Source organism: Chenopodium quinoa, unplaced genomic scaffold (genome assembly GCF_001683475.1).
Source record: "Chenopodium quinoa cultivar QQ74 unplaced genomic scaffold, ASM168347v1, whole genome shotgun sequence".
Taxonomy (NCBI): domain Eukaryota; kingdom Viridiplantae; phylum Streptophyta; class Magnoliopsida; order Caryophyllales; family Amaranthaceae; genus Chenopodium; species Chenopodium quinoa.
In genome coordinates, this window is record NW_018742684.1 from 1458394 (window position 1) to 1733054 (window position 274661).

Genomic DNA, 274661 nt, shown 5'->3' on the forward strand with positions numbered 1-274661 from the left:
GCTTTATTGTTTTGGATAAAATTAACATTAAACGGTCCATATTTACTCATATTAAATTTTATTATTATTATCCGAGTTAAAACAAATACTTATGTACGTAGAATTTAAAAGTCAAATAAGCCAAAACATAACCATCTACTTTTTAATAGTTTTGAAGTAACCCTAACAACAATTATTTGTTTAAACATAAATAACATATATTTTATAAAATCTTTGTTTTTAGTATATCTATTAGCTACTTTGTAATTACAAACATAGGTAGTACTTTGTATATTACAAATGTATGTAGTTGGAATCTCGTTAGAGGTAAAGTTAAGGATCAATATATATCAGGGTCGACCAAGGTTGCCTTCTCCCTTAATCCGTTGGCAAGCTGAATACCAACCTTTACCTTTTCCCTTAATGGGCAAAATTGGAACACAGGGGCAGAAGCCCTTGTCAAAACCCCCGACTAGATTTTGTCCATAGATCTCGTATATATTTTTACAAATAATCTCTTATACATTGTATTTAATTATACACATTACAATATAAAATAAAACATATCGTATCATATTAAATTAATCAAATAATAAGTTAAATCTCAATAGGTGCCTAGTCAAGTTATCGTGACTTTGTTTTGAAGTATATCACATCCATTTCTCCTTCTTTCTCATCAAATTCATCATTGCCATCACCAAATTTTCAACCTAAACAAAAATAGTACTCTTCACTCTCATCATCCTAATCTTGTTGTTGAAAGAAGACAATAAATAGTAGATACTCGTAGAAATTTTCAAAAAGGTATGTTTTGGCGTATTCGGAGTTTGGTCATACTAAATTGGGCCCACTAATAACCGACTATATGGTAGTAGCAGTGTAGTAGTGGTCCATATGCCAGGGTGTCCAACGGCCCAAACGCTTATCACTTTATGTAAAAAAATAAAATAAAAACCAAAAATCAAAAAAATAAAATAAAAATGTGGGACCCAAAAAATACTTACTATTTACGCCACGCGTCATACTATGAGGCCACTTAAAAATAAGCTTGATTTTTGAAGATCTTTGTGGACAGAGAAGCTATTATTTCGTGTCGTTTTGCTAGTTTTGTTGCCTAAAACGCAGCGTTTTATGCTGGATTATTTTAAGGTGTGAACGTGTGATATCATGGTGAATCCATTTGAGACACAAAGGCATGGGAAAAAATCTAGTCTTGCAGTAACATGATTTATGATTGTGGGATTGGTTACGTGTTTTACTATCTAACATTAAGAATTTAAGATCATGCCATGAATATGATCCATCATAGTCTACAAAAGCAAATGAATGATTCATTCATTCTTATATGGAGATACACTATTCCTTCTAGAATAACATTATGCTAGCGTGTAAAGATTAACATCTCAATCTATTATGCACTTGGATATATACTTCGTATATTTTTAATTAAGAGGTACGTTTACTCTTAAAGTTACTAATTTATTGTGTATATTACTGTTTATATCGACTTAGACCCCGTTCTTTAGAGCTGCTTTGCTCTGCTGAAATCTGCTCTGCTCTGCTCTGCTTCAATTTGTTCTGCTCTGCCCTGCTTTGCTCTAATTAAAATTAATACTTAATACTGAATTATTATAATAATAATAATTAATATTGAATAATAATAATAAATAATTAATATTTAATATTTAATAATAATAATTAATATTTAATAAGAATAATAATAAATAATTAATATTTAATAATAAATTATTAATATTTAATAATAATAATAAATTATTAATAATTAATAATTATAATAATTAATATTTAATAATAATAATAATAATAGTAATAATAATAGTACTTATACTAATAGTAATAATATTACTTATAACTAATAATATTAATTATAATAACAATAATTGATTTTTATAATAAAAATTAATATTAAGATAATAACTAATTTTTAAAGATAATAATAATTATTAATTTTTAATAATAATAATAATTAAATAATATTTAATAATAATAATTATAATTAATATAATAATAATTAATATTTAACTTTAAAAATTTAATGATTACAATAATAATGCGATAATATTAGTAGTAGTAGTAATAATAATAATAATAATAAGTAATAATACTAATAAGCTCAAAAGAACATGGCCTTATTTGGTGATTTTCAAATACAAAGTTAAATAAAAATTAATATTGTAATACTATTAATTAGCTTCTTAGGTACACTTTAAATATGCCGTAATGCATTTTTTGCTAAAAAAAATCCAAAGATTAGGGAATAGATGATGTAAGAAGCGAAGAAAAAAAAAAGTAGGAATGCACATTGTTTGATTGTTAGGACTTAGGACTTGTTTGGTTGAAAAAAAAAATTAAAAAATTACTCCCTCTGTCCCTAAATTACATTCATATTTCTAGCATTTATTCCTCACATAATAGAGAGAAGTAGAAATGTAATTAAGAGACGGAGGGAGTACTACGTATAAAATAAAAGTGAGACTTTCTAGAATTATAAATTATGTATGTTGTTTGGCTGACAAAAAATTGTGTAAAATGGGGAAATTGAAACTTCCTAGAAATTAACACTTTCCACAAAATATAGGATGAATTTACTTACCTAATTTCCCTAGGTAAGTAGAAATTCCTACTCCCTCCATGTTTTAATAAGTGTTACAGTTTGACTTTTTTTTACTATTCACATAATGGGTTTGACTTGATTAATTTGCTAATATATAAAAAACAAATGTTATTGTATAATACATTGTTGGATGTGTTATAACGTATACTTTCATAATTATCATTTTCCTATAATTTTATTAACATATGATTAGATAAATTAATGGTCAAAGTCGTGTCTCGACATGCGTGCAGTGTTTGGTTAAACTGTAACACTTATTAATACACGGAGGGAGTATCAGAATTACTCCACTCATTGTAGCCAAACAATTGTAGGAAATATCCATGAATTTGATGATGAAAATTTAATTTTGATGTAAATCAAAAGACATGTTATTATCTTCACTAATAAGCATGGATGGACCGAATTGATGCCAATTAGATTTGTTGATTATAACCCTGACGAGTTCATGAATCATGAGTGTAAATTGATACTTGGAATAAGATATTACCAGATTTTACTTAGCTTCAATTGGGAACATGAAATCATGCATGAAAAGCATGCCTTGAAACTTTAAAGTGGGAAAAGGAGAGATGCCTTTTTTTTCATCCCTAGCTTTTGTGTGTAGGAGCGTGTTACTTCTACACAAAATAATATGATGTACATTAGTACATATATTCTTTGCTTTAAAGTAAATGCATGATTCCTTAAATTAGTAAGGAGGTCGATCTTCAAATTGTGCAACTAAGAGAGAGGTAGTTGCATTGTTTCGAGCAAGCATTATGTAAAGGATTTGATCAAATCATATTTATTGATATTGTTTATAGTTAGCAATCCCTTGATTTACTCTTAGATTGATAGTCAAAGATATCCCTTATTCTTAGCTAATGTTCCTAAACAAGTACTCCAATGTATCTAGTCGTATTATATTGCTTAATCATGTACTATATATACTCATGAAATCACATCAATATAATTAAGCTTTCCAACATTCTCTTTCCCATAACTCTATCATGGTATCATGAGCTTTTGATCAACTCTTTTGGCACCCCGTATTTCATAAACCAAGAGATGCCATTGATATATATTTTTTCTCTAAACCCCTTACATGGAGAAACAAACCTTTTTCGATATCCCATAGTTTACCTACCATGTGTTACCATATACGAAATTCTCTCCAAAACCATTATGGAGAAACATAACATTCTGTTCTAAACCACCATCACCACCATTAATATTTTCTATCTCGCCTTCAATGGTGGTGAAGGATCAGAACCACTATATTTTTTTCCCTCCCATTTGTTGCAAGCATACGCTAGCAAATTTTTATTTATTTTTAAATATTTACAATCAATGGTTCATGTGTTTAAAAACCGTGAAAAACACCCATTAAACAACTTCTTATTCTCTCTCTATATACTATCTTTTTACTTCTTCATGCAACTCCTCCATCTAAAAAAAAAAAAAAATCTTAACTCTCAATTTGGTACATACACCTCTCAATTGAAGAAACACCAACATCTTGAAGTGGCAATCAACAATCAAGAAGAACATTCATTTTACAAGATTGTACTTTCCCTTTGGTCGTCCATCTTGCGGGGGCGTGTAAAGGATTTGATCAAATCATATTTATTGATATTGTTTATAGTTAGCAATCCCTTGATTTACTCTTAGATTGATAGTCAAAGATATCCCTTATTCTTAGCTAATGTTCCTAGACAAGTACTCCAATGTATCTAGTCGTATTATATTGCTTAATCATGTACTATATATACTCATGGAATCACATCAATATAATTAAGCTTTCAAACATTCTCTTTCCCATAACTCTATCACATTAAACTGATAACTTTTAAAAGTCCTGCGTAACTGAAAAATGGAATATGCAAGAGTATATTATATGTAAAATAATGGTACAATATTTCGTATATATGGGTGAAAACTAGTCGTGCTCTCAAGGTCATTCTCAGCTAAGGCATTTTAAATTAGCACGCTGAGTTTAATTAAGCAATGTTTGAAACTTGTTTAATAAATGAGCTGGACTTGACCTTAAATGTACTCGTATATGATCAAAATTTTATGGACACGACTTGTTTATTTATATTCAAGAACAAGATTGTTTATAAGAAAAGCTCCAAACTTGTTTAATGAGCGTTATTAGATTTGACTTAAATACTTTAATTTCAAATGTCAAAAGTACAATCCTCGTTATTTAATTTATAAGATTGATGAAGTTGTTATGAATGTGCTAGTGGCATGATTAATAGATGATAGAATCATTCACGAACATTATAATAACCTCCTAAATGAACGGAAGAATATAATATTTTGAGATTGATTGTAATCTAGCGCAAACTTGAGTTTGTTGTCACGCGTTGATAGTCTCTTGATGCTTTGGCACATCAAGTCCCACACGAGGCAATTATTCTCTGTGCATGTATGTCTATATTGATGCTTACATTCAGGTGCAGATAAGTAGTGTCATTGTAAGTTAGTTTCCTCGTCTCATATATCGTTTATAATAAAGTTATTGTGTATATGGGGAAGGCCGGCCTGAATCAAGTGCTATACAAGTGATATGCATGCACTCAGGGTCTGCTTTGATTGGCTGAAATGAGCTGAAGGAACTGAACTTATTAGAACTGAATTGAATATTTTATGGAAGAAGGAAATTAGAAGCTGAACTGAACTTATTAGAGCTGAACTGAATTACGACCTTAGGCTAACAGGATATGAACTTGATAGTTGATAGTTCTTAGCTCGATGACTTGATAATAATGTTAGGACAAAAGTCACCGAGTAGCACTACTCCATCCATCCCAACTAGTAGTATTATTGATATTGTCCACTATTTTAAATTAGCTTGTCTCATTTAATTTACTAGTCTATATATATGACTAAAAAAAGACATATACTGATATACTCTATGGATGACTAGTACGTAAATAACGTAACACCTACTACTCCTAATCGAGGCGAAAGAAACTTAAAGTTAAAATTAAACTTATTATTTGCAAACTTTTTCTAATTGAAAATCTACTCCAAATCCGGTATATAATCAAATCATATGGCCATGAATTAAAATCGAGCATTAAATTTGAAAAAGTGGAAAAAAAAAAAAAAGAGAAAGTCACGAACCATAAATTTCCAAGGCACATGAGTGATAGGTATGGCTTGAGTATGGTAATGGACTAGTAGATCATGCAATGGTCCCTTCATTCTTATTTCTTTAGATATGATCTCTATTACTTTCAACTTCAATTTCTATAACTAAAGCGCGTGTGAGCTGCATTAGAAGATCGAGAAGAACGAGAGTTTGAGTGTTTGACTTCTCACAATTATGTTCAAGTAAGGTTTCATCTTAAAACTGATTGATAATATGTTTAGTTATAAAAATTAACTAATCGTATCATAAATCATGCAATAATCTTATAGAAATTAAAATTTTAATTTATATGTCTCTTATACTTTGTAATATTTCAAAATTCCCAAAGTATTTCAAATTTAATCATATTATGTAATATTACAAAACCAATCATATAAATATACAATCATACTGTAGAAAGATAACAATCATAAAAACGGTGAAGTCAAAGATCGAGCAACATAAAATCATTGAAGACATTTTCTTCAAGGCAAGCGCAGAGATAATAGGTATGATTATGGTCCCTCCTTTATAATGGATATGATCTTGATGTTGTCTAGTCTAACTTTTAATAACATGGACCCACCATCATATGCTAAGCTAATTCTTTCGCTATTTTTGGTCCATTTTTTTTATTTATTATGTTTTAATTTAATGGAAATTTGAAGGATTTGGATGTAATTTTAGCACAACAATGATTAATCATGCACTATATTTTTGAGTGACTAATGTAATTTGCAATAATGATACCCGTTTAATTTATTGGTGATAATGTAGTCGATTATAAGTTGAATAGGTCAAATTTTGTAATTTGTCGTGGACTTTTTGGCAAAGCCGAAATATGCAAGAATTGGGTGGTAATCGACTTTTTTTGTTATTAATTGTGATAAATGATTGATAGTAACATTCATTTTTACTCGTTTACTGCATTTCACAAACGAAATCAATGCACACCCTTCAATGAATAACCTCCCTCATCTAGAGTGAAAGGAAATTTTCTGAAAAAATAGCATCATAGTAAAACAAACTCTCCTTATGTGCACATTATTTTAGGGGTTTTGATATATCCTCAAATCATAACATAACATCCACATACTACAAACAATATATGAGCTCCCATTGTAGAACGTTTCTAGCAATTAATAAGTTAACACCATTCCCTTCAAGATAACATCGCGTAAAATCTGATATTCGAACACATATATCTCCAACTACTGTCGATTTACCTAATCTTTATCATCATTATCGAGAGAAAATGTTAAAGATTTTGGTTATTAAAATCTTGAGACGTGGTATCTTAGCTTGGAGAGTTGGAGGGATCAATTCCCGCCTACAAAATCATTGTCCTTCATTACTAGGTTTACCTAGACATGCATGCATGTTGTGATGTTACATGCTGATTGATAATTTTAAATATTTCAAGATTTAAAATCATATTTTCGGTAATCACTTACCATTATATTTAATTTAAATATTTAAATAATTGTTTGTGATACCAAACCACATTTAAACTTACCTACACTCTCTTCCATGTTACTACATACTTTGTATTTATCTACTTCATTGTTATTTTTTGGCGTGTCACTTTTAATTAATATCTATAGAATATTATACATGATTTTATGAATACAATATCCTCAAAAATCATAACCAACAAATTAAAATTTTATTGAAAGTAATTAAATTATTATATTAGCAATAATCGATCCCTTAACATATATATGTACTTCATATATGTCACTTCTAATCGATATAATTTTTGTATGCTATAGATGCTAATATGATAAGCCATGATAAATAGGCTTGCTTGATGAGCTAGATTTAATTTAGGACATGCTACCGTCTTATACTAGTATACGCCTCATCTTGCTTAATCAAATTAAATTAGAAAGAAATGGATAACCAGATTGATTATATCTTCATAACCACAATTGGCACCGGCAATTCAAACTCTTTTAAAATTCATCAATAAATCAAATAATAACATACAATGTATTATATATTCTTAGAACGAGTCAAATGTTAGCTAGCAATGGTCCGACTTGTAAGAGACTCATGGTGACCTTAAGGTCGTATCAGTCACATAAGGTCCCCCTAAAATGCTAAAATATATTTGTCAATATAAGTGAGCTGTCCTTAAATTATTCTTTTGGAACATTTTCTTGTTTATATATGCAAAAAACAGAATGGGCGGTTTGACAAAAATCCAATTATTTTTAAAAAAATTTTCTAGACCTAGCTAGAAATTATTATACAATATAATAATATAACAAACTTTATAAAAATAGACATTTTGACCTTTTTTTTTTCATAGTATATACATATATAAAGAAATATTATATGCGAAGCTTCATTAATTATTGTAGGGAGGAGATTTAATTTAATCATATCCTACCAATGAACAACCAACGAAGCTTTTAGGTGGAAAAATCAGTTTTTTGTTAAAAGTTGGAAAGTGGCACTAAAAAGTTAATCAATGCATACTGTATAAAGTGTTATATTTTTATAAGATTTTACGTGCATATAATTATATTATTTGCATGGCTCTTGCATGTCACGATCTTCTTTATGTATTTTTAGCCCTAATATTTGGGTAGGTTGACTTCTTGCTGGCTTGACGCGTGGCAGAATTAGTCAACTCCAAAGCTAGCCAAGTAGTTTAGGGATTTATTATGGATGGCATCCCGTTTTCATTTATTGTGCTCAATTTATACCAATAAACTAAAGTTTAGATCTTCTTTCATGCATGTCGACTACCTATTTGCAATATATTCTTCTTGCATTTTGTATTAATATAATTATTATATATGGTGTGTTTATCTAGTACACGTCGCGATGAATGGAAGAGGAAGAAAAGATATGAGACGGGAATGGGGTGAGGAATTGGAACAAATTTACTTTCAATTTTCTTCTAAAATTTCCCAATAAAGTAAAAGGGGCGAATACATTCCAAGCTTATAACCAACCAAAGCCGAAGAATATTTGGTTTACTTAGGTAAATACATTAAATAGATCAAATTCTCATATTTTTCTCCACTCCCTTTCCGTAACAACGATTCCTCAAATTATATTCCTTTCCCTTTCCATGAATCATTTTAATAAATATTCATAACCCTCACTTTCCCTATCCTTGATCTTATCCAAACCGTCTATGTGTGAATTAAGATTACTCACATAATTATTTAGAACATAGTGTTAGTTACTAATAAATTTATTAAAAATTAACAACTAATATTGTACTTTTATGGTTTATCATCTTAATTAAATGACCGAACAATTATAGATTGCAACTCTCAATAATAAATATCAACACGACTTATTAGAAAAATAACAATGCCCGTAGATAACTTTTTACCGAATAATCAATGACCTAATGGGAAAAGAGTCTTCCTCTCTCTAATAATCCACCATATAAATTAGTTAAATCATTGATCTTGTGGTCTATGTTAAGAGTGTGTTATAATAGCCATAACCTTCCTAATTAGTCCTGTCTCTTTGACAAGGAAAACAAGTAGTATATAGTACTTCTAGTATGTCATTTGTCCTAATCATTTTCTCAAGAGAATTAAGTCATTTTTTTTTATTTTTTTTGAAGGATAGAATTAAGTCAAGTTTATATCAATTGAACTTAGAAATTCTGAAGAAAAAGGAGGATGAAATGTAAGCCAAGTGTTTGGTAGTTAAGTATATATAAGGTGGTGAGCCATTAATTAATTAATACAAGTACTGATATTCACATAATAAAAATGGTTAATTAATCTAATAAAATTCTATTGTGCTACGTGAACAAATCTCAGGTGAAATGGTATACGTGTCTCTCGTGAGCCTCGTGGTATATGTTTGGTGAGTAGTTTTTAGTTTTGTACGTGAAATTATTTTGTACATACTATATCTACGATGTGAAAAGACGAAAAGGTTGGTATACATAATTTTCTATAGTTTGTTACTACCTACATAATTTGCCCTAAGATGGAATGTTACATGTTCTATATTACTAATATTATTATAACTTTCATAAAGAGGCAACTCAAACAAACATGCATTTATCTTAATTGGTCCATTCTTACCAAATGGGTGTGGTTTTTTGTGCTCTAATTTATAAGACTACTTCGATCGAGTGACTCACTGTTTTCTCTAGAAATACTACTTTTCAGCCCACGTAAGAGCAATATTAGCGAAAAGTCTTAAGTTAAGATAAATGACAAAATCCACAGTTCCGCAATAAAATGTGTCCAAGCTTGGTTTATTCGTTAACTCTCGAGAAGTTACTTCTATTAACGACTCCATAATAAAATGTGTCCAAACTTAGTAATTTATATTCATATTTTTAAACTCGAGAAGTTACTCCTATTAAAGTATTAATGGTTAACCTTGGAATAAATACGAAAAACCAGGCCTGTTGGACAACCATACAAATTAATGGACAACCTTGGAATAAATACGAAGGCATCCTCCAGGCAAGACAGTTTGGTACATCATTGGAGATTTGTACGGATAGCTCATTTCTTAGCCCAAAAGGCTAGGAAGGAAAAATGGGTAAGAGCCCAAAAAAAAGCCCAAAAACCGAATCTATTTCGTCTACACCAGGCCCATTAGACAATTTTATTTGAAGGCTTGAAGCCATTAAAAAAAGAAAAAAAATCAAGATCAATAACCTTCTTCTTGATGTTGACAATCTTAAATTTTTCAGAAAATGCTTCCCATACACTCTCTTCCACTTACTTGTATTTTTACTTGTTGAAAATCATGAGAATTAAAATGAATCCTTCTGCTTTTCAAACTTTTCGATCATAATTCTATCTGTATATAGCATTTATATTTCTGGGTCCATTTTTTTAAATAAAAATTTGAAATTGGTCTTGATTGAATGTTACACAGTAATCCAGGAATTTTCAGGTAAATTAAGCAAATGGGTACTGCTCAATTTTGGAAAAGATTTATTCTTTTAAGTAATTTTTTGTTGCTGCTGCTCTTTCTAGTGGATTCATCTGATGCCGAGTTCAAGGTAAAATTTTCCCTTTTTATATCAATTAGTTGATTTTGTATACTTGTATATATTGTTGGTTGCTCAATTGTTAGATTTTATAGTAATATTGTGTGTGTTTTTTGTAATTTAGGTCAAAATTCCTTTAATAGCTAACAATAATGGTACTAGAAATTCAAATAAGCAAGTGAACAAGGAAGAACAATTAGAAAATTCAAATGGGGTTTTTCAGAAAGATCTTGGAAGTAGCAATATTAGTGAATCATTACAGTCTAAAGATGTTCAGGATCAGGAAATTCATGATGGTAGTAGAAAGGATGAATCCAAGAATAAGGGTGATGAGAGTGGCAACAACTTAGAAGGGTTAGGAGAAGTTGATTTTAAAAGTGAGGTTAAAAGAGATGGCAATGAAGATTCAAATGGCTCCTTGATATGGAGAAGGAGAAGTCACGAGACGACGAATGTGATCCATCTAACATGTGTGTTGACCCAAAGAAGAATTTAACTGCCTGTTTAAGAGTTCCTGGAAATGGTGAGTTTTGTTTGATTGAATGTTGGCATTTGAAATTCAATTGGTGTGAAATGTTTCTTGTTTGTTGATTGATGACTTGGCATTGTTCCATATGCAGCAAGTTTGCTTTTCATTGCTTTAATTCATCACAATAATTGTCTCATAAAGCTTAATTGGGAATTTGGGACTACATCTTAAATAAATTTGCGAATTTGTACATCGTATTTTTAATATTTTGATTTCTGTATGTTCTCAAGCATAATTATGTTGGTGGAGCTGCTGTAGAGAAAAGCTGGTGCTAAGGAAAATGATTTTTCCTGCACCTAAGTTTGGTGTTTGGTCGGTCTTGTTAAGGATACATTACAATTTATAATGAAGAATCACCATTAATTGGGTGATTTAGCAAATCAGAGTTGGGCACTAAAGCCTTGTGAGAAATTTAAATGTGGCTTTTAGATTATCTAAGTGATCACTCGTTGCTTTTCCTTTGGTGATTTAAGTTGCCCTTTTTAGAGGTGGGGGGACAAGGGGAGTGAGAAAGAAATCATATTTGCTGATGCAAAGTAACAGGATTCTTAACTTGTTTGAATGTAATAGTTGTTGTCACTTGTGAGCACACATGCTTCATTTATGTAATCTGAGCTTCTTTGTGAAGCTTAGTTTGAAAGCAAAATGTCTGAATTCATTAAGGGAATGTTGCCTGATTGTAGGTAATTCGAAGTTTATAATAAGTTATCAGCCCATAGATGAAGGATTCGATGAGTATAGTTGAAAACCATATTGTAATTTGGTATTTCCAATATTAATATCTACATAAGAGAATCCAGCAGTCTTGCCAAAGGTTAGGATATTGAATGAAGACATTTTTATGTCTCACAAAGAAGCTCTTTTCATTATACATGTGATTTTAAAGTAGAATAAATAAGAAGCGCAGGGAGTTTAGGGGGGGGGGCTTAATTTGATTATCTGTTAGTAAGGCTTCATTCTTCACTTGAAATCTCTTGACGTGTACTTATGTGTATTTTAAAACCTTAGATTAAACTAAATGAACTAGCCGAATCATATTTGATGTTGTAAACGAACTTTGTTAGCCCTCATCCTTTGTTTAAAGGTAAAAAATATAGTCAATGCGTTCATTATTGCTCTATAGTCCTAAGTCAAAGAACAGTTTGTTCACTTCCATTGAATGAACCAAGTTATTTGGTGTTCAAAGCTTAGTAAACTAGTGTGCTGCACTAACTTTAGTATCGTATCATAATCGGTACCAATGTACCATTGTATTGTTTTCTCGTTCAGGCTATTTGATGAGTCTCATAAATAGCCTACAAGGTCTGCAACCATTTGTTTCAGTACAATAATTGATGTTTCCATCCTATGAGCCTTTAGATATCATAATATAAGCTTAGAATTTTGGTTTGGATCCTAATGGAAAGTCATATTTTGTTTTACATGTTTTGTGGGAGGGAACAAATTAGACTTTGTTAATTGCTTTAGATTAGTTAATACTTTGTTTGATGGGCCTTGTGGCTCCAATTTGAGCTAGCTAGCTAGTTAGGCTAATTTGAGCATTAAGTCGTTTACTAACTAAGTTAGGCTATAAGTTGAGTTAAAATCTTATATTTTACTGTTTCCTATCCCTAGTTGGGGTAAGGACCAAGTATTATGATATTTGGATATACAAAGATTCACTCTTCTTTGAAGATGGATAATTGTGAATAGAACTTGTGTGTTTAGCCTTTTGCTATAACATTGAATATCAAAATCAGGAGTGAATTCAGAGTAGAGTTTTTCTCTCTTTATCAGAGATTCAGTGGGTTACAAAAATTTTATCCTGGAAATCTTTAAAGGAACATCAGGCTCCATAGCACTGTTAAATATGCGTCCCAAGCCCTGTGAAACTCTTTTGGCCCTTAAGAAATTTGATTCCCAGCCTAAGATTGTCTGCCAATGGAAGCCATAACTCGAATTGACAAGGTGTTGATAAATTATCCTTGACTGTTGAACAGCCTCCCATGATATCCGGGGATGTGTTAGAACCAACAATGATTTGTAAACTGATCCAAACAATAGGTCCTGGTCACAAGACAGTAAGGCAGGCTACGCACATAAGCCTTCCCTGAAGTTGTAAGAAAAGTCTCATTGGAGTTTCCTAGTAGCTTAAAATACCATATGTGACACAACATTCAAGATTAATCTCCTCGATAGACCATAAACCATTCTCTTCCAACTTTTTACAAAGGCCCATAGAAAAACTCGAATTGAATTAAAGCTTCTGAAATTCCCAAATTGCCTTTTTAGATTGGCTTCATATATCATCAATAAACATCATGTGCCCTATTTACCATGGAATTCATCAGCAATAAGTCAAACTTATACGATCCCTCCAAGGGACAGCTAAACATATCATCAAGAATTATAGGATGTTCTCTGTAGGTTGTGCATTTGACAATTACAATAACTCGTGCACATAAGACTCTTTTTGGAGGCTGCTGGTGAAGATTAATGAAAATTAGAAGAATTCTCCTTAGATCCCATCGAACCTTATAAGTTGCTGAGGATCATATGTGGTAGGAGTGTAGGACCGTAGGAGTTAGGAACAAGATGGCAATTAATGTTAATCCTAGAATATCCCACTTTGATGCCCATAGGGGGCCTTCTTGGCTTCAGTTGAAAATCTCAAAATAAATTCGCTCTCGGGTTGTCTAGTATACAATATAGTGAAATCACTGAAATGTGATTCTAGAATAAAGATTGATTGTGCATTTGTGCTATGCAAATGCTACCAAGCCTATTACACGTGTGCTGGATCATATTGGTAATTACATACATGAAGTTCTTCATTAAATTAAAAATTAATACATGGAGTTGGTTGCCTCTACTCTTTCATAGTCTGTGCAAGAGGTGCTAGCTATGCCATTTTGGTAGTTGCTTGCAATGCATATTTGTTGCATGCATATTGACTTGATCTCAAGCATTTATGCCCCTTGGGGTCAATGCGTCATCATGTTTTAGCTTCCGTTGTGGTTATCGCTATTTGAAATATATGTTATTTCTTGAAAATTTTCAGATTCTCCAGATCTCTCACTCCTGATTCGGAATAAAGGATCAGAGCCTGTAACTGTCACAATCACAGCTCCTGAATTTGTTCAGCTGGAGGAAACAAAAGTTCAGCTTCAACAAAAAGAAGACAAAAAGGTAAATTAAATTTATGAAAATTTCTTCGGTTGCTTGTCAATATTATCAATGGCGGGTCTAGGAAATTAATGGGCTCAGAAATAACATAAGAAGAAATGTTACATCTGTTGCACATTAGTTTGAATGCTCATCTGTGCACAAAGTCTTGATAGGTTAGTTGTGGTTGCCCGTTGGTTTATGCTTCTTATCTGTAGTAAAATTAATTGAAAAGTAGATGTGATGGAAACAGTGGGGTACAAAATATATGTAAATTGTATATAGATGTAAAAGGAGATACTAGATCCATAAAGAGTTTTACTCGGTAAGAAATGATTTATATAATACCTCTGTTTCAAATTATTTGCAACAATTAGACATTTTCTACTCACACTTTATGTCAAATCGTTACATGAGACCATGCCAGAACTTAAAGGAGTGTTCAACCTATATACAAACGAAAAAAAAGGAAGTGCTCAAATTATTTTAGGCCATAGGGATTACAACAACCAAAAAAAAAAAAAAAAAAAGAAATTTATCTTAGTCCAAATTCCTAAATAACATACTTCGTATAGTTTTGGGAAGCAATGTGCAGTCACAATTTGAAAAGCTTCAAATACAAGGCAAAATGATTCTTTCAAAGTGAGGTTTTAGGTGGGAGGGGGGTTATAAAATCGTGAAACGAAGGATTTTTTTTTTTCCAAATAGGTATAGCTGATCTAATTCACAACCTTAGAAAAGTGTAACACGCAAACTGAAGGCTCAACTTTCCACTGAGCTGCCTTGTATAAGAGTGTTGTTGCTCAAAGTTGTTATTATCAAATGTCGCAATTTTTCATCCCAATAATTCATAGGTTCATATGGTGTTCCTGTAATTTACCTAGTTGAAAGATGTCCTGGTCAAGAGATGAAATTGTATATGAAATTGATTACTCATATTTTAGCTACTCGTTTAAAGTTACTCCAGGTTGTCATGTATGCTAGTTTCTAAGCTTGCTTGGCCAGTAAGCTGTTGACTACAGTTTTCAGTCCATCTTGGTGACTTACTGCCTTTTTCTTGGAGTGAAATGAAGCAGGCTCAGTATTTGATTAGAAAATCAAAGACAGCAAATCTCAAATTCTTGCCAATTATGATTTTTAAACAGTACTATATTTTATGAAAATTTGTAAATTTTCTGGTCTAGAGACTCTGGACTATTTTAATCCTAAAGAAGTAATTGTCTTCTTGTTTGACAGATTTTCTATTTTTAAGTGTTGTTATAAAATAATCCCATGTTATGTCTATCAGCATTCCCCCTTCTTTCTCTGACTATAAAAATCTATTTGTTTGCTCTTATTTCCTTACCTGATAACATGTATTTATTCATTATCATCAGAAGTTTATATACAATGACCAAATCCAATTTTTGTTCTGTAACCTTTGTCACATTGCCTTTGTTACAAATGATTCATGAACAAAGACCCACCAGGATAATTCTAGGTTGTTAGACTCTGGACACATTGTCAAGTCTATTATTTCATGATATTTTGCTGATTTGTAACGTTGATTTTTATTCTTCATACATTGAAGTGGTCTTAAAAAAAGTCGTATTTGACAGAAAAGAGAAACAATGCATTTAAATGCCTTGTGGCTTTAATGTACAATTCATCATGTTTTTGATCTCTTGTAACCTTTTTTTTTTTTTTGCAGGTTAAGGTAACTGTGACATATGAGGCATTGGATAGCTTAATATTGTTGACAACAGAGAATACCCGCTGCACCCTTGACTTCAAGGAGTTGATTCCACGCGATTCTAGAATAGAAGCCCGTTATGTTTTCAAGTTCAGATATTTCAGCAACTTGACCAAGATTCAGTGCATGGTACTCTTAACCCTGTCTGCATTTTTGGTATTTGGATCTGCTTGGATGTGTTCTGGCATGTGTAAGAAGCTCTATCAAGGAAACGGGTATCAAACCATCAACATGGAACTACCACTGTCAGTAGTGTCAAAACTAGGTCCAGAGAAAGATGATAGTTGGGACGACAGTTGGGATGACCACTGGGATGACGAAGAGGCACCCAAAACTCCATCATTGCCTGTTACACCAAATCTTTCATCTAGGGGACTTGCTTCTCGACGCCTTAACAAGGAAGCTTGGAAAGATTGATTTCGCTCTACACCTCATTTTTGTTATAGTTACATATGCCAAAGATGGATGAAGTAGAAGTTTTTTTTTTTTTTTTTTTTTTGAGGTTACATAGTAATTTATTAAATTTTTGCGTTTCTTTTTCCTTATGTCAATTACTTCATATGTATTACATTCTAGACGATGAATTTGAGTTGAAACACCGTGACAAGTCGAGAATTCATTGTAGCAAGTTGTAAAAAGAAAAGTTTATGTATGTGTAACATTGTAACTTTGTTTCTATACTTATTATTCACCCCAAAAATAAGGGGAATAGGAAGAAATTTTCCATTTTTTACTGAAAATGTCATGGGGTCCTGGTTGATGAACGCACGTGTATGTTGTGGACCTAAGTGGGCTGTAATTGACCCACACCAATTTGACATAATGAGGTGGGCCACGACCCAAATTATTTAGCCTTAACAACTTCTATGATTGAAGTGGGCCAATTTTGAACGTTGTACATTGTTTTGGGCCGTTCCTCACGTGCAAATGTAGTGGGCCTTAAGGATTTCAAGATCAAACTGTTTGGCCTTATGCGGTGCTAGTCAAGACGTCCATTATGATTGTGAAGGTTACAAGAAACATGTTAAATCATGAGATACTGTATATAGTTTAGGTGTAGAGTCACAAAATTAAAATGATTTAGATGATATTTGATATTAGGTTTTGGATGCTAATATATTGTGTTCTTTGTACTTAGTTATGTACAAATAAAGACTATATAACAACTGTAACCTAAATATCGGACTATATTCGATAATGTTAGAGAAACAAATTTCAAGGATAACAATAGTCAAATTTTAGTAACTATGTTGTAAAATGTAAGTTACCTAAAATATTGATTGTAAACTTTGATCTCTAGATGGATGGATCATATATTCCATCGTCTTGAGAGTGAGTGATAACTTAGGTGGTTAGAGTTTTCCTTCCAATTTCAAGGAATTTTGGAATCGGTTTTCATCACTCGTCCTTGTAGCTCTAAAAATACAAAAAATAAAAAAAATTAAAAAGCACCTTGATTGTTGGTGGAAATTAAGCTATTTTGATTTTCATATGTATATTATACTCAGTTGAGATTTGGTAATTATAAATTTTCAAATTCAAAATAATTTACATTTTTACATGAAGAGACTAAGGTATAATACCTCCGGGTTTTTTTTTTTTATTATTATTGACACGTTTTGAGCTTAGCACTATTCTCTCACTCCCCTTTGATTGTGTTTTGTACTTTATACGTTCCCTTTGACTGTGCTTTGTGTTTTATACTTAATAAAAATATAATCACGTGAGATCTTGTTAGATTCGTCGTCATGATATAAATTTTCAAAATATCAACTTTTCATAATTTTTACTTATTGTTAATTTAAGATAGTAATGATTAAATTTATGCATTGATAACGTGACTAAAAAAACATGTCAATTAAAAAGAAACGGATGCAGTATATATTACACGTATTATTTTATAAATTTGTGTAACTCAAACGAACCTACCCCCCTCCCCCCTCCTCTCTCTCTCTCACTCTCACACAGACACAGACACAGACACACACATTTTAGTAATAAAAAAATTATGATGGTCGTGCTGGTGAAAAGATTAAAACTATAACTGATCATTTTAATTAACTTATTTTGGTTAGTTGATTGTATAATTGTATTGATTGATTTAATTAACTGATTGTAAAGTTATTTGAGCATACAAAATGACTTGGATTAAATAAAATAAATAAATAAATATATAAATAAATAAATCTCACTAACTACGTGCTATAAACACCAAAAATGTTGTGTTATATACTTGTTTGGTGGAATTTTAGTTTTACTTTAAGACTTTAACGTGGCACCTCTATAAATAGATATACTTATTGTATTTTGGTTATGTACTTATGTCTAATTGTCTACATACAACGTGTATCGTGATTTCACATGCTCAACTTACACGATTGCACAGGATATATGCACGAACACCTGCTAAATGCACAATAAATGAAATGTTTTACAATGACACAAATATTATGCTCTCATTTAAATTTTTGGAGCCCTTGATCAATCTTCTCCTCTCTTTCGTATTTATGATCTTATTATTCGGTTCGGTTGACATTTATTTATAACTGTCAACCCCTTAACTATTTTTAATTTATTTTGTGTTTGATTGCATAACTTGTAAATAAAATAGACGCGTTTTGCGGTGTATATACATGAATACATGATACTGTATACAAAATATTACGTATAAGATTTGTTACCATATGATACATTGTAAAAATTTACTCTAAGAAAAGCAAAATAATTTTTTTTTTTTTTTTACTCGTGATAAAGTCTCTTCGTGAACTACGTAATATGTAAGAATTTGTCTAATGATCGAATTTAGAAAGTCTCTTACAAAGAAATAAAAACAAAAAAAAAAAAAAAAAAAATGCTTGCATAAGTGCCATATGATACCTCCCTTGCCATATAAAGTTCAATAATAATGAAATTGAATATTCTCTTCATAAATACAACACATAAGAAAAAGTTTATTTTGTGAACTTGTTTATCATCTAATTGTGCAATTTCATAATAATGTATCAATCATCAACTTCTTTTAAAAGTTAGATTTTAAAATTACACTAGTAGAAGTGTAACAATCAAGTCAACTTCATAAGGAGTATATTTAAGGTGTTTATATGGTCGAAGTTAATAATTAAAGTAACGCTACAAGTAAGATTGAATTCAAGTCTATATATATATCATGAAGACATCCAAGTAATAATGAACTGGAGTTGTCGATCAATCAATCAATTGCTTGAAATACATTCAATCAATCGATCTATCACACATGTTTAATGTTTGTGACAACGATTATATTCTGGTACTTGAATTGCCAGTCTTTTTCACCTAGACACACCCATGACCCATGCCTTCACTCCGATCCACTCGACTCTCATCTCCAATGTTGTTACTCGTACTACCATTTTATTCTACCTTAAGCTTTTTGTAGAGTATATGAATTTAGCACGCCACTCTAGATAATAATGTTAACTTATCAATCAATATTCACTATATGATTGAAGCCGTAAAGTTGGATATGTATCCATGTAGGTACGTCCTAATAAGAATTTCACACCTCGTTTGATTATCTTTATATCTATTTAATTCATGAAAAATAAGTTTATAGCAAGGGTTCATAACTTATACAGAGTAATAAAATAAATTCCCAAAAATATTCATGAAAATCCACTCAAATTTAATTTACGGATTAATTAATTTAGACAAGATGTATAATACATAATCTATATATGTTTTGCATGTATGTGTAGCTACTAGCTAATCCATGTTACCATATAATGCAAGAAATAACCCACAAAATTTAATCTAGTGGAAAAATCATGGTTGTGGGATCAAATTCACTGTAAAAATAAACGCTATATACAACATGAATCCTATTTTTTTTCAAGTATGGAGTATATATTTCAAGTTTTCAACTTTTAACGATGTCATTTTTTATTTTTTTACAACGGCTAAAAGAACATATTTCGAGCTGATTTAGATAACACAGAGTAAATTTTTATGAAATATGCAGTTAACGTTAAGCTTGATATACCTAGTTTCATTTGTCAATTGACGATTAAAATGAATTGCAAGCAAAACTTTAATCCGTACTTTGTATAGTTGATTATATGGCAATCTAAATTAAATTAGTAATATAACACGATGAAACTTGAAAGTAACATGTAAAGCTCGTGATCAAACAATTAATCATTTAATCCGTACTTTGTACTAGTTTACCCAATGGAATAAATTTCACACAACCTTTAATTAAACTAGCTTTATTATATTACTTTTGGTAACACAATACTTGCAGCATTTTACCAAATAATTAACTACTTTACTATACTTTCATCCTCTCCTATTTGTCTCCTTTAAATGAGCAAGAAAATCATTAAAAGTTAAGTTTCATTAATAAGCTAAAAGTTATGTTTTTGGTGTTTTATTTAATTCACTCATTGGGCTAATCCGGATTTTGGGATCAATTCTGAATGGTTAGGTTCTCGTCCCCTCTCAATTGTTGTTGCGGGGGATCGAATACGGATCCTTTCTATCAAATATAGTCTCAAACACCACTACATCAACAACCAATTGATAAGCTAAAAGTTATGTAATTATGTAGATTGTAAAACTTCCTAAAATAGTAAAAACATTGAAACACTTATAAATAGTATTGCCAAAACGCTGCGGTTGAGATTAATTAGCAGTACGTGAAGTAGTGAACGTGGCACTTTGTGTGTTTGTATCACGTGCAACGGTGTCGCTTTACAATTTTGTGTACAGTAGTAGGAAACACGTGGGACTGGGGCCCACTTTTATGAGCACGGTAACGTGGCACCTCCATTTATTCGCCGGCTTATCAGGCCGTAATTTACCATGAATTACGATTACATGACAACTAGTGTTATACAATGAGTATTACAATGGTTTGATGATATAGCACATTGGAACATTAATATTTATATTGCGTAGGGTCCGTTCTCTTTAGCTTAATTTCATTTTAATTATTTTTTATTTTTGATTTTCTTTTCTTATAAACAATTCGATTCATTTCAAATTCAATCAGTTCAATTTAGCTCATCATTAAATCAGAACAGACCTTTATTCTTCTAATGTTCATAAATTCAATATTTTATGAACCATTTAGTTTGTTAAATTAAGCTGAAAGTATAGAATGGAAGAGAGTAAAATCTCATGTCGGTTTAAAGTTATTTTGCTCATTTGCTATAATAGTTTTACATTTCGTCAATGACACATGTTGTAAATCTTAGGAAGTGAGGTGAGAATAGAATTTTGTAGATGGGTGTCCAGGTATAGAATCAGTATCTTTCTGATATGAAGCTCTATAGCTAAAAAGTCTAATCAAACAATAAAATTGATTAGGAATCTTTCTCATTTGCTATGTATGCTCGTGTACTATCATATAGACGAGCACACATGTACAAAAGAGATTGTCAACAAATTTTGAAAGGAAAAGTATACAAGTATGTTTTGGATTGTTAACATTTTGGATACGTTTAATAGCGTAATATTACTAGTTAACCTAAATTTACGTGAATGTAGATACAATAATTTTTTATTTTGACATAATTTAACCTTATAATAGTAAGGGCTTGTTCTCATTGACTGAACTCAGCTGAGCTGAAGTGAACTGAACTGAATTGAGCTAGCTGAGCTGAGCTGAGCTGAACTAAACTAAATTTCAACGTATGAGAATAGACCCTAAATATTTCACTCCGGTAAATCCTAATAGGGAGACATAGAAACTTGAAAATAGTTTAAACAAGGAGCATGAAGTGTCACAACTCACAAGTAGGATTCGGTTATCTTGGTAACATGCCCCTATAATCCAAAAAGTGCCGTTGCATAATCTGTTTTATTTTTATTTTATGTCATGCAAAATCTAACAAAATAAAACTGGACTAAAAACAAACCAATTTCGGGCCCAGAAATCCATTACAGTTTAAACATACGTTTCTTTAAGATTTGTGTGTCGGCCTTTATTTTAATCTCTCTCTTTTTAACGTTTTTTTTTCCTTTTTCTCGATTATTTGAAGGAAAAAAAAAAGAGTATATTATATATATAATTCTAGCTAAAACGAATTACCATGATATATATATGAAAAAAAATAATAATAAGAAATAAAAGTATATCAACAATCAACAAATATTGAAATATACTTCGTATGAATTGAAAAATACGGAGTACTAGTCAAACTCTTGTAAAATCTAGTTCTCGTTACTCTATTACTTCGTATTTTTCTAAACTGAAATTATTTTTATTGAAATGAAATTATTTTTTTTGAACTTATTATTTTTACTGAACTAAAATTACGTTTACTGATTTTATTTTATATTTTTTCTTTAAAATTACTTATTTATACGGTGTACTAAACGAAAATTATTATTATTAAACTGAAATAAATTTTTATGAACTAAACTTATTTTACGAAACTAAAATTATTTTTAGTTTTTTACTAAATATTTGAAGGTAAAATAAATACTCTATTGAACAGGACCTAATTGTTTATAAACAAGTACTCCGTACAAAATAAAAGAGTAGTGAGAAGCATGGGTGTAGTGGTGCCCAAAAATTGTGGGGCTCAAAGAGGATTGAACAAGTCTTGATGATTCTGAAATGTCAGTCAATCTTTCTTCATTTGATACTACTCTTATCCCCATTTACGTACTCCATCGTCGTTGCATGCTTCTTAACAAACTTTGCCTTTAATTTGTTTTTTGTTTAATTAACTTTATTTGGCAAACATTTACTTTCATGATATTGGAGTAATTTTAGTTTTTAGCCATCTATAGTAAAAGCTTTAATCAACGCCAACCTAGGCCCTAGGGTTTTAGTCCAAGTAGTGAGGGGCTACTGACCGACCGAGGATTCATAATTAAATGCGAAGTACATATGAAATATATTTACGCCGCTCTCTTGATTAGTTGTCTTCATGAAAAATAATAGCTTACAAAAACGTTGAGATACTCTGTAGTGAATTCATCACTTTGGTCAAATCTCTTGGTTTTTGTTGTTGAACAAAAGTTGTTAGGTAGAAAACTTATTTGATGTTCTCCAAAGTAATTTCGCATTTCAATTTGAGATAAGGTATCTGTCGAACAATATAATGATATAGATCACAACTCTCCTGATAGAGGTTTCTTTAGGCTGATTAAAAAGGTAAGTTGTCACCCTACTCGATCAATTTTCTAGGAATGTGACTAACAAATCACCATTTGATATAACGACACATCCTTATCAATAATTGTCAAGTCCTTATGAGTTATGACAATACGTATTAAAGGTAGCCCTAAAATAATCACTAATCATATTTTAAAAAATACAAAAAGTTAGTCTAAGACCAACTAGTCTATGCAGCCAAACAACATTCCCGTAAATGCCATTATTGTTAATATCTTTTGTTATTTGGGACGTTGTATGTGTCACTAATTGAGTGAAGTAATTAGTATATAAACAAGCATAAACAAATAAAATAATGTTCACTTTTTAAAAAACGATCCTGTGAAACTTCAGAATCACATTTTAAAGTTGAATTAATCAAGTAAATGATAAATCTACCAAATAGTAGTATATTATTTTGCTCCTCATCAATTCAATCAAATAATTCTAGTTGTTATATACAAGTACTATACTATGTTTGTGATAACGACTGTGTTAGGATTTCTATAACTAATTAGTGGCGCGACCTCTGGAATAATTTTGTGGTATTAGTTGGAAAATGACTTCACTTTCATGCATAGTTTCAAAATTTACACGAAATTCTTCGAAAGAGTTTAGAGCATATATACCTAATTTCAATAGCTTTTTCAAGTTATGACTATTTTTTTTTCCCTTTTGAAAATGGTTCACTAAAGTTTCCTCTTTCATATGTAAAACAATCAATTTTAATTTTGTTAGGTATTTTGCTATAAGATCATTCTACACATTTTTTTTTAACAAAAGACGGATCACAAGTTAATTGCAAATCACATTAATTTGGTATCTAAGCTCGTAAGTTAATACACAAGTGATACAAGGTACTATCTGATGACTATTCTGGTAATCTGAAAATGTTAATAGTTTTATCAGCATACTTACATCGAAATTGTATTTAAAAAACATCTTGAACTTTAGTTTTAATAAACTTTAATTCTTTACCCTAAAAAAAACCCCTATAATGATGATGATGATGATGTTTATGCATGATCAAATTAAATTTTTTTAAGTAGAAAATATGTAATTAGCGGTTCAAATCATAATTTATTTGCGGGGTTAGTTAAGATATCGAAATCTTTCTCCACATAAATTTTCTTTGTACATATGTACTTTTATTTGTGTTTATTATGACAATTTGAGTTCAAAAAAGAAAAATAAATATATGTAGTACCTTTTTATCAATTACAATAATTATTAAGAGAGTGACCTCTAATTATTATGATTTGTGAGTGCTTGTGTACGTCAATGCATAATTCAAATAATTATGTGGGTAATGTTTGTGCATGAAATTTAATTAATTAAAAGTTCATGCAACAGTGATTTAACGAAATAAAGAGACACACCCACTAATATAAGATTGACAATAATCAAATTACGACAAACAAAAGAATCAGACAAGAAAACACTAGTTGAAAGTAGAAAATAAATAGTGCACTATACTGAAATTTAGGCGTAACATGATGATTATTGTTGTATTATAAAGTTTGATTTGAATAATACTTGAAAAAGTTTGGTCAAAAGTTGCGTTATATTTCCGTGATTGGCTCATGGATGAACTTCCACTTCGAGTTAATAATGCTAGTGAATATATATGTAACCTAGACCCTTGACTTCGGCCAAAGAGGTTAAATATAAGAACTACTCGATCACAAAAAGGAGATATTTGATTGGTTGAAAACTAAGTGAATCTCACCAATAAATGATCAAGTAAAATAAAGTTGAATTGCTTTAAAAAATAATATACAATGGATGAAATTGAATTGATTCAATTCTCCCTTTAAATTTAGGGCGTATTTTATAACATACATGAATATAGTGTGAGTATGCTATGCTTTATTATCCTGTAGTTGTCAAAAAATCTAAACTTAAAAAGTAAAAATGTAAAATTATTGTGATGGATAGCTTAGATATGAAAGACTACATGTATTTCATTATAATACTTTTCTTGTCACATTATTACTTATACGTTGTCACTTTAAAGTCATTTTAATCCTATTTACGTCGTGACTAATAATGCAAATTTTTACCATATGAAAACTATAGCAGGATATAGTGTTGGCGGTGGTACTTGGTGCCTTTAAACTTTACTTTGATTTTGATTGCAATACTAATTATGTCTTATAAATTCGATTGGATGGGTGAAGTAACTAAGGGATGATTTGGGACATGAGGGCCTTCCATAATTAAGATAATACACTCCATTTTTTTTATAGGGTCATCAAAAATATCACTGAATATCTTCTTTATGGGGTCAAGTGTGTTTCAATTCATTAATTGAATGATGTGATTCTCACGTGCACATAGCAAATCGTCTATTTAGAGGCCTAGAGGGTATCTATGAGTATCATATACTTGTGATTTTTTTTTTATCAAATTATCAACGTGTGTATAACATGCGCCAGTATGAATGACACATATAAGCTATATTATAAGTATTTTCATGAACTTGTATTTAGTGCCCAAAAAAAAAAAAAAAAAAAGTCTTTTGATATTATCCGTATAGCTTAATATTGTTCGATTATTGATCGATTCCATATTTTTTTAGGACAGATCGATTCCATCTATTCATTAGGTAATATATTTTAAGTTTTTAACCCTCAAATAGCAAAAATTATGCATTTTTTGCTTTATATCTATGATTTTTTTTTTCCATCTATAATATATGGGGAGGTTTTTTTTAATATATAAAATTTGCATCTATGTAAATCTAATGCATTTAATTGCTTTAAAAACCCAATATATATGAAATTTTAGTACAAACATCCATGAAATCTTTTAGTTTTGTATGTTAGAGCTTTTCATGTGGCGATGCATGCAGTTTAATTATTATGTATGAGCCATAAAGAAACTAGGGTACGTATATATAATTGAGCATATAAGTTATCAAAATGGCATAGCTTATTAAGTTGATTAATTTTTTGACAATTAAAACTAAAGCCCCATTCACTTCACCTTATACTTGCTAAACTGAAATTATTTTTACTGATTATCTATTGTATTTATTCTTTATAGTTATTGAATTTTACTTTACTGAACTGAACTTATTTTTACTGATTTGAAATTATTTTTACTTAATATTACTTCATCCGTTCTGTTAATATTGCTACAAGGAGGAAATTACGCATCCCGAAACACATTTTATAAGCTAAATATCTATATTGTGTAAGAGTAAAAATTATAAAAAGTTGATTTTGTGAAAGTATTATATGAGACGAATCCAACAAGATCTCACTTGACTATATTTTTCTTAACGTATAACTCATATATTATATGGTCAAACAAGAGTGATGAATAGTGCAAAAAGTCCATTGTTGCAATATTAATAGAACGGAGGAAGTATGTTTTTTAAGGTGAAGTGAACAGGGCTTGATTCCATGGACATGTACCATATAATTCCTAACAACCAACCTACATTTTATATTATGACTGATGTTTTGCTTGATAATGCCTTATAGATAAGGTATTTAATTTAGGATAAGTGATTTAAATGATTCTAGAATATATAAAAATTATAAAACGCAAAAAAGTTGAAGGCATAAAACCGTAGAATGATTGGTATTGCGTATAATGTAGTGCATGCGGTTACACTTTAGGAGTTTTGGTGTCATAGCAAATAATATAAGGGATACAAAAGTGGTAAAAAATGAAGTATATAACTAATACCAGTATACCACACATCATGGCAATATGGCATGCCTCAATGACATGCTTGTTACTTTGTTAGTTGCTAAGACCATCTTGATAGTAGTAATACAAGTAGATGACCATTTATTATTTGTGTCATACATTCTACTTTTATATTTTATAATTTATATTTATAATATAATTACTACTCAATTGCAAGGGAACCAATCAAAAGTGTGCACATAGGTTAAGGGTTGTTTGGATGTTGTAACTCACGGATTTCATTTGTTGTGTGGCCTATTTTGTTGGAGACTTCGTCAGCTTTTTCATCAATGATTAATTCAATGGTGATGGTTGCATGTCATGGGTACGGTGATCCTTTTCGTTTATTAATACTCCACATGTTGTGAAATTAAATTAAACTTTTAGTACCAAGACTACCAAATTAAAAGAACATAGAACATACAACCTCTGTTTCTTTATAGTTGCAACACTTTTTTACAATGAAAACGTCATAGTAGTTGCAAGTCTTGCAACTATAAAAGGAAGGTTTTATAGTGAAAATTCTACGGTCATCTTTATTTAAAGCACATGGCTCACTTGATTATGCTTCTAACAACCTTTTAACCCCATTTTAAGTGTACTATATCATGTGAGGTCCACTTTTCTTAAATAGCGTGATAAAGTGTGTTGTAACTATTAAGATACGGAGGAAGTACATATTTATCACGTACCAATCAAATATTTAAAGCAGTATTATGCATTGATATGTATATATGGAGATATAATATTAAAGTGTATATGTGTGAAAATAAAATTAAAATAGAGTTGTAATTGCAAATTTCATAATGCTTTTTTAAGTAAATATTTTTTGTTTCATTATTTTAATAAGGAAAATTGAAACATATTAGGAGAATCTCTTCACGAGAAAAATTGTTAATGCGTCCGTACTTTACCTCCGTTGCATTATTTTCTATCAATGCTTTATGGCTAAAATCCTCCGCAACAATATAAGTCGTATTTTATACCCGTAAGCCCGGATTTGATACCATATGATACAAGTACGCAACACCACATATACGCCTACGCTTGGGAAATTATTTAGTGGATGAGATTGTCCTAGTGCTTATTTGTAAATTTATGGGGTGTTTGTTTCAAGGGGATAAGGTATTGAGATAGGGATTTGTAATGCATAATGGTCAATTTTTGGAATTTTCATGTTTGTTTAATGGAGGAGTGAGACTTTTAGTAATGTAGTGTGAATAGAGATGAAGCTAGCTTTTTGGTTGGAAGAGGTATAGACTATGTGAGACTAGAATAGATAGCATGTGCAAGGTGTCTTAATAAATTTGTTATTAAGTACGAGTACCAAGTATATTCTCAATCATACTTCCATAACAAATTGTATACATAATAGCATGTACACATAGTGATTTGAGACAAATTGACCCGTGTAAAGAAATAGAAAATGAAGAATAATTGTCATTAAATAAGTCTGGTGGAGATTCTTATGTTAAATGACCAGCCGAGATTCTTATAGAAATGTTTAAACTTTTAGACAGTAAGAAAAAAGATAACTTACGGAGTATAATGTTAGTTATAACTCGTACTAATTATCCTACATCATCAAAGAAATAAAAGATGAATAAAGCGATAGTAAAAGTAAAAGTAACCTTGTCAAGTTTGTTTGTGGTAAAATTCTCTTCTATTGCAAACCAATAGAATGTTATCGCAAACCAAACAAAAAATGGCAACTACTATACGTAGCAAATTTTGAATCATCAATTCTCACTATTGAGTGTACTTTCTAGTCACCAAACTTCCATTATAACTTTTGAAATGTCAACAATCGTAGTACGTACTAAGTAGGGGAACATCGAAGTTACGGCCTCGGAACAGCATCTTAAAGAAGAGGTGGTCCAATATGATAAAACCGAATCAAATTTTGTGTAGATAAATGTTTGCAACCACCATTGCCCAATCTTAGTTGTACATTTTAAGACTTAAAGTTTACGATTACACTAAAGTAGCTTCTTATCCTACTCGCTTTTGTACTTCTAAAATAGACTCTTACTTATTTTAGCTCTTTAAATCACTCTATCACCTCAGCTAGTACGTACGTACTTCTCTTGTGAAGTCGACAAATCTTGATTTTAACTTAATCAAATCTTTCTTACGGACTTTGTTGTCATCAAATTTTTTCACATTTTAAAAAGAGTAACAAATTAAGAAAGAACGATTGTGAGTTATGTTCACACATATTTGTATGTAGTATAAAATATTCGTAAAAGTCTACACTTGGGTAGAGTTTATGTGAAATGGTGTATTTGATAAAAAGTACTTTTATTAAATGGAATAGAAAGTAATAAATATGTGAAGTTGACAAATCTTGATTCTAACTTGATCAATTATTTCTTACAGAGTTTGTTGATCATCAATTTTTTTTACATGATAAAAGAGTAACAAATAACAATTGCATGGTACTATGTTTACACATCTGTAGTACACTAGTACTCCATACATAACTACAAACATGTGCACACCTACATAGATTCGGTAATAACGCCTACACTTGTCAAGGTTTTACATGAGACGATGTCTTTAATTTAAAGTACTTCCTATATACATACATACACTTGATAGTAAATATATATGTTACCAATTAGGGTAATTTTTTGTTAGTTTAGATGAACTACTACAAGAGGGGGGGTGAATTGTAGTAGGTTCCAATCGCAGAACTTATGCGGAAATTAAAAACAAAACGTAAAGGAACTTTAAAGCACACATCAAGTTTTACGAGAAAACCATCCAGTGCCTAGCTGGAAGTAAAACCTCGGCCCTATTGGGACTTATAAACAAATTCCACTATAATAGGCAACTCTCCTAGTACAACCTATTACACAGACCTTTGTTTCGCAAGTTCCTCATCGGACACTTGCTAATTGATAAGAACCTATCCTATCAGACCCAAGACACACTCAGGCACCTTTTTCGACCCAAGACACACTCAGGTTCCTTTCTTGACCTAAGACACACTCATGTTCCTTTTTCTCACTGTGCAACCCAAGACACACTCGGGGTGACTAACTACCACTCGAATTTTAGAGAATTCAAACTCATACACTCAAACGTGAATTTAAGAGAATTCACAATCTCACCCCAAAACCAATTACAACACAAAGACACACTCTAACACATAAATGGAAAGCTACACATGAAACCCGAAATCAAAATGATAAAGTTTTAACCTTTGGCAAACTTACTCTTAAGCACTAAGTGGTTTTCACGCTTAAAACTCTCATTTTGCTTTGCTGAATTACATCTCTATTTATAGAGGTTCCTCAGCTCACAAAATAAGTTTTTCGTAAATAAGATAAGTTAAACAGAAATCTAATCTTATCTTTTAAAACCGAAACCAAAACAGATTTAATTTCGTTTTATTTGAAAACCAAATTCTATCAAATTCGTTTTTAACTAAAAGATAGAATTTTATGAAAAAGATAAAATCGAGTTAAATCAGATTTTAAGGATAAAATCAAATAAATACTTTTTCATAAAACTTATAATTATCTTTTACGAATTGATTAGTTTGCCAAGCCTTATCTGATTTCTAATAAGTTTCATGCATAACAATCATTAACATGTTTACATTAACCTACAAAACAAACTTATCTTTTATACAACTATAAGTTATGAAGTCCATCTTTTTCGGTTGATATCTCGATCTTTGCCCTGATCCTTGGTTGTTGAGGCTTGCCCCAGCATTACACCGGAACCAGGTCGTTACAACCCGTTTTGAAGTTCCTGTTAAGAAACTTCGGGAAGTTCCATTGCTAGAACTCTTCTTCTGTCTTTACTTGCCCTCATGGATCTTCTAAAGTTCCTTTGTCTCAGTTCCTACTTCAGCTCCCAACGCTTACTGAACCTGCAAACATCACAACACTAGAAAATCCTTATTAAAGAGAAGTTTGTTCAATTCTTAACATCATCATCAAAACCTCATAAGGGTCAACACTTTTCTAGAAAAAAGTATGAAATCATGCTACAATGTCAAAATTGTTGTATCAAACACTTAGTTCATATACGAGTATTACTTAGTTAAAAGTTGGTGATTAAAAGGATAATTTCTTGGGTAATTTTGCTTACAACTTACAAGTAAATTCATTTGTCACTAATATCTTATTTAATTTGACCATCTTACTATCGATTGATCTAATACAAGACCTTCGTTCTAATGTGTCTTTCATAAATTTTAAACAACAATGTATTTATGGACTAGGATATGTTCTCTTCAGCTTAATTACAATTCAGTTTCTAATTTTCTCATCTAATAAACAATTCAGTTCACTTCAGCACATTTTATTAAATTAGAACAGGCCCTTAGTATATAACAAGAATAGTATGTTAATTTCATTATTGTTGCGTTGAATGTCAATTATATTAGTCAGTTGAACTCTTAAGTGGTACTAATACCCGAGATCAAATCTCATTTACATCATTCATTCTGTACGTAGTTATTGAATAACGTTGAGTATTTGGATAAACACAGGGGATTACATTTATTAGATTTATATATTCGTCACCTGATCGAAACTACAGTGCGTACGTGATCGAGCACCTGAATCCTGTAATTTGAAACGGTTGTATTAACTATTATACGTTAACCTCTGAACAATATAACATGAAACTTATTCAAGTGTGACAAGTAGCTAACTTACGGCACACCCCACAAATTAAGCGTCAATTATATAGGCGTATTGGAATGCTAAATACGGCCTAACTTAACTATTGTCATTTTGTTTTTCCACTTCATTTTGAGCCACACTTGGACAAATTAGAGGCACTTAAAAAAAGTTGAGACTTTTGTTTTTTAATTTAGTATTATTATTCTTAAGCATTGCTTTATTGATTATTTGTTACAATAATATTTAATTTAGGCTAAAGAGATAAGTTATTTAATTAAGTGAAGTATGTCGGTCCAGTGTAAATTTGGAGTTAATTAAACGGTAGTTATTCATGTGGTATTTTATCTTTGTATTTGTCATGTTGCACATGCTTTTAGTCCACACTTTTCCTATCCAAAGTATAAAATTTGACAGCTTAATTTTATCCTCAAAACATTGTATTCAGTCATTTTTTTTTTTTTCAAATTTATGTGATACTTGTTCAAACATAAGATGATAAATTGATAATGCTTAATTACTTACGAAATTACATTACCTATCCCATCAAAAAAAAAAATTACATTACCGGTACATAAAATTCTTAGATATGTATATAATTTTATAAATTAAATCATTTTACCCTGCAAGTTTTTTTTTTTGTTTTTTTTTTTTTTTGTTTTGTTTTGTTTTTTGTTTAGAGAGTCACAAGGGCGGGTGATGATAATCGATCCAGGATCACCTGGAATCGGGAGGGGAGCTCTAATCACTTGAGCTATCCCTCACTCTCATTTTACCTACAAGTGGTAGTTTATATATTTAGCTGTTTAATCTAAGTGAAACAGCTGTTTCACCCATCTACAACGGAGTATGTGATTTTAACTAAGGTATATACTACGTATAAGATATACAAGTCGTCATACAAAAGTAATTTTTTTTAGCTGTTTAGTCTAAGTCAGACGGATTGTACCAAACGTAATACATATGAGTATATATACTGAATTCTCCATATACACGACTAAGGGTATATTCTCTTCAGTTTATTTTCAGTTCAGTTCAGCTCTAATCAGTTCAGTTCCTAATTTCTTTCTTTCACACTCGTAAAATATTCAGTTCAATTCAGCTCCCATCAGTTTAGTTCAGCTCAGTTCAGTAAATCAGAACAAGCCCTAACAAGAGATACTAGCAACTAGCAAGTAATGCATCTCAATCAAGCTCGAATAGGCTAATAAAAACCTCGTAAAAATTCATCAAGTTAGGACATGTTTCACACTTTCACTTACTCTATTTTCATTTATTTGAAAAAAATAAACATGAATAAATTTAGATAAGAGTTAATAAAAGCCACCCTAATTAATTTAATACTCCGTAATAAGTTCAGATACACAATATATATTTAGTCATTTAGATGAGCGGAAATTAGATTATAAAATGCATCATATATACCGGTTGTTCATCCTGTAGCTAGTCTTGCACTCTTGCCTTAAAAGCCTCCGTTAAAAATTGAGTTATAATCTTATTATCTTAACTATAAGAACAATACAAAGTATACTATAAAAAAAATTTATTGTTTAATAATATTCAATTCAAGTTAATAATCCCTTGGTCTCGTTAATAATTTTGGCTCGTGAGCTAATGATTAATTTCGTTAAATAATAATGATCAATTGATCATCCACATGCATGAGAAGAAAAGAATTGATCTACGTGTTCTAACTCCAAAAAATTTGTACGTTATATTCAACCATAACGTGGAAACATGAAAAGTGATGGTTTTAATAAAATGATGGTTCAACGTTACTTCAAAACCGATGCTGCCACGCACGTACTACTATTATTTTCGTTGCACATAAAAAACTATATGATAAAATTAATCATATAACCAAACTTTATAAATAAAAAGAAGTAAATAAATTAATCTACCAAGCATAAAATTAAACTATAAATACATCACTCCAAAGAGTACTTATTTCAGGAGAACGACAATTGCGTAAAAAATTACAATAACAAAAGATTAATAATTGTCCATCAGTTTGCTCGTGGAAGCTTGATATTGGTGCTTGTATATACTAATAATGGAACAACAATCCTAGACTTGCTGATAATGCCCCACTAATTTGAACTTACTGTATAATTAAAAATTAATTAAGTTGAACTATTATTAAGCCTAACCTTTAACGTACTCTTGGCTTTGACCTTTTATTACTCCTTGTTTTAAGGGTGGAGACTTATGGTAAGAGTCTATTTAGTTTATAGTTTTATTTTAAATGAATTTAATAATGTACAAGTACGTACAAATCTAGACTATATTTGACTACATTAGCGTATCCAGGATTTTCAAATAGGATTGACAAAATTATATCACTAAGGGTCTGTTCACATTTACTGAACTAAGCTGAACTGAAGTGAACTGATTATAGCTGAATTGCACTAAACTGAACCGATCGGAGCTGAATTGCACTAAACTGAACTGATCTGGTTATAGCTGAACTAAACTGAGCTGAAATGAATATTTTATGAGGTAAGGAAATAAGAACCTGAACTAAACTGATTAGAGTTGAACTGAACTGATTGGAGCTTAAATGAACTACACTGAAATTAAGCTGAAGTGAACAAGTCCTAAACGAGCAATTTAAATTTAGTTATAAGAAGGGTAGAACTGAATACAATACAACAAAATATTCTCAGTTTATTCCCTTGGAACTGAACAAAGTAAAAATATACGGAGTAATAAAAGTGATCAATTCAACAAAAGAGCAAAGAAATTAAGATTGGTAAGGTGTTAATGTTTAATAATTTGATTAATAAAATGATAATCAAAATAATGAGTACAACTTTATTCCATAACTTGAAGGCTCGTACAGAATTATGTGTAGTAGATAAAATACAATGCTCGAAATGAAAGGAAAAAAAAATGGAAACACGGTGTCCATAAAAAGGATCAGAGGCTCGAAGCTGAAACAATGTAATGTTATCAAGGTAGACTTGCTCTAGTAGTGTAGGGCGTGTTCAACATTTGCCAAACACGCCCTAGTCTACCCACATTATATTACGATGTATATCTGCTTATAGTGGCAACACTAGAAGTAAAACCAAACTTTATTGAGTTGAAATTGATTAAAAGTAATTATTGTTTGGTAGAATTATCTATGAATCTATGATACTTTGCCAAATATAACCTTAATTTCATTATCAAGATAACTGTTAAGAAAGTACGTACGGAAAATCATATGGATTATAATTATTGAGTAGGTTATCATGCTTAATGGATGTAAATAATTAATCATATGAATTATAAAGATCTCCCTAGCAAGATGAGTAGTGTGAATGGTAAAAAGCATCCAAATAAAATCCACAAAAGTCCACAATCCACAATGTAGACACAAAGACACATCTTTGACATAAAGAAAAGCAAAAAAAGAGAGAATGTTTCTTTAAGGTACATAAAGTAGTACATGGTAGAAGATTTAAATCAACTATTTATCCACTCAACTTCTTTTTTTTTTAAATTATATTTGGGAAATAATGTATCTCAAGTTCTCAACTTTACTTTTTATTATTTTCTCCCAATAATATGATGATGGATGAGATCTTAACACTGTATTGTAATTATAAGTGAAAAAGTCAAAATGAAAGTAAAATTATCAAATGTTGGAGTTGTGCGTGGGGGCAGATGGACAACTTGAAACATTCTAGGAATTCAATTGTAATTTTTTTTTTCATCCACTCCTTGTTTTCTGGTTGTACTGGCATTTACCATGTACTTCGTAAAGGGTACAATGTCAACAATTTATGTTATTACTGTCTTTTCAAATTATTGGTAACGATTAGATATTTTTTACAAAATATTAAATTATTGTAAATAATAGTAAAAGGTAATTACTCATGTAATACAAATCTTAATTTTTAGTTTCATAATTTGGGTGGAATATACCATTTAAAGATCATAGCCACCTTTAACAAAACACCCAACACTAATTAACTATAATTATAATAAAATAAAAAAGTTTCACCAAATAGTAAGTTAATTTAAAATGAATACATAAAATTAGTATGTCAAGAATTTGTTAAACCAAATCTAGTTTGGTGAGCTAAATTTATCTTTACTCATTTACAAATAGACTAATTTCAATAAAAATAAGTTATTTTATCAGCTTATTTTTGCTGAATAAAACTTTTACTTTATATTATATATATTACTATGTAGTTTAATTTTGATAACTTAATTGTAACTCTAGGAATTTTTTTAACTTAATTTTTTTGAACTTAACTTAAGATTTTCAATGTTAATTTTGGCTCATAATGGTATTTAACATACTACATACTTCATATTAAAATAGCGTTGAATGTTCTTGTCATTTACACTTGACGAGTTACCTCCAATTAGAGAAGTGTAAGGAAATCAGCCTCTTTAAAGGAAGTAACATTTACAAATTAATTTTAGTTGTCCATTCCCATTTCACAATATCTAAATATTAAATACAAAATACTTTTTTCACGAGAACAATCCCTAACGAAGTAACAAGTCTAGCAATAGATAGATACAGTATTAAAATACTTGTAATCAAATACTCCAATAAGAAGTGTACATGAGCTTATACGTTCATGAACTACTCGCGAACAAACTCGATCAAAACTCGTTTATTAAGTAACAAATAAACAAGATTGGTCAATAATCTTAAGCTCATCAAGTATATGAACAAAGCTGGAACAACATCATATTCAACTCAATAATGCTTATGAACAATTTGTATATGCACATTCATAAGTTTGTTCACGCCTGATTAAAACTCGGTCAAAGCTGGATCAAGCTCGAAAAATCTCTTTTGTATTAAAACTACTCTAGACCTTTAGTATATTAACACACATCTTTTACTCATATATATTTATTTGTAAGAATTTAAAACTATATATTACATCCCATATAGGCATGACAACTTTGGGATTACCTATAGAAAGAATGGAAACTTCTCATATAAAATTATGTAGATGCACTAGAGTATAAAAGTTTAACGACATATTAGCGCCCGTTTATTTAATATAGCTCATTGAAGCTCAACCTTAAACTCAAAACATAAACAATCATGTTCGTGAACAAAGCTCGAACAAGCCAAGGTCGAACAAAATCATTTTTAAAAGCTCGTTGTTCAAGGTCAAGATAGCTCAAACACTAAAATTTCTTGTAATACTTTTTTCGAACAGACTAAAACTCGGCTCCACTCGGATCATTTACTGCCTACTCCGACACTACGTTAAAGAGGCTACCTACAAACTTGTACTCCTCAATAATTTTTGAATACAAACTGATAACCAGATCACTATATTTGAATTTTGAACTGTCAAAGCGTACATTAACTCAAATCAGATCTAGGGTTGAGTAATTACATTTAAAATTAAAATCATGAGCTGTGAAAATTAATGTACACTCCAAAATTAATGTAACTACGATTTGCCAGAACCAAAGACACGAACAACAATGAAATATGTTGGAACTTGGAAGCGCGCAGTCAGGAATCATATAATTAATTTTCTCAAATTAAATTATTTCCTCGAACTTTCTATTATGATCATTTTGATTTTCGATAAATAAAAATAAATATCTGTAAATTCAGGTTTCGAATTAATGTCCGAAATCTGAGTTATACGAAGAAAAAAGAAAGAAAGCAGCATCGTGGAAATAGCCTAGTTAATTTTGCATAAGCTGGCTCTGATATTGTCAGAAATCATACCAAAAAAAATTAAAAATTTGCCAGCAAATATTAGGCAATCAAAATTTGAGCTTAATAATGAAATGAGTACTCGTAAAATGAAGTCGTGTAATTTGAAAAAAGAAGGGATGACCTGGACAAGCGGTGACGGCGCAAGTGAAAATGCGGTGGCGTGGACGTTACATTACTTGCGGTTGCCGGTCATTGCGGAGTTTTGCTTCTTTTGACTTTGTTTGACATCCGCTTTCCTCGTGTCTTTCCTATTTTTTATTTTTTAGTTAAAATAAATTGGTGATGGGAGCGTGGGGTGGAAAAGTATTATATTGATGAACCCATTTTGTAAATGAATAATTGTAAATTGAATAAAATTGATTTTGGATTATATAATTATACTATACACCTAGATTCTAGAGTGGGCAAATTTTGTAGGAGGTGTAAAATGGAATGAACTTCTAATGTGTTTATGTGTGTGAGGTTTGAGAGGGTTGGAAATTTGCAATGCTTGTAAATAATGTAATGTTGGATCCATAATAGAAATATGACAAATTGTATATATATCTCGTCATCATTTTAAATTTATCCTAGTTCTTTTTGTTTAGATGCAAAATATTGGTTTTTCAGTTTGTTTCATAGGTATAATTGATCTAAATTTCAATGTTTTAAAAAAACTCGAGTTTCACTTTTATTAAAAATAAGGGTTAGTTCACATGAATTGAACTGAATTGAACTGAGTTGAGTTGAGCAGAGCTGAACTAAACTAAACTGAACTGAGTTGAGCTGAACCGAACTGAATTGATTGGAGCTGTATTGAACTAAATTGAACTGGACTGAACTAAACTGAATATTTTATGAGAGAAGGAAATTAGAAGCTGAATTGAACTAAACTGAAATTAAGTAAATGTGAACATGCCTTAAACTCTAACAAATTATGAACTTCATAACTGTTTTAACTCTGTTTAGCTTATTAACAAATGTGCACCCATCAAAAAAAAAAAAACATTTAGGCAAAATATATTCATATTATTTCACTTATTTTACAGAAAAATAAGCTGATATCGAATATGGACTACTAATTTACCGCCAAAACAAAGTGAAAATCTCCCACCAAGACTGAAGTTCAAACTTTAGATCACTATCATATTTGGTTCTCAACCTTTTCCCCTTTCTTTAATCAGGTAATGGAAACCTTTTGGCTAGAAAAAGTATTAACAAAAAATTTAAATAAAAAAAAAAAATCAAGTAAAAAAATGAGGCTTAAGGAGGAAGGCCGTTGATTGCGGTTAGGAATAAAGCGGCCTTCTGACATTGAGGCTCTCTGTCCTTTTTGACCACATCTACGGTCTACCCTCTTTCCTCTCTACATACACTTTTACCCCTTTTTGTTTTTTTTTTCTTTCATTCGTAATCCCTCATCACTTTCAAACTTATTTACCAAAATGCCACGATTTACACTAACATGATACGAATAATTTTTTTTTTAAAAAAAACCAAATAAGGAAAATGATGGACACTGTCGGTGGTACGTATAATTAAGGACTAATAATGGAAATTTATATGATATTGTTCAAGTATTGTTTGTCGGACTGTCGGATATTCGAATCCGAAATTCAGGCCAATTTTTTTGTTGATATTTGGTCGATCACTATTCACTACACTACGGCTGGGCTAGATCAATTCTCACCTCATTCAGCCGTTATTGTTTCTGTGTTTACTCTTACAGTATTACACGAGGGTACTCGTTCTCCCTTTGTCTCTATACTCCGACTAGAACGGAGTAATAAAGTTCTCCTCACTTTTTGTTTTCACTACTCGCCCACTTGTTTGTAAACTTTTATTCACAACCTTTTATTCACTATGAGTATTCCCCTAGATTGTGCCCTTTTGAGTTTGTGGAATGAGGCTAATAACATTCTCATTACTGGGCGTTTGGCAAATGGGATTGGGAATTTGGGGAATATAGGGTGGGAATGGGAATTAATAGGTGGGAATTCATGAAATAATCTCAATCCCTTGTTTGGCATATTTTGGAAATAAGATTGAGAAATTTTAAATCTTATGTTTGGTATGTGGGAATATAATAGAGGGATTAAAAGCAAAATTTACAAGATCGCCCTTTTATTATCATATGCCACAAAACAAGGATAGTATTGTCTTTTTAACAATTTAGTAAACTCCCCCCAGGGCCGTAGCAAGGAGAGGGCAGCTGGGGCGGCTGCCCTGGGCCCCTTGTTAAAAAGTCCAGCTTCAATACAATACAAGGCCCTAGAAAAATTACTTCGCACTAAGTAATACTATGTATATATATTTTTAAGAAAAAAGAAAGAAAGAAAACAAGAAGTGTATAATGTACTACACCACAATAGTACCGTAGAACTCCAAAATATCAAATGACATTTTTTGTAAACGTATTTCTTCCCTAATTTTTTTCCCAAATTATTCACTTTCCTAAGTGAATTTGATTAACAAAAAAAATGTCATTAATTTTAATTATATCCCCGTTTTTGATAATTTTATTTTTCAAAATGTATCTCATTACAATTTTCAATTAATTAAATTCCTTCTCTTTCTTGATTCAATTGAAGATGAAAACTAAAATAAACGGTCTTTTTACTCTTCAATTTTCAACGGGAATTTATCTAATTATATATAATTCTCTTTGCATACCCTACTTTTTTTTTAATGGTGCATACATGACTTTATTCATCAACTTCTCTTATTTGTATTAAATTATATTTTTCTTAAATTGTATGACTACTTTCATTCAAATATTATAAAATTTTGGGGTATAAAATCTAATTGATTGGTTGGGTACTTGGTTTGAATGGTTCGGCTGGTGTAATTACTTCAACGAGAGTTACGGGAATGTAATTTCAATGTTTTATGAAATTTGATGTTTTTAAAAATTATTAATCATAATAAAATATGTATTTTCATTTTACATACCCAATTTTTTTTAAATTTTATATAGTATATGTGAATTAGGGCCCCAATTTATGTTTTTGCCCAAGGCCACCGAAATCTCAGAAACGGGCCTGACTCCCCCCAAAATATTACGGAGTACTTGCCACCCCCAAGTAATAAAATGTAGGGAATACAAGCTAATTATTCCAAGGCCCATTCCCATTTTATATTATAATTCCCACCAACCAAACATGGGTTTACAAAGATTAGGGATTTTTATTTCCATTCCCAACCCATAATCCCCCTTACCAAACAGCCCGTTAGAATTTTATTTATATAAGTAATCACAAAACGGTTTAGGACCTGTTCACTTCATCTTAATTTTACATCAGTTCAGTTCAACTCATAATTTCCTTATCTCATAAAATATTCATTTCAGGCTAGATTAATTCAGTTCAGCTCAGTTCAGTAAATGTGAACAAACCCTTATTTTTGTTTATCAATATCGAGTCCTAGCAAACACATGTACCCGCTTCAACAATGCAACTACCTCCTTCTATATTTCCCCCAATTAAAAAAAATGAGAAAATGAAGAAAAGCCAATAGCCTTGCGACGCGCCCCATACTTGTGTCCACTTCCGCTGAGTCGCAAGTGACACAACACGATCAGGTTCGAAGACAAACAATTCAAATTGTGTTAATAAAGGAGAAGACCCCGTCAAGTCAACACACACATCTGCATGTTGAAGTTATTATTATTATTATTATTATTATTATTATTATTATTATTATTATTATTATTATTATTATTATTATTATTATCATCATCTAGGGGAGTAGGGTAAGTCCATGGATCCTCCGCCCTCAAAGTGCCTCTAGTAAGGATTAAACTCCTAACCTTGAAGTTGAAAAGTATATTTCCTATCATTAGACCAAATTTAGCTTAATACTAATATTTCCATAAGGTGAACAATTATTACGACATGAATCTTTAATGACATCAGACAATTATAAATACTACAATAGCATGGAGTTTGATTTAAAAATACGAAGTAGTAACGTATGGTACATAGTATATATAAATTTGGTATGACATAATCATACATTGGTCGATGAGTATTATAGCTGATGTTGAAACTCATTATAGCCTATTTTGAGTGTCCCACATTGGAGAAAGAGGATAGATGGTTTCACTCTATAAGTTAGTAGAGTTACTTCTACTATTGTCAATTGATTTTAGCTTAAAATCTCCTTCGCCTTGTTTGTGGAGTGAAAGAGTTGAGTCTTGTGTACTGTTTTTGGGGTGCTCAGTTAATCAAAAGAGTTATAAATTGTATGATCTTTCTTCTCCTAAAATCAAAACCTCAATAAATGTTCAATTTCATGAGAAACATTTTCCTTATCATGTGTTTTACATAATCATCTTGATTCTATCCTCTTTACTTGTATCTATCTTCTTGATTCCACTTCTCTCGATATTTTGATGATTCACCTCTTTTCTCTCCTGCTGGTTCGATCTTTCCTTCTCATTATTCTCATTTACATATTTCTTCTTCTCTTTTATAACTCATGACTTTTCTCATGTTAGATTTATCTTATGATGATTCCGCTAGTTCAAGTTCTGTTCATTATGTTCATTTTTAGGATTTACCAGAACGTGTAACCTAGGAGATTTACTAGGCCACATATATTTCCTTCTAAGGGTCTGTTCTCTTACGTTAAAATTCAGTTCAATTCAGTTCAGTTCTGTTCAGCTCCTAATTTCCTTCTCTTATAAAATATTCATTTCAGTTCAGTTCAGTTCAGCTCCTAATTTTCTTCTCTTATAAAATATTCATTTCATTTCAGTTCAGTTCAGTTCAGTTCAACTCCTAATTTCCTTCTCTTATAAAATATTCATTTCATTTCAGTTCAGTTCAACTCCTAATTTCCTTCGCTTATAAAATTTTCATTTTAGTTCAGTTCAGTTCAGCTCCTAATTTCCTTCTCTTATAAAATATTCATTTCATTTCAGTTCAGTGTAGTTCAGTTCAATTCAGCTCCTAATTTCCTTTTCTTATAAAATATTCACTTCAATTCAGCTCAGTTCGGTTTAAGTTCAGTCAATGAGAACATGCCCTAAGTTAACATCTATCATTGCGATATAGCTTATGTATCCAATGTTGACTCTCAACATTGGTGCAACTTGATTACTTTGAAGAATTTTCCGAACATATAAATGTTTTTTGACAAATTCTTTTGATATTGAGGAACCTCGCTCTCAACTTTTCTCAGGCTTCAATTCTCTTGATCCTTTATGGGTGGAAGCCACGAACAAGGAAATTAATGCTTTATTATGCAATAACACTTGGGAATTAGTTGATTTACTTTAGGGTAAGAAACCTATTCGATGTAAATGGATTTCAATACTCCGTAGATGATATATTGATTTTTTTTTAAAAAAAAACTTAAATTAAAAGGTCACCGCGCCCATGCCTTAAATTTGAATCTAAAAAGCTAGCCTAATTAGTCCAAAAATTCAATATTTTTGGCTAAAGTTCCTTCAACGTGAAGTTTGACTCGAGTACTTGGCTTGATAACCAAACTTTTGACTCGGTATTGATTCTATCCAACCTTCGACATGTAATTTCAAGCAAAGGGAAAGCAGAGCACTTAATAAAAAAATAAATAAAATCGGAAGGAATATCATTTTATGATGAATTACGGAGTACAAACTATAAATGTCATTTCCTCTTTCAATGTGTCTGAAATGTAAAGACGGACTAGATAGAGATGTAAGATACTCCGTATATCGGTTCAATAAGGTTATTCTTCATACTTTAAAATAAAGGAAAATGTTATACATAACTCTTAGGGCTACATATAAGCATTAAATTTACACTTGAAAATAGTATAAAGTTAAGAAATCATCAAAATATAAACACTATTAACACTGATTTACGCGTGTTTTTGTCATGAATTCCTAATTTTATACAATTTTTAAGAATTTATTTAATACTTATATATATTCCTTAGGGCTACATACTCCGTATAACATTACCCTAAAATAAAAGCAATTAGGACTATTTTTGAACAGTTTTGACCAGCCACAATCATAATACAGTATGAAACAATCCCTCAAAGTCCAAACAACAATTACAACATGAGTTCCCATCCCACATATCCATGGACAAAAGTAACCAACAGAGGTAAAATTTAATGCTCCAATTTAACTGAAATGAGTAAAACAAACATAAATTTATGACTCATTTGGAAATTTTTTGTCCATATCATACTTGTTAAACCTAAAAAAACTGTCCAAAAATTAACCACAGTAAAAAAATAAAAAAATTACCCCTTTTCCTTCTTCAGTTAAGTCCACACCGACCCTTCCCAGTAAAGACGAGGGAACCATTCCCACATGACTCTGCTCCTTTTCTCAACCGTTTTCTCTTTTCATTTTTTTTTTCATTTCCAAAAATAACAATTTAAATAAAAATAAAAAAGAAAATACTAATTTCATGAAATTTTATTAAAAAATAAAAATGTAATTGACATTAAATAATCTTTGCCTGTTTTTCTGCACAATTGGCATCTTCCTTAGCCCTCTTTTCTTATATAGACCCCCTTCACCTCCTCCTTGCTTCCCTCACTCCTCCTCTTCTCTTTCTCTCTCTTCACTTCTTTCTCTCTCTAAATTTACTCCTTTTCAATTATCTCTCCTCATTTTCTAGGTGGGTTTATCAATTTTTAGTGATAAATCACACCAACATTGTGTTAATTTCACAAGTATAGCAACAATCTTACACTTTTGATTTTTTTTTGGTAAAAAAAATTTCTGGGTTTTTTTGCCAGAATTTGAAAAAGTGGTATAGTATTGGATTAATCAATGGAGAAAATGAAAATGGGGAGTTTGTTTGTTTTGGTATTATTGTGTGCTCCAATGGTTTTTGCTGCTCATAACTATGGTGATGCCTTAAGTAAGGGCATTCTGTTTTATGAAGCCCAAAGATCTGGGGTACTTCCCCATAATCAAAGGGTCACTTGGAGATCCCATTCCGGTTTAAATGACGGCAAGACCAGCGGGGTAAGTCTTAACAGTCACGTTGATAATGTAATTTGAACTATAACGTTACAACTTGCAACACGTGACAATAATGTAATTTGAACTAGTAATGCAACGTCAGACTAGGTGGTAATTAGGTGAATGGGTAGTTTATCAGAATATTGACTAATAATAATTAAATAAGAAAATTGTAGTAGAATGAATTGTGTGCTAATATAAAGATGAAATGGTGATGGTATAGGTGGATCTTGTGGGAGGATACTATGATGCAGGTGACAATGTGAAGTTTGGACTACCAATGGCATTTACAGTAACAATGATGTCATGGAGTGTTATTGAATATGGAGGACAAATGGCTTCTAATGGTGAACTTGGCCATGCTCTTGAAGCTATTAAGTGGGGTACTGATTATTTTATTAAGGCCCACCCTGAGCCCAATGTTCTTTATGGAGAGGTAATTTCTTTTTTTTTGTACTTTACCTACTATTAATTTATTATTAATACTAATATTAATATTATTGTTATTATGGTTGTTGTTGTTACAAAAGATTGTTTTTAACAAATAAATCTGGCTAATAACTGATTTAACGTTTTGACTTTAACACTCGTATTTATAAACTATCATTGTTGTTGTTACAATTCTTACTTTTTATGAGAATAAACCTAAGATGAACCTTAGGAGTATAAAATTTATGTGACAATGTTTTTTGTTAATTACAAACATTAGAATTAAATAAGTAGAGTATTTGATTAGGGTAAAAGTCAAAGTGTTGCGAAAATGGAGAAAGTGTGTGATTTTTGGTTGACGTGTTGTGTACAAAGCATATTGATTTTCTATGAAAATAGGGATAGTAGTACAAGTTTATTGAACAACACTTTTTCTTGTTTGGTAATGTTTGTGCAAATTGTACTCTAAAATATAATAATTCTCATGTGAAACAGAGAGCTCTGTTTTTACTTCAATTGAGAGGAACCAAACAAAATGCTCAACAAAGTATTTTATTTGTTGTGCTTAAATACATTTCTTTAGATTTGGAGTACAATTTAACCTCATTATAATAAGAGTACATATCATTAATCATTAATTAATAAAAAAATGTAATTTAAATATTATTATTGATTTTTTGAGCTACCAAAATCCAGAGGAGTTTGTGTATTGCAAGCATTCTCTTTGTTAGTTTATTATTGTTTCTGTTTTCTTAACTGAAATTAGGTATTCAAATTAATAAGTTAGCTAAATTTTGAAAAGTAAAAACAAAGTTTGATTTGAGTTGGAATGCATTGGAAATGGTTTTATGCTTAAATGCTCCACTATTTAGGGCTTTTTGAATTTTAAGTGGAATGTTAACAAAAATTTATGTAATTTTATATTTGACCAAATATAGGTTGGAGATGGTAACACTGACCATTACTGTTGGCAAAGGCCAGAGGATATGACCACTGACCGATCCGCCTACAAGATTGACCCAAGCCGACCCGGTTCGGATCTTGCCGGTGAAACAGCCGCCGCTATGGCCGCTGCCTCCATCGTCTTCCACCGCTCTAACCCTGCCTATGCCAGAGAACTTCTCACTCATGCTCGTCAGGTATACTTTTTTTTTTAACTCTGTTTGTAACACGAGCGGATTAATGTATGTCATTGTCATCTAATTTAGTTGGTAAAGTATAAACTACTGTTTGGTTAACAAAGTTGGTAAAATAAAGAGTCATGTTTTGGTACTAGGCCACTAACCTACCAATTTATGCTTGCATTAATGGCGCAAATGTGACAACACAATCTCATCAAAACGGTCTAATTATGGTTAGCCAATTCTTTATAAACATCACTTAAAAAGAAACTTCATACCTCAAACGAACAATTAACCAAATCAACAACATTAAAAATTAGTTAAGTGGTCAGATAATACGAAAGCGATTCAATTTCGGGTTTTAACAGGTGATGGATGGTAAGATAAAACGGGAGTGGGCGACATAAATAAGTGAAAGTGGTGTGTGACTGTGTAAGAGTGTGTATGTGTGTTTCACTTTGAAAAAATTAGGTATGTATGAAAATTGATGGCAAAGAGGAAGTTATGAGACGGTTAATGTGACAGAACACTTTTTCTCTTTCTATGTCAGGCTTAGCGTAGTGTGTTGTGTTGCGTTGCGTTGCTTAGCGTGGGCTACTTCTGCAAAAACACCCCTATACATTTATTTCCTAACCGCCTGCCCTATTGCTTTTTTAAAGTGGTCAACCTAATAACAGAAATTAATATTAAAAAAAAAAAATTAAATTAAAAGCAATATTTACAATTCATAGTCATAAATAATTCATTTTACCACGCATGATTTTTATGGAGATTTTAATGAAAGTATTATGTTGAATACATCGATATTAGAGTTTAAAGCACGCATTTCTAATTCCAAGGTGTCATCTTACATTTGGACTTTGACTAATCTTACACACCCATACTACTACTCATTGTCCCTTAGAAACTTTTTAAGTTAATTTTCATAGGTGGCAAAACTACCAAGTATAATAATGTTACCCTCCAAGTGTTACTAAAGTTCGGGATTGGTATACGATGTTCTTTTAGACTTATTCTCAAATCAATTTAGGTAAACTCAATTCAATTCATTATTCTATTTTTGATTCAATTCAGTTTACTTCAATTTAACCGAATAGAAAATTACCATTAGTGTATTTGAACTAGCAATATAATCTAATCTTGTGGTAGTATAGACATATAAATCAAACAAATAATTTCAATCAAATTTATTAAAATTGAAAATAAAAATTACTGGTAGAATACGAGTAGAATAAATTTCGGCGGGTATATGGGAGCATTGAATACAAAACTCCTTTAATCACGGTCGTACAGATTTATAGGTTGGGTTTGGGACCAGATCAGATCTGTACCGTAGATTCTACGATGGCCCAAAAAGGCCCAAATTAAATCACAGCCGTATGTTCTAAGATCCGATAAAAGTGCTAAATCTTCAAACGGGTCACGTGACATCAACTGTCGGTAGCATAATATCCTAACAAATTTGAGACAAAACATATTTTCCCATAATTACCCTTCACTTTTCTGTATAATTACATGGCATGCCATTGGTTAGTGTTTACCTTTGTTTGATTATGAAATGAATTTTGTTTTGCAGCTGTTTGAGTTTGCTGACAAGTACAGGGGCAAATATGACAGCAGTATTACTGTGGCTCAGAAGTACTATCGTTCAGTCAGTGGTTATGCGGTATAGATTTTCTCTCTCCTACTTAAATTAAATTCGGTAATTAGTATATTTATTTAATGTACATTACCATCAACATTAAATAAGTGAGATGCAAACCTACTAATGATGCTTAAGGTTAACCAACTTCTCGAATTCATATTAATGGCTAACGATTTGTTAGTTATTATTCCGATTTAGGATGTGAAACTGTGTACCCATTGAGGACGTTATCTGGCTAAATGTATGCCATCTAGCCTTACTCTTTATCGGACTACCTATGTCCAACAAAGTAACAAACACTTTGTATGATATATAAGTGTCACCTTAGAATCAAAATTGGTTTCACAACATATTATGGGACAAAATTTGACAACTTTGCCTTCATTTGCTTTTGGATATGACATTGTAACTCGGTTGAATTAGTACTTTGTAAGTAACAAATTAAAATTGATATGGAGTTCGGAGTATTTTGAACTTTCAATTGGGATTGGGGGGGGGGGGGGTGCAATATGGTACATGTTAAAGATTTTAATCAATTCTGCCAAAAAAAAAAAAGATTTTATTTATGAACTAAATAATGATGGTGGCATTTATAATTTGTGTAGGATGAGCTTCTATGGGCTGCTGCATGGATGTACAAGGCAACCAATGACCAATACTACTTGGGTTACCTTGCCAAAAACGCTGAAGCTTTGGGCGGAACTGGCTGGGCAATGACTGAATTTGGGTGGGATGTCAAGTACGCCGGTGTTCAAGTCCTTGTTTCCAAGGTAAATTCCTCCCATCTGACTGAAGTATATTGATGGCTTCAAAGATAAAGTTGACTGTTGTAATTCTGTTTTTGTTGATTTACATGTCTAATTGATGATATGGCAAATTCTGTATTGCAGTTCTTGATGCAAGGCAAGGCAGGACCCTACAGATCAGTATTTGAGAGGTACCAGCAGAAGGCAGAATACTTTTTGTGTGCATGCCTTGGAAAGGGAAGCAAGAATGTTCAGAAAACACCCGGTGGACTGATCTTCCGTCAAAGGTGGAACAACTTGCAGTTTGTCACCGGTGCATCCTTCCTTCTCACCGTTTACTCAGACTACCTTTCCTCTGCTCGCTCAAGCATGCAGTGTTCTGCTGGCCGTGTAGCCCCAACTGAGCTCTTCTCATTTGCCAAGTCTCAGGTATAATTGTGTGCTTGACTACTTTGCTTCTCAATATGCAAGCGGCTTTATGTGTTTGTTGTCCTTATTTTGAGAATTACCCCTGATTAAGACTGCTTTTGCTAATTTCTTAAACTTCAGATTGATTACATCCTTGGAGACAACCCAAGAGCAACAAGTTACATGGTAGGATACGGAAGCAACTACCCACAACATGTTCATCACCGAGCTTCATCCATTGTTTCCTACAAAAAGAACCCCACATTTGTTACATGTAGGGGAGGATATGCAACTTGGTATGGCATGAAATCAAGTGATCCCAATGTTCTTACTGGTGCTACCGTTGGTGGGCCTGATGCCTATGATAACTTTGCTGATGAAAGAGACAATTACGAGCAAACTGAGCCAGCCACCTACAACAATGCTCCTCTTATCGGTGTTCTAGCTCGTCTGACTGGTCACAGTGGTTACAACCAGCTACTTCCAGGTAAATTCAATGGCCACAATGTATTAGAACTCTCAGAGATATATTAAGTGGATCGAATGTGAGTATTTAACGATGACTTTGGACAATTTGCAGTTCAAATACCAAATGTTAAGCCAACACCGGCACCAAAGGCCAAACGAACTCCTGCACCAAAGGCAAAGCCTACTCCTGTGCGAAAGTTCTATCCTACTCCAGCACGACATGTGAAACCAGTTCATGCTCCAGGTACTGATTTGCTTTCCTTAAATGATTCTTATGAAGCAAATTAGACTTGATCTTGGATCTGGCTGCAGCAAAGTAAAGGGATTATTTCACCTTTAACAAACTGTTTTTTTTTTTTTTTTTTCCTTCCATTGCAGCTTCATCATCTGCTCACCTTTCCATCAACCAGAAGGTCACAACTTCCTGGGTTCACCAAGGAAGAACATACTACAGATACTCCACAACAGTGACTAACAAGTCTAACAAAACAATCAAGGACATGAAGCTGTCTATTAACAAGCTTTATGGTCCTGTTTGGGGTCTTTCAAAGTATGGAAATACATACGGCTTCCCAGCATGGATGAGCGGCTTATCAGCTGGAAAGAGCCTTGAATTTGTTTACATCCACGCTTCAACTCCTGCTAGTGTTTCAGTCTCAAGTTACAACCTTTCCTAAGGAAAAACGGCTGTAAGTTCAGCAAGAACAGGAACACAAGTTTATTTTTCATGAACTTGGGGTTGATGTAACAATTGTGCAGCGTATACTAGAGTCCAGTCAAGTTATTATCCTTTTTCTTTTTCTTTTTGAGTTGATAGTTCTACATATATCACTGGATGATGATAGGGCTGTAGGAGAAGAAAGCTTTAGGGTAAATAAGAGTGTAAGGTTGGAGGACGAAAGGTGTGAAGAGACGAATTAAATATGAGTGCTCATCCTCTTTCTCCTCGCCTTGGCTGCTTATATATATAGAATTTGCAAGAGTAAGATGTGTAAAAGAGAGAAGAGTGAGAAACTTGTTGGGAGTCTTTTTTTAGTTCCTTTCATGTAGTTCTATAGAGAGTGCTTCTAATTAAGGTGTGACTTTTTCGTCATGTTTTGTGTTTGACGTTGTAAACTCTACAACATTTTTTCCTTTTCTGGTTTGAATGAGTATAGATTTCAGCATTTGTGTAATGATGTACTATCGTTTTCTAGCTCTAATTCTCTTAAGAGTTTTGTTTCACCCCTTCTTAATTTCTTATGCTCAGCTACTTGTTGGTATCATTATCAATGAGTTGACAATCTATGTCATACTTTATGTTAATGCAGTAAAGATTGTTTTCTGTTAGTCCGCAAATTCTAATGTATTTGTTCAAAGTTGACAGTCTAGTAGTGTACACACTGAGTTGGGATGTTGGACTTAGAGTACACTATTGGCTCGGTTGACACGTTTGAGCTGAGGTTAATATGCCCTGAGGCTTGGGGCACTACTGTCATCGCAATGCAGGTTTTGGGCCAGTTTGAGATGTTGTAGCTGTTTTCTTTTTGGAGTTTGCCTGTTCTATTGTTGAGCCAAGTGGTTAGGATCACACTGAGCGTTACCCATGTTACTGTCATCACGACACATGTATTGGGCCTGATGCTTGCAATTTTAGCTGTTCCTTACTTGAGCCAAGTTGTTCGCGTTATAGTTTGCAACTCGGGCATAAAGTATAAGTGCTGGACTTTTATTTGATGATGATTTGCTAGCTGCACTAGTTACAACGCCAACAAATGATATCTAAATCTTTTATTCAGCAAAATTTATATGATCATGGCGAATAACTAAGGGCCTGTTCAGTAGTACTGAATATGAGAATATCCACGTGTCCTTAGATGCGCGCCTGCTTGTTGGGGAAGAACAATTTAAACTTATTCTGATCGGATTGGGCTTTATGAATAATGAACAAGTTTATGTGATGCCCTTTAGAAACCTAATTACTTGCAAAACTACTTTATTTATCAGCAATTCATAGTCAAGTTCTGTCACAAGCTGCAGCTGAAGCAGTTCTTCCAGTAATGTTCTTAAAATTCAAAAGGGTTATAAGTTTATGACATCAATTGGAAGGCTTCTCTATTTTTTCAAACATCCTAAAATAGTATAGATAGTAGCATGTACTTGTATGAATTGGCTCTAGAAATAGGGAAATGTTTTTCGATACTGTGCTGCCACAGGCAGCAGTTGAAGTGGTTCAGCCAGTAAGGTTTTCGGAAGGATTACAATTGCACAAACGTACAAGTACCCCGTTGTCTTCTCTCTTGCATTAGATAACCAATCCGAACATAATAATATACTGCAACCAATCCAATACACCGTGAAAGAACAAAAGTTATGGAGATGCAAGATATTACAAGGCTAAAAAATAAAGCTATTGATCAATGAGCCTAGCTGATAAAAGCCGAAAACTGTTGATTAACTGATAATTATGCTGAGACAAAAATCACATACAATTGGTTAAAAGTCTCAGTGTATTACTCTCAGAAAATATAAACCAGTTACTGATTTATGTCTTCAAGAAAAACATCAACTTCTACTCTCTTCTACATGGTAGAACTATCGTACATAGTAACCGATAGTTAAAAAAAACACGATATAAAAAGGAAGGTACTGAAAGTCTAATATGATACACGTATATTAAAGACGGGAAATGATTTTAAGACTCCCAACAAAACGTTTCTTGCTCTTAGTAAGTCAAGAAAGAACATTACAATTACACAATTACGCGTTGTAAGAGTATAGTGCATAATGTAATTCAGGGAGGGGTTAAAATAATTAGCCATACAACTAATTATGTTTGAGACTATGAATCAAGTAGCTGATGAGCTTCCGGCATTGCCTTGACCCTTTCCCAATTCAACCACTATGACACTAATATTATCTTGGCTGCCGCGAGCAAGAGCCAACTCTACCAGCATGGCAGCAGAAGCAGCTGCACAGTTGCCTATTGACCCTTCCACCATTCTCCTACTGACTACTTCACCCGAACAGCATTTCCTTACTAAGTCGCAGACTGTTTCGTTGGACACCACGTCCCATAGACCGTCACTAGCAATCACCATGAAGTATTCTGATGTCCCGCGCTTGTGGACTGTCACCTCAGGAACGGATATCATAGTGACTCCATCGCGTTCACAAGGCTGCATTCACAAGGAGGAAGAAATTATTCAGTTGGATCAACAAGGTGATATCATATGATTCGAGTCATTTATAAAAGGAAATTTTGACAATTACCACCTTCTATTATGTCTATTTTAGCAATTACCACCTTCTATTTTATTTTTTATTTTTTTTGAAGATTACCACCTTCTATTTTCAAAAACATCAAAAGTTACCACCTTCATGCCCCTCAACTACCACGTAACGTCATTTTGGGCCCATTCTTTCCCTTCCCTCCCTATTTCCCTCACATTTCTCATTCCTATGTGGATTCTCATCTCCCCTTTCGCTTTTTTTCCCCCAAACCACCAATAATTGTTCGTCAATTTTGATTTGGAGGAGTGAATTGAAGTGTTTTTGATTGTTTGGGGAAAAAAAGTGAAAGGGGAGATGACAATTGAGTTAGGAATGAGAAATGTGAGGGAAATAGGGAGGAAAGAGAAAGAATGGTTGAGAGGCAAGAAGGTGGTAACTTTTGATGTTTTTGAAAATAGAATGTGGTAATTTAAAAATAAAAAAAAGAAAAGAAGGTGGTAATTGCTAAAATGGACATAACATAAGGTCGTAATTGTCAAAATTTCCTTTATAAAAAAAGGCAATCTATAATTAGGGAATTTGATATAAGGCCAAATTTTTGCAAGGACATAATAATGTTGTAAAATGACAATCGTTACAATCTGGCACAAATAGTTTTACTAGCCATCGTAATCTTTTAATCAGGACCATAATAAATATTATAGTCTTCTACGGGGTAGTATTTTTTATTACTCGCAAATTTACACATATCTACTCATGTAATAATGAATTGAACTTGGTCTATTACTATTATTCCTTAGCTATGTGAAAGCAAGAGGTTACCATTTTGGTTATCCTTGCACATTTGTCTATAAATGATGTACAACATAACAGAGAAACTACATTTAAGGCGAATGTAACAATGTAAGAGTGGCTAGCTCCCAACTATAGAAGTTATAGAACAGTGTATGTTGAACCCTCAACTCCTCAAGGGTCAAGTACATTTCCGTTTTTGTATAGAAAATCTCTAATATCTTACACGTTGCTCCAAAAAATATATAAAACAAAGTAAAGCCGATTTTTTTTTTTAAAAAAACTTATCTTTAGGTATCTAACATGTTAACCATTTAGCCTTATCAGCCCCTTTAAAAACCAGCTAAACTGTAATTAAAAAAGAAGCGGAATTATAAATTAGGATACCACGAGTCCAGCCACGACACAATGATCCTAGCCACAAATATATAAAATAGTGATTAATAATCATTTAAACGTGGATTTTAATATTTATAGATTAGATAAGATCTTTATGACGTGGTGATCTTGAATTCTAAACTTATTCATATTATACACATAAGATACAATCATAGTAAGGTAAGGAATATTAAATTTGTAACCAAATAAAATCATGACCAGATAAGTTGAATCAAATATGCAAAATGCATCAAAGATGATTAGAATAGAATAGAATAACTTGCATAAACAGAAACCTTAGGTAATGGACATGGTTGTTTATTATTAGAAGGGAAATGTATGATCGAGATCTAACCTTAAGGTCACGTTACAAGGGCAACACGGCACCGTCACAGAACAAAACAGCTCTAGAATCACCACAGTTAGTCACCACAATCTCCTCCTTGCCTAACATGACCACCAATGCGGTAGTCTCTACCGCCTCCTCGGTGTTAACAACCGAGGTTTCAACATCCTCCGCTGCTAACTCACTGGCCATCCTAGCAAAGCTGGTGGTCATCACACTCTCCCACTGATCCACCCGGCCCGTGACAAGGAGCTGCTCCGCCACGACGTGGTGGAGCCTCTCCTTACACCTCTGTGCTACCCTATAGCTACCATGTCCATCATACACGGCGAAGAAATCATAACTCATCAACTCATCGGACAAGTCGTTTCTCCTGCTGGTAGAGTGGAACTTAGTGACTTGGACTAAGGCAGGGGCAATAGTGACAGCATCCTCCATGGATCTTCGGCGTCCGATAACGGAGATTACGCCGTGGGAGATGGTGGTGTTAGTTGGTGCATCCATGGTTTGCTCCTCAGTTTTAACCAAACCCAATACTTGCTCCCCTTCATTTAAACTGTTTTGATGATCATCTGCATATAAATATAGCATTAGTATTTTTCTATTGGTTGGTTAAATCAATTATTATACTACCACTTGTATTAGTAGTACAGGTCAAAGACTTTGGTACAAGGAAACTCGCCCTTACCCCCCGACCTGATGAGGAGTATGTGAATTAAATGTTCAATCAACTTGTATTTTTATACAATTGTATTATTATTGGCTTATAAGTTATAACATTCCAAATTTCCAACTATTTTGTGTCGGGTAGGGTGCAATCAAACTACATCCGGATCCGGCCATAGGTAAATAAGAACATATGCACGGGATGTTAATTAGTTTAATTTGTTGAATTTTTTGCAAGTTTTATAGTTTTATCTAGCTATTATATATATATTTGACATATTATCCGCGTGTCTTGGCTCTTTGCCAGCTTGTAAGTTGTAACCCAACAAAATAAGATGAAAGAACAAACGTGTACTATTATCTACATTAAAAAAAACTACTATTATTAATCAATTAACATGCATTACAATAAAATATACTCCATGATACGTATAAAAAGTATTGAATATGTTATCATTAAGCAGAGAATATATAGAAGCTCAGAAGAAGAGAGGTTGAAAACAAATTCAATCTTGAACTTCTATATAATTTCATTCTTGAAGGGATTTATTTTAATTAATGCTATATCTAACGCTAAGGGCTATATATAAGCATTAAATACCACAAACATGTTTTTCTTCTATATTTCATTATTTAGTTCGTTATCATTATCAACTTTGATCTAGGTAAGTATATTGGAAGGAACAAGCATACAACGTATTCTATGATCTCTTAGGAAGTACTCCCTCCGTTTTTAAATACTTGCTCTATTTCTATTTTTTGCACCATTCATTTGTCCTATTTTGACTAATGTTAGAATCATCTCAATGTTTAGATTATTAACTTTCAATTGTTAGAATTTATACTTAGTGGTAATTAAACATTAGCATCGACATGTGTGTCCAAGAGAAATGAAGCAAGTAGTTAAAAACGGAAGGAGTATATGAGAAAATTGAATTGGATTTCGTAGACAAATTCATCACTATTACTACCATTAAAAATTGTTGATAAATAGGTCGTGAATATATACATGATGGTTGTATTAATTCACTATTAATGAGGACGAACGTATGTAAAATATACATGTGCGAATAACTAAATATAAAATGAAAGGGGGTTTATCGTCAATTCCGTACAAAAATGGTTGACTTCAAACCCGCCTATTTAAGTATAGATCTACATATAATATACATGATGCTTGCTTCTAATTTAAAAGAATAGGTACTAGTAATTATTTTGAAGAAGGGTGCTCCTTTTATTTTTAAATACATCAATTAAACTGATACGTGATTTTAAAAAAATGAGTTGAATGAAGTAAAAGGAAAATTTGTCTGGAAGGGACTAATATATTCACCATTTTGTTGAGAAGGACCTTTTATGTCGAAAGTTATCTAAAAGGACCTTATAAGTATGTTTTGTTGTTTATAAAGACCTTGACATCGGAATTAAAATATAGTGTAGATTTTTTGAAAAGTTAGAAAATAATAAAAAAGAAAGACATAAATAATACTCCGTAAGTTTTTATATGGACTTATTAAATATTAGTGATAAGAAACGAGAGAAATAATAAAATAAAAGGGGGGATTATGGTTGGAGAAAGATAAAATAAGAAAAATAAATTAAGATGTTAAAAAAGGAAGTTATGCACTAAAAAAAAGGTAATCAATTAGAATTATTAGACTCTTTAAACACCTAATTTGATTAATTTATTCATAGATTATGAAAATTATTCATTCTATAATAATGTTAGGGGTATATATATTTCATATGAGTAAGTCATTTTAAAACGTTCAAAATACTAGTATATAAAACTAACAAAGTAAAACAGGGGGAGCAGATAGTTTGCATTTTTTTTTTAAATATATGTTGAATAGACAACAACAAAGGGAAACGGAGGAGTAGAGAATATTTAATAAGTAAAGCATTTTTTTATACGTTGAAAAAACAACAAACTCCTCATAACCTTATTTTTGTTTTGCATACATCATGCACATCAAATACCATAAGCACATAGAAAGACAAAAAGGATTGATGATTAATAGATTAAAGTAATTATAGAATTTGTAATAATTCTGAAATAAACGTGGGATCAGCATGTAAACAACTACGTACTAATCAAGCTAAGTTTACAATAACAATACAATTCATTTACCTAGAGGGGACGTCGTTGTAGTAGACGATAGTGACGCCGAAGAAGACGAAGAGGACGCCTCGTAGCTGTTTAGTTGCGGACTGCTTGAAGCGGCCGAGTTGCTCAGACTCGCCGCTTTATCATGGACCAAACACGAAAACGGCACGGTGGTTTTGTTGTGTTTTTCATGGTTAACTTTCCTTGACCCCCGAAGAGTACTCCTCTTCGGCTGGCGGCGGCGGTTATGTATTACACCTATCATAAGTTTAGATGCCCTTAATTTGATGGACTTACTAGGGTGATACATTTCTTCACTAGTAAAAGAAGGATGAAGAAGAGAAAGAAGAGTGGTATAGAAGAAAAGTGGATTCATCGGTTGTTTTGAAGATGTTTTATTGCTTCTACAACTTTCTAATGTAAATATATATAGGATATATAACTAGGCAAGGGGTGATTCATTGAGTGTATGTAAAAAGAAAGGATTGTATATTATACAAGGTGGACACATATGCATGATTCATAGTAAAGGGTCTATCCTTGTAAACATTGTATTGGATTCAACAATGAGATTGTTCGGTTTATTCAGTCTGTCTATTGTTTTAGTATAAATCTTGTTAAACTGACACGTATAAATATCTTCTCAAATAAAGTTTAATTTGACCGTCTAGGACTTTAAAATTATTGTCACATTATTTAACACGTATGTATAGAGTAGTGATATGATGATCCACAAAACATTGTATACATATTATCATTCAACTTCATTCGGTTTATTTTGATGTTGTACGGAATGAAGCATCTTCTTGTTACATGGTTCATACATCTAATATAATGATTATGATCGAGGGCCTGTATACGATAAGTCACAACTTCTAGTAATAAACGGTGACCGGTACTTTAATCTGAGGGTAGAAAGTGTATACGTAGTATGTAGTATAAATGTACAATGCTTGTGAGAAATGTGAATGTGGTATATCGCAAACTCTAATGACCGAATTCAGGGGAGTTTGAAAGAAGGGAGGGTGTAGGTGGACGGCTGAGATTGAAAGTAAAGGGTACAGATGTAAGGTGAAAAAAGAAGTTTAATCCGTGGATGATTCATCATCAAAGGTTACAAGTATATAGCTCCCCAATATTTGGACAACGTGTCGTTTAAGGATGTCGCGGTTACTTGGACCTGAGAATTTTTGGTAGCTGCCAATATTTAACAAGTTCATTTTTTGGCAGCTTCAAAAATCAATTATACTTTGACACATTTTAATTTTAAATAATCTCACTTTAACTAGCTACTCTATCCATATGTTTCCTCAATTTATAAAGAATTAAAGATCGCAAATAAATTCATTTTTATATATCCGGACAATGCTTAAATTTCAACAATGAAGAATATCTTTACTTATTATCTAATAGTATTAATACATTTTTTGATGTAATCATATAAATATCGAAAAAAGGTTGATATTTTTTTTTGGTTGCTATATTATCATATATCTTTCTTTTTATGATCTTCATTTCGGTCATTCTTTATTATTACTTAGTATTTATCATCTCTAATATCCGATCCCTTTGTTTACATTAGAAAAATATTTATTAGAGAAAAAAAAATCAAGTGTCAATTATTCATGGACAGATAAGTATAAGTGTATTATGTAGTGATTAGCTAATTGCATTACATTAATGTTTGCATATATGGAAGATTGGTTGATACAATTTCAACAAGCATTCAACTTTTAATGAATAAAAATTTTCATGAAAGAACATAATTGCATAAGTAAGCAGTTTTTAATTTTCATGAAAAACCATATATAAGTGCATAAGTAAGCAATTTTTTTTAAAAAAAATAGAGAAAGAAAAATTAACATTTGCTATCAGCGAAAGACCTTGTTTCACATTTGCTACCTATTTAAAATTTTATTTTACTTCATTGATAGCAAATGTCAAATTTTTCAAATAGAAATATGCAAAAATTAGGGCAAAGTTAGAGTAAAGTAGTTTTTCAAATTTAGTAGATTATTCTTCTCTATATTAAACATGCATAAAATCTATTGTGTAAACCTTTAACTTGCTTTTAAATCACTAAAAGTTAAGCTAAAATAGACATATCAAACACATTAGTTGAGTTAAAGATAAAGAAATTTTGACTTTTGTCATCTTGCTACCTTGTTAACAATTTTAGGCTATTATCGAAAGTTACACATAATATACAACTTTAAAATAGTATAGTGCACCCGGGTGCACCATGCGCATGGTGCACCCGGAAAGAACATTAGACTTATTTTAAAGAACATACGAGTGTTTTAAAAAGAACATGCTAGTATTTGAAAAAGAACATGCATAATAGTGTTCAACACAAGAACATGTTTGTGTTTGACAAAGAACATGACCTCCGAAAAGAACATTAGGCATATTTTAAAGAACATGGAATAAAAAGAACATGTTAGTGTTTGAAAAAGAACAAGCTAGTGTTTGAAAAATTAACTTTTCTTGGTTATCTTCCAGTTGGCTTCAATTCATTACTATTCTTCTTTCTCCTCTAATTGTTCTTTTTTGAATAACTTGTATTTTATAGCTTTAATTTTTTATTTTATTTTTTTAAAAAAACCCCAAATTCACAAAATTAAACACTTTGACTTTAAAATTATTGACGAAAAACAATTTGCATGTACAAAATTTATACTTACATTTTACTTGAATCCACCATTTGTTTAAGTTTGAAGGTTGAATTGTTGAAATAAGTTCAATTTTTTTCTTGGGTTTCACTTTGAAGATGAACAATTTTACTATTTTGAAATTTTTTTGAAAAATAGAAAAAAAATAGAGAGAAAAGTTATGGAGAGAGAAAATGAGTACTTTGGAAATGATTTTTACCCAAATTCATTGAAATTCTTAAATGAAAACGATGGTGTAAAGGAGAGTAAAAATTGGCAGCAAGAAAGAGAGTGATAGGAAGGGAAAGAGGAGTGAGAAATTGCAGGAGAAGAGAGTGATGGATTTGAAGTTGCAAGAAAATAAAAACATGTTCATTTTTTACCCATGTTCTTTTAAATATACTAAATGTTCTTTTGGGTGCACCATACGCATGGTGCACCCGGGTGCACCAACCACAAATTATATACAACTTATGTAGTAAATTGTTAAATTATGAACTTAGGTCAAACAATGCTCGTTTATGATCCAAAGTTTATCTACTCGTATAAATGAATCAATCAGGACGAAAATGGCTGGATTAAACTTGACACATTATTTTCAAGTTTGAGAGGGGGTCAATACTCAATAGTATCATTATTGACCAATTTTAGAATTAGAACACAATATACACAAAGCCAAAGTGCATAAAACTTGATGTGGAAAACAAAAGTGGTCAACAGAAGACAGCCATGAAAGAAAGTAAGCTCGAGGAGAGAGAAAGAGTGACAAAAATGGCGAATATCGACAGTAGACTTGCGAGGATGTGCATTGATGCTGCGACTGATAGCAGATACGCCGTCGATAAATGGCGGTTGCAGCGCCGATCTCTGGAACGCCTCCCTTCGCCGCTCGCTTCCGCTCTTCTCCACCGTCTTTTGCATCGCCGTCTTCTCTTTCCTTCCTTGCTCGAGTTAGTTTGTTTCTCTTTCTTTCTCTTTCAATTGTATTAATTCATCATTATTATTGTATCTTCAATTCATACTCGATGGAATTCGATTTTGTTTGATCAACTTTGAATTATGTTCAATTGTTGTGTCAATTCACGAATTGATGATGATTTTATATTTTCAAATTTTTAATTCTATGTTTTTGTTGCCTGATAACATTGTTTGAGGGTTAGAAATCTAATTAGTTGAATAGTGAAAGAGTACATGGATCTTTGGTAATTTTCACATCCTTTGATTATGGAAATTGAATTGTATTGACAACTTTCAATTCAAACTGTGTTAGCGATTTCTATTATACACGCGATTGTACCTAGCTCGCGCTCCAAATGAGCAGAACATAGGCTAGGGTGTGCCTAGAGCTATAATGTACTCTGAAATTTAGAGCAAGAGTGTTATGATTTCTATTTCTTATGCTCTCAAATTTGTGATTTGGCCAATGTTTGATTTTGTTCTTTGTATGTGGATTTTTGTGTAGAGTGTTCAAATTTAGTGTAGAGGAGGTTGATTTAAGCGGGGAGAACTCGGTGGATGCGGAGTGGATGGCTTACTTGGGAGCATTTTCGTATTTGTGCTCCCTCAATGTGGCAGACTGCTACCGGATTAATAACCCTGCGCTTTGGCCTCTTGCAGGTGTACATTTTCTTCCGAGATTTTTGTTTTATTTCCTGGTTCAGTTGTGTGATTATGATTTTAGTATTGAATTAGAACATGAAGTCTTTAGCCATGATATTCTCTAAGTTCTTGGGTGGCTTGTGACATATCCTGTTTTCATAAAAGAGTGTCTTTGATGGGCATATTTCCTGGTAATAATGGATCACCTGTTGTATTATTTATGCATGTATGTTGGACAAATGGACCACAAAGGTCTAGTTCTTCACAGTATTGGTTCGATTGGATGGCTGAGTGGCTTGTTATGATGTGTTTATTGTTAACTTTGCCCCTCTGGAAGGGGAAAAAAAAAAAGAAAAGAGAAGTTGGTACTGTATTACCTTGCCAAAGATTTGTGCACAGGACAAGTTTGTGTATTGGAAGGAATGGAATTTTTTTTTTAAAAAAGCAAAAAAGTGAGTTTGGGGTGGGGTGGGGTGAGGTGGGGGTGGAATAGTAGTCTTTATTTTCTGTAAAACTTGCTGTTTGGAACTTCATGTATATGGAGAATGCTGCTTAACTAGCTCATGCTCATCTATCATATTCAGGGATGACCAGCTTAATGCAGCTTGACCTTTCAAGATGTATGAAAGTCACTGATTCTGGTATAAAACATCTTCTATCCTTGTCACAACTACAGAAACTTCACCTCTCACAGACAGGAGTAACTGCTGATGGTGTAAAGCTTCTCTCTGCACTTCGGAATCTATCTACACTGGACTTAGGAGGGCTGCCTGTTTCTGATTTGGCATTGAGTTCCCTCCGGGTAGGGTTTTATTACTCTGTTGATGCTTATGTTACTGGCCTCTTAATCCTGCAATACTTTACTTTTTTCACAGTAGAAATGCTGTAACATGTGATGCTTTGCACTATTTTCTCCGCATAATAGGAATTGACAAACCTTGAGTATCTTGATGTTTGGGGGAGTGAAATATCTGATGAAGGGGCTGCAGCTTTAAAGAACTTTCCCAAGTTGAGTTTCTTGAATGTAGCTTGGACCAATATCACAAAGTTTCCAAATCTGCAGTCTATTCAAAGCTTGAACATGAGCGATTGCACCATCCTTTCTGCATTGGAAGATAAAAGTGATCGAGTAACCCTGAGAAAGCTGATTGCCCATGGGTCCTCATTCCCGGAGGCCGAGATGGTCTTTTCAACTATTGAGGCAAGCTGTCTGTCTTTCTTGAATCTATCAAACACCTCTCTTAGTAATTTTGGTTTTTTGCGTTGCATGGTTGCTCTAGAACAATTGGATCTTAGTTCTTGCACTATACAAGATGATGCTGTTGAAGCAATTTCTTGTATAGGTGCAAATTTAAGACACTTAAATTTGAACAACACAAAAGTCAGCAATGCCGGATTGGAAACTTTGGCAGGACATGTTCCTAACCTTGAAGCTCTGTCATTGTCTCACACACTAATTGATGATTCTGCCATAGCATACATGAGTACGATGCCTTCCCTGACGACACTTGACTTGAGCAATACAAATATTAAAGGTAATTTGGAACTTGGATTATTGATACAAAGTATTAAATAGTGTTGAGCAAAAGTTGAAATGACATTTTTTGTCAGGCTTTATTCATCCGAGTAGGAATGAAGATGAAGTCTTCTCGCTAGCTGCATTACAGGACCTGAAGCACTTGGAAAGGTTAGATTTGGAAAAGACCAAAGTGAATGATGCAGCTGTCTATGCTCTATTAGGTTCTGGGGAGCTAAGCCATTTATCACTTAATAGCACCGCCCTTACCGACAAGTGCCTGGAATATCTCTCACAAGTAAAAAAGCTGGTGAGACTTAGCATTCAGGGTACTCTTCTGACCAATGGGGCAGTCGAGTCGTTCAACCCACCTGTAACACTCGAAGTGCTTGATTTAAGAGGGTGTTGGCTTTTAACCATTGATTCTCTGAGATCATTCTGTAAGAAGTATCCTGGTATCAGAGTGAGGCATGATCATCTATCTCTAGCTTCAGCAGACCTTAACTGCTCCGTCCCTAATGCAGCTCTGTCACAGAAGAGCTTGAAGGCCTCGAAGTTGAAACAAAGAGAAGGAAAATCATCCGTATCACCCACCTTGTTCAACAAGGAGGCATTAGGCAAGTATAGTATTCTTACTCCTGTATCTAGCTAGTCATTTGTATTGTGGTCTTTATCTAACCCCTGATCAATATTTTGATATAGATCAAAGGATTAAGTATAGTAGAGAGGAGCTGATTACCATGCAGCACTTATCACCACCACTTGCTCCACCTTTAGACGTAGATATAGCGGCACCAAATATGGATTAGCTCTCACAGTTTTGTTCTCATCTGTCACCCGCTGCAAGAATTGAACAATGACCAATATTCTCTGTAACCTAAGATCAACGAAGTATTGTAAGAACTTTTATCATGCATCTTCAGTGTAGTGTTGACTGGCGTGATTGCTGCATGAGGAATGGTCACATGTTTTAGATTCTTTAGAATCCGCCGAAGTTTGTTCGCTGTAACTAAAATGGAAGGGATTGCCAAATTCTAACCCAAAATACCATTTTGTATTGTTCAGATGTGTATGTTGTATCTTCATGATTCTTTGTATTAGGGGTTAATTTGACCAATGTACCATTTTCCTTTGTCGTTTTAACATGCAATGAATCCTTGTAATAGGTAAAATAATAATATGGAAATTGTTCATTGGTAACCTTGCATTTTGTCTGGTTATGGCCATGTTTGGTAATTAGAGTTTTGACAAAAAATGAGCTTATTTGACCAAGTTAGAGGTTTGACTACATAAATCATCTAATTTGGTTGTTTGGTAAAAGTGCTTTTTAAACGAGCTTATTGAGGCAAATAAGCTAATTTGTAAAAAGTTTAAATATAGAGCTTTTTAGATTAGCTTATTGAGTAATGGATGTAAATAAGCTAATTTGTAAATAAGCTAATAAAAAGACAATTTTATCCTAAAAGTTCCTCTAATTCACATTCTTGCCCTCCCAATTTCTTACCCTAGTCAAGTAAAAAAAATTTATCAATGTCCTAAATTGTCATTTTATATATTCAACTAACAAACAACTACAAATAATAAGCTAATTTTACCAAACAACTCTACAAAAAACCTCTTATAAATCAACTAGTTTAAAACAGCTAATGCAACCAATTAGTCAAAACAGCTAATGCAACCAGCTCTTACCAATCAGCCAATCGCTAATTACCAAACATGGCCTATATTTGCTTATCAATTTACAAATGGGAGTGTTCCAATACTCAAATTCTAAGCCCTTGAAAAAGTCAGGTAACTTCCCAATAGTTATATGCCCTATTAACTTCTTCAATTGCATTGTGGCAAATAATGTCTAGTGCATTATCAGGGGTAAGAAGTGGCAACAAGAGCAATGGAAAATTACCAGATCAAATATGCTAGGAAAATGGGTGATTTGGTATACTTCAACTATTGTTACTTTGAGTCAGCTTTTAACCTCTAATAATGTTATGTTGTCCTACTTTTTTTTTGAGGGAAATGTTATGTAGTCCTACTTGTCCAAATTGCATATTGTGATAATCACTTAATGAGACATTAAGATTACCAATGAAGATTTTCCTAATTATGTTGCAAATCTCACATCAACTTGTACTTTGATATTTATTCTCCAAACATATCCTCATTTGTGCGTAAGTTTTGATAATGTGGTCAGGTTCCTTAAACACGAACATCAATTCCTTGAACACATCATTTGTGGAGGTCACTATGAGCGCGTTTCATGGTCTAGTAACACGACCATAAAATCTAGAAAATCAGCAGATCAACTCCTGATTATTCAAGGGAGGATATACATTAATTTTTAAGTGTATTGTGAGTCTGCTGGTCAGACATTACAAGTAGTACCACAAATGGTCAGATGTTTATCTGACCCTTAAAATAATAAGGATGTAAATTTCACATATATAATGTGTAGATAAATGACTTCATATTTTCTTATATAAAAACATCAGGAAAAAGACTCCAAACATTCAATTCGATTTCCACTATTGCAACTGTAACCTGTAATTTTATCAACTGTAGGTGAGCATAAATGTACAAGGGATCAAGAGACAAAAACAAGAAGCACAAAGTGAGCTACATAAATAGTGATGAGCAGGTCTTCAAACACTTTGTTAACTTGAAGTCTTGTACATGTCATCGATAATACTCTGCATCACAGGGCATTAAGATCAGAACACATCTTTAAACTCTGCATAGTTGTATTACGAAGTATTTATGTCTATGATGGATTATTGGAACTCATCTAAATTCTACGGACAGGCAATAGGTTATTCAAGACTTCTTATTTTACATATTATTAATGGTTTGTTAAGGGGAAAGAAACCGAAGTGAGGGGAGGGAATCAGGCAGGCCAAGTTAGTATTTAGAAGCTCGTTCTTAACACAACAATAATATCTATTATTCTCGGGCACACAAGAATGACTCACTTGATAGTATTTAAGCATCTGCGGCCTCTTCTTTTTAAATGTTGGGGTGAGAAGGTCGCGCTCAAGGTCAAAGGGCACCGGGTCCAGATGAATAGCTTTGATAAACTCAAAGCCTTTTAGCTGTTCACAGCAAAATGAAAGTCAGAAGAGCTCAAAATTTTTGATATTTACTACCACCTAGAAAGGGTGGAGAGGATTAAGTTACCTTCTTCTCTTTTCCAATCTTCTTGAGCTCTTCCAGTATGAATTCCTTTGCCTTGGGATTTTCGCACAGAGCGTTGAAATCCCCATTTATCTCATTGGCTTCAGCCCAACGTGTAAGTGCACCCTGGTTGGGATTAGCAACTGCAACAAGGAATGATTGAAAACTATTCCCATAGATCCATATCTGAAATTGAGAGGGAACTATTAGTGTGTACAGATGAACAACAAATTGCATGTATATATATGAACAACATCTTCACCCAGGTAAGAGGTAATCTATGTCAGCTGACAATGCCAAATTGCCAATAACATTAAGTATTCCGTAACTATTGAGACATGAAATTCAAAGAAAAATCCGTTCCCCATTTTTTGAGATGCCTTTTTTTGGATATGACATGAAAAAAAAAAAAAAAAAGAAAACTCTAAGGGTCAATGTATTTTGCTCAAGACAACGTAACATTTAATTATTTGCTAGAACTTTTTGAAAAATCTAGGGTAAATTTTTTATTATTCTTTTATTGTTTTCTAAAACATTAGCAAATTACATAATGTATGGATTTTTTTAGCTTCAGATGATAATTTCCTTTGCTAACTCCTGGTTTCACCAAATTGGTCATATGATTAAACAGGGGAATTCAAAAAACTATTCAGCAAAGAGTGAACATTTGAGGATAATACCGAGTCAACGGCAGAACAAAGGCCATATATGTTCTCCAAGTTCTCAACTGCAACATACTCCCCTTGTGAAAGCTTAAAAATGTTCTTTTTACGGTCAATGATTTTCAGACTTCCATCTGGTTGCCATTCTCCAACATCACCTGATATATGCAACCTCATAAGCAAGTTATCATAAAAAAATGTAGAGTTTAGCAACACACTGGACACTACCACAAGAAAGTTCATTTAACTTTTACATACCTGTGTGGAACCATCCGTCAATCAAGACTTCCTTCGTGAGGTCTTCTCGTTTGTGGTAGCCTGAGAAGAGAGTTTTTCCCCTAACACATATTTCTCCACGTGGCGTGTTAGCAAGAGCATCATATCCCATCTCAGGGACAGACTCAAGGCATACATCCACATTTGCCAGTGGAGGGCCAACTGTCCCAATCATCTGAAGCTCATTTGGCAGTGAAACAAATGTACCCGCACAAGTTTCAGTCAAACCTGCATTATTATTACGAAGAGAATAAAAATTCAAGAAATAGTTACTGTCTTTAAAAAGTACAGTGTATAACTGAACAGTTGAACACTAAAGGTCTAAAGTATTTTAGTATCAACAATCCCCTGACATGTATATTCTCTACAAGGGAACATTAGTCTTGTATACAACTCTGGAATCTCCAATATAGCTGTTTAAAAAATAAACAGACTAGGAATGATTTCCTAACTTACCCCCACTGATGTGGAATGGTGGAGACTTGAGAAAGAATGGAAGGAGACAGCTATTTTACGTGAAATTATGATCAATCCTTAAGAGTAGGACAATGAGACCATTAATTTCAGGAGGCAATGCGTAAGTTTTGCAACCCTTGTGCTCCATATAAAGTTAATTTCCTTTCATTATGTATTGTTAACAGGATGCAAAAGGGTAAGCTTCATACATCCAGCATGATTAAGCCTTTGTATACTGGTAAGTGGCTATCACTTTCAGCCAAAAAATCTTTTTGGAAAAGGAAATACAGTAGAGAAATGAACCAAATAGAATAGAAGTAGCTGCAGAGACTGCAATTTGAGTGTTGTCAACCCATGACAATTTGACAATTCAAAATGCAAATCTCTCTGCGAACAATAACTACTGATTAAAGGTGTAATTTTGAGCTGAACTAAAGGTGTGTTCTCTTCACTTGATTTTAATTTATGATCGGCTTATTACAGCTTATCATAGTAGTAAATCGAACTTGGGAAGCCCTTTTAAGCACTAAACTTATCTGAGCAAAAAATCAGTGAACAACTGGACAAGTAAAATGGGGTCAGTATCTCCAATCAACTATCTGATGCGTAGAAGCCCAGAAATATTCAATCTATCTGATACAAGTGATACCCTTCTCATATATGAGTAAGTTTATAGAACATACCATATCCTTGTAAAACATAACAGCATGCAACAACCCGCAAAAATGTTTCCACGTGACTAGCTAGTGGAGCGGCTCCAGATAGTATTAGTCTCACTTTCCCCCCCAAGCCTTCCTTAACCTGATTTTAGTCATATACAATGAAAATATAAATAAATAATAAATTCGAGCCAGATAAAAACAACAGCGCAATAGTTCAAAATAAAGGGGAAATGTTTTTTTTTTTTAAAAAGAGAGAGAGAGAGAGAGAGATTAGAAAGAGTTCTACCTTACTGAAAACAAGTTTATCGAACATTGGAGAAGCCTCTGAATGCTTGGCACCCTTCTTCATGTTATTCAATTTTCTGCACATTATATAGAAGTATTTTGTAAGAAAAAAGTTCATTGATAAATGGATAGTAATTCAATGATGGCATTAATTAACAAGAAGCCAATTGAAGGGATAATACAAAAACTAGATAAAATCCCAGCACTGGCTCATGAATGAAAAAAACTAAAGCAAATCCAGGAATTCCTGGTTACACTTGAAGAGTAATGTTTACCGTGAGTATGCAAAACCAAAAAGTGTACGTTTCAACAAACCACCAGCACGAAGTTTCTCTTGCAAGCCTGCAAATGCAGCAGTCAGTAACTTTTCGGAAATTACCAAATTCATTCTAGTATTCTACAACCAATCTTTACGTACCTGAATAGATTCTCTCTAATACACGAGGAACAGCACAGAAAACTGTTGGCTTTAAGGCTCCAATATCCTCAAGCAATAACTTGACATCCTGATAAATAATACCAAGCGCAATTTGTAATAATCATCTCCTTACATGCTAGAGTAAAGCATTATATCACAGTAATTACTCTAGAAACATCACAGTAGGCAGTTACTCACCCCTCTCCAGAATCCTATTCGTGCACCATGAGAGATAAAGGCTTCCTCAATCACTCGATCAAAAATATGAGCCAAAGGCAAGTATGACAGATACACATCATCTGGTCCCAACTGCAGAAAATACATAGAAAAGCCCAAAATAAGTATGACGGAAATTCAAGATTTTGCTGATGAGTGAAGACACTAACACCACAAGAATCTATATTAATCACCTGTTCATTCACATTTTCTAAAAGGCAGTTGATGCCAGCGATTAAAGTAATAATACTTTCATTTGATATAAGTACACCCTTTGGTTCACCAGTTGTTCCACTAGTATACATTATTGTGCAGATATCACTCTTGCTCTTCTTTGCCAGTTCATAATTTTTATCACCACCCTGCAGTTCACAGGCAAAAATCAAAAGGCTAACCCTCGTGAGTCATATGAATTAGATGAAGCGGAACTGCACAATAGAACTTCATTCAGATTCTAAGAAAACAGATCCAACTACTCTGAAATTAAAGGAAACCAAAAATAAGGTACTTGTACTTGTGTTAATTGTAATTGCATAGACCCTCGTAATTTTTTGGTCCATGGAGAGCTAAAAGGGGAAATGGTTGTAGAAAAATTTGACTGCAAATGTTAGGTACTACCACCTAAGACTTAAACAACTAAGCTAGTAAGCATCCACACATCGGTTATCACAACAAAGCGAGACAAGTTAGCAAATTATACAAAAGATGTACACAGTCCCAGTTACTAATGCAAGTCACATAAAATGTTACAGATACAAAGGTGCACCCAGTCCCTCTTGTTCTTGAAGTTCTTAACTTTTCCATTTTTGTCCATTTCAAAAAAAAAAAAAATATATCAATATATATATATATATCAATTACATCATTACCCTTCTTACCCCAAAATTTATATCAATCAGTCAGCTAGGCAACAATAATAGCAAATGAAAGCAATAAAGTTCAACAAATGCAAAGAAAGCAGTAAAGTTCAAAATCAAAAGGTCAAAGTACACTCCACTACTCCAGCATCAAACTATACCACTTACCAATTGCAAAAAGTCATCCCAACTATAAATCTGCAAACCAAGTTTTTCAACTTCTTCTTTCTGCGTAGGTGTGATCTTCCCAAAGCTAACCAAAGCTGCAAAAATACTCACTTATAAAATCTCCATAACAATAATATGTAAAAGTTAAATAGAATATAATGGCAGAGAACTTACTTTTCAAGTAATTCGTTGTGTTTGGCAAAGCTTTAATCAGCTGAAGCAAAGTACAGAAACAGGTAGTGTCAATACAAGCACAGCATTGCTCATAAATTCTTAAACTTTAATTAAAGAGAAGATACCCAATAGAACTTTGTTAAGTTAACAACGTATACAAACATATATATATACAGGGAAAAAACAAGAAATTAAATATACAACTTTGTTAAGTCAATAAGGTACATAACTATAAAACTATCATTGGACAAGAGGCCATAATAAGTTACTCATTCTGCTAGAAATAAACATATCCAGATAGTTAAGATTTTATGGATCACACCAAGAACCAAGGCCGGTCACATACCTCAGAAATCTTTTTTTCTTCAACAAACACAATTGAAACTTCTGCATGGCAAATGATATATTCCACAGCACCCGACCCTACAAAAAATTCAGGGGAGATGAAAACCCAGTTGACAACAAAATTAAAAATAAATAAAATTATGTGGTAAAAGTGCAATGTCATTGTATAAAACAGTTTGAAAGGATAATGGTTATATGCTACAGGTAATCATACATTTTATATCCCTTACGAAACAAAATTATAGATGGCGTAGTTGTAGATCTTCATACAAGGAAAAACTATTACCTAAAGTGTCATACAAAGGAACACAGCGGATTCCATGGGCGTTGCAGGCCTGTAAAATTGAAATAGAAAAAATCTGTAGTCAGCAATGTATACAAATTGTAGTTCCAGCCAACCTCCGGTTTTTAATGATGTATAACCAAAGTTCAGATAAGGACTAATTTCCCTAGGGATCTTATAACTTATCAGGAGAAACATCACACGTATAGAAAAAAGTAAGATAGGTGCCCCTCAAACCGCATAACAAGGTAAGACAATATCTTGAAGGGGCAGAAACAAAGGGATGTAAAAATAATTAAAATTGTACCTGCATGCTCATGATCCACTCTGCACAGTTTGCTCCATAGATACCACAGCGGTTTCCCTGACAGGAATATATATTATACTATTATAAGAACAGCAAAAGAACCATTTTATGGGCAGGAATTGAGCACAAATACACAATACAATGAACACGTAGCTTTGTGGTGTACAGAATCATGGTATCAACTAACAAGTTTGGGGGTGCTATTATTTATGAAAGCGCCATTGAAAGAGATATTGGTCGTGCAAGGGGCAACCTAAAGCCTTAGGAGAGAGGAGAAAAGGGATTTTTTTTTTCTCCCAAATATAAGTATTAGTTGCAGCCACCAACTAGCCCTATTATCAAACACTAGCTCGTCAACTGTTACTAAAGAGATGAGACCCACACATGAAAGCTCCCAGAGCTCGCACAATATTGACAAATAATTGTGCCAGGGACAGCTTACCTCTCCGACGCCACAATGACGAATTGAGTTTCCCACTTTCATGACAATGTCATAAACCTCCTTGTAAGTAAGCCATACATAATCTCCGGCCTGCAAAGAAAGATCAAAGAGTGGAGCTTGTAGATTCATACCATGCAATACAAATATCCTACTCTTCATATCACATAGAGTAATAGGAAAGCAAGGATTGCATACCTTTCCATCCACAATCTTACGATGACCAAGCATTGGATTATTAGGGTATTTCTCCACAGACATACTGCAATAGAAGCATATTAATTACTTTTATGAGCCGGATCACATGCTTGAACTCGTACTGCGAAATATTTTGATGAAAACTTTTGCAATAACATTAATTTAGTCTGTATGCCAAATCAAGTCAAGTATGTGCCTATTAATGATAGATAGAAAATAGGCAGCAAACTGTTCATAATATAAAATTGTAAAAGGCAAAACAATACTTGACAATAGGAGGAGAAAAGCAGCAGGGAAGGGCATATAAGAAAGTTGTATACAAGTCCCAACTATGAAGAACAAGTCAAAACTAATGTCTTCCAAAAGATAATAAGAGGTTGTATGCTACAAGAGCTTTGTGACAATCTGACATCTATGTTACTCGGACTCAGGTACCCATGTCTAACCCTAGTACATGTCCCAATGTCCAATTTCGGCTATTTTGTAAAAAAAAACTTTAACAATTTTGATCCAGATGAAGTGTCCAAGTGACCTAACCACGTCCAAAGTGTCAAGGGTCCGACACACAGGTACTTCCTTGAGGTGTAAATGGTGTAATGAAGAGTCCAAATAACATGACATATATTAGATTGGGTGAAAAACCCAACTACTGTTGGTCACTCAAAGCACCCAAGTCCATGCCATATTTCAGGTATTAAAACATCAAACCTCAACCCAGGAAGGCAATTTTAACTATAAATCAGGAAAATATAGCCTAGGTTGTTTCAATTGCATATCTCAAAGTCAAAGGAGAAATCTTTGACAAGAAGCTTCAGAGAATTTGCATTCAGAAATCCAAGCACCTGTACCTCCATCCCATGTATGCTCACGGGTGTTCTTTTGCAACCCAGCACACATAATTAGTTACAATTACAAGTGCCCAACTGAAGTACATGGCAAGTTGTCGAATTAAGCCACAATTCAAAGATATTAGCTTGTTTTTACTCTAATTTAAGTTTCTGAGTATCACTTCTCTAAGTATCGGAAACAGAAATTTGTGAAAAAACCACTTAGCCCAATAACATCTGTTAAGACAAACAACAGGAAAGGGCATAGAAGAAAACTGTAGTGAAGTCCCAACTATAATATTCAAGACAAAACTTATGTCTTCTACCAGATAATCGAAGGTTTTAATAATGTACTCTGTATGTGACTAGAGTCTATGACAAGGATCAGATGGAGTCAAAGGATCCAGGGGTTGAACAAGGCAGTAACAGGAGTTCCATCTATTGTTGATCATCTTAGCATCTAAATCCTATACCCATATTGGTTGCATACTCCGGTATCTAGAACCTGAATCATGGAACCTCAATGACTAAACCTTGGCAGTAACTTTTAATCCAGAGTCTGGAAAACATACCCAACATTGATTCAATTCCATCCTCATGGATAGAGAGCCTAAGCTTGAGAGGACTTGCTTCTAGGAATCCAAATTCCTCCATTTCAGACACAAGGTCAGGGGCTCAGGATGTCTACATAAGCTGGATTTTCAAGAAAAAAGTATGTTTTTAACGAAATATTAAAGTAGACTACCCTTAATTCTTCCTCCATTCTCAATTAATTACGACAATTGGAGTTTCACGCATCTAGACGCAATAATTTAACCTTTAATATCTTCAATCATCTATAATTAAAAATTATTTTTAAAAATGATATTATGAAAATATACATTGACACGAATCTAACAAAGCCTTAATTATTATTCCTTACGTAAAAGGCACAATAGATTGTAACACATACTAGTGTGTAAATTTCATAAAAACCCAATTGCAGCAATTATGACAGAATTGAGGAAGTATAAAACAAAGAGGAGACAGCATAAAAGCTGCAAAACGTGTAATTACTGTTAGGTACTCCGTACATTAACTACCCATCCCTCCTGATTCCTGACTACCCCAGCTCCTATGAACTACTCATAACTACTTCCTCCACCTCTAAAAGTTTTCATGGTTTTGACTTTTTTTTTTTTTTTTTTTTTTTTTTTTTGTGAGACAATCGCCGTAAAACCGAAAACGTAACAGGACAGTACAGGAAAAGAATTGAATTGAAAATCTGACATTAGTATAGGATGAAATCAAATTAAATCTGACATGCATAATTTCTTAATATAATCAAGCTAATATTAAACATTAGTACCAAATTTTACACAAAGAATCAAAATTAAAGGAATGCAACTTGAATTAGCATTCCAAAAATATACAAATTAAACATTATTATGTAGAACACATTATTCTAATTCTTCAATTCCACAAATATTTAGCTAATTTCAATAATAAAAAACGCAAATATCTATCAATCGAAAACAAAAATCAATCAAATTTAAAAAATAAAAAGTCAAAATCGATCAACTCCATCAAAATTGAAAAATAATAAAATAAAAAAATAACAGAAAGTCAAAGGAAAAAGAGAGAAAGTAACCTAAAGATATCCCAGCAAGTCTCCATACCAGGAGGAGGTTGAGGAAATCCATTTTTAGCGAAAATACTGCGATAAACAGGTCCAACGGAAGGTTTACCTTCTTGTTGAGGCTTCGAGGATTCGATCTCGTAGATGTATTTCTTAGTTTCCGCCATTGTTGAGAGCTTGGAAGTTCTGGTTTTCTCTCTCCTCTAAAAGAAGGAAACTGATTTAAAGAGTAATAGAAGAAGTTGAGAAATGCGGTGTATAAGTTTTGGTGTCAACAGTTGCGATAACCAGAGAAATTATGAGAGAGAGGACCACAAAACTCTGTGTTTTGAGTTCTGCTTTTAAAAAATTATAATAATGACTTGGTTGTATATATGACTAGTATGAGAGTTTTGACGGGTTCAGGGACATTTATGAGGAACCCATTTGATCTAGATTCAAACTACTTCCGGGATGTAGGGATTCGGTGTGGGCGGGCGGGCGGGCGGGCGTGCGTGCACACGCGCATTTGGGTTAATTAGATGTCGTATGATAAGTTTAGGTAAAGATTTATGAGTAATAATTTAGCTTCTTATAAGATAAGATAGATTTATTGGGAAATTATGTCACAATTCTTAATTTATCAAAAAAAAATTATCTCTAATTATGTTTTAAAATATCTGTAGACAATTAGGCATAAATCTGATAAAATTTTATATATTTAATTTTTAGTAAAAACTTGTTTTCTTTGAACATATATGAAATTATCTAACTAAAGTTAGATTTTTATCTAAAATTGAAGTGAGCATAACAGACAAGATTGGTTAATATACACCTTTGTCTGCCCCGTTGCTTAATATACTCAATCGCTATCAAATTAGATTTCAATTAATATAATTTTGTACTTCATTCATTTCAGTTTTGTGCACATGAACTTAATATGTTTTTTAAGAAAAGATATTATATGAACCATACAAAAAAATACATATTTAGAAGGGTTGGTTAGGTAGGGGTATGGGGTGTGTGGGAATTGGCACCACCCCACCAAACCCTTGCCCAAACCCGTCTTATTGGAGTGGGATGTGAAAGGTGTACATTGACCAATCTTGCCTTGTAAACATCTATAGAGTTAATTGCTATGATTAAATGTCAGGCCTAGCTTATTGGGGTAGTGATAGTCAAATTTGTTCCTAAACAAGAAATTCTCATCACGCGTATGTGCATTACAGATTCTGAACATTGTCTCAAGATTTATAATAAAGAACCATACATCTTAAAATCCATACAATGTTTCGATTAATTGCCTTTGTCAAAAAAAAAAAAATGTTTCGATTAATTAGAGGTAAGGAATTGCTTCTTCCTATTGATACATCATATATCTAACACTCATTATAAATGTTTTTCATAAAACACTCATTTAACAAATTAAACACAACAGATACTTTCCATGTATGGTAGCCCTACTAGAACATGATCTTGTTTTGTGAGATGTGACCAAGATTAAATCAAAGGACCTCTTCTTTTCTTCATGTTATGCACTAAAATTCATTTGCTGATGTGTAAATAATTATAAAAATTCATGAAGATTACAGTCAAACGAAGGAATTGACCAGGTTGCCAAAAGATTTTTATATTTGTAGCTTTTTGTTATTCAATCTATACAATGGATTTGGTTGCATTGCTAAAAATCGCCCACTATGAATTAACAATACATGTATAATTTATGTAAAGTCGTACTATTATTATATTTTAGATGGATCAATGTTATCTCCTTACCAACCTGAACCTCATAGTACATTAGGAAATGATCATGTATTCATGTTACTACTAGATCCGATCTAATATTAAACAATCTGATAAGCTATCTCCCTTCTCCATTATCATTACATGTATTATTATAAGGGGGTATTTATAAGATCAAATATTTTTTTTTTTTTGGGGGGGGTGGGGGGGGCGGTGTTTAAGGCGATTTTAGTTAATGAATGATTAGATTCTACACTTCTTCGTAAAGTTATTCACCGGTCAGTTACAATTATTGTTGAGCCCACGAACAACCCACGTGTGAGCATTCTCTTGTCCCACACTAATTCATTAAAAAAGGGAGTGTAGTGGTAATGGAATCCCACATTGAAAAAATTCAAGAGTTACCACCACAATATAAGGCTAAGGGGCTACTCCCCTCATTGCCATATGATTTTAAGGTGGAACCTCCTTGGTCTTGTAAAATGATGGACTTGTACTCTCTCGTGATGGGTGCGGCCCAGACTCGGATTTAACATGGTATCATGTCCCTTGTGTTTATCCCCTTTTATCGTATTATAATGCCCTCAAGTAGAGGACTAGTGCAGTAGATAGCAAACTTAATATGAGCTCCAAAATTATGGTGAAACCTTGTCTCTACATATATGCAGACATGAGTTAATGAGCATTTAGAGAAGTATTTCCTTTATATTGAGTGGGGCTATTATCTGGTTGGAAGAAAGGTCAGGTTTATAGTTGCCAAAACAATAGAAGGCTGAGTTGTTAGTAGTTGTACCATGACATCCAAGCATATACATAATGCTCACTTAGCTTGTTCAGTCTGTAAGGCACCGCAAGGGTTGATCATATATATTTATTACGGAGTACTAGTATATACTCTGTATCAAGTATATACTTCGTATATATATACACGCTTTGTATAAATAATCCAAGTTATTTTTTATTTATTTATTGTACTAGTATACTTCGTATTAAGCTTGGTCCTAATAACCCTATTATCATTGAATTGGACTATTCTACCCAATAACCAGCTCTACTCACAGGTCTTTTCAAGGATTGTAAAAAGTTCTAGCTCAGTAAGGCCCTTACCAACCAAAAAAAATTAAAGTTTTTGAAAGTAATACTATTGACACCGTAACACAAAAACAAATGTCGCCATTTTATACTCTAAACTAATAAAATTTTCAAATTATTGGTTACACAATAATTTTTCCCCCTTTCCACAACTATATTAATTTTTTCTTATAATAGTAAATCTATAACTAATACTTCGTATTAAAGTAACAACCACTGATGTCATCTTTTTCCAAAGCTATACACGTGTCTCCTCATGAAAAAATTTCACGCATATATATTAGAGTTATTTTTAGAGGGAATTTTCCCTCCTAAACTCTATTTTTTCGTTTAGATTTTAGCAAAATTATTATTTTGTCTAAATACTTTATAATTTAATTATTATTATTATGATGGACTTTTAAATCACATTTTTCATGAAACTTCTATATTTTCTACAAGTATACTTTAATTATTAATTATTATGATAGTCTTTTAGTCACATATTTCATGAGACTTCTACATTTAATTTCAATTACCCTCATAAAAACCGAGCATATAGCTCGCCAGCTTGGAGATTATCTAGTGATATAATTTTAAAAAACTATCCTAAAAACCTCCAAAAATGGATTTATTGAGCAAAATGCAAATTAAATCAAACATTTTTTTAGTACTCCCGCCGTATATGGATAGGCCTCAATGAGGTTTGGTCCTACGGATCAGTAAATATGTACTGTACTTGTCATTTATCAATTTAATGAGAATGTACATAAAAACAGTACACCTTTAATGTTTGTTGAAGATCATTTCCTAGACTCACTTCTTCAACCATGCCAAATTCACCCCCTATACAATTCCATATTTTCCATTCATGTTTTTTCTTTCTCTTTAAACATGTAGCCCTAAACATATAAAAAAAAAAAAATTGAATAAATACACATAGATTAGGGCTACATGTTTAAAGTACATTTTATATAATCGTAGGAATATAAGTTTTAGAATTCATGACACAAATACACATAGATCGGTCTAATTAATACTCCGTACTTAGTTATTTTCTATTTTAGCTTCTTAGGTAGCCCTTATGAATATGTTTATCGTTTTCTTTCTTTTAAGGCCTTGTCTAAAAATGATTGACAAGATTTTAGATTTTTATGAGTTAGCAGCATTAAAATAATTGATCACATAAACAATTATTGATAGTGTTTGGAAATTACTCCCCGTATTATTATTTAAGTACAACAAGTTGATTGACAAATCAGTCAATACACAAGTTTGACCATTAATATATTAATCTATCATAATATAAACTAGATGTAAGCCCGTACGATGCACAGTTTTAAATATTTTATTTTGTATATATTTTTTTTAATTTCTTAATATTTTTTGTTTTTATTTTCTATTCTATTATTTTAACATTAATTTAAGTAAATTATTCTTATTCAAATTTTACGTATATAGAACTTGAATATATAAATTGAAATAAATAGTATCTCATTCATCGGATAGTTAGATAAAATCATTAAATCAAAATGTATTTTTTAATTTCTAATTATTTGTTAAAATAATATAAATCCTAATGTAAAAGATAATATAAAAGATAATTTTTGTTTTTTTTTCATAATTTAAATATTAAATTACTATTTTTTGTTTTCAATTCTCAAATTTCATTTGTTAATTTTTACTTAAATGGCGACTGAAAATTAAAATTATAAACTAATTATAAATCTAATTTTTCGTTGGTCGAAATATTACTTTTGCTTATGTGGCGTGCGATGCACAAATTTTAATATACATTTTGTATATAAATATTTTTTTGGTGATCTCTTAATTTTTTTTCTTGTATTATAAGTTTTAAAATTTTGTATGAAAGTATCTTATGATCAGATCAAATGATAGTTTATATTTTTTAAATATCAAAATATAATTTTTAGTTTATTAAATAATATAAATCCTAATATCTAAAGATAATTTTTAGTTTTGTAACAAATAAAAATGATAAAATTTAGTGTTCTTAAATAATTAAAATCCTAATAAATTACTATTCGTCATTTTTACCTACGTGGAAAAAGATTAAAATTTCATTCGTCACTTTTGTTTAGGTGGCGAGTGATTTTTTTAATTCTAAAATAAAATAAAAATCTAATTTTTGATTGGTCGAAAATATACCTTTTCTTATGTGGCGCTCTCAATGCTCTCCAAAAATGCCTACTTTATTTATATACTAGTTTTGTGCCCCGTGCGATGCCCGGGTTGTTTATAGAATTTTAAGATAAAATTATATTATAATTCAATTTAATTGATTGAAAATAGAATTCTAAATTAACTTTTTTTTTTCTACAAAGTCTATCTATATTTATCCAGCGTGGTACGACATTTGGTGAAAAGTTAAAATGCTATACGATGTTGTCTTGCGGCCTATGATAAGTTTATTATTTAGTATTTTATCGAAAATAAAACTCTAAATTAACCATCTTATTCTAAAATTCTATCCTAATTTGATTGAAAAATGAATTTTTAACTAACTTTTTTTTAATCTTATGAATATATTTAAATCTATCCAAGGTGGCGCGACACTTGGCGAAAAGTTAGAATGTCAAGTGTCACTATTTTGTGACTTGGCTAAAAGTTTAGCTTTATATATTAGTTATATGATATTAGATTAGATTGTATAATGTTGATATTATGAAAATTTGCATTAGTAAAAAAAAAAAAATTAAGTCATTGGAGTTATCATTTAATGAATAATGCACCAAATACATATATCAAGCTAAAAACGGAAGGAATCAATGTTTTATACAAAGTAGAATTTATTAGAGTAGAGCTGTAAAGGTATATAATTTGTTATAATGTTATTAATTCAATCATCTACTAGATAATTAGCTACAAGGCCAACAACCAAGGTCGTCTAATCCCACACATCATATAATTATACTCCATAGCTTGTATGTCACCATCAATATAAATCTAATTTAATTCGATATACATATATATATAAGAAGCAAAATTCTAACTATCCTTTTATATTTTCACAGACTTTTATATTTAGTTGTCTGCATAATCGAACACCATATGTTACTTTGTTAGTGTAGTTATAGGGATTATTTTGGTAGAAATATGGTGCTCTTAAGAATATACATGACGCATGCATGATTGCATGGTATTATTAGATGCTCCCGCACCCTCTAGCTGAATAGTTCCTTTAACGTGTTTAAGATATTCTTTTTTTGAGGTAACAAATTAAACACAAAATTATGAGCCACTAACCTAATTATATAAGTTTAATTATACAGCCATCCACATCTTATGATTAAGCAAACTTAATAACAGGATAACAATGGATTATGAAAGAAATTATACACATGAAAATGATAATGTACAGCTAGCTAATTATCAACATTGCTTTCATAATCAGGAATTTAAACATATATATAATGCATGTAATGTTGAAGATTCAAATCAACCATTTCATTCGTACACGTATGTTATAAACCAGAATTTTATGTGCTTTTAATTAATACTCCGAGAGCTGATACACATACAACCATTGTATGTTGTCTCTACATACAACACCATTAGAAATTTGACACATCAACAAAAATTGGGAGAAGATTAAGAGGTAAATATAAATTGAATTTAATGGAACTTGTGCCTACTATTTTAGCCAATAAAAAATGACAAATTAGAGTTGTATGTAGGGACCACATACAACAATTGTATGGGTAGCCTTTACCAGTCCGTATTAATAGGAATCCTACTATAAAATTACCATTCACTCTCAATCTCTCATCTAAATGACTTTATTTTTGCTGAATAACAACTTTATAAAGTCCAATAAATTAATTGCTTCCATTAAAGCTTCTTTCTTTAGTTACCCTTCTTATTAAGGCATTAGGTCAACTCCCCAAGTACTCCTTACCTATAAACTTAGAATTGACTTCTTGATTTTGACTTGTCATCAATATCATTATGACAATTATATTCTTGAATCATTTTTTTAGAAATGTCTCTAAAGATAAATATTTTCGAGTGAGTAACTAAACATTTTAAAATAATAGGTTAAAATTTATATATAAAAAAAAATACTAGAGAAAATCAGTAAATGCTTCGATCAGTTAACAAACAAGTACAAGTTGTTTATGAACAAGTAATCCCTTTTATGTGATGAAAGCTCACATTTAATCGTTTAATCTTTTTCGGGCAATTTGCTCCTTATAATATGTGTGTTCTCTCCTTAAAAACTTCCTCCTTTTATGGACGGTCTAATAAGAACTTACTCATTTGTAGTTAGCTTCAACTCTTCAAGTATCCCAATTTGATGAAATACAAATAACATGCTAAATTAATAATTATGCTTTAAACCAAAATCAAAAGTTGATCCGTATGAAATTGGTCTAGTTAATATCTTGAACAAACAAATTGACCTTTTTCAGCTACCATCATTGACATATCCACAAGCCTATAAATCAACATTAATACACAATTGACCCAAACTTATCTAGGCCCAATAGATTCATTGCTCGACAACGAAAACTTGATGAATCTGTCTTCTTTATTAAGCAACCACTTATGAATGATAGAGACTGATTGTTTTTGTAATGTCTACTACTATAATTTACATATCTAATCCAAAGTGTAATCCACGTATAGTTTTTTTTTTGTTCTACAATATCGATTATAAAGTGTTGTAAAAGACAAATAATATAAACGGAATTTGATTTCAGATCTTGAAACAAAATTCAAATTTTAGCAATTTACTATCTCCGTTACAAATTATGTGCAACGATTAGACATTTTCCCTCTCTGCTTTAAGATTGTTGACACTTGACATTGCAAATACTCCTTTATATTGAGGATTTATAATTATAAAATGCGAACTTGCGAATTAGGCCCTGTTTGGTTTGATGTAAAAGGTTTTGCTTTAAGATTGTTGACACTTGACATTGCAAATACTCCTTTATATTGAGGATTTATAATTATAAAATGCGAACTTGCGAATTAGGCCCTGTTTGGTTTGATGTAAAAGGTTTTCATGGAAAATGAATTTTTCATTTTTTTCCCATTTTCCTTTGTTTGGTTTGTTAAGGGGCGGAAATAATTTTTCCAAAGATGGAAAATTTCATCCTTAATGATGGAAAACATTTTCCTTCCCAAAACAAGGGAAGCCACATTTTTTCTCTCTTCCTTACCTCCTTTTTTTACTTCCTTCTCATTCATCCTTACATTTCCACTCTTATTTTTTATTTTTCTTGAACTTTTCTTGTAAACCAAACAAAGGAAAACTAATTTGCAATTGTGTTTTTCCTTGAAAATATGTTTTCCATGAAAATTAATTTTCCATTGAAAATGTTTTACATTAAATCAAACGGGGCCTTAATATCTTAAGCCAGTTCCATCTCATATTTACAATTGTAAAAATTTATGACAATATAACAGCCTCAAAGCATGCTCAGAGATTGCTGCGGCCGTCGTAAAATTCACCACAAAACAAATACATCATGAAACCAATATGGAGACTAGATGAACAGCCGGATCCTCAGACATACAGAGTATACAATTTCTTTAAAATCAACAGAAGGATAGCTTGTAGAATTCTAACTTCTACTCGGTATCAGACAAAATCTCACTATACACTTCCAAGTAAACTTCTCCAGTCGTTTATAATGAATAAAGATTTACTTTTGTCAGAAACTCAACAAGATCCAAGTACTCTGGAAATAAAAAAGGTTTGATGAAAACACCCAAAACAAAATCGATTATCTAATACTTGTATATCTCAAAGCTTGATGTATAACACCATCATTTATAAACGGCCTTAACATCCACATCAGACAGTAGCTCTCTAATTCACCATTTGAAGTTGTAAAATTCAACGAAGAAACAATATTATTCTGCATTGTATAGTCTTGCTTTAACATGCTGTAGATTACTGCTATATATGATGCGCAATCAGCAGCATCAAGCTTCTGGGAAGCAACTACTTGTTCTGAACTCTGGTTCATAATTAAGGCATTGCCTGCCTTATCCACGAGACTTTCAAGTTTGTCTATTATGATTTTGGCTTGGGTTAGAAAATCCCGAAGGTCACCCAAACTTGTATTCAGATGACTTACATTATTTGTGTTATTGAAAGCATTGATGCACCCAGCTTCCACATATGCATTAATCCTCTTGGTTTTGTTTGCTTTGATGATGCTCCTGACCAGCTCCGATGATTCATATATTGAAGGGTGTTGGAGAACTTCAAGCGCCTGCTGAAATCTGATTAGATACTTCCGTCCAACTTCCACTAACTCTTCAAACTGTACAACTACCACCATAAATTCTGCCAGTATTTCCTTCATTTCATCATCAAGATTGGATACAAAGTTTCCCTCTCCTTCCATCCTGAAAAGCCATGGCAAATTAAGTTACATACCAAAAATGAAAAGCAATTTTACAGCTATACATTCACACACACACAGCTTAAGGCGTCGAGCAACTATTGCAAACAAGAGGCAAAACCAGCACCTATAGCAACAGATCCACCTGTGATTTTGAATGCTGCATACCCACTTGTTCCATGATTCAACTCTTCAAGAACACACCAAGAATGCTTTCTATCATCCATTATCACAAATACAGTAAAAACATTCTAAATTACTGCATTTGCAAAAGAAATCACATAATTTCATATATAACATACCATATTGGACATTATCATTGGAAAAAAAAAAAGCACTCCCTCCTCTGTCAACAAATTACCTTTTTGTGAGGTTTAGACACACTTGAGGATTATATATCAATTGGATACGGTAGGTTTATGGTATTTAGTGGGGAAATAAGAATGAAATTAAAATGATTGAAAGAGATTAGTGAGTGAGAGGACCCACATCACAAGAGATCTAATCGGAGTGTGAGAAAAAGTTAGTGGGTGCTCCACAAGTCCACATTATATGGAGTTAAGTTAAGTTTCCATTTTAAGTAATAGGAAGATATTTTTGTAGAAATCCTAAACAGAACACAGGAAGATTATTTGTAGATTCTCCGAATATTACAATTTTCATATTGGAAAGCGTAAATATGTATATACTCATGAAACAATTGCACTGTGAAACAGAGGAGTATCATACTTTCATTGGTGTTTATATCTAGATAATCAAGAAGTAAGATTGGTGTAAAGGCATCCAACTTTAACATCCAGAATCCAAGATCTCTCAATACCTTAAAATACAACTGATGCTTTCCTTTCCCTTTCTTTTTCATAACACTTCCTCTCACCTAAAATCAAATAAATTTGGCAGTACATGGAAGGTTATAAGAAAATCAGCAACTGCAGCCTACAGCGGCTAGTAGCAAGCACATTGGTTCAGACTGCCTAATAAGCTCTGATTCGATAACATCATCATTCAGTGCATATCATTTGCAAATAATCCTTTGATGGAAAGAGGCACAAGACTAATAGACTAGTGTACCTTGACCCTTAAGCAAGAATGATTACACCGCAACTAAGATTAGAGCCCAATTGTCACTACTTTGAAAAACGTTAGGGCAAGAACAACTGCAACATGTGGCAGCACAAGTATCAGACCAAATTAAAGCTTCAAAGCATTAAGCTTCAAAATTCAAATTATTTTCATATATTGAACGGATGTACACATAAACCCGAACCTTAGATTCCTAGAAGCTTTAAGCCTTCACACATCCAACAAGTGACCCACATTATCAAGGATTTAAGTGAAGACTACATATACGTACTGCCAGCTCATCAGCTGAAACTTTATATAATGTAACAGCAGGTAACATCTTCACTTATTCTTCAATCAGATTCCCAGCCCCCTTACCATTACGTGCATACCATGTTTTAGTTTGCACAAACAAACAACCACAACAATCAAGCTAGTGACATCAAAGGTTGTGAGCTTCACAATCCACTATATAATTACTAGAGAAATTTTTTTAGTCTGTTGTCATTTCTTCCAGTCCCCTAAATGCCTCATGAAGACATGCACACTTGCACAGTATGCATACCATGGTTTAATTAGCAATAATAAAAATCATATTACGTTTACATACTGAAATTCACCACTTTATATATGATCATCCAATTCTACTTATAACCCATCCAAACAATTTCTCAGTTTTTTTATTCAATAAAAATGTTTAACATGGTATTAAAACATCTATACACAATACTCCATACTACTTGCAGGTTCAACTAAGAATCAAGAAAAACGATACCGTGGCATGTCAAAGACATCAAAATTTTAATCCAATTCCTTATAAATGACCCAGGAAAAGAATGTGGCAATCAAACTCCTCCAATATTTCATAATCAACTCATTGATTAGTCACAGAAATTTCAAACAATCCCAATAGCTAACTAACTAACAATCTCAAATTCTACATAAGTTGAATAATAAAAATTAAGACAAAACCCCTCCAAGAGATACAACTTCTAACAAAAAGAAAAATCCATATTAAATTCATACTTACTTGAAATAATTCATACATACATATTTGCTTGTGAGTTCAAATCAAAGTTTTCAAAACCAGAATTTGTAATCATAACACCATAATCCAAATTCTAAATTATAAGTATAGATTAGTGGGTGCAATTACAATGATTTTCCTTCATAATTTCATCGTTTATAACTAATAGTTCAGTAATCTACCTAAGCAGAGCCCTAAATTGATTATACAAACAATAGTGTGAAATTAAACCCTAGATTATGAAACTGACATTGATTATTGAAAGAAAATAGAAAGATTATGATACCTCAGAAGCTCCTTCAATGGAGGAGAGAAGCTCAGAAGCCACTTCAATGGAGAAACAAAGAGCTCGCCCTTCAATGGAGTAGGGAGAGGTTAATGACACAAGTATTATATCAACCGTCGATTAGATAATATCAATGGTCAGAATCCACTCTCATAGATTTAAGTTTTCTTATGTTTTATCAGTTCAGTAAATAAGAACAAACACTAAAAAAATCTGAAAAATAAAATGTGTTCTTTTGTTTTGAAATTTATTCTTTTACTGAGAGTATGATATACCGAAATGCATCAATTTCAAACGCCCATCATTTCAAAATAATTAACACACTTTACTCTTTTAGATGTTTTAGAAAAATTGATAAACTAATACTTAATGTATAAATGATGAAAGACCACAATTATTAAATTTTAGTTACCGTATTCACTAGCATTTTTTAGGATATTAATTATGATAGAGCTTTTTTTTAGAATTGTAAGTTTTCACGTGTAAAACGTTCATGTAATACCGTAGCTCACTTAATTGCTAGATGGGATGCGGGTGATCATCTGGAATATGTTTGTTTAGACTCATTTCCCCAAAGTATTACAACTTTGGCGGAATTGGACCTCCTTTAATTTAATAAAATGCTCTATCGGTTGAGAGTGAGGGATAGCTCAAGTGGTTAGAGCTTCCCTCCCAATTTCAGGAGATTCTGGGATCGATTCTCACCCCCGCCCTAGTGGCTCTTTAAACATCAAAAAAATAAAAAATGCTCTATCGGTTCTCAAAAACTCATTTTATAACACTATCTAAAATTCATGCCAAAGGGAGTGTGTCAATTTTCCAAAACAAAGAGAGTACAATTTTTAGTTAAGAAAAGCCCAATTCCATTCCAATTAATAAACTACTCTATTTCTTTTGCTAGTCCCAAATCAACAATGGGTCTAAGATGCATCCTTGTGCACCTATTTTAGATGCAACATCAATCCACAAGCCCAATTTCAAACGTGCCCCATTAAAAAAGCCCTAAATCAAAATGAGCCCACCCAAAAACTAAACATATGTTTAAATTACAGCCCACTCAACCATCACTTTCAACGGCTATTATTTTTTTTTAAAAAAAACGTCACTCTTAAATTTAAATTTCTGAAATTTATTATTCATTTCTTTGATTTTCTCCCTCTAACAATCAAACACAATTCACTCTCTCTTCAAAACAACCATGAATATTTGAGATGAGATGAAAAATCAAACAAATTCTCCCTAAAAAAGGCAATTTAATGTAAATTTTACTTAATTTTTGTTTGAATTTATATGTTTATCACTTAATTTTAAATTTTACTTAATTTTGTTTGAATTTGTATGTTTATCACTTAATTTTGTTTGGATATTATTTTTATTTTTTTTTTGAAACATGTTTGGATATTGTTCGATACTCTATTGTTCGAAATATTCTTATGTTCATATTTTGAATACTTATGTTCACTTTCTGAAATACATATGTTCATATTTTTTATGCGTATGTTCACTTTCTTAGATGTTTATGTTCATATTTTGAATCCTTGTAATATTTCTGAATGCATATATTCACTTTCTAAATCCATATGTTCATATTTTTTATGTTTATGTTCACTTTCTAAAATGCTTAATTATGTTCATACGCATTCAAAAATGAACCAATGCATATGTCATATTTAATACTTATGATGCATATGTTTCATAATCATATTATTTTTTATTTCTTCGATTTTTTTATGTTCATAATTAAATGCCTTATATTCATAATAATATTTTATATGTTCATGATGTAAATATTCATAGTAAATATTTGTTGTTCATGAAATATTCTCATTAAATCTGTTTATGCATATGTTCTCTTTCTTAAATACATATGTTTATATTATTTACGCATATATTCACCTTTTAAATGCTTATATTCACTTTTAGGAAACAAATGCTTACGTTCATATTTTGAATTGTTATGTTTACTTTTCTGAAATACAAATGTTCATATTTTTTATGCCTATATTCACTTTCTGAAAAGGTAATATTCACATTTAAGGAAACCTATGCATATGTTCATATTTTGCATGATTATGTTCATTGATAAAAAAAAATGTAGAAAATCAGATGAAATTAATCAAAATTAATCAGCTCATAAGAAATCGAAATTTATACATAATACATCAAATTGATCGAACATAACCAAAAATCAGATGAAATTGAATAACTGATCAATCGAAACTAATCGAAGCTAACCTAAAATCATACAAAACACAATTACAATTGAAACTAACAAAAAAAAAATCTAATTACAAATCGCAAAATCAAGTAACTAACCTGCATTGACGATGTCTTCGTCAAGAACAACCAATTCCATATTTATCCAATCAAAACAGATGCAATCGCAAAACAAAGGATAATTTTTCCAGAAAAAAACAGAGGAAAAAGAAATTAAAGAAGGAGAAAAAACATAGAATAATTTTTCCAGAAAAAAAACAGAGAACAAACTATACTAATGAAAATTTTTATGGAAAACTTTGATGAGAATTAGGAAATATAAGAGAAGAGAGAGAATTGGAAAAGAAGAAACCAAAATTTTTTAAAAGGAAACTAAGAAACTTGAGCGGGAAGAAACATAAGAGAACACTAAATAGGTAGGTTGCGTTTCACGTAGTTTCTCCTGCGTTTTGAGCAGTGACACCCACTTCTAGGTGTAGGAGGTTACACCTAAGAATATGTTCCAAACCAACTTTTGCACAATTTCAATACATAAATGTAAACATAGCTCCCTTCAAACAGGTATTGTAAAAAAAATGAAATGAAATTACACATGAATATGCTTTTCATACTCCGTATTTATTATTCGAGTGTTATATTTCATTTGCATTGAAAACTACATAAATTTCAAACTCAACTAACAAAAAGAAAAGAAAACTGCAATAATAATCATATAATCAGGTTTATAGCCAAAAAAGATGCTCTGATATTTCCGCCTGCTGTCTGTCAAAACCACCTCAACAGACAGATACATCCATGATATACGCTCCGACTGCTTGTTCTTCAAAACCATCAATGAGAAAGCCTGTAGTATTCTAAATTCTATAAGGCAAAATCTTGCTACTCTCCCTAATAATGATACACTTATTCTGTAGTATAAGGTGGATGAAAATTCAAATAATACCAAAAATCAAGATGATAGAAATAAGAGCAGAGAACACCATCATCGCTTCTTGTTTTTCTTTTTCTGCTTCACTTTTCTCTCTAAACTTTTAAGGCGTTGACTGAGAACTGCCGATGATGATGATGATGATGTTTTTTCATCGATAGATTTTGCTTGATCAGCAGCCGCAGGTAATGCAGCAGGAGCTTTTGGGGGTGCAGTGGCTTGTTTTAGCGCTTCTAAGAGAGAAAAGCCAGATGTTTTTTGTTGTGAGTTCGGAGGTGGCACTGGTATATCTGGGACTCCCAAGGACTTCTTTACACCAGGAATTTTGAGCACTGTAGACATTAGATTTACAAAAACGTCACAAATATTACGTCATGATATGAGAATTTACATTTTTTACACAATGTTAAACAGAAGAAATGACTAGTCTTATATCCTTCTAACAAGATATTAATAAGTGTAGTACGAAATTACACTGTGGTATAACTAATAGTCTAATACTCACGTAAGCTATATTTGACTTTTTTAGTGGTCTAGAAAAGTAATCTTTCTTATTGTAATGGTTTGTAAGTAGATAACAAATTAGTGACATGACTACTAAAATAATAAATTAAAGTGGAGAAGAGGAAAAATATAGCACAACAGCAATGAAGGGTCTTTTTGTATAAATTACATCATGACCTTGATAAAGAGATTAAGGCAATGTGACAATCGATTCTAGACTGGAGGGAGTATTTCAAATGAAAGAGCATAAACATTAAAAGTACATTACCAGTACAGTAGACAGAAAAGAAGAATGGAAAACATACCAGCTCCATATGCGAAGGAGAAGCAATTAGAAGTAATCCAATAACAAAATATAGCCTGCACAGACATGCATGAAATTTATTACTCACATGTCCCGTCAATAATGGATATGTACTAATACATAACACTATAACAGTAGATATCTTTAACCAGATAGATAATACACTAGAGTTACAGCTTTAACAAAGACAGTGATAAACTTCGAGATTACAATTATGTTTCATCTAAAACTACTCACTGTACAAGTGTACATGCCTTCAACCAAGCTCAGACTATAGAATGCTCACAAAGGTAGCAGACATAGTTATTATAAATCATAAAATGAGTATAGTTGCCTACTTGATAGCCAAAGATCAAACGAGTACATACACCGTACAATATAGACATCTCATTGATGTATAGAAATTGACAAACATGTACATCCCATGTGACTACAAATGGTTTTTGCAATTAATCCAAACCCATTTTCTTTGGAAATTATTTTGGAGATTGGAAACTAGTGAAGCATGAACCAAGTACTCGAACATATCAACATAAATAACATGGCAAGTTCAGATAATTAACAAGAACCTCGCACACTACATGCCAAAGAAATATCTGGGAAATGTACTGTTTAAGAGAACAGCTATGAACTATTCATAGCTTCAACTAAACAAAGCACAATATAAATTAAAACATGCCAGAACTAGAAGATAAGAAACACTGAGGTAAAGGTAATTAGAACCCAACCCCCAGCCTTAAACCTATTCCAGAAACTTTATCCTTAACAGTTGTTTAATAGGTTGAGTCTAATTATGCGAAGTGGATATATCCTCATGTGAATGTTCATGGTAGTGCATAAAAAGAATGAACAAAAATACACACTAGGGGGTGGAGAAAAAATTACGATGGAACATTATTCAAGACACTATAGAATATTTAGATTTTAAAACTGATTTAAAAACAAATTCACTATAAATCCCTTGTTTTATTTCCATCTTACTAAGAACCCATGCAATAAATAGTGTAAATGATGCGTGCAGCCAATGCAAATTGCAAAATGATCAATAGTGTTCTAAACCATGAAACGATCTCTAAAACGATTACACGGTCAATCGGTCACAGATCTTTAAACTTCCGCCGTTCACTTTTAGTTGCAACAGTTTGACCAAAAATTTTGGCCAACCTTATGCAATTAAAAGTGAATTGAGAAAGTATATCATTTAAAAAAAGAGGGGGGGGGGGGGTGGGGGGGTTGTTGTAAAATGTAACTTTATATTTAATAGCACTTATGTTACTATTTCAGGAGCATCCAGAATAGAATTTAAGCTACTATTTTATACCAAAAAATCACCATAATGGTAACGGCTTCACAATAACATAACAACTTTGGATTCCTCCTACTTTCTTCTCTCTCTTCAATTATCTTTACCTTTAATAGAGGCCAACCTTCCCCCTTTTCTTTTTCCTTTTCTTCAAATAATCTCTCCTATCAACCAAGGAACCAATTTCTCTCACTTCCAGAGCTAATATTAGTACCAAAAGCAAAATGTAAGAGCTTACACCAGGGTTACCAAATACTCCCCTCCACCCCCGAACTCCAATTTAAGACTATTGTTCCAATACTTAAACACTTTTTGCGTATCAATACTCCCAATTTAGCGTATTGTGATATCTCAATGCTTAGAGATAGAATTGAACAAGGAGGGGTATTGAAGAGAGGATAGGTCAACAAGGAAGGGGTTTATTGGTTGCTTCGTTTGCTTTCCTATTTCACTTTGTTTCTTTTACAGGGTTACCTAATACTTCCTTCCCCCACAAACTCCTGATTTAAGCCTTCTATAATAGTTACTCCCAAGACTTATACTAGTTACTCCCAAGACTTCAAAAAAAAATAACTTAATACATATTAGGGTATATTATCTTATCGCAATATGATTTCAAATACCGTATTAAACAAAACCCTCAACCATATTATTTTTATCATAACTAGTGTATTGCAACCTCGTTCTCATTCCGCGTAAGCATACTACGTATTATTGTATTAACCCTGGCTTACACTAATGGCATAAAACTCCATCCTCGAGAAACAATATGAATAAAAGGCTTCAAGATTTTACTAGAAAACAAGAGGATTGCCAAAGTATCCTCTTAGTTGTGATAAACCAAATGCTAACCACTGTTTACTATGGCAGGCAAAGGTTAGATTTCTTGGCCACTAATTATCATGTTACTACACAAGCCTACAATAATGTTAGTGGAGGAAGAGGGAGTTGAGACTCTTGCAAGGGAAGAAGAATGGAAGGGGTTGAAAAGCTAGTAGGAAGAGGGGGTGATGTTAAGAGAATTCAATCTGAGGGAGGAGGAGCACCAAGAGCCCTACTAACAAGAAGGAAGGGCAGATAGAAAATGATTTAGTGGGAAAATTTGGGTAGGGTCAAGAATAGGTTGCCAATTGTAAATGGATTGAGAGTAGATATGATGAAGTCATGAAAGTGAATGAAAATCAGAAAGAAAAAACAAAGGGAAAGATACATTACCGTTATATAGTTATCACCAGCACTTCATTGTGGTAATTTGGAGGTTATTGTGGATAATTCGATAAACAATGTAATACAAAATTTGGTCAGTGAAGGTTTAATTTGTTATAGCAAACCCTCTCCAATTTTCAAGTGTTATTTTGTAGCAAAAAAGCCGATGGTTTATCCAGAAAATATGCAAAGTATTCCCTTCCAACTCATTAGTCATATCAATTCTTCTCCACCTGTACCGTCTCCATTCTGCACCCCCATCTAAGATTTTCAGTTGCATGGTAAGGACAAAAATTCCTCCCTGATTATACACACTACCCATAGCCCTCTCTATCTACAAGCACTCCCCACTATAACCCTTGTAGCCAGATTGCTTTTACTACCTCAAGACTCTTGCCCCCAACAATTCCCAAATCCACTGTCCTCGTCATTCTATCTCTTTTCAACTGGAAACGACCATCAGTTCTAGATCTTTATAATCCACTATTCTATTTTCGTACTACTTCAAAGTTCAAACACCTTTCTCCAACCAAGTGGCTTTGCTATAACCTCCCCTGACCTAACTAAGCAGCCCGGCCTTCTTTCTCTCAAGATCAATGCCTCCAATCCTCCACCTTCATTAGCATCATGAGGCTTGCTGGATCCTATTGGCATCAGCAAGGTCCGTGCTGCATCCATCATACAAAGGAAGGTACTTAATGCAACAGCTAGTAGTAAATGGGAAGAAAAGAGAGCATGAAACAGGGTGAGCAAAGAAAGGAGATAAAGTGGTGAAGGTATTGAAGAGGCATAGAAAAAGATTAGGAGAGGAAATGGCTGAGGAAGTCCAAAATGGATGAGAAAAATGAGAAGAGAAAGATAAGGCAATTTGATAAAACAACATTATAAAAGAAAATAGATAGGGGGTTTCATTCTTTACCAACCAAATAACATCTAGATGCAGGGTTCAAGATCCCTCCTTATTACCATTTATTCAGTCTGAACGTCTGATACTCTGATACATAATTCAAGTCATCATTCATATATTTAAACCATAAGCTTGGACTTAAGAGAGGTATCAGATGAAGGGCTTGGTGACAGGGAGATATTCGGTGGGCACGAGAGACGCAGAGCTGAGAGAGAAAGATCGCAGAATTTACAAATCTACAGGGATCATTGAATAGATCATCGGTCATATTGGTCACTAGTGACAAGCACATAGCATCAAAACTGTGGAACTACCACCTCTCTAAGCTGTTTACCCACAGTAACATAATTAGGGTGGCAGGGAGGACAAGACAACTAGAATCTATGGTACCCAAACTTGTTATTACACCTCAAATACTGACTCAAATTCTTGACAGTTGACACTCTAACAGTCTAACATGGGCTTGACACTTGCCATTTGGACTAAAAACATGCAAATCGTTTTATTAATTGACCAGAGATGACACATGGAGAACAAGCCTATATATACAACACTAATTATGAAATTGTAAGTTAAAATAGGCTAGAACTGAAGACGCTGAATATGGAGTGAAAGAAAAAGTTGTAAGGTCAAGCATGAATGAAGGCTAGAGATCTACTTTTTTTCCCTATAAAGCCCTATTCTCTTCAACTCAATTTTGCTAAACTAAAATTAATTTTACTAAAAATTAATTATTTTTGTTGAACTTAGATATATTTTACTGAAATGAAATTAAATTTCCTGAACTGAAATTAATTTTACAATTCTCTAATATATTTCTTCTTTAAATTACTGATTTTTACCAATTTAAAATTAATTTTAATACACTGAATATTTTTACCGAATATTATTTTTTTAAGGTGAAGAGAGCAGGGTCTAACACTTCTCTTTAATTAACGAGAGCACTTACAAGCCTAGTGATATTTTTTTAGTAATTTTCGAATAACATATAGTTTTACAAGTAGAGCCGGAAAAAAATCGTGTCGTGTCGTGTTCGTGTTTAGTCTAGTGTTAATTTCGCGTTATTCATATAATTTATCAAAAACTATGTAAAATGTAAGATAATTGCATAATTTGACCATTTTATCTAAACGGATCGTGTTCGGGTTGATTTCGTGTCATGTCGCGTCGACTTTGTGTTTTCTCTCATTAACTTTGTGTTCGTGTCGTGCTGGTTTCGGTCGTATTGTCGTGTCGTGTCGTGTCAGAGATTTCTAGCTCTATTTACAAGGCACCCAAAATATATATAGCTTATCATATTTCCTTAAGAATTAAAATACAGGAGTCCGAAATAACTTTCCAACTCCATCCCTCATACTACATGACATAGAATAATACTTGTCACAGGCCATGTTTAATTCAACTTAATTTATCTTGTTTTGACTTGTTTTAAACAAGCTAAGTTCAAATAAATATAGATAATTTCAGACAAAATAAGTCAAACAACAAGCTTTTATCCTATGTTTTTTTCCAGAAAATTTCTACAATAACTATACAATTGGAGCCAAAATAAGTTTAGATAAAAAAAAATGAACTGATAATTTTAGAAAAAATCATGAGTTTAAGTTCACAAGATAAGTTGAATCAAACACAGGCTTAGTTCTGATCCCTCTACCTTGGTCTATACACTACTTCCAAGAATACATTAAGATGAATTCAAGTTATAGAAAAGGGAGCATTAAAAAAAAAACAGTAAAGCAACAACAAATGCAACTATGCAACCAACTGTGCATCACCCTGCAAACCCAACAGCAGAGTACCACCCAAGGCGAGGTTTTTCATCAAATAGCTATTTAAACTACCACTCTACTTGAGCTCTTCAAGTGTCAATCCTGCATCAAATTAGTTTTTCTTTTTTTTTTTCACCAGATAGCTGGAGATGTATCAGCCCAATTGTTGGATGGCGTTCTTTTGGGATAACGATTTAAATTTAAAACTAAAACAGCTAGTGACTATCCTCATTCCTCACTTAATCATCAACCCATCAGATCAAATTATATGATCCCAGATCAAATCTAAATGCACAAATATTTTGAGATAACTTAAGTGGGGGACTGGGGGTAATACCTTTGGAAAGCTCATGGTGAATGGGACAGTAAGAACAGCTAAGCCTCTTGAAAACTTTTTCATAGTGCTAGCAACGGGATTGCCTTCCATACCTTCCTGCATATTCAACTGAGACAAGATAGATGGGGTAATAATTAGACAATAAATACGCAAACCAGAGCCATACAGATTTTAAGAACAAAGGGAAGTAAAAAGTCCTGTACAGCTCTGTAGCGTAAAAAGTACAAGATCCAGAATAAGATTAACAACTTTATAAATACATACCTCCACAGTAATTAGAAAAGTCACTGCCGTCAAAACAGGAAGGATATACCTTGCATCCGGAGTTGTAAGATCAGTAAACCAAAATGCTCCACCCTCTTTAAATGATGGAACCTTCTCCGCCATATTTGATATCTGCATATATAGTTTGTGATAAGCAAATTTATTTTTCTATAGCAACTAGCAAGCACCACAAAAAAAAGATTATCACTATCAACTTACAGCTAAGAAAAAACTGATGAAGACAGGACCTTGAATAAGAAGCCCCTTAAGAGGAGTAAATGGCGTAACACCATATCTGCATTTATCAAATTATTATTAGCATACCCACATGGAAAACCTGAAAACTACAGATACAGAAATGGATCACTCCAACAGGAAAAAAAATGTAAATACATTACAGAAATTGACAACCTTCCAGAGCTCACAGATTGGGATATAAGGTGGCTCAAGCCATTCTACAGAACAGGACTACTGAATAAACTTTAGCTCACGAAAACATTGCAGAGGAATGAAACAGCTCACATTAGTGATATGGTGTGCAAGTCATTCCTGATTAGCAAGTCAAAGATTCAAATTCCACAAACCTTGATTAGCCTACTTACACCTCATTTTTCTCATCTTTCATCTGCTTCCCTCCTCACTTTCATTCTTGTTTGACTTTTTTCGTTTCCCTCAGCCTTAAGTGTTTCCTCTACCTCTCTCAATTCAACGCACAAATCCTAATTGCAAAAATCCTGACTTCCTTACCCGTAATCTTTAGTTTAACATCGATTGTAAAGTATCAAAATTACGAATACATCATTTCTTTTCTTTCTATTCTTTCTCTTTATATTTTTAAAGCAATCACGCCCACAACTAGTCAGTGAATTTCTTTCACTCTAACTTAGAAAAAAAGATATACTACTACGTAGTATTTAAAATTCTAATAGCATACTAAACAATGCCGATCATCAACTACAGCAAATAGACTTTCCTCAATTCAGAAATGCTGAGTTTCTTAAACAATAGACATGATGGTACTTATTCCAGTTCCATGTCATGATGTGTACATTTAGACAACTTCAAACCCAGCCCATGGCAAGATTTATACTGGGTGGTTTTACAAGATACTCATTTCAAAATTGTTTTGAAACCCCTAATTTAAAATATTCATTGAACATTTCACACTTAAATTTCACAAACCCCTCTAACCAATGCATTTTCATACCTCTAGCTTTCACATCTCAACTCTGTATATTACCGGAAGTTTGTGTCCACATAGAAAATAACCAGATTTTGATGGTTTTACAGCATACCTAACTAACCTAAGTACCAGAATATATTTCATGAACAATTCCAAATCACATGTCAAAGGAAACTTTCACGACTTTTTGGTGACAAATTATAATGTGTATCCAAGAGGCCTTAAGGGTAAAGCTATGAATTTCAAACTTCAAGAGCAAGCGAAAGCCTAGAACTCAAACCATGTCTAGTCAACTCGTAGAGTTTGAAAAGCTGCTCTACTAAAGCTTATCAGTCATGGCTTAACCCAATCTAGTAGACCCCAAGGTCACAAAAGAAAAGAACATGAATAAGGGCTCCAAATGCAAGAAGATTATGTGAAAGTGCATCATGTACAGTTGGATAGCTAATAGCACTCGCACCCACTATAAAGCCATTAGCATTCGAAATCAGGACTCTAGTCTAGGCATAAAAGTCTGTTACTTACAGCATACCAAGGCCTTTTCTATGCTAATCAAGCATAGATTGATGGACATTAGTCGCATCTAAATTTGCTGAAACTTGAAGGAGATTTCCCATTTCCCTTCCCCATGTTGCCCCCAATACAAGCTCCTCACCTAGTCACCGCTTTCCTAGCACATTGCTCGTAACGTCATAAGTGATTTGTGAGAACAGTAAATACTTTCCCTGGATCTTTTTATCATTACTCCATGAAGTATATCATCTTTCAGCTCCAGGGGTTTAGCTTAAAGTCCAACTTAAATAAGTGTATGCAAAACTACATAGTATAAATCAATAAGAATATGTCCATAAATTGCACAGTTCCAGCTTATCTAGAGATCAGAATATGTAACATTAAGTCCAGTGTAACTAATTAACACAGAGACTACAGCCAAGTACCCAATAATAATCTGATTAGCCTGTTCCAATTCTCGCAGAGCCCTGAATACATCTATTCACCAAGAGAAGTAAGCATACCAATCCCAAACAAACAAATAACAACACAATAGTTCATATGAGGTTCTTCATGCCTGACTTACTCTTTGAATATCTCGTTCATTTTCAGTCTCCCTTCATCCGTATTACCCTGTAAGGAAACCCCAAAGATTCTTAAGGTTTATTGAACAGAAACAGACCAGGAAAGTCAAAGAAGGTATGCATGCATCAAATAAGTTGATAATAGCACATGTATGTCTGTAACAAATGAAACCAAAACAAAGAACTTCCTAGCTTGTGTACAGATGCAAGAAATTGACCATAAGTTGATAACAATGAAATGGCTCACATCAGCCTATTGCAAGGTGAAAGAACCATCAGCTACGCTAAATTTACAATTGCCAAAAACAGTAATACGAGCACAAGAATTCCAAAAAACAGGATAAAAAAGTACTGGCTCTCCTCGATATAATTCAAATAAATACTGCTACAAGTTCTGAATTGCTAAAATCTTTGCAAAGTTTGAAGATAATTAAAGCACCAGATAAGGCTCCCCTACATAGAAGACAGCAATATATAACCCTTCCCCACCCCCTATTCCCCTCCCAACACACGTGCACACACATTAGAAACTTATAAGCAGAATGAACAATCAACTCATTAACATTACAAGGCAAAGTACAGAGTTTGATGAATAGTACAGTACAAAAAAGTTTAATTATAAATTAGGGAAAAGGAATTGGTAACCATACCGTGGCTTCCATCTCCGCCTTGATTTCCTCGAGACGTGGCCTCATAATCTATATATGATAAATAATTTTATGTTACATTCAAGATTATACACTCTTTGATGGTAGGCACAAAGTGTTAATTGAAGTTGCGACTTGGAAACTAAAGACAGTGAAAAAAAGTTTGGGTATCAACAAATCAATACCGTCAACTTAGCAGTGGCTTTGAGCTGACTAATCAGGAAAGGGACAGTCACCCCACGAATCATCAGAGTCGTAAGAGCTATTGAAGCCCACCTAAAATTAAGGGAAAATTCCACAACATTTAGAGAGCATCCATCAACTTCAAACCTATATAAAAGGAACAAAGAAGAATCATTTCAGATTCTCACCAATTCAAACCAGTAAAACTGTGAACCCCATCAATGAAGTACTGCAAAGCAGCAACTGGTATAGCAGAATCCGCAGCAGCAGTTGCCACTTCACTCAAAACAGGGGCCTGAGACGCAACCGCATCCACCGTGGTATCACTCATAACATCGGCAACATCAGTAATGAAACCAACCTTATCTGACTCTTCCCCAACAGAAGTTGACATATATCTATGAAAACTAATAGCCCCAGTTCCATGTCCAGGGAAAAATGATCTTTGATGATGAAATAAACTACTGGATGCCAAAGAACAGTAACTATAAGTTCCGAACGACCTTCTTTCGGCTAGTAAATCATCGATTTTCCGCCGAGACGACGATTCCGGCTTATCATTGTTATTGTTCTTGTCATTGTCATGAGAAATGTAACTAAAACAAGGGTTGATTCGTCGAGCTAAAAGGGTAGCTCGAGCACAAACACTACGCCTATAAGCCATCTTCAAATAACCAAATTAACTAAATTTCTCAATCAATTAAACAAAAAGATTGATACTTTCAGATATCATCACCAAAATCAGAACCCTGAAATCATCAAATCACCAACAAACAGAAAAATTGACAGCAAAAGTTAGCATCAATCAGAGCAGTTCAGATCTTATGAATATCAAACATAATTTTAATTTTTTTGAACAAATAAAATTAAAAAAAAAAAATAATAAAAAAAAAAAAAAAAAAATAAAAAAAAAAAAACAGAAAATGTGAAGATATGAACTAGGGTTTAGGGTTTAAGCAAAACCCAAAAAACATATGCTTTATAATTAAGATATAAATCATTAATCATATAATGGGGAGAAATTAAAAAGGGGTCTAACCTTTGCGAGAAATTAGGAGCAGAGGATAGAGAAAATGAGGGTTGAACATCGGCAAAGTTGAAGAAAGGGAGGTTGGGCTGTCTGCTTGATCTGCTGAGCGAGACAGAGCCTTCCTCCGGAGTATTGGCGGCGTAGTGTTTATTTTTGGTAATTTTGTACAATCACAAAAAGTCAAAAACACCCCTAAATATGAACAAAGAAAACATAAAAAAAAAAAAATTACGAGTAAAAAAAAAAGGTGTTAAATACTGGCATACTGCCATTCAAAATGATCAAAACCGCCAACATATAGTGTGAATTGACAACCGTACCCTTAGTATTTCACCACTATCTTCTCTCTTGCCACCACCTTGACACCACCACCCAATTGACAAATAACACCACCACCACACTGAACGGCGACGATGACCGCCACCACAACCACCCTAACCAGCGTTGACCACCACTATCACCTTGACCGGCGACCAACCACATCCCCCTCAAAGATGACCCACCGCCCTCCCTCTTTGGCGGAAAGGTGGTGGTTTTTTTTTTTGACAACCGTACCAACCGGAGCTCAAAATCCGTTATCGGGCACGATAATTGCTTTTGGGCTTCGGTTACCATGCGTGGTAACCGGAGCCCAACTCCGGTTACCACGCATGGTAACCAGTTTTGGGCTCCGGTTACCGCCCACGGTAACCGATTTTGGGCTTCAGTTATCGCGGTTGCCTAGAATAATATATATATATATTAAACCACCACCTTTCCGCGCGGCGAGGGAAGGTGGTGGGTCGTCATAGAGGAGGGTATGGTGGGTCGCCGATCAGGGTGGTGATGGTCATCGTCGCTCAGAAGGGGTTGTGGGTCACCGAAAGGATAAGGGGTGGTGAAGTAATAAGGGTACGATTGTCCATTCACTCCGAATGTTGGCGGTGATGATCATTTTTGTTGGCGGTGTTTAGCAATTCAAAAAAAAAGGTATTATTGCAATTTATGAAAATTGGTTTGCATCCTACGAGTAGCAATATGTTGTGTGTGGTCTGTGTCATCAAACAATAATACGGAGTGCCTAGTATTTTCAACTACTCTTATTGTATCGTATATGTATTAAAGTGTACATGATTAATCTCATATATTTATCGGCTATAATCATTAACCAATTATCTACTTTATCTAATTAGACTCAAATTGATATTGTTGATACTGATTTGAGATTGAAGTTTTTTTCATGCACGAAATAACTTGAATTGTTGATGTCATGAGATTTACTACGTATTATAGTTGGATTTGATCGTTAACATTTTTAACAACTATATATATATTTATCATTTATGATGACTTGTTGTTCGTGGCTTATGTATTATACTCTTGTTGTTCCATAATAATGATAATAGTAAATGGTTTTATAAGAATTAGATGAGATTTTAAAATATATTGCACTTAATAATGAAAATTCAAAGGTCAGTTAAAACTTACAAAGTTATTCATTAGGACAATATATAAGGCTATAGGCTTTAAGTCTTGTTTCTCTTGAATAAACGATGTTCAATTGATCATAAACTTAGACTTGACCAGGGGCGGCGGAGCAACTTGAGCGACTGTACAGGGCCTCCTAAATATAGAGGCCTCAAAATTAGATAAATAATCATTGTGAGTATTAAATAAAATAGAAATCTCCTTAGCTTGCTGGTTAGAGCAATGAGTTATGAAAGGTAAGTCAGAGGTTCGAAATCGCGGTCCTCGAAATTCTTTGCCTCGCCCCTGGACTTGACATTATACCAACACAACCCAACTTGAATAACCTCATTAATGTTACGAGAGGAGAATACTTTCTGTAATTACATTGTGACGAGAGATTTAGAGGCTAATAAGAACAAACTCATTGCAAATAATGTTATTATTGCTAATTGCTACTACAATAATTAAAGTTTTATCAAGTCTATAACACAGTGCAGTTGTACTTGGCTTAAGAACAAATAATCTAGCCTCTTTTATTGCAAGGAATTCGAATCTTCTATCCCACATTTTGTGTACCACTCGTGTCATTTTCTTACATTGTAACAACTACTTATTACAACTGCATATAACCTTTTTTTCCTCGTATAATTATTAAAAACTTCCTCATTCTTCATCTTTGTCTCCATCATTTTACCCTGCACAATAATCACATGTAGCTAGAGTAAGTCAGTAAGATAAACTTTCTTGTGTTTCAAAAAGAGATTAAAAAATAAGGACAGAACACATAATCTTACTGGGAACATTTAAAGTTTGGACTGATGGGAGGAAGTTTGAGTTTCAACCCACACTGTTTAGGAAGAGCAGAGATGAGTGAACCATCAATCTGTCCTATAATAGGCAGTACAGACTCGAGACATTGGCAAACACCCTGTCGTTTCTTCTTGCTTTGCGCGAAATGCTTCCATACATACTTAGCGCCTTGACAGCAATAAGTTGAGGGTGAGGAGTATTGGTTGTGGAGGTAAGGTAAACACGGTGACAGCTCGTTAATCACCTGATTACATGGAATTGATGCCTGTCCTCCTGGCTGTCCTAGTTGTATTTGGCCTGTCACGGTGTTGCTGGAGAGCACTAAGAGAAGAGCTAAGAATGTGATAAGACAACTCATATTTGTGTACTTCAGTTCTAGTTCTGATGTTTTTTTTTCAGACTGGATATATTTAAAGGTATAAATAGAGGGTAGCGCCTTTGTTGATTGCAAGCATGTACTACACATGACTGCATGATTTAAGGATATTAGTTGAGTTTCTTATGCCAAAAAACATAATATCATTTTGCAGTGTATGGTTCACACATTTAAGTCTGTTTCTGAGTTAAATTTTTAAAGGAGCAGGAGTTAAGGGAACAGAAAACTGTAAACAGAGAAATAAAATGCAGAGGCAGCCGAACTGATGCACATACCTACTGCAACCCAGCTGGGGTAGCCGCGTTACTTTTAGCATATACAAGGTACGAGTGTTTGATATAAGTACATGCTAAAGTGTCAAATACATAGAGGTTCACAATTTCGAACATGACATACTATGTACATAATATATATTCTTGATCCTAAAAGACTTTTGCATGTTCTTCACTTTGCATATACAAGAAACATAGTGAAACAGATATTTAAATAGATCTACTTGCTAGATTTAGTTATGATTCTCATTTCAAGCCAAACCTACAAGTATACTTCACTTCTCCTACTATTTTTTAAGGTTCTTTCCTCTACATTATTGAGGTGAGGTGTTGCAGTAAAAGTTAGTACTGGGTAAGGACAACCCTTGTCTAAGTGTCAACTATCCGACACAGATAACTATCATAAGATACATGGGACGTAGAAGAGTTAAATTATACACCGTGTATTCCATTCTACCAAGTTTATGTTTGATAAAACAACACTTCCTGCTTGTCAATTTATTGAGCTTGACAAGATCAAAGTAAAAAAACTGCATGTAGATTGATGTAAGCAATAAACTGTGACTGCCTTTTAAATAACAGCATTGATCATAAAATTCAATGAATGGTATTTGTGTCTGTATAATAACCCCAAAATTTGTGTACAAAGATGCCCAAGAATTCTATTTCCTTTTTCTTTTTTCCTAAAATAAAAAACTATTGTATATACAAGCAACAATGAATCAATGCTAATGATCCAAACTACGCGACAAGGAGATTTCAAGGACCAAGCAGGAGTTAGCTGGCTAGCTGCCAGCAAGCGCAGATGATGCTTGAGGTGAATTTCTGCAAAGAGGGCAGGTGGCATTCATTCTCAACCATTCATCTATGCATTCGGCATGGAAGTAGTGATTACAGTCTGGTATAGACCTCAAGGTCTCTTTGGGCTCGTACTCTGACAAGCATATAGGGCAGGTATTGTCACTGGGCTTTGGGAGTCGTTTACTTTCTCCTAGAATGGTTTTCGGATAGGATTCTATGGTAGGGGCATCAAGGCCCAGTGTAATGATAATTGGTTGCGGAAAGATTGAGGGCGAGGATTCAGTGTTTGAGTAATGTCGATTCTGATTACGAGCACTAACCCTGCTGCTGATGTAGAATGTCAACCCAATAATGCATAGAAAGCCTGGTATTCCAGCTCCCAGCATTAAGCCATATTTGGCGCTTTTTGGTAAACCTGTAAAGAAGTAAATGAGCGAATTAAGAGCACATACAGAAGTATTCTGATCAGGTCTTGATTATCATCTAGTGTGATAATTAATGCTGTTTTAGATATCTTGCAAAATTGCTTCCATTTACTAGAATACTAACAATTATAATCCAAATCAGAGTAGCACTTCAAACAGAAATTGGTGAAATTTAGAAAACTGGACATTGTGTGTCCAAAAAGGACTAGACAAACCCCAAATTCTTACACTACATGTAACACACATTATATTTGAAATGGAGGTCATTATGAAACGAAGGAAGTACGCGATAACTTACATAAGTCACATACTCATTAACTCATATCAGGGCACCAGTCCACAAATCCTGATCAAGATTATGATTCCTGCCCAGGACTATTTGTTACTTACAAATTACATTGCCACAAAAGTGTAATGGATAAGAATGTGAAAACACGTAATGTAACAAAAGAAACAGTACCAACATGAAATTGAATTTTACACCTCTTAAATTTTATCTAGGCATGGCTTGATAAATTGGCTCTCGCCAAAGGTGTAACAAACCAAAATTTTGGAATACGAAAAGCACTGCTCACACGGAGCATGTATGGGGACAGAATTGAAACATATAGTACGGGTTCACTGCCATACTTAAACCGATTAAAACCCAAATCTTGGAGTGCAAAAAACAATAACCACACGACCATGTATGGGGACAGACTTGAAAGGAACATTAGGGGCTCACAGCCTTACATAGCTACATAGCTTTCGACATCAAAATGGCCATCAGAACAACCGTACACACAAAAACAGCAACAAGCTTCCAAGAGTATAAACACTATATATTTCTTATACGTAATACTCATATACATGGTAAGAGCCAAGGAGTTGATGTCAACTTCAGTGTGTCATGGCTCATTAGAAAGTAAGATGACACCAATTTAATTAAAAAGTTTTACAAAGAAAGGAAACCTCTTCTGCCCACCTTCCGTGCAATACAAGATGTGAAACTCAATTAACTAGACCACATTAGTTGAAATGTCCACATCTTAAAACCTACCAAGACAAGTTCACAATTCGTTTTCATTTGTTCCTAATTATAAATTCAGCAGTTGTTAACCTAACTATGAATTTCTTAAATCAATACCACGTCAGTATACCATCAGCAACCTGAATTGTATGTGTTTATTTGATCTTAGCTACTGCGCGCTCAAGTAGAAGCAGCAAATATTAACTTACTAACTTCGTACAGGAAAGATTTTACGATTTTTAACAACCTATGGAATTTTCAAACAAAATATCTTATGGAGTTTAATTAAGGTCCTTATTCTATAGGTATTTGGTAAATGAATTCTCACATTCGCAATAAAATGACTGCTAATATGTACAGTCATACGGAGTAAGAGTTAAAAACAAATTTGTTTTCTGGCAAATGCCATCAGAAGTTCAGAACAAATGGTTGTTTACAAAAGCCAAAATTGACTACACTACCATTATAAACTGACTTTTATAGTCTTTAAGTTTTGAATTCAAAGAATGATTTGATGTATTTACTAGTAAATATGGAAGCTCGTAGATGACTTTTATATTTTTGTAGCATGAGAAAGTTGGTAATGCTATATGTATCATGTGAATATCATACATCACACGCCGCTAATCCTATGAGGCTATGTATTGATTCCCCTTATTAGAACATACTTGATTGGTCATTATGTTAGACTAATCTTAAATAGCTTCATATAATTATCATTCTATACTTTTCATTGACATATAAGGAGAAATATATTGAAGATAGCCAGATAGGTACGTTATTTTAAAATGTCAAAAACAGACCATCATTTTAAAACAAATCTTTAACTTGTACTACTCTTTTCACACCCTATAACTCTATAAGAGATCACATTTGAATTGCACTCCTGGCTACTAATTGACCCGTTAAACAAAGGGTGTAGTATTGAATCATCCGTTAGTACCCGAGTGGCGTGTTCGGCCTGGCGTACTACAGTCAGTCAATACAAGGCATCTCAATTCCCAACTCAACCACATTATACAGAACAAGTTAATCATGGACTACGGGAAAAAGTTAGGACAAGCATGTTTTTCCTCCAATGGTTCAATGATCTGAAGTTTAAATTAGACATATAAATCTAGGATTAACTATAAACGCTATGGAATTTCACTATAGCTAAGTTATTGTGTACCCCTAAGGTCCTTTCTCAAAGTGGCATAACAATTTTGTAGGTATACTCGTTTGTCTGTTTTATGCAACAACAATATACAAAGCATCGTAGCAAAGATAGCACTTGATCGAAAATCCTACATCAAGAATAAAGTTTGATAGCGAAATCACCCCACTAGTGATTGATTCCACGATCATCGATTCCCCATAACGTAATATTCCCTCCATCCCACGATCATACAATACAACAATAAACGTCTCTTACTTTCAATAGGCTCCTAATAAGCCTGTTTCAAAATTTAGCTAGTTAGACGTCTCAAATAACATATATACATGTGACATTATTTAGGTAGTGATTGTTATATACACCCGGATGCACTGTCATTTAGTTGGGTGCAAGATGCATCCGGGTGTACATAACAAATTCCAACGAACAATTCACGATTAATCTCCTTGATAAACACGAAAACGTAGACAATAATACTCACCCGAAGAAGCAGGAAGGTAGCAACCAACTTCGAGACCCGAATCACCAACCAAGCCACAAGACCCACCACGTAGCATACAATTAACGCAACTCGGAACATCCCAACTCAACTGCACAAACACGTCACTCATATCCATCGGAAACACACCGTATTCCATCCCCCTCCACCAAAACGCAGCGTTTACCTTCTTAACCACCTCACACTTCCTCCTCATCTTCGCCTCCGACACGTCATCAAACGCAACCACAACCGTATAATTCCCGCCACTCATACACGAAATTACCGAAACACCCCCAGGTAGCTGGTCCGGGTCAACCTTCGGGCCGGAGCAGTTCAAAAAGGTATAAGCCGAATCATACGGCCCATAACCAAACGGCATAAGCTCCGAATAGGAAAACTCAAGAACCCGTTTAGGAATACAATGATTCGGGTCGGATACCCAAATGAGTTGATCCGGGTATGATATACCCTGTACAATAAGATGATCGGGTTTAAAAGGCAAAAGGGTTTGACCCGCGGAGTTGCAGGAGAGTCCGAACCCGGGGTACCCGCACCGAGAGGTTTGGTTATCGGGTACCCAAAATGGGAATAGGATCGGGTCTCTTCTGTGTTGGTTGCACGAGAAGGTAGAACAGAGTTCTGCAACAGCTTGAAGATGGTGTTGTATGAAGAAGATGAAAAGGAGAGAAAAAAGTAACGGAAATGTTCGCATTTTTTTTTTTTTGGATTTTTAGGGGGGTGTACTTTTGGCGCTGTAGGAAGTGAGATTTTGGAGGGTATGGAATATTGGGATTTGGGGTGTGTATGATTTGGAGGTAATTTTGGGATTTGGGTGATTAGTCAATGTGTTGTCATTTTCTTTGACAAGCACTAATACTCTATTAATATTACGATCTTGCTAACGAGCATCCCGGGATGTTAAATAAGGATAAATTATATTGGTTGAAATGGTATTAAGTTAGGAATTCATGACAAAATCACGCGTCGTTCGGTGTAATTAATGTTAATTTTACTTTAATATTTGTACTTTAATTCTCTTGTCTAACGCCCCCGGGGCGCTCATTAGCTTTTGCCTTAATATTATTATGGATAACAACTTGAACTTAAACTTGTACTCCTATAAAAATGTGGTTAATCTTGGATTATGGATTTTGTCTTTACAATGACCACAACAACAACAAAATATCGTGTGGGAATCACGGATGCGAGTATGTATTAGTACAATTGTTTTCTAAGAAGAGGCCGGTGGGAGAATTGAGGTTAAATTATGATTTAAGACGGTATAATGGATAGATTATATTTTAATCCTTATTTTAAATTTAAATGAGCTAATAAGTTTGGATAATGTAAGTTAGTTTATGGCCAATTAGATTACAGGACTTAACAGTGGCCTTGTTTAGTAAATACGAGTAGCTTTTTAACGGTCTTGAACAACTTATTAAGGAATATAATTGGTTTTGAAAAAACTAAGTGTACGGATCAATTGGGCATAAAAAAAGTGTTTTGAAAAACTCAATATATGAGCCTCTTTGAAATTAGCTTATTGAATATTTAACTTTTGGCTATTACATACACTGAAATAGCTAATTGTTAACAGTTATTTACCAAACATTATTACACAACCAACCAACCAGATAGTCATTAATAAAATCAAGTCAAGTAAATTATATCAATCACTATCAGCTATTTATCAAACAAAGACAATATAAATTAATGAATTAATTATTCAGTTATTTTCGTAGAATTAAATTCATTCAATTATAAACATTATATATATACATACCAAAACCAATATACTACTAAATAAAATAATTTTGTAATAAAATATTATTATAAAACAATCACCGAACTTCGTAGATTCATTTCTTATCATTTTCCTTAAATTTGGTATAGTACGATATGACTCGATCGATTAGAATTTAACTCAAACTCGTAACAATAATACAAACTTAATTTGATATACTCAATAGATTTAGATTTGACTTACTCTTGAAAAAAAACCGACTAAACTATATTCAAACTATTATTAACGTAATGTAATTTTAATTGGATATTATAAAATATACGGAGTAATATCCAAATCTCTTATTACCAAAAGAAGATATTTGACATTTATAAATCAGTGATATACTTTGTAATACTCAAACAATAAATCTAAGAGCCTTATCACATTTACTGAACTGAATTGAACTAATTGGAGCTGAACTGAACTGAACAAAACTAATTGGAGCTGAACTGAACTGAACTGAGCTAAAATGGATATCTTATGAGAGAGGGAAATTAGGAGCTGAACAGAACTGATTGGAGTTGAAATGAACTGAAATTAAGTCAATGTGAACAGGGCCTAAGTTTGACTTATACAGTTACACTTGAAATTAAAGTCTTGTTTACTTCACCTTAAAAAAAATTAATGTTTAGTAAAGATAAAATTAGTTCAGTAAAAAAAAAAATCAATTTAGTAAAATTAATTACATTTTATTAGTAAAAATCAGTAACATTAAAGAAGAAATATAACAACAAATTAGTAAAATTAACTTAAATTCAGCAAAAATTATTTAAGATTAACAAAAATAAGGTGAAGTATACGGAACCTTACCGATAGAAAAGACTACAAATTCTTTTTAAACTATTAATAATTTAATATTAATAATAATTGGGTTTTTCTACATTATAACCCTCTAACTTTCCGTATTCTACGACGTGCCCTTCTTTTTGAGAAATCTACATTGTAACCTCAAAATACATTTAGCTTCTATACGGTAACCTTGCCGTTAACAAATTCCGTTAGTGGGGCCCACTCGCCACTTAATAATATTTTTTTTATCGATTTGCGTGTTGAAAATGGTTCCGTTTAAGGTTTTGGGGGCTATTTTGGTTCTAAAGGGACCATATTGAGCTCAGATTTAGCAAAAAAAATAACACAAATGCCTCGTACTGCATATTAAGTAATGTCTCAAAATGCGTGTTTATGTATTTAATATGCAAAACGAGACATTTGCGTCATTTTTTTTTCAAATCTGAGCTCAAATTGGTTCTTTAAGGCCCAAAATAGCCCCCAAAACCTTGAAAGAAACCATTTTCAACACGCAAATCGATAAAAAAATATTTTAAAGTTATGAGTGGGCCCGACTAACGGAATTTGTTAAAGGCAATATAACGGCAAGGTTACCGTATAGAAGCTAAATGTATTTTGAGGTTACAATGTAGATTTCTCAAAAAAAAAGGGGGCACATCGTAGAAAACGGAAAGTTAGAGGGTTATAATGTAGAAAAACCCATAATAATTTGATTTGGATATTACCAAAATATTAAAATTGAAAAGCATTAATATCCAAAATCACTTCTTACCAAAATAAGAGATTTGACATTAATTCAATAATATATTTGTAATAGTCAACCAATCCAAATTAATGTAAAAATAATTTTAATTACCTTAAGATACAATTGAAAATAAATAATATCCTATCCAAAATCATCACTTACTAAAAGAGGAGATCTGGCGGGAAATATCATGGCGGTCCTTAAAATCAATAAAATCCCTAAAACCAAACCCCTCTTTTCACTCATTCTTCTCTCACTGTACTTCATTGCCCTATTTATGCAATTTTCAGCGTTTTGCTAAATTCTAGGGTTTGATTCCTAATTTCTTTCCTCAAATTTTCTTGCCAAATTCTCACAAAAATGGATGATGCTTTTGAAGATGATCGTGAAAAGGAGACTTGTACTCTCAATGAATACCTCGATGACCTCGAAGAACGCGAGATGGTATAATTTTCATAGCTTTAATTTTTCAATTTTTTCGTCATTTTCCTGATTTTATTTAGGGTTTTAGAGTTTGTGTTTGGTTTGATTTTTATTGATTGTTTTAATTTGGTGTTTGATTGTTGTTTTGAATTTTGATTACTGGAATTGAAAATTATGCCCAATTGCTGATGCATGCTATCATTTTTCAATTTTATGGTGAATTGTTGTGTTGAATAAAAAAATGATTACATTTTTGGATAGAATTTAGAGAAGGTTACTAGAATTCTGTAATTGAGAAACAAACATTATTACTTGATTTATTGCTATGTAGTACTTTGAGTTATTGAGGTTTGGGTTAATTCTGTGCCAATGTGAACTTTTGATGTGTATTAAGCTTTTTTCTTTGATTTGAAGTTGGATATAATTTTAAATCAAACTTATTGTGGGTTTATTTAAGTGGAAAATCTGAATGGATTGATTGAAAAACATAAATTTTAGAGTTGAAGAGAGGCAGCTAGGGAGCAGGTACTTGACTATGATTCTGTTAACTCATTGTCGTTTATAATTTCGTTGCTCAAGACTCTCTCAAAGGAGCCCTTCTGCTATAACATAAGGTTAGGCCAGGCACATATGAACCGCCTAAGCCTAAGACTTGATAGAGGCATTTGAGTACTGACACTATAACTATATCTCGGGCATAATCAACTACTATTTTCTAAGCCATTTGCTTGTGAAATTTAAACTTGAGTACCTTTCAACATCACATTCCCTAGTGTTCTGCCTTATTGATTACCTGCACGCTCGATGACATGTACCGCTTTCCTCTTGCTGACTGCTGGTAATATTCTTTATGTTATATGAGTTGGTTATGTTTGATGATAAATTTGGTCTGGCAATATCTGTCTGTATGCATTTGTTTATTATACTTGGTGTAATTGTCAAATTGTGTTAATTTTCTGTAAGAGTTATTAGCTTACATCTGCTGTTTTTGCTTGTTAGATGTTCATGATATTACAACTTTCATATGGTACAAACTTGAAAATGAGTGCGAATAGTAGTTTTTCTTCTACCCTATATGATATTGTAAATTGTGTTACAGGAAGCTGAAATGGTTTTGGGTGGTGATGATGGAGACGAGTGTACATACTCGAAAGGTTATTTGAAAAGGCAAGCTATATTTTCATGTTTGACATGCACTCCTGAAGGAAATGCTGGATTTTGCACTGCATGTAGCCTGTCTTGCCATGAAGGACATGAGGTAATGTTTATTCTGCTTAGAATGAGAATAAGTTTTTGCAAGCAGATTTATGTTGGCATGTCTGACTTATATTGGGCTGTCTGTGGAGAAAGTTAAGATTTATGGCAAGGCTATTGAAAATAATCTGGCCATATAGTTGAATCTTATATGGTTCTTAAGTTTTACATTCAAAGACCCAAATACTATAATATGGAATAATTTCATTTGCATTGCTTACTTACACTCGAAATCGTGGATTTTGTCTATCACATGTTCTTTGGTCATACAAAATATATATAATCCAGAATTTTCTACCAAATCTTAGTTGACCAATTATACTCTATAGTCTATATATCTACTTGCTTAAGATGCCTGTCCGGCTCTCCATGGTATATATATATTGCAATGTATGATCTTTATTCTTGAAATTCTGACTTAAGTAACAAATCTTTTTTCCAATGCTTTATAGTTCTTTTATCACTTGCATTTATGTTGCTCTATCAAGAGATTATACAAACTTATTTGAAATCTTGTGGAAAGATGATGTACCTTTGGAGTTGATTCTCTAGGCATTTCGAATTGAATATTTATCTGGAAGTGTTGAGTTATGATCCTACGGTTCTGCAAGATATCATATTTTAGATTTACTGTCCATTGTAAAGTTGTCTGAATCAAAGGGAGATGTTTCTTTTAATCATTTTTTCTTATGGTGCATAGCTTTTAACCTTCCTGTCTTTTTCTTCTGATTTTCATATGCCTGGGATTGAAAAGGAAAATAAAACGGAAGTTATTGAGAAAACAAACTAGAATCTAGGATTTTGTTTTACTGTGAGTTGATATTTTTATCTATATTCATCTCTCTGGTCTTTCTTTTCATGCTCCTATGTTGAGCATTTTGTCTGGAGGTGTGGCCTCAGAGACAGCCAGCTACATGAACCTTACGCACTATTGTTTATGTAGATTGTGGAGCTGTGGACCAAGAGAAACTTTAGGTGTGATTGTGGAAATTCTAAGTTTGGAAACTTCATTTGTAAGCTTCAGCCAAGCAAGGACATAGAGAATGCAGAAAATTCGTACAACCATAACTTCAAAGGTACATATTGTACTTGTGATCGCCCTTATCCTGATCCAAGTGTTGAAGAGGAAGAAGAAATGGTACAGTGCTGTGTATGTGAAGACTGGTATCACAGGGAGCATCTTGGTCTTGAGTCCTCTGAAAAGGTTGATATCTACTTTTGGTCTTTTAGCTTATTTCAGTGATTTGCTCATATATCATTATCATTTATTAATGTTTTCAAGGTCTAGCTAGACAAATATCTTTGTTGATTCTTTTTCTTCAATTAGGACAGAAAGCTTATAACCATAGTCAAATGGATTTGGTTGGGTTGGGTTAGAGTAAAATATTTTTGGGTTTGAGTCAAACAATGCTTGTTTAAGACCTAATTGTTAGTTTTCGGGTTGATCCAACTGGCTAAGGGATTTGAATTCACACCTTCTTTTTTTCTGTTTATGTGTCACACACACACACACACACTATACTTTGGATTTTTTTGATTTAATGAAGTCAATTATAGCCAAATTCAACCATACAAATAACATCTAGATTCAATAAAAACCACTATTAAACCCTTGAACGTATTTTTTGCAATAAAGTTATCAGTATTTCATATTAATGGTATAAATGAAATGGTTCCCGGGCCTGTCTGGGAATTTTTTTTTTAAAGTTCGGATAAAACTGGTTATGGGTCACAAAATAGTGTTCAAAGTCATTAGTTCAGGTGTTTGGATCGGTTTTGGGTTAAGTCGAATTTTGACACATCTAACTAAATAAATAAAAAAATTGTTCCAATGTTTTAAATGCAATTTTTCTATTGTATCAAGTACAGGAAAATCTATACTAATATATTAAAAGGTGTTTCCAAAAACGTCTCTACGCTACGTAGACCCCTTCACTCTGCCACGTCTCTAACTCAACTCCTTAATGCCACGTCACCCACACTACCAACAATATTCCATGGTGTCTCAACTATATTTTAAAAAAATATATAGATGAAAGGGTTTGAACACTTGACCTCTTGATAGAGAGATTATTGTCTAATCATGTAGGCTAATAGCCAATTATGCTTTAATGTTGCACACTAAATAATATAATACTATAAAAGTAATGAAAGTACATACAACATATTATTAAATGTTCTTAAAAATTAGCAGTTGCACAACTATAAAAGTAGTATCCTGGGGCAACGCTCGGGCTACTCACTAGTTAGGTTATTAATGTGTGTGAAATTAATGATGAACTGAGGCACAAAATGATGTTGATTGATTCCTTAGAAAAGGCATTATTGATGCTCTTGTCAGTCACCAGTAGGGCAGAGGCTTGTCAAGGGTTTTGTGCTGGGTAGTGTAGTCTTAGCACTGGCTTTACTATATGATATTTGTCCTTGCATCTCTTGCTTGGTTCCATGTAAGACAACATAATGTATCTGATTGTTTTGGCTGTTGTTTAGTGGCTATTTTCGGAGTCACCTTTAAGTGATGTAAAATTGTAAACTGTGATTGACCTAGAGTTTACTCCACAATTTTTTTTATGAGGATGATTTTTAAGAGGATTTTTGGCTCTTATTCTGCGTCATATTGTGATCTCATTAAGTTTTTGCCTTGTCTGGATAACAATTACCTGTCTTTTCTTCTTTCATTGGCCCTTATACCCAAATCATCATTATGTTGAGTTATGTGTGGGTTTTTATTTTTTATTTTTGATGAACTAAGTGAGGTAATGAGTCAATTCTTTGTGTATCAGATCCCTGTGGACGAGGAAGGGGAGGCTTTATATGAGGATCTTATTTGCTTAGGTTGCTCAGCTACTTGTTCATTCTTAGCCTTTTATCCCCAGAACATCTTTGTTGCTCCTAAGAAGCATGAAGTGGTTGCAAACGATGAAAAAGGGAAAGGCATACTAGAAGAGGCTTCGCTTACCTGTGATAGTACTGGCAAGATCAATGATATTAGCTGCGACCACTTGAAACCATGCAATGGTGGTGATATCAAACCTGAGAATGTATCTGGTGAAGAAAAGTTGGTTTCTGCAGAAGTGTCTGAGAAAGCTTTGAGCTTGAAAAAATGCAGTGAAGATGGAAGCTCAGGTAATTTTTGTCAGCTTGGCTTTGACATTGGGGCTGCACCACCGCTTGCAGAAAGGAATAAGGCTATATTTCTTATAAAGAACTGGAGGGACACCCTCTGCCGTTGCGAAAAATGTTCTGATTTCTACAAACAGAAGGGTGTTAGTTTTCTGCTTGACAAGGATGATTCAATTGCGGAATATGAGAAGAGGGCACAGCAAAGAAGGGAAGAAAGATTGCAGAAACTGGAGGGTGCTTCATCAAACATGTTCGATAACCTTGGTCATGTAGAGAAAGTGGAGATTATCAGTGGTATTGCGGAGATGAAAAATGAGATGGAAACTTTCTTTGTATGTCATTTTCCTTCTCTTGCTTTAATATCTGTTTATTTTTTGATGGTTCACAGATCATCAAAGATAATGAATTTGTTTCTGATTTTTTTTCTTTTCAATAATCATTCAGGCAAATCGTGATGCATCTCAAGCGGTCACATCTGCTGATATTTATGAACTCTTTGACAATCTCAAAAGGAAACGCCGCCGTGAAATGTAAGAAATGTCGTAGATCTCTGTAAGTTTGACGTTAAGTTATGCTCTAGCTTACATTTAGATAGTTGTGAACTTGTGAGACCTCTGAAACATTCTCGGTGTTTGGACAATGTTTAGATGTTCTAGTTTGTGTTCACTTTCTTTTCCTGTACCTTGGTTCCTCATCATGTTATGTATAATGGCATTTTCATGTATGGTATTTTATTCAGGAAGTCACATCTCCCCTCCATTCCCCCACAATCTCTTCTCTCAGATGTTGTCATATCCGATTTGTTGGGGAATTCTAAGGTTTCCTGTACATGTAAGCAAGAAGTTAGGTGGAATCTGATTTGCTTCTAAATTTGTTATGGATCTAACTGACCTGGGGATTTTTGGATACTGGGGGTCAACTTTCGATAAAGTACTTGATTATTATTTATCGTAACAAACTAACAACGATACTACTTTTGTACTTGAATTGGAGACTGCTCAAAATCACCAGCCTGTTGGTCTGAGACTCTGTGCTCCTGAATCTGGCATTTCACCTATTGCTTGCATTTCAATGTTCTTTATCTACAGACAGTGACAAAGTCTGTTTGGTTTCATGACCTACCTTCGTCTTCATTTGTTGATGTCTTTTAATTTGAGCTGGTTATTGTGTCAGTTCCTCAGTGTAATTTGGTTATATGCAGTTGTGCAGCTCTTCTTTGCTTGCACTCCCTTCTACCTGCTTCTGTATATTATTTTGAGGTGCTTTGGTTCCATACTTGAGGCTTCTGTTGGATGTAGCTCTTGTGAGCTTATACTTGCATGGCAAATATGTTAGCCATCTAATTTTACTGACTGAAATTGGACTGGACACTATAGTTTGTAGAATTTCATATCCTTCAGTTGATCAACTGCGTCTAATTAAGCTCCATATAGTTCACCAAGATTATGTTTTATTCACTTACCAAAAAAATAAAAGGTTCAATATTTCTTCATACTATTCTTTGATAATTTTTCTGTCCCATGTAGGGTACAAATAATGTCATAATTTGGTCGATTTCATGGAAAGATATCTACTTGGGTTACCAAGTTAAACTAGCATTATTGTCAATTGCTTCTGATTAGGGGCTAAGTAGCCTTGTTTTTTAATTTAAAAAAAAAGTGTGATGGGCCACTAACTAGTTTTAAATAGTATTAATATTAAACTGTTATACTAGTATTTTTTTCTACTTTGGAGGTTTTGCTAGTTGCTATATGGTTAAGAGAGTTGGGCAACATAGCATCTAAGATTCACGAGCTTTGTTAGTGCCCGGTTTTAAGCTAGGCAGCATGTATGTTATTGAAAGAAGCAAGTGATTGGGTTGGGAAGTAGGAATTACGTATCTACTTGGTTTTTGGTGGCATTGAATGCTATTAGTGTGATGTTCATTGGTCAGGAGGGTTTTATAGGCCGCAAAGGATTTAGGAGTATTTTACGAGTTAACTAAGCTATGTATGAGACTGTCTCACAACAACTTACACCATATTATATTGACATTATAGATTTTAGGGAAATTCTCAATAGTCGCCCTCTATTTTTGCTTATTTTCAATGATAGCAAATATTTATTTCGATTATCTTTGGTAGCCATATACTTTTATAAATTTTCAACCGTAGCCTTATTAAGCCTAAATCCGTTAAATAGCCGTTAACTTTAACCACGGTTAACCCTTATCTCTATTTAACCATTTTCTTTCTCATTCCCTTATCTTTGATGGCTGCCAGGCGCCTGCTAGGCTACCACCATGCACTAACCCCAAAACCCTCCACCATCAACCTTCCACCGCAAAAAACCACCCCCTCTCTATCCCCTCCACCGCAACCTCTCCCGAAATCGGCCATCGCCAACCCCAAACCCCACTCAAAATACCCTCCACCCACAAAAACTACAACCCACCAAAACCTCACCCACGAAAAATCCCCCCACAAAACTAGTTGGCCACCCACCAAAACCCCACCCAAGAAATCCCCAACCCACAAAAACACCATCCGCCAAAACCCCACCCACGAAAAATACTCCCTTTCCCACGAAACCGATCACCCATCAAGACCCCACCCAAGAATCAATTATTTCTAGTGCTTGAATTAGGGTGTGGCTTTGATGTTCAATTATCCAATAATGGTGCTAAAACTGCTAATCCATAAGGAGGAGAGAGAATCAAGAACCCTAATTTTTTTTTTGAAGAGGAAAGAGGGGAATGAAAATGGAGGGGGATTGCTCTGACTAAACTACAAGCACTATGTATTTTTATTTTTTTATTATTTTTTTTTTGAAAAAGTTAACCTTAGTTTCTTAGTCATGTTAGATTTAACGGAATTTTAACGAAAAAATATCATTAAGGTTACGGTTGAAAATTTATAAAAGTATATGGCTACCAAAGATAATCAAAATAAAAATTGGCTACCATTGAAAATAAGCAAAAATAGAGGGCTACCATTGATAATTTCCCTAGATTTTAAGGTCTTAGAGATAGACAATTTTTTATGGCAGTTTTGTTGTTTAGAGGTGAATTTTTTAAAAAAATTTAGTGTGAAAAATGGTCTCACTCAAGACTCCCATGACTAAAAAAAAACCTTTCTTATAAGCTTATACCCTTTCAAGTTGTGAATTTAAGGGGTATGCAATATTCATCCTTTATTCCTTTATAATAATTAAAATTATAGGATTTCCTATCCAGGGGAGCATTGCAGTATTTGTCCAACTAGTTAATTCATGAGCTGTTAATTACATCATACAATTTTGAAGTTATTGATTTATTAAAAAATAAAAATAAAAAGTAATATCATGTTTAAAATTGGATAAGATGGTAAGTAATTAGGCTATGCAAGAAATAATTATAGTGTTTAAAACCATGTTTGAGATTGAACTAAGAAGATTTTGAATTATTAAACATCAGGGGTAATATCAGCTACAGAGTACGTGTTTGTTCAAATAATGGTGTTTGTACTTTTTTTTTTTTTTTTTTTTTTTTTTTTTGAAGGGATAATGGTGTTTGTACTTTGTATTGTTTGGAATGCTACTTCTTATTTCTTCATCATCTACATTTTGTTTTGGAGAACGAGAGAATTTGATTTTTTTTTTTTTTTTGGTTGATTTTTGAAAATAAAAAAAAACATCTTTATTTCTTATTTCTTCATCATCTACCTTTTCCTAAAATTGTATAAATCTTTATTTCTTTGTTGATTTTTGAAAATGAGTGAAAAGGTTGTATGGAAGAGAAGGTTAATTGGTTGAAAATTTTCTATGTTGGTGCCAACTGCCATGTGATAACTACTATGGAGGTTTATAACGAAGCTGTGGGACATTCCAAAGATTTGTTTTTCTACCATTCAAATCTTTATTATGCTTGACAACTATTTTGCCAAATTTCTTCAACTTTTTAACAAAATACACCATAGTAGAAGGTTGAAGATTTAGCTTCAAAGTTGAAGGTTAAAGCCGACAAAACCCGAATCTTATGGTTTGATTAGCTAAATCCTCAGGTTTATTGTTAATTAATTTAACTTACCATCACAATTACCTAGCAAATCTACGAAAGCTATCAAGTGATTTCATGAATCATGGTTTGTTAGCACTTTTCCTCTTGGAAAGAAAGCTTTTTGTAGATGAATTATTTTCCAAAACGGTCAAAAAAGAGAGAGACATAAAATTTTGTTGAAATATTAGTCTTTTCCTACTACCTAAACATAGATTGGCTTGTCTCATAAATTCATTAATTGGGTATTCCGCCGATTTGTGAAAGTGATGTGTTCTTGTCACCAGATTTATTACAACAGTAGAGAAGTTGGGCAATTTCTCTTTGACGGTGTGTTTCTCCAACTCTACTTGTATGTCTCACAATTCACAACCCTGCCTTTGATAGTTAGTTAGGGCGGAGTTGAATTCTTTCTAGTTTGAAAACTAATTGGTTTATATTATTTTACAGTTTGTGTTTAATAAGTCGGGTTCTTTTGAACTTATTTTTCAGTGTTTACGTACTGAAATATTCGTTCAGTTTCAATTTAACTTTATAATCATTTTAGTTCACTTCAGTTTATTAATTTTAAACCTAACATGGCCTTAAACTTTTAGTGCATGTTGATTATATAGTAAGTCAATATTAGTAATGATTTATTATTGATCTTAAAGGTTGATTTTTATTATTGCTCTTGATGTCATACCATCTATTTGCATCAACTTTTCAGGGTAGATTATTTGCTCTTTAAGCAAGTAACTGAATAAGTCAGATAGTGTTATTAACTTATTACTATTTTTTTTTTGCTATTAATACAGAGATTATGCATGGAATTTAACAACAATTATAAATATGATATTTCAGATTGACCCGAGTTCGAGCCTTATAAATCCCTGAAAATAACCAAATAATTGGCTGCCTATTTGCCTTGTGAACGATGAACGTCATGCATGGTCATGATCACGTCGAATTAGGGATAAGTTCGTTAAATAATACAATGTTCATATAAATAAATTCAATAATTCATCATTTAATTATTGTCGGTGCATGTTCATAATTGTCATTACTCGTAATTATACTAATAATAGGACAACGTATTACATTTTGTTTTAGAGCGTTGAAGCCTTGCTTCATCTTCGTGACTATTAATTATAATGTGACATGATGAGACAATTATGTATTAATTTTATTTAATTTATATCCACATATAAAGGATGCCGAAATTTCTGGATTCTAATCTCTCTCTACAGTAGGTGATTTCTTCATTTATTTAGGGTTATATAATTCGATTTTTAGTCATCTAAATATTAATTTTTAAGAGATTAGGGGCTTGTTCTGTTTCGTTGAAATTTAGTTCAGTTCAGTTCAGTTCAGTTCAGTTCAGCTCAGTTCAGTTCAGTTCAGCTCAATTCAGTTCAGTTCAGTTCAATTCAGCTCAGCTCTTAATTTATGTCTAATGATATTGCTAATGATATAAAGCTAAATTTCATTCTTTTAAGCTCTTATTCAACGACAACAACAACAAAAATAATAATAATAATAATAATAATAATAACAATAATAATAATAACAATAATATTAATAATAATAATACTAATAATAATAATAATAATCAATAAATAATAATAATTATTATCAATAATTAATAATAATAATAATAATAACAATAATAATAATATTGATACAATTCATTGTTCAAATGGTTCTATTGTTTGTTTGGGGCACTGCCGAACTAGTGACTGCAGGAGGAAGGAGAAAGTGTTTTTCTTTCTCTTTATTTGGGCTTAGAGCATCGTGGGTTAGGGTGTGTTGTTGGTTTTTTTTTTATTTTATTTTATTTTATATATATATATATTATTTTATTAAAAATTTGTTTAAATGGGTTAGATACATGTAAGTGTTTTGTGTTCTTTTGTCCTAATACTAGTTTATTTTTGAATTAAATAGTATATGTGTTTAAAATGTTTAGAGGTTTCAAGTTTTTAATATATTTTCCATACATTTTATAATATATTTTCCATACATTTTATAATTATAATTATATAGTATATTTTTCGTAAATATTTTAATATGTACATTTGTATATACACATATGTATAGTAATAAATATCAATAAATAATCAAAGATCACTAATCCGTAGTTAAAAATCACTAATTAATAAGTTCAGTTCAGTTCAGCTCGCTTCAGTTCAGTTCAGTTCAGTTCAGCTCGGTTCAGTTCAGTTCAGTTCAGCTGAGTTCAGTCAATCGGAACAGCCCGTGATTATTTTTAGTCATCTAAATATTAATTTTTAAGAGATTAGGTGTGAATTATTTGGATCTTACAAAGCTCGTGATTATTTTGTCCAATTAATGAACTTGCACACGAGTAACTTTAATCTAAACATGAACTCGACGCGCTTAAACTGAGCTAAGTTTATGGATTTTATGCTTGTCTGGTTTAAGAGCCGAAACATTTTAATTGATTAAGCGTTGGATTATAGGTACACCCGTGTATATTAAAGACAAAATCCTTTAGATTCTATACTAGTTAGAGTCTTCTTAAGAAGGATTAATTGTATTCCTTAATCGTGTTATTCTGCGCGTAACAAATGCCAAAACACAAACCAACAGTGATAAGAATGTGATTCTTTTGCCTTTTAACTTGAAATGACACGGATGCTAGCTGTTATTTAACTGAATATAAAACAATTTATACTGTTAGATGTCATGTCTTATGATTGTTAATTTGTATGATTGAAAGATTTTTCCAACTCTTTCTAATGTACTCGTAGTATCTCTGTTTTACCGACGTTGCAAGATGTTAATTTATTGTTAACTCTGGTTTATATACTGTTTTGTTTAGCTTGATACCCAGTAAATTACGTGTATGTGTGAGCTGTCTTTTCTTTTTTTTTTTTCATAGTAATTATCATGTTTTGTATTACTTTGTATACTTCCTACTCTATATGTCTTAATTCACTTGTCTCATAACAATATGTCTTAATTCACTTGTCTCATAATAATATGCACCGGATAAAAAAGAGACGATACAAGTAAATTGAGATATGGAGCAATTATATTTGAAACGGAGGAAGTAAATAGGATTATGGAGCAATTATATTTGAAACGGAGGAAGTAAATGTAAATATATATGGTAAATAGAGGATAAACATCTCTTTTGCATTATTATACGGAGTAGATATTAATATCAAAAAATATTTTATAACTATCTTGAACATTGTAGAAATGCTAAGGTTAATTATACTTAACGCTATAACGGCGTAGAATATCATAATTTCATTAGTACAATTGTATAATCTTTAGGTTAATTTTAAATATTAGAGTGAAATTTTTATTTCAATCAGAAGTTAATTAAGTGAAATTATGAACGCATTTTGTCGAAATTATTTGTCCCATACCTAGCCATTTCATAGATTTAATGTTTGTTTTCTTATTCCAATGGAATTTAACATTATTATTGAATTAAAAAAAATAATCATTTAATGTAGTGTTGTTGATAGAATAAATTGTCATGACACTACATTTAATAATGCATTGAAACTAAGTATTTTTGGAAGACAGTAAAAAACCACTAACATAATATTGTAAAACTGATTATAAACTCCACATAATTTGTTTTCCACTTTCTTAAAAAAAAACATTTCTGGTTTAATCTACCGGTTACAACCGTCCAAAAAAAAATATAAAAAACAAAGTTCCGTCTTCATGACACATCTTGATGTCCAAAATTTTTGTAGACGTCTTTTGTCATAATTTTTCAATGAGACCACCTGTCAAAGTACAAAAGAGAAATCTCTACATTATAAAAGAAGAATAATAGGTAAAAAACAATCTGAAAATTTTTAAAAGTAAAGAAATATGGCATACCTAAAACTTCAAAGTAAAAATAGGATTTAATCCTAAATCAGCTGCCATCTTCTTTTGTTTTTTTTTGTGTTGCAGAAGAAGTACCTTCATTCGTATCATTCAAAGAAAATATATTTTCCTTATTAGGACAGGTTGGTTTAGTATGACCGGGTTGCTTGCATATAGAACAACATTTAGTTTTCTTCTTTCCGGACTCTTTTCCACCCCTCTCACGCTTCTTTGGTGGACGTCCCTTTGTTTTGGATTTAGGGGGACACAGTACATCATCTCCACCGACTCCAATGTCATTGTGTACAGTTTCGGATTCTTCCTCCAATATCATGGCTTCACTTATTATTTCTTGATTTTCAACTGTAGGTTGCAACCTATCACAATGCCATCGTAGAGGTAGGTAGGAGGAAGGGATCTTGAAACAATCATTATGCAACAACACTCGAAATATATGACGACAAATTATACCCCAAAATTCGAAATTTTTGCAACTGCATGACATTGTTATTCCATCCAAAAAAACTCTACGATTTATACCCTTTTCCCCTTCATAATATCTTACGGTACATACATTACCTTCTATTTGGATTATAGAATATTGACTTGCTTTTATTAATTCATCTTGAAACTTTTTGAAAGCAAATGAAGTGAAGACTTCAAAAGCCTGACCTTCCAATGGTGACTTTGTTTTCATGCTAATGGGTCTGAGAGTAGCAACCATATTGCTATGTGATTGTCCTTGGCAAATTTCTTGAACAGCAAGAGCTACCTAAAAATGACAAGTTGTAACATGAACATTAGAAATAGTTAAAATAGTATTGAAATATAATTTAAAGAAGAAGAATATGAACTTGTTTCACAAAGTCTGTCAAAGATACATGAGAGGAAACAAATCTCTTAATAAAAGCGTTTATGCTCCTGATCTTCCGGTGGTTATCATGCCTCCAAAAAAATAATCTCTGAGATAAGCCGGGGCCCAAAAATATCTTACATTATACAAGCCTTGAACATGTTTATTCTCTTGCAAATTATACTTCGCAATCATCAAAGTCCAACTACGCTCAAATTCTTCCGTGATAGTCATCTTATAAAGATTGTAAAAATCAGCACACCATTTTTGATAATTCTCTCGTAAAAGTGTTGCAAACCAACAACTGAATTTCGATGTGATATGCCATATACAATAACTATGTTTTGTGGTTGGCATTTCATTTTCAATTGCTTTAGACATCCAAGGATCTTGATCAGTGATGATAGTCTTTGGGGCACTCTTCATTATACGAACAAAAGTCTATTTTACACATGATAAAAATATAATTGAAGTCAAATAAGTAATACTATTTGTCAATATGAACTACAGAGTATAAGATAGACATTGGCAAAATAATACATAGATAGACATTATTATCTTTAAGCAATTATACATGCAAATAATATATACAGATAAATCCAAGTTATTATACCAGCTTAACAATAATAATTAAGATTGTAAGCTAATTAAAACTACATGTATTAAGTTCATACCTTCATTAACCATGAAAAAGTAGAAGTTGTTTCATTGCGGAGGAGTGCACACCCAAATAAAATAGTCCTTCCATGATTGTCCACTCCAACAAAAATTCCACAAGGCATGTCATATGCATTAACTTTGTAAGTGGTGTCAAACACGACTACATCACCATATTTTTGATACCAATCAAAACTTTCAGCCGAACACCAAAATATGTTTTCTAACCTCCTTTCTCCATCAACTGTATAAGCATATTGAAACTTATTATTTTCCTCATTGGTAGATTTCATATACTCTAAAAGACTCTTGGAATCATTAGCTCCAAGCAACCTCTTAACTCGACCAAACAAATTGCGAACATCTTTCTGAATAAATGGTAGTTCACCATGTCCAACATTTTTTTCTAGCTCCAAGACTCGTATTATCTGTCTAGCTGATAGTCCTGCCTCTTTTAATAACAAAATTTTCTTCTCATCTTCACCACTAATGTTCCTGTTTGACGGGAGAAAACGCATCGCTTCGGGTGGCAACATTACATGATTGTGTTGCTTGGAATACTTAGTGACATGCCATTCTTCTGGAAATATATCAAAGCATTTTTTCAATGTAATTCGCATATGAGCTTTGCAATCACATTTTGATGATTCCTTATTTCTTTGAGGTTTAGAAAAATCAACTACCTTCAAAGGTTTTTTCCCTCCGCAATGACAGTAAAAATCACGTCTGATAGTCCTACCATGCCTAGTGTCCGAACGATCTTTACGAACAACAAAACCATGTTGTTTAGCATACTTGTTATAAAAGACGTATGCCTCTTCTTGACTCTCAAAGGTTTGGCCAATAAAAGGTTCATCATCATTATTTTCCTCTTCAATCAAAGGTTCATTCAAATCAACATCAAGCATTGTAAATTCTATAAACATGAAAATAAGTAGTCTTTTATTAAAAAAAAAGCTTATTGCATATTAATTAGAAAAATCTCAAACAAAAGCTATAGAATCTTCTTAAAAATCATCACAATAGCATACATAGTATATAGGAAAGTATATATTACTACCCAAAATTTTACACTACTACCCAAATCGATAAACCTTATAAAATTCGTCAAAAAAATTAGGGCAAATTTCATGTTATCACATGGGTATTATTCAATATGGCAGAAGTTAATTCAATGTGTATTTTCATTAAAATTCAACTCTCAAATCAATCACCTCTCATCCAAACCTCATCATATGGGTTTCATTGAATTGAGATTATGCAGAAACAAATTCAAACAAATTCTATAACCTTGAGTTATACAATTATGCAAAAGAAGATTAAAAAAAATAAAAAAAATTAGACTTTTGGCAAAAGTAATACCTTGAATTGAAGGGGAAACACGAGCAGTTGTCGAAACACCATAGATAAAATGTTATGCGGTATTGTTTTGTACATAATATAGCTGTTCTGGGAAGCTAAACTGAGGCAGGATGATTGAGTTTTTTTTTATTGGGAACATGTATTTTCACTTGTAATTATTAGTATTGTTGTGAATAGCATTTATTATGTAATTGGGTAAATCAATTGATCAGTTATATTAAGTATTTTCTAGAAACTATAAGAGAATCAAATATGTAATTAATGCTTATATATAGCCCTTAGGGCTATATATAGCATTTGCCTTTAAAGAAAGAGAAGTATTATTAAAACACAATCAAAGCAACCAAATAAAATTGGAATTTGCAACCAACAACAGTCTCCCTTAAAACCAGAGTAGTGTAGTGTCTACGAAAGGTCAAAAATAAAAAAAGGAAGTTGAAGTTTGATTAATTTATAGTGAAGTAGGGCCATTAACAATGTGGGGGTTAGACATTGTCACTTGTCATCAGCGCAAAAAGACAATCTACTCACATGTCAATCATCCCATTTTTCTACGTACATTAATCAACTTTCTTAAGTACTATTTGTATTTTAATGGACACTCACTTCTAAACCCCTTTTATATAAATAAACCACATTTCTTACATTACTTTAGCAAATCCTTCTTTTTCCTCCCTAATTAAAAACCCAACAAAAAATATTTTGATCCCAAATCATAAAATTACATAAATTATGGGAAATTGTATGGAAACTTGCAAGGAAGAAAATAAAGAGATTGAAATGAGTGGAAAAGAAGGAGAATTTGTGAAAGATGTTGTGAGTAATAAAAATGGGTTAAGAGTAAAGATGGTGTTGACTAAAGAAGAGTTACAATGGTTAATGATGCAGCTGAGTAACAGAGAAATTGGAGTTAAAAGGATTGAAGATGTGTTTGGTGAGATTGAGAAGGGTAGAAAGAAAGGTGTTTCATCTGCTCATTCTTGGAAACCTTCTCTTGATAGTATTACTGAAATCCCTGAAGTTCTTGAGATGAGTAGATGATACTTTGTAGTTTTGTTTTTCCGGGTAGGGAGCTTTTAAGGATTGACGGGATTTGATCTCAAGTGTTAAGGGCACGGTCTCTCACCGATTAAATTAGTTGGCTCCATGTAATTGTGGACTTATCGTCCATGTAGATGATAGACTTGCTTGTCATTTGAGGTTTGCTCTTCTTTTTTTTCTTGGGTAGATTTGAGGTAATAGGATTATTTTTGGTCCTTTGCCTTAATTGTGTAGTTATGGTGTGGATCACTTAGATGTATATATTTTTTGAGATAGATTGAAGTGTTTCTTTACATTAAAAGTACCAATCTTCCATGTATTCCCTTCTCTTTTTTTTTTTCTTCAATTTAAATCTGTTGTTTACAGTATCAAATATACTACCTTCGTTACAGGTTATGTGCAACGATTAAATTTTTTTTTTCTCTAATTTATGTCAATTTGTTGTACATAGCCTGTAACGGAGGTATTAAGATAATTTAGCTTAGGGGTATCTTAACATCATGCATAATTCTTAATTATTTTCTGTGGACTACATACTACAGAGTAACAGGGGTTCCTTTCTAAAGAGGAAGAAAAAAAAAAAGAAATAAATAACTTTTTAGTGTTGTCCATTTCTAGCTGATTGATTGAATTGATTGCCATGTGAATCCCTATAGTAAAAGCGCTAATTACGCTCTCAATTAAAGTCTCAACTTGGCATAATATTACTAGTACTACCTTCGTTTTATATCATTTACAACAGTTAGACATTATGTCTCTCAACTTTACGTCAAATCGTTATACCTCTCAACTTTACGTCAAATCGTTGCAAATAATATGAAATGAACGGAGATAGTATTATGTAGTACGAAGTAGAAGTATTTGTTAACATAAAAAAAACATAATAATTAAAAAAAAAAAAAAAAGTTATGTCGAATTTGACCATCAACAACTATTGTGACTTATTGACGTATCAGATAATTATTAATACGTCTTGAATATGTTGGACTTAATCTAGGTGTATGACGCTCACTAGTCGAAACTTAATTAAAATTGACGGGGATGTTTACATGAATGTCAAATTGTCAATGCGTTATAGGTTGATCATGTAGTTTAATTTGATACAAGTCATACATAAAACCTTACTGGCCCTGGCCTTCCAATCATAATGTTGTAAGGTAATAGCCTTTTTAAATTACTAAACATTAATTATTACCATCGTCACATCTAATTACTATACCAATACGTCGTCACATCTAATTACTATACCAATACGAGGTCTATATATCAACGAGACCTTGTTATTCAGTATCATCATATGTACACCATACTCTGTCTAATTTATTTAGTATTTAGTTATTTTGGTAGAGTTGATAATCACCAAATAGAAATAGCGAAAAGGTTGCCTACCAAGTAGAATTTATTATGTGACGACGTCCACATACAATGATACAAGCAAAACGAAACAAACACAGGAAATGAAGAAACAATTAACTGAAGTGTAATTGACAGCTTATTGAATTGTACTGTATTTGTTTTTATTACAGCTGTTTGCACTGTTAATTTGGTTGCTCTTAACTCTTTAAGTAGTTCACAACTTCACATTATAAAGGTGATCAAAAAATTTGGATGATTGACCATTATTTATGGCCTTAAGTTCTGGTTTGAACTAAGTGAAGCCGACTTATAGGAAGGATGGCAAAGTAATATTTGTGTTTCAATGTGTAGGAACGTGTTTCAAAACTTTCAATATTTGTTGGGCTTGTTCTTTACAAAAAAAAAAAAAAAAATGTTGGGCTTGTTGTGTCTTATATTTAGAAACCGTTGGATATTTTCTAATACATGATGGGGCGATGGGCAGATTAGGAAAGGGGGTTTATATAAATAGACATCCAGGATTAAGTCATTAGAATGTGTATCCACTAGAAGACGCATAATTACGAAGGGGTTCGATCATGGAATCAGATACACTTCCATAATTAAATTAAGATTTACCGATTAATTTGAAATGGAGATTAAAGTATATAATAGGAATTAATCCTAACATTTCGAAAACCTGCTTCAGATCAATGTAGATCAGAGTTCGCGTTCTTCACGATAAGCCCAAAAACATGGTTCAATAATGTAGATCTGACAGTAGGTGTTCTGCTATACCAACAGTACAGCCGTTGCAGCATAACCACAAGCAACAATATAATAGTTCTATAACGTAACACAACTTCTAAAATTGGACATTATAAGTCTGCAACACTATTTGCAAATTAAAGTCCAAAAAGATTAGTAACAGAATTGAAGCCAATGCGGTCCAAGAAATGCATGCCTCGACATTAGAGTGAAGAAAAATTGAACAAGTGAATATGTGTCTCACTGTCTCAAACCCTGAGTATTATAATTCCTCTGTATCCGGGAGAAACATCTATTGATTTTCATGAAGAAAAACACCACCTGTCATACTCATAGTCTGTTACAACTGGTAGTCTGCCCTTTTCCTTTGTGCAAATATATCGATCAGGATCAAGTTTGCTTAATGTAAATTATTGATGGACATACTAGGCATCCCACATAAATTACGCAGTATTTGTATTTTTGATTTTTTTATTATGTTTTTTGACGGCTTTTTTGTTGTTGTTGAAGGAGTATTAGTTTCTCATTTAACATATTAATTGCGGAGTTGTATAATCCGTACAACATATGTATAATCCGTACAACATATACTAGTATATTTTTTTAATCACAAGTTCTCTCGAATTACCTGCAATACGTATATAAGTGTCATGAACCTATTTTATTTTATTTTATAATTTCTCTCAAAATTTCAATTAATTTGGAATAGAATTCGCATGGACCTAGCCAAGTAATTCTACGTTAAATTAAATAGTTGTTCAAACTTCAAACCAGTAATTTTGCAAATCCAAGCAATCAAATTCACCAATCACCACAATAGGCTAAATAGTTGAATTTCTGAATCATGGTCTAAATTCTTTTAGATAAATTACAAGTATGAAAAATGACAAGTATATACTTTCCTATAAGAAGTGAAGAATTCCTCTAAATTGATCTGATTCACTACCCAAAACCTAGGCCTTTTAATTTCTTTGAAAAAAAATGAGCAAATAAGTGGATGTCAACTAACGTACTTGGTTAACCTTAAGGGTTAACGCCTTGAGATCAAATCTCATCTACATATATCACTGCCTTCGTAACTCCCTATAAACAAAGAAAAAAGAAGGGGCCGGGAATTGAACAATAATTAAAAAAAAAAAAAAAACTACTCATACGTTCTTCTTATAGTATTCCTCTTCGTCTTCTTCTTCCTCTTCCTCTTCTTCAGCAATAGTAGTAAGCTCCAAATCATTAGACACCCGAATAGTACCGGGAACGATATTAATCCGTTGAGCAGGAAGCTTCATAAGCTCATTAACCACATCTTTAAAATCCAAAGCTCCTTCTCCTTTACATTTTGACAACATCTTTGCTGCTTCTTCTTTTGTTAACAAAACTTTTACTCTAATATTATTTTGGCTTTTGTTACTTACCTGTTTTACTCCTTTGATGTTCTTCCCTTGATCATCACAATCATCCTTGACTCGAGACGATGATAAGAGAGGCTCCCTCAACTCCGAGGACATTTCCAGATACTCATCATCTTCGCGGTAATAGCCAACAATTTTAGGGCTTCTTTGAAGCCTCCTTGGTGGAGTTCTGTCTTTTGTTTTCGTAATAGTTTCAAGTAATTTGTCTAATGCAAACATGGTAAGCATTTTTAAGGAGAAGTAGTGTATGTAAGTTTTCTCTACTTCTCTTTTCTTCTTGGTTTTTAAGGGTTTTTTTTTAGTGTGTTTGTTAATGTGCTTTGGTAGTTGAAGACTTAAGGTAATGTTTATGGATGAAATTATTTAATTATGGATGTTGGGAGATTAGCTAGATCTATATATATAATAAGAGGCAGAGAATAAAAATGGGGTTAATCTTAGAAAGTCTTGCACTAAATAGTTAAAGTGGGGGTACCTTTGAAGATTCAAATTTGCATGTCTTTTCATTTGTGTCATTTTCTTAACAAGTGGCCCTTCTTCATTTCCATGCAAATGACTGCTTAAATGGGGTAGAAAATGCTACTTTGGCAAATAACTAAATAAGTCTTGTTCTCTCAAACCTTCTTAAGTGGGGTAGAATATATGCTACTTTGGCAAATAACTAAATAAGTCTTGTTCTCTCAATCTATATTACCTTAATATTATGAGAACTAGCTTGTTGCATGGGAATTTTAAGATTCAATGACGGCTACTATATGCCTAAGAATTCAATTCACAATTATAACTTGTGGAAACAAGTTTCAACGATGACCAAATTCAGATAAATAGAACACACTAAAATTTTACGTGTGAGACAACAGGTAACTGTACATAATGTTTAAAACAACGAAGGTTTAAATTTATCCAATGTTGTTTAATAAAGTTAAAAATGGCTCATCATGCTAATGTTTATTTAACTATGTGGTGTAAGTGTTATGGATGAATAAAGTTAAAAATGGTGTATCGTGGTTAGGGGTGGCAATTCGGGTCAACAGGTCGGGTTCGGGTCAGATTTCGGGTCGATTTCGGGTTATGCTTAGAAACTATTAAAAATAGTGTAAAACTTAATATTATTACGAAATATGAAATTTGGGTCAAATCGGGTCGAATTCGGGTTGTTCGGGTTCGGTTCAGGTCGGGTTCGGGTCTCTCTCAGTAACTTCGGTTCGGGTCGGGTTTTCGTGTCGGGTCAGGGTTTGCCAGCCCTAATCGTGGTATGTTTATTTAAAGTTATGGATGATGCACGCACTATTTTTATACTACGTATATGTATGTAAACTTGTACTGAATTGAAATCATTCTAGTTTTGTAGGTAATGTTATATCGTTGTATGGAAACTTAAATGGATCTCTCTCGATATATTTGATACTCTTAGTAGAATTCCATAGAAAAATCATTAAGTATATCTTCAATCATAAACTAATTTAAAAGTTAGTTATTTTTAAGTAGATATAAGCTTGAGTTGAGCTTGGACCTCGCTCTTGTCTTAAATTCTTAACAGATAAGGCAAACCAACTATTTCAACAACTTCAAAGTAACTTGAGGCCAGGGTATAGAGGATTAAGGAGTATATGATGCAACCTCAAATTGCCTATTGTAAAACTTAGGGCCTGTTCTCTTACGTTGAAATTCAGTTCAGTTCAGTTCAGTTCAGCTTAGTCTAGTTCAGTTCAGTTCAGTTCAATTCAGCTCAGTTCAGTTCAGTTCACTTCAGTTTAGTTCAGTTCAGCTTCTAATTTCCTTCTCTTATAAAATATTCATTTCAGTTCAGTTCAGTTCAGTTCAGTTCAGTTCAATTCAGCTCAATTCAGTTCAGTTCAGCTGAGTTCAGTCAATGAGAACATGCCCTTAAAAGAAAAGGAAAAAAAAATGGAAAAAAGAAAAGCAAACGTAATTACGTAACACTAGACATTTAGACAAAGCCAACAATCAACATTAGATAGTTCAGCTTTAGCACTTGTTGTTAAGAGAATACTTGAGATTAGCTTTACAATTAGATCATCTCTAATACAAATGTTAAAAACTAGTTTCATTCATCAATCAAAGTTTAATATGACATGAAATTAATGTAAGAGTTATTACGGAGTATTATTTTTGGGTGTAAACTGTAAAGATCCTCAGTAACAAATAATGTACAAGAGATTCATCTAGTTTTAAAAACCACTTTTTAAAAATTTAATCAACTAATTTATCATTAAACATCTAGAATAATAATATGAGTACTGGTTTTAACTTCTTAAACACGAACTCCTAACCATTTAACATTTTCTTATTTCAAATATCTTGTTTTTCTTTATGAGACAAAAGACATAAGGTTAAAATTGATGAATTCAAAATTTGAAAAAATCACTTTTTTTACAGTCAAGATGACCCGATAAATGGGGTTAACACATTTCAACATTCTTGTTTTTTTAGTGACTGATCGATGAGACTTGTTTTGGTATTTTTGTTTTCACTCACTAATCATCAAAGAAATTTCGCCTTTTCTTGCTTGAAGTTAACAAGTGGACTATTTAATCAGCAAAGTCTTAATAATATAATGCTGACTAATTCAACACGGACTAGTAGTTTTGAACGTTTCAAAGTCATTAACATATTTAAATATTTCTTGATTAATTAATTAATTAATTACACTCCAAAATATTGGAATTTTATACACAGAATGTAGGCCTACTCTAGTCACAAGTCTCCAGTGACTAGTACATAAGTACAAATAAATGTGTAGTGTTGCCATGACATGTACGTCTTTGCAGTTCAAAGGGATCGTGACATTTTAGACTAGGTCTTTCATATTCTATTAATCTATTCGTTGTTCGAATTAAATAAATTATTAATAAATAAGGTACTAAAAATCACAAATAAAGGTGAGAAATTTGAACATGTGATGACATATTATTCTACATAAGCTTTCAATCTTTTTTTTTGAAAAACATAAGCTTTCAATCTTAGTGTCTGTTTTCTTCAGCATTTTTTTTTAGTTTTATTTAGTTCACTTCAGCTCTAATCAATTCAGTTCAGTTCAATTCCTAATTTTCTTCTCTTATAAAATATTCAGTTCAGTTCAGCTCCAATTACTTCAGTTAGTTCAGTTCAGCTTCAATTACTTCAGTTAGTTCAGTTCAGCTCAGTTCAGTAAATCAGAATAGGTCCTTAGTCACTAGATTAAGCTAATAGTTCTTTACATAATTAGGGCTTTCTAAGCTCAAAATATGTTTATTAATCATGTATATATGTTATATATGACACATATAGTAACAAGCAAAAATCATGTTATGTATGACATCAAGTAAGGGGCCATCAAGTCTAGCTCATGCTCTAACAAACTTAGCTTGGAACGGTTCAAGCGAAAATCATATTATATATATTATATATGACACATAGTAGCAAGCTTGCATGACATGACACAAACCCGACATAACATTTAATTTGAAGATAATTAGATTGATCTTTAATGTGTAGTATGTCGACTTAAAAATCTGCTTGACAATCAAGTTGTAACAAGCTAAGCAAGTTGATTGTTTTTGGCAAACCCTTGATTGTTTATAGAATGAGTTGTATACTATTGAAAGTAATGATTTTAGCAAGACTGAAGTTGCAAGATAAGTTATATGATAAGCGTTAATTAATAGAGTATGAAGATAGGATGGCCGACTAGGCTATTAGATGAGATATCAAATTTGATATTGATTTTGAATAGTTGATCTAAACAGCTAGTTAGTTTTGGCCACTCATCCTCATCAATTGGCATATTATAAGAATGGGGCCTTGATAATAATTAGTGAAGGAACTTTTCTAATACTAAATGTATGTGTTTACTTTTCTAAAATGGTTGTATTTATTAAGAGTACAAGCAAGTTGCGAGGTGTATTCTCTCAAAGAAGAAATTATACAAGGATATTTGATGGTACGGGAAATAATTTCCAACCTTAAACGGGTCCGAGCCCTAATACATACTCTCTTTGATCCTATTTGTTGTCTTGTTGATTGTGTTTGGAAATTTTTTGTTAGAGAAAGTGGTCAAAAACGTAACCAGCAAATAAGAATGGAGGGAGTACTTATGAACCCTAATAGTAGAAGGTTGAATCTCAAATCAGATTCAAGATAGCTTAAGACGTAATATTGACCATTTGACCTATTACATACGAAGCACTTTCTCCTTTTCGTAAGACTTAACTTTTGTACAATTTGCATACTCTAATTTGACCATTGCTATTGATTTATACTTGAATGAAAACATAGTCATGTACGATTTTATATCATTTCTCTTAGAATATACTTTCAAAATATCAATTTTATAATTTTTATTTATTGGAAATTAAAGACATTCATGAATGAATTATGCATTGATAAATATAATAAAAATATGGAAAATGATATACATAAAAAGGAGATAATATGAAAAGATTAATATTAATTACACCGATTTGTGCGTGATTTTAACATGAATTCCCAACTTAATTCCATTTTAGGAAGTATATTTAATGCTTAAACATAGCCTTAAGGGCTACATATATCATTACCCTAAAAATATAATCATTGCAAACTTTAATAGAATAAAAAAACACACACCTGTATATTCTTCTTGGGAGGGCTTTTTGGTTTTCTTCTTGGGAGGGCTTTTTGGTTTCCTCTAAGATTTCCCTTTGGAAGGGTTTTATCTAGCCTCCATTGCTAAATTATTTTTTGCAAATGTTTTCCTTCACTCTTCTCCTTTTTTCTCTTTTTCTTTCTCTTTCATCTCTTTTCTTCTGATCTCAATTGTAAATTTTTGTAGGTTCCACCGGTGGTAAGCCCAAAAAAACTTTTTAATTGTTTTCTATAAATAAATCCCATCTTTATGATAGTGTTATTCAATTAGGCTTATTTTTTTTGTTTGTACGTGTGCTAAAGGTTTAGGGTTTCATCGACTCCGAAAGTATCTAGAAGGCTATATGAGTTTTTTTAACCCAAACACCTACTCATCCGTGGATCTCAAGCCGTATTAATACTAACTCGATCACATATTGTATTGTTTTGGATGAAATTTTTTATTAAGGCGATCATTGATCAAATCTGCGATGTAACTAGTACTAAGGTGATTTGTATTTGTGTTGGAATTTTAGATTTCCTAGAAATTGTTTGTAATTGCCGTTGGGGCTATCTTTCATTAATGAAATCCTTTCTCTTCTCGTAAAGTATAGATATAGATACGGAAAAGTAATTGAAAATTCCCTCAAAAAAAGATTTTGATATAGTATAGAGTAATACGTAGTACTTCCTCCGTGTTTCAATAAGTGTTACACTTCCTTTTTGGAAAATTCTACATTTAAATATTATATCTCTCCTCTTATAGTCCTCACCTTAACCTACTATTAATTTTTTATATTATTATATATTTCCTCTCACATTCATTACTTTTAAATAAGCTATTAATAATTAACCCCCATTTATAATTTTTTAATACCTCAACTACCCCATTTACCTCTAATTTTCCTTAAGTCATTAAATTACCTAAAACTATATACTAGTCAAACTGTAACACTTGTTAAAACAGGAGGGAGTAAATACATTGCTCCCTCCGTGTTTTTTTAAGTGTTACACTTTCCATTTTCGACCGTGTTTTTTAAGTGTTACACTTCCTTTTTTGGCAAAAAGTTACATTAAAATATTATATCTTTCTCCTCTCTTGGTCCACACTCAAAACCCACTACTATTTTTTAATTATATTTTTTATCTCACATCTATTACTTTTCAATAAACTATTAACCCCACTATCTTTCTTTTACAATTTTTTAATACTCCAACTACCCAATTACCTCTTATTATATTTAAGTCAATTAATTTGCCTAAAACTATATGCCGGTCAAAGTGTAACACTTAAAAAAACACGGAGAGAGTATGACAAATTAATAGGTAGCTAATGGGTTTGGTCTTATATGGGCTTAACATAACATGTCACATATTAATATGGGCCTAAATCAAGTACAACCTTGTAGTTGGACCATATGAGTCAGTCCATATAACTAAATGGGCTAAATCCAAACATGAAATCCAAAAAAATGGAAAAAAGCGCGAACGGAAAAGCGTGGTTGTGAAATGTGACTAGGTCACGTTGAATAACTTCTAGTACGGCAATCCCCAATCCCCACCCTACACCACCACTACTCGCAAATCTGCGTTTATCTCGTTTCTAAATTCATCTTCCCCTTTTTCTTTAGACGTTTTTTCTTTCCTAAAGTCTTAACACATTTACAATCTTCTTCATTCAAATTATTATCAATTATGGCTTCTTCTGTTTCTGCTGCTCATGCTCTCAAGAGGATCCCTCGCATCAAATTCCCGAAACGTCATCCTAAACCTTCTTCTTCTGGTTTTTTTCTTTCTCTTTCTCTCTTTTTTTTTTTTTTTTTTTTAACTATTTAATTTTATTTGCGTGATTTACTGTTTTTTTTTTTTAAAAATGTTTATAGAGATGATTTTTTGTGTATTACATTTGTGTTGCTTGTTTGTTGATGGATTAGACGTGATTTTTTTTTAAAAAATTATTTTGTGTAATTAGGCTTGTAATTGTGTGATTTTGTGCGTAATTAGAAATTTTGGGGGTTATCTTTCCAAAAAAATAAAAATAAAAATTTTGGGGTTGAGTTTTAATTTCTTTTGGGTTTTTGTTAAATTCTTGATTAGCACATTAATCTTAATTTGTTGATGATAAGAGAACATTAATTGGTAATTTTTGTGGAGTTTTGTTAGATGGTTGAAGATTAATGTTAGATTTATAGATTTGTTGCTCATGTTTGTAGGCCAAGTAATGTTGATGGATCTATAGTTTTATGTTAAAAATAGGACTTTTTGTTGCTTAAGATTTAGTCATGTTGTATAGGCTTATGTTGCACCAAAAGGGAAACAAGCAACCCAAATGCCAAATTGGGGATTTGTAGATATATGGTATTGCAATTCTCAAACGATTACAAAACAAGGAATCATTAATATTGAAACAATGTGTCGTTAATTTTGCCTCAAGCACTAGAATTCTATTTTTCCATTATTAACGTCGAGATAAATTTTAGGGGACTTGGTTCATATGGTCGACCTCACTCGTTGGGACTAAGACTTTGGTGGTGGTGGTGTTGTTTCTGTTGTGGATTTAATTTGACTTGGTTCATATAGTCAACCTCATTCTTTGGGACTAAGACTTTGGTTGTGGTGGTGGTGGTGTTGTTGCTATTGTGGATTTCATTTGATTTTATTTTAAGGGATTGTAAAGGGAAAATTCAATTTTAGATTTGAATTTCCATGAGGAAAGTACTCTTTGGTTATTTAAAGAAGACATTTCCGCAAATATTGCCAAAGGGCGAATTTAAAGCTTGAATAGAAATATACCTTTTAAGACTTACCTTGCATTGAAGTTTAGCAAATATAGTTACTCTCTACATTTTGTTTCACTTGCACCATTTCAATTTAGGGGACTTGGTTCATACAATCGATCTTATTCTTTGGGACTGAGGCTTAGGTGGTGGTGTTGACGTGTTGTGGATTTAATTCGAATTTATTCAAAGGGATTATTAAGAGGAAAGGTCATTTAGATTTGAATTTCCATGAGGGAAGTACTCTTGGGTTATTTAGGGAAGATATTTCCCACAAGTTTCACTGAAGGATGAATTTTAAGCTTGAATAGAAACATGAATTTTGAGATTTCCCGTACATTAAAGTTTGGCAAATATAGTTACTCTTTACATCCCATTTTACTTGCATCATTTCAATTTGCACATTTTTTAGGAAAGGGAATTTGGGGAGAAAAAAAAAAGTGGATCAATTTGGGACCCAACTTAGTGAAGAAAAAAGAGAGGAAAGTTATAAATAGAGGTGTTTTTTTTTTTTTTTTTTTTTTTTTGGGGGGGGGGGGGGGCATGTAACTTGAAACATTCTAAAATGGATGATGGGGCTTGTAAATTGTGACGCGAGGATTCTTGGAGCACAAAAGTTATTTTAGTTAGAGTTATGACAAGTGGTTTGATCTGCAGTATATAAGATTTGTTTTCTTGGTTAAATGGTTTAAGAAATATTGTATGATTTTTGACTAGGCAATTGAAGACGAGGAGTGCATTTCTGTGTCTAGTGACAGTTACAGAGTTTGGTCATTGACCAGCTAGGAAGCATGGATTTTTTGTCAACTAGCTTAGTGTATTTATTTACAAGAAACATGCAGGGAACACAAATAAGGGTGTTTTTGTCTAGCTAAAACCATGTTCATATATTTCTCTTATGTTTTGGATCTATAAACATAAAATAAAGACTTACACAAAACTTGGAATCCCTCAGGAACAATACCAATGTGATTTAATAACCTTTTTTTGGAAGCTTATGCCTGATTGATGAAGTATTGACTATTGAGACAAGGAAAGTAATAAAATATTTATTGACACCTGAACTCTTACCTTTTTAAGGCAAAAGATTCAAGGCCCATCTCTATTTCTGTTTTTCAACTTTCACTCTCCAGCCTGGAATAAGTCACTCAATAGCACCAAGACTGGTTGTAAATTTTTGGCATCCACATCCATGCATTGGACATTAAGTGTCACATTTAGTGATTTACCATCAGCCATAAACAAGAAGTTTTCTCACTCTACGTATAAGTTTTACTTGTACTATACCTATGTCTATATCTGTTCTTGTGTAATCTAGTTAACAATAGTGTGGTTTAGAGAGGGAGTCACTGCCTCACTGGTAACTGTTTGCTAAGTGGAATGTTGTAAATTTCCTTGGTTTTAAAAAGTCTTACGAAAGTAATATGTCCAATATGAATGCCCCATGCACAAGTCATTAAACATGTTTATCACACGACCTTAATGCCCTTATTTTTGCCCGGGGTCAAAAGGAAGAGGGGGGTGGGGTGGGGGGAGGGTTAGGAGCTGAGATACTAAAAGGTTTTGTTTAGTGTTGGTAGTCATTTTAAGTTAATTTGAAGAGTGTAACTTTGAATCTTTGATGGGAGCTGCATTAGGCCCCGTTCTTTAGAGTTGCTTTGCTCTGCTCTACTTAAAATTAATACTTAATATTAAATTATTATAATAATAATTAATAATAATAATAAATAAATAATAATAGATAACAATAATAAATATTAAATATTGAATATTAATTATATTATTTAATATTTATTAATAATAATTGTTATTATTATTATTATTAAAAAATAATTATTAATATTTAATAATAATAATAATAAATTATTAATAATTATTAATAACAATAATAATAATAATAATAACAATAATAATTAATATTTAATAATAATAATAGTACTAATAATAATAGTAATTATACTAATAGTAATAATAATACTTATAACTAATAATATTAATTATAATAACAATAATTGATTTTTATAATAGCAGTTAAAATTAAGATAATAACTAATATTTAAATATAATACTAATTATTAATTTTTAATAATAATAATAATTAAATAATATTTAATTATAATTATAATTAATATAATAATAATTAATATTTGACTTTAAAAATTTAATGATTATAATAATAATAATGAGATAATATTAGTAGTAGTAGTAGTAATAATAATAATAATAAATATTTCTTTCAAAAAAATAATAATAATAATAATAATAATTATAATAATAGTAGTAGTAGTAGTAATAATGATGATGATGATAATAATAATAATAATAATAATAATAAAATCTGCTCGGCTCGGCTGAAATCTGCTCTGCTGAAATCTGCTCTGCTCTGCTGAAATCTGCTCTGCTGAAATCTGCTCTGCTCTGCTGAAATCTGCTCTGCCCAGAAGCTCAAAAGAACAGGGCCTTAGGCAGTTTGTTTACGTAGTGCAAAAATTTTATACCTACAAACTGTCATGGGACTTGGCAGTTCAGACACTAGCATTTAGGCCTTGACCACTGGGCCATTGCCCATTGCAATTTTTTTCTTAAAATAAAGTCTAAAGGAATCTATAAGCTGTAGTTTATCCTTGAAGTTAGTTTTTTGATCCAGTTTCCGCCTTAAGCTCTTAACCTATTTTGATGTTTGATCTATAATATCCGCCTTTACTCTCTGAATACAAGTTTCTGACTTTGCTGTTATTTATCTCAGTGATGATATTGAGAATGATTCTTCGATTAGTGCTGTCTTTCTTGCTAGCCTCTCTTTATACTTAAATCTTAGTACTAAAATCTAATCTAAGGCCGTCTACCTTGTTCCTATTGATATTGTTTGAAAGGCTGTGCTAAGCAATGGTCTGCTGGTTTAGAAAATTTTGAGGTTTGACTACTTATGTCTAGCTTAATGGCTGACTTTAAACATTTGGGTAATTATTGCTGTGTTAATTTTAACTCCTAACTTATCTTATCTGCCTTTTTTCCCCTTTCCTCTTTGCCAGAATCTTCTTCTTCATCAACAGATGATGCTTTGAAGGCATTCCTGTTGAGGTCAGCTTCCAGCAACTCCTCCTTGTCTGCCTCTGGGAAGGCTTCTGACCAGCCCAAGCGAACACCAGTATCAAGTGCTGAGATGGAAGCTATACTGGTACAGCATGTTGTCCTGAAATGAAACCTTTTTTATCTTTCAACTCCCCTTCCCTTCTGAACTCTTTGAAATCTCAACTTCATGTTTTCCTAACTACTTTGCATTCTCTTTTGCCTTCCTGTTATTTCTCTTTGCAGTTGGGTGGCTGCGTTTAATCTCACTGAAGTAGTCAATGGCTATTTCTCACAAAAACATTTTGGTGAAAAAATTGGTAAATTGGATTTTTTTTATAAGATATTGTTGCTGCTGTTTCAACCTTGGTAAAGATTAAAGAAGAGGCAGCATAGGTAGGACTGGTCAAACCAATTGGTGTATACCATACCATTTATTGATATTCCATATATTGAATGGAATTTATACTATGATTGCAATTATTTCAAATTGTGAGACTGTTAAATAATTTGCAACTTTTTGTGGTACTATGTACTGTTGATTATCATCTACGATTAAATTTCGGTTTTTCAGAACCTGAGTTCCTTTTGTTATTACTTTGGATGTGCATTAATCTGCTAACATTAGAGCTTCCTGGGAGTTAAATCTGCTATGCCTGCTACTTCCAGTTGATGTTTGGAATAATCATTAACTCCAAACAAATGATAGATTAATAGGATTATGTGGAATTGTGGATGCAATATGTATATAATTACAGGAAATATGAGAAATTGGGAATGTAGAACAATCCTTAACTTGGGTTTTTATTTATGGGTGAATAGAAGAGAAGTTGCAGTTTTTGATCTGTACAATACAAACAAGACTAAAGATTGGTCATTGGAAGCTTACTGTGTTACTTCACTACTTTCTGTTTCTGATGCCTGCTTTTCAAGCATTTCAATCATAGGCTCAAGCACAACAGACTTGGGATTTGTCATTGGTGGGCCCTTCTCTCTCCTTTCGAGCTCCTCAAGCCTGAATGTAATCAGCCTATCCCAATTCCCTCCTTCAAACAGCACTCCAGCCTTGCCATCAGTAATCCTCTGCACAATACCGCAGTACATATAGTATGGATTGTTCCGATTTTTAACAAGGGCGATCATCCCGGGCAACAACAATGGCAACTCAGGTGGTTTCGGCTTCTTTGAGGTCAAAGCCATCTTCATATCTTCACCACCTTTGTTTTCTGTCTTAGGAGGAGGTGGGTTTTTCTCAATGAATTTCTGAAGACCTTTTTCGCCTCCAGGAAATCCACCAGTTAGGCCTGAGAGCTCCTTCTCAAATGCATTTTCTGGTATAACCTCATCAATGCTTGAGTCTGCAAATGCTTTTTTATCTGATTCCTCTTCAGTACCCTCGGTTGTTTGTGGCGGGTTTTGAGCGTCTCTTTTCAGCTCCTTTTCGAGGCCTGCCTCGCCGTTGCATAAACCTCTGCCACCCAAGATTCCATAGAGATCAAATTTAGCAGTGATTGTTGGTTTACTTGAGATTGTTTTAGGACAAGAAGTTGAGATTGATCTTTGAGTTAATAATTTGATGTGATTTTGGCCTAGAAATTGTGATTTGTTAAGGAAGACACCTTGGAAGCTAGGGGGTGATAAGGAAGAAGATGCCATTGTTGCCTAATTCACTTTGCAGGAGGAGAGAGACAGAGAGAGTTGCTGTGTGTTATTCTGATTTTCTGACCACAAAATTTATGTGGGGTTTGATTCGGTCCTATCTTATTCATTTGAATGGTAGCACGAGACAAAAGACAATGGCCTTCATCTAATCGATTTCTCTATCTCCTTATTAAGGTTAAATTGTGTACGAAACCATCTCATAGTCATAGTGATAAACTTACTTTAATGACTTTAACTCCGTAATTTTTTAGTGACTAGAAAGTAATTACTTTTATACGGAATACTTCTTATAGGGCTAAGTTTAAATGTTCTCTTTAACTTTGTTTGAAATATTAGACCTAAAATTTAGTGGTTGATGATAATATATCTGCTATTTTTTTTTGGATATAATTAAGGTCAAATTTTAATTAATATTTGTTGACATGTAAAATCACAAATCAACTATTTGTGGACACAAACCATTTGATATTGCTACATTGAATCAAATCAACTTTAAACTGGTAGGTTTATTGTTACAAGTAATAATCATCCTGCCCCAAAGCCAGTATCTAGTGGCCAAGCCCAAACAAGTGATCATGGAGGAAATTGTTTAGGAGTTGTTTTTTTTTGTAAAAATAATAATAATAATAATAATAATAATAATAATAATAATAGTCAAAGTCAATACTCCATATATGAATAGTGAAAAGAAGAAATATCAAACGGGTAAATTATTTAGGAATGGAGGGAGTATGTCGTTGCTTATATATATATATATATATATATATATATATATATATATATATATATATATATATATATATATATATATATATATATATATATATATATATATATATATATATATATATATATATATTTTGATATTATTATTGAATGATCGATTTTGGACGTAGATTGATCTTATCAATAAGGGTCATGTCCCATTAAAGACAATATCTACTCCCTCTGTTCCTGAAAGTTCGTTCGACTCACTTTGCAATTACACGGTCTCCAATAAATATCTTTGACAATGAATAACTCCAGTTGTGTATAATTTAAAAATATATACAAAAAAATTGATATTTAGATTATTTATAATGAGAGGAATCTAATAAGATCTTACACGGTGAATTATTACTATTGTATATCTTGTAACATGTGGTCAAAGTTATTTTATTTTAACCACATGGATAGTAAGTGAGTTAAAATATCATAAACGAAGGTAGTATTAAGGATTCTATAAGATTGATCATGAGTTTTGACCTTATTATCATTAGACCTGGTTATTGGACGGGCTGGTGTGGGTCGGATAAAAAAGGGTCATGTCCATTATTTTTACATTATCTATTTTTTTATCAATTAATTTGAAAAAAAACATTATAACCCTATATTGACCCTACCCAATAAGGGGCTTGTCCTTTAAAAACCCTGTCCATTAAAAACTCTTTAAACTTGACTCTGACCCTATTATCATTGAAGTACCTTACTCAATAACCGGCTCTAATCATCATAGGACTACGCTATTTAACAACCAGGTCTAGTTACAAGCTTAAAACGACGAGTACAATTTTGTTCCCCGAGTCCAATTGAATTACGAAAAACGCCAGCAATTCAGGTGGAGGGTAAAACGGTAATTACAACAGGCAAATTCGGCAATTGTTTTCCGAGTACAACAACATTAACGAACAGTTCATTGGATATAATCATCACAATAAAATGATAATGATTTGTTAAAAATAAGACGTATTCTTCTACCATTGGTCAATCTCATATTTTTAATTCTTAAACCAGCATTAAACACAACAAAAAAAACCACGAACTCAAACCCCCTTTCCCTTTCTTCAATCTCTCCCCTCAATCGCCAACCCCCTTCGCTCCAATCTCCATTAACAAGGTACTTCCTTTTTTCTTGTATTTTTTATGCTGAATGAATTTGCTTTTGCTTGATTAAGTACTTGAATTTTTCTGGGAATCTTGCAAAATTTGCACTTTGTTATTGATTTAGCTTGTGATTTAATTTCTGTATTTGCTACTAATAAATTTTCGAATAAGTTGACGATGTCAAGATTATGATCAATTATGTATACGATTTTTGTCTTTTTTGGGTTAATTGATTCGAATTTAATTTGGGGTTATGATGGAGTTAAGTTCAATTTCAGTATTGTAATGGATTATTCAAAGTATGGAGTTTTTTTTTTTATTTTTTTATTTTAGGGTTTAGGATGATGTATATGGAAATATGACTTTTGATTGGGGTTTTTTTTTGAGCTGATTAATTAACGCCTTCTGTGTTAGTATAGTTCAAATTTGGATTTTTTTTCAAGTTTTTGTAAAGTGGGTGAGGATTTTGAGCAATTTAGTTGAGAATGCTAAAAAGTATGTTCTTGATTATTGGGTAATTAGCTGGATCAAGGGCTACTTTTTATAAGCTGTTAATTTTAGGCAATTGAAACTCTTGTCGGGGTTTTGGAGTGAGGATAGATGATTGAGGCTACTTAGGATTGAGCAGGAATTATTTATTGCCAAGAGATGTCGTTTTACCATCCAATGTGGCTGCTTATGGTTTTTAGTAATGGAACTGTTGTTGAAATTGCTGCTGTGGTTGATAATTTTGCAATGATCTAGTATTTCAAACTGCTCATAAATCATTGCAAACTTCATCAACTGATAGACATGCCAAATTATCGATTACCAGAACTAGTATTTATATGCCTAGTGTTATTAACTTATTACTACGGGTAAGATACTCTACATCCAACTTCTAGTCACTTAATATGGCCAATAAGAAAGAATTCAAGGATTTTGATAGACCAAAGCTTTGTTTTCAGATGAATGGAGTCTTATTTCCTCTGGGAAATCCATCTGTGATTTTGATTTGGCTAAATTGCTAGATAGTTTACTATATTGTTCACTAGTGTGTCATTTGAAGACTGCATTAGCTTTGAGGAAAAATATTGGCTTACTAATTGGTGCCAATTTATTCCTCTTATTTTATTTTAAACTTGCATACATAATTATTTTCTTCATATAGTTTAAGTTGCCTGTAATCCTGTATTAGTGTATTACATTAATCCTTGGGAACTTCTCATAGGAGTGCCAGTAGCTATAGTTTTCCTCTTCTCCCACATGCCTTTTAAGAGCTTTACATCATTATTCTATAATTTGTTTTACTTTCATGAAATTGCAAAAACACTTTGTTTCTTAGATGGTTTTATTTATTTATTTTTATTTTTTTTTTTTGGGGGGGGGGGGGTGTATTATTGTAATTGTTTAGTACTTTGTTGATCGCTTAATGTTTTCAGTATGTGAACTGTGTTTGGCATCAGTTTGCAGTTAGATCTTCAGTCACAGTTATAGGTTTTCACAAAGAGTAATATTTCTTACTTTGTTTTGATGTGGGAAGGGAGGTTATGGGATCAAGCTCCCTGGTTTGGATAATTGGATGTCAGATTAGGGAAACAGAGGCTAATTATAGGCTTCCTTCTTTCTTAACTTCTTAATGAACTTTCAAAGTTGAAAATTTTCCTCTCTCCTTGCTTCTCTTCCCTATTTTCCTCCCCGAATAAATTCTAAGAAAAGCGGAAAACGAACATATTTTTGATAAGTGTATAAAATGTGTAGAGATTCACTTCGTATTAAGCAATTAGGATAGCTAATATCAGAAATACCAAAAGTAGAGAGTAGAATAATTGCAATGCAAATAGTTGGAATATTATATGTGCATTTTTTTTTATATTATAAGATGAAATGAAGCAAACATGGCACTTATTGTCCAGGGTCATTTAGATCGAGTGAAAAAGAGTTAATTTAATGTCAAATAATTCATTGTTATAAACTTATAATGATATTTATTGTTGGTGGTGTCTGGTGTTTGGTTTGGTGAAAGGTGAGTAATGCCTTAGAAAATTGATTGGAATGAATCTACATTTTGAAATAAGCTAATAAGTGGAGTATATTGAACAAGATTTGCATTAAAAGTTGCCCAATTACACCTTTAAATAACGATTATTTACCTTATGCCAACCTTTTAGAATAATATGGTTCCATGTCTGTACATGTGAAAAGCAAATTACTAATCTTGAACTTCTGCTTTATTATTACACATGCAAAATTTGCAATTGCTCCTGTTCAATATGCTGTTGGCTATATCCTTCAACTATGTGCTGATTATAGCCAATGTTTTGTTCTTATTTGCTTGAAGGATTATACTAATGACTACAACCTTCCTCAGTGTGTTCACTGTGTTGTTTAAATTTTGCAGCCAATTTGCAAAATAGGAATTTCATTGATGGGTGATGGTCCTAGAACTATAGAGATCATACCAGATTATTTTGAGGCTTCAGCTTCCGCTTCCGCAGATTCTCCCCTACCCAGAAGTTCAGATACCTCAGTATCTGGTGAAGATTCTCCTCATACATCAACATCTGGCACAACATCTCATTTAGATAGACATTCATTTTTCTCAAATACAACTGTCAACAGTGCCTCCAGGTACCTTTATTAGTTGAAAAGAAAAGTCTAATAGTGAAGTAATTTATTAGTTGATTCTCACCATTATTTTTCTTTCCTTTGACTTCAGCATAGTTCAGAATCGTTCATTTTCTAGGAACAAGTTGAAAACTGCTTCATTCATGTTGAGGTTATTTAGTTTGAAGGGACTACGAAATATCACTGGTCTTAATGGTGAAGAAAAGGTATTTGCAGTTAACTTTGCTTACTCGATCCCCTTTATATTTGTAATAAGAATGTAAATGTGACTTTTTTCTGTCTCTAACTCACAGGTTGAGCTGAGTGCTGTAGAACTAGAATCCCTTCGGTCAGAACTTGCTGATGTAGAAGAAAGAGAGGCTCATTTCAAAGCACAGTAAGAAATGCTTATCTCTTCCACTTGTATACATGCATTGAACTAGCCAGCTACTTGTACTCTTTCATTTACATGTTCCCGCTAATGTAGGTTGGAACATCTTGATGAAATCTTGCGGCGGGCTCGACTATCAGGATACTTAAATATGAGAACAGTAGGGTTCTATTTGTAATCTTTCAGCATTTGGACCAACTTCAATACTATGTTGCTTGAATTTGATGCATTATTTTTGAATTCTTTAGCGATGGGCGGCACTACCTGGCGAGCTACCTCCTATTGATGATTGTGATGTCGATGACTGGGTTCCTCGCTTTACAGTCCTGCAAGGATCATGCATCTTCTTTTACTTGTCTTCTACAGGTATTTGATTTCTTGGTCCATATTCTTCGAATGTTCATTTCAGGTGACATGTTTAATGACTGGAACTGTATTATTCATTTCAATCATTTGTGATGGTATCTTTGACTCGATAACATATTTCCTAGATGTGTTGTGTTAAAAAGTCACATGTTTGTTTTGTAATGGACTTTTTCTTGAGGAATGAGGAAGGTGGGTACATTTGTCAAAGTGTGTTATTGCCTTATTTGTATGCTTGTTTGAATGGGGTGTCAATGTATTCAAATTTTGATAGCATTTGAATTTATTACTAATAATCTAATAAAGCTGCTGCAGATTTGAGTCCTCAGGATTCAGCTCTTCTCTCCGACATTGATGAAGTAGGTTCATTGCCATGCATAGTTCGAGAAGGTGAAGAAATTTGGCACTGCTTTTACATTGTTACACGTTATGGACTCAGAATTGAATGTTCTAGCGATTCTGAGATACAGGTAAATCCAGTAGCTACTGCTTCACTTTTTTGTATGTGATTTGCTGTTAAAGATGTCCTTCTTATCTGGGGCAGATTTACTTCATTTTGTCACTTGTTAATTGCTTATGTTAAACTAATAAATCTTAAATGAACGGACATTATTGAGTTTGTGTGAAATTTCATGTTATTGTAGTATTACGTACTACCTCTGTTATATTAAGTTTACACACAACTTTGATCATACTCCGTACAAAGCATTTTTATTCTCTATAAGTAAATGTTTTACAAAAAAATGATAACTTGAATTTATTTATCGAGACTAACCTAAACCTAACAATCTCATATGACTGATTTGTATATGAATCGCTGTAGAAGGACAAAGTGAGTATACTAAAAAAAAAATTGATGGATTATAATTGAGGGGTCATAGACTGTTTACTTGAACACAATTGTTCATGTTTTAGCTTTTTAAAGAAAATTTATCATGTTTTTGATCCAAATGAGGTGTCAACTTTCCATACCCTCATTTCAATGTCGAGGATCCTACACTGATTTTGAGGTGAAATATAAAGTCCCAAGTGAAACAGATGATCAACTCCATATGTCTTTGTTGTATGTATTCATGTTCAGCAGGAAGAAGAAGATGAAATGACCTTTTTTGTTAGAGTTCTATGTCCTTAACCGTGGTTGCATGTATTTCAAGTGTAACTGTTCTTGATCATTAGTTTTGATACTTGGATTGTAACTTTATTGCACAGGTTGATTCTTGGTTAAGAGCATTACGAACAGAGTGCAAGCTTGGACCTGATAAAACTGACCCCGGTGATCAAAATTGTGAAAGCAACGTTCAGCAATGTATATAGCTAGAAAGATAAGGTTATTGAGAATCTGAGTTTGATGTGCAGAAATTAATTATTGTGCTTGTAAATATAACCACATTCAAGGTAAATAAAATAAGGGTAATTTCAGGTTTGCTAATTGACAGATCGGACTTTTTTCTTTACCAGTTTTACCTTGTATTTCAGACACCATTGTTCACCACTTCAATTTGAGCTCCCGTCGAATTTCCCCTCCTGGAAACTTCTGATCAGTGGACTTGGCCTTGGCCATTAAATAAACACTTGTGCCCATCCTGGTTCCCTGTCGTGACTGTTAGTCTGTTACTGTCTTACCCTCGCTAGTTACTGTCAAATTAACTGGACATTTTTATTGACAGTTAGTTCCAGTTTGTTTTGATCAAACGACTGATTTGTTTCCATATAAATCATGCCCTTATCATCAATTCCTTGAGAATTCCATTCTTACGAACGTTTTTTCAAACGAGGATACGTAATGTGAAGTAGTTTTACAAAGTCCGTAGTTGTTTGGGGAAGTGTCTTGCTTGTAAGTAGGATGATGACTTAGATACTTAACTTGTCAGCATTGGAGTATAATTAGGCTGTGAAGCAGTGTACGTAGAGTAAACTCAACACTATTACAAGGCCCACGTGATTTGTGGAGCTTTGCTGGTGGGGCGTTTATTGCTAATTGATATATCGACGTTGTCGTATATGTGATCCATGAAATAGTATTTGCAACTTTCTAACGAATTTACATGTATTGAAGTTTGGATGATTTGTGATGATGAACTCATTGTTATTTGAAGTTGAAGTTCTAGTACTTATTTGTGACTATTTTACATGTAAATAATTTACTCAAACAAATCATACATGATAAATATGATGATATCATGTCTACAATCCATATGGTTTTGTGATTTGCTAAATGTCTTTTCTATTTTATGATGTAAGTTTTTTTTTTTTTTTTTTTCTTGACTCCTACTATGGTTGTTATTTTGTTACTTTTAATTGGCTATAGTGAAGGTTGTGGCTATGAGCCTATGAGTAAAAGAGGAGAAACGGAAGGGAAGGAGCAGAGAGTGAGGTGGAAGAAATAAGGTGGGTTGGTTGTTGTTGGTTGTTGGGGGGGGGGGGGAGTTGGCGATGGTTAGTGTGGGCAAGATCGCAAGAGATGGAAGGGCCCAAGGTGGGCCAAGTGTAGCTAGTCCACCTAGTTGGTCGGTATAAGAAAGAAGAAATGGAGAGGAGAAGAAATGTACAATGACAAAATTGAACAAGACATGGCGTATTTATCAATTTATGAGAGACATGATTAAAGATTGTAAACTCATGTCTACGTTTAGACTTTCCTTGCATTCCTCACACTCCTAATTCATTATTAATTTTAATATCTCCTTTAAATGTTGTAAAGCAAATGCTTTGTATATTTTATAAGCAATGACATCCATATCCAGATCCATGATGTGATGAATACGGATTTAGTTTTGAACCAAGTATAAAATCGAATATAATCACAGATATAAATCCAAAAGCTTGAATATTTGGACCTCATCAAAGTCGATACAAATACTGATCCACTTCAATAACTACAAATACTACACTACTTATCCAATACGATAATAATATCAGTTTAATTACTCGACAGTCGACTCATACAACAACCCCAATTGACCTAACTTCATCAACAATACACCTTGATGAGACCTAGATTAGACATGTCTCACACACTTAAAGCAAATGTATGATTCCTAATCAAAAACCTAAACAAGGCAAGTAAAGAAAAAAAGCAAACAAAACAAAGCAAAGCAAAAGCATTGTTATTTGAATCTTTTGTAAAAAAAACAAAAAGACCTTGTTATTTTAACAACAAAAAAAGCATTTCTAAATCTCCAACAGTAAAAAGTAAATAAGAAAGCATCAAAATCCTACCAACTACTTACTACTATAAAAAGAGACCCAAACAAAACCCTTAAAACATTACTACTGTTGTATCGATCTGTCAGTCTAGTAACCTCACTCTTACTATCTTCTTCTTTGTTAGAGTTTGTTTTCTCTCTCCATTGAAAAATGAGGTCCCACTTTTACAGATCTGCTTCTAAGGCTGCTCGCTCTTTCCTCTCTTCTTCTAAGAACTCCGCCTCTCGCTTCGTCCCTGGTACTCTCTCTCTCTCCTAGATCGTTGTTCAAATGTCAAGTCATTTATTTTTCAGATTCATTTGCTTGTTTTTCCGTTACATTCTTAGTTCAATATTATTATTATTACGATGGGTGTTTTCGCGCTTGTCTATGCATGATTTCAATCTGTAATATTGACTATATACGTGTTTTGATTATCATTAGTAAAGGTTGATTTTATAAACATAAATCGAGACGAGTCTAACAAGACCTTTTGTTTAATTATTATTATAAATTGCTAAAGGTTGTCGGTGTGTGAGTAGTGGGAAATGTGAATGTTGTATTTAAGAATAAACGAAGGAATTATGCTGAGTATGATTTCTAGTGTAGTAAGTATGTTTGAATTAGAATTGAGTTTAAGTTTATAGATTGGTTGCTTTTGATTGATAGTCAATTGATTGTGTTATTATGTTGTTGAAATGGAGTTTGAGATGTTAAAAAGGCTTATAAATCCTTAAATTAGGATTATTTTGATATTTAGGTTATAACAAAGACAACAATAATTAATTAAAAGGATAGAAGATTGTTTAACTTTGTTATTAGAAAAGAGGTAGATTGATAAATGAAATTGAATTTCAGAATTCATCTTTTATTTGCTTTGTCAATTGAAAATGATTTGTAAATGGATTTGGACTTCAAATGCATTATCTATGTTGCTTGCCTTGATTACAGCTTGAAGGGTATGGTTTTATAAAAGCTGTGCACTTGTACTACACAATATGAAACGATTAAGTGGGACGAGTTTGTGCTTTCTTGAGTATATTTGTTTGTTATCATACGATGGATTAAGTATTGTTTTTGAACTCGTTTTTGTGTTTGAATTGCAGAAGGACGAACTGTTGCTGCTACTGCTGCTGTATCCTTGAGAGGAAAAGCGTCTCACTTGGCTTCTCTTGGAGGAGCCAATGCATCCGGAACGTGGTTGTCCACCGCATTGGCCATCCCTGCAGCAGGTGCCCAATAGTTTACCCTTTCAATGATTTTCTTTTCATGTCTTTTCTTTCTTGTTGTTTATCTTTTCGTGTGATTGCTGAATTATTGAACCATCCGTATCTCTCAAATTTTGGGACTAAAAGTTTAATCAATAGATAATTTTGAAGGGTAATTTGTTTTTCTACTAGTAAAAAGCACTAAATGGTACTAATTTGACAACTTTATTGGGACCCCAAAAAGAATGCTTTTGACATAAAAATTGAGATGTAGAAAGACAGAAAGTACTATTTTGTGCTTAAATATGGTAAAGAAATTCAGATATGGTTTGTTGTTCATTGTGTAATGATACAATAATTTGAGAAACCAAGGCTTGGTATTTTTTTTTTCCTCCCAATTATTGTCCTGTAGAAAGTTTGTATTGTTGAAGACTAAATGAGGAATTTTTTCTTTATGTGCTGTATAGCCTGTATTACAGTTCTCTATCAGTTAATGCATGTTATGGGCCTTTGTAAATTGGAAGTTAAAACTAAGAAAGAATTACATGTCATTGACATTTTTTATTTATTTTGAGTGGGAGGTAGAGAAGCCTTGTACCTTGCTTTGTTTTAGCTTCGTGACATTCGGAATTTCTTCCATATGAAATTGTAGAAGAGCAGCCTTACCATTAGCTAAGCGTTTTAGTGGCAGCAAGCTTAAATCTTGTCTACAAAAACTAATTTTATGCTGTTTATCAATGGGGTCAAGAAGTAGTTTCTTTCTATGCTTTGTGTGATAGGTTATTTCCTGAGTTTCTGCTGATATGTACCAATGCTATTGGTGTTTCCGCTTATTTTCTCTCTCTAATATGCTATTTTCCTCACCTGTTTCGCAATGTAGCTTACTTGCTTCAGGACCAGGAAGCTTATGCTGCAGAGGTACCTGCTTAGCTTTTGCTGTATTTACTTCTTAAGATCTCTTAATTCTTGTAATTGTAATGGTTGAATTTGTATCCTGCCAAGTACTCTTCTAAATCATGAAAAGGATTTTAAGAGAGATTTCATACTGAAATGTGTGTAGATGGAGCGTACTTTCATTGCTATCAAACCTGATGGAGTACAGAGAGGGCTGGTTAGTACTTTTCCTGTGCCTTTTCTTTTTTCATTAAGTGTCTTACCATTGAAATTTGCAGTTGGGACAGCCTTTTTCGTTCTTTTTTTTACTAACACAGATTACTGTTCCAATGTTTAGATCTCAGAAATCGTAGCACGTTTTGAGCGAAAGGGTTTCAAGCTTGTTGCTATCAAAGTAGTGGTTCCCTCAAAGGATTTTGCCCAGAAGCATTATCATGATCTGTCAGAGAGGCCTTTCTTCAACGGACTCTGTGATTTTCTGAGCTCTGGCCCGGTGGTTGCTATGGTGAGAAATTAGTTAACAAATTTTTTTTTTCATGAGAGACGTGACTTCCAAATCGTTTGTGACTAACTTACTTATTTTCATAGGTTTGGGAAGGCGAGGGGGTGATTAAATACGGAAGGAAACTCATTGGAGCCACAGACCCACAGAAATCAGAACCAGGAACCATCAGAGGTGACCTTGCAGTCGTCGTTGGAAGGTATTACTACTTATGACTAATGATTCGGATGAATACTGCTTGTTGGGCACTGTTAATCTGACTTAATTTTTTGAATGTAGAAATATTATCCATGGAAGTGATGGCCCAGAAACAGCTAAGGATGAAATCAAGCTTTGGTTCAAGCCTGAGGAATTGGTCAGTTACACACACAATGCTGAGAAATGGATCTACGGAGACAACTGAAGCAATTGTAGGGGTTATTGATGTATCAAATTAACCCTGTTTTCCTTATTGCAGCTTTACTTAGGTCCCATACAATTGGGATAGAAACAAAGTTTTACGACAATAAATTATAGGCCCTGATTTCATCACATTACTTACTCATGGGATTAGATTTCTGCAATAATGTATTTCAGCTCCTTAATTTTGTTCAACCAAATACAACTTTTAGATTGAAATGTTGAGGAAAGTGAGCTGACCATGCTGTTTATCAGTTTATGTGGCTAAAAAGTTTCCTAATTTTATATTTGGCAGATCTTTGGATGTTGAACTTCCTTGGTTTGAAGGATCAGCATCACAGCATGTGTTTTATGCATCCTTGTATCACGGCAGTTCTATGTTTATATGCGTAAAGGGCTACAGCTGTTATTAAACAGAAAGAGCTTAGGTGATTATCGCCTTTGGCCTTTGGTAGGAATGCGGTATGCAACAAGCTACTGGATGTTCATTGAAACATGTGCTTTAGCAGGACTTTGGAGAGGGAATAAAATACTGCAGGACTTAAGATAGCCACTTCTCTTACGAGGACCTAATAATCGATGTCAATAAAGGGTGACTGTTTGGGTTTGGATCATCGTGTCCATGCGACCATGCCTATCCAATTTTAGGTCGTGTCAGTTTGGATTTGGTTGGATTGTTTCGAGTTATTGTCTTTGACTTTCTTGACATAATCAAGATACGGAGTACTTAATTATTTTTGTCGATATACTATTCAAAAAAATAAATTATTTTTGTTGATTTGTTCCCAAAGATGAATATTTCACTCACACAAAGAGGGAGGGATAACTCAAGTGGTTAGAGGACTTAAGGTCTGTCTCATTGACTGAACTCAGCTGAACTGAACTGAAATGAAATGAATATTTTATAAGAGAAGGAAATTAGGACCTGAACTGAACTAAATTTCAACGTATGAGAACAGACCCTTAGAACTCTCCTCCCGATTTCAAGAAATCTTGGGATTGACTTTCATCATCCGCGCCTTGTGGCTTAACAAAGATATTTTTGGATGAGAGGTTGGAGATTTGGAGTCAGCGAACTTAAGTTGTTATGAATAGAAATAAGAAAGCTATGGATGGTATTGTATCCCTACTTTTTAAAAAGTACTCTATGAGATAACTCTTATGAATAGTGTTTGGACAATGATACCCTCTAAAATGTTTATTTACTTAATTGCCTTCAATAATGTTAATTAGCTCTTTTTTAAACTCTTAAAAATGGTGTGCGGACATTAATAATCAAATATATATATATATATATATATATATATATATATATATATATTTGTTTACATATTTTTCGTTATTAATGCTACTAACAACTAATTTTGCGATGTAAGGCCAAACCGAGGAAGCTTCCCGAATATTGCTAGCTATGGCGCTCGCGAGCTGCCTAGTGTGAATAAAAAAAAGAGTGTATCATGTATTACTAAAAAATCTTAAACTATTAGATGTTTAAACTATTAATGAAATTAAGAAACTGAAACTTGTGATGATGAAAAAGTTATACTTTCTCAAATTCAGGAATTATCATAGCTAAAGAATTTCACGGTTTGACTGGACTTTTTGCATGCCCTAGGCAACAACTATAGAGGCCTATTAGAGCAACTCTAATGATAAGCTAATTGTTAAATTATTATTAGCTTGTCATGCCACTTATGATTTCAAGCTAACTCTCTTTGTAGCTATTTTGTGCCTCAATGGTTAGCTATTAGCTTGCTAATTAAATAAAATCTACTTTCTCAATCAACTTTACAAATTTAATTATTTTAATATATTAATCTCCAAAATATTTGAAAACTTTTTTCACAAGTTAATTTACATGGCCAAGTTTATTGTATTTTTTAGTTCCAACGGTCAAGCTAGTAGCTAGAGACTTTTGGAAATTACAAACAAGTCCCTACTTACAATTATTGGAATTGCTATGCCCAATGTAAAATGCCTGATCAAGGAGACAAGTTACATTTCTTTTTTTTTTTACACGGTAAGGTCAACTGAGCCCCAACTTTTATCTTAGTGAAAAGAAAAATAATAAAACTTTCTATCCTAATGTAAATTTCAAAAAAATAAAATAAAAAATTGTATGAGTTGTAAATGCCAACTTCTTAAAAAAAAAAAAAAAAATAAATAATAATCATAAATAAAATAAAATAAAAATTATGACAGCGTCTACTTGATAATCTTGTGATATCTTACTTGTCTATCGGTGCGAAACTTCTTCCATACCCTTTTACGATAAACCGCCCTTCTTCTCCAGACATCATATAAAATTTGATTTTGCCCTCTTTCTCCTAGTTCGTTAAATTTCACGAAACCCTAACCCTAATTTCAATCAAATTCTCTCCGACTAACAGATTATCGTCTTTTCTTTCTCAAATTCTTGTCGATTTCAATCAAAATCTCTCCGCTTAATCGATTATCGTCTTTTCTTTCTCAAATTCTTGTCGATTTCAGGTTTGTGTCCTCTATTTTCTTTAAATTTAGGGTTTCATTATCACGATTTGATTTATCTTTTTTGAAGTATTATTATTGTGTAACCTTGTTATAATTCTTATGGATATTTACATTTATTTAGGGTTTGTTTAGTGATTTCTAATTAAGGCAGAATACTGAAATTGTTGAAAATTGTAGAAAGTATTAGGCTGTTTATTGCAATTGAAATTGTGATTCTTTCCCGATTTCTGATTGTTTCTTGATTAATTTTGTGTTTTATGGTGCTCTTTGCTTCTTTAACTAGCTGATGCGTCGATTATGTTTCAGAATAAAATTTAACTTTGAAATTCTTTGTGATTTACTTGATTTTATGCCGTCATCTGGAATTTTGTAGTGATTCTGAAGTATGGAATATAGATTTGAAAAGAGAAAAGATTGTTGAATATTTCTGTGTTCTCTTTGTGTGCTATAAGCCCTAATATTTTCCTGATTGAATGTGATGTTATTTTCCAAACCTAGTACTGATTTATATGTTTGCTTCAGATGGCTACGAAACCGCTTACAACCGAGGCTATTGCTCTAACAGAGAAAAAAATGGATATGAGTTTAGGTAATGTCTGACAGTCTGTAGTTCATTAACAAACGACGTATCTTTGAGATGATTTCATTGGGCTATTTTAATAAAGTCGTAATTTTGTGCAGATGATATCATTAAGATGTCCAAAACAAATGTTGGCAAACCCAAGAAGCAGAGGGTTTCGGTATGGCTCGTTATTGACTAGTGCTTTGTTTTATTTGTTGTTAAATGGTAATCATTATCAGATAACTCTGGGTGAATGGCATTTCCCCTTACAAAACGTGGTTTGCAGAATAAAACTAGGATACCTACTAATGAAAAACAAGCTAGAGCTTTGAAGATGCGACAATATATGGATTCAAGGTCTACTCTTAGGCAGGTTGGTGGTAATAGCTTTTTTTGGGTCTCTTGAAATCATCCCCTTACCCTAAATCTTCTTGTGTGATACACTTTTCTGAATATTGCCTTCTGTTTGCTGTTACGTTCAGGGGGTTCTTGCTCAGAAAAGGTCCAATTTTCAGGGAAATGGTTTCCCTTTGGCATCTGATGCTGCTCGTAAGGCAGTGGCTGCCCCCTTCCGCAATGGAGGTTTTAATCGTAACAAGGCCATTAACTGGAACAGACCAAGGTAAGGTTGTCTGTACCTTTTATGGGTGCCAACCATTTATAGTATTGTCTAATATGGGGACTATAATGAGATTTTATCAATAATTGCTTGGCAGGTAAATCATGATTCTGTTATACTTGACCCTTCCACCTGGTTCCGGTTATATATTAAGAACATTTCGCTGTGTTGCTCACTTGCTCCAAATGCCAGAGGGTCTTGAATGAGCTCCGTTGAGTTTTAAATACACCTTATTGGTTCTTAGGCCTCTGAATTGGTTAGCTTTCGCATTTACTTATGGTTTCAAATACCTTGACAATGGTGGCAAGGTGTTGTAAAGTTAATTGGGATTTCCATTGGGGGCTGAGGTAAGGTGTTAGGGGTTGATGCTGGATCATTGTAGAAAGATGTGTGGTTTTTATTCAATGTTGGAGCTGGTGAATTATCCTTTGAGGACAGGTCAAGAGTATGTGCAAAAGTAATTTGCTGCTGGGGGAAATGATAGTTTATATGGGGTTGTTCTGTTATTCTCCTGACAGAGTTATTCATTTATTTGCACCCCCTGCTTTGGATGGTGTGATTTTCCATTTTGAGGATTCATCGGCCTTTCTTGCACTGTTAGCTTGCCTGTTTTACTTTCCCTTGTCAGTGCAATTCCACATTTTACTGCTTTATGCCCAACTTCAAACCTGCTGCACAATCTAGACCCTGCCTTGCTTTTGCAAACCTCAAGTTGCAACTTGATCTGTCTGTCTTGTTGCTCTTGGCTGTGTGTAGGTCTCAGCCGATATCCACCAGTTGTGACAAACTATTTCTACCGTAAACGCGTAGTACTTGTTCCTGCTTGTTACATTGTCAGCCTTCAATTTGGGGAAATTTGAAGAATTTTGGGAAGTCTATGATGGATTATCTGGGTCGTTGGTGGGTTGAGGCTGTGTTTATCATTGCATGTGGTGTCCTAAAATGAATGCAGTTGCTTTATCTTAACTGTAATCCGATAGTTGAGAATCTGGTTATGTTTGTGATTGGCGGTGCAGTGGCGTGCTTCATTTATGTATAATCTCCCATTGAAGCTATTACATTCATCAGAAAGTACATCATTGTACTAAGTAGCATTCAGTAATCCTTCAAGCTTCGTCTCATAAGAATTTGCCTGTAGCATGCAACATCTGGAGGTGTTTGAACTCATGGAGGGCCATTGCTTCATGCTGGTTTCTTTCTTTGATTGTTTTGTCAAGTTTGCTTGCAAGTATTGGGGGTTTGGATGATTGGATCTTATCCGTACATATTTTTAAGTCTTAAGGGAAGTACTTATCTGGAACAGCGTTATATGCAATTCTGTAGCTTGTGATTTTTGTCTTTGTTTGAAATATGGTTTGTTGTATAAATTCTCTGGATAATGGATTTAGAATATGGCTAAGTCTTTTTACTGATGGGCTACGCTGGTTATTCATCTGATATTTGGGACCTTATGGTGGAAATTGCTGCCCTAGTTGAGTTCTATTTAACTATTATCTGATTTCACTTCTGTGATGTTGTCTTTTGTTGCAGAGCTGCTGGTCCGATGAGACGGCAGGGTAATGCATCAATGGGAAGCAATGTTCATAAGGTATTTTGTTCATTTTGTAGATCTGGTTTATTTTGATAACCTTGGCCAAGATACAGGAAACCAACCTGAGCCCTTGCCTGTTTAACTCATTTTTCTTTTGGAATGGTTTGCCTTCAATAAAAACTTGAACTAGTGATAACCTTCCTATGTTAAATTATGTCTAGTGTCTACCTACAATAATACATGGTGCCTCTATTATCATTTGTTTGGAAGCTTGCAATTTAGTGCAGTTGTGATAGAATATGTCATAATCTCTTTGAAAGCAAACTGAATTTAGGATGGAGGTTGGGTTCAAGTCTTGGAAGTTGAGAATATGTAATCTTTATGACTTTGAAGGGTGTATGTGTGAGAGCATGATATGATGTTTGAACTCTTGCAGCAACGACAACAGCAGCAACGGCAACAACAGCAGCAACGGCAACAACCGCAGCAACGACAACAGCAGCAACCTTCTCAGAGAGGGGAGATGATGCCAACCCAGAAACCTAAAACATTGGATTCACTGTTCGCCAATATGAAAGAGCAGCGGTTGAGGACTTTTGCTCACACAAACAGTGGTGGTGTAGTACGTGGCGCTTTTAATCAGCCAAGGCAACCATGGCTAAGAGGTCGATTTGGCAACTACAGGAATTAAGGATTTTAAATATTTTGCAAGGGTAAAATTTGCTCGTTGGTAATATGAAAAAATAGTCTCAAAGGAATGGTTGGTATATGATATTGGAGCCTCAAAACTTGAGAGGTCTTTGATGTTGCTTTTGGTTACTGTAGAGCAAATGTCACTTTTATGTTAAAACTTCTTCAATATCAGCTTCAATTTCAATTTGAAATCTGCCTTGTACAGCTGTTACTTTTTTTTTTTTGCCAAAGGGGTTCAATCATGCAGAAATGCCTTTTGTTTTTGAGATGTAATTCATACTTCGTATTTGGTTTAATACAAGTTAGTTTTGATCCTGTTTATTGTGTTATTGACTCACTGTGCATAGCTCCTATGCATTTAGGAAGCATATAGGAGGAATCCATATACTTTTATGTGGAAAAAAAGCCGAATCTACAGTGGTACATAATGAACCATTAACCATATACTTTTTATATACTATTATGCATAATGTACTATTAAAGTATAAGTTGTCTATATAGTACTTTTTGCATACTACTCCCTTCGTTTCCATTTGTTTTTTACGTTCCTTTTTATTCTTTACATTTAGGATATTTTCTTTTTAAGTCATTGATTTTAGACAAAATTACCCTTGCTTTACAATTTAAATACTCAATTGCCCTTCACTTTTCACGTGCAAATGTACCTTTTATAATATTTTAATGGGTTTTCAATACTTATTATTACTTTCTCTCTCTTCTACTTTTTGCCAACTTTTATTACTTTCTTCACCCCACATGCACAACATTGTTTTTTTTTTTTCAATAAAATTGTAATTTCAATCATTGAAATATTCCAATTACCTCTATTTTACACAATTTTAATAACCGCGCATAATTCCAAATGTAAAAAACATTAGAGAACGAAGGGAGTATTATACTATTATGTATGTAGACATGTAGTGGTACTTTTTACCATCCTATATATATTGAATATTTCCCCCAAAATACTTACCACTTGTCTCTTATTGTGCATGTAGTGGTACATTTTTCCATCATATTTGTATATGTTTGCTAACAAATAGCATCTTTGCGTTAAGGGTTAACCATAGATTGATAGTTGCGACAACAAATGCTTAATATGAGTACTCCCACTATATCAAATTACTTGCAACAGTTCGACTTTTTGTACTTTTCACACAACTTGTTTTGACAATGTTTTCTAGTAATGAAAGCCAATATAATCATGCAAGATGTTGTTGGGTCTATTTTAATGTATAGTTTCATAATTTAAACTTTTTATAGCTTTTATAAATATATAATACGGAGTAAAAGATATCGACGGTCAAACATGTACATTGACAAACGTGTCCAGTCAAAATGTTACAAGTAATCTGAGACATTTTAAAGTTCACATGATTTTTTAATAGTTTTGTTTTCATGTGTTAGATTTTGTATTTTCAATTTAGATTTTGTACATATATTTTTTTTGTGCGAAATAAGAGAAAAACCTTAAACAAACGAAAAACAAACAAGAAACTAAAAAAAAAATATAAAAAAAACCCTAGCACACAACTACCCTCCCACCTTAGGAACCATTCTAGCCTGAGAGACGCCACTAAGATCCTCCAATAAAACGGCAAAAAGCTTTTTTCTTCAAATTCTAATATGAAAATAAACATTGTGACTAATCTAATAATGCATTACTTCCTCTGTTTTTTGACACCTTTTTGTTATTACGCTAGTCAACGCATGTTTTTGACAATTAATATCTCTAATATCAACATTGTAAAATTATAAAAAAAATAGATATTAATAAAATATACATTGAAACGATTCAAATAAGATCTCATATGAATATGTTTTATCGTATCCATAAACGACAAAAGAGAATCAAAACGTGTTGTGTGAATAGTGTAAAATTCAAAAGGTGTCAACTAAAAAAACGCATACAATATAGATTAAATTATCAACTTATAAACAAATTAGGGGGTGTAGCTCATATGGTAGAGCGCTCGCTTCGCATGCGAGAGGCACGGGGTTCGATTCCCCGCACCTCCAATTTTAATTCATTTTTTTTTTGTTTTTTGAAGCAAATTTTAATTTTTATTTCTAAATAAATCCATTTATCCAATTTGATGACGTGGAATATGGCAGTCTTTTTAATTCAACCTCTCATTCCTCATCTTCTCTTCCTATAAACTCTTACACACACAGAGGAGAGAGAAAGTAAGGCTTCTGCAATGGCACTCAACTTTACTTCTCCATTCATTCTCTCTCCTCCCATCAACTCTCACCACCATAAAACCATGTTCCTCCTTCTTCTCCGGAACAATCTAGAACCTTCTCTTTCTTCTTCTTCGTCTACTGTCAATTTCTGGAATTCTTCCGCCATTAATGTCACTGTTCGAGCTTCAACCAGCAACACTCAAAACGACGTCGCCGATGAAGAAGACGGCGGAGGAAGAGATAAGGTAGTGTTTGATAATGAGGCGATTAGTCGAGCTTCGAGTATGAAGGATGCGAGTGAAGTTCTTCAGATGATTGTTGAAAGTAGAAGTGAAAATGGCGGAATTGTTAGTTGCGATGATTGTTGTAGAATTATTAATGCTGCAATTTTGTGCAATAATTCTGATTTAGCTCTCTCTATCTTCAATGCTATGCGTTCTTCGGCTTTCGATCAAGGTAATTTTGTAAACGACTTTGATATATGCAGTTTTATCGCCGATTATAATCATTTTATCAGTGTTATTGTTGTTTGATTACTGATTAATCGTTTAATTCATATGAGCTTTATATATTTATTTCATATATCCAATTATTCACTAATTATATAATCATACTATCGGTGTTATTAATGTTTGATTAATGATTAATCTTATTTGCATAAGCTTTATGTTTTATTTTTATGTTTCCGATAATTTCTGCTATTTACAGGAAGAGGAAAAAAAAAAGTTTAGGTTAGTTTTTCAATAATTTAAACCTTGATGAATTTGTTTCCATATAATTAATATCAAGTTTTTATAATTTATAATTAAGGATAATTATTGATAATATTTGTCAAAATTATAGTTAAAGTGGAACAACTGAAAAACAGAGGAAGTTTAGAGAGTTAATGTTGTCTAATGTTATGTACATAGTGTTTCAACTCTAAATTCTTATAGTTAGTCTTATGGTTGCTTTGCATGTATCTTTTTTGCAATTCATTGGATAAATTTGGAATCTGATGTGAAGTAGTGCAATTATTTGATGTGAATTAGGTTAAGATTTTGTTAAAGCATGGTTGTATCTTGTAATCTTGTATGGTATGAGTATTTGCATTCTAATTTGCTCCTGTATTGAGCCATGATCTTATTGGCTTTTAGCGCTGTATAAGTGTGAGTAAACGTGTGTAATTGCGTTGATTGTGGATTGTAAAATTGCAGTCTTAAAGGAGAATGGTGGCATTGTTGTGAGATGGAAATGGCCAAGGCCGGATTTGAACACTTACACAACATTAGTCATTGGTCTAGCTGCTTCATTGAGGGTAACCAATGCCCTAAATATCATTGATGAAATTTGTCGAGTTGGACTTTCTCCTGGAGAAGAGGTTAGAGCTAGCCGTAATTTGCTTAGAAATGATGATCTTGTAACTACTTAGACATGGTGTTTAGTGGTGTACTCTTTGATGAAGCGACAAGAATTTTTTTTATCAACATAATTCTTGGAATTCTGTATAAACACGGTGTAATTTGTCAAACTTATTGTGTTTGTATTTGCAGGTCCCTTTTGGTAAGATAATAAAATGCCCGACATGCATGGTGGCTGTTGCTGTTGCACAACCCCAACAGGGCATTCAAGTACGCATGTCAAGGTCTCTTGTGGTTTCTGATTCATTGCATCAAAGTTAAAGTCAAGAGCTCATAATATTACAGTCATGGCAGTACTCCTTTTCTTTTTTTTTTTTCTTTTTTTTTTGGGGGGCGGGTTGAGGGACGAAAAATGCATATAATTACATCTCACTCAAGTTTTCACTCTTAAGGACACCAATTCACTGTAAAAGTCTTAGAAGATTATCAGTCACTATCAATTTAAACCAAAGGAATTCTAGAATGCATATGAGTAATTTTTACCAAAAGTCACTCTTGTTTGGCTCTGATATGAAGTGCTTGGATATATATTTGATATTATATTGCTCACTTAATTTCCCTATGATCTTTTGTAGGTAGTATCTTGTGCAAAGTGCCGCTACCAATATGAGCTTGTTTCTGGAGATATAGTTAATATTGAGTCAGAAGAAATCAGGTTAGCATATAAATCTAGTCTTCAGGTCACTAATATAGTTTTTTCTGTACTGTCAAGACTTGATACCGGATTAGCATTACGCTCTTCCCCCAAGGCTTTAAGTAAAAAAAAGCACAATGCTCCCTGCATTTGTTTACTATTTTCTGAAAGAAAAAGTATGTTTTGTGGTTTTGATCCTGTTACATTTACTGTTTCTAAGGATCTCATCCTGCCGAACGCAGCATGGATGTTCCAGCGTGGAGAAGGTGGCTGGGATTTCTTCAAACAACAAAGCAAACTATTCCTTCTGCTGTCCATTCTATAGTGGTATAAAATTCTTACACAGTATCTCTTATTCACTGAAAAACATGAACATTTTCAATTATTTTGCAAGGTGTATTGTAATTGTTCTTTCTTTCTTTGAAAATGACCATATAATTTACATTTCCAGATCCAAACCCCTTCTGGAAATGCTCAAACACATAAATTTGCGACTTCAACACCTGATGTCCCAGCACAGCAAGGAGAAAGAGTCACTTTAGCTCTAGCAGCTCCATTAAATGTCTTCAGAGAGGTTGGTCCCATTAGAATTAGTCCTAAATCCCCAAAGTACTACCCTTCAGAACCTCTTTGCTTGACAAACCATCAAGACAGCCGCGAATCTCTTCTTCTAAGAGCACCTTCTGCAGATAGCAAGCCATCTTTGCTTAATCCATCCATTGTCCTTCCACTTCTTGTGTTACTGGCCTCTGGAGATGCTGCTTCTGGTTTTATTAACCCTAGCTTGCCTCAGCTCTTGCCTGCTGCAGTTGCAGCTTCTCTCGCCGTAGGTGCCACTTTTAACACGGTGGTCTTGCCACAGTTGGGGCAGGTAAGCCTATGTATGTGCATGCTCTTAAGTGTGCCGTTGTGAATTATTATTTTTCTCTCACTTGTTTGTAAGGGATCGTAGTCCTATTAGAAGTATTTAGCACTGGTTTAGACGGTTAGATATTCTGTTCTTTAATTCTCCAGAGTCTCGTCTCAATTAGTTTGGTTATCAACACACCAAAAATCTAGATTCAAAGTGAAATAGTAAGAGTAAAGAAAGAATCCGGTTACTTGCTCTGTCTATAATAAGAAGTAAAGAAAATTTTGTTAAGTCAAATATTTTTGTAAGTGAACAAAAATATGACTCATGTAGTCTCTGCTTCCAGCTGCCTCAGAGGATGGCAGATGCAATTGCTATAAAGCAGCAACTTCTGGCACAGTACGATTTGCTTCAGTCTCGCATCAAGGATCTTAAAGATACTGCTGAAAATGAGGTATGTGGAATAAAATGATTCTCTGCTGCTGCTATGTATATTGTTTTGTAAAAAAGTAGATCATGATCACCTGATGAACAGTCAGATGAGAAACAATAGAAAATCAATTCATAATGTCTTGATTAAGGTTCATGGCTTCCATAATTCCTTAGCATTATTGTTTCAACAAGAGTAAAAAAATGAATGGAGCTAACAGTGAGTCTTGTTCACATATTTTCCTTCATTCTGAACTGGATAGCTATCTTTGTGAGACTTGGATGTGTTCTATGAACAATCAGGAGTAGTTACAGATTGAATTGGTTGGTTTTATAGTAGGGTGTAGGAGAAGAAGTTTTTTTTTGGTGAAATGCACTGATGGCAATCTCATATTCTTATGGTGTGTTTAGCTGGAAAGATATGGTTGATTTTTTTAAGGATGTTAACTATTCTGCGTGATTCGCTATGAATTAAATTGACTATGCTAGCTTCTTTATGGGCTAATGCAGCTTGAGCTGTAAGTTGTTTAGAACATTTGTTTTACTTGCAAACAAATAAAGTGAATAGAGAACTTTTGATGTTAACATCGTGGTTGTTTTGGACGGGCATTATAGTTGGTATCTAGAGGGTCTAGTTCTTGTGGCTTTTTAGAGTTCCATACTCCAGATACCATTCTTGTGATACCTATGAAATATTTATCAAGTAAATACCAAGCAAATAAAAGCAACAGTGACTTGCAACTACGGCTTAGTGTTGATGAAACCTCGAAATTTTGATGGCTTAAGAGAACAAAAGAGTAGTAAGCATTAATGGATTAATCTACTTTAGTATCATGGATTTGGTATGGGCTTGCATAACAGCTCGGTAATATCAATGAGCCAAAGATCACATTTTTCCAATTCAACTTTTCTCTCCTGCCAGGTTTGGATGTTGGCTCGAATCTGCCAGTTGGAGAACAAAATTTTTGCTGTGGGCGAACCTTCTTACCGGTGATTACACTGAAAAAGTTTCATATACTTCTATTCATTGGTCTTATGAAGTTCATATAATTTTAGTTGATTTGATACCTTTTTCTTACAGTGCTAGAAGAAATAGAATCAAAAGAGTGCGTGAAGGTCTGGAAAACTCCCTTAAAGGACGTATGGAGCTTATTGATAGCTATGCCAGGGTATGTTCTACCAATTGAATATTGCAGAGCTTGTATTATGTTCGTATCACATTGTTTCAGAACATTTTTTTCCTGGTTGCAGATTTCATCTATGATAGAAATTGAGGTGGAATTGGACACAGATGTTCTTGCAGCCGAAGCTTCTAGCAATACGGTGAACATTAGTTCAGCTAGATCTCCTGCTTTCCCTTCCTCCTGTGCGAAATAATCCTTCATGAGATATCCTAGCATAACACTTTCATAATTTCTCTTGACAGGAAAATGTTGCCAAACAAATAGAGCAGCTAATGGAATTGGAAAATCTTGAAGAGGTTAGTCTCGGATTTTACATTCCTTCCTATCACAGATCCTGAGGGTGAATGTTGCAGTACTGTATTTAGAATGCTTGCTTTTTTCATCGAATGAATTACTCACAATCTCTAAAGTTATCACTAACTTGCTGCTCTGGCATTTTTCTTCTATATATTCTTTGTTAAATCAGCGATGGAGACAGCAAGTTGAGGCAAACGATGAGGTAGAAAGGCTCCTAAGCAATGAATCACTATCCTCAGAACAGGTCTGAAGCAAGGTGCAAATTTTCAAACAGCAACTATCACCCACACTGGCTTACAAATTAGGTGTTTGTCGTCTGTTGGATAGTAGCTTGCTATACATCGGTGTGCTAACTCTCAGACTGCAGATTACCTTCCAATTACAAGTGATCAGATTCTAAGTTAGGATCTGACATCAAGTTGCCTGAACATATTTCAAATCTAAACGTATAGCAGGGCCAAAATTTTCATTACATTTTTTTTTTGTTGCAAAAGATGTTTATCAATGTATTTTTTATTTATTTATTTTAATATAAAAAATATAAAGTATAGATATCTAGATTTATTTTCGTACAAATGGTTTATCAGTTGCAGTATAGAAATATTCATACTGATGATTGCCTATTTCCTCTTTCAGATGTCCTCGTTTTGATTGCTGGTGTAATAACTAACAGGAACACAGTGCCAAGTATAAGAGGAGCAACTGAAAAAGTTTAAACATGCCTTGCTCAATACAATAAATTGCATATAGCCTGAATTCACTAATTAAACAACAAAATAGAGCATCTATCGTCGGAAGTACATGAGTAATGTTGTGAGGCATTCCCCAACTGACAGTTAATTCACAAATAAAACAGACCAACCCCAGCCTTTCCCTGATCTCATAGAATCAAGTGGAGTTGCTTACTTTCTTCTGCTGTGCTTTCTCTATGAGAGGCTTCAGCTGCTTCTTCTCCGCAAGAATCTTGAGGAAATTGAACAAAAATGGAATATAATTATGCTTCCTGCGGATGTTTTCTGTTCTCCACTTCTTGAACTTCTCCTCCTCCATTACAATCTTCTCTGTAGCAGCTTCAATACCAACATTTACTTCAGCGAGTTGCCGGTTAAGTTCTTCAAGTTTGGTGTTTTCTGGTACCCCTGCTGTCCCTGACTGTGCAGCAGAGAGTTGTTGTAAAATGCGCTCTCTTTTTCTCTGACACTCCTTCAGCTCCACAGTATACAGCTCTTTCCTGTTTTTGATAACGGCCAAAAGATTAAACCTTATCTCGTTCTTTGAGTACTTCTCAATGCGCTCTTGGATGACAGGCTGAACCTTTTGCAGCCAATCGGAGTCATTTTGCCCCCCAGTGCAAGGGCCAAGGCTAATAGGCCCCTCCTTCAGCCCATCTAGCTCGTACAAGACTCCTTCATAGGGTAAATAGCTTATAAAATGGTAGACATCATCGTCCTTCGTTGCAGTTTTCTGCTCTTCAGGGACAAAGGGCTCAGGTCTAGCAAAACTATTGTGGGCAGTGCGAATGGCTTCACTGTTGTTAATAGCCAGACCTTTAAGTTCGGATGGAAAATTCTTGGTGAACTCTTTCAGATTTGATAGTTCTGGACCAACATCAACATCCGGAGAATTTAGAAGAATAGACAAAATTGCTTGCGTCGCACATGCATTGTTAATAACCTGGAAAACAAGTTCAGCACAAAATTTACTCCCTCTTTTTCAGCACAAAATAAACTACTCATACATAAATGCTTACCTGGCTAGCAAAAAACAAGTTGGGATTTGGCTCCTTGATGACAGCACGGTCATCTTTTTCCCCAGGACGCCACTTAAACAGGAATATCAACCCATATACAGGCCTGTTATTGGTAAAATATGAGATTGAAACATGTATCACTATTTTTCATGAAGAAATATTTTGATAAACAGGAAGATTATTGATGTGCACTCAATGATACTAGAGGCGATAACTCACCGCAGATTGTCCAGAGTCTCCAGATCTAGGGAATACAGTTCTTCAACCTGGAACAACAGAATATCAGAGTATAAATCAGTACATGACCACAAATATTCATTGTTAGTGTCATTTATTCAAACAAATCAGTTTGCAGAGCCCAATTCATCGTACAAGTGCCAAAGCTTTAATCAGGGAAAATGTAAAAAAAATCATGTCTGCATCAATATGAACCTTCTAGATATATCCAGAAAGCCAGAAGCAACCAAAACACCAGTAAAATAAAAAAACAATAATGTCCTCTACATCAACTTCAATAGAAGTCAGGTTTTTTCCAACAAGCTAAACTTGGATCTGATTTTGAAACTAGCAAACATTCATAAATATTCAATTGATTGGAAGCAAGAAAATCTTGTACCAATTTAGGTAACTCATACTTCACTTAAATTTTCTCTATAATACTCCATAGCTTCTTTTGCTATTAGCCAATTTACTAACATCTACAGTTAGAAACCCAAGTTTTTCTCTTATCAAGAATAACACATGTAGCTTGATCTCCTAGTCCCAAACCCTAATAACTTGATGAAAGTTGGTTGTGGTTTTGTGACAGAGTGATTTTCCGATTCCTTAAAAATAAAACTAAAAACCACAACTAAAGCTGATTTTTAGCTGGAAACATTAAATGAGCCATAAAGATATTTATGTCGTGAATGGAATGATTTATTTATAGTTAATCAAGACCAAGTGCCTCACTAATTGAGGTTTTATTATTACACAACAAAACCCATACACACATGAAACATGACCTCCGTGTAAGAACTATACATGGAATTAATAACTAACAATGTTCTGATTGGAGACAGAGAGATTATACCTGAACACCCTTCACTTGCATTTGCTGTATAAGTTCTGTAAATACACCTGAAATTCAACACATGTCAGTTGCAGCTTAATAACATTGAAAGAACAATTGAACAATTCAATTGAGCATCCAGCTAGGAAATGAAGAAAATCTAATGGTTATTACAAGCAATTAATCATGCACTGTAGCCTCAATTTTCCATGTATTATTTAAAGATACATTCCAAAACAACAAAGAAATTTCAGTATAGTAATAATCGGAAATATCTCATGGATTAATGATTTAGGTGTTCTGACCTGAGTTTTTCTACATAGGTAAAAAGCGTTAAGTTATAGTTTAAATAATACAGTGTTAAAATAACAGCCAAACCGGCAATTATTAGGTCATAAGTCCCTCATTCATCGCAAAAATTATACAAATTCCAAATAAAAACACATGAGTTCCCTTCCTTGTCAATGCTATCATTGACTTTTACTGTTACGCCTTGTGTATTTCCCAAATCATCTAAAACTAATCGACAACAATATTGCTCAGCTTCGCCTTAATCTAGGCTCATTCTTTTTTTTGTGCGCATCATTTAATTGTTTTAGCTGATAAAGATGAGAAACTAAGTAAGTTAACCCAATAAGAGGCTTGTAACCAAGACCAATAACAGAGAAACAAAATATGAAATTAACATGTCTCTGGAGGTTTGATCCGTGCAGCAAAAACAAAAAGTAAACATGAGCCCAACCACTAGATCAGTACTGCCTTCATATATAAGAAAGTAGCCATACACCAGGAAATACCATCTTTGGTTCCTACCATCCAATCACCGGTGAATCTATTACTGTAGAAAATCACCACTGGCATAAAACTTCATTATGTCTCACTTAGTATATCACAAACAGTCATCCCTAACTATAGAAAATCTTCCATATTAACAATTATGGAAACCACAAGGAGGAGATGTTTAAGAAAATCATCTAGCCATAGTTTCAAACTTTCAATAGCATCTTTTGTAACTGAGAAAAATAGATCAATGGGGATTGGGGAAGCACTTGACTGCAAAGCTTCTAAATTCTGGTCTGTTTAGAAGTCATAGCATGGTAGAAAGGAGAGACACAAACAAACAGAGGAAATAAGAAAGCAAAACAATTGTCAAGCATTAAGCTTGTCCTGATGAAAGCAAAATGATGGTCAAGCATTAGGCATACAGGAGTTTTTTTGAGGGGAAATAGAGGAAGACAATAAAAGAGGAATATAAAACAATTAACATAATGAAGTGCTAGGACAAACTACAGTCCTAGGGGATTTTTTTTTTTCTTTCCTTTTTTCGTGGAATTGAGATACGTTCATGTTGAGCACATTTCAAAACACTAGAACAAAAGTCGGGTATGGATTATGTATTTCCATGCAAATATTCCTATCAAGTCAAGTCATGTCACTAAAAGCGCAGCAGCAAAAATGCCAAGTAGCTCATTTTTCCTACAGCTAAGTCACTCTTTCCCGTGAATGAAAGATCAACTTCGCTACCACATTATACTATTTGTTCCATAATCGTTTGGCAAATTTCCTCTATTCTTCCAAATTAAGTACTCGAACAAATTTAGTAATGTATAACTGTCACTACTTCAATAATAACTGCATATCAATTGATCCATTAAAGAGCCATGCCACATCAGCAAAAGTTACCAAACAGAATCAACAAATCCAAGCTTTAAATGCAAACCATATAAGGCCAGATTCTTCACCACAAAAATCCACTCCAGAAGAGCTAGAATAGTATATAAACAAAAGAATTGCTAGAATGATTAGTGGAATTCTAGGAGGAAAAAAATCGAAAAATAATGAAGCTGGTGCAGCCCCTTGCACACTTACTTGTTTAATGATTAGACATTTGAATTCAGAAAGGAATTACATCAGCTAAACAAGACTGAAACAATCCACACAAAATCAAAATTCGGAAATCAACTTAGGATTATTTGGAAGACAAGCATTGACATAAAAAAAGTCAAGATTCCAATCCTCGTGTCAAATGCACAAGCAATAAGATATCAAAAAATCTCTACAACAACAAAGTAAAACCCTCACAAAGAGATGCAAAAAAGCCATACCAGGATCAGACTCGATTGTGCACCACGACATGATCGAAGACGAATGACCTGTGAAGAATAACAGAAACAAATATAAATCAATAACTTCTCCAAATAGATGTCTCTCTGTCGTTTTAGACTTTTAGGATCAAGTCGAAAAAATATTAATTACTATACATTTTACTCACACTCGTGCAATTTGTCCTAATAAGAGTTATATCAAGTATAATTGCCAATTTTATAGGAATAGAAGATTATACACACCTAAATATACTCTTGCTAATATTGATAGCGCGCTAAAACCCTAACATTACGAATTCAGAGTTGTAACTAGGACTAACTACACTCTTATTACTTCACTGTTCATACTCAATATTCCTATGATTAAACTCATCAGAGCTCGGAAATTCATCTTTAACCACTGCTTGAAATCCATATTTCACATGATAAACACCGAAAATTCGAGAAAAATAAAAGTAAGGCCAAATTAGAAAATAACACCTATTAAAAACCCCGATTTTGATAATAACACCTGTTGAAAAAAAAGTTTTATTATAACACCTACAAAAATCCCAAAATTTTGGTTTCACCACCCACTAACGGACTTTTGGATGGAAACCATTAGTGGGGCCCGCCATGTACACGTGTCAGCTGTGTATTGGTTTAAAAAAAAAGAATTTTTTTTTTAAAAAAAAAAAAAACCTAACCCAGCCAGCCCCACCACCGGCAACACCTACCCCAGCCAAGCCAGCCGCCGGAACCCTCTTAACACCTAGCCAGCCCCAGAAACCTCCTCCCCTAACACCGACAACCCTTCCCTAACGCCGGCATCGCCCGATATCCCCTCCCCTAACACCAGCACCGCCCTAAACCCCATCCCGGTGGTGGCTGGGTTAGGGTTTAGGGGTTTTTCTTTTTTTTTTTTAATTTTACTTTTTTTTTATTTATTTTTTTTAAAACCAATACCTTATTGACACGTGTACATGGCGAGCCCCACTAACGGTTTCCATCCAAAAGTCCGTTAGTGGGTGGTGAAACCAAAATTTTGGGATTTTTGTAGGTGTTATAATAAAACTTTTTTTTCAACAGGTGTTATTATCAAAATCGGGGTTTTTAGCCGGTGTTATTTTCTAATTTGGCCTAAAAGTAATCTTTTAAGAAAAAATTAAAATTAACCTAAGATAATTGTTCGAGCTTCATATTATAAATAGAACACCGATTAAAATCCTTAATTTCCAGAAAAAAATAAAAGAAATTCCGGCACAAATAAATACGTAAGGAAACAAAAATCGGAAGCACATAAAATAGAATGAATCATCTAATCACCACAATTTTCCATAACTTTGAATCACAAAATCAATTTACAGAATTTTATCATCTTTACAAATTCTAACACTAATAATCAACAACAGAATTCCAATTATACAAGCGAAAAAAAGAAAAAAAAAAATCAGTTTCATCAAATTTGAGCGAAATTCGCAAACAAGGATTGAAGGAATGTAATCATGGAATTGAATCACGAAGAGAGAGAAAAACCTGAAGAGGAAAACCTCAATAAGAGAAAACTACGGAGCGGCTTTGGCGTTGTGCAACAATGGAAGACCTAAACCCAGAGGAGAGAGAAAGTAGCTGGTTTATGAAAGAGAGAAAGAAGAAAACTGAAGAAGAAAAAGGAAGATAATCTCACTCTAGTGAAAGCTGGGTAAGCTGGCTTATTGGGCTGAAGAAGATAGACTAATAAATTGAATTGGGCTATTGGATTTATTGTCGATCTATTTGATGGCGGAGAAGCCCATGGTCCAGTAAGAGACTCACCGACTCTTTTTGTGATTACGAGTTGTTCGGTATCATTGTCTGTTTTTTGGTTTTTTTGTTTAGAGATTTCAAAAGTTGCTTGATAGGAAATACAAATTACGAAGTAAAAAATATTTTATTTTGCAATTGAGCCAATTCGCAACAATTAAAGCCTCTTCACATTTACTGAACTGAGCAAAGCTGAACTGAACTGATTTGAGCTGAGCCGAACCAAACTGAACTGAACTGAGCTGAAAAGAATATTTTATGAGAGAAGAAAATTAAGAGTTGAACTGAACTAAATTGATTGGAGCTCAACTAAATTGAAATGAACTGATTGGATTTGAACTAAACTGAACTGATTGGAACTGAACTGAAATTAAGCTGAAGTGAACTGACCCTTACTGAGAAATTGAGAGGCATGACTATCTTAGGTACAGTCTTAGAAAACACACTGGTTTTTCAAGGAAAAGAAATTTTCACATAATAATATTCTCTAACTATTTTTGAGCTAGGATCATAAAGGAATTTTTTATTTGATTCAGGTCGTAGTTGTTTGAAAAATGATATTTGTATCATTGATTAAACCATAATTTGCTTTATCATCGTTCGAAATAAATCATCTTAATCAAAGCAAATCGTTTCCAACTTAGAGACTTAGAATTGTATCGTGCTAATGTTAGGCTTATCATGAATATGAATTGGCTAGACCCAAGCATGACATGAAAGTCGTGTCTAGCCAACCATGCCATATTGCCATATATATGGCACATCCCATCTTCATCTGCTCGTTTTATATCATGTCATGTTTTGATCGAGCTCGATTAAGCCAATTATCATCTTTTTGTATCATACTATATATCCTACTCCACTACCAAGCCTATCTCAAACAAAGAGAAAAAAAACAAACTTTATCAATGGAGAAATCATCACAAATAAATCAATTAACAAATTATAATTGATTAAAATAAAAGGCGAGTATTCCACGAAAAAATAAATAAATAGATAAGGTGAGTAGATAAGTGACTAATACAAAACCATTGATCAAGTAATCTATAGATTAGGAATGTATCGCACAATGCCAAGTGCCAAAGCTATGTTCGATGATATCAACAGTGGGTCAGCTACTAATTGTGTATTAAAATCAGGATTAGTTAGTTGCTAAATTATCGTAGTATTTCCTTATCTTAAGATTGAGTAGCATTGTTTCTCTTTCTAATGGACGGCTCCGACACTTAATGCGTTGCCAAATCGTCAATTGACACCAAACATATGCAAAAAATTAGATATTACCAGAAATTCAAAGGTAGGGGGAATTGAACTCCCCAGAATTCGTGGCTAACGTAAATCTAACTACCTTTTGTGATTTCATTCTCCACTTAAACAGAGATTTGTCCCTCCTCTATAATCAGCACATGAAATGAGGCAATTTGACTATAACCATTTTTTATTTTTATCTTCTCGGTCAACCAGTAGCTTTAATTGTTTAGAAAGGAATAACAATTAACAAATAATGGTATTGGTTTGGAGTTTTGGACTATGTATATAGTTTTGCAAGGAAATTTATATAGTCAATGCTTTTAGTAATGATTCTAAGCATACATTTTTCTTCTTTAGTACTCCATATTTGCTAAATTTTTAAGTATTCCACTTACGTGACACTCTCTACATTTGTATTTTATATATATGTATGGTAATACGGACAAATTACGTACCTCTGTACTAATGTACTATGAACTTTGGCATAAGGCCAACTAATTACCATCTTACCACCATTTGTTATCGGTTTATAGATTGTTAGGCTATAATAATACAGAGTATGTATTTTAAAATTAAAAATACATTGGTTAACAAAAAATAAAAAATTGATGTGCATAAATCAAATTTCTCAATGACTAAAATTCTTAGAGCTAAGTTTAACATATCCATAAGTATACAAATTATAAAAAATAAAATAAAATAAAATTGGAAATGTAGATGTATATATGCAATATCCAGATCTTTCTATTAGGCTTGTAAAATATCTTTCTATTAGGGCTATGGAAAAGAGGTCTAAATCTTTATAGAAAACTAGAGAGTATTCCAAATTGTTTTACCAAATCAAAACCTTGTTCAATTCCATAAATTGCTTAAACAACATTCATTGCTCTTGTTGATGTATATGCCAAAACTTTATTTATCCACAACCTCTGGAATTTTCTACCATGCTTTATTAAATAATATAAAAACTAAAACAATACAATGGGCCAAATTCTGGAAGTCTCTGAACTTTAATCAAGTTCTTGGTTAATTATTTTTTATGAAGATTATATTATACTTCGACTAATGAACAATTCTTAAATAGTTTCGTGTACCACCTTTTTCTTATGAAAATGAAACTATATATGAATAAAAAATCATCAAGTCGAAACATATGACATTGATGAAAATGATTTATATTTAAATTAATTTAATATCAACATTAATTTGTGACACATTAAGGTGAAATAGTCCACCATATATTTAAAGATAAGCATGTATTATATGACGTACAAGTTTATTAAAAAAAGAGTACTCCGTAATATAAATTATAACTTTGGATGATACTTGCTTCATGATAAAATTAAACCTACCTTCTGATTTCCTAAAAAAGAATGCAAATTATAATAATAATTCATTTGAGGTTGTGAAGCTTTCAGACCGAATGAACAAAAACAATTCACGAGTTCCACGAGAGTTGTGCTTAAGCAGCGGCTAAAATTACTACTCCTAGAGTCCAGTAGTATCAAAAGGAAAACATCCTCGTGATTATAAAGTATAGAAAACTCACGCATATATGTTACTGAAAACATCCTCATCAATTATGTTCTACTCCCCCGTCTCTGAATTACAATCCGGCCTACTCTAGCATTTATTCATCACACAACAGACAGAAGTAGAAATGCAATTTAGAGACGGAAGGAGTACAACTTTCTTCACTTTTATTTGCGCTTTGCATTGCATAATCTCTATATTTGCAGTTTTTTGATCACTTATACAAAGTACTCTTTAATTACAAAATAAAACATCCAATATCTTACATTGGATTGGTGAATGGACGGAATAGCCCACTATACTTGATGTACATGTTCTTTTAAATTGTGACACTTAAAAAAAAGTATAAGTTAATTATACATTTACTTAATCAGTTAATGATTTTTAATGATCATGTTCTAAATTTAGTATGAACGATACTGATTTGATTTAATCCAAGCTAATTGTTTGATTTAATTGATCTTTGATCTTACATTAACCTTACTATATAAGGAAAAACACCGCGTACTATACTATTTATCAAGTAGTGGCAATATTTTGTAAACTTCATCTTATTATGTTTTCTTCAAATATCTAAACTTTACAAATACAATATTAAAAATATATGGCAATAAGTAAATAAAAAAAATGGAGTAAATATCAAGAATATGGAGTAAACAAAGTTTAGGGCCTGTTCTCATTGACTGAACTCAGCTAAACTGAACTAAACTAAAATGAACTTAGCTGAACTGAACTGAACTGAAATAAATATAAAGGAAACTAGAAGCTGAACTGAACTGAATTGAATTGAAAATAAACGTATGAGAATAGACCCTAGTCAACTTAGTAAATGGAATAGCATGGATCTTTCCTTTAATAAACCGAAAGGCCTAATGGCCCTTTGTGGAATTGTCACTCAAATTGCAAAGACAACAAAATAGAAGAAAGAAGAGATCAAAAGTAAATAAAAGGAAAAAAAGTCAATAAAGGAAAGGTGAATACGTGTGATCAGGGGAATCGGGTTTGGCACTTTAACATTACCAGGGAAGCAAAGTGCGTCGTATTACTACTGTATTAGTCATCCCAGTTTCTTTTCAAAGGTGGCCTATATTTGTGTAAGTTGAGACTTGAGACAATCATCCTTCCACGTGGCTGATCTGTTCTTTCGTTTACAATAAAAAAAATTATACATTTTTATCATCTTTTTATAAACCTTTTTTTTTTCTAGGTTTCAAAAAAAAAAAAAAAAAAAAAAAAAAAACCTTTTTTCTCATTTTAACATATTTTGATCCGTTTCTATACTAAAGAAGTTTTTATTTTTATTTTTATTTTTATTTTTTTACGTAAATGTTAATCCCCTTCTTCAAAATGTTAATCCCCCATTTTTACATAATAGGGCCTAGATTATTGATATTTTAAAAAAAAAATCAAAACAAAATAAAAAAGTTACAGAATTATATTAATATCATAAGAATTTAAATCAATGGTGTGTATAATAAACAATAAAAGATATGTTATACTTTGTAATAAACAATAAAATAATAATAATAATAATAATAATAATAATAATAATAATAATAATAATAATACATTGTAAAATTTGTACACCAGCAAATGTAAAGACAATATGAAAAAATATGAAATGTGAATCAATTATTAAATATCAAAGGAGATATATTATTCCTAGTTTTCTACAATATAAGTATATAACTAATATTTCATCTAGCTAACAAATAATCACATACATTTGTCCTATATTTGTCGCTCTCTTAAACAATACGGAGTATAAACAACTTGAAGTATGGAAATTTGGTAAGTATCTATTATTTAATCTTGTGTTTTTAATTTATTTATTTTGTGTAAAGAAAGTCAAGTCAACTAATGCAAATGATATAACAAAAATGATACGGAATATTATTTGTGCGAATAAATAACTGAGGATAATACAAATTAAAAGGGTGAGAGATTTGAAATTACAAGCCTTATAATTAAAAAATTTACATTAGTCGTTTGAAATATGAGTATCATATTGTTTAATGATTATATAATTTATAATTGAGATATTTTTTTTCCAAGTAATTAATTATATTACTTTATTAATGGTATTAAATAGTATTATCAATATTTTAATAATTTATCAAATATTTAGTTTCATTTATGTAATTTTATTCTTATTTTATAGTTTCTTAAAAAAAATATTTATTTTATGTACACTTTTCAAAATTTTCAAATAAACTTTGTAAAATCATCTTACTATAAGGGACTATGATATGTCATATTCACCTTATTTTCATTTATTTTAGGTGTAATAAGTTCAGTTCAAAAAAAAAAGCTCTAATAAGTGTTATTCAAATACAAATTACAACAAAAATAAGTTTGATGAGATCTATCAAGTTTGAATAAGTTCAAGTAAATTTAGATAATATAAGATATACTCTTATCAGAGTTATCACTAATCTAATACCTAACCTCATTGCCTCATTGGTTAAAAGAGCAAATAATATAGTCTCAGAGTATCACCCGCAACACTTTGTTGAAATTATAAAATACTCCATATACATGTACTACCCTCAGTGTGAGTGAGGGATAGGCCGATAGCTCTAAAGTTCTCTTCTCGATCCCATGTGATCTTGGGATCGAGTGAAAGTGTCATACAAATTACAAACCATATTCCAATTATTACAAATTTCAACCGCACACTAACACCGTCTTTAACTATAATAGACCAATAGTACAATTGTATGTAATAACAACTATGTACATCATGTGTAACTTAATTAAACGATCGTGTATATCAATTACAAACACCCTTTATTATTACTTCATCCGTTTCTTAATTAAATTTCTATTTCTAAAATTTATTTCTCACATAATAGAGAGAAATAGGAATCTAATTAATGAACGGAAATTGTAAGAAATTAAAGACTCATAAGTTAAGATGGAAATTTGTAATGCATAATTGCATATCGCCTTGCCTTACCACATCGGACTGAAAAGTCAAAAGTCTTCCGCCAACTCAAACACACAAACAAAACACCGAATCGGATAAAAGAAAGTTAAAATAACAAAAGGTAAATAAAACGATAAAAATTAAAATTAAAAAAAACCCCAAATAAATCTGCAAGTATCTCTCAACAAGTCTAGTAGTCTTTCCAATTTCCGTATAATTTACAAAACCCCATTGGGATCCCATCCCATCCCATCCCATCCCACCCCAAAAATTTTCATCAACAAAAACAAACAAACAAACAAATACAATCAACAACAATAACTCCAACCAACACAATTAGCTGCGCCCTTGCGGGAATGTTCTCTTATATATACTCTTCTTCCTCCTCCTTCTCCCTTACACCCTTCAACCACCTTTTTTCTCTCTCTTTCCTCTTTCTCTCTCTACCCCTTTCTCTCTCCTCCTCTCTTTCAACTCCTACTCTCGGATAGATCTTTCTAGAATCGCCCAATTCACCGGCTGTTACCTGTTTACTTCAATGGCCAAGAGTATTCTTGTCACCGGTGGTGCCGGTTACATTGGTAGTCATACCGTTCTTCAGCTTTTACTCTGTGGTTTTAAGGTAGTCGTCATTGATAATCTTGATAACTCGTCGGAAATCGCTCTTCACCGAGTCAAGAAACTCGCCGCTCAGTTTTCTACCAATCTCTCCTTTCACCAGGTCATTCATTTGAATTTTAATTTGATTGTTTCGTCGAATTTTCATTCATTTTTGATTTTATTTTGGGTTTATCGATGAGTCGGTGGATCGTGTAAATTCTTGAATTTAATTTTTATTTTTATTTTAATTTAGGAAATGCTCGTTTCATAATTGTGGAATTTTGAACGCGTTACTTCGGGTTATTTTCGTTTAAATTAATTTTGGGGGAATTTTGAATTTGTTTTTTACTTTTTATTTTAATTTTAAATTTTAAATAGTGAAGCATGTGGTATCTTGTGAATATAATCATTGTTTTCACGTTCTTTGGTTGTTGTATACTTTTAGTCTTTTAGGGGTTGTATGAATTTTGCTTTATTTTTTTGGGTGGTGGAATAAATTCTTCCATTACGTTTGGAAGTTATGAAAAATGGTGTTACTATATTATTGGAAAAAAGCTACGTTTTGTTATTATTTGTCATTATAAATTTACTAATAATAATAAAGTTTGGGTTTTATTTTATTATGTAACGCTGACTTGTTTAATTTAATTACTCTGCGTTAGAAGATTCTTATTATGTTGTTGGCATTTAGCTTTATTTGGTTGTCACCTTAGTAATTTTATGAAAAGGGTGTAGACTTGTACAATTAGTATAATACTTTGTACAAAGTTATAGGGAGTACGTGTTTAAAACAAGCGGTAACTCTATATGTCGAGGTGGAACTTTGATTATTAATATATCTCGTAATGCCAAAGTATGATCGATTAAAAAATGTTGAACATGTTGAACTTTGATTATTAATACCGAAGTATTTCTCATAATGTTGGAGTACATAATTGATTAAAAAAATGTTACTCCGTATTACTTTATAATACTAAGCTGATTGTACACTTGTCAAGAAATTACTAGTTACTCCGTAAGGTATAATCATGTAAAAATTTGAGTAATTAGTAAGCAATCCTCTGTTCTGGAAACAAATATTCTTGGAAGGAAATAATTTTATGCTGATGATTTTTCATATATATATATATATATATATATATATATATATATATATATATATATATATATATTATAGTTCGAGTGAATACATCAGAGAAAAAAAATGATCATGGAATTCTTCCAATGCTATGTGTGATCTAATTAATTCAATTTTAATCGACTTTGTTCGATTTCTATGTTTTGTCAACATTAGTAATTTTAAAATGCTAGATTATGGGAAAATGAATAATAGGAAATAATTAGTCTAGATCTATGTCGTTTCAGCTCAATGCTAGTGCTAAACACAAATTCATATACCCTATTTTCATTGTTATGCTCAGCCATTTTGATGCAAAAGATGTTCGTTCTTGGTCTAAATTAAGTGAGGCCATGAGGTTGTTAAACATGTCACTCGGGAATTTGATGTGATATAAAGAGTCTGAGTAATGATGGTATGGAAACAGGACCATTATCATATAGAGTAGCTTTTCAATGCCTTAATGTTTCATCACCACTCCATGTGATATACTTAAGCAATTTGTTGTTCTTTAATTGCTAGATTTATAATTGATCACTGTTAATTGAAGTAAAGGTGAACCTCCCTACAAATATGTTGACTACAGTAATGCAAATCTACAATTTTTTGATTTCTTGCATTGCACTTAGTCATGAAGCCTTTTTGTTTTTTTTTTTTTTTTTTTGTTTTTTGCACATTGCCGGTCATCAATTTTGTGCTGTTGTTTTTCTTCAGAATGTTATTTTCCATAATCCTCTTTACGCGACAGAGTCCTTATTTTAAAGTCTAAATTTTGCTGCAGGTGGACCTCCGGGACAAATCAGCTCTCGAAATGGTTTTCTCTTCAACAAAGTAAGCCCATTATATAATTATTGTCAATTCTCTACTCTTATTATAATAATACAAATTTTTCTCTTGCTTTATTATCGTCTAATTGACATTATGTGCCCTGTTGGTTCTAGATTTGATGCTGTCATTCACTTTGCTGGACTGAAAGCAGTTGGAGAAAGTGTGCAAAAACCATTGCTGTATTACAATAACAACATCATTGGTACAGTTAATCTCCTGGAAGTTATGTCTGCTCATGGATGCAAGACGGTATTATTTTTCTCCTTCACTGTAGATTTATTATCTTATATGCAGCTATCTCTTTTCTCTTGATCTTGTGTTCTTGCTTGGCTGAATACATAATATATTGCCATATGAAAAATATGCTTTTTATGTTCCAGGTTGAGTTCAAAGGTTTTTTCTACAGCTATTTATTATGCCTACTTGTGGCCAGCAAACAGAACAAATTTATATTGTAACTTCATAATAGATATTTTTGCTGATTTTCTTTTTCGATGTATTTCAGCTTGTCTTTTCATCATCAGCAACTGTGTACGGTTGGCCCAAAGAAGTCCCATGTACTGAGGAGTTTCCCTTGTCTGCAGCAAATCCATATGGAAGAACCAAGGTGTGCTTAAGAGTATATATAAAAAATTCTCATTTTTGTTTGCTTATACAAAATGTCAGATATTCAATGGGACCTTCATTTGAATTCATTGATCAATTCCTCAAACTTATCTCTGCTGTGCTATCCTGTTTCAGCTATTCATTGAAGAAATATGTCGTGATGTTCAGAATTCTGATTCTGAATGGAAGATTATTCTTCTCAGATACTTCAATCCAGTTGGTGCTCACCCCAGTGGGCATATTGGTGAGGATCCACGAGGAGTTCCAAACAACCTTATGCCTTACGTGCAGCAAGTTGCTGTTGGCAGAAGACCTCATTTAACGGTGTATGGAACTGATTATAATACTAAAGATGGCACTGGGGTATGTTAACCAGATCTCTTGATAACCAATTGTTCTGAACTTGTGTGTGTCTTGCTAATGTGTCTTCTTGTTTAATATAGGAGCTTTTTTTTGGTCCACTATTTAAAACTTTTTAACATATCATTCTGTTCCATTGCCTGAAGCCACTTATTTCATTCTCTTTTTCCTGTTGTTGGTGCTAGATTTTCTTTCTTACATGCCAAAGTATCTGAGGTTCTGTGAAATTAGATTAGAATTTACTGCTATCTATGTTTTCTAATAAGAATCGTCTTCCAGGTTCGGGATTACATTCACGTGGTTGATTTAGCTGATGGACACATAGCAGCACTGCAGAAGCTATTTGATTCTAATATAGGTCAGTATATGCTAAAACTCCCAAAGTAAACTTCTTTATTCAGTGAGTTTATCTTTTTTGCGTTCTCCTTTATCAAAAACCTCTTATTAGAGCTTTTGGCATGAAGCCATAAATATACATTAGCAGTTTCTCCCCCTTTTCTCTCATAAGGGGCCTGGATGATTCAATGTTATTTCTGTTATCTAGTAAATGCTGACGAATAAGGAAAATAATTTGCAGCCTGTGAAGTCTACAACTTGGGAACTGGTAAGGGGACATCAGTCTTGGAGATGGTAGCAGCATTTGAGAAAGCATCGGGAAAGGTAAAGACCTTCCAAGCAATTTTCTCATCATAGGGTTACCTGCAAGTATGCAGACCCATTTTTATTTGAATTATTCTGTTCTGTTTTCTTGGATCGATCATATTTGCTTCTTCTGTACTGCTAAGTGCTAAGTGTTGGCTATTTTTGGCCACAAATATGTAGTTATGTCCTCAACAGAACAGTTGTTAACATTACTGCATCAGAATTTAAGTTAGAGGCCATAATCTTCTCCACTTGGTATTTTTAAGTTGTATACTTGCAGACTTGGTTCACCAGGAACTTTGATTGTACTTAAGACTGGCATATTCTTAGTAGTTGGCTTCACTGTCTTTTTTTAGTCATTATACTTCCATTTCATAGCATTATTATGTGGGATATAGTTCTCTTCTTTATGGCAAGAATATATGCTCCTCTACTGTTTCCTCTGTTGAGATTAGTAAAGATCACGTTTTTTGTCAATTTTCAGTCATATGTGCAAACACTTTGATTCTGCCATTTTGTGTCCCAACTCCCATGCATTTTCTTGCGTCTGAAGCATATCATGGGGATCCCTGTTTGCTTCAAACCTTGAAACTTTGGTGAACTAACTATTATTATCTTCTCAGGAAATTCCTCTTGAAATGGCTGGGCGACGCCCTGGAGATGCTGAGGTTGTATATGCCTCAACAGAAAAAGCAGAGCGAGAACTAAATTGGAAGTAAGTCTCTGACTGATTCGATGAAACTTATGAAAGTCATCAACTGAAAGTCACTTGTTCTATAGTTTACCATGATCCTTAACCTAGAAACATTGGTATCTGACAATAATATTGTGCAACTGCAGGGCCAAATTTGGAATCGATGAGATGTGCCGTGATCAATGGAACTGGGCTAGCAAGAATCCTTATGGTTATGGCTCACCGGATAACGAGGACTGATTGATTCAACCAGCACAGAGAACAAATATACACACACCTATGTACAATCTAATCTCATTGGTACAGCCGCCGCCTGTTGCTACACCACCCATACACCACAGTTTCATCCAGCCTAACTCTAGGAATATAGCATGAAAATAATGCGAGTAATATAAAATGCCTATTTGTGAAGCATATAGTATTATGTTAGTGTAAATGGGCTAAGAATGTCATGTAACTATCTAATTTGTTTTATAGGTAATTTTTAAAAGGGGGAAAAAAAAGTATATTCTATTGAGAAGATCAATTATTTTGCATGTGCTCTCTTTTGGGCTGAATTCTGCAAGCTGTAATTTGTTGGAAATTTCTTGAGTTTCCTCTGCTGGAAAGTTCAATATCCAAGTCACCCTGAAGCTGTTATGGTATATCTCAACAACCTATTCTGAAGCTGCTTGCTAGTGAATGAAGAGATGATTTGAGCAACAACTTGAAAGGATAAGTTATTAATTTTTTGCCCTCTTCCCCGTCGATCACCCCCCTCGACTTTCCGATTGCCCTTTCGGGCGTTTATTGTAGGATCATTATGTTTAGATACCAATTATAGTGATTTTTTTTGCCTTGTTTAATTAGGCTGCTTTTTTTTATTCATTTAATTATTTGATTTGTTTAATATTATTTTTTTAGTTACAGTGAACCGTGATTCTTTATTGGTACTATAATAATTCAAATATTGGATTTGTTTTATCTGAATAAGATAATGAATGTAGTTCATGATGAAGTAGTTGCCGATTTTCTTCTTTAGTCTTCAAATTAATTCCATGATACAACGTTATGATTTGATTCTAGTTACTCTGACATAATGATGTGCTAATTGCGTGCATTCTACTATGTGACAAGTATTTGATTGAAAAATGCGTTGTATGTAAATATCATATCTTAATATTTGCTCTAAACATGCGAAGAACGTGTGGTATTAGTCAAGAAGGCTAGTTAATAACCCAATACAGAGTATTGTTTTGTGGAATTGACAAATTGTTTAAAACATTTGTTTATTTTCACAAATTCGAAAATGTCAATCTTGCCTAATTATTGGATGGGCTGGCCTGGTGTGAGTTAAAAGCTAGCCATCTTTGATTCTTTGTTAAAGAGGTAAAAGGATTAGGCTCTAAGCATATACTCTATACTTCTATAATGACTCAGGCTAATAATGGAGACACATTTACTAGAATTTCCTTTTGTCATTGATTTGATTGTTGTGGTGCTAATCACAATACACCAAAATATATATATATATATATATATATATATATATATATATATATATATATATATATATATATATATATATATATATATATTATTATTAAAAAAACTAGTTATTGGCCCGGGCGATGCCCCAATAAATCGTAAATTTATAATTAAATTTGATCAAAATTAATAAAAAGGATTAATGTTATACAATACGGATTTTTAATAAGTGAGTGAAATATATACGGAGTAATTATCTACATGATCTTTCATTAATATATATTTAAAATAAGCATGTCAAATTTAAATTTGGAGGTTATGCATATGAAGAGTTTTTGATGAAAATTAAACATTATTGTAGAGAATTAAAGTTATAGAATTAAATTTGGAGGTTATACATATGAAGAGTTTTTTGTTTTTTTAATTAAAGTTATAGAGTTTTAATTTATATTGGGGAAAGACATGACACGTAAGATGCCACCTCACACACATGTGTCGCCTAGTCATGTTGTGGGAAGGGTGACACATGGCGTGACCATGTTGTTCCCTTGGGTTTTAATAATACAACAAGGTAAGAGACACACACAAAATTGCGTGTGCAATATAAGAAATCTATATGTCTCGATCCTTTTTTTTTTGAAATATTATATACCTAATTCTATGTATATATATATATATATATGACTTTATAAAATGATGAAATCATGAATATGATTAATTATGACCCCCTCTCACTTTATATATTACTATAGATTATAGATTTAAGGTCAAAGTGATGCAATTATTGTGAAACATAGAAAGTATAAGATTAATTATGGTTAACAAGTTATATACATAGTACTTAAATATAGTTCAACATTCTATTCTTGTCACCTTATTTTCACAAGTTCAAGGATGACAAGCTTAGATGAAATACATTAAGATGACAAATTAGAACTAATAATAACTTACATGTTTGAATAGTGATGACGAAATTTAGGCAAAGTGAAAACTAAGTAAATTAAACTAATGTCGTACAATTAGTTTGATCACCATTACTAGTGAAAGTTGAGCGATTTAATTATGTTACCAAGGCTATGTTCTCTTGACATTATTTTTGATATCATTTTTGTTAAATTTACTTTTACTTATTAAAACTTAATTTTATTGATAAATAATTTTTTTTTTGAAACAATAAATGAATTTATTTAGTTTAACTAGTCTTTATCGAATTGAAATAAATATTACTTAAATTATTTTTCAAGTTCATCAAGAAGATAAAACTTGTACTCTTATTTTCTCGATCAATCGACACATTACAAATTACTCCATAGTAAAGTACTAATACTCCGTATAACACATCAATCCCAATTAAAGTTTTTCTTAAAAGGCGAAAATTAGGTGATCCTAGATTCCTAGAATCCTACTCAATATTCTACCATGACATAAAAGAGGTGAGTAACAAAATTATCCTGAATACAAATTACTCCAAATACCTTTCAATCAAATCAAGTAACGTTCAAATATAAATTCTTAAATAGACCTGGTTCACACTAATTTATTGTGGATCACTAACATTAGGACTAATTTATTGTGGACCACTAACATTAGGGAAACTATGGTTGTTTTATTAGAAAAAAAACGGTCACTATAATAGAAAAAAGGTCTCTATGTTGAAATAAAAGTCATTTTGATAATATATACTCCGTATGCTATAAAAGGTTAATTTTTTTAATGAAATATTTTATATACTGGTTAGTTTGAATAATAAAGGTCACTATGTTAAAGTTAGGGTCATAACGTTGTACTTTAAGTTCACAATAATATTAAATGTTATACTAATTTTAATAAAGGTTACTATGTTAAAAATAAGGTTATTATGTCAAAATTAAGGGTCACTATGTTTAATATAATGTCAGTTGCGTGTGTATAAACCTCAGGTCCACCCGAGATTTTCTGACGTTAAAAACACACAAAAATCACTTTCATTCCCTGGGATCTATCCTGGGCATCTCCTTGTATATCCAGGTTGAAACATCTTAAACCTCCCACCCTATTTTCGAATACGACATTCAAACATCAAACCCTTTTTATAATTAATATTATTGTCGGTTTTATTCTTCAATTTTTAAGGTAATTACTCCCCCCTTTTTATTGTATTTTATTATATTAATGTTTAATTTTCTGGAAATGTTGTCATTTGATGAACCCCATTTTAAATTTCTTGTTTAATTATGCAACCCCTCTTTGAATTTGGTTGGTTTTTAATCAATTTGAACATTATTGTTTATGTTTTGTTGCAATTCCTCATTTTCATTTTTACCAGTAGAGTGAAATGCATCTAAAGTTTAGAACTTTAGGGAAGAAATCTGGGTTTTAAGGCCCAATGATTTGGGTTCTTTTAATAAGTGTCATTTCAATGCTCATTGATTGGCAATTTTCTTATGATTGTTAGTTTGGGATTCCATTTGTTTAGAATTTAAACAAATTTATGAATTTTTAAGAATGTTTATTTTTTTTTATTTTTTGGGAGCATGGAATATTACTGTTTTGATCTTAGGTGTTTTGGACAATGGAGCTTTAGCACTTTACTTATTCTTAAGGTTTAGCACTTAAGCAGAACGAATTTCGAGGCTTTGGTGCTATTGTATTGTTAACGCATCTAGCCAGATAGAATTAAGAAAACCCTAGTGTACTGTGATTGTAGTTTTAGAAAAATCAATGAACCATGTGAAAAGCATACAGCATTGATTTGTTTTCGCTCTTCGTTTATTGAATATGTGATTTGATTAATGATTATGCCTAATGATATTCGGCTGTTTGCTGATTCTTTCTGATTTTCATTATTGTGAATTGAAATGTTTAATCAGCTTTGGAACGAACTTGATTTGTTGAGATGATGTGTTGTTTGCAGATCACTAATAGGCTGTGGAATGTGTACATAAAATGCTAAATTGGTTCACTTCTCTTGGTTGTATGTTATGTGGTAATTGATGAAGATTTAATTTCTCAACGAGGGAATAATGTTATATAGTTTGAGGGGAAACTACCTATGGTGTATTTTGCACCTGTCTTTAGCATATGTGGCAATTATCATAATCTCATAGTATAGCGTGCACTCAACTATGCTAAGAGCCTAAGATAAATCAAGTACTTGTGTGTGTGTGTTAAGTGCGATCATATATAAGGGGAAAATAGTCAACATTTTTATTGATAGTTCTAAAATGTGCACATGATGCAGCTTGTTGAATGTAGCTATAATTGTTTGCTCAGTCTGTTGCTGACTTGTTATGGCGAGATGACTTCTAACCCCTTATCCTGTCTTCAGGAGTTCAGATAGTACATCAGAGGTTATCAGAAAGGAGACCGTAAACTTGTCATGGCTATTGTAGCACCTGTATATGACAGGGAGAATTTCTACTCCATAGGACCATTGCACCTTACAGTTGTTGATTGGTAAGACCTTTATATTCATTACTATTCAGTTTGATAGTGTTGAGGGTAGAATAGTAGATAGAGAGTGTCAAGTCTATTAATTGCTTAATTACTGAGTAAATTATGCTATTGCTACATAAAAGTTATTTATGCTTTTATATGCTACCAAAAAATAGTTAACCAATTATGCGTCTTACTTTTCTGTCCATTTGCAACAGAGCCAAAAGACTTACTATTCTTTGTCCTTGAATTGTAAATCAAATGTCTATGATCAGTCAATGCTTCTCAATTTTTTGTTAAGCTGTAGGCAGTTGTGTTTGGGATCCATTACAGGGGTAAGGTTGTGTATGCATGACCTTCTTTTATACCTTGCCTTGGGAGGAACTCTTTTGAAGACTTGAGAGTTGAGACATGTTTATTTTGATGGATGTTGCAAAACAGCAAAAGCTATGCGGTTATCTTGAATTTTGGGTTTATTGTCTGCTTCATTTTATGAATAGAGCAGCAGGTGTGGCTCTCATAATTTTTGAGCTCCGCAGATTTTTTGTCTACCATCATTTTGCTTACATTATGGCTGGAGTTTAGATGTGTATGTTTTCCAACTTATGTGTAACTTTGTCACCTTCCCCTATTTTGGCTTTGTGTATTTCTCTCTAGCCTCTTGCTTTCCTCTGTCTATTGTTCCCTTGATAACTTTAGTAAAGCATACTTTTGGCATTGTGCTACAGCTCATTATAACAAATAGATTAAGAAGGCAACCAGTTACCCTATAGTTGTGATAGATAAGTGGCTAGCTTTTCCACTGGGACAATGTGCCATTGGCAAAATACGAAGTATCATTTAATTAAAATTGAGGCCTTTAAGACATCAGAAATCAAAGTATTTATATGTTTGAGGCATTGAGCTTTGGTGTTTACCATGAATTTGTTACTCTTGTTTGCTTAGTTGACCATGTGTTCTAGCAATTGTTGTAAACCTTTTTAAAAAAAGGTTATTTTTTAGTTTTATGATGAATGGGAGGTTAATTATTGCTCTTGACCATATTTAGGGATAATGAACATCACCGGAGATCTGTTGCTGCATCCCTTGTTGCTGGGGTCTATATCCTTGAGCGAGACCGTCAAGAAAACCGCGATGCCAAGCATGCTCTTGCATCCCCTTGGTGGGAGTTCTTCAATTTCCGCCTCATCAGACAGCTTGTTGATGATGTCGATCAATCAATATTTGGAGCCATATATGAATATGAGTTGAAAACATCCTCATCAGATAAAGCAAAGGAAGTAATCCCACATTACGTGATCGCCTTTAGAGGCACCTTAACCAGCCGAGACAGCGTAACACGTGACATTGAGCTGGACCTTCATATCCTTCGCCAAGGGCTTCACAAAGCAACTCGCTCAAGAATCGCAGTCCAAGCTGTAAGAGACACGGTAGCCTCTTCTCAACATCGCAACGTTTGGTTGGCAGGCCATTCTCTAGGAGCAGCCATGGCCATCCTTGCAGGAAAGGAAATGGCCGTGATGGGTACCTTCCTCACAACTTTCCTCTTCAACCCACCATTCATATCGGCTCCAATAGAACAAATTAAGCATGAGGGAGTCAAACATGGGATTCGAGTTGCTGGCAGCGTGATAACTGCCGGACTTGCGTTTGCCATGGCTGTGAAGCAGCCTCAGCAGAAGAATCGTTCAGTAGAGACTTTCTCATCTTTAGCAACATGGGTCCCGAACCTATATGTACATCCTGCTGATCATATATGTTCGGAATATATTGGGTATTTTCAGCACAGGGAAAAGATGGAAAAGCTTGGGGTGGGGCAGATTGAAAAAATGGCCACTCAGCATTCCCTCGGGGGTCTTTTGATGACAGCATTCGGGAAAGAGGCAGATCCAGTTCATCTCCTTCCCTCAGCTTGCTTAACAATCAACTTGGCAGCTGCCCCAGATTTGAAGAAAGCCCATGCTCTGCAGCAGTGGTGGCAACCTGAGTCACAGGTGAATTTCAAGACTTGTGCCTATCTGTATAGCTAGTATCCCTGGGTCTGGAGATTGGAGTTTTTCTTAGAAGTTTTCCTTATTTTGTATTAAATCTGCATTCGTTGACATTGAATTGGGAGTACTAGTGGTCTAGTGGAGTGGTTGTGTTGTATTTAATCAGAGGAAGAGTGATTGGTTCTAATTTTTTATACTGGAGATCTTCTAATATGTAAGTTTATGGTTGTAAACTTGTGTTTTGTCGTCGTTGGATGCTAGCGATCCCTCCGAGTCCAAATCAAAATATCAGAATTCAGACCTAGTATCATGGTATATCACCCTGATTTTCAGTATAAATGGAATACTTACTTGCACTAAAACTTGGTTATTGTTGGAGTATAAACTTGTACTAGGTATATGCAAATTGTCAATACCAAACAAAAATAGTAAAATACCTAATTCAGCTGAGAGTTTGTTAAGAACTTAAGAATCATCCGAGCTGCAAGTGCACCAGATGATGGAAACTGTATTTATCGAAATTTCATGACAGTTAGCGCCGTAGCAACCATGATGCTAACGAGAAGTAGGTGCTCAAATGACATTCGAAGACATCTGCTAAGTTCAGAACGTTATCACAGATTCACAGCTAAAACCATTATATATTGTCAATTACTAGCTATTACAACATTGGTGTTAAAAGTTAGAACACTTGTTTGACTACCTACAGCTGCATAGTTAGAAGAAGTCTATAGGCCATCATTCTAATAAGAGCTTGTCAGGACACTCATATATTTGTTAAAGCAAACCTTGATCCAAGGATTTTAATCCAACAAGAAGTCTCAGCTTCGCTTTGCACTCAGCAATTGCCTTCTCAGAGTTCAGCGCTTCCTCCTCATACACAGCAACCTCAGCATTGACAGTGTGGATTTTTTCTTGCAGATCATGAATTTGTTGTTGATGCATATCAATCTGCTGTTGATGTATAGCAATCTCTTTCTTGTAAATTTCTGTTTTTTGTTTTGCACTATGAATCTTGGCCTTTTGTTCTGCATGATAGTGTTTCAGCTCAGAAGGTGCCTTGAGCATAGCGAATGCTTGCTTTCCTTCATATATCTCATTGATCCTCCTTTTGAGCCATCCAACATTGAAGCATACATTTTCAGCATCTTTAAGGAAAACCAGCAATTTTTCAGCTTCAGATTTTGTGATGAGTGAGATACAGTTGGAATTCTTCAACTTTTCGACAATGTCACAGATATTCTGCATGTAAAATGAACGAATAGTGGGCGATCCAATAGAGCAGTTATCACCAATGTCCCCATACTTACCAAGAACTGAGGTGAGGAGGTCCACAGACTCAACTAACAAATGCTTCAAATTTAAAAGCTAAGTATTTGGGACTGTACTATATTTCAAAGTTAAGTTTAAAAATCCCTGAAATTAAGAAAGCATTCAACTTTATAATCAAACAAGCTAAAAATTGAGCATCAAAATTAGAAAATTTTCAAACAGTTTAAAAATAAAATGGTTTTAAGTATAATTGACCTGATCAGGAGAAGAAGAATGAGGGGATTTCTTCTTAAGAACTCTTTTTTCATACTTGAACATAATCTTATGATTCCCTCTTGTACCAATCTCACTTCCAAATCCTTCAGTTGATCCTCCTTTACCACTTTGTCTTCGTGTAACCACCATGATTATATATAATGATAGAGATTAATTGATTAATTAAGATGAAATTTTTTGAGAAAGATAATGTAAATGTAAGTAGTATTAGCTAGTACTAGTATAATTCATGAATGAATTTGAATTTCAAAAACTTGGGTAAGTGAGGCAAATTGCAGTACAGTTTTTCTACTAAATGCATGTAATGACATGACGAATCTGAGGATTTGCTTACCATTTTCAGCCATTTTGTTGCTTTTTTTGTTGGTGAGTTTTACGGAATTGCCCTTGTCACACCACCTTACCCTTTTTAGTGATGCCGTGATGGAAATGCCTATTTGACATTTTGACTATTTTCACCTTTAGAGAGCGATTTCCATATTAATTGCTCAAAAATAATACTACTCCGTACGTATTTTTAATACAATAATTATGCCTCATTTTTTTTGAATAAATTAGGGAAATTTGCAAATTACACTCATTTAAAATTCGTATTTTGCAAATTACAGTCATTTAAAAATAAAATTGCAAATTGCAGCCTAAAAGTTCATATAAATTGTAAATTGCAGCCCGATTTTACTTTTTCATCGGTTTACAAGTTGAAAAATCTTTGATTAAGGTTTTAGGGGCCATTTTAGGTTTTAAGGGCCGAATTGAGCTCGGAATTAGCAAAAAAATAACGCAAGTATCTCGTTTTGTGTAACAAAAATGTATCGATTTGTGGGAAACTGTAAATATGAGACACTTACGTTATTTTTTTTTGCTAATTCCGAGCTCAATTCGAGTTCCTAAGGGCTAAAATGACCCCTAAAACCTTAACTGAAGATATTTCAACATGTAAACCGATGAAAAAATTAAATCGGGCTGCAATTTACAATTTATACGGACTTTTGGGCTGCAATTTGCAAAAAAAAAAAATTAAATGGCTGCAATTTGCAAAATACGAACTTTAAATGGCTGCAATTTGCAAATTTTCCAATAAATTATGCCGCATTTTATAATACGAGTATTGTATTTCGAATGTACCGTCCACATCAGCATAATTTTTTTTTAAGCTTGTTTGGCATTTTTTTTTCAATTTCTACTTTTTTTTTTTAACCAAAAACAAGAAATAAGAAAAAGTTATTTTCACTTTTCTGTTTCCACTTATCAAAATTATCGTGATTTGACTAATTTATGATTCATTATATGATTTAAAAAAAACCAAAAACCAAAAACAACAGTAATGCCAAACGAACCCTCAATTAGCGGTTTCATTAAGTGTATATATGCAAAATTGACTTTTGTCTTATCGTATTTAAGAAAAAATATAGTTTTGTAAATGATATTTGTTAAAATCTTTAAAATTTCATATTGAATATTTTTTTTTTTTTTTTTTTTGGTAGGTAAGGAAATTCCTCCCCCAAATTGTCATTAGTAGGGATTGAACCTACAACTTCATGGTTGGAAAGTGCTTTCTTTCCTAAGATCAAGCTAAATTTGGTTTGTAAAAATGTTTTTCTTAGAAATAAACAAAAATACAAGGGGAGTACTCAGCAAACAAATACGAAGTACTTACTACGGGTGCTCCTCGACTTAAATACTAACTCCATTACATATTATTTGTAACTTTATGGTATTATTTATAACATATAAAATATTATAAAATTACAAATAATATGAAACGAAAATAGTAAGCTTAATGTAGCCTCACCGTAGAGGTAAGCTAGCAAGAAACATAAAGCAAAGATCCATCTAAAATAACGATGCCAATACGACAATTAACAGTCCAAACATGACGATCAAAAAACCACGACTGAGACTTTCTTCCCACTATCTTCATCCTCAACTCCACTTCTATCGTCGGCTTCGGCGCCCTCTTTAATCCATACATAACCGGAATATACCCCAAGCCCACCGTAGACAGCGGAACCGGGTTAACATTTATAGAAGCCTCCATGACGTTCTCCAGACCGGCGGCGACAAATCTACCGGGGATGAACAAGGAGCCAACTTGTTTACCGGCGTAGAAGACATCGGCTGTGCTGCTAGAGTAAGAGAAGTCGGAGCGTGTAGGGTTCGAAACCGTGCCTTCGAAGGATAAGATGAAGCTAACGGTGGAGCCACTGTAAGAGCCGATGAAGGTTGGGATTTGGACGTTGTAGATGGAGAGGGAGAGGTGTCTTGGTTTGTAGTTGATGTACAAGGAGATTAAGATTGAAAAGAGGATGGTTATTGATATAAGGATCATGGATTTTGATGAGTTACTAGTAAATTCATGTTCATGATTATGAACATGATCAAAATCATGTGGTGTTTGATGAGGATATGGAGGAAGGTGAGGTTCTTCATTGACCATTGTTAAAGGGTTGTAATTTGGATTGTTGTTGTTGGAAGGAATTGGCTAGTTAAGAGGGTAAATAATGGATTTGAGAGTCAAATGGGAGGAGACTTGAGTGTGTAGTGGGGTTGTTAATTGTTATAGTCAAGTCTATATTAGTTCTTTAATTAAAAGTTAAAGTTCTAATCATTATGTTTTTTAAAAAATGATGGAAAAGATTTTATGGGATAAGTTTGATGGAGTATGCTGGAGTTGTACGGCTAGCTAGCACCTTGTTTAAACTCACAAAACAATTTTACTGTATGTAGAGGTTGTTAAGCGGAAAATAAGAAATTAAATTGTGTGTAGTATATGTAATATTCACTTTATGAAGAGTTTGTGTTGAATTTTGTAAATTTGTTTGTTTATGTTTTTTCGTTAAATAGAGGCTTGATGTAAATTTATTAACAAAAAAAGATTAAATAAAGTGAGCAATTTTCTTAGGGAGTGAGAGAGAATGTTTTTTACTACCTCTATTACATATTACGTGCAACTTTTGGTCATTATTTGTGAGATATTAAAATTTCAAAGTTGCACATAATATGCAACAGGGATAGTGATAAAATTCCTAATAATAATACTCTCATATTCGAACAGTTGTACTCACATTATGCCATTGAAAGCACTAAATGAGCTAATATAAAATGCGATTCATGCAAGATGCATCACCCTCAAATTTTCCTCAACCTCTTTACAAAAAAAGGTCAGAGAATGATGCTTAATTTCAGCGAGCAGGACTGTTGGAGTAAACTTTACTAAAAGATGAATGGAAACTAAATTTCCTTAAACTACGAGCTCCATTAGTGAGGTAGTAATGCTCCCTATCTTCCAATACATTGTAAACTTCTTAGGAGTATCATGTTAGATTCATGAGTATGATAAGCTGAAACACACATAAATTTCTATCACGTACCGGCTGTTGATAACAAATAAGATACGTTGAGATTTTAGCCAACTAAACTAGTTGTCGTTGGGTACTTCGATTATAACAATGCTAAGCAAGGAACAGAAGAGCAAAACATTTCCCACATTAGTGAAATTTAAACTGAAAACCAATTCAATATTCTACAATGGAGTAAGTTAAACTTTGTACAATTACAGCAAACTAATAAACTAATCCGCCATTAAAAATTCCTTCCAAAAAAAAAACACAAATCCCAAAAAACATTCCTTCTAAAAAAAACCCAGTAAAGTTAGCAAGAATTCCCTTCTAACAATGGAAACCAAGCACAGATCCATCAGAAACAGCAACAGAAATTCGACAATCACAACCAATTTCAACATGATGACTAATAACCCACAAAACTCTCACTCTTCCCACCATTTCCAACCTCATTTCAAGCTCCATTGTAGGCTTCACTCTCTCTATCCCATCCGTCACCGGAATATTCCCCACCATCGCCGGAATATTCCCTTCCGGCGCCGTCGCCGGTCCCGTTCTCGAGATCGGAAAAGCCTGAACGGAGAACGTTGCAGCAATGTACTCCGTATTACCGGCGGAGATTTTTCCGGCGGGAATGAACATGAACCCGATTTGATTACCGGCGTAGAGGAGTTGAAGGGAGTTGTCGAAGTGGGAGAAGACGGCGTGGTTGGTGTTTTTGACGGCGGCGTAGAGGGAGAAGGTGAAGCTGACGGCGGAAGCGTTGGAGGAGAGAGTGAAGGAAGGGAGTTGGATGGCGGTGACGGAGATGGTGGGGTCTTTGGGTTTGAAGAGGGAGAAGTAAACGATGAAGACGATGATGATGAGGAAGAGGAGGAAGATGGTGGCTACAATGCAGGAGGCTAGGGTGGTTCGGTTGGGTTTGGGGGGTTTTGGTGGGCGGCGGTGTGGTGGTGGTGGGTGGTGGTGTGGTGGATGGTGTGGTGGTGGTGGGTGGCGGTATGGTGGGTGGTGTGGTGGTTTGGTGGGGTGGTTCATAGTGGGTTTAGTTTGTGTGTTTGGATGTTTGAGAATTGAGAGTGGTTTGGTTTGAAAGAAGGGGGTGATTGTGGAGGGAAATGAGAGTGGATGATGAGGAAGTCAAAAGAGAGGGGAGTGTGTGTGGGGAGAGTCAAGTAATAAAGTGTGAAAGTGTGACTTTTCTTTTTGTGTTTTCTTGGGTTTTGTGTTTTCAATAAAAAAACAAAATAAAAAAATATTGTCACGTAGGGAGGAGTGGAGGACTATATGTAGTTCAAATGTTCAATAAGTTCATATCTTATAGTTCATGATGTTCATGTGAAGTGATTGCATGATTGGATTGTATAGGTTGTGTGGTTTGGTTGTGAATTGAGGTGGATTGGTGATATGGAGTTTATTTGATTGTGGTTGTCATGAGCCTAACAAAATTTGGCTTAATTTGAAAAGAACATTAATAGAGGCGGATCTAGAAAGGTACATAGAGGTATAATTGTCTTTCTAGTAATTTTAAAGTAATAACATTGATAAAGATTAAACTATATATTGATAGAAATCTACGAAGTAATCCGTAGTTTATAATAGCAATTCGCTTCCTGGATTTTAAAGGCTAATGTTTAAGTAATATATATTCACATTATTGTCTTTGTTTAGATATATTTTAACATATATTAACGTTATTTGTTGTTTTTATATCTTTCCTTTGGTAAACTACACGGTTAACTTTTGATAGAAATTCCAACTTCATATGCTCAACCAAACAATGTTAATCAAAATTTAGGAAGTGAAAATATATAGAAATTGTGCATGTAAGGAAAAATGTAACTTTTTATGTTCAATCAAACGACCACATTAAACTAAGTTAACATATTAGGTTTGAGTATATGCCTTTCAAAAAAGAAAGATTATATAAAATGTACTTTGTAATAAATATGATTAAAATATGCAAAATTACAATGCATGACAGAAATTTGAAGCTAAAAAGGCAAACATTGGGTTGTTGAATGTTGTGATGAGAAACATTGAGCCATGGAAATTATGTTACCCCTGCCTGGATGGACAATGCAATGCTAGACAAACATGGTGGATTTTTTTTAAGTTTTATGCTTCGATCACCTATCCCTAGAACCAATGGAGAGGGACTCGATGCTAATTTGTTGTCTTTAATCATATCTTAATTAATTAAATCATTTGCACTTATATACTCGTACTTAATTAATCACTAATCAATGTTTGTGCAATATTGATTGTCTGGAGTATTATATTTCTAAACAATAATATTCCCAAAAAATTGTATGGACTATGGAGTACTCCGTTTTTTTTTTTTTTTTTGTGTTGAGAAATGGAGTACTCCGTATTATTCTATGAGTAGTATTTCTAAACAATAATTTTTCGGGAAAAAAATTTGAAAAAGTTTTTCTAAACAAGAAATCGTATTTTTTTTAAAAAAAAAAGGATATTGGCCCAACTAGATGGTAGTAGAAGCCCAAGAAAAGAATGTCACTGACTGTTATTGAGCCCAATTTTCAACAATTCCACTAACAATAATAAATGAGAGTGAGGGATAGCTCAAGTGGTAAGAGTTTCTCTCCCGGTTTTAGGAGATTCTGGGATCGATTTTCACCCCCGCCCTTGTGGCTCTCTAAACACCAAAAAAAAAAATCTATTGAAGTGTTGACGAATGTACAACATAATATTTGTCTAGATGCATATCAACATATAAATATACTTTATTCTACATAAGTTTCTATTGAAGTGTTGACGAATGTATCAATGTACAAAGAAAAATCTTAGTAATAAAACTTCTTATATGGAGTAAATGCGTTGCCATCATCGCTTTAACTATAGAGATCTTTTTTTGAAAGAGATTTAAATCATTATCACTAATAGAAACAATATATATGTGTGATACACTGATACCGAACAAGCACATATATAGACATAGATTTCTTCGAGTAGAAGGCACAATAAAACAAACTTGGTAGTCATAATTATGATTTGTAGTAGTAAAACGAAAACAGGTAGAAATGTTGTATATTCATGATTATCTTCCTCTCTAACAGCTTTCCATATACATTCCATTTTGCAGAATTACCTTATTCATCATAGTCATCAATGTTAAAACTTTAAGTAAATCTGTGTATTGCTGATTGTAAATCCAAGTTAGAAACAAGATCACAGTAAAATCTATGTGCAGAGCGTCTGACAAATTCAGCATGTGATACTTCGTATTATACATTCAACTGCTCTTTATTGCAAACTGAGGAAACACCAAAAGCATGATTTCATTCAATTGGAGCTAGATCAACATAATAACTGAATAATTTTCCAGAAATATAAGGAAATAGCAAGGTTTAACTATACAAAAACCGCTGCGATTCATTACAGAAATCAGACCTTATATGTTGGATCTGATAGTTGTCTTATTTCATAATGGCATTCTTCTGTTCTCTGATACAAGTTTAAAATTTATCGCTTCAAAGACCAGAAGCAACAAATAATCTCAAGACAAATCCCACAAGGCACGGGGCAATCAGTCCCTCCAAAACTGGACTGCTAAAGCTTTCAGACTATACATAACATACAATACAATGATAATAGATACTCTGTAGTATTACTTAAAGATGGCTATATAACACATCTCATTAGTTACTTCAGCTCAGCTAGCCGCATATCCATGACTTGGGAAACAGTTTCAAGAAAACCTTCTTCGCTCATTTCAGGAATTGACTGTCTCTGAGCTTCACTAACAATTTCTTCAATAACAGATTCCCTGGTCAGATTTTCCCGGCACATGATGTTTCCGATGGCAAAAGGGGTCAGGCCTTTCTCTGCTCCTTTCTTCAACAACATCGTGGAGATGCGTAGAGTACGAGCACACTCAATAGGTACATCCCAACCATGAAACTTCAACAAAGCAAGGTCTTGTTCAGCATCAAGTGATTTTATGTACTTAATGGTCTCCGGGGAGAAGGATTGACGGGCTTGTGGCCAGTATAGCCAATCAAACGTGCAATCCTCAAACTGCCAAAAGAAGAAGGCTTGAATTAAAAGGCTCAAACCACATTCATATAATGATGAAGTATTAGTGTGCATGCATGCTATTAAAGTACATGGCTACAGGTCAAGCAGAATATAACCAACATCAGATTTCATGTTATTGGTGCCTGTAAGATTCATATTGGCTAATGTTATTCACATAGAACAAACTATAACATGGCAGCCATAAACTTGTAATGTGTTCATAAAGTTGTATTCCAGATTTCACGTAGTAATTTCAACTTACCATTAAAATCACAAGATTATAATGTAAATTTTCCAAGTACTCATGGTTGTATGTTTCCTATTTCCACAAAAATTATAGAAACAATGTGCGCAGTTATCATAATGTATTGTGTAAATAGCATCGGTTATGACTAACGAGAGATTGTGCATGATACAGTCAAATAAATTCTCTTTTCTTAGTCCAAGAGGGCTTTATCCTAAATAACAAACACAAGATATAGAAGCAATGAAAGCGATAGGGGGAAGAAAAAATCTTACACTGTCAGGCAGGCAGTAGCCTTGATCAATTGGAATAAGTTCAATTCGGCCATCTTCAGCATTTTTCTTATAAAGAATATTCCCAGCATGCCTATCAGCATTGGCCAACCTCAGGTCAAGGACGCTGATCTTGTGAACTTCTTCCACAGGGAAAGCTTGAGGACCAATATCCTCGCAATTACCATCATTCTCCTTGAACATTTGCAAAGATCCAATCTTCACATCATTCGATGTGCATTCAAACCCTTCTGGGTGGTTGAATCCCTTGTGCAAACACCGGACCATTGCAGTAGGAGGCACCCCAGAAAAACCTACTACATCACGAGATGATGAGCGAGGCCCATCCTTTGGATAATCTAGAAGGTAAGCAGCAACTTCTCTCAATGCACCCTCCCCGACTTTCGTTCCCCTTTTCAGCCCTTCACCATTTTCTGAGATGGGAAGGCCTTGTGGGTTATTGACAGCCATAGGCTCCTCATCAGTGGGCTTGAACACAGCTACAATCTTCTGTCCTGAGGGATCTAGCATGAAATAGGCTCCTCCAGTGCCTTCAGTGGACTTAATTGGTTGTTTACCCTTATCTAAGCCATCAAATGATGAGTTAATCAAGTCCTGTATTGCTGATGTTAATTCAATCTCAGGATTAACAATGACAGGTTCTAACAAAAAATCTCTACTAGGCGCCTTCTTAGATAAAGGACGCAGCTCACCAGATGGTTTCTTGCATTCATCACTTTTATCCCTAGGCCTAATATCCGATGCCACTACCGAAAGTTCAACATCTTTTTCAACCGGAATAGCCCTAACTTTGGCTGATCTCTTAACCAGCAAATGGATAACACCATCATTGGTCTTAGAAATGTCATTAATTAGCCTCTGATCCTTAAGCCTCTCACCTTGACAAAAGAGTTCTTGATCATTAACATCAACAAATCCCTTTCCTTCCTTAAAGATTCTTTGCTTAAGGTACCCAACATTTCGATACCTATCGACTTGCAACTCGAACTCCTTCCCACAAGCTGTGCTAACTATGATGGCTAGGAGATCAGATAGCTTAAGGACCAAATGCAACACATCCCCACCAGTGACACCATATTCCTTAACTAGGCAATCATTCCGGGCCAACTCCCTACCTCCATACACAAGTTTTTGTTTCTTAACTACAAACCCTTTACAAGTTTGGATCCTGAGTTTAACAGATGCAATCGAATCGGATTCCAAAACCCGAATAGGAATCACAGACCCGGCAACACTAAGATATACTAAAATCGACTCGTTCGAGTGCAAATCCACCCGGTTATCAGCATAACCGGGGAAATGCACCATATTTTCGTGAATGGAACTCAAAGCAATACCAGCACCAGCAGACATTGTCCTTAAATTCCCCTTAAATTGCACCCCAAGAACCCTTTTTTTTTTCTTCAGCTTTTCTCTTTTAATGAGTATATTTACAACATTAAAAGATTCTAGCCTAGATTACAAATTGAACTGGCCTAATTCCTTGAAGATTGGCCAATATAGCAAACAAAATTAAATTTAAAATACCCTATATGAAAAAAGAAGACCCTAATTATTCAAACAAAACTATGAACAAATTTACATTTTACAGATTATTAAGAAGAGTTTTATTATATGGCCTCTTTACACACAAGGGCAAAACTAAAAATCATAAACAAAAATAGATATAACCTTAATTGAATAAGATGGAAGGAATCTGAAGTTTTCAATTGCTAGACCCAGAAAAATCCAACCTACATTCTTAACTATTCTCCCTTCTCTTCAATCAAAAATTAATAATAAATCAAACCCAGTTGATAATCAACAACAAATCACAAAAAAATGAAGCGAAAAATTAACCAAGTAAAAAAATTTAAGCGTTTGAAAGCAGAGGAAATTAATTTTCTGGAAGAGGGAGAAAATGGATTCTTACCAGGGAAAACGGGAAGAATCGAGGAAAAAATGAAGGAGAATGAGGGGATTAAATGGTGAAAACAAGAGATACCCAGATGTCAGTCAATTAACGAACAATTGAAAAACAGGTAATTTTACCCAGATTAGGATTTGATACATTTTTGGATTGAGAATTTTTGTTGATTCCAAATTGAACGAAGTTTTCGCCGAAAATTGAGCTAAGAGAGAGTGAGAGGAAGAGAGAGTATGGGGTAGCCGTTGGCTTTATATGTACAAATTTTGACTGACAGAAATAATGGATTTTAATTTTGGGCAACGACTAGTGTTAATTTGTTTTGCCAGGATAATAATTAACAGCATTTATTTTGACTGGTTTAGGAGGACTCATTGACTCCATAGGTGGAGGATGTAGAGGCTAACATTTTACATCCGAATGTACCATGGATACTACGAAATATTCGGAAAATTCTATACTTGATTTTTTTATGTCAAAATATATCGTACTAGATCCGGGTTAAAGTGGTGATTTGAGAATTTAAGACAGATGTTAGCACAATTCAATGTAAGTAGATCGATTGTGCCTTGTGCGGGTGTATACTTGAGCTGAATCCATAGTGAGTGCGCTTAGTTGGATATAGTGGAGCACATGAGCTATCAATTTGTGTTAACACTTTGAAATTCTTGATTAGCACTGATTTAGTATTTAAACTTTATTCGGTCAACATTAAATATTTTTGGCGCGTATATGCCAATAAGTGTTGATGTATGATGATCACATATGCCATCTCACAAATCTTGTGTATTGTTAACAAACTCCAATCCTCTTTGTGAGCATATGAATAGCATGTGTCAATGAGGTAATCAAATTTATGATGGTTTCAGTTGCAGGATATAGTAATTTAATGTTGTCGGAAATGGTGAAACACAGTAACAATCGTCTACATATTGATCCCTTCGCCTCATTCAATTGCCATTTGTCATCACATACCACTTGATAATTTAAGTACTTGCGTTTTAAAACATTTATGTCATACTTTTCTCACAACATTTAATGTCATTAAGAAGCTGCAAATCAATTATACAACTCCAATAACCTCCTTAAGAAACTAATTAAAGGCCACAAAATTTTAAAGCATATTAACACCATTTCATAGATCTAAAAGGCTAAAAGCAAATGGTATAAACAATTTTGAAGATGGTGAACATGTTATATTACACTTTCACTAGAGGAAGTCGGCAATGTGAACATAACTTGTTATTTTACAAGGATATTCAGAATTCCAAGAACTAGTTCTACAAGAAACATTTGAAAACTGCTGTTAAATTAACAAGAGACAAAAGTAAAAGCTTGTATGGGTGCACGATTTTGTTCTACCTTTTCACTGAATATGACACATTATACAATCTCTTTTAAATATTAAAGCCTGCAATCAATTTGAAAGTGAAGTTTTTGCAACTTTTTTAGACTGTTTCTATGATTAACGGTGTTAAAAATTCTGTTAAACTATTTGTGTAAAAGTAAACTGTGTAATTGTGAAAAGATCCGTTAATACTCCCGTTGTAACTTGTAAGTTTGTAAACGCTCGTCAACTGTGATACCAAACAGAAGGAGCGGCCTCCCAGAATATGTCCCTTTCCTTTTTAGTTGCATCTATATTTTGATGCTTGCATTTAAACTAAGAAGCTGAGTGCCTGAGTATTCTCGCTTTCAGATGATGTCTCGAATGTTGTTAATGAGGAAAAACTTACATCATAACGTGATAAATAAATTAATGTACTTCGTGTAGTTTTACGGAAATAATGACTTTAACGTCGTAGGTTTTTATAGTATAGCCATCTAAAAACTACTTTGTGATAAATAGTGGTCTCTAATTATCAAACAATGCGTATTAAGAACAATCACACATATAATATCATATTACGACGTTGGCTGTTATGAAAATTTGACATATTTATACTAGGGGTGAGCTTAACAGGGTACCTTGTAAAAATATTAGGACCCGGAATCGGAACCTGTTGCAACAGGTTCTTAAAAATAGAAATCGGAACCGGAACCTGTTGCAACAGGTTCCTAAGAATTGAGAACCGGAACCAAAACCTGCAGGTTCCGGTTCCTAAAAAGGGTACCCTATCTGTCAAAGCAAGTTTAATAGTTACTTGATAATAAATTGTGACAATTTTTTATTTTTTTAAAATAGATGATCACAATAAAAGCTTACAACTTTAGTGTAGTACTTCAAATATAACAAACCAACACTAATTGTCTAGAATTTTTAATACCATATAGTTTCGGTTTCATGTACCCTATAGGGAACCTGTACTAACAGGGTACCCTACAGGTTCTAGATCCAAAATTTTATTACCTGGAACCGGAACCTGATCAACAGGTTCCGGGTTTGGAACCTGTGGTTCCTAACAGGTTCCGATTCCATATCAGAGTACTCTGAATTTTTGCTCACCCCTAATTTATACTATCAATATAAGGAAATCAAAATGATTCGTATAGACAATTGAGATTTTCTAACATGTCGTACGTGTATGATCAATCCCACTGAAATTGAGTTAAGAAGAAAGAATGAAAAAGGAAATAAATTTTACAAATGATCAAACTTAAACTCTATGGATTTGGAGATGATATGATTTTCAATAGAATATTGATTGTATAAGGAAAAAGAAAGAACATCTGATCTTCTGAATTGTCTGATTATGAAACAAAAGAATAATAATATATAATGGTTTAAATAATACTCATAATGCCGTTGCTGGCGGGTGCGCCCATTTAAAGCTTAAAATAGCAACATACAATGAACCAGTATAGTATACATTGCACATACAGTGAACGACGAGGATATCTGGCAATCAAAGCATGGATGTTTGCGCTTTTTGTCATACAATTATCCTTAGATTTTACTTGTAGATATATACTCATCAGCCATTGCTCATTACAGTATCAAATATGGACTATACGTCTCTTTATAATATAAAGTATAAGATGGATATTTTGAATGACAATTATATGATCTTAGTTTAATATTTTATTCGTTCCTAAATACTTAACACAGTTAAACTTGACACACATGTCAATACTAGTTTGAGGGCAAGTTCACTTCAACTTAATTTCAGTTCAATTCAGCTTCTATCATTTCAACTCAATTCAACAAATGTGATTAGGCCCTAAGTCTAGAAATATATGATTAGATATTAGTAAACTTTGTAATCATTCAAAAGCGTGCAATATTGAAATTTGATTCACTCCCTTCCATTAGGGTATAGGATAATAACATCCTCTCATTTCTTAATCTAAAATTTTCAAACTTAAGATTATAACACCTAAAATTAGTAAAAATCTCTCCAAAAACAATTGTCTTTCCTATCTTTTGCCCAATGGTTAATTGGACATATGGACTTAAGCTCTCAATTTTTATACAGTAGTCATTTTTTTAAAAATAGAGATGTTAGCTAGTGTAGTCGTGTACTAATATTTTTTGTAACTAATGCTGACAGGCCTAATTAAATATTAAAGATATAAGCAGATAAGCTCATGAAATCCAAACCGACCAAATGTTGAAAATGAATAATAGATGTATTCATGTGTATCATCTTTAATCATACAAATTAAATATTAAAGTGTTGTCGGGCGAACATAATTAAACAGATAATATAAATCGCTGATACTGTATGAGTGAATGAGTGATATACTGATATCCTCGGAAGGCATATGCATATCAAATGCAAAATGATATTCGATAATTCATGGAAAATTGACTTTATGTAAGGCAAAAAACGTCTACTTTTGGGCCAGCTAAACTAAGCGACCTCAGGCCAAAATCTATCTATATGTTGGTTATGATTGATGTCATGGACACTTAATTAAATGTTTGTTTGGATTATTGATTGTGGCCTTGTGGGTATCCTAGGTCATTGGGTGGGTCGGGTGCGGACGTTCAAGAGTAGACAATCCATTGATAGCTCAAAGCGAGTTGAATCAATGTGGGACATAGATGGGCGGGAGAGATCGTTATATACGTCTGGGTGTACGTTACCCTCATAAACATTTTGTTAACTAAATTTAGGTTAGTTGGATGCACAATATACGAGTGTGTATAAAATATTTCACTTGGGCGGACCAATAAACAACTAAGGAAATAGAATAAAGAGAGACATAAGATATGTGAATTTTTTTTATTTTTTTTAAATAAAATGTTACACGGAGATTAAACTTTACTCTTAAGTATTTAAAATTTAATGCTTTCAATAAAAAAGTGAAAATGATATACATAGCCCTTATCCGTTACGTATTATTTACAACGATTTGACATAAAATCGAGAAGAAAAATGTCTAATAGTTGCAAATAATATGTAACGGAGGTAATATATAAACATTAAAAACTCTTGAAAATTGTACAAATTTAGAAAATGACAAAAAAATACACTAATTACGCTAATCTACAGGGGTATTTTTGTCATAAATTTCTAATTTTATACATATCTTTAGCAAATTAGCAATCTAGCATTACCCTTTAAAATTATCTTTTTTTTTTTTTTTATTATTATTATTATTATTATTATTATTATTTTTTTTTTTTTTTATGAATTAGGCTATTGTTTTGGGCCCATATCAACTTTATCCAATACATTGTCCATCGATAGTCATGTGACTCATGTCCAAGAAAAGCCTATTTTTTACATTGACCAAACGACCCAACTTGAAATAATCAAATAAGGCAACTCAATAAAGCTATAAGTACAAGTACTCAATAATCTTGTCAAAAAAAAAAGTGGTCAATAAATAAGGCCATAAACACATGCAATACTTGACAACACCTGTTTAGGAGGGAAACCCCATGAATGTTGTTCTGAAACCAAAAAAATCCAATATTACCATAATCCATGAATTAAATAAGCGGTTACCTAGACAGGGAGGTAGCGAAAAGCAGAGCAGCGAGAGTTGAGATGATAGTGTTGAGAAGAAAAAGGAGTGACAAGCACCTCCTTAGATTGATTAATGTTGACTTTGACTTGGACAAGATGAACAGGGGTAGTGGGGGAATAGTCTACCATATCAACGGATGAAACGAACAAGCATAGCAAGCCATTGCCCCGATGATGTAAATGTTTAAATCGATGATGGAGATAATATTTACAGTCCTCATGAACAGACTCAGCCTCAGGGGACAGTCGAACATTCAACCATTGTTTGGTTTCTGTATCATATGCCATAAAGAATCCCTTTGATTTGGGGTCATGAACATAGATAACCCCATCAGCCATAGTCACAGGGTTTCTTCCCTCACACCATCCTATAAAGTCTTGAGTCACACATTCCCATCGATCAAGACTCGGATAGTAGGCATACATCGTTGAGATATTGTTGAAGCACGCGATCATTCTGTTGTTCTTGTAATCCGCCAAAATTGGATGCTCCATCAGTGTAGGGTGGTTCAGAGCCTCCTCGTCGTTGCCGTTGCCGTGTGATATATTCGTATTTTATCAAAAATTATAATTCAATTTGTACATCTGATATATTCGTATTTTATCAAAAATAAAACTCTAAACCAAATATTTTATTCTAAAATTTTATCCAAATAGAATTCTAAACCAACTTTTTTTTTTTAATCTTTGTCTATTTAATTCTATCCAACATGGCACGACACTTGGCAAAAAGTTGGAACGCCAAGTGTCGTTGCCTCGTAACTTGGCTGAAAGGCACGACACTTGGCAAAAAGTTGGAACGCCAAGTGTCGTTGCCTCGTAACTTGGCTAAAAGTTTAACTTTATATATTAGTTATATGATATGATATCATATCATATAATTTTAAGAAAATTTTAGAAAATAACACCACAAAAAAAACACAAATTTTGATAATAACACCTAAAAAAAAAACTTTTATTATAACACCACAAAAAAAAACCAAAAAGTTGATTTCACCACCACTTAACGGATTTTTGGATGGAATCCGTTAGTGGGCCCATAACAGACACGTGTCACTATCCTATTGGTTTTAAAAAAATTAATAGAAAAAAAAAAGAAAAAACACTAGTAGAAAAATTCAAAAAGGCAACCCCCTTTTGGCACCGGTTTAAGCCAAACCGGTGCCAAAACCCGACCCAAAAATGGGCGGGATTAAAAAAGTTGGTAAAAGGCACCGGTTCAACTCAAACCGGTGCCAAAAAACTAAAAAGCACCGGTTTGAACCGGTGCCTTAGTGAACCGGTGGTTTTTTTTAAACAAAAAAAAAACCGGCCCTTTATTTCATTCATTCCCTCCTTTCTTCCCCCTTCTTTCTTCCTCCTTTCCTTAACCATTCACCTGGCCTTCACTGTTTCATTCGAAAAACCCAAACCAGAAAACCACCACTGCTGCCTTCGTCCCCTCCTTTTCCCTCCACCACTGCTGCCACCTTGAACACCACCAGAAAACCCATAACCTAGTCTCCGTCCCCTCCTTTTCCCTCCATCTCTGCTGTTCGAATTGAAGAAGCCGCGCCGCAGCCCTGCTGTTCGAATTGAAGAAGCCTCAGTCTGCCGCCGCGCCGCAGCGCTGTTCTCTTCTTCTCTTCTCCTCTTCTCTGCCGGCGCGCCACCTTCGACCCTTCTTTTGATGCACCACCTTCAACCGCCGCGCTGCAGCCCTGCTCTTCTTTTCCTGCGTACAGCACCGCCTTCTTTTGCTCTTCTCATCAAATTCACCTTCTTTTGCTGCACCGCCTCCATCTCCGCGTACAGCAGCACGCCTCCACCTCCATCAACACGTACAACAGCACGCCTCCACCTCCACCAGCGCGCACAGTCTTCCAACTAATTTAGGGTAAGTTTTTTTTTTTTGTTAAAAATTGAACAATTATTTTGAAATATGTAATTCTATTATTTTCAATAGCATTTTGAACAATTATTGTTAAGAAAATTAAAGTCAAGGAATGTATATAATTTTTTTCTAATTTTTTTAATTTTTGGATTGGTTGTTTATTTAGAAATTTTGAATACATATTATACATTAGAGTAATTTTGTATGTTTAGAGTAATTTTGAATACATATTATAGATTAGAGTAATTTTGCATTACCTTGTACCTTAGTTGAAAAATTTGTATGTTTTAATGGTTTATTTTGAGGTTGATTTAATGATTAATTATGAATATAATAGAGATTAGTAAAAATGTTACTTAATTAGTTGAGTTTTTGTATGTTTTAATGTGTAATTTTAGGTTGTTTTAATGGGTAATTGTGAATATATTAAAGAATTAGTGACCTTGCTTCTAATTAGTTGTGAATAAATTAGAAAATTGTGAATAAATTAGAGAATTGTGATTACATTATAGATTTGTGAATAATTTAGAGAATTGTGATTAAATTAGAGAATTGTGCATAAATTAGAGAAATAGTGATATTGCCACTTAATTAGTTGTGAATAAATTAAAGAATTATGAATACATTAGAGAATTGTGAATAAATTAGAGAATTGTGAATACATTAGAGATTTGTGAATATATTAGAGAATTAGTGACGTTGCTAATTTTTGTTTTTTTAATATATAGATTCATATGTGAATTGAAGCAAGAGTTTAATTAGCTTGAGGACTACGTACATATTGAGCTCAAGTGGGTAGTTGCTATATTGCAATTGGTATGACTACTAAACTTTACTTAGCTATATTTCTTTCTATTCATCCATTTAATAAAAGTTTATTCATGAAATTGCAACTTGTGTATTGTTTAATTGCAAATAAATACAACAATATATAAAATACTTGAATTGCATCATCATATGCCTAGATACCCGTTCAAGGCTTTCTCATTAGGAGAAAGTCTTGAATAGTCCCCGGTTGGGACTGTTCTTGAATGTGTACTCTCACTTAGGTGGTGAATGTATGTTTTCTTTTCGATTTTAAGGAACATCTCGGTTTACCATTTCCTCACTATGTTCTCTGGGTACATATGTGGGTAATTAATTATCTACATCGTGTACTTGGAGAACTAGGGGGAAATGTTGCCGGATTTTCCTTAAAATTGGAAAGTTGACATACATTCACTAGTGAGAGTAGACATTCAAGGATGGGTTAGGTTGGAGTGATAAGGACCCTTTGGAAACATGCATTTTTTCACTATATGAATGGTATATTCATGTTTTGTACTTGAATTTGATTTACATAAAATATGTAGCACTTACACATTATAATTATATGGTGCTATATATATGTTTAGAGACAATTTACTAAATGGAGAAGGATCGTGGTTGGATGTATGGTAGACGCGATACATTGGAATTTTGGAATGGGGTTCAAGAGTTTTGCGAGAGGGCTTTAGCTTATCAACGCACACTGGGAGGCAAAGGCCTTTATTGTCCTTGTGTTGATTGTAATTGTGTGAATGTGGTCGATAGTGTTGAAATCATTAGAGATCATGTATTATGTCGTGGGTTTAGGCAATTTTACCATGTGTGGATTTGGCACGGAGAAAGTGGAGAGTACAGTGGGGATCTTGATCGGAATGATGTGCGTGTTAGAAGCAATGAGATTCATGTGGACGAGGAATACGAGAATGATGAGTATATTGTTGATAATGGTGAGGATGGAGCCGATGAAGATCAGGGGGATGAGGTCGAGGATGAACAAGTGGATGAGATGTTGCAAGGTGTTGAAGGTGAAGTGTTTGAATTATTATCGGAGGCTTCCAAAAAGCCTTTGTATCCCGGGTGCAAAAAATACTCCAAACTATCGGCCGTGCTAACACTTTTCAACATTAAGTCGAAGCATGGGTGGACGGACATTAGTTTTACTTCTTTGTTGACTGCATTAAGTGATATGTTGCCTCATGGGAATGAAATTCCTAAGTCTTATTATTACGCAAAGAAGCTCATGTGTCCCTTTGGTTTGGAGTATAAGAAGATACATGCATGTCCTAATGACTGTATTTTGTATCAAAATGAGTATGAAAAACTGCAGGAGTGTCCACGATGCAAGCGGTCGCGGTACAAGCGCATGAGTTGCAATCCTGGCACGGAGGGACCTCCTGCTAAGGTGTTGTGGTATCTTCCCATTATTCCAAGGTTTAAGCGTCTGTTCTCAATACCAAAAGACGCTAAAAACTTGAGGTGGCATGCAGAGGGAAGAAAGAAAAACAGAATGCTGAAGCATCCAGCTGATCCACAGTGGAAGAACATTGATTTGAAGTTTGAGGAATTTGGTAATGAAGTCAGAAATTTAAGGCTTGGGTTGTGCACGGACGGGATGAATCCATTTGGCACTCTAAGTACCCAACACAGCACATGGCCGGTACTTTTAGTGATTTATAATTTTCCTCCTTGGCTGTGCATGAAACGTAAGTATTTAATGCTTTCATTGCTAATAACTGGTCCTAAGCAACCTGGAAACGACATAGATGTTTACCTTGCGCCGCTTATTGACGACTTGAGAAAGATGTGGGACGAAGGGGTTTCCGTTTTCGATGCTCATCAGAACGAGATGTTCACATTGCGTGCAGCCCTTATGTGGACCATGAATGACTTCCCTGCATATGGCAACTTGTGTGGGTACAAGGTCAAAGGGAAAAAATCATGCCCTATATGTATTGATGACACATCAAGCGTATACCTGACTCATTCTCACAAAGATGTGTACCTACGAACTCGAAGGTTCCTTAGGCGTGATCACCCGTACCGTAGGCAGAAAAAGGCTTTTGATGGAACCGTGGAAGAGGATACTGCGCCTAGACCATTGACTGGTGCTGAGATTAGTGCTCGGGTGAAAGGGATACAAACGGTGTTTGGAAAATCAGAAAAAACTGTGGTCTCAGCTGCTCTGTTTAAGAAAGAATCAATCTTTTGGAAGCTGCCGTACTGGAGAGAATATGACGTTAGGCATTGTCTTGATGTGATGCATATAGAGAAGAATGTGTGTGATGCTCTTTTGGGGACGCTTATGAATATCCCAGGCAAAACAAAGGACGGAAAGGGTGCACGGTTAGATTTGCAAGAGATGGGGATTCGTCCAGAATTGTGGCCTCAAGAAAAGGTCAGAAAGGGAAAGGAGCCGAGAATAGAAGATGAAAGTGTTTTGAAAAAAGGGAAGGAGAAGAGCAAGGGAAAGGGAAAGGCCAAAGATGCGTCAAAGAAGAAAGTTAAGGGTAAAGGGAAGGATGAAAAGAATTATTTACCCCCGGCTTGCTATACATTGTCAAGGGTAGAGAAGCGTATGTTTTGTGCATGTTTGTACGGCATTAAGGTTCCATCAGGGTACTCATCTAACATGAAAAGATTTGTAACCTTAAATGGAGAATTGAAGCTGACAAGTATGAAATCCCATGATTGTCACATTGTGATGCAAGTATTCCTACCGATTGCAATCCGTGGTATTCTACCGAAACACGTGAGGGAAACGATTACAAGCCTTTGTTCGTTTTTCAATACAATTTGTAGCAAAGTTCTTGATCCTTGTACACTAGATGCTTTGCAAGCTGATGTGGTTGTGACTTTGTGCAAATTTGAGATGTATTTCCCACCCTCATTTTTTGACATAATGGTTCATCTGGTTCTTCATTTGGTGCGTGAGATAAGGTTGTGTGGTCCAGTGTTCATGAGGTGGTGCTACCCTTTTGAAAGACACATGGGTACATTACAAGATAAAGTACAGAACCGAGCTCAACCTGAAGGAAGTATAATGCAAAGGACAGTGGGTGAGGAAATAGGTAACTTTGTGGCGGACTACATAGCCCTTGCTCAACCTATTGGTATTTCTACTTCTCGACATGAAGGTAGACTTGATGGTCATGGCACAATTGGATCGAAACGAATGTCACCAGACCGAGATCAGTTCTTACAAGCACACCTTTATGTGTTGCACCATGTTTCAGATGTGCACCCATATTTAGACGAGCACATGGCTTGTTTGCGTGCCGAATTTCCATCCAAAGGTGAAAGGGCACTTATGTAGTTGCATAATAATAAATTTGTTGATTGGTTTCGTGAACGAGTAATGAGTGGATTGAATGATACTAATGTGACAGATACAGTACGGTGGCTTGCGTACGGTCCTAGGGATGATGTCCGTTCATTTGAGGGATATGACATCAATGGGTACACTTTTTGGACCGAGGCTCGTGATTTGAAATCTTCCTCCACCCAAAACAGTGGTGTAACTCTTGTGGCATCGTCAAGGGAGTTTGCAAGTTCTAAGGATAAATCACCTGTCGATGTAGAGTTGTCATACTATGGTCGAATTCAAGAAATATGGGAGCTTGATTATTGTGACTTCACGGTTGCTCTTTTCAAGTGTAAGTGGGTTGATAATATCAGGCGTAACGTCAAACATGAGGACTTTACTCTTGTAGATCTTGGTCACTTGAATGATAGTGCGGAACCATTTATCCTTGCATCTCAAGCTAAGCAAGTATTCTACGTAACTGACCCAATGGATTCAAAATGGTCTATAGTGCTAGCTGGCAAAAGAAGAATCCTAGGCATTGGAGATGTTGAGGATGAGGAAGAATATGATGCGTTTGATGATTCAGCACCTTTCACTGTTCCTAGACCTGGAGTACTAAATGACATAAACAACGAAGCAGGTTATATGCGATCAGACCACAACGAAGGAATTTCAGAATGAGGTAGTTAGATTAAAAGTTAATAATGGTTTCATTTCAAATATAGTTTAGTTATCATGTATATAGGAGCATAAGTAGGCGAAAATGATATATTTGTAGTTTGAAATTGCCTAAGTGTACTCATTATCATGCATATACAAGGTTATAGGACCATAAGTAGGTGAAACTGACATAAATAGCTTCTACTTAACCCAACTCCTTTGTTTTGTGTATGAACTAACATTTATTCATTCTAACAACCTATTTTCCATATGTAGATTGAAATTGGCATTTTGTACTCATTGTCATGCATATACAAGGTTATAGGACCATAATAAGTAGGTGAAAATGGCTAAAATAGCTTCTACAAAACCATAATAACTATCATGCATATACTTTACTATACACTAATATTGTTTTATGATAGCTTTGACAGGTGCTTATATCTCATGGCGGACGATCATGATCCTCGTTTGGTAGAGGACATTGACGATGATGAGTATGAGGACGAGTACGAGGATGACGCCTCCGATGATAGTGATGCTCCTTATGATGTGAATAAGGAGGATGACTTGGGTGAGCCAGAGGATCAGGCTCAAGATGAGTTCGAGCGTAGGCTTGACGATTTTGAAATGTCAGCTGAACGTGCACCGGCCATTGTAAATACAACACGTGAGATTGTTGGTGAGAACCTGACTCCTGAAAGTCAAGGCCAAGGACAAGATGAAAACAACACAGGTGGTGGAGGGGGGGAAAAGGCACCGGCTAAAAGAAAAACAAGGGGTCCGACGAGAAGCTTTAAGAAACCGGACGGTCCCATGGTCTTGGAGTATGACAAAAAAGGCCAACCCGGGCCCAAATGGCGTCGACAATATGCTAATCAAGTTGGCTTATGTTCGCGGAAAATCCCCATTACACTTGTAATGCGGCACGTACCTCCGGGTTTGATTCAAGCATTTTGGGATGATACAAGGGTAAGTGTGTTTTTGGCACATTTAGACAATTTAAGATACCTTAACCTTATGATTGTTTTTAAATAGAAACTAATAATCTATTTTAATTTGTGCTTGCAGAGGCAGTTTTCTATTCCTAATGATCCCGAGAAGAAAAGGGTGTTTGTCTCTTTATTAGGGGAAAGATTCAGAGGCTTTAAGACCAAGTTGACTAATCAGTGGATCCATAAGAAGAAGAAGGTGCAAACAAAGAAGAAGAATGCCAAAGAGGATAACCGTCTCCCGTGGCAAATATGGCCGACCGTGTCAAAAGATGATTGGGAAGAGTTCGTTAGAATGAAGAGTCAAAAGAAAGCCATTGTAAGTTTGTGTAAATCTGATGTCAATTGAATAATAGCTTGACACTTTTTGTATTAATGAGACTAACATTTTTTGTTTTGTAGGAACTTCGAGAGCAAAATCAAGCGAATGCAGAAAAGAAGGAATACGTCCATCGTATGGGTCCTAAGACTTTTGCTGAAAAGAGACCTGAGTGGGCCGCTTTGGGTTTATACCCTAAAGCGCTTCTAGTGGCATCGAAGGAACCCTCTAGTTCCACGGTCACTACATTGGTGAGTCGTGCCGGTGATTTCTTTTGTTCTCTCCATTCGTTTGATAAGAAACCGGAAAATGGTTCATCAAGGGTCCGGAAGCCAAAAAACTGGCGGATAAGCTAGTAAGTTACCTATGAATTGTTGAAATTAAGTCACTTTTGCATCTAATCACTGTACAAACCATTAACTGTTTTACTGACCTCATTTTTCCTTATGCTATAGCTTGAGCACACTCAAGAGATGGTGGAGGGCAAATTTGAACCAAGTGTGGAGAATGACCCTTTCACCATGGCTTTGGGAAGGCCATACCATCCAGGACGAGTAGTAGGTTCGGGAGGGTCATTGCTTGGATGGAATAAGGTGATGGGTCCCGAATACACAAAATCGGGTAGATCTCGATCCAGTGTTAACTCACCGGGGGAGTTGGATGCCAAGGTGGCATCAATTAAGGAACAAGTACGCAACGAGTTAGTTGGTGAATTGAATGCTTGGGCGAAGCTGATGAACTTACCGACTTTGTCGTTCCTCACTCGTACCTCGGTCGACTCATGTTCTGAACCAAAAGGTCAAGGAGAAGGTGATAGACATGGAGGAGATGAGATACGTGGTGAAGATGTGCCACCTCAGGTAAAATCAATTGGGTTATTAAAAGTTTTAAAATACCTAGTTAATTGAGATTTTAGGTGCAATGATTGATGTACTGTTGCAGGTTCCTACTCCTACACATGCGGACTCGAAAGAGCTTGAAAATCCAACACCGCATGAATTTCCAGAGTTACAGGTGATTTGTAACCCTCTACCTTAATGAATTTTGTTATATCTATGCTGTTGTAAAAGTCCTATTTAACTATCTTCTTTTTATATATATACTTGTGTAGGAAGATACCCGGTGTGCACTTCTAGCCCCGGGGCATGCAAATAGTACCGTGTTGAGTTTGGTGGCGTATGGTAGTGCCCAACCGACGACGGGTGCTACGGCGGGGCCACATCATTACTCGGTTGGGATCGATTCAGTGGTTGCGGGGTTCGAAGACATCCCACTACCCGTACCGATAGAGGAGGTTGAGATAACAGCGCTTTGGCAAGCTGTAGGTAGCTTCGTTGATTGGCCACGTGCATGGGTGAAGTTGATTAATAAGGAGGTAAATTAGCTACTCACTTGGCTATTTTCTTCATTTCTCAACTTATAAACTCCTTGCATCTCAAATTAACTCATAATCACATATTTATAAGTGTTTGTCATTTGAAATTACATAAAAATCGCCAAGTTCTAAGTTTTTGGGTCCAATTCATCAAAAAAAAAGCCATTTTGACCCGAAATGGCTACTCACTTGGCTATTTTCTTCATTTCTCAACTTATAAACTCCTTGCATCTCAAAACAACTCATAATCACATATTTATAAGTGTTTGTCATTTGAAATTACATAAAAATCGCCAAGTTCTAAGTTTTTGGGTCCAATTCATAAAAAAAAGCCATTTTGACCCGAAATGGCTACTCACTTGGCTATTTTCTTCATTTCTCAACTTATAAACTCCTTGCATCTCAAAACAACTCATAATCACATATTTATAAGTATTTTTCATTTGAAATTACATAAAAATCGCCAAGTTCTAAGTTTTTGGGTCCAATTCATCAAAAAAGCCATTTTGACCCGAAATGGCTACTCACTTGGCTATTTTCTTCATTTCTCAACTTATAAACTCCTTGAATCTCAAAACAACTCATAATCACATATTTATAAGTGTTTGTCATTTGAAATTACATAAAAATTGCCAAGTTCTAAGTTTTTGGGTCCAATTCATCAAAAAGCCATTTTGACCCGAAATGGCTACTCACTTGGCTATTTTCTTCATTTCTCAACTTATAAACTCCTTTCATCTCAAAACAACTCATAATCACATATTTATAAGTGTTTGTCATTTGAAATTACATAAAAATCGCCAAGTTCTAAGTTTTTGGGTCCAATTCATCAAAAAAGCCATTTTGACCCGAAATGGCTACTCACTTGGCTATTTTCTTCATTTCTCAACTTATTAACTCCTTGCATCTCAAAACAACTCATAATCACATATTTATAAGTGTTTGTCATTTGAAATTACATAAAAATCGCCAAGTTCTAAGTTTTTGGGTCCAATTCATCAAAAAAGCCATTTTGACCCGAAATGGCTACTCACTTAGCTATTTTCTTCATTTCTCAACTTATAAACTCCTTGCATCTCAAAACAACTCATAATCACATATTTATAAGTGTTTGTCATTTGAAATTACATAAAAATCACCAAGTTCTAAGTTTTTGGGTCCAATTCATCAAAAAAAGCCATTTTGACCCGAAATGGCTACTCACTTGGCTATTTTCTTCATTTCTCAACTTATAAACTCCTTGCATCTCAAAACAACTCATAATAACATATTTATAAGTGTTTGTCATTTGAAATTACATAAAAATCGCCAAGTTCTAAGTTTTTGGGTCCAATTCATAAAAAAAAGCCATTTTGACCCGAAATGGCTACTCACTTGGCTATTTTCTTCATTTCTCAACTTATAAACTCCTTGCATCTCAAAACAACTCATAATCACATATTTATAAGTGTTTGTCATTTGAAATTACATAAAAATCGCCAAGTTCTAAGTTTTTGGGTCCAATTCATCAAAAAAAGCCATTTTAACCCGAAATGGCTACTCACTTGGCTATTATAAGTGATTGTGAGTTGAAACTTATTATTTCTCAAACTATTTCAGATTTCCAATGGAAGCAAAAATTCAAAGAGAAAGAGGGTGGAGAAGCCTAAAAGAATTGATCAACATAAGAAGAAGCTAAGTGAACAACAGTCCAAGAGTGAACAAGCGTCGAAGTTGCACTCTTCGAAAGGTTCACCCATGCCACCTAATCCACTTGTTGAAGACATTGTTCTTCAATCTCTCTCTACTGACATGACCTTTCTTCACAACCGTGCTTGTCATTTGGTCGATCCCATGGAAGTTGCACTTCCTAAGGCAATGTTCCACTATGATGAGGATGCAATTGCATGGATCAGCAAAGAAGATGTGAAGGAATTTCTACGTGGTGAAAAACTTAACATTTCCCTCATTCAAACATTCATGAGGTACTTCAATGCCCACATAATCTATACTTTTTTCAAGTTATTCAAATTGATGGTGATTATCCTACATCTGATAAATTAATCAATGTTCATGCACGCAGAGCACTACAGGAGCACTTAACTGACACTGATTCTCCTTGTAAAGTTGGGTGGTTATGCCCCGAGCAGTTATCCACTACTAAAATCATAGGCAACCCCCATGACGTGTTGTACTATGTTGAACAGAGTATAAGGGAATCAGCGCGTGCGGGAGACAAGTTCATATTCGCCCCATGTTATAGAGAGTAAGTCTAACCATGTCAAATTCAATCTATTTGGCCTCATTATATGTTGACTCCTAAATATCGATTTGGCCTCATTACATGTAGGGAGCATTGGAGCCTCATGGTGATTTGTAATTCCACTAACACAATTTATCACCTTGATTCAGCTCGATCATCGGAGAAGTGGCTCGTGAAGTCTATATTGCAAAAGTAAATATATATAGCAACCTATAGTGATGATTATTGCTAATAATAACTAATTTAGTAATCATACGACTAATCAAATTTGATTGTATTTTTTTATACTACAGTGTTATGAAGAAGCTACATTGTCGTGCTCCAAAGGGTCCAACATGGAAGACACCGTTGGTAATTTACATGATATTATTGTGATTATCTTGAAAATCTATGGTAGTAAATATTTGCTCATTTCCTTTGCATGTTTCACTGATGTGATTTGTTTGTCATATGCTAGTGCGCACAACAAGAGAATGGACTTGATTGTGCTTTGTATGTGATGAGATTCATGCTTGACATTGTGACTCATTGTACGGACACTCAACAGCTTGATGAGGTAAATCCTAAAACTTCTTGAAATGCTATATTGATGTGATTTCACGCCTTAGACACTTAATATTACCCAACAATGACATGTTATGAGAAACAAAAAAGCTATTTCACAAGAAAGGTAGAAAATGGGCTGAATAGAAGTCATATGGGCCATGTTAGGGCCATTTTGTGATAATATGCTCTTTTGATGTGATTTCTTTCCTTATACACATATAACTAGATAATATTGACATTTTATGAGATAAATAAAGTTCATTTAATAAGAAATGTAGGAAATGGGCAAAGTAAGGTCATATAGGCCGTATTCGGGCCAGTTTGAGTAAAAAGCGTCGTAAACCTTAATAAAATGCTCTCCTATACAATTTTAGGGCTTACACACATACAACTACCCAACATTGACATGTTATGAGAAATAAATAGTTCATTTGATAAGTAATGTAGAAAATGGGCTACATAGAAGTCATATAAGCCCTATTTGGGCCATGTTGAGTAAAATGCGTTGTTAAACTTCTTGAAATGCTATATTGATGTGATTTCTAGCCTTAGACACCTAATATTATCCAACAATGACATGTTATGAGAAACAAAAAGGCTATTTCGCAAGAAAGGTAGAAAATGGGCTGAATAGAAGTCATATGGGCCATATTAGAGCCATTTTGTGTTAATATGCTCTTTTGATGTGATTTCTTTCCTTATACACATATAACTAGATAATATTGACATGTTATGAGATAAATAAAGTTCATTTAATAAGAAATGTAGGAAATGGGCAAAGTAAGGTCATATAGGCAGTATTCGGGCCAGTTTGAGTAAAAAGCGTCGTAAACCTTAATAAAATGCTCTCCTATACAATTTTAGGGCTTACACACATACAACTACCCAACATTGACATGTTATGAGAAATAAATAGTTCATTTGATAAGTAATGTAGAAAATGGGCTACATAGAAGTCATATAAGCCCTATTTGGGCCATGTTGAGTAAAATGTGTTGTTAAACTTCTTGAAATGCTATATTGATGTGATTTCTAGCCTTAGACACCTAGTATTATCCAACAATGACATGTTATGAGAAACAAAAAGGCTATTTCACAAGAAAGGTAGAAAATGGGCTGAATAGAAGTCATATGGGCCATATTAGAGCCATTTTGTGTTAATATGCTCTTTTGATGTGATTTCTTTCCTTATACACCTATAACTAGATAATATTGACATGTTATGAGATAAATAAAGTTCATTTAATAAGAAATGTAGGAAATGGGCAAAGTAAGGTCATATAGGCCATATTCGGGCCATTTTGGGTAAAAACCGTCATAAACCTTAACAAAATGCTCTCCTATACAATTTTAGGGCTTACACACATACAACTATCCAATATTGACATGTTATGAGAAAGAAATAGTTCATTTGATAAGTAATGTAGTAAATGGGCTATATAGAAGTCGTATAGGTAATATTTGATAAAAATACATATTTTTTGCCTAATTAATTGTTTTTAAAATAATGTTTCTGTATTTCAAGTTTTGAAAGGTCCAAAAGGATGGTCCGTTGACAATCAAGGAGCTTAATGAAGTTCGTGACATGTTGGCGTCTTTCATCACCTTCAACATGTAAATGGCATGCATTGTAATTGTAAATTATTTATGTTAACTTTTGAACTATATATAACTTATTATTCATTATATATGTGTACTTACTATTATTTGTATATGTAAGCAACTGTTTTTTTTTTTTTTTTTTTTTTGTATAGCGTTTGGGAATATTTATATCTATATATATATATATAAAATTGAATTCTTGTATCTAATATTATTTTTGTATATAATAATTAATAGTATTATTATTAGTTATTATAATAATAAAATTATTAATTATTATATTTAATATAATTGCTGGAATTACAGGTTATTATTATTGCAGGTTTTTTTTTTAAAATATTATTGCACGATTGAAAAAACAAAAAAAACGAAAAAAAAATTATACAAAAGGCACCGGTTAGGCAGGAACCGGTGCCTAAACTATCCACCACCCAAAAAAAAAAATGGCGGGAAAGCAGTTTTAGGCACCGGTTAACCGGTGCCTATTTCACCCTATGGCACCGGTTAACTGGTGCCTATTAAACCCTATGGCACCGGTTTTGAACCGGTGCCAAATAGCAGGTTTTTGGCACCCCTCCAATAGGCAGCGGTTCAAACCGGTGCCTTAGACCGGGTTTGAACCGCTGCCTAATGCCTTTTTTCTACTAGTGAAACCCTCAACAACCAAACCCAGCCCAACCCCACCACTGGCACCACCTGTCCACCACCACCGACAAGATAACCCAAGCCGTCGGTACCCCTGCCCCACCAAAACCGGCAAAACCACGAACCCCTGCCCCAGCTCGGCCTTGCCGCACCATCAACCACATTATTCGCATCGAAAAACCCCCGCAACCACCACCTCCGCCACCATACACAACGAATTCCCATCCCTTACACCACTTCCGACACCCCTCCAGCCACCGAAAACCCCCTGCGACACCCCTTGAACCACTTCCGACACCCCTCCAGCAACCGAAAACCACGAAATTCGCACTGAAAAACCCCCGCAACCACCTCCTTTTCCCACTCAAAACTGACAACCACCACCATTTTTCTTCCATTTCACAACAAAATTAGCAACTAGTGGTCGAGATCGGCCAATTTAAGGTCGAATTTCAACCACTAGTCGCCATTTTTGTGGTGGCTAGGGTTTATGGAGTTGCGAGCTAGGGTCTCAATCGCTGCGTCTGGTGGTCTATAGGTATTTTCGGGGTTGGTTAAGGAGGGTGGGGGTGGCTGGGTGGACACTGGTATGGCTTGGCGGCAGTGGGGGGTAGTGCTAGTGGTGGGATGTAGGGCTGCCGGTGGTGAGCTTCGTGGCTGGGCTAAGGGTTTAGGTTTTTTTTTTAAAATTTTTTTTTTTAACCAATATATAAATGACACGTGTATTTAGTGGGGTCCACAAACGGTTTTTTTTGACAGCATCCTCTATGCGGTGGTGAAATCAAATTTTTGAGATTTTTGGAGGTGTTATAATCAAAACTTTTTTTTATATGGTGTTATTATCAAAATCGTGGCTTTTTTGTGGTGTTATTTTCTAATTTTTCCTAATTTTAAAAAACAAAAAACTAAAAAATAGAAAACCAAAGTGATGTCAAATGAACCCTTTTAGTTATTTTGTTAGACCCTATTTGATTCACCTTAATTTTGCTGAACTGAAATTATTTTTACTGAACTGAACTTATTTTTACTGAACTTAATTTTACTGAACTGAAATTATTTTTACTGAACTTAAATTATTTTTACTAATTTTCTATTATAATTCTTATTTGAGAAAATTGAATTTTACTGAACTAGACTTATTTTTACTGAACTGAAGTTATTTTTACTGAACCAAAATTAATTTTACTGAACTGAACTTATTTTTACTGAACTGAAATTATTTTTACTTAATACTATTTTTTTAAGGCGAAGAGAACAGGGCCTTAATCTAATTGCCCTTTGTTTGACTTCACGAGTTCACGGTAGCAACAATAACATGGCGCCCCAGGCAATCAGCTTGATTAACGAAACTTTGTCAATCAATTGCTTTGTAGGCCCCCTTGCCAGATAAATTAATTGAATATTGCTAACGTTTGATTTTTTCCAACCTTGATGTTGAGAGTTCAATCCCCACCAGAGACCCTTTAGCGGTGGGGGTCCTTTACCCTTCCCCCTCAATCTCAAAGTGTTTGTCTTGAGCTTCGGTCAGAATTCTTCTCCTTACCGTAAAAAAAAAAAAAAAAAAAAAAAAAAAAAAAGAAAAAAAAAAAATTAAGGGTAAATAGCTCTTAACATCAAAACAAACCCCAAAATCCCAATTTCCCAACCTTTTTTTTTTCTTCCCATTTCTTCACAACAAATTCAATCTCCAATCATCATCTAAACATAGTAACATACCCGCCAAGAACTCACTCTGTTTCTCTCTCTTCCTTCAACAATGGCGCTCAAAACCTCCATTTTCTCTCTTCTCACTCTCCTCATTTTCACACCCTCAGCAAACTCCCTTGAATACCCACAACAACTAATCGATGAAACTTACTTCCAAGACTTATACAATATGAACATCCACTTCCCTCTTTCCTTACCACCCACTTCGCCGTCGCCGGCCAATGGATCCACGCTTGTTCCAGCGTTATTCGTGCTCGGAGATTCTTCTGTTGATTGTGGGAACAATAACTTTCTTGGGACTTTCGCTCGTGCCGACCGTCTTCCTTATGGTAGAGACTTTGATACTCATCAACCTACTGGAAGATTCTGCAATGGCAGAATTCCTGTTGATTTTCTAGGTATTAATTTTCAATTTAACCCATGATTGTTTTATTTATCATACTTTTAAGTTCTGGGTTATTTCTTGATTGTGATTTTAAGCTGAAATTTGCTTCTGGGTATCTGTAGTTTCCCATTTCTTGATGAATTTCACTTCCGGATGATTATAAATCTTGGGGTTCTTCATGAATTTTTCATCAATACATCATGCTTACTTTCTGGGTTTTTGAGGGATTATATAGCTTATGAAGGAATTAATTTGGTGGGGTTTTTGTAGGATTTTTAGTAGCTGAGATTTCAGAATTCTTTCATTTTACTGATTAATTAACTTGGATTATCGTGTTGTTTAGCATTGCGATTAGGGCTTCCATTTGTGCCAAGTTATCTAGGACAATCTGGGAGCATTGATGATTTGATTCATGGGGTGAATTATGCTTCTGCTGGAGCTGGAATTATTTTCTCAAGTGGAACAGATCTGGTAAAAACCTATACATAGTTAATTTTCTGGCTAATTTGCTTTAAAACTAATTATTTACAGCTTTTTTGGTTGAACATAGATTAAGCCCTAATGGGCAGGACTAATCATTTAATACTGTTCTGCTAAAATAAGGTGAAATTAAACATGTTTGGCTGAAATTTAGTCTAGGCAATCTAGGAAACATCGGCGCCTAAATGGATTAACTAACAAGGAAATGAATATTCGACTACATTTACTTTGTACAGTGACTTATAGTTTCATCATTGGAATTTGTAAATGCATTGTGCACTGAGTAATGTCATAACAAAACTGTTATCTGTGAAGCTAAAGTAGGCTACTCCGTGTTAGACCTGTTAGTGGTGTGTTAGAAATCTAGGATGCATTTTTAAGTTTTTTACAAAAACAAAAGTGGTTGCAAATTGCAGTGATTTATGGCAGTCAAGTAATTAATCATATGGCAAATAGAATAGGGTAGAATATGTATTGTCACCTGAGTCGAGTTTGTAAGGTATGTGTTATTTGGTATGATGCAGATGATGCTCCTAGGATTTTGTTAGTATAATCGTTTACTACTTTGTAATGTTTCCTTGAAAGATCATCAACAGGTTGTAAACATGACCATGTGTTATTTTATGGATTTTCATGGTTCATGAAACATAGGTCTTTCAGTGCCCAAATTACTGCATCCTTATATCTGACATCCACTGATCTTTTTCTGAAATAATTCTTGCAGGGACAGCACGTCTCCTTAGCTCAGCAAATACAGCAGGCCACTGATACATTTCAGCTGTTCATGATGAGCATGGGTGAAGATGCTGCAGTGCGTCTCATCTCTGATTCAATCTTCTATATTTCTATTGGAACCAATGACTACATACATTTCTATCTCCAAAATGTATCTGGTATCCAATCAGTGTACAGTCCCTGGAGTTTCAACCATTTCCTTTCAACCTCATTGAAGCAGGAAATCAAGGTAATTCTGATTATTATCATACTAATAGTTTCATATAAAAATATATTATCATAGTAGATTGGTTTGGGAACTCTATACAGATTGATATATTTACTGATTGTTTTCCTAACATATGGTTTAAAAGAATCTACACACTGCACATGTGAGGAAAGTGGTGGTAATGGGAATTGCACCTATGGGATGCGCTCCTCACTACCTATGGCGTTACAGAAGCAAGAATGGGGAGTGCATCCAAGAAATCAACAACATGATAATGGAGTTCAACTTTGTGATGAGATACATGATTCAGGAGCTAAACAAGGAGCTTTCCGATTCCAAAATCATTTTCTGTGATATGTATGAAGGTGCTATGGATATCATACAGAACCATGAACATTATGGTAATGTAAAACATTACATCTTTCTGATTGATCAATACCATCATATATGCTTCTCAAAACACTGAACCATAAATAATTGGTTTATGCAGGGCTCCAAGTTACAACTGATGCATGCTGTGGGTTAGGAAGATACAGGGGCTGGATTATGTGTTTGTCTCCTGAAATGGCTTGCAATAATGCTTCTACCCACATTTGGTGGGATCAGTTTCATCCAACGGCTGCAGTCAATTCGATATTGGCTGATAATATCTGGTCTGGATTGCATTCAAATATGTGCTACCCTATGAACATGAAGGACATGCTTTCTTCTGGATAGATAAACACGGAGGATATATCTCGCTCTGAAGGTGCTTCTCTCTGCAACCTCAAGATACATGTGTTTGTTTTCCAAGTGACAAAAATTGGTAAAAGTATATTATACTGTATAGCTTCTGGAGTTCTGCACTAACACCCTCCTATGTGAGAAAATTTTGTATAGTTTCTTGAGAATTACATAGATATATGATAATATTGTTCTTCATATATGCTTCTTAGTAAATCTTTTCGTCTGTATCATTCCTCTGCACAAAACTTGGAAATGCTGTTGTAATGTCCCTGTAAAAATGAAGACAAATATAATGATTTCTGGTAGCAATGTCACACATTAAATCTTTTGTGGTGAAATTGAACAAACTGTAAAACTATACTTTAAATATGGAATTGTCATATTCTTCAGTATGGAAGGAGTTCTAGCCACAAAACCCTCCCACTCTTCCAGATCAATCTTCCCATCACCTTTAGAATCTGCTTCTTCAAATGTCTATGGAAACAGAAGAATGAAAATCATATTAGATCTGTGATATCATGATTTGCTTCTAACTATTAGGCAAGCATAATGATGACCTTGTCAATTATTCCTTGGATGATGTCGTCTGAAAGGACCAAATCAGACTCGTCTAGAAAGGCCAAAATCATCACTCTCACCTGTCACATTATGCCATATGAAAACTAAACTCTTGTGATTGTTTTGTGCCCTTCTCAAAATTAATGCTGCTTGCAGATATTAGATGGTAAACTGTAAGAAAATTCACTTCAACAAACCTCTTCGGGCTCTATGTAACCTGTTTCCCATATGTCGTATAGCTGAAATGTGACTGATATTGCCGCATTGGAAACAAACCATTAAAACCTGTCAACCAAATGCATGCAGCAGGGAGCAAATAATTTTAATTGATCACGGAGATAGAAGTGACAACCCTACAGGTAGCTTTTTCAGTCTGTGGTGCATTTGGATGGAAAATGCTTAAACCTTGGACAAACTCTTCAAAATCTATCATCCCGTCATGCTTTGAATCAAACTGATTGAACATCTGCTAAAAGTGAGCAAAAAATTAAAATGCAAGTATGGATCTTGGCATTGCTGAATGCACTTCTCTTATCAAAAGCAGGTGAGTACTGATAAGTTTACCCTGTCAGTGAAAATACTTTGTTCTCTTCTGTCTCTGAACAACCCAACTTGAAATTCTTCCTGCACGTAAAAATGCTAACATCAACTCTGAAGAAAAATATGGAAGATGTTTTATACACTTTCTACTCGTTTTTTGAAAGAAGATCAAAGCATTTTGAAGTATGATGTAAATCTAACTCTGCTAATGAAGCCGTCATCAACTATTGAGCTGCTCAACCTTCTGTATAACTCGTATAAGCTCTCCACCTCAGTCACACTAACTGTAATTTGACCCATCAAACTTAGATCAACAACTCAACAAGGGTATGTATATATATGATCGAAAAGAGTAAGTTATGATTGTAGCTTACAATGAGTTTGAGCTGCCAAAACAGCTGAATCTTTACTTCTACTCCTCTCTTTCATGCAACAGCCACCCATTGGTTTATTTGTTGGCTGACTGCTCTAGGAAGATTGCGAAATTGTGAAATACTGTGTCTGTTCTGAGGACAAATGCCTAATTGGTAGCATGAACTATTAGACTTCTGAGATGGTTGGAAATAGTGACACAAGGCTCAGAGGTTTCTCATCAAGTATTCAAAGGAAAAGCAGCACAAAGGTACAGTTGTTTAGAAGGAAGGTAGTCTCTGACTCTCTGCAGCAATTGTATACAGAATATATGGAAAGTCAGAAATTTGGCTTAATGGGTAATTACTGTAAATCTTTCTATTACTTCTTTTTTGTATTACTCCCTAATGAGTTATATAATCGGTTGTTCCTTCTATCTAGAATTATTTGTCACATATGCAAATATGCTACCTTAGGTTCTTAGAATGCCCGGAAAAAGTTGTTACATGTCCTAACTAGTAATAAAATATAATTAATTTTTTTTTTCATGCACCTCTATTTATATTGTCATAGACTCATAGGGTTAGGTACTTAGGTTATAAATGACCCAGTTGTTATAAACATAATTTGTAAAATCATATCAAACCCTAATTTACACTTTTTTTAATACCCGTATGTTTTTTCCTTTCACATCCCTTACTTCTACATAAAACAGTCCCGCACCATCAATTTGTTATCATTTTTAATCCTCATTTCCTTTACAAATTTCACTTACACAATTTTTTTTTTACAAAAAGCGCTAAATCGCATAAAGCCTTGTGCGGGTCAAGGTTGCATTTAAAAAAAAACAGAGGAAGTATGTTTTTGGTAATTATCTTTTCGTTATTTGTTTTGTCATAATGTATGAGGTTGACATGGTTAGCTTATAACCGCTGACTGATCAGCGTCAAAATATTCCTAAAATTATTTTTTGCCAGGTAACTTTGTTGCGTGTTCATATGGTTTTTGTTAGGAATCTGATTCCTCCTTTATAACAAATATCAATCCGGCCCTTTTCTTCCAAGATTTTAATTTAGCAGCTCATGCTTGATCTTTTTACTTTCATAAAAGAATGTAGAGATGTGCTGTATATCTTCACAATGATCATTTCAACAAGTTATGGTATATATTCTCCTGTTTGCCAAATCTATGATCACAAGTTCAGGACAAAGAATATGTACAGATATACAACATTATAACCAACTAATCAATTGATGACAATTGACAAACAGCCATATAAAAATCTGAGTTGTTGTCAATATCCATACAATAGCTAGGTTGATGGAATGATGCTTCCGTGCAGGGCAATATTCTGAACAAAAGCTGCCTAAGGATTTGATTTCAACCTGATGCTATTACATTGTAGCCGGTGATCTTCCAAGCTTCAGCACGGTTTTTCATTACAGTTTTGATCAGTCTGATGCTTAAACTTCAACACTGATGTTTTAGGAAAAGAAAACCGTCTATTATTATACTAATAGATGTGTGACTAAAGACGTACATTAAATAAGCAAGCGTCATGTTTTTCAGCAGTGATGGATTCCTAAACACGAAGCCACTCCATTCATCTAGGTCAATCCTTCCATTTAGATTGGAATCTGCTTCGATGAAGGCCTACACATATAACAGCACCATATAAATCTCATTCCCTGGTTGCCATTGAAAATATAAAAGCTGATACAGAATCAGCTCCATGTGAATATGATTCCAATATTGCTTCAACAATATCATCTGGTAGTTTTATAGCCAGGACAACATTTCGAAATTCCTTTGCTTGATCACCTGTGAAGATTATAATTACAAAACTAGAAGACCAGAAGAATAATTTAAACAGACTTAATGACAGTATATATGCTAATTTCTTCGTGAATGACAGAATGAATAAATCTATTATGAGTATTAAACCAGTGTAACTTGATTATATCTTGTATAATGGCAAACTTATAAGTCTCGTTAGAGAGAATGTTAAAGAAATCTAAGTTTCAAGGTGAAAATAAATGTCAGAATAAAAGAAAGACCTGAAGATTACCTCTTCAGTTCAATATAACACACAAAAAGATTCTTATGTAAATTAGCATCACAAAAATGCTACCAAGTATAGGGAGCAATGGCTGTTTTTTTTGTTTTACTTTTATTTATTGCGTAGTATATTATAATCAAGAAAAGGATCCTGGAAAGATAGCCAAGTAAATAATGAAACCGAAAACTAGCTACTTACCTAGGAATAATAGTTTGCAAAGGATATCATCACTCTTGCAATCCAAACAGATTAAGGTTTAGAAAACTGAATAAGCTTATTACATAATATCTTGTCTTCCGCAGGAGACTTGGGGTGGGAAATACAGAGTGACTATACAAAATTTCTTTTTTGAGTACCCCATTATGTTTGAGATCAAACAAATCAAAAACCTGCTGCAATCAGATTCCACGAGTTAAAAAAAAAACGTTTACAATAACATAAATTCAATGATCTGCAACGTAGGAAATTCCAATGAAATATTTACTGAAAGTGCATTCCTTCAGCATAATCTAATCACATTTTGCAACACATTCCTCTGAAAAGGAGAAGTTATAGAAGTTTAATGACACATACTGACATACCCTGTCTACAAAATGATCCGGCTTCATATCTTTCGCAGTATGTCATAAATCTGTAAGCAAAGACCATAAATTGATTTTTATGAAACGCGGAACTAGAAACTTGATTGAATACAAGGTGTCACTAAGCATATCCTCTAAATACGCAGTAATATTGCTGCAAATTACCTATAGTGCTGAATAACAGAAGGCTGTGAGCATTTTGCTAAAAGGCTTCTTATCTGGCATATAAGCCGCATCCTTTTCACAAGTGTGATCTGAACCATGCATGGACAAATTCACTTCTAATCAGAACCAGCATCTTGCTTCACTAGAAATATGAATCAAAAGGAATTTACCAGCATAATTTATTTATTTTTGACTGCCGTTGTCTATAAAGTGATCTGGCTCTCCATTTTTTACCTAGAAGCACCTGTTGAAATGATTCAAACTAAATGCAGGAGGGGCATGATAGTCACTCATTAGCAGACAGCCACATGAAAGACTAAAACTGATCGTGTAGATTATTAAGGTTTAAAATAGACTCATTATTTCTCAGAAGATTCATAAATGAGGCCATCATCAACTATAAAACTGCTCAGCCTCTAGTAAAGAGCATACAAGGCTTCCACTTCATTTACAGAAACTATAATATTGATGATGAAGAGCACACAAAGCACAAATTAATGGCAAACAATAAGTATCAATTTTATCAGTAAGCGGCATGATTCCAGGTACAGAAATTTTAACATGACAATGGAATAAAATCTCAGGTCAGAAAATAATCCATACTTGTCAGATTGAAATTTCAGAGTATTGATCTCTATGTCTTTGCACGAAACTACATAAGAGGATTTTTTCCACTTAAGGAGCTTACAAAGAGTCATAGATGCAAGATGAGTATCTAGAATGATTCAATTGTTCCTTTTAGTGCTTTACATCCATAAGAACGACTAAAGGTCCGTTAGTACAAATACCATAGTCTATACAAATGAACTTGTAGCTACAAGCTTCATTGCAAGTTGGAAATGAGTTTCCAAAGGCCTCTTAGCGTTTATTTTATCAGATAGCCCCAGCATCAAAATACAGTACCTTAAGCCTAGTAAGCAACAACTGACTAGCTGCAGGGGCTGGGTTACCCACAGCCACCTTTCTCGCTGCTTCCCCAAATGATCTCCAAAATCAGATTATTGTCCTCACTCATTATCAATTTCTAAGATTCAAGGTCTACTTGATTGTATGAATATGACTAGTATCTGCTACTAAATGATACTAACACTGATATAAAGAATATATTGTATGATTACTTCACTAGAAATGGGAGTGTCAAAACATTGTTCATAATATATGAGCATCAGGACTCATTCAATCAATATTTTGTACACATGGGGAGCACATTAATGTGCAGAAATTACATGAATGGATATAATCTAACACATAGCATTCCTCAGCAATAAATTCTCCATTTAAAAGTAGTTACGCCCACATATCATACCGAATGATACATTCTGATATTTCGGTTTTTGCTGGAAGACTTGCTACTGTTTGAGCCACTAACATCCCCTTCAGCTCTTAGATCTAAATCACAGACTTCACTGCTGATGAAAAAGCTTGGGAATGCAGTTGTCAGCTCCCTGAAAGTATAATATTTATAGCAATCAGTGAACTTAGCTGCATAAGTTTCATATGTAATAAAAATAAGAAACAGAGAGAGCTGTCACGGTCCGAGTGATTCAACACCGGATCGTGCGGCGCGCTCTCGTCTATTGGCGACAAGGGAGCAAGCCTAAAGCAAAGGAGGTTCGTGAGCACACAGCAACACGGACCTAGGGTGTCTCAAGAGGGCACACGATGACAACGAGTGCGGAGTTGGGGCTTGTGACGGCCGATACTTCGAAGCGGGCACAAGCGGAACCGACGAAACGAGGGCGTCTCCGGGGTCTCTTGGTTTGGTGGGGGATGCTTTAAAACAAGGCAAGCACAATATCTATAAAGGCTTAAACAACACACAAGTCTTAAAGCAATAGCAACGGGGTAGAGAGCTTTGATGGAACTTGGAAAAAGCTAACAATTTACATTAGATCCATGAATATCAGAACTTACTTTAAACAAGGAAGTGTCATGTTCTTCATGAGCAATGGGTTGCTTGCCATGTATTCTCTCCACTCTTCATGATCAATCTTTCCATCTTTTTTAAGATCAACTTCCAAAAAGGTCTATTGCCATATAACAAACATGTAATTAGAACACAGCATCCAAAAAACCCGTACACACTCAAACCCTGGCCCTTGTCAATTGGAGAAATTTTGTGGTTGTTGATGGTAGCAATCCAAATTACTCGAGTATATTGTAATATTAGAAAATTCTTCTCCTAGGGATCATATGAAATACCAGCTAACAAATTAAGTTGGAATACCAGCTAACAATTTAAGTATTATATATGTGGGGCCACAATTACATTCTATGTGACAAATTAGAGATAAAGACAGCCTACTGGTAAGTCTTAAAGAACTTAGATTCTGTATGCACCTTCTCTAAGATTGTTTCAACCAGGTTATCAGAAGGTTTCACATCTAGTTCCTCAAATATTGCCAGGAGCATTTCCTTCAACTGGAGAATCAGATATCACAGAAGCAAAATTAGATCCATATGTAATCAAAAGTCCTGAGACAACAGCAACAGCAGTAGCAGCAGCAAAGTTACTCCCTCCATCCTCTAATAATTCCACATTACAATTTAGGCTTTTTTTTAATTAGTTGATGCACTTCCATTTCACTGATTTCAGGTAACTTTTTTCACAAAAGACTTATATGGACACAACTTTTGGTGGTGGGGGAACTTGTCTCTTTTACTTATTCTTGATTACATGGACCCAATTCATCAACCCATCACCTCTATATTTTTACACTAAGAGTGCCAAAACCTGAACAAATGTAGAGAACGGAGAGAGTATGTAAAAACACAAAAATAGGGAAGCTGTGTTTCGTTGATGATGAGCCAATCTCTATATTATCTCTCATAAATTAAGCTGAACAGGGAATAAATCATTATAGTTTGGCAGTATTGTGAACTAAATGGCAATATAGTATACTGCAAAATGGTTTACATGTTTACCTCTTCACGCTCAATATAACCAGTGTTCTGTACATCATAAAAGCTGAATGCAACTGCAATATGATTCCTGGTACATTAGTTGCTATGAAGTTCTGTAAGCAATTAGTAAATTACTGATTACTCAACAACTTTTTGTAAATACTTAGGGAACAATCTTTTAAATATTAGAAAGAAACATACAGCTTTTGGGAGCTTGTACATCAGTCACAAAAACATTCTTTGTAATTCAAAAACTAATGATCTATACTCAGGCTTGGATGAAGTCAACTAAGAAAATTTAGCAGTAGGGAGTAATTTCATACAAGCAATTTTGTCTGCCTCTGGAGTGCTTGGATGAAAAATACTCAATGATCGGACAAAGTCTTCAAAGCGAATCACTCCATTATTCTTGAGATCAAACATTTTGAAAACCTGCAATGAGACTCCATGCCATGAATAAAGTATACTCTAGCTTAATCCCGGCAAAAGAAAACTGTTTGGCCACTTAATCAATTTCACCTACCAATATGCGATAATTCTTTAACTGTGTTCTACAACTTCCCTAGCCTTGTATATAGTTGCACTTAATCTATTTAAAAAAAGGTTGTGCTAACCACAACCTTTAGGTCTGTTAATAAGCATTATATAGCGTACATTTGTACAATTGTACCCAAAGGTTCAGTTGAGAATCTATGATAAAACCATCCACCATTCAACAATTCTAGAATTTGAATAAGAGAAACTTGCATAATAAACACGTTCAGACATTCTTCACTAATAAGTAACAAGTTATAGAAATGTTGGAAAATCGGCAAATAGTTCAAGGTCCATTAAAACCCATAACAACAAACTAATAATAGAAGCCAACAATACTTTATTCAAACAACAGTGTACTGACAAAAATCCAGTAGGGATTAGAGGCACTAGGTAGGTCCAACAAAATGTGGGACTATTAGAGAATAATACTCAGGAGCTTAGAAGGCACGAGATCATATTTAAATTATAACACTTTTATGAATTTATACGATATACTAAAAAAAAAATACAGGTTAAAATAGCAATATTCAACCTATTACACTCATGGATTTTATCTTGTATACAGACAGAAGTAGGACACTCCCTAAATATCATCACCATCACTCTTTTTTAAATTAAAGTCCATTGGCAGCCAAAAGTACTCATACCCGAGCATATATTTTTATTTGTACAACTTCCCTTACTATAACTTTCCATTTGAGTGGCTAAACACATTTTATTCAGATAAAGCAAATACCTAGCTAACAACAACAAAAATTAGACTAATCCAGAACAAACGATATTTATAGAAAACATGAGGGACATGACCGGCTGAGCCTAGGAAGTGTATTCCTTTGCAAAACACTTCTAAGTGGGACCTACCATGCCTTACTGCAGAAAGCACATGTATGAATTATGGATTATGGAAGAACCCTTAAGTGCCTATTTTTGTTTAAATCAACACCAATCAGCATTTTCCTTCAATAAATCTTTAGCATCTACATATAAACACATATTTACGCTCATTTTTTCTTCAATTTTCATATCTATAATATTAACTATTTTATCCTTATGTAGGAAGAAACATTGGGAAAACGGTGAGATTTTCGTACTAGTGAGAGGTAGATACAGGTTTCTCGTGTTAAATCTAAGACTTAACTGATACTAGTAATTACAAGATCAGATGCTGATTTAAAACAAAGATAAGTCTATGTATTTCCTTCAATCAGCCTGCCTGTACTGTTTCTTAGAGGAGAGAAAGGGGAATTGAGATCCTTTTCCAAGAAACAGGTTTTAGATTTTCCAACATTAGATATGTGCAAGAGGGTAAACAATAGTAACGTATTGAAAATAATTATCCTAATAGCGGGAAGGAGAACAAATTCTTCTAAGAGAAAGGGTCGCCAAATTTTTTACACATGCCTTATACTCCTTGTCTCTCCTTCTCTTTACTGTTTTAGAAAGTAGCTATATTTTCCTTGATGAATCACAGCCATAGACTAGTCTCGTATATATATTAGCATCTACATATAAACACCGATTTTTGGAGCAAAGAATTGAAATAACTAAGAAGTAATAAGATCATAAATAATTGCTGACACAGACCAAATAGCACAGACAAAAGATGATTGGAGAGATGCAAGATTCCTATCTTATAAGTATAGCTGTATAGGGATATGACAAAGTAAGGAAATCTTAAGAAACAGCAACTGTAAATCTTGAATAACAGGAACTTTAGATCATGCTTCTCAAGCCTTCCAAGTGTATGTTGATGGAAGATGAAAAAGTTATTCCTACATTTCCATTTCAGTATAAGACTTTCTTGCCCAACTTTTCCTTTGCTGCAGCTTTGATGGTGTATTTGCTGCATTGTGAGGCCAATGATTTAGACGTTGACCTCACTACAAATTACTTTCATCCACCTCCCTTTCCCTAGTTCTAAGTCCAACAAGTTGTAAAATTGACATACATCTTATCATGTAAAAATAATTTAAGATCCTTTATTTCATTGGTGATATAGAAAGGTAGAAATTATGACAAAAGTCCCTTCATAAAAAAGAAGAAAAAGAAGAGAAAAGAAAAAACAGAATGTTAGGATGGAACACATACCCTATCAACGAAAAGGTTTCGTTGACCGCAGTTCCCAAGAAGAGCCAACTGAAATTCTTTCTGCAAAAAGAATGCTAAAAAATATCAATATTCTCCAAAGTAGGTCCAGCTGAGTAACAACTGTTGCTTTGCTAAAATATAAGTCAACTAAGGAGATCAAGAATGCTACAGTCGATCAAATACCTTTCCACTATTTTAGAATTATATATGTATACTTAATAAAGATTAAATTTGTTAAAATGCTCCCTCACTGAAGATGTTAAAATAAACTGAAGCAGAAGACATTAATTTGAGGATCACAGGAGAAACAAAAGAGAGAAACTGTTGAAGATTAACTTTGTAAAGCATTATGCAAAAAAGTAAATGAAACATGGAAATAAGAGTAAGTGAATAACTATATACCTTGTTAATCTGGCCTTCGTCAATAGCAGAGCTGCAAAGTCTTCTATAAAGAACATGTAGAGCCTCGACTTCATTTGCAGAAACTGAACCACAGTAGAAAAAAATATATATATAAATAAAAAGAGAGCTCCAATATACAGCATCAATTGTGACTAAAATCATGAGATTGTTACAAACTACCCAAAGTAAAGGATCACAAGAAAACTCTTTTTCTAGAAAGCACATGGAAGAAGATAGGTTTTCAATACTGTGACTCGTGTAGGAAAAGATAACTCTTTAGAAAATTATTCTTCTCTGAGATAAGTAGCTCTTGATCCATAGGAGCTATAGGGGCAGACCCTTTCTCCATGGACTCCTTTGGCACAAACTCACCCCTTTTTACTATGTTTGAGTGAAAAGATTATAGATACTTACAAGGTGTTTCGGAAGCAAGAATGATGCTATTACAATAACCAAGGTTATTCCCACCATTCTTTGAATACATGCAACCCATGAAGAAAACCAAATTCTTATAACTTACAGATAAGAGAATGCACTCCTAACATCCCATTCTATGAATAATTGGATAAGTCTTTTGAAGTAGTTATTAGTTATGGATTTCATGCTAACAATATGTCAGCAGCTTGATCATTGACAGTTAAAGAAATGGAGTACTATATTGGTACCATTGTGTCATTGTGTGTACCTAGTTGTACCAGATATCTTCTCCATATTATTAAATCATACTTTTTAAGCTGTCAGTTTTCCGAATTCTGTTGGGCAAGACGGCCTATCATTGGAGCATGTCAGACATAAAATGGCATTATTCTTCAAGATTTACAGCTTGCACGTGTCAAATACAAAGGTTCCAACACTATTGCAGATTTGCAGGTCAACCAGGGTTTTTATAAAATGTACAATGCATGGAAAAGTCAAATAGTGAAATAGGTCATGTTTCAGATGTTTGTTGATGGTTAGATGTACCCTAAAGCACATTATGACAATGTAAATGAAGATGCTACTTTCAAAAACGGCACGTGCATAGCGTACTCGAACCTACAGACAAGAACAACATGTGCCACAGGCCTAAAGTCCTATGAAATTTTTTTGTTTTCTCATTGTCCTGCCTTCAAAGAAAAATTATATCATGAAAAAATTGTACACATTTCATTAATTCAATACACATACAGATCTTTATATCGGCTCCTCGATCATAATTCTACTTAACAGAATGAATTAAAGGAACAATTAGAGATACTCAAAAGTCTTAAATTCCTTTAACTATGTTCCCTTGCTAACCTACATTGGCTACATATAATTACTTCAAAGTTAAAATAGGACCATAAACTAAACTAATCAAAACAAGGAAGACTTTGTTGGCATTCATTTTTAAATACATGAACATCAATATTTAAATGCAAGATTCGAATATTTTATATCCCAAGATCATGACTTTGTCTCTGATTTCACCAATTCACCCTACTTAACCTAAAAGAAACGCTTTAATAATCAATTAATACCATTAAATTAAAACTTATAGCATTAAATTAATAAAACCCATGTACTAAATCATATGATTCATATCATATACTATAATTTAATAATCAAAGGACTTGTACCAAGAAAGAGCCTCCCCTATATCATACCTTGAAGAACATAAAAACAAATAAACGATGAACAGGTGAGTACTGGGTAAGTTTTCACTGGGGCATTTCATCAAACACTTTGAGGGCATAGCCGGTCCCTTCTTAACCAATTAACAATTTGGTAGGTGTTTAAAGGGTTGAATAAGTCTGAAAATTTGCGACATTAGACGTCACAAAAACGACCTTTACTTTGAATGAAAAGGTGAGGTTTTATTCAGGGGTTTTGTAATATTATATGGGTTTGAACAAGTCGAAGTTTATATGTTTATCCAAAACAAGACGCCATTAATAAGCAACAATCTGTGCATGATGCTGGGTTGCTGCTGCAGTGACCAAGATTTGACTAGCATCCCAGATTACCAGTTGTAGGAGTAAGGGTAGCACAAATGGAGGAACTGAGTAAAGAGTTTTTAAGGAGGGAAAAAACGTTTTTTTTAACGGTTTCTTGTTAATTGGTAGTGATACATTGATACTCAAATAATGGTACGGAGTAGTTGATTGATTAAAAACAAAAGAAAAAATTGGTTTTAATAATCTCACTTTTAGGGGCTACTTCAAATAATTAGAGGAGAGAGAATATAAAAATACGGAGTAATAAAATATATCACGGTGATTCATTAGGTGAGAGAAATTAATTTAATATTGTAAAAGCTTTTCAAATAAGGAAATTTCCCACCAACTCCACTAAATTTGCTTGTATTTTTTTTGGGGAGGGGGGGATTTTCTATGTGGTAACCCTATGTGATATTCACTTTTTCAAGTTGTGCCCCTCCCTTTTCAAACTTCCACACTGTAACCTCAAAGTACATTAAGTGATGACGCTATAACCTTGACGTTAACCTTCCGTTAGTTGTTGTTAGTATTAGTGAGGCACTTTACACCTATAGTATTTTTACATTTCTCTCTCTTCCACTTGTATAGTGTAACAATAAAAAAACGGATGAAGTATATAAACTCTCAACCCATGCACAACATAATGTAGTAGATGCTGAATGTGTTGGGCCATATCTAATCCATAGGCTTAGTCATAGCAGCCCAATGGCCAAAATACTATTTTGCAAGGACCAATAGATGATACCCTTTATACTATGTGCATGAATCTTTTGACAAGTAGTCTCAACTCTAAAGCATTAATTGATGAATCGAGAGCGGTCCCGTTTGAGCCATAGGGTGAAGTATGAATGTGAGAGATGAAAGCTAAAGTTCACATCACACGATTTATGTGTAAAAATATTTCATTTTAAATACTGCATTATTTGTAGATTTTTTTGTGAATATTCTAAAAATTAGGGGTGTCTATTCGGTTTTCGGTTTGAATTTAGTCCAAATCCGATCCAGTCCGAAATATAATTCGATTTTCAATTTTCCAATCCGATCCGATCCAAATTTCTCTCTTGATCCAATTCGAATTAAAATTCGGTTATTTGGATCTGATCCGAAAATCAAAATTATAATACATTATTTTTTTAGTGCCTAATACAATTATAAAAATAAAGCTTTACTATAAATAAAAGTCTTCAAAATCATGATTAAAATACATAGTTCAACGTCAAGTCATTAATTAATTAATACAAAGTCTCTCTAATTTATTTTATGTAGTATTAAGTATTTGAGCTAAACTTCAAAATATACAAAAATCCATATTTATACAAGCTTAATTTTACAATTCGGTTTTCGGTTTGGATTGGATCCAATTAGGGTCAATCCGATCCAATCCGAATTTCCAAAAAATCACAATCCGATCCGATCCGATTTAAAGATCTGATCCGATCCGAATTGATAATTCGGTTTGGATTGGATTGGATTTCGATTTTTATCCGAATTATGGACACCCCTACTAAAAATGAATACATGAAGAATATAGTTGAATTGATTTTGGTACATATCCTTGGTGTAGTAGTTGCCTAGTTGGTGCCTTGGTATGGGCTCATATCCCACAACCAGCAAGTTTATCTAATTAAACATTTTAAAAACTGTTATAGTTAATTTGCACTACCTACTTTGCAAAACTCTAGCCTACCCCTTGCTCCTGTTTAGCCCGTTCCGCTTTGTGTATGGCGCAAAGGTTTGTGAGTGAATGCAAATTCCCTCACTCATATGATGCATTAACTAATTATACTTATGTTCTTCAAATTTGGTGTGTGTGGTCTAGTGTCATAGTAACTAAGTAATGATTTTAACAAGGAGCAGAGAAAAAGAGAAAAAAAAAAAAAACCTAATTGCTACTACTTGATATGTAAACGACTACAAATTAAAATCGCGTACAATTACATAACATGTGTGCACTTGACAATACTTTATGATTTGAGAGGAGACTACAATGGACAAGATATGAACTCCCAAATATTCAATTCTAGGAGAGACAGAAGAGTACCTATTCATGCTACCGAGTCACAATTCGTTCATACATGACTCTCTTTGCATAATTTGACCTTGATTACCTTTACTATATCTTTTACCCAAGGGCGTAGCCAAAGGAGGGGCTAGTGGAGGCCCGGCCCCCTGTGGCCCAATTGCTAGCTCTTATTTTTCAAAAGCTGGCCCCCTTAATATTAGTGTAGATATTATTAAAGTGTCACAATTATATTACTATACATGTTATAGCTCAATGGTAGACTAATTATAATTCCATTTTGGGCTAGAGTGTAGTTTGATCCCTGATACAAGCTTTAATCCTTATATTTTTGAAAATCTTACCTATTTCTTTTAATCGAATCATTCTTTTATTAATACTTTGGCTTCTTCTTCTTCTTCTTCTTCTTCTTCTTCTTTATTTTATTTTATTTTATTATTTTTTTTTTTTTGACAAACTACTTTTGCTTCTAATCCAATCTTTCTTTTATAAATTTTTTAATATATGGTTTATGTTATACAGGGAGTAGAATAATACATTTCAACCATCTTCGACCATTTTTTATAATCGCAACATATTAAATTTTACACTATTTTACGCACTATTTTTTTTTATTTTTTTTTTACCTTTTTTGTGATTTGTATATTGGGAAACAATAGTCATGTAAGACATTGTTAGAATTGTCTTGATATTAATAAAATTTACTAATATATAAGTAAGGTAACATATTAACGCCAACGGTATATATAAGATACATTATTGACAATCATGAAATTCCTAAAGTAATTATTTTATTAAAAAATTTAAATTTATATATTAGTAAAAAAATTATGGTCAAAGCTAATTTATAATAGTCTTAAAGTTATTGTGTTGTGAAAAAAAACGTAGGAGATACAATACGAGTATTGTACTATTTTGTTTAATATAAACTTCGGCCCCCTGAGTCTTAATTCCTGGTTTCGACCTTGCTTTTACCTTTAGTTAATGCCCAAAGTTTGGTTAACTTTTTACTAGTTTGGCTCCTCAGCAATAAAAGTCTCTCTGTCTTTCTTCCATCAAGTTTCCTAATTCTTTAGACGCCACAAACAACAAAGGTAGTTGTATCTCTTTTGAAAGAATTTTCAAGGCAAAAAGAGTTTATTTCAAGCAATCTTCAAGTTCTTCGGAATATAAAGATTCTAAGCTTTTGTTTTTTTAAGTTAATATATCTTGTTTTTTTGGGTATTTCACCCAATTTATCTCTTAGACTAATTCGAATTTGAAGATCAGTCGTAAATAGTTAGGTTTCACTCAACTCGACAATTTCGTGTAGAAGAAAAGCACGTTCTATGTCGCCATGGACGGAACTCACGGAAGTCTAAACATTGAACACTTGTTAGTTGTTACCGTGTCCGTGTGTAGATTTTCCACTTTATAGTTGGACTTTAATTACTCCTTTTTTAAAACGTTTTTTAAATTAAAACAAAAAAAAAAAAAATTCCCAATTTTCATACCAAGAAGAATAATTCTCCTTCCAATTTTGACTTACAAATTCAACAACAAATCATTTATCAATGGCACTCTTAATTTTCTCACTCTAACTCAGGTATTTTCTCTCTCTACAATTTCTTCAATTCCTCTCAATCCTAATTTGATTTTCTGATTTTCAGATTTTGGAAATGATTTGATTATGATTTGAACATTTTGGAACCCTAGATTGAGCGAATCCCTAATTTTATCCCGATTGCGTGTTTTGATTGATTTTATTGCTATATTTTGAATTTCATGTTGCAGATAGTTGGAAATTGAGTTGAATATTGCTTGAGAGGGGAATATGGAGATTGAATTACTCAATAATGTACAATCTGAAGAAGATACTGTTGAAGTTGATGCTGATGCTGAAATTGTAAGTTTTTAGCTGGATTTTATGTTTTTGAATTGTAATTCGAAGCATTTGATTTGGTTGATTTTGTGTTTTGATGATATTGTAGAGTGTTAGAGCTGGAATTTGTGTAGTGTACAGTTCTAAGGAGAGATTGCATGTGTTATTGTTTTTGAAGCTTGTTCTGATAGGAGTAATTAGAATGAGGTAATATGATTGGAAAAGACCAACTAAAGGTTTGATATGATTTTGCATTTCACGCCGCTGAACCCGAAATTCTTGGAATTTTGTATGAGTTTGCTTTAATATCTTTGTATTGATATTATTGGATTTCTTTGCTAGAATGGATCCAAAGAAGTTGGATAGGGAACTATTTTGGTATCTTAGTTCAGTTAGTTGAAAATGTGAGTAGCCTGAGTACAATTCTATTGTTGTAATTTACTGATGGGAGATTCCTGGCGTTCCTCGTTTCTTTCAACCTTGTGCTTTGACGTTACAAAGGATGATCATAAAGTTGAACACTGTATATTGATGTTAATGCAACTTGAGGAGAGAATTTACAATTATCTATGCGAAAGGATTAGTTAAGTTTAGTTTTTCTGCCTCTACTGTAAGAACTTGAAGGTCTGCTTGCTATGGAGGACAGATTCTAATAAGACTATGGCTTTCCCAACAATGTTTTAGAACAATGTGTTTTAAGTTGGAAGACACTAAGACTGAGAACACTGATCAGTTATCTGTGTTGTTCCCATTTGTGTAATCATTGTTCAGTGGCTAGAATAATGGGTGAAGGTGCTTTGATGCCTCGGAATGAATGTGGAGCAAAGTCTGGCAGAAAAGATTGCCATTTATTTGCAGGCTTGGCTTGCTGATTTGAATAGGGAATACAGAAGTACTAGTTCCATGTTATGGAATTCTGGTGGATGTGGTGGTAGATTGGTTTATATATTGAATACTAGGATAAAATCCCGTGCAATAGATGCACGGTTGTTCAATAATTATTTAAAACGAATTTTTTTCTAAGGTCACGTGTAAAATTATACGAAGTATTCAACAATTTTATTTTTTAAAAGCCACATATAAAATGAATTTTAGAAAGTTTGGTTTATATTTTATATAAAGCAAATGTAATAATTGAGATAAAATCTTTTCTTAAAACAACGATTATTGGAGGATATTTTTTTTAGCAAGTATTATTGGAGGGAAAATTTTTAACACAATGCTGCCAAGTGTTATTATTGATTTCGTCTTTAGTAATATGTAATAGATTGTTAAAAATGAATCCTTTATTCTCTCACTTTCATTTATTTGATTTGGAATTAGGTATTTAGTACTTCACCTGTTCACTTAGTCTGAAGCAACATGGGTTTGTGGTAGTCTCTCCTTGTGAAATCTTGTGCAATTGAAAAAAAAAACTTCCATGTGAATGTATCGTCTTTTTATGCAAATTCTTCGATTATCAATAAAAGGAAATAGGGAACAGAAACGACATTGGTATATATTTGACGCATGTTTCTGTTGTTTTACCATTTGACTAACCCCACACTATCTGTATCTGATGCATTACATAAGATTTTGCCTTTTGATGTATAACATTATTTATTGTAGGATAATTTGGGTGCTGAGGGTGAAAGATGCGGCATATGCATGGATGTTGTAATTGACCGGGGAGTTTTGGATTGCTGCCAACACTGGTATGGAATCTTAAATGCTTTTTCAGTGACTTTGTTGACCTTTTAGTTCCGCCTGGTTATTAACTGTCGTATACTTTGGTTTCAGGTTTTGTTTTGTTTGCATTGATAACTGGGCCACTATCACAAATCTCTGCCCGTTGTGCCAGAATGAATTTCAATTGATCACATGTGTCTCTGTGAGTTTGATTTCTTCTTGTCACAATGGACAGATATTATAGCATCCTCAGACCCTGGATCGCCTTAATTGTTGTTCCCTTAGACCTCTTAGAAAACTGTTCTGAGTAAATAATGATATTTTACTCCCTCCGTTTCTTAATAAAGTTCCACTTTAACTTGGCACCTTTGCCAACACATAATTATTCATTAGTATATAGACATCCAGTTTTACTATCGTAGCATTTATAGTTTATATATTCTTAAAAGTAAATGACCAATATAAGCACATGATTACATGAATAGTGCAAATAGTCAAAAGTGAGACTTTTATTTAGGGACAGGGGAGTATGATGAAATTGCAATTGGTTCATTGTCAACTTCAAAGATCATCCTAACCTAAAATGTATTAACTTGGGATAATGTAGGTGTATGACACAATTGGCAGCAGCAATATTGATGAGGATATAGATTCCAGGTATCAAGTTGGTTATGTGTTGCTGTAACAACATAATGACAGGTCCATGAATGATAATTAACCAGCATGGTTTGCTTCTTTGCAGAGATGATGATTGGTGTGTTGAAGGAAATAACAACACTCCCTCCCTTCCATCTTATTACATTGATGAAAATGTAATTGTTCTCTTACTTATAAAATTTTGTCATTTGCATTACTACATGTAACACTGGTAGTAACTTTTGTGGGGAAAAACAATTCAGGGGTACTGTTGTTCTGATGTTGCTTGTTATTGGTAAATTGTCATTTTCAGTTCATTTCATAATCTAAGGCATTATATATATGACTTGTTGTTGGCAAGGAGGACTAGCTTTTTTCCTTTCCCCTGTTGTAGCTATTTAGGATCCAGGTTTTAGCCTTTTCCTTCTCTTGACTATAAGCGATAAGTTGATAACTGAAAATTTTCATCTGACTCTTCTACATACGAACAGTATATTCAAATCGACACACACAAAATGCCCCATCTCTTTGCTCTTGTCTTTAACAACTTTAGTAACTGTTGATTCTGGTGCTTAATTCTTTTATTTAATATGCATCATTCTGTATTTTCTGGAATTCTGGTCATGGATATGAAGGGTTTAACCCTTTATTTGGTAGAATTTATGTTTCAGCATGTTTCCTAGCTGAGGATGTTTCATTGGGGTTCTTGCTGCCTCTGCATTACGTTAACCCCAGTGTTAGAGTAGGTTTTCTATGTTTTATTGCTTTATAATTCAGAGGTGAGATTCAGATATTTTTGTGGATTCTCAAAGCTTTAGTTGGCTTGGTCTGAAGATTTAGAATGTCATAATCTAATGTTTGGCAATTTACTTCACTGTTTCGAGAACTGCAGGTATTCTGATTATCCATATTCCTAATAGACAATAATGTTGTGGCAAGTTGTAGCTAGTTTGCACATGATAGCTGTTTGTTTTTCATCGGTGTAACTGGTTTCTTGTGCTCATGGTGTTATGCTCTTATTATTGAACCTCGTAGCTACATATGGCCAACTACTGATTTTTTGGTTTTTCTTGGGTTTGTTTATGGAGTGGGGTGAGGTTCTTTTTTTTTTTTTTTTTTGGGGGGGGGGGGAGTTTTGATGATTAAGGGGTGACCATTTCAGTGGTTGCCAGAGTTGGTTTATTTTAATTACAAATTTAGGTATCTTGATACTTGTTCGTCATATGAGTCCTTTATCTTTGAAGCATCATCCTGTGATAGGCTGATAGCTAATTAGTATTCCTCAAATGCTATACACAAGCTTCTTTATGTATGCCCACTGTTTTGTAATGCCATTTTTCTCTAACAAAGAAATAAATAATTTTGGTCAGTTATTTGTCTTGAGTTATATGTTTGCTGATCGTTCACCATATCTTGCGTATGAGCTACAATTTGTTTAATTGGTTTGATTCTGGTCCCAATAAAATTCTTTTTCCGCGACCTGTCTGATTACTTTGCACTCTGTGTAGGCAGTTACTTGTTTGGATGGAGATGGCTGCAAAATGCGGAGTGGTTCATTGACCTATGAAGAAACAATGACCCTTGATACTTCTATTGCTTGTGATTCCTGTGATATATGGTATTATGTCCGGTCCTTTGGTTTTTTAAAAGGCAAATGTCAATCTATTCATGCTGTTGAGCTGTATCTTTGCTTACATTTTCAAGGCAGCACTGTAATTTGAAGATATTATTTGAGTAACTTATTGGAATTGTTTATTTCTTTGGTTATGTCTTCTGTTTGGTCCAGGTAGAACAATTGCTTGTTGCCCTACCCCGTGAAAAAAATATTGCAATTTTCTATCCTAAAAATATGCATTCTGATACCCCAAATAACTAGCATTTCTTATTTTTACTTTTTTGTTGGCCAGTTTTGGTGTTAGAGTAGGTAGAGTAACCAAGGAAGTTAGGTTATTGATTTGTTCTTGAATCCTTTTGGTGCTTAAAATAGCCAAATAACTTAGGTTTATAATTTTGGTATAAATACTCTCATTCTTTTTTAGTATGCTTTTATTTTTCCGTCTCTTCTTTTGTTATTCTTTTTTTGGGGTAGGGGAGTTGAGCCAATGTATAAAAATGCTCAAGGCGCACTAGAGCAATGAAGGTCCTGCTGCACCTAGGCACACCTCTTTAAAGTGAGGCGTACAATATAAACACCCAATTTATTTATTTATTTATTTTTATTGAAGTGTGCCTCTTTGAATGCGCCTCATTGTGAGCAAAAAAGCACTCTAACCTAAATGCCTAGTGCCTAAGGCGCTTGTTTTATACACTGAGCTGGGTTGATTGGATGGTGTCAGTAAACCACCATTTTCTTTACTCATCTTTGTTATTGGTTTTGTTTAGTTTAGCACTGTTTTTAGCTTTTGTCATGTTGGGGTTTTCTGGCATATGGGAGTCTGAAATTATGTTCTAATGTTTGGACTTATATGGTGGCAGGTATCATGCTTTTTGTGTGGGATTTGATCCTGAAAGCACAGGTGTAGATTCATGGCTGTGCCCTAGGTAATTCCGAAATGCATAGTATTTTTATTTTTTGTACTTAAGCTTTTTGAGTGCCTTTTGGATGTGATGCTTGACCTTCAGGTCATCTATTGCTTCTATATGTACAGCTGTGTTTTGCTATTACTTGGGTAGTTCCTTGTATGACCTGGAATTTGGAATAACATTAGCTGACGGATGAGCTGCATGCCCTATTTTTTCATAAGTCAGTTGGTGTGTGCATGATCAAAGCTCTATAGCTGGTAAACTAGACATTCTCTTAATATTTTGTAGACAATTCTGTTATCACTATTAATATTTTTGGTAAGGTGGTGTATCTGCATTGCCTATGTCTGCCAAGCTGTTAGTGTTAATTTATGCTGTGGTATAGCCATATATCTATGTATGCAAAAATACGTTGCCGTATAAACGTTTTAATACTTCTCTATGATCTGAATGTAGATGTCTTGTTAATGAAGTAGACCAGAATTCAGATCTCAAGGAAATGAATCTAAGGGGAAATAATGTTGATCGCCATCATCTTGCTGACACATCTTCTGGAAAAGTGTCCATATATGTTGCTGATTCAGGAGAAACAGCAGTGGTTGTCTCAAGGATTGATAGTGAAGATGCTGTCGACGAACCGAATATGAATGGTCAATCTACTGGAGAACCTACTGATCGCTGTAAAGATAAGCAATCGGGCTCTGATTGTTGTTCATCTGAGATGAAAAAATTACCAGATCAAGGGATTGATGCTATCCAACCAAAATCACATGTCCTTTCTGCCAAGTTTGTAAACACTGTTATAAAAAGTGAGCCAGATGAGAACGAATCAAGAATGTCTCTTGACCTCTTATCTTTTGCTTCAACCTTCTCTGGTAAATATGATGTGTTTAATTAGCTTATTGTCATCTTTGACACTTTTCCTATTGTCATTTTTATTAATTTTTTACTGTTTAATGTATTGGAAGATGACAAAGCTAAAATTTTATCAAGTGGAGACGAGTGTCTGCATGATGCTTCAACTAATGAGAGTTTGGAAGATGTGAAGTCTGATATTGCTCTGAGACTTGGTGTGAAACGGAAGCGTCCTGAGAACAGGTCTTTTTCTTTTGTAATGTTTTTTACTTCACTGAGTTACTTTTTCCCTCTGTCTGCCTTGTCTAAATATGTGTGTTTTCATGGTGTTCTGTTGACCCAATATGTTGTATGACTTCACTCTAACAGAGTGCTAGGAGTATTGTCTCTGAAGGGTAAATGAGGTTGCAGAGCTAGGTAACTTTATCATCTGCATTCAAATTCAAAGCATGGTCATTCAACACATAAAGTTTTCCAAGGTGATATGGAATCTCATTTCAAAGGTGATGGGGTCCACATTCTGGGAGATTATAGAGCATGATGGTTGAGAACTTTAGAAATGGCGTTGGAAGGTTAGAAAGTAAGAAAAGAGAAATTTTCAGTTAGAGGTCCATGAAAATAGCTATATGTACACAATATGCATTATACCTTATAATCTGAAGCCTTCCTTGGGCTGTCATTAATTAATACCAAATTAATGACTACATGGTTCTACAAATGTGGTATACCTGCAGGAGTGGCTGGTTTTGGATCTTAGGTGGTGGAGTGGGTTATATTGCAGCTCAACTTTTCGTTTATTTCCTGGTGCACTATGATTTGGGTTCTAGACTTCGTTGCAATACTTTTTTCTTGGAACTAATCCGATCCAATATCCAATATGAGAGTTGGGAGCCTTAACCTGGTAAATCCAGGTTGAATATTAGCTGATCCAATATACTTTAATGCCAGACTTCGGGTATTGTGGGATTTCAGGTACCTGATCTTGGACCAAAAATGATTTGTACTCTTTCTTTCTCCACTTTCTTTGGTACATGTCATTTTCTAGTTTGCGATGTTTAAATATTGAATTGGGCTTATAGTTGAAACTTGAAACATTTTCTGGTATTTTGTCTCTTTATTTTTTGAGAGTACAACTAAGTTATTAGAAGAAACTGTTTATCGGAGGTGGTCCATGGATTTATCAGATCCTTACGTGATTGGTCTGATTGTAGGATGTCAGGAATTCTGGGAGCTGGAACCTGCCCCATGACCCTAGTTAGAACCTGTATTTTGAAGCATTTACTTTGCGTTGGTCTTTGGACATGCAGATGTCAAACTATCTCTTTTTGTCCCTTTTGTGCTGTTTGGGGTCTTTTTAATTGACCGGCTCTCACCAGCATGTTCTTTTGACTTTCTTGGTTTTGAGTTCTCATTTTCCCTGTTTAAAGTTGTATGTAGTAGGCTATATTTTTGCGGTTTCATGTGATATTTGAGGAGAGTAAGAACAGTCTCTTTGTCCTGAGAAAATAATAGGATTAGAACTATGCTTTATATCCAACTTATAGGTAAACTAGTATTATCTTCATTGTGACCCTTCAATCAACCTATTTATGTGATGAAGCTTTTGTAATGGGTATTAGCCCATCACATAGGACTGCATGTGAATTCTCCTGGGGCTTGTTGACCAATTGTGGTATACTGATATGCAAAGTTTTGGAACAGGTACATATAAACAAATCCATGTTTCCAACTTGTAAAGGCACAATTTCAATGACACGGGACACAACCTTAAATATTTGACATAGGTGTAGGGATATGTCTTTCTAAACTTTCAGATAGAGCTTTTATCACGAATAATTTAATTAGAGCAACTCGAATGATAAGCTAATTTGACAATTAGCTTGGCATGTCACATAAGCTTTTAAGCTAATTATCATTGTAGCTACTTTGAACTCCAATGGCTAGCTATTAGCTTACAATTTAAATGAATTTCACCTCCTTAATTAACTTCTTATGTTTCATTTTATTGATTCCATTTTTTTACGAGTATTTTTATAGTAAGGGGTCGTTTGGTTGGGGGTAATCAGGAAAGGGAATGAGAATCAACTGGCCCGATTCCCTTTGTTGATGTTTGTTTACCACTTTCTTTCATTCCCTTTCCTCTCTTCATTACCCCAAATCCCTCTAAGTTCATTCCCCACCCCCCCTAGACTTTTCCATTCCATTCCCTAGCCACCACCACATCACCACCTTCCTACCTCCACACACCACCGAGAAACCCAACCACCACACCACCCATTGCTTCGCCGCCTCTCCGACGACGTTCGCCGCGTCTCCCCCTCCCCGTAAAACACTCTTCTCCTCACGCATACACTAACCCAGCCCCTAAAAATCCCTCCCTCTCCCCGCAAAACCGCCGTTCGACCCTCCCCCACTCTCTTCTCTTCTCCCTAGGGTTTTGAGGGTGGGGGAGGGTCGAACAGCGGTTTTGCGGGGAGAGGGAGGGATTTCTAGGGGCTGGGTTAGTTTCTAGGGTTCTCGGGGAAGAGAGGGCGGCGAATGTGCGGCGGAGGGCGGCGAATGTGCGGCGAAGGTGCGGCTGGTGGTTTGGTGGATGGATGGTGGCTACAAAAGGTGGAAAGTGAATGAATTAGGTGGTTGTGTGGTGGTGGGTTGATGGGATTGTTTCTAAAACAAACAACATAGAGAATATTGGGTATTTTCACTTCCATTCCCTTTGTTCATTCCATTCCGTTTACCCCGGGTGAACCAAACGGCCCCTAAGTTTTTCTCCAAGCAAATTATCTTGGCAATGCTAATTTGCTTAGCCAAGCTAATTGCATTTTCTAGCTCTTATGGTCAAGCTAATGGCTAGGGTTTTGTTTGATATTGCAAGCAAGTCCCTAGCTACAACCATTGGTATTCTCTAATAGCATTAAACTAATTATGTAATTGCAATTTAGTATGTAACTTACCATACTTAGCAGAGTCTTCTCTTTGTTGCCTGATTAGTAGGTCCATTTCATGTAGTAAGATTGCACTCTCTTAGGCCTCTCCATTGTACTCTCTCTATTGTCTTACTTATGATTTATAGGCGCAATTTCTGATTGCTAGGTCAAGACGTCAAGTATTGGTTATGGATTCTATTCTTTATCGAATATCAAAACTTGGTAACAATCAGACATGACTGCAGCAGACATATACGTAGTGATAGAAGAAAGTGTTAACATGGTGACTTTAACATTCCCTTATTTCTTATAAATACTGATTTGTGCTTTACTTTTTGTGTCCTGAAAAGCAGTTCTCAGACAATTGATTGCAATGGGCATCATGAAGGTAAGCTTGAGGGTGCATCTTCATCAAAGAAAGTAAAAGCTCAGAGACGTACCAGAAATACTTCTTTAAATGACCAAGCAGATGTCTGTGCTTCTGAGAACTTGAAGAAAAACAGAAAACCGATAAAAAGATCTGTAGATGAAGTAGACAAGAATATAATAGTGAAGAAGAGCCGACCTATTGATATAATGAGTATAGTCCAGGGAGTCAAAAGTAGCACAACAAATAGGTCTGCACGTGAAAAGGAGGCTGGTAAATGTGCTAAGGTAGAAAAAAGTGCAGCTGGACTACGAGTGAAAAAGATCATGAGGAGACCTGGGGAGGAAAAGGAGTCAGAAGCTGTAGTGCAGAAGCTAAGAAAGGAAATCAGAGAAGCTGTTCGTAATAAGCCGTCAGATGACATTGGGAAAAGCATCCTTGACCCTAATCTGCTAACTGCTTTCAGAGCTGCAGTAGCTGGATCTGTAGCTGAACCAGCTAAGAAGGTATCTTCAGCAGTGGTCAAAGCAAAGAAGTTAATGTTACAGAAGGGAAAAGCAAGGGAGAATCTCACAAAGAAGATATATGCAACATCTAGTGGAAAAAGAAGGCGCGCATGGGATCGTGATTGTGAAGTTGAATTTTGGAAGCACCGCTGCTTGACAACTTCTAAACCAGAAAAAATTGAAACTTTAAGAATGGTTCTTAACCTTCTTAAAAGGAGACCAGAAACCAAAATTGCAGATCAAACTTCTGAGGAAGACACTAAATCTCCTATTCTTTCAAGGCTTTATCTAGCTGATACTTCGCTTTTCCCTCGAAAAGATGATATCAAGCCTCTCTCTGTTCTGAAAGCAGCTGCTTGTTCCAACCATAATAACCTGCTCTCTTCAGGAGAAAGTACTATGGCATCTTTGAAAAGAAATGAGAATCCTGCTCTAAATAATATTGCTTCTGCTGATGACAAGAAGAGTGTTTGCGCCAGTAATAGAAATGGAGCTGTTTCCGGGAAACTTTATGCAAGTGGACACCCCGATAAGGTCTCTTCACAAAAGAAAACTACTGGTGAAATGAATGACTTTAAGATTGATAAAAGGAAATGGGCCCTAGAGGTTCTTGCGAGGAAAACAGCTTCTGATGTTACGGGACCCATGCAACAGAAACAAGAAAATGCGGCATTAAAGGCTAACTATCCTTTGTTGGTATGTCATAATCTCGTTTTAGAGTTTCCTTGTCTATAATTCATTAAATATTTGATGTATTTCTAATAAGCTTCTCTGGTTTCGTTGACTGAGCAGGCTGAATTACCGACAGATATGAAACCTGAACTAGCACCCACTCGCCAGAATAAGATTGCGATATCAGTTCGGCAGGTATTTGCTACTTTCTGTAATTGTAAAACTATGAGTGTTTGCTACCTCTGCTGCAATAACTCTTAAGGTCTGCTATGGTACAGAAATACACAACAGTTGGTCATGTTTAAGTTAAATTATTATTAGCACCTTATAAAATTTGGTGAATTAAAGCACCTTAATCCGTGATTAACAGTTTGTTTGGATAAAGAAATGGGAGGGTGGGGAAGAGGAGAGAAGGGAAAGTGAGGGGAGGGAAGAATAATGAGTTTTCCTTCCAAATCTCTCCATTGTAGGAGAGATCAATTTCTTACAATTTAATCCCTCCATTTGTCTCCCCTCCAATTCCCTTCATTCTTCATTTGTTATCCAAATGAAAGATATTCCAACCCTTCATTCCCTCCATTTCCTTCAATCCAAACACTCTAATAGAGACACCGAAAAGTGAAGCAGCTTATAGTTGGCATGAGTCTTTATTGTCTATTGCAGTAGAAGTAATAGTTGTGTGAGCAATACCCATGGATCTATGTAACAATCCATGCTTATTTATATCCTTCTTTTAAATGAGCCCTGTTCAAGAATAAATATGTAATATTCAAAGAGAGAAGTAGCAAGATAACTAAGGAGTACATCTGCCATTATATGGAAATTCAATAGTGAATTAAAGTGTGTCTAAAATAAATAAAAAATAATTGTGAATAAAAGTGTACAACATGTCCGATTGGGCTGAGGGAACAATATTTATCCACAAATTATTGTTTTCAATCTGCTGGTTAAATGTAGTCTATGAAGGCAGTCACGCCTTTTATTCCTCTTAAAGGTTTTTTGCTAAAATCAATATGGTGGACACTCTTCTCTAATACTGCTGTATTATTTTGAACTCAATAGGGTTGCTTTCAAGTGGTATCTATTTTCTGATCATTTAATGGAGATTATATGTTATATGTTTGTGTAAAATCATCAAAATAATCCACAAAAACATCATGGAGGACAAACATAATTACATTCATTCTAAGCAGCCACATATCCGATCATACACAGAGATATGATTAGAATACAAAAAAGAAAACAACTTTTATTTCAATAAAGGATATATGTATTGCTTATCCACAGCTGTGGAAATGTTTTTTCACTTTGTTTAGCATCTCATTAACATTGTTGAGGGGGCTGCTAAGTTATAGTTTTCTCTTACCGTTTCGATTGAGCAAATCTTTACAAATGATCCTTTACAAGCTACATCTAACTGTTCAATTAATTAGGACGTTTGATCTGCTTGACAGAACAACAGGATTATAATTGCTTGCTTGATAGAATGATAGGTTTGTCTAATTGATCAATCTACATTAAGGACTTATGCAGCTTTTTTTATACACAGACACAACTTTACCGCTTGACAGAACATTTCCTCAAGATGACAAATTTGTCATCTATTCATCGAACTGCTGAAACTGAGCTGGCTGTTGCAGATGCTATCAACATTGAAAAGCAGGTTGCAGACAGGTCCAATAGCAAGGCTGTCTATTTGAATCTTTGTTCACAGGAGATACGAAATCGTACAAATTGCAGTACTTCCAACACTCTGGCTGAACCCAGTCCTTCTAGCCCTGTACCACCAGTAGGCTCCAGAGGTTACTCTGAATCTACTCTTTCAAGCCCAGTACCAGTATCCTCCAAAGATGACCAATCTTCGACATCATCACCTAATTCTGAAGCTGAGGCAGCGTTGAGAGCTGCTGGTCTTTTATCTGATTCTCCTCCGAGTAGTCCACTCCAAAAGGTTGCTGATCTTAGTGGTGATGATAGTAAGCCTTTAGGAGAGGTCAAAGAAGAAGAATTAACAAGTATATTTGAAATGGATTGTCATCCTGATCTAGACATTTATGGTGATTTTGAGTATGATTTAGATGAAGAGGACTATATAGGGGCTACTTCAGTTAATGCATCAAAGGGGAAAGAGGAAGAGGGGGAGTCCAAAGTGAAAGTTGTTTTCTCCACTCTGAATACCATTGTGTTAAATAATGCTTCTGAGGCTAAAGAGCAAGATTTGCTGAAGACTGATACACTGAGCCCACCAGATTTACCTGCATGTTCTAATGATACGGGCACTGAAAGCTCACCCATGAAGGATAAGGTCGATTCTGGAGACACCTCTCTGGATGGAGAATGTGAAGAGCTCTCGGTCGCAGAATGTGAAGCGCTATATGGTCCAGAAAAAGAGCAATCAATCAAACAATTTTCTGACCTGTTTCCAGCCGAAAATTCTGATTTGCAGACAGCCAATAATCTTAATTTTAGTAGTTCCAACCAGAATAAATTGACCACTGATTCTGTTCACAGCATAATTGTTGGGGAAAATTCTTCTGACTCTTCTGTCTTTAGAGAAAAGGCTGACAGAGAGAAGAATGATCTCAAGGTTGACAAGAAAAGTGATCATGCTGAATCGGTGCAAAAAAAAGGTATTAACTTCCTCCAGTACATTTTTCTGGTTTGTGGTTCTTTGCTATTGCACATTAGTCAGTTATAGTCTTATAGATCTCTGCATAGATATTTACGTCGTTTATCAAAAACTGCCTGTACGCATAAGCTTAGGTGACATAATTGAATGATATTGGGTGCAGGTAGAAGCTTATATAAAAGAGCACATCAGGCCGCTTTGCAAGAGTGGTGTGATCACAGTGGAACAATATAGATGGGCTGTAGGGAAAACGACTGAGAAGGTGATGAAACATCATTCTAAAGCCAAAAATGCCAATTTTCTTATCAAGGAAGGTGAAAAGGTGAAGAAGCTTGCTGGACAATATATTGAGACGGCCAAGCACAAGGAAAATAAGTGAAATTTTATGTCATTTTATAACAAATTGATAAAAATTCCCATTTTCATTATGTTGTACATATGAACAGAATAGTGAGACAGACACTGTTGACTTAGGCAATTTAACCTAGCATAAATGGCAATCTGTAAAAAAAAAAAAAAATTAAAAAAAAATAAATAAAAAAAAAAAAAAACAGCAATTTCCTACTCAATTTAAATGTCCTATTCTTTGTTAGATTGTGATTTTATCGTAGTTTTGGTTACAATCAAATAATAAACAGAAGTACGTTGTAGCCATCCAACAATAACCAAATGAATAAAATTATAATCAGCTTCTGTTTTATCGACCTGAAGAACTGTCCATAAGAATCAAATGATCGTATTTTGAGAGTGACAAGAAGTATTGTATTTGCTTATCTAATCTTAATTACTACAAATCATTTAGACATAAATTTTAAGTAATGAATACTGTAGAAAGTAAATAATGGTCTAATGAACAATAAGTTAGTGATAACTGTAAGGTGTAGCTGTGAAATTAAGAGGGAAAACATGCTTTGTTGTTTGACCTTGTTTTAATCCAACACCGGCTAGGCAGCATTTGTATATACAAGTATAATGCTATTTGTAATAAAAATTCCTTCTTTTATTTCATGTTCTTTTTAAAGGTCACAAAATGAAGCCTCTACCAACTACACCACGAGCTACTTACAAAAGACGGTAGCTGATGTGATTACGAATGGAATAAAAGAGTTGTTGCAAGCACGCTTAAGAAAATGCTTCATTTGATTAGGGAGGGAGGGGATAAAAACAACAGAATGTGTACAATTCAGCATTTCCAGATGTTAAAGAACATTTTACATCGCAAGAGTATGTTTACACAGCACTTCCAGAAACAACAACTCCCTCGATACAGCTCTCACATCGTTGGAAGATGTATGCAATTGGAAGATCTTGAATCACAATTCCCCATCCATGAAAGAGTACAGCTTAGTCCGCCTTTGATTCAACTGAATCTCAATTTTGGAACCACATTACATTTAATACATTTATAAAATAGGAGATGCACATTCTTGACCCATGTAAACATATGCTCCTTCAGAACCCATCTTGTCGGCGTTATGGCTTGTTAGACTACAGTCACTAGCCTCTATGAGCATAATCCTCGAAGATGTCTAATATCATCACAAGACTACAGGTGTGATATGTATTTTTCCATGACTTGCCTGGTGAAACTCAATAGGCAAAAATTGTGAATATGACCAAAACAGGCATGCAAATCGGGGAAAGGTGACCATTAACTGCAAAGATTAGATATGCAAGCAGCAGATTCCAAATTTTGTTCTTTCCAAATTCTTCCAGTAATCCGAAGCTTAAGCTCTTTTTTATCCCCACCAGAGAAAAAAAGTGCTAATTTACGTTGAATGACAAGACCATCATGACTGTCTCTAACCTTTCTGTGGCTATCACGAATGCTTCGTGGGGTTCCCTCCCATGTTAATTTTCTCCCATAGCCACCCACTTCTAAGCTATAATTGTATCGTCGAGCGTCAGTTTCATCACCCATGAAACGAAGAAATGCCATATAAACAGGAGCCATGCCTAGCTGGAATGCTTCAAAATGCAAACAGAAATACTGACCAAAACAATGGAAAACCTGAAATGGGAGATATTGCAAGATAAATAAGTACTCCAAACAATGGTCAAACTCTCATGTATATATACTAACTAATCTTAAACTCATATTAATACTTCGATAAATACTACTTCCTCTAACCCAACTATTAAGTAAACATCTACTTTTGGCATAGAGAAAAACAAGAGTGGATGTATAGAGAACAGAGCGAATTGGTGTGCGTTGGAACCAACTTCAAAGAAAAAGTAGAGAGATACAACTTTCTTAAGATGTTACTCTGCAACTTTTTTTTCGTGGACTTCGAAAATGGAAGACTTGGCTGTGAGACAGAGAGTATATCCAATGATCACAGAGCACTAAATGACTTCAGTATATGTTACTTGAACTCTCTGCTCTAATAAATAATATCACATTGATCCTTGAGCACCAAACATAAAGTGACACCAGGGCCTTTCAAGTTAAACCATAACCATCGAAATGACCCAAAAAGCAACCATATATTACTATGAAAACCTAACTGAGCATAGGACTATGGTTGATAAAGAATCATACAGCTAGTATAATACTCATCACCAAATTTCCCCAAGATTCTAAATGCAACATATACCCACAGTAGTTAAAAATAAATAAGGCACTTACTGTTAGCATCCAGGTAGCATTGTCAACTTCAAGGGGGTTAGCTTTGACATAACGATGATTAAATGTAGAACCAGAGTGCATATCAACTTTATGATCATCCCTCAGATGAGTAACAAGGAAAGGAATATCCCCAACAACGGAGCATTCATAACCAGCATATGGACAGCTGAATGGTCTAAAGTTACATAGGGCTTCATGCTTAAGTTTAATATAATAAGGAGAAATCTCCAGGCAACCATATGGGCTGTATTTGCAAGGAAGATCTAGAGACTCGGCCACCTTCTCCAATGCCAAACATCTGATTTCTCCAAGCTCTTGTCTGCAAGTAGGGCATCGATTGTGAACCCTTGTCTTACACTCTGAACAAAGTGTGTGTCCGTTATGGCACTGTTAATAAAACCAAATTAGAAATGCAGTGAATAATCTATTCATAAAAAAAACAATTAACAATCAAACTAAACATTAACAGTCTCTAACAAGAATGTTATAGCCTAGAAGCCTCTTTTACAATTGATAAGCAAAGAAAACTTGTGTTCTAACGATGTTATTATATAGAATTAATTGGGAAGATGGAATACAAGGAACTAAACAGAGAATAATGAGAGCATTCCACATCAAGAGCAGCGAAATTAAGAGAATCAATCAACATTAGATACCACAAGAAAGATTCCACTTCCAATTACCACAGTTTTAGATAATTTTACTGTTTAAATTTTAACGGCATCATACATTCTTAATCCAGTCAATTTTATCAACTGTTTTTTAATCAAATCAGTAATGCAATTCCAATCCTATTCATTTCCTGCAATACTTGAAAAATAAAACTCAATATCTAAACAACAATCTTCCACAAACATGGGGAAAACCATTTCCACAAAAATGGAAGACCTTTGTTCAGGCAATCTGTGTATGCTAGACAACAATTCACAATCCTATGATTCCTATCATAAAGTTCCATGATTATGCAATAAATCATCCAGCATAAACTATGAAAAGTTGCAAACTTTACAAGATAATCAGCTTTTTGAGATCCCTATAAATCTATTAATATCCTCAAACACATATACAGAAACTTCAGCTTTAAGTACACCATAATCCACATTTCAATCCTTTTCACTCTGTTCTTCCCCGGCTACAAAAGTTCAAAATGTGGGTGTTTTGCCTGCTTTTCATAAAGTAAAATAAATTAAACCCCAATTCTCAAAATTCAATTGAACAGCACAAGGTATTTCCCAAAATCCTGAAATCCCCAAATTTATTAATTTTTAAAAGGATTCTTACAAATCAACAAAACCAAAACTTGAGTTCCATTTTCCCCCAATCTAAAACCCAAAAATAGAAGCTAAAACCAATTTAAATACCAACAAAACAATAAGAAATCCATTGAAAATATTGCAAAAAATAAGAGATTGAACATATCAGAGAGAAAAGAACCTGGTGAATAGGAGGGTACATAGCATGAGCGCAAACTGGACATTCAAAGATTTCAACAACGCTATTAGTTGTCGAAGGAATCAAAGGCGAAGCTAATTTCCTCCTTGATTTTGAAGATTGATTGTGATTATGATTATGATTTTGTGGGTAATTAATCTCAGCTTCATACAATCTTTCTGTAGACGACGACGACGTCACACATTCAATCCTATCTTCTTCCATCTTGTTCATCTTCCTTTTCCCCCTTTTTTCGATCCAAACCCAGAAATTAATTAATACCCATCAACCAAAAACCCAAAAAGATTTAAAATTTCCGATCAAATTTAATTGGGATTTGACAATTTTTGGCTGGATTTGTCGGAAAGATTTTTTAAAAAATAAATAAATTTAGCCTTTTGTATTTGGGAATGTTGAGAGAAGAAGGAAGAGAAGGATGAAGAGGAAAGAGGGAAATGAGTTGAAGGTGCTTTGCTTTAATTCGTTGGCTTTTTCTCGATTTTTTTACAAAAAATAAAAAAAATACGAGTGAGAAATAAATGGGTGTTTGATTGAAAGTGATAATATAATTATAATATAATAATAATGGAGAAAATGATGATGATTAGAGGAGTATATTATTATGGAGTATGGAGCACTAATTATGTGCAATAATAAGGTTAATTTTTTTTGGATTTATAAATTATTTTATTTTTTATTGAATTAATTAATAATTAGGTAGGGTAAGAAGAAATGTTGGGAGAGGGACAGATGAGTCAACCTGAAAATCTTTTATTACAAAATTTGTTTAAAAATTAAAAAAGGAGTAATTGAAAATAATTTTTGGCATTGTCTTACTCTTCCCCAATCACCATTGGAGTTATGACTTCTGACAGAGTGACAGGCAAAGCTTAAATGATGGTACATTGTCTTCTCTGAAAGGGTAAACTTTTTTGAATTAGAATTTTAAAATTTTGTTGAAAATCAAATATACCTTGGTAATGGTATCAAAATGTTTGCTAATGGATGGAAACTGCCCAATGAATTTGTATTTGAAATTTTGAATCCTCAATTATCAGTATTGCTATTTTTTTTTCCTTTAGTTGAAATAAAATACAAGTATGAAATTTTGAAATTTACTACCCACTAAAAACATATGTTTCACATTTGTTACTGATTTAATTTTTATTTTTTTTTTTACTTTACTACCATCTAAATGGGAGTTTGTTAAAAATAACTACCTGATATCTTTTACCAAAATTATTTTCGTTAGTGGGCCCAACCACCTCACTGCCACCCCCTCCCCTCAACTGTCACCCTTCTCCGATCCCTCCACACAACTAGCGGCCGGCGCCCAAAGTTACGACCGGCACTGACGACCCCACTCCTCCCTTTTCCCCTACCTACGAATCCAAACCCCCCTCCTTTATCCCCTTCTTGCTGCCCCAACCACGACCACACCCGAAACTGGAAACCACCCCTCCCCATTTCCCCCACCGGAATCGACCCCCCTCCCCTTAACCCTAAACCACCACCCCAAAGCAACCATAAGTGAAACTCTAAAACTCGTTTAGAGTGGTTTCAGGCTTGTGGTTTAAGGTTAGGGGTGTTGCCTTTTGGGGTGGGGGAAGGGGAAGATGGTCGCTTTCGGTGAGGGTAATGGGGAGGGGGGCCGAATAGGGTGGTTTCGATTTGTGGTGGGGGACGGGATCGAGGAAGCAAGAAGGGGAAAAAGGAGGGGGTGGGCTGTGTAAGTGGGGAAAAGGGAGGAAGTGGAGTTGTCGGCACCGGCCGTCGGCAGGTGTTATGGGGAGGGGGAGGAGTGGCTGACGGGAAGGGGCTAGCTATTGAGGGTGGCTGGTTTTTTTTTTTTTTTTTCAATTTTTTTTTATTGAATAAACTTAACAAAACCCTAACAGATTCCTTTAAGTGGTAGTTATTTTTAATAAACTCTAATTTAAGTGGTAGAAAAGTAAAAAAAAAATTAAATAAAAAATTAAATCGGTAGCAAATGTAAAACATGGTTTTTTTAAGTGGTAATTAATGTCAAAATTCCTTACAAAAATGTTTTTAAAGGTCTTATCTAATTTTTAGTTCAACTTATCTAACATCAGACTCATTCGTTGCACGGTGTTTACCAAAGAAGGGGATAATTTACCTTACCAGGATGTTTGCTGCTAATCGTCTATAGAGTTTCAACTTTCGAGCTAGTGATCACTACATGTATTGGAGGTTGAGAATAGGTTCTTAATAACCGATAGAAAGGATCTCATTAGGCTACGGATGCCTATGTTTATCTCAACCCAAGGCTATTTGAGTATTTTCCATGCTATGGTCTAATTTAATACTAAACCGGTAAGTTTCCTACCAACTCCACAAATTTTGCTTGGTCTAATTTGATATGGTTTGGTGTGACATGATCTGATCGTTTGATTTACCAATCTTTGACCTTTTCTGTATAGATATTCTATTACGAATAATAAATAATACGGAGTATATCAAATGTAGACTTTTTAGATTCGTAATAATGTTTTTTTTTTATTTATATGCAATTTCTATAATTTTTTTCATTAATTACGAAATTAAAAATACTTAGCAAAAATAATAAATATATTGAACGATAAAGTATGTCATAACTTGTTTATTTCCTCAGAAAATTTGTTAATTACTATCCTAGAAAGAGAACTTTGCCAATTAATGCTCCTAATAATAAAAGTTGTTAATTACTATCTTACAAATAAAAAATGTTGTTATTTACTACGGAGTACCTTAAAAAATGATTAAGTTGTTTGATTACTGATATGATATGTCTATTTATATAGTATTTTACCCCATCCCTTGGTCATAATTGGTAGTGTTTTTAGCTCTTTAAAGCCACTTTTATTACTAATTAGTGTTTTCGTAGTTTTGGTTAAGTTTTGTAGGAAATTGCACTTTTGGAGCATTTTCCCGGGATTTTATGGAGCGACTACGAGCATTGGAGAAGCACGACCACCTTTCATAGCCTAGCGCCGGCTAAAGTCATCGAGCCAGGTGATTAAGGGCTCTACATGTGAAATAATGAGCATTGGACACCGAGTAATCAAGCCCCAAAGTGGAAATTCAGAATGGACTAAGAAGTGAAGCCCAATCAAAGTCCAAGCATAGCTGGGCGCGATCGGGCGGTTGCCCAGAACAAGGAGATGAAGAAAAAGGCGGGCCCGATCGGGTGCGTGTTTCTGAGGAGGTGTTTTCGGCGATTTACTTAGTTTTAATTAGGATTATTGAGGAGTTTTGTATAAGTACGATTTAGTGTTCTTAGTATTACTCACTTCTTCTCTTAGACTTTCGCTCTCTACTTAGCTTAATTTCCTCTCTCTACAACTCTATACTTTGTTCTTGATTCAACTCATTATTTCCGTTAAATTTGGTAACGAATTCTTATCTATTAATTTCAGTCATTTTATTTCTTTATTTCATCATGACTTATTTAATTGTTTTGATTAGTTTAGATTCAATTATGTGTGAGTAGTTCTCTTTCTAGGGTTTGTGGGGATCCATAAATAATATGAAGGAATAAATTATTATTGTTGATTGTCAAAGCTTGATTAATTTCCTAATGATTGATTTAATGCTATGCAATTAGATTAGACCTGGTTTAATTGTATGAGTTATGCACTATTGATTCGAGATTCGAGAGATGAGAATTGATGTTTAGGCTTAGTTTCAATAGGCGGACTAATTTATAAATGGTTAAGTCGTGATTCGCAAGATGAAATTTAATACCGATAAATTAACTGTGTGATTGTAATACGTAGCGAAAGCCCTTTATGATCTGATTAATTGATGCATTGATGATTGATTGTTATGTTTTACCCTGGAATATTATTTATTGGTAAATCTATGCCCTAGGTCTCTTATTCATTGATTTTTCCCCTACTTTTATTTCTCCCTACTTTTATTTTTAGTAGTTTAGTTTCCTTTAATAACAACAAACTGATTACTTGATAATTTAGATTACTCTTGATTAATTAGAAGTAAATTGACTTGTTTCCCTGTGGTTCGACCCTTCTTCCCTATCTGCATAGTTAGTGGACTTAGGAATTATTTTTATTAGGTGATTACGACTTTAGCCTGTCAATTACTATATCTAGCCATTTTCGGTTGAACCTAATTATGACACTACTTATCAGTCTAAATGTAATTTGTGACATATTAATCTCATTTTTGTGCTTTATCTAGGAAAAATTGTCAAAAATAATACAAACTTTGAGCGATCTGCTAAAAACAAGTCAATCTTTTAATTATTTGTAAATAATACAAACTTTGAGGGGTATCCGTTTTAAATAAACTATTTTACCTATATCTTATTTAGCCGATTAATTTTTTTGTTTATCTTAAACTTGTTTAACAAGTTTTGAAAAATAATGCAATGTCACGTGATCCATATAACTTGTTCATCAAGTAACAATCCGGTTTTAACTTGTTTAAAGTTTGTATTGTTTAAAAATAACTAAAAGAAGACTTGTTTTTAGCGGACCGCTTAAAGTTTTTATTATTTTGACATTTTCCCCTTTATTAGGGCAGCTAACGCGCGCGATGCGCGTGGAGTGGTTTGCCCTTTCTTAATGTTTATATTGAGCTGTGTTTAAACACTTCACAACATTGGGTTTTAGATTAAATAGTTTGATAAATTAATGGAATATGTATATTGCGTTGTTTAAATTTTTCATTTTTCAAGCACGACTTTTTCAGTTGCTTACAACTTTTTTTTTAGGAAACATCTATGCAATTATTCAACAATGCAATATCGTAATATAGGTGAACTTTAAATTTACTTATAATATAAATAAATAATATAAAAGTGCATAAGTATAAGGAGAGGAAAACCTCAACACTTATTATTACATCTGTACACGTGAAAAGACATAAATGTAAGCAATTATATATGGGGGTAAGTACGTAAACAAACATTTTGAAGGGTATATACGTCCGTGCACTATTTATAAGCGCAATCTCCTACTTTTTATAAGGTAAGGATAAGGAAACGTCCGTACACTATTCATAAGCGCAATCTCCTACTTTTGATAAGGTAAGGATTTATTATTTCATTAGCTTGAAAATGTCTGTTATGGCATCACTTATCAACGGTTTAATATAATTTTTGTAGCACTTATAATTGTTATAAATAGTTCTATTTTACTGGCTTAAATGTAAACTGGATTTTAAGCAGTAAGTGACGTCATAATTGGGTTAATTCATTTAAAATTATGTAGGTAATAATTGTGAAAATTAAACAGTTTTAAGGTAGTAATTATTTAATTAATAACTATATATTTTAGGGGTAGTAATTGATAAAGTGTCATTTCTTGAGATAGTAGTTAACAAATTCCTTTTTTTTTTTTTTTTAATAATTTGAACTGGTCTTTTTTTTTTCCTGATCTGATCTGATTGTTTGATTTGACCAAACTCAGGCATTATGTGTACAATAATTTGTAAATAACAATATATTAAGCAAGATTTTGTTGGATTCATAATAATATGTTTATATTATTAATATGTAATTTTCATAATTTTTTTCACTACGAAATTAAAAAAAAAAAAAAAAGAATCACACACAAGACGATAATGTATGTCATTATAACTTTTTTTGTACGATTTGATATTATGACCTAAACTTTTTTTTTTTCTAATCTAATTTGAAATAAGTAAAACTAAGACGCAAACTCTTTATTAAAGCGGACTTTCATTAAGTCGTTGAAAGACAGATTAAATTAATCCTAGAATTTTTTTATTTTTTGAGAACACTGTCGAGCAAATATTATTGAGTGATAGACATAGAGTATGAGAGTACATATGGAGGACCTCCATGGGGCAATGATTAACCCACACTTGTTCGATACCAAAAAGAACTAATCTAGCAAGTTGGTGAGCCACAATATTGCCCTCCCTTTTAACATGAAACTACTTAAACAAATCAAAATTAAATCACTGCTTAAAGAGAGAATATCTTCTAGTACTCCATCAAAATCAGAAAAATAGGTCGCTTCCTTTGACAGACGATAAATGAGTACTTGGCAATCGAACTCAGGAATAACTGCTTCATAACCATGCCTGCGAGCTAGTCGAATGGCCATTGCAAGAGCCTTTCCTTCTGCGACTTCGGGGGGCCACCAAGCTCTTAATCTGCGAGTAGCTAAGAAGAGGACCTCGCCTTTGTGGTCTCACGCAATTACACCCTGTCCTACCCATCCTTCTTCAGCCAAACACGCATCAGAGTTAACTTTAACAACACTCTCAAGTGGAGCAACCCACCTAGACAAGCTCTTACTTTTTCGTGGCACTTGAACACTATATGTTTTCTTGGTGTAGCTACAAAAAATCTTCCACCAGCCTCTCCATTCTAGCGAGCAGTACGTTACTTGGGGTAGTAGTACCTTCAAAGACTTTACGGTTGCGCTCTGCCCAAATTAGCAAGCAGCTCTTTGTTTCAATTTTGCATCCATTTTTTTCCATCGATCTTACCAGCAAGTCACACCAACTCCCACTTAAATCACTTAGCAAGACCACGCATCCACTTTCTTCCCATAATTCCTGCACTCGTTCACACTCAAAAATTGCATGAGCACTTGTTTCCTCCACCTTCCCACACCACAGACAAATAGCATCATCAATTAGGTGACAATGCTTCAGCAAGGATCTACTCCATAGTCTGCTCATGAATCAGGTCACATACATGAGTGTATCCATCAACTTCTAGACTTATCACAAACCTACCCTCCGAGTCTGCCACCCACGGGTCTCTTCATATATTAACAGGTGCACCATCACCAATTCGCCATATGATGCCTTTCTTAATGAGGGCCTTACTACTCCATATACTTCGCCATGAATAGCTTCCCCCATATCCCAAGTAGGCATCCATGAATGAGGTCGTCTTTAGATAGTACGTTGCCTTAGCTTCATTACTTTGCTCAAAAGTGATTCTTCCTTATGGACGAGATGCCAAGCTTGCTTGCCTAAAAGGGAGTCATTAAAAACCTCAAGGTCTTTAAATCTCATCCCTCCTAGGCACTTTGGATTACACATGGTGTTTCGGTTGAAAACAATGGGACCTTGCCGAAGGTCCACTGAAATGGAGAAGACTGGATTCGATCCAAGCTGTGTTGGGCCGAAGGTTTCCTGCACAGTGAACACACGTAAACTAGCCTCGGGGGTGTTTCCGAGGAAGGCCCCTCCGATGCTAAAGTCAGTACAATGTGTAAAAAGGAAGACACTATGCAAGAGAGTTTGTAGCTTGAGGCTTTTGTGTAGTATTTCTCAATGCAAGAATGAGCATATGAAATTGGAATAATCCGTGTATGAGATAATGCATGTGATAATGTATGTGATAATGTATGTGATGTCCTCTTGATTGTGTTAATATGAGGGCTTTTATACCTCATCATACTTGGAGAGGCTGGGCTTTAGCCCAATTGGCTTACTTTGTGGGCTGACTTTTGACTTTTGAGCAATTGGAGAGTTGAACCTTGACCTTGGGCTTTTAATTGGATCATTTAGTGCTCAGGCCCAATTTTGACTAAATTGGACCCAAACAACTTGCCCCCCAGACCCGATTTGGAAGAATGACGGGTCGGGTTTGATTTAACTCAGAAAAGGAGGGAAGTAAATGATTTAATTGATCCAAAAATTTGAATTTAAACCGTAATTAATGAGATAACAACGGTTAATGATTTGCGGAAGTTGGACGGATAATGGGCGGTTTAATCACAAGACATGTGTTTAATGGTTACTTAGTGGGTACTTAAGAGAAATTAAAGCACAGACTCTTCGTATCCCGTACCTGGAGATATAAACAGAGGCGCGTCATTCTCCTCACTTATTCACCAACACAAACCCAGAATTCTCCGATAGAGAAACCAAGAACCCGCATCAAAACTTCGCAAATTCCCCCGAGCATTGAGCTTAGAAACTGAGACTTGCCACTACGAACTCGTAAATCGGCAACTTTCGCTTCAGATTAAGGTAAATTCCTTTGATTTCAGTTTATTTTTCTTCGAATTCGAACTCCTTCCCCTTTTCTTTCGACTTTTCTCTTCGAAATAGTCCATGGCAAGAGGAGTTAGAGGTAGAGCCCGTGCTCCAAGAAGAGCAAGGCCGATTCCCGATCCTAGGAATAGGATTGGGACCTGGAATGGTCGAAGGCCGGAGTCTGACCCTGCTGAAGGGATTAGGGCGACTCCCCTTTCCTCGGCTCCTCCTCAAAGAACGGATGAGCCGAGTGCTTCTGGACGGGATGATGAAATTCCCGCTGTCCTTTGGGATATCCTCCCTGGGTTTTCAGAGTGGGAGAATGCCGAAGTCGCTTCGGCCATGATAAAGAACCGCCCCTACTCATGGTGGGTAGAGAACGCCGATCAATATCGATTTGCTGAGCAAATTGAGTTGCACTACGGCATTTTTGAAGCTGATGGATATTGGTGCCGAATGCCCTCAGCATCCGATAGAATCCATCGTCCACCCCCGGGGTATGTGGGGGTGTACACGAGACAGCTTCAGTATGGGCTGAGGTTCCCTTTGGACGTTTTCGTCCGAGACTTGCTGATCCATTACAACATTTCCCTATGTCAGCTAACCCCCACCAGCATCCGAAGGGTGATGACATACTTATGGGTCTGCAAGTTCTTCAAATACGTGCCGAACCTGCACTGCTTCAGAAAGCTCCATCGGCTAGTGCCAAATATTCAGAGTGGGCACGGAAGCCATGGTTCTGGGTGGTATCGGATTGAGTCCCGGCCCCAATACTTGACCATGTGGCCAAATGACTCTTCAGACAAGGACTGGAGAGGTCAATGGATTTGGGTTAGGGCACCCATAGATCCGGGCCACCCTTGCGTCTTCAGCGCTCCCCGGTACTTAGCTGAGCCTGATCCCGAAATGGGAAGTCTAGGTCCCCCCGCAGATAACGGGGCGGATCCGAACCTGGATCAGCAACATATCTTCGGCAAGCTGCCGAACCCGGGGGGGAGTGGTCGAATGCAGCATATCCCGGAGACTTGGCTCCCCGATACGCATTACGTTTTCCAAGAGAATATGCTAGCAGCTGTTGGCCTCAGCCGAAAGTTTAAGGATGGTAAGCTTCTTCGGCTGGGGCCGAGGCTTTTAACTACCTCTTTTTCTTCTCTCGCTTTGCTTTTTTATGCTGTGCCAACATATCTGAGCTAAACTTTTTCCCTTTCCTTTTTTCAGAGCGGGACGAGACCAACGTTGGTATTAACTACGCTCGTCTTGGTGTTAACCGAGAGCGAGTTGTAACTGAACGGGCCCCGTCTATCACTGAGCCGAGGCATAGGGAAGTTCATCTGGATTCTTCCCACTTCCAGATTGAGGCTGTTGCTCTGTATCAGAGGCAGAAGCCTTGGTGGAAGAAGAGAGACCCTTGGTTTCAGCTGCTGAACGAAGAAGCTGAAGCTGCCCGCACAGCCGAAGAGGTTGCACGGGTACTTGAGGCTTGTGAAGGAGGAGAAGGGTCCTCCAGAGCTGCTGAAGCCGAAGCTGCAGCTAGAGCAGCTGAAGAAGACGAGGCTTTGCTGAAAACCTCGGTGAGTTTTCATTTCTTCTTTTTCTTTTCTTTTTTTTTTTTTTTTTTTTTTTTTTTTTTTTTTTACTCACACTCTTCTTCCCCCCTGTCTGTTACAGTCTGAAGAGAGTAACAGACACAGAGAAGGCAAAGCTCCTGTTCGTCCCGAAGATCAAATACAAGAGTCTTCAGACTCAGATATGGACGAGCAGCCTCTTCTGAAAAGGCGCCGAAGGATGGCCATCATCGGCCCTCATGACTTTCAGCAGAGGCCGATGACCATCGGCGTCGCAATAAGGGAACCTGAGGAAGGCAATGGATCGCCGAGGGTTCCCCAGCCAACACCCCAATCTCCTCAAAAGACCCCTCCGCCACCTCCTGAGATGGAGGTGGATCAGAGAACTCCCGAACCTAAGGGAGGGGTCCAAGAAGAAATCAAGGAGAGTGCTGCTGAGCACGAAAATAAAGATGCCGTGATGTCAAGTGCTGAAGGCTTCACGGCAGATATCGCAAGAGAGGTTGAGGCTTTCGTCCTCACCCCTGAAGAAGAGGAGGTCATAGTACTTGACTCCTCTGAGAAGGACGATGCTGAGACAACCAAGGCTAATCAAGCTCCATCGTCGTCCTTCCCTTCTTTCCAGACTCTGCATTCTGGAGAAATGGGTTTCTCGGCCCCCCGAATTCCAATCCCAGATCACATCTGGGACCTCATATGGGGTCAAAACCGAGAAGGAGCTGCAGCCTACTTCGGCAATTTTGCTGGCATGTCCGAAGTAGACAGGGCAAGGATCTGGTCGCTGAAGGCCACTGCTGGGATGGGCGAATCCAGTAGATCAGTTCCTGACCCAGCCAGGTCTAACCAACTGCTGATGATGCAGGTAATTTTCCTTCATTTCCTCCGAAATTCAGCTCTATTTTTTTCTTATTACTTATTTTTTTTTTTTGTCTTCCTGTTTTCAGTTCGTGCACAATCAGACTCTCACTGTAGAGCTGATTGATACCCTACAAGATAGGGTAGACGCTGCTGTGCACGAAAGGAAGGTGGCTGAAGAGGAAGTTAAGCTTGCTAAGCTGAAGCAAGCAGCAGCTGAAGAGAAGCAGCAGGAGGTTGAGGAGTACGGTAAAAAAGCTGCCGAAGCTCTGAAAACCTTCTGCGATGCTATGGAGATGGAGGTTTTTCCCCCACTGATGGAAGGGGAAAAATTCCTCCAGGAGCATATGGGAGTGGACGTCTCCAAATTCAAGGCTGCTATTGAGAGCCGAATTCAAGAAGGAACTGCTGCACAAGCTGAAGTGCAGCAGCGTCTAGAGGCTCTTGAAGCCAGCCGAATGGCTGCTGAAGAGTTGCTCCTGGCCAAAGACGTCCAACTCTCAGAGGCTGCTGCTGCTGCTGAAGCCCAAAGAGCTAAATTCCAAGAGGCTGAGGATCAACTGCTGATCCAGAAAGTTGAAGTGGCCCAAGCTCAGACAAAGGCTTTCCAAATTCAGCAAGAGCTGAATGAGCTGAAGGGTTCCTCCTCCAAAGTCGCTGATGAGCTGAAGAAATCCAAGGAAGACTTGGAGGAGACCCAGAAGAAGCTGGCTGATGCTGAGGCTTCACTCAAGGTCCGTGTTTATACCCAAGAGGAATATGAGATGGGTTTCAGAAACGGATTCCGAGTATGCCGAAGAGTCTGCCTTCATGCTGAGCCGAAACTGGACTGGTCTAAATGTGCTGAGTGGGTCCAGAATCCCGAAGACCCTCACATGAAGTATGCAACTCCAGCTGAAGCTGAAATTCTTAAGGCTGAGGAAGCCGAAGAGGAAGCTGAAAGACTGGAGTTGGAAGCTGAGCAGAGGGAAAGGGAGGCTCGGCAAAGTGCAAAGCCCGCCTCTTCTGCTGCTGGGGCTGAGGCCACCATGGGACTCAACGCTGATCAGTCTGATCCGCCGGCTGAAGCATAGGAACTCGGGCAGTCGTCTTCAGAATCTTGCGGTTCATCATGTGCTTAACTTTAGACTTGCCGCTTTCTGAGTTTTTTGCCTTGTTTTTTGCTTCAGCTTGCCTTGTCGTACAGCAGTTTTATTTTTTTGCTTATGTACGTATTTCGGCAGCTGTTATTTTCCGCTTGTGGGCGGCTGCCGATACTGAATTATTGAACTTGTAGCTCAATTTTTTTTTTTTTTTTTCTTCAGTTGCTTTATTTTTGAATGCTTTACTGTTTCTTTTCTTCAACTCTGCCGAACATAGTTGCACTGCGTGCTTCTTGCCCCCACAGAAATTGAAGTATGACTTTAGTTGAATAAGCAATTTCTGAACTTCTTCAAAATGGATATCCGAAACACAGGGCCAACTGAAGGCAATGCTTCTGGGATACAAGTCTTACTGAAGATTGACTGTCTGAAAGTTGGATATCCGAAACACAGGGCCAACTGAAGGCAATGCTTGGGATATTAGCTTTCTGGGACTAACCTCTTTAGAACAAGTCTTACTGAAATTTGACTTCAGCTGAAAGACCAGCGTTCTTAAAGAAGACGCATATCCGAAACACAGGGCCAACTTAAGGCAATGTTTCGGACAATGGCTCTCTGGGATACAAGGCTCAGTTAAGGCAATATCCCAGGATTGTCCATGGACTCATGTCTTTGGAGAACAGGTCTTACTGATGTTTGATTTCAGCTGAAAGACCAGTGTTCTTTAAAAAGACTGAGTTTTGTAAGCCATCTGAAACCCAGTTACCCGAAGGCGAAGGTTTCAGACGAGGCTGATTTAAAAAGGCTGTTATCCTTGATTTTCTGTCTATCTTTGAAAAATGGATACCCGAAACACAGGGCCAACTTAAGGCAATGTTTCGGATAATGGCTCTCTGGGATACAAGGCTCAGTTAAGGCAATATCCCAGAATTGTCCATGGACTCATGTCTTTGGAGAACAAGTCTTACTGAAGTTTGACTTCAGCTGAAAGACCAGTGTTCTTTAAAAAGACTGAGTTTTGTAAGCCATCTGAAACCCAGTTACCCGAAGGCGAAGGTTTCAGACGAGGCTGATTTAAAAATTTTCAACTGTTGCTGTTATCCTTGATTTTCTGTCTATCTTTGAAAAATGGATACCCGAAACACAGGGCCAACTTAAGGCAATGTTTCGGATAATGGCTCTCTGGGATACAAGGCTCAGTTAAGGCAATATCCCAGAATTGTCCATGGACTTATGTCTTTGGAGAACAAGTCTTACTGAAGTTTGACTTCAGCTGAAAGACCGGTGTTCTTTAAAAAGACAGGTTTTGTCAGCAATCTGAAACCCAGTTACCCGAAGGCGAAGGCTTCAGACGAGGCTGAATAAAAAACCCTCAAAGAGTAGATAGAACAAAGAAAATTTTGAAAGGATAAAAAGTTGTAAATTTTATATAAATGGCGGCTCCAAGGCCTGTCATTAGTTCAAAATGTACTTACAAAGATTGTTCTGCCCCGAAGGGTTTACACATGGTATTTTTTCAGTACATCAGCATTCCAGTGATTCTTCAACTCAGTTCCATCCAACTGCCGAAGTCGGTATGTCCCTGGCTGAAGCTCATCATAAATTTCATAAGGTCCCTCCCATGTAGCTGAGAGCTTCCCATGGATTCGGCCTTTCTGAACTACAGCAGCATTCCGAAGGACAAGATCCCCAATTTTGAGAGGCCTTGCATGGACCCTTCGGTTATGGGAGATGAGGTCTGAACTTATCCCGGGCATATCAGCTGCCGAGAAAGCAGACACATCTCTGTTATCCCGCAGGAGCTGAATAAGTTCACAACGGGTGTTAGGATCAAGGTCCATCCCGATTGTTACACATTTCTCAGCATCTCCTTCGGCCAACTCTGCTGTTTCAGTCTGTTGGTCCATGTCCATTGCCGATGGACTGGACTCTTCAGAATCTGGTCTACTGCCAATGTCAGCAGGTGTCCCAGTCTTTGTGTTCTTCGGCTGGCTCTCTGAGTCTTTCGGCTCAGATGAAGAGTCAACCTTTTCCCTTTCGGGACCTTTTTCTCTGGGCACTGATCCTTGGGCCGAAGCACTTAGGCCTTTCGGCTTTTTTGTGCTTGGCTCTCTTTCTTTTTCTTTCTCCTCCTCATCCTTGTCGTTATCTGGGCGACTACTGGATGGCTTGAGGTAGTTGCACCTTCGGGCGTCCTTCTGGTTGCCCTGTATCCTTTCGGGGAAGCCGGCGTCTGAGACGTAAATCATCAGCTGATGATAAGTTGAGACGACCCCTTGGATCTCGTGAATTATGGGTCTCCCCAAAATCACGTTGTACACTGAAGGAGCGTCGATGACCAAAAACTCAATCATGACGTTCCGGGCTGCCTCATCGCAACCGATGGTGACAGGAAGTGTCACCTTCCCATCTGGATAAGTTGAAGCCCCATTGAACCCGGATACCGGATAGGGTACCGGCGTAAGGTGCTTGGGCTTCAGCTTAATTTGGTTGTAGGCCTTTCGGAACAGAATGTTTGCTCCGCTGCCACCGTCAACAAGGACCTTACTGACGTCGTGGTTGGCCACCGTGGCGATGATCACCATCGGATCCTCGTGAGGGAACGTAATCCCCCGGCAGTCGGCGGCTGTGAACGTCATGTTCGGCACCGGCGACTGGGGAGATTGAATGTCAGCGTTGTTCACCTGGTGAGTCAAAGCTCTAAGGTGACGCTTGTGCTCCCTCCGAGAGTATATTCCTCCCGAGATAACATTGATCGGAGGGAATTTCCCCTCCGGTTTTTTACTGTTTTTCCGAGGGAAATCAAGGTCCTGCCGAGGGTCCTTTGCTAACCTTTCGGATTCTTTTTTCTCGCGGTGATCCGCGATGTATTTTTTCAAGTATCCCTTCCGGACCATGTCTTCTATCTGGTCCTTCAGCTGGATACACTCCTCAGTGTTGTGGCCCGAAGACTCGTGGAACTCACACCACTGATTTTTATTTTTTCGCTGATACCACTCTGGGAGTGGTCTCGGCTTTCGGTAACTCTGCTCCTCCTTCGTCACACTGTAAATTTTGGCGCGTGGAAGAGAGAGCGGAGTGTAGGACGCGTATCTGCCTGTGTATGAGGCAAACCTGTCCTTCTTTAGGTCGCTGGCCGAAGATGGCTCCGAGGCCTTTGATTTTCCCTTTGCCTTATGGCCTTGGCCTTCAGACAAGGGTATTTGCCTCTGTTTCCCTCCCCCGGATTGAGGTTGGGTTTTTGCTTTATTCCATTCTTCGGCTCGGATGAACTTATCCGAAGCACTAAGAGCTTCCTCCAAGGTCTGCGGGGTATGCATGACCATGAAGTCTAGGAATTTTCCCGGCTGAAGGCCATTCTGCATTGCAAAAACAGCTAGCCCCTGGTCCAGCTGAGAGACGCTTGATGACTCGTTACTGAAACGGGTCAGGTAGTCTCGGAGGCTTTCAGTTTCCCCCTGTTGCAGACCCATGAGCTCTGCGGTAGTCTTCTCTCGGCGGTTTGCCGTGGAAAACTTGCTCCTGAACTTGGAGGACAGATCATCCCAACCTGTTATGGAGCCTTGCCTTACTCCCTTGGAGATCCACGCTTGCGCGACCCCCTTGAGAGTGGTTGGGAAATATTTGCACCAAGTCGCCTCGGATCTGGGGCAAAGATGCATATGAGTCTCATACGAGGCCACGTGGTCCTTCGGATCCGTGGTCCCGTCATATGTGATATGCGACGGTATTTTAACCGTGGGTACGCGCTCTTCCAGTATCCATTGCTCGAATGGTGAACTAGCGGGAAGCATAATGGCCTTGCCCTTGTTCCTGGCCGAAGGGACCGCGCTCCGCCCTCTTAGAGAGGTAGGAGTGGTTTTCGTCCCTGGCTGGGAAGTCTGGGCCTCGGCTGCAGGGAACGTGAGGCGACTACGCACGCTCGGTTCCTGGCCGCCGAGTCGGTCAAGGACGCTTCTGCGAGCAGTCTCAGGTTCCCGGCGAGTAGATTCTGGCCGAGAAGCTGAGCTGCTGCTCTTATGCGCTGCTGGTCTTGAGGATGAGGATCCTTTAAATAATTGAGAGTTCTTCTTCCTCTGTTTTTCATTTTTCCAAGAATCCTCCTCCCACTCTTCCAGTTCCCGGAAGGAAGGAAGCTTCCCACCGTCATGGTCTAACTTCCTCCGCTGATGCCGGGTATGCGGAGGAGTTCGATCACGAGGCGGTGGCATATTCTGTGCCCTCATTGCCTCCATGAGTACTGCCAGCGCTCTTGCCACCTCTTCCGAACTGGGCCCCGTCAAAGGGGTCCCCGGCCGAGTGTGGGCATGAGGCCGTGCAGCCGATGGTTGGCTTCGGGACACCGAATATGTCCTATGATCAGACTGACCCCTGCTAGACCGAGAGTGGTCCGGCCTATATTGGGAGTCATGCATTATAGGAGATAGGGAATCCTCCTTGTGTGATCCTCCCCCCGAGCCGGCACCCTTGGGAGAGTTCCGGTCCGGCGTGGGCGATGGTGTAGGGGTTTTAGGCTTTTCGCCCGCTCCTTGACGGAGGCTTTTGCTCTTGCGGTTCTTAGCCATGGCTGCTAAGACAATTGCAAGATGATCTTGGTTAGGAATTTGGCTTAAAGATTTTTGAAAGTCTTCCCCACAGACGGCGCCAAATTGTTTCGGTTGAAAACAATGGGACCTTGCCGAAGGTCCACTGAAATGGAGAAGACTGGATTCGATCCAAGCTGTGTTGGGCCGAAGGTTTCCTGCACAGTGAACACACGTAAACTAGCCTCGGGGGTGTTTCCGAGGAAGGCCCCTCCGATGCTAAAGTCAGTACAATGTGTAAAAAGGAAGACACTATGCAAGAGAGTTTGTAGCTTGAGGCTTTTGTGTAGTATTTCTCAATGCAAGAATGAGCATATGAAATTGGAATAATCCGTGTATGAGATAATGCATGTGATAATGTATGTGATAATGTATGTGATGTCCTCTTGATTGTGTTAATATGAGGGCTTTTATACCTCATCATACTTGGAGAGGCTGGGCTTTAGCCCAATTGGCTTACTTTGTGGGCTGACTTTTGACTTTTGAGCAATTGGAGAGTTGAACCTTGACCTTGGGCTTTTAATTGGATCATTTAGTGCTCAGGCCCAATTTTGACTAAATTGGACCCAAACACATGGTATCCCATGATTTATAGTGAACCTTTCTTCGAACATTTTTTTACCCCAGAAAAATTGAGCCATCACTGAACGAATGCTATGTATCATAGAAGCCGGAAATTTATACACTCCCATTAAGAAAGTTGGGATAGCTTGGGTCACATGTTCGAGCAAAATTTCTTTCTCGGTCCGAGACAACAATTTCTCCTTCTAATCCTGCAATTTCTTCCAAATTATGTCTGTAAGAGCACTGAAAATGGCCTTTTTTTTTTTTTTTTATCTTCCTACTACAATGGGTATCCCTAGAAATTTGGCATGCCTATCAACTTGCCTCATATTCAAATATCCCATCAACTCACCCCTTTTCTCGGCGTTAACACCTTTGCTAAAAGAAACCTCTGACTTTTCATAATTAATTTTTTAACTGGATGCTACTTCGTACTGGTTGAGAATATCAACAATAATT

The 274661-nt window shown here is 34.2% G+C and overlaps 28 protein-coding genes and 1 non-coding gene across 41 annotated transcripts; 13 read left to right on the forward strand and 16 right to left on the reverse strand.

The window, feature by feature from the left end:
• The first annotated feature begins 10134 nt into the window (after positions 1-10134).
• LOC110722683 lies at positions 10135-16876 on the forward strand. The gene is made up of 4 exons (XM_021901961.1): positions 10135-10743; positions 10856-11254; positions 14301-14428; positions 16095-16876. Exons 2-4 carry the CDS (start codon positions 11155-11157, stop codon positions 16551-16553), a joined length of 687 nt encoding a protein of 228 aa, XP_021757653.1. The 5' UTR covers positions 10135-10743; positions 10856-11154; the 3' UTR covers positions 16554-16876.
• A 26954-nt stretch (positions 16877-43830) lies between these two features.
• Positions 43831-50313, forward strand: LOC110722684 (endoglucanase 6-like). Its single transcript, XM_021901962.1, has 9 exons — positions 43831-44275; positions 44496-44708; positions 45640-45840; positions 47399-47488; positions 48073-48237; positions 48358-48642; positions 48763-49108; positions 49202-49333; positions 49468-50313. Exons 1-9 carry the CDS (start codon positions 44078-44080, stop codon positions 49764-49766), a joined length of 1929 nt encoding a protein of 642 aa, XP_021757654.1. The 5' UTR covers positions 43831-44077; the 3' UTR covers positions 49767-50313.
• Positions 50314-51601: 1288 nt separating this feature from the next.
• On the reverse strand, positions 51602-54485 carry LOC110722568 (probable protein phosphatase 2C 51). The gene is made up of 2 exons (XM_021901831.1): positions 53828-54485; positions 51602-52247 (listed from the first exon to the last, which is right to left on the reverse strand). The coding sequence occupies exon 1, from the start codon at positions 54407-54409 to the stop codon at positions 53840-53842; it is 570 nt and encodes a 189-aa protein (XP_021757523.1). The 5' UTR covers positions 54410-54485; the 3' UTR covers positions 51602-52247; positions 53828-53839.
• Positions 54486-59889: 5404 nt separating this feature from the next.
• On the forward strand, positions 59890-63535 carry LOC110722685 (F-box/LRR-repeat protein 13-like). The gene is made up of 6 exons (XM_021901963.1): positions 59890-60192; positions 60705-60859; positions 61426-61643; positions 61767-62376; positions 62453-62974; positions 63060-63535. Exons 1-6 carry the CDS (start codon positions 59972-59974, stop codon positions 63164-63166), a joined length of 1833 nt encoding a protein of 610 aa, XP_021757655.1. The 5' UTR covers positions 59890-59971; the 3' UTR covers positions 63167-63535.
• A 1129-nt stretch (positions 63536-64664) lies between these two features.
• LOC110722686 (long chain acyl-CoA synthetase 4-like) lies at positions 64665-74088 on the reverse strand. The gene is made up of 19 exons (XM_021901964.1): positions 73729-74088; positions 71272-71335; positions 71077-71166; positions 70635-70691; positions 70331-70379; positions 70046-70122; positions 69700-69739; positions 69526-69620; positions 68695-68862; positions 68483-68593; positions 68285-68372; positions 68142-68208; positions 67868-67943; positions 67603-67720; positions 66446-66691; positions 66206-66345; positions 65529-65711; positions 65324-65443; positions 64665-65044 (listed from the first exon to the last, which is right to left on the reverse strand). The coding sequence occupies exons 1-19, from the start codon at positions 73881-73883 to the stop codon at positions 65009-65011; spliced, it is 1980 nt and encodes a 659-aa protein (XP_021757656.1). The 5' UTR covers positions 73884-74088; the 3' UTR covers positions 64665-65008.
• Positions 74089-81689: 7601 nt separating this feature from the next.
• LOC110722687 lies at positions 81690-85501 on the reverse strand. Of its 3 annotated transcripts, none has more exons than XM_021901967.1 (2): positions 85268-85501; positions 81690-82896 (listed from the first exon to the last, which is right to left on the reverse strand). In XM_021901967.1, exon 2 carries the CDS (start codon positions 82893-82895, stop codon positions 82266-82268), a length of 630 nt encoding a protein of 209 aa, XP_021757659.1. In that variant the 5' UTR covers position 82896; positions 85268-85501; the 3' UTR covers positions 81690-82265. The 3 variants fall into 3 exon arrangements, with proteins under 3 accessions (XP_021757659.1, XP_021757660.1, XP_021757657.1); XM_021901968.1 differs by lacking the exon at positions 85268-85501 and adding an exon at positions 83254-83763; XM_021901965.1 differs by lacking the exon at positions 85268-85501 and adding an exon at positions 83020-83244.
• A 2481-nt stretch (positions 85502-87982) lies between these two features.
• On the reverse strand, positions 87983-99607 carry LOC110722688 (mitochondrial inner membrane protein OXA1-like). Of its 2 annotated transcripts, XM_021901970.1 has the most exons (11): positions 99135-99607; positions 98284-98844; positions 98098-98188; positions 97916-97963; positions 97268-97314; positions 95226-95301; positions 95007-95138; positions 94743-94850; positions 89222-89276; positions 88428-88744; positions 87983-88328 (listed from the first exon to the last, which is right to left on the reverse strand). In XM_021901970.1, the coding sequence occupies exons 2-10, from the start codon at positions 98757-98759 to the stop codon at positions 88467-88469; spliced, it is 1311 nt and encodes a 436-aa protein (XP_021757662.1). In that variant the 5' UTR covers positions 98760-98844; positions 99135-99607; the 3' UTR covers positions 87983-88328; positions 88428-88466. The 2 variants fall into 2 exon arrangements, with proteins under 2 accessions (XP_021757662.1, XP_021757661.1); XM_021901969.1 differs by having other exon boundaries at positions 87983-88744.
• Positions 99608-100987: 1380 nt separating this feature from the next.
• On the reverse strand, positions 100988-101877 carry LOC110722569 (probable non-specific lipid-transfer protein 2). 2 transcript variants are annotated; one of them, XM_021901833.1, is made up of 2 exons: positions 101369-101877; positions 100988-101290 (listed from the first exon to the last, which is right to left on the reverse strand). In XM_021901833.1, exons 1-2 carry the CDS (start codon positions 101848-101850, stop codon positions 101281-101283), a joined length of 492 nt encoding a protein of 163 aa, XP_021757525.1. In that variant the 5' UTR covers positions 101851-101877; the 3' UTR covers positions 100988-101280. The 2 variants fall into 2 exon arrangements, with proteins under 2 accessions (XP_021757525.1, XP_021757524.1); XM_021901832.1 differs by having other exon boundaries at positions 100988-101269; positions 101369-101846.
• Positions 101878-102554: 677 nt separating this feature from the next.
• Positions 102555-106982, reverse strand: LOC110722689 (putative RING-H2 finger protein ATL21A). Its single transcript, XM_021901971.1, has 2 exons — positions 105905-106982; positions 102555-103248 (listed from the first exon to the last, which is right to left on the reverse strand). The coding sequence occupies exons 1-2, from the start codon at positions 106614-106616 to the stop codon at positions 102818-102820; spliced, it is 1143 nt and encodes a 380-aa protein (XP_021757663.1). The 5' UTR covers positions 106617-106982; the 3' UTR covers positions 102555-102817.
• A 2405-nt stretch (positions 106983-109387) lies between these two features.
• On the forward strand, positions 109388-114770 carry LOC110722690 (putative E3 ubiquitin-protein ligase UBR7). The gene is made up of 5 exons (XM_021901972.1): positions 109388-109668; positions 110747-110905; positions 111845-112105; positions 113685-114356; positions 114469-114770. The coding sequence occupies exons 1-5, from the start codon at positions 109585-109587 to the stop codon at positions 114556-114558; spliced, it is 1266 nt and encodes a 421-aa protein (XP_021757664.1). The 5' UTR covers positions 109388-109584; the 3' UTR covers positions 114559-114770.
• Positions 114771-121462: 6692 nt separating this feature from the next.
• On the reverse strand, positions 121463-125261 carry LOC110722691 (protein FAR1-RELATED SEQUENCE 11-like). 3 transcript variants are annotated; one of them, XM_021901973.1, is made up of 3 exons: positions 123401-125261; positions 121886-122645; positions 121463-121788 (listed from the first exon to the last, which is right to left on the reverse strand). In XM_021901973.1, exons 1-2 carry the CDS (start codon positions 124307-124309, stop codon positions 121923-121925), a joined length of 1632 nt encoding a protein of 543 aa, XP_021757665.1. In that variant the 5' UTR covers positions 124310-125261; the 3' UTR covers positions 121463-121788; positions 121886-121922. The 3 variants fall into 3 exon arrangements, with proteins under 3 accessions (XP_021757665.1, XP_021757666.1, XP_021757667.1); XM_021901975.1 differs by lacking the exon at positions 121463-121788 and adding an exon at positions 122755-123167 and having other exon boundaries at positions 122554-122645; XM_021901974.1 differs by lacking the exon at positions 121463-121788 and having other exon boundaries at positions 122552-123167.
• A 93-nt stretch (positions 125262-125354) lies between these two features.
• On the forward strand, positions 125355-126318 carry LOC110722693. Its single transcript, XM_021901976.1, has one exon. It carries the CDS (start codon positions 125478-125480, stop codon positions 125784-125786), a length of 309 nt encoding a protein of 102 aa, XP_021757668.1. The 5' UTR covers positions 125355-125477; the 3' UTR covers positions 125787-126318.
• A 14209-nt stretch (positions 126319-140527) lies between these two features.
• On the reverse strand, positions 140528-141504 carry LOC110722694 (NAD(P)H-quinone oxidoreductase subunit S, chloroplastic-like). The gene has a single exon (XM_021901977.1). It carries the CDS (start codon positions 141403-141405, stop codon positions 140635-140637), a length of 771 nt encoding a protein of 256 aa, XP_021757669.1. The 5' UTR covers positions 141406-141504; the 3' UTR covers positions 140528-140634.
• Positions 141505-143128: 1624 nt separating this feature from the next.
• Positions 143129-153157, forward strand: LOC110722512. The gene is made up of 16 exons (XM_021901782.1): positions 143129-143287; positions 145655-145884; positions 145973-146087; positions 146175-146257; positions 146348-146411; positions 146500-146617; positions 146930-147084; positions 147824-147927; positions 148923-148983; positions 149969-150059; positions 150907-151032; positions 151889-151926; positions 152069-152119; positions 152240-152407; positions 152491-152603; positions 152684-153157. The coding sequence occupies exons 2-16, from the start codon at positions 145682-145684 to the stop codon at positions 152805-152807; spliced, it is 1614 nt and encodes a 537-aa protein (XP_021757474.1). The 5' UTR covers positions 143129-143287; positions 145655-145681; the 3' UTR covers positions 152808-153157.
• A 1829-nt stretch (positions 153158-154986) lies between these two features.
• On the forward strand, positions 154987-159019 carry LOC110722695. The gene is made up of 7 exons (XM_021901979.1): positions 154987-155293; positions 155816-155882; positions 155975-156033; positions 156142-156228; positions 156338-156477; positions 158005-158062; positions 158442-159019. Exons 2-7 carry the CDS (start codon positions 155816-155818, stop codon positions 158694-158696), a joined length of 666 nt encoding a protein of 221 aa, XP_021757671.1. The 5' UTR covers positions 154987-155293; the 3' UTR covers positions 158697-159019.
• A 1609-nt stretch (positions 159020-160628) lies between these two features.
• Positions 160629-166207, forward strand: LOC110722696. Its single transcript, XM_021901980.1, has 12 exons — positions 160629-161341; positions 162082-162245; positions 162418-162495; positions 162861-162940; positions 163162-163246; positions 163371-163790; positions 164116-164223; positions 165121-165188; positions 165280-165367; positions 165450-165521; positions 165625-165678; positions 165849-166207. Exons 1-12 carry the CDS (start codon positions 160900-160902, stop codon positions 165927-165929), a joined length of 1740 nt encoding a protein of 579 aa, XP_021757672.1. The 5' UTR covers positions 160629-160899; the 3' UTR covers positions 165930-166207.
• On the forward strand, positions 160645-160717 carry TRNAA-CGC. Its single transcript has one exon. It is a non-coding gene; the product is annotated as a tRNA-Ala (tRNA).
• Positions 166208-166382: 175 nt separating the features above from the next.
• LOC110722697 (ubiquitin carboxyl-terminal hydrolase 2-like) lies at positions 166383-172255 on the reverse strand. The gene is made up of 6 exons (XM_021901981.1): positions 172101-172255; positions 170586-170633; positions 168502-168548; positions 167649-167695; positions 167430-167532; positions 166383-167353 (listed from the first exon to the last, which is right to left on the reverse strand). Exons 2-6 carry the CDS (start codon positions 170614-170616, stop codon positions 166568-166570), a joined length of 1014 nt encoding a protein of 337 aa, XP_021757673.1. The 5' UTR covers positions 170617-170633; positions 172101-172255; the 3' UTR covers positions 166383-166567.
• Positions 172256-177970: 5715 nt separating this feature from the next.
• On the forward strand, positions 177971-183853 carry LOC110722698 (UDP-glucose 4-epimerase GEPI48-like). The gene is made up of 9 exons (XM_021901982.1): positions 177971-178801; positions 180579-180628; positions 180739-180874; positions 181131-181232; positions 181367-181594; positions 181871-181949; positions 182169-182251; positions 182857-182948; positions 183074-183853. Exons 1-9 carry the CDS (start codon positions 178619-178621, stop codon positions 183165-183167), a joined length of 1047 nt encoding a protein of 348 aa, XP_021757674.1. The 5' UTR covers positions 177971-178618; the 3' UTR covers positions 183168-183853.
• Positions 183854-186331: 2478 nt separating this feature from the next.
• LOC110722699 (GDSL esterase/lipase At4g10955-like) lies at positions 186332-190161 on the forward strand. 3 transcript variants are annotated; one of them, XM_021901983.1, is made up of 3 exons: positions 186332-186506; positions 187702-187829; positions 188857-190161. In XM_021901983.1, the coding sequence occupies exons 2-3, from the start codon at positions 187753-187755 to the stop codon at positions 189836-189838; spliced, it is 1059 nt and encodes a 352-aa protein (XP_021757675.1). In that variant the 5' UTR covers positions 186332-186506; positions 187702-187752; the 3' UTR covers positions 189839-190161. The 3 variants fall into 3 exon arrangements, with proteins under 3 accessions (XP_021757675.1, XP_021757677.1, XP_021757676.1); XM_021901985.1 differs by having other exon boundaries at positions 187710-187829; XM_021901984.1 differs by lacking the exon at positions 186332-186506 and adding an exon at positions 186531-186629.
• Positions 190162-190576: 415 nt separating this feature from the next.
• On the reverse strand, positions 190577-191476 carry LOC110722513. Its single transcript, XM_021901783.1, has 2 exons — positions 191327-191476; positions 190577-191167 (listed from the first exon to the last, which is right to left on the reverse strand). Exons 1-2 carry the CDS (start codon positions 191474-191476, stop codon positions 190577-190579), a joined length of 741 nt encoding a protein of 246 aa, XP_021757475.1.
• A 1675-nt stretch (positions 191477-193151) lies between these two features.
• On the reverse strand, positions 193152-193784 carry LOC110722514. Its single transcript, XM_021901784.1, has one exon. The coding sequence runs from the start codon at positions 193782-193784 to the stop codon at positions 193152-193154; it is 633 nt and encodes a 210-aa protein (XP_021757476.1).
• A 774-nt stretch (positions 193785-194558) lies between these two features.
• Positions 194559-196217, reverse strand: LOC110722570. The gene has a single exon (XM_021901834.1). The coding sequence runs from the start codon at positions 195724-195726 to the stop codon at positions 195016-195018; it is 711 nt and encodes a 236-aa protein (XP_021757526.1). The 5' UTR covers positions 195727-196217; the 3' UTR covers positions 194559-195015.
• Positions 196218-198065: 1848 nt separating this feature from the next.
• Positions 198066-201494, reverse strand: LOC110722701 (phosphatidylinositol 4-kinase gamma 4-like). Its single transcript, XM_021901986.1, has 2 exons — positions 199249-201494; positions 198066-198729 (listed from the first exon to the last, which is right to left on the reverse strand). Exons 1-2 carry the CDS (start codon positions 200617-200619, stop codon positions 198355-198357), a joined length of 1746 nt encoding a protein of 581 aa, XP_021757678.1. The 5' UTR covers positions 200620-201494; the 3' UTR covers positions 198066-198354.
• A 20618-nt stretch (positions 201495-222112) lies between these two features.
• On the forward strand, positions 222113-224842 carry LOC110722702 (GDSL esterase/lipase At5g08460-like). Its single transcript, XM_021901987.1, has 5 exons — positions 222113-222561; positions 222892-223019; positions 223753-223992; positions 224117-224372; positions 224462-224842. Exons 1-5 carry the CDS (start codon positions 222213-222215, stop codon positions 224686-224688), a joined length of 1200 nt encoding a protein of 399 aa, XP_021757679.1. The 5' UTR covers positions 222113-222212; the 3' UTR covers positions 224689-224842.
• A 39-nt stretch (positions 224843-224881) lies between these two features.
• On the reverse strand, positions 224882-226566 carry LOC110722704 (calcineurin B-like protein 3). The gene is made up of 8 exons (XM_021901991.1): positions 226170-226566; positions 225997-226079; positions 225820-225879; positions 225613-225721; positions 225453-225505; positions 225255-225335; positions 225059-225171; positions 224882-224966 (listed from the first exon to the last, which is right to left on the reverse strand). Exons 1-8 carry the CDS (start codon positions 226237-226239, stop codon positions 224903-224905), a joined length of 633 nt encoding a protein of 210 aa, XP_021757683.1. The 5' UTR covers positions 226240-226566; the 3' UTR covers positions 224882-224902.
• Positions 226567-230080: 3514 nt separating this feature from the next.
• On the reverse strand, positions 230081-235523 carry LOC110722703 (calcineurin B-like protein 7). 2 transcript variants are annotated; one of them, XM_021901990.1, is made up of 9 exons: positions 235297-235523; positions 234883-234965; positions 234481-234540; positions 232179-232287; positions 231877-231929; positions 231292-231372; positions 230866-230978; positions 230589-230724; positions 230288-230396 (listed from the first exon to the last, which is right to left on the reverse strand). In XM_021901990.1, exons 1-8 carry the CDS (start codon positions 235373-235375, stop codon positions 230589-230591), a joined length of 714 nt encoding a protein of 237 aa, XP_021757682.1. In that variant the 5' UTR covers positions 235376-235523; the 3' UTR covers positions 230288-230396. The 2 variants fall into 2 exon arrangements, with proteins under 2 accessions (XP_021757680.1, XP_021757682.1); XM_021901988.1 differs by lacking the exon at positions 230589-230724 and having other exon boundaries at positions 230081-230396; positions 235297-235522.
• A 4312-nt stretch (positions 235524-239835) lies between these two features.
• On the forward strand, positions 239836-254096 carry LOC110722705 (uncharacterized protein At4g10930-like). Of its 4 annotated transcripts, none has more exons than XM_021901995.1 (14): positions 239836-240445; positions 240634-240745; positions 242330-242415; positions 242501-242591; positions 242997-243046; positions 243132-243201; positions 244534-244643; positions 245501-245566; positions 246005-246423; positions 246517-246646; positions 249684-250899; positions 250996-251070; positions 252425-253505; positions 253672-253883. In XM_021901995.1, exons 2-14 carry the CDS (start codon positions 240674-240676, stop codon positions 253881-253883), a joined length of 3678 nt encoding a protein of 1225 aa, XP_021757687.1. In that variant the 5' UTR covers positions 239836-240445; positions 240634-240673. The 4 variants fall into 4 exon arrangements, with proteins under 4 accessions (XP_021757687.1, XP_021757684.1, XP_021757685.1 ...); XM_021901992.1 differs by having other exon boundaries at positions 239838-240445; positions 253668-254096; XM_021901993.1 differs by lacking the exons at positions 239836-240445; positions 240634-240745; positions 242330-242415; positions 242501-242591 and having other exon boundaries at positions 243008-243046; positions 244538-244643; positions 253668-254096.
• Positions 254097-254663: 567 nt separating this feature from the next.
• LOC110722706 (E3 ubiquitin-protein ligase SINAT5-like) lies at positions 254664-258102 on the reverse strand. The gene is made up of 3 exons (XM_021901996.1): positions 257568-258102; positions 256134-256520; positions 254664-255515 (listed from the first exon to the last, which is right to left on the reverse strand). The coding sequence occupies exons 1-3, from the start codon at positions 257796-257798 to the stop codon at positions 255156-255158; spliced, it is 978 nt and encodes a 325-aa protein (XP_021757688.1). The 5' UTR covers positions 257799-258102; the 3' UTR covers positions 254664-255155.
• Positions 258103-274661: the final 16559 nt, after the last annotated feature.

Excerpts from the sequence above, each read along its gene's own strand:
- LOC110722683 (XM_021901961.1), top strand. The coding sequence starts at position 11,155 with ATGGAGAAGGAGAAGTCACGAGACGACGAATGTGATCCATCTAACATG. Across the intron at positions 11,255-14,300 it reads TTTAAGAGTTCCTGGAAATG|ATTCTCCAGATCTCTCACTC; the intron begins GTGAGTTTTGTT and ends GAAAATTTTCAG. Across the intron at positions 14,429-16,094 it reads AACAAAAAGAAGACAAAAAG|GTTAAGGTAACTGTGACATA; the intron begins GTAAATTAAATT and ends TTTTTTTTGCAG.
- LOC110722684 (XM_021901962.1), top strand. The coding sequence starts at position 44,078 with ATGGAGAAAATGAAAATGGGGAGTTTGTTTGTTTTGGTATTATTGTGT. Across the intron at positions 45,841-47,398 it reads TTCTCACTCATGCTCGTCAG|CTGTTTGAGTTTGCTGACAA; the intron begins GTATACTTTTTT and ends TTTGTTTTGCAG. Across the intron at positions 48,238-48,357 it reads TTCAAGTCCTTGTTTCCAAG|TTCTTGATGCAAGGCAAGGC; the intron begins GTAAATTCCTCC and ends TCTGTATTGCAG.
- LOC110722568 (XM_021901831.1), bottom strand. The coding sequence starts at position 54,409 with ATGCTATATTTATATGCAGATGATCATCAAAACAGTTTAAATGAAGGG.
- LOC110722685 (XM_021901963.1), top strand. The coding sequence starts at position 59,972 with ATGAAAGAAAGTAAGCTCGAGGAGAGAGAAAGAGTGACAAAAATGGCG. Across the intron at positions 61,644-61,766 it reads TGGCATTGAGTTCCCTCCGG|GAATTGACAAACCTTGAGTA; the intron begins GTAGGGTTTTAT and ends TCCGCATAATAG. Across the intron at positions 62,975-63,059 it reads GTTCAACAAGGAGGCATTAG|ATCAAAGGATTAAGTATAGT; the intron begins GCAAGTATAGTA and ends ATTTTGATATAG.
- LOC110722686 (XM_021901964.1), bottom strand. The coding sequence starts at position 73,883 with ATGGCGGAAACTAAGAAATACATCTACGAGATCGAATCCTCGAAGCCT. Across the intron at positions 69,621-69,699 it reads CACAACGAATTACTTGAAAA|CTTTGGTTAGCTTTGGGAAG; the intron begins GTAAGTTCTCTG and ends GTATTTTTGCAG. Across the intron at positions 66,346-66,445 it reads TGACGGATGGTTCCACACAG|GTGATGTTGGAGAATGGCAA; the intron begins GTATGTAAAAGT and ends TGCATATATCAG.
- LOC110722687 (XM_021901967.1), bottom strand. The coding sequence starts at position 82,895 with ATGGAAGGAGAGGGAAACTTTGTATCCAATCTTGATGATGAAATGAAG.
- LOC110722688 (XM_021901970.1), bottom strand. The coding sequence starts at position 98,759 with ATGGCTTATAGGCGTAGTGTTTGTGCTCGAGCTACCCTTTTAGCTCGA. Across the intron at positions 94,851-95,006 it reads CTTTTCTAATTACTGTGGAG|TTGAATATGCAGGAAGGTAT; the intron begins GTATGTATTTAT and ends ATCTTGTCTCAG. Across the intron at positions 88,745-89,221 it reads CTCCTTCGCATATGGAGCTG|TGCTCAAAATTCCTGGTGTA; the intron begins GTATGTTTTCCA and ends TAATGTCTACAG.
- LOC110722569 (XM_021901833.1), bottom strand. The coding sequence starts at position 101,850 with ATGTGTAGTACATGCTTGCAATCAACAAAGGCGCTACCCTCTATTTAT.
- LOC110722689 (XM_021901971.1), bottom strand. The coding sequence starts at position 106,616 with ATGCGAACATTTCCGTTACTTTTTTCTCTCCTTTTCATCTTCTTCATA. Across the intron at positions 103,249-105,904 it reads CTACCTTCCTGCTTCTTCGG|GTTTACCAAAAAGCGCCAAA; the intron begins GTGAGTATTATT and ends ACTTCTTTACAG.
- LOC110722690 (XM_021901972.1), top strand. The coding sequence starts at position 109,585 with ATGGATGATGCTTTTGAAGATGATCGTGAAAAGGAGACTTGTACTCTC. Across the intron at positions 109,669-110,746 it reads ACCTCGAAGAACGCGAGATG|GAAGCTGAAATGGTTTTGGG; the intron begins GTATAATTTTCA and ends ATTGTGTTACAG. Across the intron at positions 112,106-113,684 it reads GTCTTGAGTCCTCTGAAAAG|ATCCCTGTGGACGAGGAAGG; the intron begins GTTGATATCTAC and ends TTTGTGTATCAG.
- LOC110722691 (XM_021901973.1), bottom strand. The coding sequence starts at position 124,309 with ATGTTTATAGAATTTACAATGCTTGATGTTGATTTGAATGAACCTTTG. Across the intron at positions 122,646-123,400 it reads CTTTTTCATGGTTAATGAAG|GTAGCTCTTGCTGTTCAAGA; the intron begins GTATGAACTTAA and ends TGTCATTTTTAG.
- LOC110722693 (XM_021901976.1), top strand. The coding sequence starts at position 125,478 with ATGGGAAATTGTATGGAAACTTGCAAGGAAGAAAATAAAGAGATTGAA.
- LOC110722694 (XM_021901977.1), bottom strand. The coding sequence starts at position 141,405 with ATGGCATCTTCTTCCTTATCACCCCCTAGCTTCCAAGGTGTCTTCCTT.
- LOC110722512 (XM_021901782.1), top strand. The coding sequence starts at position 145,682 with ATGGGTGATGGTCCTAGAACTATAGAGATCATACCAGATTATTTTGAG. Across the intron at positions 150,060-150,906 it reads CGCCTCTCGCTTCGTCCCTG|AAGGACGAACTGTTGCTGCT; the intron begins GTACTCTCTCTC and ends TTTGAATTGCAG. Across the intron at positions 152,604-152,683 it reads CTTGCAGTCGTCGTTGGAAG|AAATATTATCCATGGAAGTG; the intron begins GTATTACTACTT and ends TTTTGAATGTAG.
- LOC110722695 (XM_021901979.1), top strand. The coding sequence starts at position 155,816 with ATGGCTACGAAACCGCTTACAACCGAGGCTATTGCTCTAACAGAGAAA. Across the intron at positions 156,478-158,004 it reads ATTAACTGGAACAGACCAAG|AGCTGCTGGTCCGATGAGAC; the intron begins GTAAGGTTGTCT and ends CTTTTGTTGCAG. Across the intron at positions 158,063-158,441 it reads TGGGAAGCAATGTTCATAAG|CAACGACAACAGCAGCAACG; the intron begins GTATTTTGTTCA and ends GAACTCTTGCAG.
- LOC110722696 (XM_021901980.1), top strand. The coding sequence starts at position 160,900 with ATGGCACTCAACTTTACTTCTCCATTCATTCTCTCTCCTCCCATCAAC. Across the intron at positions 162,941-163,161 it reads ATTGAGTCAGAAGAAATCAG|CATGGATGTTCCAGCGTGGA; the intron begins GTTAGCATATAA and ends TGCCGAACGCAG. Across the intron at positions 165,189-165,279 it reads GTGGGCGAACCTTCTTACCG|TGCTAGAAGAAATAGAATCA; the intron begins GTGATTACACTG and ends TTTTTCTTACAG.
- LOC110722697 (XM_021901981.1), bottom strand. The coding sequence starts at position 170,616 with ATGTCGTGGTGCACAATCGAGTCTGATCCTG. Across the intron at positions 167,696-168,501 it reads TGCAAGTGAAGGGTGTTCAG|GTTGAAGAACTGTATTCCCT; the intron begins GTATAATCTCTC and ends CTGTTGTTCCAG. Across the intron at positions 167,354-167,429 it reads ACTTGTTTTTTGCTAGCCAG|GTTATTAACAATGCATGTGC; the intron begins GTAAGCATTTAT and ends CTTGTTTTCCAG.
- LOC110722698 (XM_021901982.1), top strand. The coding sequence starts at position 178,619 with ATGGCCAAGAGTATTCTTGTCACCGGTGGTGCCGGTTACATTGGTAGT. Across the intron at positions 178,802-180,578 it reads CCAATCTCTCCTTTCACCAG|GTGGACCTCCGGGACAAATC; the intron begins GTCATTCATTTG and ends ATTTTGCTGCAG. Across the intron at positions 180,875-181,130 it reads CTGCTCATGGATGCAAGACG|CTTGTCTTTTCATCATCAGC; the intron begins GTATTATTTTTC and ends GATGTATTTCAG.
- LOC110722699 (XM_021901983.1), top strand. The coding sequence starts at position 187,753 with ATGGCTATTGTAGCACCTGTATATGACAGGGAGAATTTCTACTCCATA. Across the intron at positions 187,830-188,856 it reads CACCTTACAGTTGTTGATTG|GGATAATGAACATCACCGGA; the intron begins GTAAGACCTTTA and ends GACCATATTTAG.
- LOC110722513 (XM_021901783.1), bottom strand. The coding sequence starts at position 191,476 with ATGGTGGTTACACGAAGACAAAGTGGTAAAGGAGGATCAACTGAAGGA. Across the intron at positions 191,168-191,326 it reads ATTCTTCTTCTCCTGATCAG|CTTTTAAATTTGAAGCATTT; the intron begins GTCAATTATACT and ends CCAAATACTTAG.
- LOC110722514 (XM_021901784.1), bottom strand. The coding sequence starts at position 193,784 with ATGGTCAATGAAGAACCTCACCTTCCTCCATATCCTCATCAAACACCA.
- LOC110722570 (XM_021901834.1), bottom strand. The coding sequence starts at position 195,726 with ATGAACCACCCCACCAAACCACCACACCACCCACCATACCGCCACCCA.
- LOC110722701 (XM_021901986.1), bottom strand. The coding sequence starts at position 200,619 with ATGTCTGCTGGTGCTGGTATTGCTTTGAGTTCCATTCACGAAAATATG. Across the intron at positions 198,730-199,248 it reads GCTACTGCCTGCCTGACAGT|TTTGAGGATTGCACGTTTGA; the intron begins GTAAGATTTTTT and ends TTCTTTTGGCAG.
- LOC110722702 (XM_021901987.1), top strand. The coding sequence starts at position 222,213 with ATGGCGCTCAAAACCTCCATTTTCTCTCTTCTCACTCTCCTCATTTTC. Across the intron at positions 222,562-222,891 it reads AATTCCTGTTGATTTTCTAG|CATTGCGATTAGGGCTTCCA; the intron begins GTATTAATTTTC and ends CGTGTTGTTTAG. Across the intron at positions 223,020-223,752 it reads TCTCAAGTGGAACAGATCTG|GGACAGCACGTCTCCTTAGC; the intron begins GTAAAAACCTAT and ends TAATTCTTGCAG.
- LOC110722704 (XM_021901991.1), bottom strand. The coding sequence starts at position 226,239 with ATGGGTGGCTGTTGCATGAAAGAGAGGAGTAGAAGTAAAGATTCAGCT. Across the intron at positions 225,722-225,819 it reads AAAGTATTTTCACTGACAGG|ATGTTCAATCAGTTTGATTC; the intron begins GTAAACTTATCA and ends CACTTTTAGCAG. Across the intron at positions 225,336-225,452 it reads GTTACATAGAGCCCGAAGAG|GTGAGAGTGATGATTTTGGC; the intron begins GTTTGTTGAAGT and ends ATAATGTGACAG.
- LOC110722703 (XM_021901988.1), bottom strand. The coding sequence starts at position 235,375 with ATGGGTTGCATGTATTCAAAGAATGGTGGGAATAACCTTGGTTATTGT. Across the intron at positions 232,288-234,480 it reads GAAACCTTTTCGTTGATAGG|GTTTTCAAAATGTTTGATCT; the intron begins GTATGTGTTCCA and ends GTCTCATTGCAG. Across the intron at positions 231,373-231,876 it reads GTTATATTGAGCGTGAAGAG|TTGAAGGAAATGCTCCTGGC; the intron begins GTAAACATGTAA and ends CTGATTCTCCAG.
- LOC110722705 (XM_021901995.1), top strand. The coding sequence starts at position 240,674 with ATGGAGATTGAATTACTCAATAATGTACAATCTGAAGAAGATACTGTT. Across the intron at positions 245,567-246,004 it reads GATTCATGGCTGTGCCCTAG|ATGTCTTGTTAATGAAGTAG; the intron begins GTAATTCCGAAA and ends ATCTGAATGTAG. Across the intron at positions 253,506-253,671 it reads TGAATCGGTGCAAAAAAAAG|AAGCTTATATAAAAGAGCAC; the intron begins GTATTAACTTCC and ends GGGTGCAGGTAG.
- LOC110722706 (XM_021901996.1), bottom strand. The coding sequence starts at position 257,798 with ATGAACAAGATGGAAGAAGATAGGATTGAATGTGTGACGTCGTCGTCG. Across the intron at positions 256,521-257,567 it reads TGTACCCTCCTATTCACCAG|TGCCATAACGGACACACACT; the intron begins GTTCTTTTCTCT and ends TTTTATTAACAG. Across the intron at positions 255,516-256,133 it reads ATGCTACCTGGATGCTAACA|GTTTTCCATTGTTTTGGTCA; the intron begins GTAAGTGCCTTA and ends CTCCCATTTCAG.